This window comes from Jaculus jaculus, chromosome 13, assembly GCF_020740685.1.
Source record: "Jaculus jaculus isolate mJacJac1 chromosome 13, mJacJac1.mat.Y.cur, whole genome shotgun sequence".
NCBI classification, from domain to species: Eukaryota; Metazoa; Chordata; class Mammalia; order Rodentia; family Dipodidae; genus Jaculus; species Jaculus jaculus.
Genome location: NC_059114.1, coordinates 14,871,827 through 15,160,184, shown reverse-complemented (window position 1 = coordinate 15,160,184; position 288,358 = coordinate 14,871,827). Strand labels below are relative to the sequence as shown.

The window sequence follows — 288,358 nt, the reverse complement described above, 5'->3', positions numbered from 1 at the left end:
GTCCTGGGGTGACTGCCTGAAGAGAATTCCAAGCCCCGAGTCCCTGGCTGGGGAATCTGGATAGAGAGGGGGCTCTGGGACACTGACTCTGGGACAGGAGGTCAGACCGAGGTCTGCTGCTGCCCGTCTCCATGTTGGAGCTCGCACTCTCTCCCCTGCTTCCTCTCTAGTTTGACACCAATGGTGACGGGGAGATAAGCACCAGTGAGCTGCGGGAGGCCATGAGGAAGCTCCTGGGTCATCAGGTGGGACACCGAGACATAGAGGAAATCATCCGAGATGTGGATCTCAATGGCGATGGACGAGTGGACTTTGAAGGTAGGTGGACTTGAAAATGTAAGAGACACAAAGCCAACAGCGACCATCCATACAGTGCCCTTTTGATTGCCCTGCCCTTCCTTCCTCCTGTCTATGTACCACTCCAGAATCCAACTCTCATCCCCGAACCACTCTCCCCGTGAACCCACTTATCCCTCTTTCCACACACTTCACCATCCTTGCATCCACTCATATAACCAGATGTCTAGTTTTAAAATGCTTATTTATTTGTTTGTAATCAGAGAGAGAGAGAATGTAGAGAGATGGGTGTGCCAGGGCCTCCTGCCACTGCTAGTGAACATGCGTCACTTTGTGCGTCTGACTCTACGTGCATGGGTCCTGGGGAATTGAACCTGGGTTGTTAGGCTTTGCAAGCAGGCACCTTAACTGCTGAGCCATCTCTCCAGCCCTAACCACATGTCTATTAATCCATTCATATCTAAATAGCCATCTGACAACCATTTCTTCATGAACTTATCTATGCACACATGTATCTGTTCTTCCCCTGTGTATTCATCTTAGCCTCTGTCTGCAGCAGCTCTTTGTCTGTATTTCCCGTGATCTCTTGGTTCAGTCATTTCCCCTTCAACTCTACATCCATCTATTCATCCGTGAATCCATCCCTGTGTCCATCTGGCCCAGCCCACCTGTCTATGCACCCACTCAAACGTCTATTCATGACAGCCACCTGAACACCTCAATCCACAGCCAGACCACAGGCCCCTCACAGATGTTTGCAGTCGCTTCCTCAGCCCTAGATCCTGCTATTTCTTCACTCTCACACTCACGATTCAGGAACCTGTGAGGTCCCCTCTTGAGTTTGCTGCTTATTGTTTTTATTCTTTTTTATTCATTATCTTATTCATTATTTATTTATAAGCGAAGAGAGAGAGACAATGGGTATTGCCAGGGCCTCTTGCCACTGCAAATGAACTCCAGGCTTTGTACAGCTGGCTTGATGCAGATACTGGGGAATCAAACCGGGGCCATCAGGCTTTGCAAGCAAGTGTCCTTAACCACTGAACCATCTCTCCAGCCCAAACTAATGCTTTCATATTTTCTTGGCAAGGTTCCTTTTTTTTTTAAAAAAAAATATGGCTGTATAGCAGCACTGTTGTTTTTTTTTTAATTTTTTATTTATTTATTTGAGAGCGACAGACACAGAGAGAAAGACAGATAGAGGGAGGGAGAGAGAATGGGCGTGCCAGGGCTTCCAGCCTCTGTAAATGAACTCCAGACACGTGCGCCCCCTTGTGCATCTGGCTAACGTGGGGCCTGGGGAACTGAGCCTCGAACCGGGGTCCTTAGGCTTCACAGGCAAGCGCTTAACCGCTCAGCCATCTCTCCAGCCCTTTTTTTTCTTTTCTTGAGATAGGGTCTCATGTATCTCAGGCTGGCCTCAAACTCACTATGCAGCTGAGATGACCTTGAACTTCTGATCCTCCTGCTTCTATATCCTTATAGATATTACAGATTACAGATGTGTGCCACACTCCCAGTTCAGTTATGGGGTGTGCTGGGGATGGAACTCAGGGCTTCTACCCACAGAGCCTCATACCCAGTCCCAGGATTCCTTTTTTTTTTTTCCCCCGAGGTAGGGTCTCATGCTAGCTCAGGCTGTCCTGGAATTCATTATGTAGTGTCAGGATGGTTTCAAACTCATAGCACTCCTCCTACCTCTGCTTCCCAAGTGCTGGGATTAAAGGCGTGCACCACCATGCCCAGCCCAGGATCCCTTTTATTGTGCTTTCCCCTTGGGCTAGTTTCTATTCACCCTCCAAGACCTTGTAGCTGGATTATTTCCTTCAGCTCCTCCCTGGGCTTGTCTCCCCTGTTCCTTGGACAGACTTTCTCTTTTCTAGGTTTATTTATATGTTTATTTATTTACAAGCAGAGAGAGATAGAGAAAAGAGAGACAGATAGAGAGAATGGGTGCACCAGGGCCTCTAGCCATTGTAAACGAACTCCAGATGCATGCCACCTTGTGCATCTGGCTTACGTGGGTCCTGGGGAATCAAATGTGGGTCCTTTGGCTTTGCAGGCAAATGTCTTAACCACTAAGCCATCCCTCCAGCCTCTTTCTAGGCTTTTATAGCATCTCCAGGTTCACCGTTGTTCCTCACAGTGTCCTTCAGTGGCTGGTTATAGTGGTTGTTCTGCTTGATTCTGAAATTTGAGAGGATCCCTGTCTTCTTATCTCTGCCTCTGCCTTTCCTGTTTAATTAAGCACCTGAATCAAAGGAACCAATGCCCATAGTAAACATTTGTCATGTACTTGTCATGTGCCAGCCTTTGTCCTAAATATGTGTGTGTGCATGTGAATTCTCGTGAGTATGAATTGTATTAATACCCTCATGTCATAAATGAGGAAACTGGGTGGGCATGGTAGCACATGCTTTTAATCCCAGCACTTGGGAGACAGAGGTAGGAAGACTGCCATGAGTTCAAGGCCAGCCTGAGACTGTATAGTGAATTCCAGGTCAGCCTGGGTTAGAGCGAGACTGTACCTCAAAAAATAAACACACACACACACACACACACACCCACACACACACACACACCCACACACACACCCAAACAAGGGGCTGGTGAAATGGCTTAGTGGTTAAGGCATTTGCCTGCAAAGCTAAAGGGCCCTGGTTCAATTCTCCAGGACCCACGTAAGCCAGATGCACAGGGGGCGCATGCGTCTGGAGCTTATTTGCAGTGGCTGGAGGCCCTGGCATGCCTGTTATCTCTCTCTCTCTCTTTAATAAATAAAAATAAAAATCTAAAATATAGAAAAACTAAAAAAAAAAAAAAAAAAAACAAAAAACCTGGCTAAATGCTAGGAGGCAGAGTTGAGACACAAACGCAAGCCTAGAGTCTCAAACACTACCTCATCTACATGGCCCAATTCAAGGCAATGTGAAGTGTGGAAGAAATAAAACAAAATATAGCCGGGTGTGGGGGCACACCCCTTTAATCCCAGCACTCGGGAGGCAGAGGTAGGAGGATGGCTGTGAGTTCGAGGTCAGCATGAAACTGCATAGTGAATTTCAGGTCAGCCTGGGTTAGAGCAAGCCCCTTAAGAAACCAATATAAATAAATAAAATGTTGACATTAGGACTGGGGATACAGCTCAGAGTTTGCCTACCACACATGAGGCACTGGCTTCAATCCCCGGTAGCACACACGCTCTTGACCTTGTACTCTAGGAACTTGTATTCTGAGCAGAAAGGCAAGGTAACCATACCCAGTGTGAGTGTGTCCAGATCACAAAGATTGGGAGGTCTTTTCTGGTGAGTAGTTGGCCTTCCAGGAAGGAGAAGGTGTGAATAACTGGAGAAAAGGATTTGCCAAAAGAAATTCGAGGGTAGGGCTGGAAAGATGGCTCACTGGTCAAGGCATTTGCCTGCAAAACCTAACAATGTGAGTTTGATTCCCCAGTACCCACTGGGGGAAACTGCAAAGTGGCTCATGCATCTGGAGCTCATTTGCAGTGGCTAAAGGCCCATCCTCTCTGCTGGGCATGGTGGTGCAGGTCTTTAATTCCGGAATTTGAGAGGCCAAAGTAGGATGATCACTGTGAGTTTGAGACCAGCTGGAGATCTGGAGACTACAGAGTGAGTTCCAGGTCAGCCTGGACTAGAGTGAGGTCTTACCTTGAAATAAATAAATAAATAAATTAATTAATTCCAGGATAAAATAAAATCACTGTGTCAGGTAGTGCCAACTATTGATAATGGCCCTTCCCTGGAAGCCTAGCATTACCCATTCATTCCACCAAGACCAGCAAGCAAAACTCAGAAATGTAGTGAAATCCATGCTGTGTTAGAGGGGAGTAGATTGTGTTCTGGAGTTTACTAGGTCCTATGCCAAGCTTGGCAGAAGGGATTAGGGAAGGAGGAAGAAAAGGAGGTTACAAATGAGCAGAGGCCTTGAAATACAGGCAAGAGGCAGGGTTTGGTGATGATGCTGGCAATCCCAGCACTTGCAATTCTGAAACAGGAGGATCTTGAGTTCGAAGCTGCCCTGGGCTTCATAGCAAGTTCCAGGCCAACCTAGGGTATAAGATCCTGTTTCAGCAAGAAAAGAAAAAAAAAGAAAAGAAAGAAAAAGGAAAGAAGAGAAAGAAAATCAAACTGGAACATAGGTAAGAGCTGATAGGTGAAAAAGAAGGGAGGGATATTTATCCCAATAAGTTGCAAGTTCATGTCCACATAGATGTTTATAGCTGCTTTATTCAAAAATGCCAGAACTGGGCTGGAGATGGCTTAGCGGTTAAGGCATTTGCCTGTAAAGCCAAAGGATCCCAGTTTGATTCCCCAGGACCCATGTAAGCCAGATGCACAAGGGGACGAATGTGTCTGGAGTTCGTTTGCAGTGGCTGGAGGCCCTGGCATGCCCATTCTCTCTCTCTCTCCCTGCCTCTTTTTTTTTTTTTTTCTCTCTCTCTCTCTCAAATAAGCCAGAATTTAGCTGGGCCTTTAATGCCAGCACTTGGGAGGCAGAGGTAGGAGGATCACCATAAATTCAAGGCCACCCTGAGACGACATAGTGAGTTCCAGGTCAGCCTGGGCTAGAGTGAGACCCTATCTCAAAAAAAAAAAAAAGCCAAAACTTGGAAGTAATACAATGTGGTTCATCCAGGCATTGGGATATTGTTCAGAACTACAAAGGAACAAGCTATCAAGCCATGAAATGATATGGAGAGACTTTAGAAGCCTTTGAGTAAGTGAAAGAAGCCCGTCAGAACAGGCTACGGTATGATTCCAAAGACAGGACATTCTATGAAAGGCAGAGTGATTGGGACAGTAAAACGATCAGAGGTTGTAAACTGCGCCTATGATACCGTAGCACGAGTGGTGGGGGTGGTGGTGGGGAAGACTTGTCGCCAAACTGTCATCACGTGTCCAAACTCAGAGAATATATACTGACTGCCAGCCAGGTGTGGTGGTGCACACCTTCAATCTCAGCACTCAGAAGGCAAGAGGGAAGAGGATCACTCTGAGTTCAAGGCTAGCTTGAGACAGAGAGAGTTTCAGGTCAGCCTGGGTTACCTCAAAAACAAGCAAACAACAACAAAAAGATGTAGGCGCTGAAGAGATGGCTTAGCTGTTAAGGAGCTTGCTTGTGAAGCCGAAGGACCCAGGTTCCATTCTCCAGTACCCATGTCAGCCAGTTGTACAAGGTGTCACATGTGTCTGGAGTTCGTTTGCAGTGGCTAAAGGCCCTGGTATGCCTGCATGCCCATTCTCTCTCTCTCCTCTCATAAATACATAAAATATTTTTGTTTGTTTCTTTATTTTTTATTTATTTTTATTGACAACTTCCATAATTGTAAACAATATCCCTTAGTAATTACCTCCCTCCCCACCATTTTACCCTTTGAAACTTCACTCTCCACCATATCCCCTCCCCCTTTCAATCAGTCTGTCTTTTATTTTGACTTCATGATCTTTTCTTCCTATTATGTTGGTCTTGTGTAGGTAGTGTCAGGCACTGTGAAGTCATGGATATCCAGGCTATTTTGAGTCTGGAAGAGTACATTGTAAGGAGTCCTACCCTTCCTTTGGCTCTTACATTCTTTCCGCCACCTCTCCCGCAATGGACCCTGAATCATGGAAGGTGTAATTGAGATATTTGCTGAGCACTCCTCTGTCACTTCTTCTCAGCACCATCGTGCCTTCTGAGTCATCCCAAGGTCACTGCCATCTGAAAAGAGAAGGTTCTCTAACCAAAAGTGAGAATAGCATTAATATATGTGTATGAACATTAATAGAAGTGCTTACTGGGAAGTTTGGTGAGCATAGTCTATACTTTTAGCCAGACAGCAGCAGATATTACATCCCTTAGGCTCATGACTACCCCTGTTGTAGCTTTTCAGTATCAGGGATGTATTCCCTCACATGAAGTGTCAAATTAGGTGGCAGTTGGTTTCCCCCATAACAGACGTGCCACTATAGCATCCGCTGGTTCATTTGGCCTGGCTGGCCAAATATAGGTCTTGCAGTGTCCACTGTTGAGTATCTTCACTGGTGATTTCTCTCTCTCCCATGGAACTGCATGCAGTGTGGCTTTTTTCAGCTTTCTGTCAGCTGGTTTACATGGAGGAGGTTTTCAGCTCAGCTCCAGCAGGATTTCTCAGTGGCCTTGCAGCCCAAGTATGTGGAGTATTCAGCAATAGGGTCTTACTATATATTCCTGTTGGGAAACCAAGGGCCCTGGCAATGGCCTATAATGTTTTGGGGGCATCAGGAACCTCCCTGGCCAACAACTCACTGGAAGGTATCCCATCCCTGGCACTGAAAATTTTCTACTTAGAATCAATGGCTCCTGTATGTTCCATTGTCTAAAGAAAGTAGGCTTCTATATAATGTATTTATATCCTCTTAGATTTTGATTAGCCCTCCCTCCACCTTTCCTGTACTCAATGTCTTCCCCTGACCTCATTTAGGCTTTTTCACCCCCACTAATCTGTTCTTCTATTTACATATATACAATACCATCCTGTTAGGTCCCCCTCCCTCCCTCTCTTTCTGTTCCTTTTATATCTCCTTTCTAGCTTACTGGCCTTTGCTACTAAGTTTTCTTCCTACTCACACAGAAGTCCAGTCTTTTGTACCTAGGATCCACATATGAAAGAGAACATGTAATGTTTGGCTTTCTGGGCCTGAGTTACCTTACTTAGTACAATCCTTTCCAGATCCATCCATTTTCCTGCAAATTTCATAACTTCATTTTCTTTACTGCTGAGTAAACTCCATTGTGTAAATGTGCCACATCTTCATTATCCACTCATCAGTTGAGGGACATTTAATCTGGTTCCATTTCCCAGCTATTGTGAATAGAGCAGCAATAAACATGGTTGAGCAAGTATCTCTAAGGTAGTGAGGGGAGTCCTTAGGATATATGCCTAGGAGTGCTATAGCTGGGTCATATGGTAGATCAATTTTTAGCTGTCTTAGGAACCGCCACACTGATTTCCACAATGACTGGACCAGATTGCATTCCCACCAACAGTGTAGAAAGGTTCTTCTTTTTCCACATCCTCACCAGCATTTATGGTCATTTGTTTTCATGATGATAGCCAATCTGACAGGAGTGTGATGGAATCTCAATGTAGTTTTAATCTGCATTTCCCTGATAACTAGGGATGTAGAACTTTTTTTAGATGTTTATATGACATCTGTGTTTTTTCTTTTTCTTTTTCTTTATTTGAGAGTGACAGACAGAGAGAGGAGGAGGCAGATAGAGAGAGAGCGAGAATAGGTGTGCCAGGGCCTCTAGCCACTGCAAACGAACTCCAGACACATGTGCCCCTTTGTGCATCTGGCTAATGTGGGTCCTGGGGAATCAAGTCTCGAACCCGGGTCCTTAGGCTTCACAGGCAAGCACTTAACTGCTAAGCCATCTCTCTAGCTCCTATGTTTCTTCTTTTGAGAACTCTATTTAGTTCCATAGCCTATTTTTTAAAGAACTTATTTATTCAATTTTATTTATTTATTTATTTGATGGGGGGGGATGAATGGGCACACCAGAGCCTCCAGCCACTGCAAATGAACTCCAGATGTGTGCACCCCCTTCTGCATCTGGCTAACGTGGGTCCTGGGAAATCGAACCTGGGTCCTTTGGCTTTGCAGGCAAATGCTTTAACTGCTAAGCCATCCTTCCAGCCCCATAGCCCATTGTTTAGTTGGGTTGTTTGATTTCTTATTATTTAATTTTTTGAGTTCTTTGTATATCCTAGATATTAATCCTGTATTAGCTGTATATCTGGTAAAGATTCCATTCTGTAGGTTGCCTCTTTGCTCTATTCACAGTGTCTGTTGCATAAAATATTTTTCTAAAAAATGTAAACCAGGCTTGGGATTTGGACGTGACAGTGCAGGCTTGTCAATTCATGCGCATCATTTTGTTCTTTTTTTTTTTAATATTTTTGTTTTTATTTTATTTATTTGATAGCAACAGACAGACACACAGAGAAAGAGGCAGATAGAGAGAGAATGGGTGCGCCAGTCCAGACGCATACACCACCTTGTGCATCTGGCTGAAGTGGGCCCTGGGGAATCGAGCCTCGAACTGGGGTCCTTAGGCTTCACAGGCAAGCGCTTAACCGCTAAGCCATCTCTCCAGCCCATCATGCGCATCATTTTGGCATGGGATGCCCGTGGCAGAGAAGGCTGAGCGTGTGGGAAGGCACAGGGAGTAAGGGAAATCTTGTACCTTCCTGTGGTTGGCTCTGAACCTGAAAGTAAGAGGTGAAAACATAAAATGGGAGTGGTGGAGTACACTGTAATTCCAGCACTCGAATTCAAAGCCAGCCTGGGGCGACTTAGTGAAACCTGGTCTTGGAAAATAAATAAAATAAAGTGGTGGGGAGCGAGGGCTGTGATTGGATGAAAGCTGAGGGGTACAGGGAGGGAAGACCCAGTTACCTACAAACCATATGGGCTCTGAAAAAAAATGAGGTCCTAGTGCCTGGAAGAGAGCCTGTGAGGTGTGGCTGGAAATGTCAGGTTGTCTGAGCAGGGTGCTAGGCCAGGAGGAGTATCCGCAGGGCTCATATGGCTGCCTTACAGAAGGTGCATTGAAGATCGAGAAATCGTGGGGGGATCAGCCCTGAGTCAGAGGGGATGGGGCTTGGAGGCGGTGGTCCCGGGCTTGCCCCTGACTTCCTGTCTCCTCCCACCTGCTCCCAGAGTTTGTCCGGATGATGTCCCGCTGAGGCCGCAGAGGGCCCCTCCAGGACCGCCAACTCCCACGGGCGGGGAGAAGAGCCGAGCTCGCCTCACCCCGCCGCCGTAGCTGCCGAGAGTCCAGGACGTACTGGCGGATGGGGCCTGCCTGCACCCCGGGGAGGTGCCCACCCCGGACCCCCACCCCTCCGCACTGTGAAAGACTCACAAACTCCTGCAACTGGAAAAGGGGGGGCGCCCGCCGATGAGGAGGCCACAGTGCCAAGCCGGCAGAGGTCATGCCAGGCGCCAAGTGCCACGTGCCCAGCCACTGCTGGCTGGGTGGGCCAGGGAGCCCGCCAGCAGACCCCACACAGCATGTCTGCCCTAGGGCAAAGCCTGTCGCTGCCCTCCTTAGCTCTATGCCCGTCCCAGCTCGCCTAGCCCTTTGATCTCAGAACCAATAAAATATTTCCAAGAGAATGACAGCCAGGGTGGTCTTTGCTCTGGGCCTGGTTAGATCATGTACAACCCCCCCCCCCACCCCCGCACCATCTACATGTCCAAAACTGGCTGGACTTTCTTGCATGCCACGTGAATTTTATTGACTATTATATACCCAAGCAACTTCCCATTCTCGTTAAGTTACTTGGACTGAAACCCGGAGCCTCTCATTGCATGAGACTAAATAACTGATGTGGGGCCTGACGTGGTGGCACATGCCTTTAATCCCAACACTCGGGAGAGAGGTAGGAGAATCGCGGTGAGTTCAAGGCCACCCTGAGACTACATAGTGAATTCCAGGTCAGCCTGGGCTAGAGCGAGACCCTACCTTGAAAAACAAAATAAAAACAACAAAAAGAAAAAAAAAAAGAAAAACTGATGTAGGAACACAGCTGACCCCGGTTCTATAAGGAGAGAATGACTACTGGGGAAATGTTGTTCCATTTTCCAGTTTCCTGGAGCTTTTGTACTGGTCAGAGAGACAGATGGTGCGGAAACATGTCCGCATGTGATTCTGCCATGGAGGAAAGAATACAGAGACTGGCTGGCAGGGTATGCTAAGGGGGTCTGGTCTGCTTTAGGGAGGTGAGAAATGCTTTCCTTAGGAAATGATGTCAAGGGCTTTGCCCTGGAGGAAATCCTAGCTTGTGTGAGGAGACAGATAAAAGAGCTGGCCTCTCCACTGCTGCGACGGTGGCTGGCCCTTAAGTTTTGCTCGCTGTGTGGCTTTGGGTCAGTCATGTGCCCTCTCTGAACCTCAGCTTCCTCATGTGTACTGCGGGGATAACAAAGAACGTGGGCAGTCATCCCTGGGGCTGCCGTCCGCAGACTGCCGTGGAATCATGCAATCTGACAGTGTGGAATAAATCCATTGAAATCGTTGTAATTAATTTCCCCCAGCGAAGGACTGAAGGACCCTGAAGGCAACATTCGTGGGTAGAACTTGCCCAGGATCCTGGGCAGGCGCGGGGCATGGCTGGGGAGACTTACGGGGCTAATGGGCTGGCCAGTGTCTTCTGAGCTCTGCTTCCCTCCTTGAGCATGCTTGAGAATTCCCTGAAGGGTTGGTCAGGCCACAGATCTGGAACCCTCTCCCTCCCCTACCACCACCAGAGGTTCAGATCCTGTATTTGAGGTTCACAAGTTTACCTCCCTAACAAGTTCTCTGAAGATTGTGAATACTGCCCCTCCATGGACTGGAGAACTGTGGTAAGTCTCGGTCATATATATGGTTGGAGGGAGCAGAGGTGCCTCCGGGGAAGCTGGGGCCGGCTTGGAGGGGATGGCTGAAAGGCTGGAGTAGGGAGGTGGGTGGAGATGTCCCTGTGCCCTGCACTACAGCAGCGGAGGAAGGACACTTTATTTTCAGACCTGGCAGAGGATGGGGGAAGGACGATGGACCTCAGCCAAAAACCTGGGTAATCCTCTTGTCCCTGAGGCCAGTGGGGTTGAGAGCTCCAAATTCACTCTAGTAATCCAATTCTGAGACTAAGCCCTTGGCTCTGTGCCGTGCTGGGCAAGGGCCCCTCTCCCCTCCCAGCTTAGCAGCCCTGATCAGGGATTCCAGATGTGTGCACTTTCGGAAATGTAGTGGCTTGAAGGGCAAGTCACAGGAAGAGGGCCTGTCAAGCTGACAGGGTGAGCATCCAGGGAGAGGATGGAGTACGGAGTGAGCCTGGACACCTCTGTATTCAGATTGTGTGTGGCCTCCTAAAACCATAGACCCAGCTACCATGATAAAGGGCTTGTGGAGCCGGGCATGGTGGTGCATGCCTTTAATCCCAGCACTCGGGAGGCTGAGGTAGGAGGATCGCTGTGAGTTTGAGGCCATCCTGAGACTACAAAGTGAGTTCCAGGTCAGTCAGGGCTAGAGTGAGTGAGAACCTACCTAAAAAAAAAAAAAAAAAAAAGAAAGAAAAAGAAAAGAAAGAAAAAAATTTTTTTCCTGCTACCCAAGGCACTGCTTTGCTTTTGTCTCTGTTTCCAGTGGGAGCTGGATGTGCTCTCAGAAGAGCTGGGTGTGGTGGCGCAGGTCTGTGATATCAGCTCCCCTGAAGTTGAGGCAGGAGGATGGTGAGTTTGAGGCCAGTTCGGGCTACATTAATGAGTTCAAGGTCAGTGTCCGTTATGTAGTAAAACCTTGTCTCAGAGAAGGAGGAAAAGGAGAAAAAGGAAGAAAAGAAGCTGAGATAGGAAGATTGGTGTGAATTTGAGGCCAACCTAGGACTGCAGAGTTGAGTTCCAGGTCAACCTGGGCTAGAGTGAAACCCTAACCTGGGGTGGTGGGGGGAGAAAGAAGGAAAAGAGAAGAAAAATGAGAATTAGAAGGAGGAGAAACACTTCTTGCTGTAAAGTTTTTAAACAGTAGCATTATGAATTTGAGTCCAGCTTAGGCTATTTAGTGACATCCTATTTCAAAAACAAAATCAGTGTCAGGCATGGTGGTGCATGCCTTTCCCAGCACTTGGGAGGCAGAGGTAGGAGGATCACTGTGAGTTCAAGGCCACACTGAGACTACCTAGTGAATCCCAGGTCAGCCTAGGCTAGAGCGTGACCCTACCTGGAAAAAAACCAAACCAAACCAAACAAAAAAAAGGGCTGGAGAGATGGCTTAGCGGTTAAGGGGCTTGCCTGCCAGGTTCCCACATAAGCCAGATGCACAAGGTGGCACATATACCTGGAGTTTGCAGCCACTGGAGGCCCTGGCTCGCCCATTCTCTCTCTGTGTGTCTCTGTCTCTTTCTCTCAAATAAATAACTAAAAGTAAAATATTTAAAAAAAGAAAAGAAAAGAAAAAGTCCCCAGCTGGTGGCAGTTTGGGAAATGCAGCTTTTCTAGAGGAGGTGTGTTGCTGGGTGCCTGATTTGGAGTGGTAGAGCCCAGCTCTCCCCTGGCCAGGGCTCAGCTCCCTCTTACTGCTTTCTGCCAGCGGCTGTGGCAAGATAGGATGGCCAGCTTCTGCTCTGCCATCTTTCCCCATCATGGTGATGCTTTTCCCTTGAGACTGTCAGTCTGAAATAAAATCTTTCCTCCCATAAAAAAAAAGACTTTATTATGCCTGTGGTGGTTTGATTCAGGTGTCCCCCATAAAGTTAGGTGTTCTGAATGCTAGGTTCCCAGCTGATGGGAATTTGGGAATTAACGTCTCCTGGAGGGAATGTATTTTTGGGAGTGGGCTTATGGGTGTTATAGCCAATGTCCTTTGCCAGTGTTTGGCACAATCTCCTGTTGCTGTTGGCCACCTGATGTGGGCCAGGGTTGATTTCCACCCTCTGCTCATGCCATCGTTTCCCCCTGCCATCGTGGAGCTTTCTCCTCGAGCCTGTAAGCCAAAATAAACCTCTTTTTTTCCCACAAAAAAGAAAGAAAGAAAGAAAACCAAAGGGCTGGGGAGATTTCTCAGTGGTTAGAGAAACTTGCTTGCAAAGCCTACTAGCCTGGGTTTGATTCCCCAGTCCCTATGTAAAGCCAGATGCACAAAGTATCACATATGTCTGGAGTTCATTTGCAGTAGTAAGAGGCCCTGGTGTGCCAGTCTCTCTCTCCCTCTCTCTTTCTGTCTCATAAATAAATAAATAAACAAAGAAAGAAAGAAAGAAAGCCAGCCAGCCAGGTGTGGTGGCACACACTTTTAATCCTAGCACTTGGGAGGTAGAGGGATGAGGGTTACCATGTGTTCAAGGCCAACCCAGGACTGCAGAGTTCCAGGTCAGCCTGACCCTGCCTAGAAAAAACAAATCAAGAATAATAAACAAACAAAAAAGCCAAGCATGGGTTGGAGAGATGTCTTAGAGGTTAAGCGCTTGCCTGTGAAGCCTAAGGGACCCCAGTTCAAGGCTGGATTCCCCAGGACCCACGTAAGCCAGATGCACAAGGTGGCGCATGCATCTGGAGTTCATTTGCAGTGGCTGGAGACCCTGGCGCACCCATTTTCTCTCTCTGCCTCTTTCTCGCTCTGTCTGTTGCTCCCAAATAAGTAAATAAAAACAAATAACAAAAAGCCAAGCATGGTGGCTCATTCGAGAGGCTAAAGTAGGAGAATCATTGAGTTCAAGGCTAGCCTGGGCTACAAAGTGAGTTCCAGGTTGGGCCACAGATCTGGACTCTTTCCCCACACACCAGTAATTCTGATTCTGTGTTGGAGGGAGATTTATGAGTTTGCCACAGAGGAACATATGGGAATTTTTATTATAAGAGTCAGAAATTGAGGCTAGAGAGATGGCTCAGTGGTTAAGGTGCTTCCCCAGTACCCATGTAAAGCCAGATACACAGTGGCACATGCAGCTGGAGTTCATTTGCAGTGGCTAGAGGCCCTGACATGCCCATTCTCTGTCTGTCTCTCTTCTATCTCTCTCTGCTTGCAAATAAAAAATTAAAAAAATGTATTTTTTTTATTTTGTTTTTTTGAGGTAGAGACTCACTCTGGCTCAGGCTGACTAAAAATATTTTTCAAAAGTCAGAAATTTGCCTTCTAATAATTCACTAAATTGTGTATTTGTTTTATATAATTTTCTGTTTGTCTTATTTTACAATAACAAGACTTAAAGAGCTGGGCATGGTGGCATAAACTTTAATCCCAGCACTGGGGAGGCAGAGGTAGGAGGATCGCCTTGAGTTTCAGGCCAGTTTGAGACTACATAGTGAATTCCAGGTCAGCCTGGGCTACAGCTAGGCCCTACCTCAGGAAAAAGAAAGAAAGAAAGAGACAGAGAGAGAAAGTAAGAAAAAAGGGGGCTGGAGAGAAGGCTTAGCGGTTAAGCGCTTGCCTGTGAAGCCTAAGGACCCCGGTGGTGTCTGGAGTTCGTTTGCAGTGGCTGGAAGCCCTGGTGTGCCCATTCTCTCTCTCACTCTCTCTCTCTCCTCCTCTCTGTCACTTTCAAATAAATAAATAAAAATAAACAAAAAAAGAAAGAAAAAAGAAAAAGGGCTAAAACAACCATGATTTATTTGGAGTGGAGGCATTGTTTTTTTAACCAACTGAGCTAACCAGCCACACCCAAGTCATTGTTTTTTTATGAAAAAAAAATTCCAAAAACATGGCATGCAGTTGCCTAAAAATAAAGTGCATTTAAACTCACACACACACACACAAAAAAAAAAAAGAGCCGGGCGTGGTAGCACACACCTTTAATCCCAGCACTCAGGAGGCAGAGGTAGGTGGATCGCCGTGAGTTTGAGGCCACCCTGAGACTGCATAGTGAATTCCAGGTCAGTTTGGGCTAGAGTGAGACCCTACCTCGAAAAACCAAAAAAAAAAAAAAAAAAAACCAAAAAAAAAAAAAAAAACAAAAAAATAAATAAAAATAAATAAATAAAAGCTAAAACAAAACAAAAGTGATCTCAGGAGCTAGCTACCTGGGTTCATATTCCAACTCTGCTTCTGAAAAGCTGGGGTATCTGGGTAAATTATTAGCCTCTAGTCACAGCTTTTCCATCTGTAAAAGAAGGATGTTATAGAATTGTTCTAGTACTTAAACAAGTTAGTATAGTTGGTCTACCACATATTCAACCAACCACAAATTGAAAATATTTGAAAATATGAAATTGCATCTGTTCTAAACATATATGGACTCTCCCCCTTATTATTATTATTATTACTTTCATTTTTTTTAATTAAAAATTTGTTTTTGGTTTTTTTTGAGGAAGGGTCTCACTCTAGCCAGGCTGACTTGGGATTCACTATGTAGTCTCAGGGTGGCCTTGAACTCAAGGTGATCCTCCTACCTCTGCCTCCCGAGTGCTGGGATTAAAGGCGCGTACCACCACACCCGGCTGTATGGACTTTAAAAATTGATATTATTGTCTAAATAATACAGTATAACATATGTTTCTGTAGCATTTGTACTAGGTGTGACAAATAACTTGGAGATGGTGGTTTATGATTATAATCCCAGCACTTGGGAGGCTGAGACAGGAGAATCATTGTGAGTTCAGGGCTATCTTAGTCTATGGTGGCTAGCCTGAACCTAAAAGTAAGACCTTGTCTCAAAAAACCTAAATAAAGCCAGGCGTGGTGGCACATGCTTTTAATCCCAGCACTCGGGAGGCAGAGGTAGGAGGATCACTGTGAGTTCGAGGCCACCCTGAGACTACATAGAGAATTCCAGGTCAGCCTGAGCTAAAGTGAGACCCTACCTCGGAAAATAAACAACCCCTAAATAAGAGCTGGGACTGGTGGTATATAACTTTAATCCCATCACTTGGGAGGCAGAGGTAGGAGGATCGTTGTGAGTTTGAGGCCAGCCTGGAACGACAGAGTAAGTTTCAAGTCAGCCTGAGCTAGAGTGAGACCCTACCCCAGGAGGGGGGAGGAACAAAACAAAGAAATAAGGGCTAAAGAGATGGCTCAGTGGTTGAAAGAACCTGACATATAAGGGCCTTTTAGGTTGGAAACCATCAAGTTGGACTCCCTAGAGCCCACATAAAAAGCTGGGTGTGGCCATGCACATCTGTAACCCCAGTCCATAGGATGTAGAGACTGGAGAATCAATGGGGCTCGCTGACCGAAAGTGGCAGTTCTAGGTTGAGAGAGAGAAACCCTATGTCAAGGAAGTATATAGTTGACTGAGAGAGAAGCACACCACACACACACTGAGCACACATTTGTATACACACACACACACACACACACACACACATATATACCACACACAACCTAAATAAAGAAAATAAAGTACATAGGTGAAAATATATAATAAGCCCAGCACAGTGGTGTAGCATGAGTTCCAGGTCAGCCTGAGTTAGAGTGAGACCTTGCTTCAAAAACTCAAAAATGCCAGCCGGGTGTGGTGGCGCACGTCTTTAATCCCAGCATTTGGGAGGCTGAGGTAGGAGGATCACCATGGGTTCAAGGCCATCCTGAGATTACAGAGTAAATTCAGAATTCAGGTTAGCCTGAGCTAGAGTGAGACCTTACCTTGAAAAAAAAAAAAAAACCTGGGGGGGCGGGGGGAGTTAGAGAGATGGTTTAGTAGTTAAGGCAAAACCTGCAAAACCTAATGACCCGGGTTCAACTCCCACCAGTGCCCACATAAGCCAATTGCACAGGGTGGCACATGTGTCTGGAGTTCCTTTGCAGTGGCTAGAGGCCCTGGCACACCCGTTCTGTCTTGCGTGCTCTCTTTTTTTCTCTCTCTTCTTGAAAATCAATTTAAACAAGCAAGAAAAACTAAAGTATACCATTATAGGCAAATCCAATGCCATTTTCTACAAGGAATGTACACATCCATGAGCTTGAGGATAGGGGCATCCCGGGACCTATCCCCTGTGCCTACCGGGGGAGGAAGGTACATCTGAAGCCCTTGGAACCGTGTCTGTAAGTGCACACAGTGATCATTACCATAGCTTTCACCATTATTGTTGTATCCTCAGTTGCCTACTGCCCTCTCCCATGTGCCTTCATTGCCTCAGTGACCTTCCTGAGGCGAAGGAAGTAGTTCAGATGAGAGAGTGAGCTGGGTGTGGTGGCACATGCTTTTAATCCCAGCACTTGGGAGGATTGCCGTGAGTTCGAGGCCACCCTGAAACTACATAGTGAATTCCAGGTCAGTCTGGGCCAGAGTGAAACCCTACCTCAAAAACAAAACAAAACAAACAAAAAACCCCAGATGGTAGAGTGTTTGCTTAGCTTGATTTTATCCCCAGCACTGCATAAACTGGTTGTGGTGGTGCATGTTTTTGTAATCCCAGCACTTTGTAGGTGGAGGCAGGAGGATTAGAAGTACAAGGTTACCTTTGGCTAAATATAGAGTTAAAGTCCAACCTTGTCTCACACACACAATAAAAAAAAAATGTCCCTGGGGGGACTGGAGAGATGGCTCAGTGGTTAAGGTGCTTGCCTGCAAAGCCTAAGGACCCAGGCTCGATTCTCCAGTACCCACATAAAGCCAAATGAATAAGGTGGCACATGAGTCTGGAGTTTGTTTGTGGCTAGAGGCCCTGGCACAACCATTCTCTCTCTCTCTCTCATAAATAAAATATTTTTAAAAGAATGCCCCTAGAGCCAGGTGTGATGGCACATGCCTTTAATCCCAGCACTCAGGGGGATGAAGTAAGTGGATCACTGTGAGTTCCAGGCCAGCCTGAGACTACATAATGAATTCCAGGTCAGCCAGAGCTAGAATGAGGCCCTACCTCAAAAAAAAAAAAAAAGTCCCAGGTGTTGGCAATAGAAGCAGTCCACCCACAGAAAGTGCTTTCCATGCCCTGGAGCTGTTCTAGCTTGTGGGATGACCATTTTCTCATTCTCTGGGGAGGAGACCCAGGCTGTGAGGAAAGTGACTTGCCCAAGGCCACCCAAATGGAAAAGTGCTTGCTTTTTTCCGTCCTCCTCCTCAGCCATAGCAGGCCATACCAGCCTGATCTGTGAAGGCACGCCAAGCCCATTTTCCCTCCCCTGGGGCTGGAGACCTGGTCCCACTTCTCTGGTCAAGTTGCTGTCTGGGGACTGGGGCCCGGAGCCTCTCCTGGCCTCTCTGGGTGGTTCTCATCCCGTCCACCCCGCAGCCTGACTCCCAAGAGGCCCAAGGTAAGGTTAACTTGGCTTTGGGACCAGACCACCCACCTCAGACAGCATCCTAGAGAGCTACAGGCCTGGCCAAGCCCAAGGCAAAACTGGTCCCCACCCCTTCTCTGTGTTTACCTTTTGAACTTTTATTGTGAATTTATCCTTAAGGGGGGGAATATCCTATTAACTTAAAATAGGCTAGGCTTAATTAATAGCAGGCTTTGTTCTTGGGATCCTTATCTGTACAGGAAGACACGCCTCTTTTCAGTGTTGTGGGTCAAGGTGAAGTTGCCTCTGGGGGCTCATAAACAGCTGCGCCATCTTCTACTTTTGAACTCTGGTTCCCTTTGGCTTTTCCCTCCCTTGAGTAAAAGTTTTTGATTTTTTTTTCCCCAGCCTGAGCAGTTCACCAGGGCCTGCCCATAAGTTCACCAGTATTATGTACTACAATTATTTCCTCTGGAATGATTAATAGCTGCTATGTACTAAATACTGCCCATGAGTCTGAGCCTGGCACCCTCCTGAGGGCTTCTAAGAGCCCTGCGTTATATCCGCTAGATGAGAAAGCTGAGGCCCAGAGAGGAGAAATTATTTTCCAGAGGCCACACAGACTAAGAAGTTGAACTAGGCTTTGACTCCAGCTCTCTATGCCACTAACACTTACAACAATTACTTTTAAAATATTATTTATGTATTTGAGAGAGACAGACACAGAAATAGGCAGGTAGAAAGACAGGATGGTGGAGAATGGACACGCCAGGGCCTCCAGCCACTGCAAATGAACTCCAGATGCATGTACCACCTTGTGCATCTGGCTTACATGGATCCTGGGGAGTCGAACAGGGATCCTTTGGCTCTGTAGGCATGCACCTTAACCGCTAAGCCAGCTCTCCAGCCCATCCCTATTATTTTTAAAATATTTATTTCTTTAGGAGAGAAAGACACAAAGAGAGAGAGAGAGAGAAAGGGAGAATGGCTGTGCAAGGGCCTCCAGCCACTGCAAACAAACTCCAGACGCATTCGCCACCTTGTGCATCTGGCTTTACATGGGTACTGGGGAATTGAACCTGGGTCCTTTGGCTTTGCAGGCAAGCACCTTAAACACTAAGCCATCTCTCCAGCCCCAAACTATTAGTTTTTTTTAAAAAATATTTTATTTATTTATTGCAAGCAGAGAGAGAGAGACAGAGAAAGAGTATGGGCACCCCAGGGCCTCCAGCCACTGCAAACGAACTCCAGATGCATGTGCCACTTTGTGCACTTGGCTTGACGTGGGTACTGGGGAATCGAACCCAGACCAGCAGGCTTTGCAAGCAAACACCTTTAACTGCTGAGCCATCTCCCCATCCCTATATCTTTTTCTTTTTCACTAGCCTGGAAGGTATGTATGTAAATGTTTTATTCTATATCACAGAAAGGGAAACTGAGACTCGGAGAGGTGAATTCCTTTATCCAAAGTCATGTTGGGATGATGGTGGAGCTATGCTTTGATATCAATCAAATAGGGTCTGGTAGGTAGCCAGGATCGGGATGATAGGGTTAGAAGCAAAACTTAGGATTTGGGCTGCTTATTCTGTGGCTTTGGACAAGTCACGTCACCTTCTGAGCTTTCTCATCCCATCTACACAATGGGGACACTACCTGCTTTTCTAGCCTCTTGATGTGAGGATCATACATGGTGGGACTGATGTTATTGAGATCTGCTTTCACGGCCTGGCTGGGCTTGTAAACTTTATGTCAGGTTTGAATGGAGTTATGGTGAATATTATCTCTTTTTGTTTTGTTTTTCGAAGTAGGGTCTCGCTCTAGCTCAGGCTGACCTGGAATTCACTATGTGGTCTCAGGGTGGCCTGTAACTCACAGCGATCCACCTAGTGCTGGGATTAAAGGCATGCACCACCATGTCTGGCTCATTGTCTGCTTTTTCTATGAAAGTATATTTTGTAGTAACAGCGTTGGGAAGCCACTGAGAAAAAAACTGAATCCAGTTCTGTTTCATCCCCAAATTGTAGTTCCCATCTGTCCAGGAAGGCCAAGTCCTCCGTCTTGAGAGAGTGCTGGATCGTTTCATTTGAGCCAGGACTGGCAGGCCAAGGCAGATGGAGCACAAGTCCTGCTTGGGATACAGAGGAGAAAATTTTGCATAAAGCCAGCCTCAGCGGAAGGAGGGAGAAGCTCAGCTACTCAGTGTTCTCGGGTTTCTCAGATGACAATGACTGTCGACAGCAGGCACAAAACAGGGAGAGCTTGAGGCCAAAGTCATCGCTGTCCACAGAGAAATGGCCTGGGCTCAGGGCCATTTATGGGAGAGTGACCCTTTTTCTCAGCTTTCTCAAGGCACCTGGCTCTGCATTCTGAATGACCAGTCCTAAGAGGAGGTCTAGGGCTATTTGGGAACCCCCTAGGACAGTGCCTTAGGAGAAAAACCCTGCTCTGGGGTTAGGCCTTTTAGTCTGTTTTGGGCGCTGAGACCCTAACACTTTTTTAAAAAATATTTAATTATTTATGAGAGAGAGGGGCAAAGAAGAGAGAGAGAGAATGGGTGCACCAGAGTCTCCAGCCACTGCAAACAACCTTCAGATGCATGCACCACCATGTGCATCTGGCTTATGTGGGTCCTGGGGAATCGAACCATGGTCCTTTGACTTTGGAGGTAGGCACCTTAACTGCTAAGCCATTTCTCCAGCCCAACCCTAACCCTTTTCTCTCCTGCCCCACCCCTCTTCTACACTCTTTTCAGATCCGAGTCCTGCTCATGATACTTCTTCAGCTGTGAAATTTGACTTCCTTTAATCCCAGTGCTTGGGCGGCAGAGGTAGGTAGGAAGATTGCTGTGAGTTCAAGGCCAGCCTGGGACTACATAGTGAATTACAGGTCAGTATAGGCTAGAGTGAGACCTTACCTCAAACAGCAACAAAAATGTATAGAGGGCTGGTAAGATTGCTTAATGGTTAAGGCACTTGCCTGCAAACCTCAGGACCTTGGTTTGATTCCCCAGTACCCATGTATGCCAGATGCACAAGGTGGCACACACATCTGGAGTTTATTTGCAGTGGCTAGAAGCCCTTGCATGTCCATTCTCTCTCTCTCTTTCTCTAAAATAAATAAATAAATATATATTTTTTAAAGGGCTGGAAGCCAGGCATGTTGGCACATGCCTTTAATCCCAGTACTCAGGAGAGATAGGAGGATCACTGTGAGTTCGAGGCCACTCTGAGACTACATAGTGAATTCCAGGTCAGCCTGGGCTACAGTGAGACCCTACCTCAAAAAAAAAAAAAAAAAAAAAAGAGGGGGCTTAGCGGTTAAGGCACTTGCCTATCTCTCCTCTTTTTTTTTTCTCTCTCTCTCTCTCAAATAAATAAATAATATATTTATTTGCCAGAGAAAGAAGCAAAGAGAGAGAGAACGAACAAGTGCGTCAGGGCCTCCAGTCCTTGCAAACCAACTCCAGACACGTGCACCCCCTTGTCCATCTGATTAACATGGGTCCTGGGGAGTTGAACCAGAGTCCTTTGGCTTTGTAGGCAAATGCCTTAACCGATGAACCATCCCTTTTTTAAGGGCTGGAGGGATGGCTTAGCCATTAAGGCGTTTGCCTGTGAAGCCTATGGACCTCAGAACCCACGTAAGACAGATGCACAAGTTGGTGCATAGGTCTGGAATTTGTTTGCAGTGCAGGAGGCCCTGGTGCACCCATTTTTTCCTCTCTCTTTAATAAGTAAATATTTAAAAATATATTAATCTAATTTTTTACAGTATAATATATGTGTGTGTGTGTGGGGGGGTATTGTGGTAAAAGTTGCAGAAGGCAAGAACTCCAGAGACCTTTGCAGTTCAGAGTTTCTTGGCTTGGGCCAGGCACTATTGTTATAAATAAAGCCAGATTAAGCTAAAAACTTGAAAGTGTATTGTGCATGCAAAAGAACAGTCTGTGATTCAGGGGACTGCAAACTGAGATTGGCACAGAGCCTCAATTTTCTACAGTTGTAGTATAATCTATAAAGCACGAAGGAAGTGTTTTGACCTTTCAAAGATTGGCTGTCATATATCTTTTTTTTGTTTTGTTGTTCGAGGTAGGGTCTCACTCTCTAGCCCAGGCTGACCTGAAATTCATTATGTAGTCTAGGAACTCACAGCGATCCACCTATCTCTGCCTCCCAAGTGCTGGGATTAAACCCTGCGCCAGCACACCCTCTCATCTATCCTTTCTAAAGCAAACAGACTAAAGTGACCAGTCTGTAGCTGATTGGGTTAATTATAGTGAATCCTACTGATAAGGACAAAAGCCTTACGTATGTGTTTTGTTTACAGCTAGCAATTCAGAGAGAATCCAGATGACTCAAGTAACTGGCTTTCAAGCATTTTCAATAAACAAACAATGCTTTATTTATTTTGGTGTTTTTCAGACAGGGTCTTATGTGACCTAGGGTGGCCTCAAACTCTATGTAGTCAAGAATGACTTTAACCGCTAAGCAATCTCTCCAGCCCCAGCTTTTTTTTTTTTTTTTTTTTGTGTTGACTGTGTCTTAAACTTGCGGTGCAGTAAGAGTCTTCGACAACCCAATGGGAATTTGGGCAAGGAGGGGTCGGTGTAGAAGATCCAAAGATCAGAGGGAGTTGGGGCAGGGGGTGGTCATGCCAGTGCCAGGTAGGCCACGGCGGCAACAAACTGGTGATGAGCGCCTGGCGATTCCTCTCTTAGGCGTCCAGGGATGCCCGCCTCCCAGCTGCTCCCGGGGTCGTCAGGCTGGCCAGAGGCTGTCGCCATGGAAACGTGGGCAGCCTAGAGAAGCCCCTCCTTGAAAAGCCACGCGTTTCCGCTGCGTTGGAGCTTCGTGATTGGGTGGCGGCCTCCTGGACGGTACCACACACGCGCCTCGAGCCCGCCGAGGGGGTGGGCAGAAGGGGGCGGGACCTTATCCTCGTGGGACTCGTGCTCTGACGACCTGCCCATGTGGCACGTCTGGCATCGAGGGGTGGGTGGGTCCTCTGTCTCGCACGGCGGAGAAAAAGAAAAAGAAAACCATAATGCTTAGTGTCTTAGGTGGGCATACTGGCCGTGCTGCATGTCTTCGTAGAGTTTGCGCTGAACGCCTCGGTGGGAGGATAAAGAGAAGCAAGGGGGGCGGGGCGGGAAAGACAGGAACGCCCCCCTCCGGGGCCGAGGATCGGGAGCACCGGAAGTGCTGGCGACGTGTCAGTGCGCCCTCCTCTAAACCTTCCTCCCCTCCTCCCAGGCCACCTTTCCTAGTCGACTATTGGGATTCCGGGGCGGCTGGGCGCGCTGCACCCACAACTTCCGCATGGAACCGCCGCTTCAACCGAACTCCCTTGCCTCCGCGCGCGCTCCTTTCTCGTGCACGCTGGTTGGGCCGGAGCCTGATGGTGGCCACGCCCCCTCCAGAAGCTCATAGCCAATAGGAAGGCAGGACCCCGCGGGGGGCGGTGGGTAATTCATGAGCGCCTTTCTCTGATTGGCCTAAATGTCCTGGGGAGGGCGGGGCTGAGCGGCGGGGTAGGTTGTTCCTGAGGTGGGAGGTGGCACCCGTGGCTGAGGAGGAGGAGGAGGAGGAGGAGGCGGAGGCCTGCGAGCGACATGTCCCCGGGCTGCTGTGGCCGAGCGTTCCGTGGCGCTGTTTGACTGAGTCCGTGGTGGCCTGGCTACCGGCCGAGGACGAGGGTCGGCCGGTGGCTGTCTCCCTCCCTCTCTCCCTCCCCAGTCCCCGCGGTTGGTGGCCGCCATGCTGGGACCCGGGGCAGTTCATGGAGCGGTTGTGGCGTCTCTCCGACTGCTGTTGCTGCTGCTGTCGCCGGTGCTCCGGGATCAGGCACTCGGCGTGGTCGGTTCCGTTGGGGCCGGGTTGCCAGAGAGCGTCATTTGGGCCGTCAACGCGGGCGGCGAGGCGCATGTGGACGTGCACGGGATCCACTTCCGCAAGGACCCTCTGGAAGGCCGGGTGGGCCGAGGTGAGTCCCCCTCGGCCGAGCAGAGAGAGAGAGAGAGAGACAGACAGACGGACAGACTAGGGGAGATCCGGGGCCTGCGGTGTTCGGGGGTGGGGCGGGGGGATGCAGCCTGCCGATGCCTGCGGACCGCCCCCCTCCACCCGAGCCCCTTTCTCCACCACCGGGGCCACGTCTCCGGAGCGAAGTTTCTCCGTTCAGTTCTTTCCACTGGGACCTGGTCGGAGCCCAGGGCCTACCACGGATGGAAGCTACCCAGAGCCATCGAGGCAGTGAGACAGAGACGAGAAGTTATATTTAGATCTCATCGTTGAGCATTTTCTCATCCCACTCAAGCTGGGAAAGTTAATGACCGGGAGGGCCTTTTCTGCCCGGCTCCTCGAGGCCTCGTGTGTGTGTGTCTGTGTGTGTGTGTGTGTGCGCGCGCGCGCCAATCGATTCCCCTGTTCTGTCTACTATGGCGTCAATTTCTGGTAGATTCTTGCCTGCTCAGAAATGGGTCGCTTTCCTTGCCCCTTCTCCAGGAGCCTGGCTTGTATCCTTAACGAGAAGAGCAAGGAATCTTTGAACGAGATGAACCAGGAAAGTTTGATTGTAGCTTCTCTCTTTTTCCTTCCCCCACCTCCTCCTCCCCCACCTTACCTTCCCTCTCGGAGCGAGGAATTCGTATGCTTAAAAGTGGAAGCCACCCATGGGGTGGTTATATTGAAGCCATCCTGCCCACGTGAGGCTGGTTGACAGTTTGTCCTACTAGGTCAGCCAGTGTTAGATCTGAATGTCGGAATGCATGCAACCTCCCCCGGTGGTCCTAAGGAGGTGGAGGATTCCAGGTTATGGGGAAAGCGATTGCGACTTAACTGCACAGATCCCAGCAGATGTGTTAACTGTTAGGGCAAGGTGGTTAAAAATGCAAGCTCCTGATCCTTACACCAGACCTAAACTCCTCCTCCTTTCCTGCTGGGACCCAGATCATCAGGCTCCTGATATAGGTCACCCCCAGACCACTCTTTGGAGACTGTGCTCTAGATTCTTTGTTTCTTCTGTAAGGGTTGAAAAACAGGTTTGAGAAAGAAATTCTTTGCTCCTTATGTCGAAAGTAGATTTATGCTGTATGCTGGATTCAGAGGCAGCCAAATCGGCAGTATGCCACTCCAGACAACCAGGAGACTAGACTTTCTTTTTCCAAGATACACGGATTTGGCACTTGATCCTACTAAAGGGTTTAACTTAGTTCCTCCAAGTTAGTTTCAGTGTCTTCACAGTTCGGCAGTTCACGAGTTATTTTAGTTATATTACGAGTTGATTGCTTTCATACATGAGGGTTTTGAGTAACAGGGCAGGTTCCTGAAGTTTTTTTTTTTTTTTTTCAAGGTAGGGTTTCACTGTAGCCCAGGCTGGCCTGGAATTCATAATGTATCTCTGGGTGGCCTTGAACTCATGACAATCCTCCTACCTCTGCCTCCCGAGTGCTGGGATTAAAGGCGTCCACCATCAGGCCAGACTCTGAAGTTCTTTAAAAAAAAAAAATTATTGAGAGACAGTATTGGCTGGTCATCTTCCCTCCCTCACTGTAAATGAACTTCATACACTTGCACCACTTTGTGCAGTTGGCTGTAGGTGGGTACAGGGGAATTGAACCTGGGTTTTACAAAGAAGCAGCTTTGAACTTCATACACTTGCACCACTTTGTGCAGTTGGCTTTAGGTGGGTACAGGGGAATTGAACCTGGGTTTTACAAAGAAGCAGCTTTAACCATTGAACCATTTCTGCAGCTCAGTTTTCTGAAGTTCTGTGTTTGTCCTGGAATTTGTTCAGCCCTGTCATGTAGGTCCCAGTAGCCTGGTATAGCTGAGTCAGGGCTCCAGTTTTGTAGCAGCCAAAGCCAGACATTGTAACAGCAGGTCATTACTATCTTTGATCTGGACGGTTCTTCTTTCTTCATGACTGGGCAGAGAGGAAGGAAGGAACCCTGGAGGAAACTAGACAGTTGGTGGACTTTGTCTTTCAGATAACCATGGTGAAGGTAGGTAGTGTGCATTTGGTTTCTTTCACTTAGCAGATACCAGGCTTTACACTGATTGGCTTCATTATTCTCCTAGGTCCTCTGTCCCGAGGATAGAGCTGGCTAAGACCATCCAAGTTTAGTTTTCAGGTTCTGACTTTATTCAGAAATCCTGCTGTTAATTTGCTGGTACGGGCAAATTTGGCCTGGTCAGCAGACAGCTAGGCTCTCTGGCCTTGGTTACTGGCTCATGGCTGCAGTTCCTTGGGAGGAGTTTATTGTAGTAGGTAAAATTACATGACCCCTGCCAAACCTCATGCATATTGGAGTTCTGTTTCAGACCCTAGCTTTAAGGCATTTGTATAAACAAAGGCTCCCTGCTCCAAGCTGCCCCTGAGTATCCACTGTACTAAGGGTTGGATTCTGGGGAGAAGGGACAAGGGTAATACCTGTAGCTTAGATCTGCTTGTTGCAACCTTGAGCTTACCAGGTCCCAGAGAGTAGCGTTTTGCTGGCATCAGGTCTAGGGCCCAGATATGTTTAAGCTTTCACCCAGGAGTCAGCTTTCACGTTTCTTCTATGCTTAGGAGTCAGCCTCACCAAGGGAAGTGCAGCTGTTCATGCTGCCTTTTTTCTTCTGTGTTTGGAAAAGGGTGTGCCAGGTATTTGGAGACCCTGGCCTCCTTCGGCTATTTATGCTAATTACAGTAGGAGCAGTTTGCCTTTATGCTTTAGTTCTTTTCCCCCACACTTGTGATATTGTTCCCAGCATGCTGAGGAAAATTCATTTTATGTTGGATGAATTCAGGTTTGTGTTGCCAAGTTAGTCCTGATAAGGGTTTGGCCTGTTTTTGAACTTCTTACTGCTCTACAATTTCTTTGTAGTTCAGCATTCTTGTAACTGAATGGCCCAGAGCACCTGGTGGCTTAAGCTTTCAAAGACATTTCATAATGTTTATTGAATTGCATTTCTGCCTTGAGGACAGCTAGTGTTTACCGCCTGGGAAAGGTGAGTTCAGTCTGCGGGCCTCCGTTCAGCAGATGGAAATACCATTGTGGAGAGTGCTTCTACGGCTGTCACCTAGCGAAGAGGCTAGACATACTGTGCATTCCAGGTTGTTTTCTTTCTTTCTCTCTCTCTCTTTCTTTCAAGGTGCAAACATCCTTTATTTGTTGCAACAGTAAATGGAGAAAGAAGGGAACACATTAGCAGTTGTTACTGGGTCAGCAGCATCTCCCGTCACTGCCACGCTCCAAAAGCTTTTTTTTTTTTTTCCTTCCTTGGGTTTTTGGAGGTAGGGTTTCACTCTTGCCCCCAGGCTGACCTGGAATTCACTATGTAGTCTGAGGGTGGCCTTGAACTCACAGTGATCCTCCTACCTCTGCCTCCCGAGTGCTGAGATTAAAGGCGTGCATCACCACACCTGGTTCCAAAAGCTTCTTTTTTATTTTTTAATGATCTCAGTAGTCCAGATTGGCCTTAATCTCACTGTGTATTGGAGAATGATCTTTAACTTTATTTTGTTAAATTATTATTATTATTGGTTTTTTGAGGTAGAGTTTCACTCTAGCTCAGGCTGACCTGGAATTCACTATGTAGTCTCAGGGTGGTCTCGATCTCACAGTGATGCTCCTACCTGTCTCCGGAGTGCTGGGATCAAAGGCGTGTGTGCCGGCACACCCTGCCTTAAATTTTAAAATTTGTATTTATTTGTTTATTTGAAAGAGAGAGGGAAAGAGGCAGATAGAAAGAATAGGCGTGCCAGAGCCTCCATCTGCTGCATCAAATGGACTCTAGACACATGGAATTTGCATCTGGCTTACATGGGTCATGGGGAATTGAACTTGGGTTCTTTGGCTTTTTTTTTAAATTTATTTATTTGAGAGCGACAGACACAGAGAGAAAGACAAAGGGAGAGAGAGAGAATGGGCGCGGCAGGGCTTCCAGCCTCTGCAAACGAACTCCAGACGCGTGCGCCCCCTTGTGCATCTGGCTAACATGGGACCTGGGGAACCACAGGCAAGCGCTTAACCGCTAAGCCATCTCTCCAGCCCGGTTTTTTGGCTTTGCAGGCAAGCTCCTTAACTACTCAGCCATCTCTCCAACCTGACCTTGAATTTTGATCACCCTGCCTCCACTTCCTGAATGCTGGGATTATAGGCAGCCTCCACCATTCCAGATTGGTGTTTATTTTTATTTTTTGGTTTTCCAAGGTAGGTTTGCACTGTAGCTCAGCTGACCTGGAATTCACTTATGTAGTTTCAGGGTGGCCTTGAACTCATGGCAATCTTCCTACCTCTGCCTCCTGAGTGCTAGGATTAAAAGCGTGCGCCACCACTCCCTGCACCTCCAGATTGGTTGTTATTTTGACTGACTAGAGAAAAACCTTACGTAGTTTAAGGGCACAGAACTTAGCTTGGTTTTAGGGAAGGCTATTTCCTTTTCAAACTTGCTTTACTTCTCTGAGCCTTCCCAGTACTACTGTGGTTTTAGAAATCTCTGTCATGGCTCTGAAGACTCCTGTTCAGAGTAGTGTGCAGTACTTTTTTTTTTTCCCCCTCACTTGATGATCTTTTACTTGGAGTTAAGAATAAGACAGGTGAAAAATGCTAGCTGGGGACCTCAGCCTGTTATAGAACTAATTCTGTTGCCCTAAAGCAGACCCTTTCTTGGATTCCTTGTGACTAAGGAAAAACTTGGCCTTGGAAATAGGAGCTTGAAGACAGTATAAGGGAGAAGGAAGGGAAAAGCCAGTCACTGTTGCTTCTGCTTTGCTTGTGGGCATGGGATTCATCCAGTAGTCTACCTCTGTACTCTCAGCTGTAACATGCTGCTTCTAGAGGCTTTCTTAAGTACTGAATCCCTGGGTTCCTTGTTTTAACCCATTCAGAATAATTCTTCAGGAACTAGCTTCACTTAAGAAGGAAATGGTTCAGAAGAATAAAGAAGAGGTCAAGAGACCTAGAGTTGGGGTGTTAAGCAATGTTGAAGCACCAAGAGCTTGTTTTTTGAAATAGGGTCTTACTCTGTAGCCCATGCTGGTCTTAAATAGGAAGGAATTCTGCTTTAGCCTCCTGAGTGCTGGGATTGCAAGTTGCCTGGCATCAAAAAGCACTTTCGGTGGGGGGGTCGCTGGAGAGATGACTTAGCAGTTAAGGTGTTTGCCTGCAAAGCCAAAAGACCTTGGTTCCATTCCCTAGGACCCACATAAGCCAGTTGCACAAGGTGGCACACGTGTCTGGAGTTTGTTTGCAGTGCTGGAGGCCCTGGTGTGCCCATTCTCTCTCTCCCTCTCTTTCTCCCTCTTTCTGTGTCTGCCTCTTTCCCTCTCTTGCTCTCCGAAATAAATTAATTTAAAAAAAAAGAAGCACTTTTTGGTGGTGGTCTCATATGGTTCCTTCATATTCTAGATTCCATGTGTGCTTCTCAACTGAGGTTTGTTTTATTCTTGTCTTTTCCTTTCAGTCCACCTCATTCCCCTGTGAGTAGAAGTATTTATTTAGTACTTGCTTGTGTGCATATCCCTGCCCAGCTGGCATACCCACATGTTTGTCTTTTGTGTGTCTTTTTCCATATGAGTGAGGTAACCCTTAAGATTTTTTTAAAAAATATGTTTTATTTATTTATGTATTTATATGAGAGAGAGAAAGAGGGAGACAGAGAGAGAGGGAGGGAGAGAATGGGCACACCAGGGCCTCCAGCCACTGCAAATGAACTCCAGATGCATGTGCCCCCGTGTGCATTTGGCTTATGTGGGTCCTGGGGAATTGAACCGGGGTCCTTGGGCTTTGCAGGCAAATGCCTTAACTGCTAAGCCATCCCTCCAGCCTAACTCTTAAGATTTTTATAGGTATTTTTATCCTCATTATAGTCCCATGAGTGATAGCCTCATTTTAATAGGTGAGAAAACAGGCCTAGAGGAGGAAATACCTTGTTGAGCATCACTTAGTAGGTGGCAGAGTCAGGATTCAAATGCAGGCCTGAAATCCGTTCTGAAACTGTGTTGACTGTCTCAAGGAGCCTGGCTGCTGTGTTGTCTACATCTAGATCCCAGAAGCAGCAGACATAATGCAGGCCCTTTGACCCCCTTCCTTTTTGGTTAACTGAGTTATATTGTGCCAATTCACCAGTATGCTGACTACATTTCATTGTATTTAGAGAAATTTGTTTAGCTGTGAATGTGTAAAGGCTAATAAGGGAAGAAAAAAAATTTCTTTTTTGGTTTTTTGAGGTAGGGTTTCACTCTAGTTCAGGCTGACCTGAAATTCACTCTGTAGTGAGGCCTAAAACTCACAGTGATCCTCCTATCTCTGCCTTTCAAGTGTTGGGATTAAAGACATGTGCCATCATGCCTGGCTGAAAAAAAATCCTTTCCAAAAAAAATTTTTATTTACTTATTTATTTCAGAGAGAGAACGGATGCTCCAGGGCCTCCAGCCACTAGAAACAAACGCCAGATACGTGTGCCACTTTGTGCATCTGGCTTATGTGGGTCCTGGGGAATCAGATCTGGGTCCTTTGGCTTTGCAGGCAAGTGCCTTAACTGCTAAGCTATCTCCAGCCCTGAAAAAAAATCCTTTTTCTTTGTACTACTGCATCTCTTGGGACTATTCATGTGGTATATCTTTTAGGATAGTCACTTGAGGTCTAAAGGAAAAGTATTTTAAAGTTAATTCTAAGATTATTAAGTAATGTTCATATGGCTGAGTTTTCTTTGCTGTGGAACGGAGACTCAGAGGTTACATTACTGTCAATTTCTTACTTCTTTTGCAAGGGAAGAAAAAGATTGTCTACATATGTACAAAAGTTTCTGTGTGTATGTAAATGAAATCTAGGTAGTGTTCCAAATTTATAAGGATTATAGGCCTCATGGGAGAAGGGAGCTCATAGGAGCTCAGTTGGAATAGGTACGTATCCTAAGAGTTTTGAACTTGGGGAAGAGTTGGGACATGTTTGAAGTACATCCTTTTTTTTTTTTTTTTTAAATTTATTTGAGAGCGACAGACACAGAGAGAAAGACAGTTAGAGGGAGAGAGAGAGAATGGGCGCGCCAGGGCTTCCAGCCTCTGCAAACGAACTCCAGATGCGTGTGCCCCCTTGTGCATCTGGCTAACGTGGGACCTGGGGAACCAAGCCTCGAACCGGGGTCCTTAGGCTTCACAGGCAAGCGCTTAACCGCTAAGCCATCTCTCCAGCCCCGTTTTTTGGTTTTTTGACGTAGGGTTTCACTCTAGCTCAGGCTCTCTCCTGGAATTCACTATGTAGTCTCAGGGTGGCCTCGAACTCACGGCATTCCTCCTACCTCTGCCTCTGGAGTGCGCCACCACGCCCGGCTAAGTACATCCTTTTTAATACCATGCTTCTTTGATGTCTTGGAGACCTAGGAAGAAAAAGGACAAAAGTACAGTGAGTTTCCTGTTCCATTGTCTCATCAGTCCATCTGATCTCATGGCTCATGTCACTTACAGGAACTGTTAACAGTTATGTTTATTTTTTTGAGGGCTTGACCTCAGCCATTTAGTCTTAGTTAATATTTTGCCTTTTGTCATGTCCTCTTCCTTGAAATTTTGGTGATTCAGAGGATATAGCTATGAGAATGATGGCTCTCAGGCATCTATCACATGAGATTAGGCATGTTCAGGGGCAGTATGGCCAAAGATAATCTTAAGCAAGTATCAAAAGAGCTAGGTGTCGTGTCTTCACGGTCACCATGGTAGCAGTCTTGAAGTCTTACTTTAAAAAATTTTTTTATGTGCCATGTGTGGTGACACACACCTTTAATTCCAGCACTTGGGAAGCAGAGGTTGGAGGATTGCTGTGAGTTTGAGGCCACTCTGAGAATACATAGTGAATTCCAGGTCAGCTTGGGCTACAGAGAGACCCTACCTTGAAAAACAAAACAAAACAAAATGTATATGTGTGTGTATACATATCTGTGTGTACACATACATATTTAATCTATTTAAGGAGAGAGAAAGGGAGTGAGTATGAGTGTGCCAGGGCTCTTGCCTGAGCAAATGAATTCTAGATGTGTGTGTCACTTTGTGCATGCTTTACATGGGTTCTGGAGAATTGAGTCCAGGCTTTGCAAACAAGTGCCTTTAACTGAGCCATCTCCCCAACCCAATCTTGAAGTCTGTGTTGGAGAAGAGACGTGTAGTTTGAAAAGTAGATTTATGAACACTGAAAAGCCTCATTGTGAATTTGGTATGCGTGAATATTTATTTCTTGGGACTGGAAGGTGGGATATTTGTGGAAAGACCCTCCTAGCCTAGTTCTCCGTGTGGAAGAAAGAACATGCATAGATAGCTCGTCTAGAAGGCTGGGGGTGGTAGGTTTTCCTTTCCACAGCTGTCTTACCAATCTGAGGTATATGAAAGGTGGCTCCTTAGGATTTGACATCTTAAGCCAGAGGTGACAATGGAACCTCTTGTTCCTGTAGGGTGCTATAGCCTTATGGTGAGAATGGCAGCGCACGATTGCTTTGCCATTTGCTTGTTTAGCAAATCTCACCAAGAGGCTACTAACTATGCACCAGGTACTCTCCCTGCTGGAGCTAACACTTTCTTTTGTTGTTAACTGAGCACCACAAGAGTTGGTTGAGTTGGGGTTTCTGGGTGTGGGTGAAGTAAGGTACTTACATTGAGGAAATTGGAGAGAATTGCCCTTCTTTTTATGAGCCCGGTTCTCTGTGCCAGCCTTAGAACTTTTTGAATGAAAATTCAGAAACAAGCATAGCTAGTATCTTACTGTAGTACAGACAATGATGAATGCCTTTCCTAACTACCCAGGTAGTCCTGCTTGGTTTAGATTCTGAGCAAGCTCTCCTTCCTAGGGAACCAAGCACCTGCAGCCCGGCGCAGCACTTCCTGCACATACTGAGTCAGATTGGTTCTCGTCTTCTCCCCTTGCAGACCGTCAGGGAAGTGCTCTTGAAAAGGTGAAGGGTTCTGTGCCGGTTATAGGTGCTGCTGGGGTGATTAGTGCTTAGTTTCTCTCGTGTTACTATTTCCTAATAGCTGTCTGCTTGTTGCCTTTGTGTGAGCTCTCTTTGGATCCAAGTGCAGAAGGCCCCTTTTGCTGGGAGAGTTCTTAGTGAGCATTGCTGTGGAGATGCCCCTGGCAGTTCTGTGGGCTCTACTCTTGTATGTTTTGCCTCTGACGTGCTTTCTCTTTCTTTGTCTTTTCTCCTTAGCCTCAGACTATGGCATGAAACTGCCGATCCTGCGTTCTAACCCTGAGGACCAGATCCTGTATCAGACAGAGCGGTACAATGAGGAGACCTTTGGCTATGAAGTACCCATCAAGGAGGAGGGGGATTATGTGCTGGTTTTGAAATTTGCTGAGGTCTACTTTGCACAGTCCCAGCAGAAGGTGAGGCATACTCAGTCCCCTGCCTGACCAATGATTCATGGTTTCCTTGGACAGTTCTGTGCTGAGGCCAGAGCATGCACAAGCCTTTGCAAAAGGTAGGAACAATGAGCTCTGAGGAAATTTGTGTGCCTCCTGCACCTAGAGAAGCCATGTCCCATGTGGCTGTAATTGTTTTGAGGTGGGAGACAAAAAGCAACATTCCTGGGGGGCGGGTGGAGTAGGAAGCCATTGATTATTAGAATCCTAATTCTTTGCAACAGACTTTTTTTTGCTTCCCCCTTTTTCGAGGTAGAGTCACACTGTAGCCCAGGCTGACCTGGAATTCACCACATAGTCTCAGGGTGGCCTTGAACTCATGGCGATTTCTCTTTTTTTTTTTTTTGAGGTAGGGTTTCACTATAGCCCAGGCTGACCTGGAATTCACTATGTAATCTCAGGGTGGCCTCAAACTTACGGCGATCTTCCTACCTCTCCTTTCTAAGTGATTAAAGGCATGGGCCACCATGCCCGGCTCTGACTGTTTTTAGGCCCTCCTGGTTACTGCTCCCTCCTAGGATTTTAAAAGTTTTTTTTTGTTGTTGTTGTTCATTTTTATTTACATTTGAGAGTGACAGAAAGAGAAAGAGAAAGATAGAGAGAGAATGGGCGCACTAGGGCCTCCAGCCACTGCAAACGAACTCCAGACGCGTGCGCCCCCTTGTGCGTCTGGCTAACGTGGGACCTGGAGAATCGAGCCTCGAACCGGGGTCCTTAGGCTTCAAGCGCTTAACCGCTAAGCCATCTCTCCAGCCCCCTCCTAGGATTTTAGACCTTGTTTTAGCTTGCCCTGTTTAGGCTGCCTGCTTTCCACACTGACCTTTGCATTTACCCTCCTTCCTTAAGGCCAGTGTGAAGCCTCCTTGGCAGCGAAAGAGCATGGTTTTGAGTAGGCTCAGGTAAAGGACTCTAGTCACCCTGGAGTATATCCAGAGTTAGTTTTGCGCTTGATGTCTGATTCTTTGAAGGGGTGTGAGGCTGATGGTTTTGACATTGTCTCCTTCTCTAATTTTGGAAGGTATTTGATGTCCGATTAAATGGCCATGTTGTTGTAAAGGACTTGGATATCTTTGATCGCGTTGGGCACAGCACAGCTCATGATGAAATCATACCCATGAGTATCAGAAAGGGGAAGCTGAGTGTCCAGGGGGAAGTGTCCACCTTCACAGGAAAGCTCTACATTGAGTTTGTCAAGGTAAAACTCCTATTGTGCATCTCATCTAAGGAAGACCAAGCAGAGTGGGTGAAGGGAGGATGTTGGCTGCCATATGGGGCTGACTGCTCTTTCCTGTTTCTTAGGGGTACTATGATAATCCCAAGGTCTGTGCACTCTACATCATGGCTGGGACAGTAGACGGTAAGTTGTGCTTTGCACTGCTGTTTTTTGTTTATTTTTATTTATTTATTTGAGAGTGACAGAGAAAGAGAGAGAGGAAGAATGGGCACACCAGGGCAAATGAACTCCAGATGCATGTGCCCCTAGTGCATCATGCTAACGTGGGTCCTGGGGAATCGAGTCTCCCAACCGGGGTTCTTTTTTTTTTTCCTTTTTTTTTTTTTCCGAGGTAGGGTTTCGCTGTAGCCCAGGCTGACCTGAAATTCACTATGTGATCTCAGGGTGGCCTCAAACTTACGGCGATCTTCCTACCTCTCCTTTCTAAGTGATTAAAGGCATGGGCCACCATGCCCGGCTCTGACTGATTGTTTTTAGGCCCTCCTGGTTACTGCTCCCTTAGGCTTCACAGGCAAGTGCTTAACTGCTAAGCCATCTCTCCAGCCCATGCACTGCTGTTTTTTGATATGCTGAAGGATAGTGGCTGGGGAAACCCTTGAGAGATAATTAAGCTGATCATTATTATGGAAACATTTGAAGCCAAATTATAGGGAATTCAGTCAGGTGGATGAGGACAAAGGGTTACATAGTTAGTACTAGCTACAAGCTTTGAAATAAGCTCTGTCTTCATATCTTGCTACCATTTAATCAACTATGGTTGTTGACAAGTTCCTTTAACTTGTCTATGGTTTGGGACTAACAAATGTTTCTGTGTGGGTGATCTTTTTTTAGTCATTTGGAATTACCTGAAACATGCCCTTGTTCCATCCATTTTTTAAGACATCTGTTTCCTAAAAGATAGAGTTGTCCCTTTGGGTTTTGGTAGGTCTTGCTGGACTACATTGGGACAAAGGTTTATTGCTGTCTTCTTTGTCATCTTGGAATCCAGCCTTGGGCTGTATTTCTTGTTCAGGAGTTAGATTTATATTATCCTGGGTACCAACTTTGCAGGATGATATTTTCAGAGAAAGCTCAGACCTGACTGGCATTTTGCCCCTGTTTCCTTCTGTGCCTTTTCCCCACCTTTTCTATTTATATATCTGTGTGTGTGTGTGTGTGTGTGTGTGTGTGTGTGTGTGTACACTAGAATCTCTTACCACTGCAAACAAACATCAGGTACATGCGCCACTTTGCATCTGGCTTTAAGTGGGTGCTGGGGAGCCAAACCTGGGCCAACAGGCTTTGCATGCAAGCACCTTTCACTGCTGAGCCATCTTTCCAACCCTTCCCACTATGTCCCTTTCTTAAAAAATATTTTTATTCATTTGACAGAGAGAGGGAGAGAATGTGGGCATGCCAGAGCCTCTTGCCATTGCAAATAAAACTTTGTGCTTTAAGTGGGTACTGGGGAATCGAACCTGGGCCAACAGGCTTTGCATGGAAGTGCATTTAACCACTGAACCATGTCCCCAGCCCTCCCACTATGAACTGAATACAAAGGATACTAAGGATTTCATCATGTCTTGATGCCCTAATTTCCCAAATGCTGATATGTGATATCTAGAAAGATAATCTTACACTACATAGCTCTGTGGTGAAGTTCCTGAAGAAGGCCAGGACAGAGGCAGTGGTGTTGAGAGTCCAGAACTTTGATGTCAGCTCTTTGTCAGTCTCTGTGAACTACAAAGAAAGGAAGAAGGGAGGAAAAAGGATTTGAAAGTTAAGTTTTGAGTATGAGGTTAATTGTCTCTGTCTAATCAGGACTTCTTGGGGCTCTGAAGAAGTAGGATAGGAAGGTAGGCTAGCTTTTGTGTGGTTAGGGCTTTTAATACTTTTTTTTTTGTTTTGTTTTTGAGGTGGGGTCTCTAGCTCAGGCTGACATGGAATTCACTCTGTAGCCTCAGAGTGGCCTCAAACTCATGGTGATCCTCCTACCTCTGTCTCCTGAGTGCTGAGATTAAAGGCGTGCACCACCATGCCTGGCCCTTTAATACGTTTTTAGTTAAATCTGAACAAGATTAGTGTTCATGGTGATCTGTTCTTTAGGTTAGAGACTTTTGCTATTTCCGCTTCTCCCTGTGGACCTGGTTAGATAGATAGAAGACTGTCTTTTATTGTGTATTGTGGCTTATTTCCTGTTTTTTTTTTTTGTAACTTTTTAATTATTTGAGACAGATGAGAGAGAGAGAATGGGCATGCTAGGGCCTCCAGCCACTGCAAATGAACTCTAGAAGCATGTGCCACCTTCTACCTCTGGCTTACATGGGTCTGGGGGAATTGAACCTGGGTCCTTAGGTTTTGCAGGCAAGTGCCTAAAAACTAAGCCATTTCTCCAGCCCTCTTTTTGTTAATTTTTTTTTAATTGAGTTTTTTTTTTTTTTTTTTTTTTTGGTTTTTCCAGGTAGGGTCTCACTCTGGTCCAGGCTGACCTGGAATTAACTCTGTAGTCTCAGGGTGGCCTCGAACTTGCGGCAATCCTCCTACCTCTGCCTCCCGAGTGCTGGGATTAAAGGCGTGCGCCACCACGCCCGGCTAATTGAGTTTTTTTTAATTGTTTATTTATTTTATTTGTTTGAGAATGACACGAGAGAGAGAAAGAGGTAGAGAGAGAGAATGGGTGCACCAGGGCTTCCAGCCATTGCAAACGAGCTCCAGATGCATGTGCCACCTTGTGCCTCTGTCTTATGTGGGTGCTGGGGAATCGAACCAGGGCCCTTAGGTTTCACAGGTAAGTGCTTAACCGCTGAGCCATCTCTCTAGCCCGTTAATTTTTATTTTTAATAATTTTTATTTGCAAGCAGAGAGGTAGAAGAGAAACAGGCAAAGAGAATGGGCCCACCAGGGCCTCTAGCAAATGGATTCCAGATGCATGTGCCACTTTGTGCATCTGGCTCTGAACTTGGGTTGTTAGGTTCTGCGTGCAAGCAACTTAACTGCTAAGCCATCTCTACAGCCCTTATTTGATGTTCTTAATGACCTCACTTATATGTAGTGGGTCTTAATAGGTATCTTCTTTCTTCTATTAGATGTACCAAAGCTGCAGCCTCACCCAGGATTGGAGAAGAAAGAAGAGGAGGAGGAGGAAGAAGAATATGATGAGGGGTCTAATCTCAAAAGACAGGCCAATAAGAACAGGGTGCAGTCAGGCCCTCGCACACCTAACCCCTATGCCTCGGACAACAGCAGCCTCATGTTTCCCATCCTGGTGGCCTTTGGAGTCTTCATTCCAACTCTCTTCTGCCTGTGCCGCTTGTGAGAACAAATGACCAGCCTAAGCATGATGGAGGGAGGGGAGTGGGAAAGAAACCATACCATGCTTCGGTTTCTGTATTTTTCACAGTGATTACAAAATGAAAAACAAAACTAAACAAAAACCCCACACACATAAATTAAAGGAGAGTAAAAGAGGCAGAATGAGTGGAGAGCAGCCCTAACCCACTACTGGTCCCAGACCTGCTTCAGTCCTACTCCTCTCTTTGTGACTGGCCCCCAGCTGTCTCTCTGCTCTTCAGGGTACTTAAGAGTAAATGGATTCTTCCTTTCCAAGGATCCTTTCGTATACCTAGTGGAAAGGACTCTGAACTCAGAGCAGTCATGGTTCCTTTTTTGAGGTTATAAATAAACAACAGGAAAATATTAACTGAGAAGACCAGCCCTGGGAATTGGGTACGTTCTGAAGTTTTATCTAGATGAGTTTTAAAGAAAGAAAAGTTGGTGCTTCCTTGCTCGGAAGCCTTTGTGGATTGATCCAATGATGGTTTCACCTCAAGTATTTGAGATTTGTTATTGCTTGTCTCCCTGACATGTGCCAGTTAGAGGACTGTCTGGTATCCAAGACGATAGTGTAAGTCACATTCTCAAATTGCCTCTGACTTGTTACCACAGCAAATCATTTTGAGTTTAGTGCCTGTTGGGGACTTGATTTCTTTTTGATTTTTTTTCCTAATCTGGCTCATTTGAAATCTCAACTCTCAACCATCCTAGTAAGTTATTGTCAAAAAGGGAAGGAGACAAGGAATTGGGGTTCTATTTTCTCTTTACTTGAGTGTCTTATCCTCTCCACCTTACCTTGTTGGTACTCCCTTCCTGGATCTCTGAGCCAGCAGCCAGGAGGACCTGAACCGGCAGTTCTGTACTGGCCCCTTTGTAGGGTCTTGCTGCTAGGGACAGGGAAGCTTTTCAGCCTACAGCAACAGAACACTTGACCTTAAAAAGTCTCTTCTGGTCTTTGGATTAGAAAAGGCTTATGCTAGCATAATTTAAGAGCAACCTCAGAGACTTGAGCCCTACTAAGTGACTGACCACTGTTTAGAATGTCTGGTATCTCATGTTCATTTAATTCCCATGTCCTTGGTGTCACAGTTCAGCTGGTTCTGGTTTATGTCTAGAGTTGTCTTAAGGAACTAGCCTGGCTGTACCAGCCCAGCTGTGTTTCTCACTGATCTGAATAGTAGCCCTTCTGTCCTTCCACCTATACAAGTAGCAGTCAGGTTCTTGGTGTGCTGAGACTGGAAGACTCTTAGTCTGCCATAGTCCTGGAAACTCTGAAGCGAACCTTAGCACCTAAATGTCTATCTTAAATTCCTTGTAAACATTTCTGTAGGAAGTGAAGCTTCTTTGTTCCTCCTATTTTTGGCCACCTCTATCCATTTCCCAGTTAAGGCAACAGTTAGAGACAACCCAGAGTCAAGCTAATAAAAGATTTTTCTAGGTGGGAGACAGTAGGGTTTAGCTTCAGCTTGGGCTGGAGCAGTATAAAATTTTTGGGCAGGCCCATCTATGTTTAATTTTACGTTTGCCTTATCAGTTAACATTTTTAGGAACTCCCTATATTTGAACACTTGCTCTTGTGAGAAAGAAAGTAGCTCATGGACTCATATCCTGGCTTTGGCTTTAATGATTTCTCCAGGCCAGCACTTAGTCATTTGAGAATTGTACCCCTTTATTTTCTCTCTGACTTGGGCTCAGTCCTAGGGTACTGAGTTGGGCAGCTGGATGGCTGTAGCCCCTGGCTGCAGTCAGAGCACTTCTGGAGTGCTTCTGAAGAATATGGTACTGCAACCTTGGACTTGGGGACCACCTGCCTACAGCAGTGGAAATCCTGACTAATTGGGCTTCTGACGGTGGCTTTGGTTCTTGTTTCATCACAATTTCCAAAGCTATGGGCAGCCATCAATGTAGGAAACAGGATGAAGGAGGACTAGCTCCTCATCTTGCCTTGTTTGCGAATCTCTGAGAAAGAAGGAGGAATACTGCCTTCTCAGTGACTCAGAGTCTCAGAAGGAAACCCTGACTCCTGGGGCCATTTCCTAATGGTACTGTAAGCCAAGCAGCTCTGCCTCTGTTTCCAAGTCCACCCCTTCCCCCTGGGATAGGGATAGGGATGGGTACTTTCCTCTCGTTGTGTCCAAAAGGAAGGAACATCTTTCTGTAGCTAATAAACACTTAAAAGGGAAGGGAGGAAACAGGCGGGAAGGAGTGTGGTGGGGGCTGGGGTAGACTCCCCTGGAGCCAAGCCCACCCAGCTAGCAAGAGCTGCTGAGGGCTGGCACATGATGCTGAACTTGAAAAGCTTTTTTTTTTTTTTTTCCTTTTTGCGCCTCCAAGATGATATAGGCTATAGGTACATGAAGTTTAGGTTAAAGGGGTGGGATGGGGCACGCCTTATTTTTATTTTTGTATTGTGTTTATCAAGAATTACTCAGTTCATCTTTTGCTTTTTGCACTGTTCCCTTATCTGTGTTATGAGCTAGTACAACCACTGAAGGTTGCACTTGAGGGAATCTGATCAGGGATCGGGGTGTGAGTGATGCCAGGGAAATGGGGAGGAGAGACCCAGGTTTTCTATACGGTCTGTAATCCCAGGTGTGTAGAACCTATTGATCCCATTTGGCCAGGGATGAGGTGAACTTTCCTTTGCCAGAAGTGTGGCTCTGAAAATTCCTGAGAGGAGCAAGCAAAGACATCTGGGCTGAGAAGCTACAGATTTAGGTTTGTTTGGGTCAGAGACCAATTGGTGTGCCTGAAACATTGTGCCAAGAAACCATTTGTGGAATCCATGGCCCCTAGGTCGGATCCATTTTTCTGGAAGGTCTCTGCTACTGAGAAAAGAAAACTCTTCAAGTGTCAGTGGTGTCAGACTCCCAGGAGGCTGTTTGAAAGTGAGACCTTTGTTCTCATGTTCTTACTGACCAGAAGATCCTGGGGTCACATTAGGGTTGGTGATGAAATGTTATAACATGTGAGTTAAACTTTGTGTCCCCCATTGGGTGCCTGGAAAGTGATTGAATTTTAAAAGTATGGTTTGACTTCTTTTGGTTTTTGGAGAAGCTTCTGTTTAAGGAATTTTTCTCCCTTTTTTGTACTGTCTGTAGCCTCTCCTGGGAAGGCCTGGCCCTGGCTTCTAGAGTCTGAGCTGAGAATTTCAGAAAAAAGCAACAGTGTTTTCTTTTTCCGAGTATTTAGATATCATTCCTTAGAAATCGGCTCACCTCGAGAATCCCAGGAAAAGAATGAATCACCTGGGAACTAGGGAAGGACCCATCCTGGTCAGCACAGTGCCTTTTCCTCTCCTGCTCTGAGCCAGGGTGGGATTCCCTCTAGATTCAGGTGTGGGCAGGGCTCATACAGTCCCTGCCGTGGGGCTGTTTCCCCATCCCTTCTCCCTCTCCTTGCTGGACTACTCTGACAAAATTCAAGTGTCTTCTTGCCATGAGGAGCCTTAGTGGCATTGTGGTAACGTATAACATTGTCTTTCATGGCTCTCTAAGAGGACCTAGGAAAGCAGGCAAGCTTTCCCAAGTGAGAGAGAGACTAATGAAAAGACAGCTGTGAGGAGGCCTTGCCCTGTCGGCCCCTCTGTGGCCCCGAGGAAGAAGTGTGAGGAGTGAGAGCAGGAAAGCCAAACCTTACACACCTTGCTGCTCTCAGAGGGCCTGGAAGCAATCTGTCTCTTCTAGGGAAAGACAGGATTAGGGATCAAAGCTCTCTAAGAAAATTGCAAAGAAGCCTTAATGTGTAAGCTTCACAGATCAGAGCCGGGAATCGTACTGTATTTGGACTTCTCTTGGGACAAGAATTCTTGATTCCCTTATGGTAGAAGACCAGGTTGGTACCAGGAGTTGCTGCCCAGTGAGGGCAGCGTCTGCACATGAGCGGCTTGTTGCTGGTCTGGTTTGTCTTTCCCTCGCTGCCTTTGTCTTGCTTGCTCTGGGTGGCCAAATCATTTTGATAAAAGCAGATGATTGGGGACTGGCTGGGTTGTCAGGAAAAGAGCGGGATGGACCTCTTGGGACTGCTCCTCTCAGGAGTATAAAAACAAGGAGCCAGGATCGCACTGGCAGCCAGGAAGAGTAGTAGTGCCTGTTTGAGTTGGCAAAGAGGGCCTTGGCACCACTCACATCCAGGCAGTCTTGTGCGATGGGAGCACATACCATCAGGAGAAACAGAACTCCATTCTCACCTCTATTTTGAGCTTCAGTGCTTTATTTCAGTATGTGGAAAAACAACAACAAACTGAAGTGTGCTTCCCGTCCTTTCAAAGGACAACTGTCGGGAAGGGAGAGCTGAGGTGCCAGGTGGGAGGGGAGAATTGGCAGGGAGAGAAATGGCAAAACCAGGAAAGACATTCTTGACTCTTCTCTTCCCTGGTGTGTCATGATCCAGGGAATGAAAAGAAATTTGACCCTGGATTAGTTCCATTACCTTTCCATGAAATTCCTAGGCTAGAACCAGCTGCCCATTCTGAGATCAGGGCAGTCTCTTCAGTCATTATTGGCCCAATTGGGCTTGTCAGGAAACCGATCTCCTCCAAATTAAGCCTGGCTGCTTTGTGTGGTATCAAGTATTGGAGAAAAGTGTCAAGTTCTTAGTAGCCCTTGTAGCTCTTACTCTGGCCTCCCATTCTCTCCCTGTAGAGGCCACACCGACCTTGTCTGTAGCCACAACATGCATTACAGCAGCACAGTGAGATGGACTTGAGCGGCTTTGTGCCTGGCTGGCCAGGGAAGCAGTAGGGGTGGATAGAGCCATCTTTACTGCCAGGCTGTCTCCATCTGTCCCTACCCCTCTCATGCCCCACCCCACTCCCACCAAAAAGTAAAAAATCAGGATGTTTTTCACTGTCCATTGCTTTGTGTTTTAATAAACAATTTGCAGTGACACTCTGTGTTGAGATTGAATTTGAGCTTGTTACAAGGAGGTGCTGGTGGAAAAAGGGAGAGACCCAGAAGATTCACTTGGCTGTGAAGAGTTCTGTGACCAGGCTGGTAGTTTTTCATTGAGCCATATGCTTTTTCCAGCACTTGAAAGGCTGAGAAAAGGAGGCTCATCTTGAGTTCAAGGCCAGCCTCTGCTGAAAATCATACAGAAATACCTCATCTCAGAAGCCACTTCCTGAATTGGAAATTACAAAAGAACCGGCAGACCATTTAGCCACATATCTTTTGCTTCTTGCCGTGGTGATATTCTGTAAAGCGTTGTCCTCATTTCAACCAACATTACACTCAGAAAAAATTGTTTTGTTTCCGCTTTAGCTGGAATACCAGGCCCTCACTCCTGTTCTGTGGGCACACTGGATCTATAGCTCTCCCTCCTCACTGTCCCCGTACCCTTAGGATCCCTGTGCACAAGCTATGCCGTGAGTCTTTCTCCACTTCCTTCTTCCTGGTGTGTTGTTAATATTGAGAAATACAATAGCAAAGATTTTTCCCCAAAAAAAAGTGTATCACCTCTGTTTTATAGCTGTAGAACAAGAAGCTCAACAAAAATTGAATAATTTCTTCCAGGCTGGTCAGTAAGTGGTCCGGCCAAAGTCCAGACCTATCAGTGCCCATGCTTTAAGGCTGTGAAAATAATTATCTCTCCTTTAGTGAACTCTTGAAATAGAGTGGGCACAGTGCCAAGCACTTAACAGATGTTCTCTCTTTTTTAAATCTCCTGCATGCTAGACGTTGCCCTTCAAGAGGGTTAGTGACCTACCCAAGGCCACAAAGCAAAGGCAAAGCTGAGATTTTAAACCAGGACTCTTGATTTTAATCATCACCCAACACTGCTGTCCATTTTCCAGGATGCTTTGTGACGTGGCTGTGTTTCTCCAAGGAGGCTGCTGATTTTGTTGGGTGTGTGTGAGGGGGTAATCTACCTCCTCAGTTGTCCTGTGAAGGGCAGAACTCACTGCTTCGCTACAGGAATGAAGCCAGTGTTGGTGGTGTCTATTCCTAGGACCCAAAGAAGCCACGAGGCCCTTCTTAGGTTGAGCCCACCCAGAATTTTGAGTTCTTTACTAATTCAGATGTAGCTGTTACTATTTCAGGTAGCATCTCAGGAGTGAGCTGCCAAATGGGAGAGACCTGAAGAGGCTCTGCTCTAGGGAGTTGCAGGGAGGGAAATCTGACAGAAGATCCTGGGCCAAATGCCGGGGTTGGGTTGGATCACTCTGTGGGTCCAGATCTTAATCTCACTAAGGAAATCAGGCTCCCAGTTGGCTGGAGCCCATGTATGTCAGACCTTCTTTCATTCTTAACACTTCCCCTGCCCCCAGTCATCCTCCAGATGCAGATGGGAGATTTCCCCACACTTACTGGAAAGCTTCTTGCTATAGCAGTGGTGAGGGTCAAGGCAGAATGGGGGTGGAGCACAGGGGCTCAGGAACTGGCAAGCCCAAGAGCCTTAGTTTTGTTTGTTCCTCACCACTTAAACTGCTTTTTGGCTCAGGATCTTGACCTAGTCTTCCTCACTGGCTACACTTGAAGTCTGTGTGTCGCCTTCTTTGAGGCCTGCCCCAACTGGTTTCTCCCCAGCTCGGACTCAAGTGTTCAGTCCCTGTGTGCTCACGTCCAACTCCATTGCTTCTCCACACCCAGTGAGCCAGTAGAGGGATCCCTAAGCACCAGTGACCACTCACTGGCACCGGCACGGTCCTTTCTATTGCTGTTTGCATCTCCTCTAAGAAAGACACTAGCCTGACTTAAAAATGAGGTTTATGCATTTTAGACAGGAACTCTACCAACCAGGCCCCATCCCCAGCCCTGTATTGTTTTTTAATGTAATATGTGTTTCCATATATATTCCCACGTGACATTCTTCACTTTGCTGTTTTATTTAATACATCTTAAGGAGTCTATACACATAAATAGGCTAATACATAGAGGTTTAAAGCACAACATTTGATGTGTGTGTGTGTGTGTGTGTGTGTGTGTGTGTGTGTGTGTGTATTTTTTTAGGTAGGGTCTCACTCTAGCCCAGGCTGATCTGGAACTCTTGTGCTCCAGGCTGGCCTGAAATTCAGAGCAATCCTCCTACCTCAGTCTTCTCAGCCCTGGTACATAGAGATTTCATTCTGAAGACCTGAATTTTATGCTTAGATTGTAATTTATTTATTATTTTTTATTTTTCATTGATTTGCAAGTAGAGAGAGAAAAAATATGACTGGGCACACCAGGGCCTCTAGCTAAAGCAAACTCCAGATGCATGCACCACCTTGTGCATCTTGTTTTATGTGGGTACTGGGGAATTGAGCCCAGGTTGTTAGACCTTTGCAGGTGAGTGGCTTAACCACTGAGCCACCTCCCCAGCCCTGTAATTTGTTTTTATTTAATTTATTTTTAATGTTTTTATTTTTATTTATTTATTTGAGAGAGAGATACAGAATGGGCATGCCAGGGCTTCCACCCACTGTAAACAAACTCCAGACACATGTGCCACCTTGTGCATATGGCTTATGTGGGTTTTGGGGAATCGAACCAAGGTCCTTTGGCTTTGTAGGCAAGTGTCTTAACCAACCACTAAGCCATCTCCCCAGCCCATTTGTGTTTTTTTTTTGGTTTTCCGAGGTAGGGTCTCACTCTAGCTCAGGCTAACCTGGAATTCACTGTGTAGTCTCAGGGTGGCCTCAAGCACAACTGTGATCCTCCTACCTCTGCCTTCAAAGGCATGTGCCGTCATGCCTGGCTCGCCGGTAGTTTACTTTTTAAAACATTTTTCTTATTTGCAAGGAGAGGGTGGGAGAGAGTGAATGGGCATGCAGGGCCTCTTGTCACTGCAAACAAACTCCAGACACATGTGCCTCTTTTTGCATCTGGCTTTATGTGGGTACTGGGGCATTGAACACAGGCTGTCAGGCTTTGCAAGCAAGTGCCTTAACTGCTGAGCCATCTTCTCCAGTCCAGAGTGTAATTTATTTTACCAGGTCCCTAGATGTATACTGAATACTTATTTTTCCTACTACAAATGGTTGCAGTGAACATACTTGCCCATACATCATTGTGAATGTGTACAAGTGTTTCTTTAGAACTTCTTTAAGGATACTGGATCGAACAATGCTGCATTTAAATATTTTTTAATACTTTATTTATTAGACAAAGAGGCAGAGAGAGAGAATGGGTGCTCCAAGGCCTCCAGCCACTGCAAGTGAACTCCAGGTGCATGTGCCATCATGTGCAGCTGGCTTATGTGGGTACTGGGGAATCGAACCTTGGTCTTTAGGCTTGGCAGGCAAGCACCCTAACCACTAGGATGTCTCTCCAGCCCCATTTAAAAATTTGAGAATAATACCCTTTACAAAGCTATATAAAGTTTTATTCACCAGTCGTGTATTTGACTTTGGAATATGCTAGAAATCTTTTTTTTTTGGAAACAGGTGTGGGATATAAATAATAAATTAGTGCTTTTTAAAGAACATAGTCCTCTCCTCAGCCAGGGAGTGAAGTGATTTAGACAGTATAAAATTACTAGCCCTTGGTCCCAGACCACAGGGTGTGCCGACCTACCATCCAGCCATGACTTGCTGATTTGATGCATGCCATCCTCGGGGAGGAGCACCCTTCCAGTCTCAGCAGAGAATAGCCCTGTGATGTCTTGCTTACCTTGGCTGCACCAGCTCTGAGCCCCACCTGCCTGTCCTGACTTGAGTCAGACTGCCTGGCTACTCGGGGACTGCCCTGGAAAGCAGCTGGGGTCACATCTCTCATAGCGGCTAGAGGGGCTCAGCACAGAGCTGGGGTGAAGGGAAGTCAGGCTTCCTGTGTCCTGTAACCTTAGTGTAGTTACCTAATGCAACCATTACCTGTTTTCCCTCTTTCCCAAAATGAACTGTTAGTATATTACAATTCCTGCCCCCCCCCCCCCAGGTAGGTTCTCACTCTAGCTCAGGTTTTCCTGGAATTCACTATGTAGTCTCAGGGTGGCCTTGAACTCATGACGATCCTCCTATCTCTGCCTCCCCAGGGGTGGGATTAAATGTGTGCAGCACCATACCCTGCTAAAAAAAAGAAGCAAAATTTAACAGACTTGAGAGCCAGACATGGTGGTTTGTGCCTTTAATCCCAGCAGAGGTAGCAGGATTGCTGTGAGTTCGATCGAGGCCAGTCCTAGGACTCCAGAATGAAATTCCAGGTCAGCATGAGCTAGAGTGAGACCCTACCTTGAAAAACCAAAAAATAAAAGTAAAATAAAGTCGGGCGTGGTGGCACACGCCTTTAATCCCAGCACTTGGGAGGCAGAGGTAGGAGGATCACTGTGAGTTCGAGGCCACCCTGAGACTACATAGTGAATTCCAGGTCAGCCTGAGCCAGAGTGAGACCCTACCTCGAAACCGCCCCCCCCCCAAAACAAAAAGTAAAATAAAATCCCCCTAAACAGTTTGGTCAGTTCCACTGGATGCTAATGTAAAAGTCAGGGCAGCATGTATACAGGAACCTGGTCATATACTATTTCCACTAAACTGAGTAGCTGGTGTGGGCCTCTGTCTAGGAACAATGTGAGGCCTGACAGCCAAACCCTTTGTGTCAGGTGATAAGGTCACAGAAAAGCCTGACACAGATGAGGTCTTGAGGCTGACCGTTGGTAGAGGGCTGAGGTTTCACACTGGCCTAAATTTGGTCCAGCAGACACCTTGTCAGGCCCAGGCCTCAACAAAGAAGAATGTACATCAAGAAGCCAGAGAGGGACTGGAGAGATGGATTAGTGGGTAAGGTACTTAGCTGCAAAGCTAAAGGACCTGGATTTGATTCCCAGTACCCACGTAAAGCCAGTGGCACATGTGCCTGAAATTGGTTTGCAGTGGCTAGATGCCCTGGTGTGCCCATTCTTTCTCTCTCTCTCTCTGCCTCCTTCCCTTTCTCTATCAAATGAATAAAATATTTTTTGAAAGATTTTTTGTTTGTTTATTTATTTGAGACCAACAGAGAGAGAAGGGGTGCACCAGGGCCTCCAGTCATTGCAAACAAACTCCAGATGCATGTGCCACCTTGTGCATCTGGCTTACATGGGTCCTGGGGAATTGAGCCTTGAACCGGGGTCCTTAGGCTTCACAAGCAAGTGCTTAACTACTAAGCCATCCTTCTAGCCCCTTCAACATATATATATATTTAAAGCTGGAGTGAAGGAGCCACATGGGGTATAAGAGCACAGCCTTTTCCCAACCTGCTCCTCCACTTGGTGAAACCATGGCTAACTTCCAGCTGAGCACCCAGGCGTCACCTCTGTTTACCGCGGTGAGATGATCCCTCCCCCTGACGCCAACCAGGCCAGAGTAACCCACTGCTGTCCACTTTTCTAGTGCTTTCGCTGCACCTGGCCACAGCACTCACTTCATACTCTAAAGGATCACACGATGAGCCTCCACAGAGGGAGGAGACACGACTCAGGCTTTTGCTCAATCAATCATTTGTTACCTACCCTTTGTGTCACACATTTGTTAAATCGCCAGGAATACCGTGGTAAACATGGCGGACTCAATTACTGCCCTTAGCTTTGTGTTTCCTGTAGTGGACCTAGTCCACTGCAGAGGCCAAAGCTTGGCAGGGCAGGGCTTCGAATGGCAATCTAATTAGAAAGGTTATCTTGAAGCTGGGCTTTAGATAGCAAGCACTCTTTTTACTCATATTCTACAACTGAAGAGATGGGTTAGCAGTTATAGGCACTTGCTACCAAAGCCACCTGCCGTTCTGGGTTTGATTCCCTAGTGCCCATGTAAATCCAGAGGCACAGAGTGGCGCATGTGTAGAATTTGCAGTGGCAAGAGCCCCTGGCACACCCATTCTTATTCTCTCTCCTTGGAGATAAAATAGAACTTATATTGTATGCTAATACAGTTTTAATTTTTCCCAAGTTTTGTCCATCCACACTTTCTACAACAGAAATTTGTAAGAATGTATTTTAGGCTTTTTGGTGGTGGCTTTTCTTTCTTGGCATGGACCTGTGAAAGCGGGCCAGCTTCCTCCCGGAACTGTGCCTGGCTTGGAAGTTCATCCCAGCTACCTAAATCTGTCTGCTACACCATATAAAGCCAGGTGCACAAAGTTGCACATGCATCTGGAGTTCATTTGCTGTGGTAGAGGCTCTGGTGTGCCCATTCTCTTATCTCTCTGCTTGGAAAAAAGAAAAAGAAGAAAAAAGAATGGCAGAACGTGGTGGCACACGCCTTTAATCTCAGCAGAGGTAGGAGGATCACTGTGAGTTGGAGGCCACCCTGAGGCTAGTTAATTAATTCCAGGTCGGCCTGGGCCAGAGTGAGACCCTACCTCGGGAAAAAAAAAAAAAAAAAAAAAAAAACTTTTTTCATTTATTTGAGACAGAAAGGGGCAGATAAAGAATGGGCATGGCGGGGGCTGGAGAGATGAGAGCGGTTAAAGCAGTTGCCTGCAAACCCAAAGGACCCAGGTTCGATTCCCCAGGACCCATGTAAGCCAGCTGTACATGGTGGGCAACGTGGCTGAAGGCCCTGGCGCGCCCATTCTCTATCTGCCTCTCTTTAGCACATAAATTAATTTAAAAAAATGAAAAAGAATGGGCATGTCAGGGCCTCCAGCCACCTTGCGCATTCAGCTTTTCATGGGTGCTGGCAACCTGGGTCCTTTGGCGTTGCCCGCAAGCACCTTAAACCGCTAAGCCATCTCTCCAGCCCCCAAGAATGTATTTTAGATATCAGAGGGGACCTGATGGAGCGTAGGGGGTTTCCCCGAGGTCCTAGGCCCACACACCTGCCCCCCGCCCCGCCCCAGGCCCCGCCCCCAGGCCCCGGCCCCGCCCCCAGGCCCCGGCCCCGCCCCCGCTCTCCATAGTTACGGCGCCGTGGAGGCGGCGGCCATCTTGGCGCCGGAGCGATGAACGGGTCGAGCGCGAAGGCTACGACCGCGGCGTCGGCGGCTGGGTCCGGGGGTCTGGTGGCCGGCAAGGAGGACAAGAAGAAGGCGGGCGGCGGCGTCCTGAACCGGCTGAAGGCGCGGCGGCAGGCGCCGGCCCCGCAGCAGCAGCAGCAGCAGCAGCACCACCGCCCGGCGGACGACGGCCTCGGCCCCGCGGTCACGGAGCAGGAGCTGCTGACGCTCGACGCGATCCGTCCCGAGCACGTTCTCCGCCTCTCCCGGGTCACCGAGAGTGAGTGTCGCGCCCGCCCTCCCCTCCCCTCCCCGCCCCGCGCCGTGACCCCGCAGCCCCGACGCGCCCCGCGTAGGGGGCTCCGCGCAGGCCCCTCGCCCGCCAGGCCGCGCCGCCCCGGCTCTGCCCAGACCGCCTCGCCTGGCCGGGGACCCGAGCCGAATCCCTGCTGCGACCCTGGGCCGCCTCCCCCGGCCAGGCCCGGCCCGGGTCCCCCGTACCTGCTGATCCCCCTTTTCCCTGGGCTCAGGCCCCTGACGGCCCCTCCCCCACGCCAGCCAGCTGCTGGAGTCCCCTCTGGGTTTGGGTCCCAAGCGTTGTACAAGTGGGCTCGTGGTGGTGGTTTTTTTTTTTTTCCCCAAAAAAATATGGATGTGGCATTTCGTGCAAATCTTTAAAAAAAAAATTAAAAACACTGTGCCACAGAAGAGGAAAATAAAGTTTCAGCGTCATGTACAAACTGTGAGAGGAGACACTTGCTCTTGATGTGTTTTTTTTCCCCCCCTCCTTCTACTGATTTAAGAATACGATTTTTGCATAGGCGACAACCATCCTGTATTCACTGATATAAGGGACAGTGGGGAAAAAAATATGTTGTCCACTCCCTGTCCCGGATGACCATCCTTTTTTCCTGCTCTCGGCCAAGTCCACTCCCAGCTTGACACCCTTTCTCTTGCTGCTGTTTCCCCTGCAGGAATTTACAGTCACCTGGTTAGGCCTGGCCTGCCCTCCCCACCTTCCCTGCCCTGCAGACTTCCAGCTGAGCTGCCTTGAAGGGTGCCAGTAATAACTACTGGGCCGCTTTACTTGGTGCAGGGCTGCTGGGGTGTCCTCCGGTGGCAGTTCTAGTGATTTGGGAGTGAGAGTTTGAGGAAAGTGACCCCTCGTTCATCCTGTGCAAAAGGGAACTCACCTCCATCCCCTAAAATAGTTTAAACTTGATTTTAGATATTAATTTACGTGGGAGTGGGAACGACACCAGCGTCTTCAGTCGCTGAGGCGATTTTTGGATACTTCGATGTTCCCATTTTCCATCTGTGTTTGAGTGAAGACTGCTTTGCATGTGTGGACTGTCATTTGCATCTTGTTTGTTTGTTTTTGGCCTCTTGCTCAGGCTGGCCTTGAACTCACAGCGATCCTCTTACCTCCACCTCCCAAGTGCTGGGATTAAAGTTGTGTGCCACCATACCTGGCTTGTCCTTTGCATCTTTAAACAGGCTTGCTGTCTAATATCATTGAAACTGGGAAAAGCTGCTCCCAAACTAAGTTTTCATTTGGGGCTTTGAGAGAGTACAGCATGCTCAGTGCCTGACCTCTGACCTCATGCTGGTTCATGCTCCAGATATCAAGGGTGAGTCAGGCCCCTTGAATGCCTGGCCCTGAGTGGCGTTCTAGTGGCACTCAGGTCTCCTGTGAGGGCTTGGGAGTGGTGTCCTTCCCCAAAAAGCCCTTAGAGACAGACAGCCACAGGCCAGAGCTTAGTAAACTCTTGATTTTGTTATTGTTCTTTAAATTTTTTTTAATTAATTAATTTGAGAAAGGGGGGGGATGGCATGCCAGGGTCTCCAGCTGAACTCAGACACATGCGCCATTGTGTATCTGGCTTATGTGGGTACTGGGGAATCAAACCTGGGTCCTTTGGCTTTGCAGGCAAGCACCTTAACTATTGAGCCATTTCTCTAGTCCCTCCTTACCGTTCTTAATGTCTCATTCTGTTCTGCAAGTTATTTATTGAGTACCCTCTAAGGGGGCAGAAACTATTGCAGGCTGTTATGGAGTTACAGAATTAGTAGCTCTCAAATATGCTGCCTTACTTGAGGCAGCTTGTAAAACATGAGACAGCTAACGCAGACAATCGGTCTGAGGTAGTGTCCAAATCAGTTGTGGGGAAGGTGCTGACAGGAGTCTTCATAGAAAGCAGTAACATTTTCTAGACATTCTCTCCCTCCCTCCCTTCTCCCTTTCTCTCCCTCCCTCCCTCCTCCCTTTCTCTCCCTCCCTCCCTCCCTCCCTCTTCTCCCTCTCTCCCTCCCCCCCTTGCGCTCGCGCGCTCTCTCTCTCTCTCTCTCTCTCTCTCTCTCTCTCTCTCTCTCTATATATATATATATATATATATATACTTTTTTTTTTTTAGGTAGGGTCTCACTCAAACCCAGGCTGAAGCCACTAAGCCATCTCTCCAGCCTAATTTTTGAGACAAGAATCTCACTATGTAGTCCAGGCTGGTCTTGAACTGGTGGTAATTCTGCCTCAGTTTTTCAGATGTTGGGATTACAAGTGTGCGCCACTATGCCTACCTTTATTATTTTTTTCTTTAAGGCAGGGACTCGTGTAGCCCAGGCTGCCCTCGCTCGAACTTCTACTCTTCCTGCTTTAGCCTGCTTAGTGCTGGGATTAGAGGTATGCACTGCCAAGCATATCATGTATTCTTATTTATTTATTTGAGAGAGAAAATGGGCACACCAGGGCCTCTAGCCACTGCAGACGAATTCCGGATGCATGTGCCACCTTGGGCATCTGGCTTATGTGGGTCCTGGGGAATTGAACCTGCGTCTTTTGGCTTTGCCGGCAAACACCTTAACTGCTAACTAGCATCTCTCTAGCTCTCATGTATACATATTTTATTTATTTATTTATTTTTTGGTTTTTCGAGGTAGGGGCTCACTCTAGCTCAAGCTGACCTGGAATTCACTATGTAGCCTCAGGGTGGCCTCGTTGGTGATCCTCCTACCTCTGCCTCCTCAGTGCTGGGATTAAAAGTGTGCGCCACTGTGCCTGGTGCACATATTTTATTTTAAAAAAATATATTTTTTTAAATTTATTTGAGACAGAAAGAAGCAGAGGGAGATAGAGAATAGGTACGCCAAGGCCTCCAGCGGCTGCAAACAAATCCAGAGACATGTGCCACCAGCTTACATGGGACTTGAACCTAGGTCCTTTGGCTTTGCAGGCAAGTGCCTTAACCGCTAAGCCATCTCTTTAGCCCTCATGTATACATATTTTAAAATTTTTTTTTTTTTTTCAAAGTAGGGTCTCACTTTACTCTGGTTGACCTGGAATTGACTATATAGTCTCAGGGTGGCCTTGAACTCACAGTGATCCTCCTTCTGCCTCCCAAGTGCTGGGATTAAAGGTATGCACCAACACGTCCGGCCAAAATGGACTTCTTAAACAAACTTTCATACAGACCGAGTCCCTGCTCTTTTCTCTTCTCTTCTCTTCTCTTCTCTTCTCTTCTCTTCTCTTCTCTTCTCTTCTCTTCTTTCCTTTTCCTTTTCCTTTTCCTTTCCCGTTCCTTTCCCGTTCCTTTCCCGTTCCTTTCCCTTTCCTTTCCCTTTCCTTTCTTTTCTTGTATTCCCATATTCTGTCCCCATAACCTTTGCTTATGCCAAGAGGACATTTGAGGGTAGGTATATTTTGAGTGAATTGCATAGAAGAAAAACAGCCCAGGTTTATTTTACAACTTGAGAATTAAATGTGTTGATTTTGGAGGCTTATTTAACAACATTGGTCTTTCATTTTCAGATTATTTGTGTAAACCTGAAGACAATGTCTACAGTATTGACTTTACCCGCTTCAAAATTCGAGATCTGGAGACAGGGACGGTGCTTTTTGAAATTGCCAAACCTTGCATTTCAGGTAGGCCTCAATACTCCAGGGATCTCTTGATAGTATAAGCAAAAAGCTCTTTGCAAGCAAGCATCTTTAACTGCTGAGCCATCTTTCCAGACTCAGCCAAAGGCCTTTGAAAAACTCAATATTTGTCTGCCATTACACCTGTTTCTTGAATCCCACTATATCCTACTTCTAGTGATTTTTTGTTTGTTTTTTGTTTTTTCAAGGTAGAGTCTTGCTCTAATCTAGGCTGACCTGGAATTCACTATGTAGTCTCAGGGTGGCCTCACATGATCCTCCTACCTCTGCCTCCCAAGTGCTGGAATTAAAGGTGTGTGCTACCATGCCTGGCTCTATTGACATATATATCTAAACTTTTTATTTATTTCACTTATTTGAGAGAGAGAGAAAGAGGCAGATGAGAAAGAGAATGGGCATGTCAGGGCCTTCAGCTTTGCAAGCAAACTCTAGGAGCATGTGCCATCATGTGCATCTGGCTTACGTGGGTCCTGGGGAATCGAACCTGGGTCCTTTGACCTTTTGCAGGCAAGTTCCTTAACCGCTGAACCATCCCTCCAACCCACTCTATTGATATTTTAAAAATATCTTACTTATATATTTATTTGCAAGCAGAGAGAGAAAACGAATATGAATGGGCACAATAGGACTTTTAGCCGCTGCAAACAAACTCCAGATACATATGCCACTTTGTGCATCTGGCTTTATATAGGTACTGGGGAATTAAACCTAGATCATTGGGCTTTGCAGGCAAGTACTTTAACCACTGAGCCATCTCCCTAGCTCCCTATATCATACTTCTGTGGTTGCATTTACCATCTGTTATGCCCTGGCTTGCCTTGTGTGCTGGTATGAAGCTATATTAAAAGGCTGATGGCCAGGCGTGGTGGCGCACACCTTTAATCCCAGCACTTGGGAGGCAGAAGTAGGAGGGTCACTGTGAGTTCGAGGCCACCCTGAGAGTACATAGTGAATTCTAGGTCAGCCTGGACTAGAGTGAGACCTTACCTCGAAAAAAAAAACCCAAAATATAAAATAAAATAAAAAAGGCTGATGTTTGAAGGTTTTTTTTTCCCCCAGAGGTAGGGTCTTGCTCTAGCCCAAGTCTAGCCCAAGCTGGACTGGAATACACTATATAGTCTCAGGCTGGCCTTGAACTCATGGTGATTTCCCCGCCTCTGCCTCCTCCAGAGAGCTGGGATTAAAGATGTGTGCCACCACACTAGGCTTTGTCTTTCTGTCTGTCTGTCTGTCTGTCTGTCTGTCTATCTATCTATCTATCTATCTATCTATCTATTTAGAGATGATCTATCTATCTATCTATTTAGAGATGATCTATCTATCTATCTATCTATCTATCTATCTATCTATTTAGAGATATGGTCCCATGTAGCCCAGGCTAGCCTAGAACTCACTGTGTAACTGAAGCTATCCTGGAACTCCTGACTCACCTCCCAAAATGTTGGGATTATAGGCATTTGTCCCCATGGCTGACGCAGAAGGCTGATGCTTGTGGAGTCTTGCACTGTCTAGGATTTGCTTTACCATAGGTAATTGTCCTGCCTCTGAGGAGTTGTAATCCCCATTTTATTTTATTTTTTTGGTTTTTTGAGGTAGGGTCTCACTCTGGCCCAGGCTGACCTGAAATTCACTATGTAGTCTCAGGGTGGCCTCAAACTCATGGTGATCCTCCTACCTCTGCCTCCCCAGTGCTGGGATTAAAGGCGAGCGCCACCGTGTCCTGCTGTAATCCCCATTTTACCAAGGACCTGAGACCTGGGATTTTCAAGGACACTTCCCAAAGGTTAGATTGTGTGCCCTATCATTGATTCATGTTACCTCCCTGTGTCCTTTCCTTCCTGAGGTGTAGAGGTTGGAATTCTGGACTGGGAATTCTGCACTGGAGTACATCCCAAGGCCTCGCCAGATCTTCACATACCGTCTGTGGCAAGGAGCCCTTCCCTGCAGCCTCTCTCTATTTCTGCTTGATGGCTTCATCTTCCTTGTCTCTCTCCCTAGCCTGCCTCTTGGGCTCTTTGAGGAGCTTCTGGCCACTTTCATGTCAGACATGGTACCTGCCACCCAGACCCTATCACCGGAACCCTTTGGATTTTACTCTCCAGCATTTCTGGAAGAACAAACCTGTGAGCTCATCTGAACAGTGCCTGTGCTCCTGCTGCAGTTCCGGGGTGATTCATTTCTGGCCCGGCGGACCACATAGGTCTGTGCAGCACACACATTAGTGGGGATTTAGCGCCCCTAGAGCTAGTCATTTGGTAGAATACTAGTACAGTACCCCCAGCATAGCTTCTGTGGTTTCTAGCAAGGTTTGTTACAAAGTTGTTTTTTTTTTTTTCTTTTTTGGTTTTTCGAGGTAGGGTCTTAACACCAGCCCATGCTGACCTGGAATTCACTATGCAGTCTCAGGGTGGTCTCGAACTCACAGTGATCCTCCTACCTCTGCTTCCTGAGTGCTGGGATTAAAGGTGTGTGCCACCATGCCGGGCCAAAGTTTTTGTTTTTGTTTTTTTTTAGGTAGGGTTCCAGGCTGACGTGGAATTCACTATATTCTCAGGGTGGCTTCAAACTCACAGAGATCCTCCTACCTCTGCCTCCCTACTGCTGGGATTAAAAGGGGTGTGCCACCACGCCTGGCTACAGTTTTTCCCATGTGATTTGCTACTGGGGATGAACGTGTAAATTTGCTAAGGTAGATATTAGGGTTCCAGAGAAATTTTTCCAAAACCAACTTCCCTGGCCTGGGGATGCCAGTTATCAATTGAGCAGTTGCATAGTATGAGTAAGGCCCTGGCTCTTCTCTGCAGTACTGGGAAAACAAAGTGGGCGTGGTGGCGCACGCACTACTCCCAGCACTACTCAAGAGGTAGGAGGCTCTTCATGAGTTTGAGGCCACCCTGACACTACATAGTTAATACCAGGTCAGCCTGGGCTAGAGTGAGACCCTACCTTGAAAAACAAAAACAAATCAAAACAAAATTGCTGAGCAAGTCCCAGCTCAGATCAGTTACAAAGCCCACGTTTACGTGGTCATAATCCAGTGCTAACCAAATTGCCTATAAGATCTTTGAGCTTTGCTGCAGATGAAGTGTGTGGGTGTTCATCTCTGCCAGTCTTTACACTTCAGGGCCTTGAGTCCCCTGGCATCTCTGCACCAGGCAGTGCCTTCTGCAGCCCCTGTTCTCAGGTCTGAAACACATTGTACATCAGTCTGCCTGCCCAAAGTTATATAAAAGGCAAACAGCTCAGTGTTTGAGGATGGGATGTCAGTCAGATGGACCTGAATTCACATCCTTGCTTCTTTTGTTTACTGCCTAAGGTTTTTTTTTTTTTGCATGTTGGTATGTATATTTGTATGAGGGTGGGTACATGTATGTGGGTCCATGTGCACATGTAGGCTAGAGGTAGGTCTCTTCCTTGGTTTCTCTCAACCTTATTTTTTTTAATTACTTTATTTATTTATTTGAGAGAGGAGAGAAAGAGAGAGAATAGGCACGCTCCAGGGCCTCTAGCCACTGCTGATAAACTACAGACACATGCGCCACCCTGTGCATCTGGCTTATGTGGCTCCTGGGGAATCAAACTGAGGTGTTTTGGCTTTGCAGGAAAACACCTTAACCACTAAGCCATTTCTCCAGCCCTCAACCTTATTTTTTGAGATAGGTCTGTGTCTTGAACTTGCTGATGGGCTAATATGTCTACCCAGCTTGCCTGAGGATTCCATTTCCACTTCCTGAGCACTCGGATTAGGCAGCCAGCTGGCATTTACATGGGTTCTAGGGTCTGAACTCAGGTTCTCAGGCCTGTGTGGCAAGTGCTTTACCAACCGAGCTATGTCTCTAGCCCCTACTTGGGAAATATTTTTTCCTTATGCTCTGAGATTTGTCTGTTTGTTTACAGGGAGGTAGAGAGGGATAGAGAGAAAGAATGGGCAAGTGGCCATTCCAGAGCCTCCTGCCAGTGTGTATGAACTCCAAAAGCATGTGCCACCTTGTGCATCTGGTTTTATGTGGTAACTGGGGAATCAAACCCAGCCATCAGGCTTTATAAGTGCCTTAACTGCTCAGTCATCTCTTCAGCCTTGCTTGGGGATTTTTTTTTTTAAGTTTTTTTTTTAAATTTTTATTTATTTATTTGAGAGCGACAGACACAGAGAGAAAGACAGATAGGGGGAGAGAGAGAGAATGGGCACGCCAGGGCTTCCAGCCTCTGCAAACGAACTCCAGATGCGTGCGCTCCCTTGTGCATCTGGCTAACGTGGAACCTGGGGAACCGAGCCTCGAACCGGGGTCCTTAGGCTTCACAGGCAAGCGCTTAACCGCTAAGCCATCTCTCCAGCCCTTGCTTGGGGATTTTTGACTAACCCTTTCACTGTTTGTTTTGAGGTAGGATTACAGCTTAAACCAAGCTGACCTGGAAGTTACTCTGTAACCCTGGGCTGGACTCGAGCTTATGGCAATCCTCCTACCTCAGCCTTCTGAGTGCTGTGATTAAACACAGGTGCCACTGTGCCCAGACTATTTAACCTTAAAAAAATTTTTTTTTAATTTATTTGAGAGAGAAAGAGTCTATGGGTGTTTCAGGGCCTCCAGCTACTGCAAACAAACTTCACCTTGAGCATATGGCTTACTTGGGTCCTGGGAATTCGAACTAGGGTCCTTTGGCCTTGCCAGCAAGTTTCTTAACCTCTCAGCCATCTCTCCAGCCCCGATTTAACCTTGAACTTGAGCTTCCTCATCTGTGAGGTGGAGATAATAGCACCTTAGTGCATGGCTGCTGGCAGGGGCCGTGAGACTTTAGCACAGAGCTGGGCGTACAGCAAATGCACAGGTAAACTGGGGTCGTGCTCACTACTAGCATGGACGTGTCAGTTGGCCATCGTTGTGCTGTATGGACTAGTGGTGCCCAGATGGCAGTCACACTGACAATTCTGTGTTCTTACAGACCAGGAGGAGGACGCAGACGAGGAGAGTGTAGATGTGGATATCAGCGCAGGGCGTTTTGTGCGCTATCAGTTCACACCAGCGTTTCTCCGCCTCCGCACCGTCGGCGCCACGTGAGTACCATTATTTCCTGAGAGGAGAACTCTACTTGTTCACGAGGAAGAACGTGCTTGGCTAGGTTTGGGCTGGCTTAAAAGAGGGGAAGAGGCAAAGTAGGGCTTACAGGAATTTCTCTCGCAGGGTGGAGTTCACAGTGGGAGATAAACCTGTGTCAAACTTCCGGATGATTGAACGGCACTATTTCCGGGAACGATTGCTGAAAAACTTTGACTTTGATTTTGGCTTCTGCATCCCCAGCAGCAGGAACACTTGTGAACATATCTACGAGTTTCCACAGCTCTCTGAGGATGTCAGTATGTATCCCCTGTGCCTCACAGCACTGTAGATTCTGAGAGCCACAAGGACTGAACACTGAAACCCATCTGTCTGGCCCACATTTTGCAGAGAAGGGCAGTGGTGACTTGGTGTGCACAAGGTCATCTCACTTCCCACTGCTGTCTTTTGTTTTCAATTCTGACCCTGCTGCACAGGAACCAGGAAGGATGTAATAACATGGGCCATCCTTTTCAGGCACCTGTTGGGGAAAGGGTGTGCCTGAGGGAGCTAGAAGAGGCTTGGTTCCGTTCCTGGGACTCTGGCTAGATCAAGCACTCCTCCTCTCCACTGTGTGTACTAAATGATATCATAAACCATTAGAGTAGACCCAGCAGAAGCTAGAATGTTGTTACAGGTCTTGGAGCAAAAAGAAGAGCCAGTGGAGAAGCAGTCTTAGGAAGAGAAATCCTGCAGTTACACAGGGTAGAACTGGGGAAAGAAAAGCACCAAAGGGAAGATATGGGCTTAGCTGGAAAGGAAAAACAAAACAGGCTTTATCAGTTCTTGGGACTTTGGTCTAGCTAGCTTCCTTTGCCAGTAGTTTAGGAAGCCGTGTCATATGCATGCAGATGTGAGTAGACTCCTGTGAATGATTAGTGGTGGCTGGTAGTTGTATTGTGAAGGATCCACATTCACTGACCAGTTTCACAGCATCCCAGGTGTGAAAGCCAGGTCCTCAGCAGGGCATGGTGGTTCACGCTTTTAATCCAGCACTCAGGAGGCAGAGGTAGGAGGATTGCCATGAGTTTGAGGCCAGCTTGGGACTTCATAGTGAATTCCAGGTCATCCTGGGCTAGAGTGAGACCCTACCTCAAAAAGCCAAAAAATAGCAACCAAAAAAAACAGGTCCTCAGGCTGGCGAAATGGCTTAGTGGTTAAGGCATTTGCCTGCAAAGCCTAAGGATCCCAGTTCGATTCCCTAGGACCCTCGTAAGCCAAGGGGGAGCATGCACCAAGAGTTTGTAGTGGCTAAAGGCCCTGGCACACCCATTCTCTCTTTCTGTCACCCTTTCTCTCTCTCTCTCAAATAAATAAAAACAAAACAAAAAAAAAACACAGATCCTCTCCTCACATGACAGTACTGTCCCTAGGACAGGGAGGACTTTGAGATGCGGGGCAGGGTGCTGATGGCAGTGTCTGATTCTAGCTTGGGCCTCTGCCACACAGTGGCCTGTAGTATGTAGGTAGATACATTAGAAGTTTTACTTGTGAAGCCAAATAAGCTGAAAGGCCTCAGAGGTCAGTCTGAATGAAGCCAAATAGATTTGGCCTGGATGAGTTCAAAGAACTTAAAAAAATCAGCTTCACTTTTTGAGAACTGCATATACAAAAGCATTTCCTCCAGAGGCCTTGAGCTGGCATGTAATATTAACTCAGAAACTTCTCTCCAGGTTGATAGAAGAGGCCAGGGCAAGTATGTGAACCATGCTCAAGTTTAAATGCCTAGGCAGGCAGGCCTTCGCTGGCTGTCTTGCAAGTGAATGAATACCCAGCCCTCAGTTCAGAACGCTTCTTGCCTTTTGTTCCCTGGAACTCATACCTAGGATTGCTGTCAGCCGTGCCCATAGGAAGTGGGCACAGAGAAGCACAACATCTGCACTTGTTCTGGAATGTTGTGAGGTGACAGAACACCAGAAGTCAGGCAGGCTTGAGTCAGCCAGGAGCATTGAGGACTGTTTTGCCACAAGGGAGAGTTTCCCAGTCATTGACTGGAAGAATCCAGGCTAGGGAGGACTGAGGAGTTGATTGCATCCTCATGTTCCAGTAGAAATCAGGTCCAGTTGGAACCTCTGGTCTCCCTGGCTCTGGAGGTTTGGCTCCTCTTGTTTCTCCCTCACGGTTGTGACCGTGCAGTCAGATTTTCAGGAGTATTGGCTTATGGATCTTGGAGGGGATACTAAGTTTGTCCTACCTAGCTGTAGGACAGATTCACATATAACTTTTTTTTTCCTTCCCCTAACTTGCAGTTCGTCTGATGATTGAAAACCCTTATGAGACCCGCTCTGACAGCTTCTACTTTGTTGACAACAAGCTGATAATGCACAACAAGGCCGACTATGCCTATAATGGAGGCCAGTAACTGCTGCCCTGAGTGGACAAGGAGGCGCTTTGCTGCCACCACAAGGCACGTGGAGGGCATTGCAGCTGCTGATTGTTGACACCGTGTGGGAACCTGGTCCAGAAAGCCACTGCTTGGGTGGCAGTGGTGTCTCGTGCTCCAAGGAGGTGCCAAGCAGCACTGTGTTTATTTCCCCAGTATTTCTTTTCTCTTTTTTCCCTGTCCCTTAGTTGTCAGAGGATTTATAGTGAGATAAAAGATTAGGATAAGGCTCTTGGAATACAGATGAAAAGAAAAAAACTTCTTTCCACGTAGCTTTAGCTGTCTGCTGGTTTCCCCGGCAAGCCTTTCTCTCCAGGACAGCTCTGTCTGGGTGAGAAGGCTCAGGCTGGCTGGCTGGGCTGCAGTTGAATGACCTCCAGGTTTCTGGGTGCTACAAGTAGCCAAAGGGCTCCTTTGCACACCACATCCTCTCATGTCAGCCTGCACATAGTCCTAAAGCAACTGGAAGAAACTTGAAAAGAGGTAGAGGGAGGCGCAGTGCCAAGAGCTGAGGCACCAGGGGCCAGCGATGATGTCTAGGTGAGAGAGCCGTTTTGTGGAGGCTGCTTCTCTGACTCAGGAGCCCCCGCTGGCCCTGGGGACGGACCAAGGTTTTAGCCCGGCAGTGCCTTCTTCGCATGCTGGAGCTCGGCGAGCTTGCGTCGCTTCTCCTGACTTTTACATCTCCAGCATACACCTAGTCTGTTTTGCTCACGGAGCTAGTGTGTCTCAAGGCCAGTGCAGGTCTATTGTACTTTTTTTTTTAATTTTCATATGTCTTTTGGGAAGTTTTCACAAAATGCCAGTGGTATTCCAGTGCCTGTGAGGTGTGGTTCGACCACTGGTGGTATTGACCAACAACGGGGGCTCATCTGGCTCATGATGGCTGACACATAGTCGCAAGTCAGCAGCTACTTAAAAAAGAGATTGTCTTGTCTACGCGGCTGAGTCCTGAAGATGAACTTTGGATGGAAATTTGCCTCCAAATCTCTGTGGATTTCTTACTTAGAAAGGTTTTTGTATCTACCTTTTTAGTGAAGTAGTTTTTGGAGTGATCTAGCAGGTCAGACCTAAATAATACATATTCTGATCCTTTGATTGGCTGATTGGAATGGTTTTGGATATTTGGAAAGGGTGACATAGGTTGAGGTAGCCTGTCACAGTGACAGTTTCCTGCACTTTCTGTGGGCTGCATGTGTCCACAGACCCTTGTTGGACTGACTCTTCTCCTCTTGGCTCCCTGGATCATCTTGTATAGGTAACTCCAGGCTCTCAGCCCCCATGACCTGTGCTGGTGGGGTCCATTTAGCATAGTGTAGTAACTGTCCTGACACTTCATATTGCCAGTTACAAGGGCTGTGTTGAAGGTGTCCATGAGAACGGCCATGTTGGGCCAAGGAAAGAAGGGCCAGGAATTCCCAGAAATCCTTGGGCATCCTCTGGCTGTCCAGCTCTCTGGAGGCTTCTAAAGCATGAAGTGGCCATGAACCTTAGCCCAGTGCTCTGTGTGTGGCCAAGAAATTAAGGATGTCACCGAGAAGGCCCTCTGTTACCCCTCACACTGACACTGGATGTACCTACTGAGGAGAGAGGGGCTGGGTGCCCAGTAGTATGGGTGCTTAATTACTGGGCTGGAGAATCAGAACTGGAGTCCTCTCCAAATCCAGGTGCCTTAAGTGTGGCTCTGTCCCACGTGCTGCTGAGGAAGCCACCTCACTGTCATTCCCAGCTCCCTGAGCGTAGAGGCTGCCACTCTGCATTGCGTCTCTCCTCGTGGCTCCTCTGATGGGATTTGATTTATGTATTCTTCTCAAGCCTCAGAATGTTCCTTCCTCTGTTACACAGCCTGTTTAGGATCGTTTTTGCTCTTCAGTATTTAAAACTACCTAGGATGAGCTTTCTGGAGCTATGGGTGGGCTGTGTCTCACCTGCAGTGCCACCTTTTGCTTGGAAGAGCGCTCTGGAGGATGGAGAAGGTGGGCGCTCTGCTCTCCTGTTCCGCTGCATTCTCACTGGAGACCACTGTAAGGGAGGCCAAGTGCCCTGTCTGCAGGATGGGATTTGCCGTCCTCTGCTGCTGCAGGCTCAGTGTTGGGTGTCTAGCGCTCAGGAATCTTGAGAAGCATTGTTACTTGGCATGCTTGCTGGGATGAGTTTGAAATCCAAGCATTTGTACATAAATTGAATGAATTGGCAGTGAGCTTTCTCAGAAAGTAACTGAACCAAGCAGAAATTGCATCAAGTGTAATACTATTAAGGAATGTCAAGTATTGGTAGAGGTTCTCTGTGGGTGATACAGTGGGAGGGAAAATCCAAGCTCCCAGCATGGGAGACCATGCCCTCTGTCAAGAGCAGGAATCTGAGTGAGTGCAGCTGCCAGAATGAGCTCACTCCAGCCGCTGAACAGTTCCCCACCCCCACCCCCACCCCACCCCACATAGTGCCCAGCCTCCCTCACCTTCCTTCCCTGCACGCCTCCCCACCCCCTGGCCTCAAAATCTGAAGAGAACCCCTCCTTCCCTTCAGGCCTTTGGGCTAAGCTGCCTTCAAGCGTCTCCAAAGTCGGCTCTGGCTTCGTTCTGTTCTAAAGCATAAGCGCAGGAAAGAACAACTCCCTGGACTTGTGGCTGAAGTTGGCTGCTGTTTCGCGTTAGCTCACAGCTGCCTTGCAGAAAGCATTCATCAGGGGTTTACACTTCCTGAAGATTCTTCACGCTTTGGGCCTCTGATTTCCGGGACCTGGGAATAGTGATTTACAGATGTCTGACCACAGACTGCACATTCTGAAAATGACAGCAACCAGGCAATCTTCAGCTTAGTATTTTCAGTTGAAGTGGACCCATTTCTTGACTGGGTTTAATAATCCATGTCTAATGTGCAGACTGGGCAAGTCATGCCTTAGTGTGCCTTGTCGTACCCCAGAATACTCTCCTTTTAAAAGTTCTTTTTCCTCTGTAAAGTCACAGTCTTCTGGTGGTCATGTCACGTGGACATCATTTATATATGATGATATATATATATGTTTAGGAGTCACAACACAGACTGCCTGCCAGTGCCTAAGGGTCCTGCTGAGGAAGACGCTGCCACAGCTCATCTTCAGACATCATGTTCCCGTTCCACATCCGGAACATGGTAGCCACAGAAGGACCTGGGAGTGGATTTACCCCTTGTTATCAAGGATCATGTGAAGTCATTGAGTTTTCCCTTGTAAATCTATTTTTTCATAAAATGTAAGAAAAATCAATGTCTTGATCTTCCCTTCCTCCTCCCACTTCACCCAAGATCCTTACTCCAAGTTTGTATTGTCTTTGTGTCCAGAGTAAACTAGGTGACTTTATCTGGGTGAAATGTTATTTTGCCACAAGAGACAGTAATAAAAAAGGTTTTTCACAATATACCTGCCTTGTCTCCTGACACAGACCCCTGGATGGGTAGGGGAGGGTTCCTAATTTTTCTTCTCTTTTTCTGTTGAGTGAACATAGCTGGTTTCTAGGGTAATTGAGGAATAAGATTAGACTTTATTTAATATTCTTGCCATGTATGTGTGTATATATATGTATGTATACATACACACACACACACACACACTTTTAAAAATTATTTACTTGAGAATGACAGAAAGAGGCAGAGAGAATGGGCACATCAGGACCTCCCTCTACTGCAAACGAACTCATGATGTATGTGCCACCTTGTGCATCTGGCTTATGTGGGTACTGGGGAATTGAGCCTTGAACCAGGATCCTTAGTCTTCACTTGCAAGCTCTTAACAGCTAAGCCATACCGTCCTCCCTCCTTCCCTCCCTCCCTTTCTCTCTCTCAATATATGTAAACTTTTTAAAAAGTCTTTTAAAGTTTTCTTTATTTGCAAACAGAAAGAGAGAGAATGGGCCGCCAGGGCCTCTAGCCACTGTAAACAGACTCGAGAAGCATGTGCCCCTTGTGCATCTGGCTTACCTGGGTCCTGGGGAATTGAATCTGGGTCCTTTGGCTTCATAGACAAACACCTTAGCCACTAAGCCATCCATCTCTCTAGCCCCATATATATAAACTTAAAAAAAAAAACTTACTTGAGAGGTGAGAGGCAGATATGAATATATGTATATATGGCTTTTTTGTTGTTGGTGGTGGGGTCTCACGCTAGCCCAGGCTGACTTGGAATTTACTGTGTAGTCTCAGGGTGGTCTCAAACTCAGGGTGCTCCTTCCACCTCTGCCTCCCCAGTGCTGGGATTAAAGGCGTTAGGTAGGACAAGAGTCAGGAGAAGGAATCAAGATGAAGGAAGAGGAAGACAGCAGCCTGACTAATGCAACTTTAGATGTTCACATTGCCTAACCCTTACTTCCCTGACTTAACAATGCCTTGGCTATAATTCCCTGGCCAATTTTTATCTTAGAGATAACCTGGTCCTCTTCTGATGTCAACTCATTTTCTGATTGATTACCACCTCTGTTTGGTCTCTGTCCCCCTGATTACTTAGCTTCTCCTTTTGGTCCCTGTTCTCCCTTGAATTCTTCAGTCCTTTGTTTTCTGTACCCCTTCCCAAGGCAAAAACAAAAACAAAAAACCCTGTATAAAAACCCAAACTATCTAGACTTAATACCAGTTATTCTCTCTCCTCTCATGAGACAACCCAGCAGCTCAGGTCTTAATAAACAGTTCTTTTCCTGCCTCACAGTGATCATAGGTGGGCTTTGGTCTTTCAAAAAAAAAAAATCCTTACATCTGGTGCCGATACCCGGATAGGAGGCTTCTGGTTGTCCTCTTGGGTGGCCAAACCGGCCCCCCCCCCCCCCACTAGGCTACTGACCCTACGAAGGCCTCAGACCATCTGCCAGATTGCCGGATCCCTCCCTCACCACTGTTTGGCTTCACTTCTTCCCTTGGCCTCAGTAAGTGTCCCTCACAGTTCGGCCTGCTCTTGGAGATACACTCTCTTGTCTAAGCTGTACCAGTATTGTCAGGCCACACCCACTCGCCTGCTCTGGGTTCCCCAGGTCTGGGAGATTCATTCTCAACACCTTGGGACTCCCTGGCCCACTGAGCCCTAAGGGGCGCCTTTTGGCTCAGTTTGCTGGCTTCGGGACACACTCCTCCGTCCTCCTCCCTGCCAAACTTCCTCCTCTCTCAGAGAGGAGCCCACGCTCCATCATCCTTCCCTCTCCTCTCCTCTGAGCTCCCTCTGCCCCTCTCAGCTGCTGGGGCGCATACCTGCTGCTGCTTTATGTGGCAGCTGGTCTCCGCTCTGCCTTGGGCCTGAGTGCCACTGAGCTACTACTGTGATCTGTGTCCCCTGCCCAGCCACCACCGCTGTGGCCGCCCCAACTGCTGCTAAAAAAAAAAAAAAAAGTCTCCTTCCCTCTCTCCCTCCTCCTCTTGAGATCTTATCCTTCACCTCTAATTACTCCTTCAGGAGCACGTCTGCTTTCTCTCCTTTCTCCTCCTGACATCTCACCCTTCACTGCCACTTGCTCACCCCTTCGGGAGCTCGGACACACACCTTGCCCACTAAGGTTAAACCCCTGTCAGACCCACCTGAACAGCTTTTGCCTACATGGGAGGCACAGGCCCCCATTCACCCTCAGGAGCCAGGAGGTCATATTGGTGCTTTTCTGTGTAAACCCAGCTTGAGCTCTGTTTTTTTCTTTCTTTTTTTTTTCTTATTTTCATTTTTCTATGAGAACCTCCTCTTCATACTCTTCTCCTTCTCATCTGAAATGAGAAATCGGACTTCCAAAACTGTACATCCCAGAAGGCTGAGCTTGTTGCCCTCACCAGAGCTCTGACTTTAGCCCAAGGAAAGAGTTAATATATATACTGACTCTTAAATACTCTTTTCATATTCTACACCACCATGCTGTCATCTGGAAGGGGAGAGGCTTTCTTGAAGTGAAGGGAACCCCAAATACCAATGGGCCTCTTATTCTTAAGCTACTAGAAGCTTCTTACCTCCCCACAAAAGTGGCCATCATCCATTGCAGGGGCCATCAGCCTCTAACCTCATCTGGGGCTTGGGGGGATTCATTTACAGGGAGAGTAGCCAGAGAATCTAGTCTTCAGAGTACAGACATATCTTCAGCTTTTGTCCTTGCCCAAGCCTCCTTTATCCCTTCCTATATTCGTGAACAATATCAGACTTTTCTAATCAGGGTGCTGTCCTGGGCCCAGAGGGCTAATTATTCTTGGGAGACCACTACTGCCTGCCTGCTTGATAATCCCAGGCCACTCCCATATTCACTCACTTACATAATCTTTTCCATATTGGTGCTTGCCCCCTTCAAAGATTTCTGACTCCATTTCCCTTCCACCATCCCTCTCCTCACTGACTTCTCTGACTCAAACCTACTCCCTTTGTGCCAAAGCCTCTCCACAAGATGAAACCCGACCCCCTCTTTTTTTTTTTAGATTTTCTTTTAAAATTTTTTTGTTTTATTTTTATTTATTTATGTGAGAGTGATAGAGAGAGAAAGAGGCAGAGAGAGAGAGGAGAGTGGGTGCGCCAGGGCCTCCAGCCACTGCAAATGAACTCCAGATACGTGCACCCCCTTGTGCATCTGGCTAACGTGGGTCGTGGGGAATTGAGCCTCGAACCCGAGTCCTTAGGCGTCACAGGCAAGCGCTTAACCGCCAAGCCATCTCTCCAGCCCTAGATTTTCTTTTTAAAAAATTTTTTTATTCCTCAATTTTTATTAACATCTTCCATGATTATAAAAAATATCCCATGGTAATACCCTCCCTCCCCCTACTCTCCCCTTTGAAATTCCATTCTTCATCATATCTCCTCCCGCTCTCAATCAGTCTCTTTTATTTTGATGTCATGATCTTTTCCTCCTCTTATGATGGTCTTGTGTAGGTAGTGTCAGGCACGGTGAGGTCATGGATATCCAGGCCATTTTATGTCTGGAGGAGCACGTTGTAAGGAGTCCTACCCTTCCTTTGGTTCTTACATTCTTTCTGCCACTTCTTTCACATTAGACCCTGAGCCTTGGAAGGTGTGATCAAATGTTTACTCAGTACTCCAGTCACTTCTTTCCAGCACTACGATACCTTCTGAGTTGTCCCAAGGTCACTGCGATCTGAAAAGAGAAGATTCTCTACCCAAAGTGAGAGTAGCATTAATATAAGGGTATGAATATTAAGAGAAGTGCTTACTGGGCAGTTTGATAAACATAGTATATACATTTATCCAGACATCAGCAGGCGTTGCACCCCTAGGGCTCATGACTACCCCTGTTTTAAGCTTTCAGTATCAGGGATGTCTTCCCTCCCATGGAGTGGGCCTCCAGTCCAATTAGAGAGCAGTTATTTTCCACCATGACAGACGTGCCACTACTGCACCTGTGGGCTCATTTGGCCTGGCTGGCCAATTATAAGGCTTGCAATGTCCACTGTTGAGTATCTTCACTGGTGGTATCTTTTTCTCCCATTGAACTACATGTAGAATGGCTTCCAGCTTTCTGTCAGCTGGTCTACATGGAGGTTTTCAGCTCAGCTCTAGCAGGGTTTTTCAGTGACCTTGTAGCCCAAGTATGTGGAGTCTTCAGCAATAGGGTCTTACCATCTATTCCTGGTGGGAAACCAAGGGCCTTGGCAATGGCCTATAATGTTTTGGGGGCATCAGGGAACTTCCTGGCCAACAACTCACTGAAAGGTATCCCATCCCTGGCACTGAAAAATTTCTAGCCACCATCTATGGCTCCTGAGTGTTCCATTGTCCAAAATTGGAGGATTCCATATGATTTATTTATATCCTCTTAGATTTTGATTAGCCCTCCCTCATTTAAAAAAAAAAATCTTATTTTATTTATTTGACAGAGAAAGAGAGAATGGGCACGTCAAGACCTCCAGCTACTGAAAATGAACTCCAGACACATGTGCTACCTTGAACATCTGGCTTTCTTGGGTCCTGGAGAATCAAACTGAGGTCCTTTGCAGGCAAACGCCTTAACCACTAAGCCATCTCTCCAGCCCTCCCTCCTTCCTTCAAACCCAACCAACACCAGGATTCTCTCTCTGGGGTTGATTGGCAAATAGACTTCGCTCACATGACTTCTCATAAAAAGACTAAATACTTTGTCACTGTGGTAGAGACTTTCTTGTGATGGGTTGAAGCCTTCCCAACAACTGGGGAAACTGCAAACCTAGTTGCCTCTCACCTTCTAGAGCCCATTCTACCTCACTCCGGCCTTCCTCTTACTATCCAATCTGACAGTGGACCAGCTTTTATGTCTAAGGTAACACAGGAAGTATCCAGATCCCTGGGAATAGACTGGTGACTCCATATCCTGTACAGACCCTAATCCTCAGGTATGGCAGAAAGGGCAAATGCCATCCATAAAACCCACCTGTCAAAGTTAACCTCTGACCTCCACCCACCTTGGACCCATCTCCCACTTGCCCTTGCATGAATCAGATCTACCCCCCGAGCTCCCTCCTTTCTCGGCCCTTTTGAACTCATGTATGGCTGTCCTTTCCTCCTGAGAAACCTTCCTCTCCTAATGGACACTCCTTTCCATGGGTACTTACTGGCATTCATTCTTGTTAGAAACCTCCAAGAACATGTCAACTGCCTCCTTCTACCTCAGCCATCAAAAGAACCCACTATTCTCTTAACTCCTGTGATTAGGTATATCTTAAGCAATCTCACCCCCAGAGCCTCAGACCTCACTGGACTGGACCCCACCTGGTTATTCTCACCACTCCTAGGGCAACAAAGCTCCAAGGCATCACCAACTGGATCCATCTGTCCCAACTCAAATGGGTCAAGACCCACTGCCTGAGTCCAGCCCAACAGGCGATAAGTACTCTTCTACCTTGACTGGCCCCCTTAACCTCAAAATCTCCTGTATTCCCGCACTCCTCACCATATCAGAATGTACCCCACAGGGGTACTAATAACTCTGTCTAGCTTTTATTTCTGTTTTAATATTTTTATTTATTTACTTGAGAAAGATAAATAGGCAGGAAGAGAGAGAGAGAATAGATGCACCAGGGCCTCCAGCCACTGCAAACGAACTTCAGATGTATGTGCCCCTTGCGCATCTGGCTCATGTGGGTCTTGGGGAATCGAACCAGGGTCTTTTGGCTTTGCAGGCAAACACCTTAATGGCTAAACCATCTCTCTAGCCCAAGGTTGTGTTTTTAACTCCTGTAAACTCAACCCATCATGGCCCAAACTTCTTTGCCTGATTCAAGACTATACTAACCCTGACTGCAGAAGGCCTGACTACACTAGGCTGGCTGTGGCATCACTCCATGACAACTCAGACAACACAGGAAAAGCATTACTTTTACGATTAACGAGCCCTGGAACCAAAAAAAGGGCGGACAAAATAGAGGGAGTGGCTTGGCACACTTGACCCATTCTGTGGAAGAAAACTTAAGATTTTCAGGTTACTCCAAGCAGCACCAGTGATAGCCCAAAATTTCATCACACATGCAGTCTGTGTTATACAACAGGCTCACGATGGTCTTCAACATAAGCTCCATGACCTTTTCTTTTCCACAGGTGTCTATCCTAAATTCCTCACTCTCCCTGCTCAACCAGCTCAGTTCAGCAAACCATACTGGCAGCTTTTGTTTCGCCTCTCTTCAACGACCTCTTTTTTTTAAAATTTTTATTTTATTTATTTATTTATTTTTTATTTTTAAGTTTTTATTAACATTTTCCATGATTATAAAAAAAAGTCCCATGGTAATTCCCTCCCACCCCACCCCCACACTTTCCCCTTTGAATTTACATTCTCCCATCATATTACCTCCCCATTACAATCATTGTACTTACATACATACAATATCAACCTATTAAGTACCCTCCTCCCTTCCTTTCTCTTCAACAGCCTCTTATCACTGCAACACCCCTATTCAATGTCACCTCCCCTTTAGACTCCATGTGTCCCTGAGAACTCCATCTCTTCTTTTCCTGTTCCTTTCTCCCCTTCAGGCCTTCTTGACTGTTGGCATAAGGACACTTCTAAGTGTTGGCCAGGAACATTCAGAAACACCTCTCTCTCTAACAATCACACCCTACTGGCAGGGATTTACTTCTGCTGTAACTCTCCTCTGTTATCAACAGCTTTCCACGGGACTGAGTAAGCCATTAAGGATTCTGCCTATAGCCCTTCACTGCCACAGCAGCAGCTCACCTCACTGACACCAGGAGTCCTTCAGAATTGTCGAGCCTTCGACCTCATCACAGCTGAGGAGGGAGGAACCTATCTCTTCCTAAATGAGGAATGTTGTTTTTATATATATCAGTTGTGTAAAGTAGAATTAGAAATAAGAAAGCTCCAAGCTCACCAGGGGTGGTGGCGCACGCCTTTAATCCCAACACTTGGGAGGCAGAGGTAGGAGGATCGCCATGAGTTCGAGGCCACCCTGAGAATACAGAGTGAATTCCAGGTCAGCCTGGGCAAGAGTGAGACCCTACCTCAGAAGAAAAGAAAGAAAGCTCCAAACTCTGGCTGACAGACTATCCTGGCTCCCCACTGTCCTTAGAATCATGAGGTATCTTTGGAACTATTTGGTCTTGGCTATGTTTACTTGGACCATTAATGGGGGTACTTTACTCTTGATAGCCTGCTGTCTTTGCAAATGCATCCAAAGCCAGCTAGATAATCTCACACATCACTCATTCAACCAACTTTTTTTTTTTCATCTATCTTTTTTTTAAATATTTTTTGTTCATTATTTATTTATTTATTTGAGAGTGACAGACACAGAGAGAAAGACAGATAGAGGGAGAGAGAGAGAATGGGTGAGCCAGGGCTTCCAGCCACTGCAAACAAACTCCAGACACGTGCGCCCCCTTGTGCATCTGGCTAACGTGGGACCTGGGGAACCGAGCCTCGAACTGGGGTCCTTAGGCTTCACAGGCAAGCGCTTAACCACTAAGCCATTTCTCCAGCCCTCAACCAACTTTTATTAACCTATCCCTCTTCCATTCAGTACCAACTTTTAGCCTCCTTAGACTCAACTCCCTTTAGAGACTTGCCAGCTTTGACACCATGATCCCCAAAAACACCTGACCATGCCCCCTCAAGCAGGAAGCAGTAATGAGATGGCCACACCCCTTATCCTTAACAAGATGCTGGAATGTTAGGTAGGAAGAGAGTTCCAAGATGGAATCAAGATGAAGGAATAGAACATCTCCCCAGCCTAGATATACATTTTTGTTGTTGTTGTTTTGAGGTAGGGTCTCACTTGGCTCAGGATGACATGGAATTCACTATGTAGTCTCAGCATGGCCTCAGACTCATGGTGATCCTCCTACCTCTGCCTCCTGTGTGCTGGGATTAAAGGCATGTGCCACCATGCCTGGCTGGATACACATTTTCAAAAATCTCTTTTATAGGCTGGGCAAAATGACTTTAAGTTCTTGTGCCATTCTTTAACTAGATCTTATTTCAGTAATCAAATGTGCTATATATGTACATACATCCAGGTTGGTGTAACTTTCTAAGTATATTAATAACCTGGGTCCTTAGGCTTTGCAGGCAAGCTCCTTATCCACTAATCCATCTCTCAAGCCCTTATAAGGTGTATTCAGTTGAAAATTTCTATATTTCTCTTAAATGTAGTCTGGGGGGAGGGTCAAATATTGGAGATTCCACCTGGTGCTTTATGCATTATGAGCACTCCACCATTGAAATATTTCCAGGGGCTGGAGAGATGGCTTAGCAATTAAGGTGTGTGCCTGCAAAGCCTAAGGACCCAAATTTGATTCTCCAGGTCCCACATAAGCCAGATGCACATGGTGGTGCATGTGTCTGGAGGTTGTTTGCAGTGGCGGAAGGTCCTGGCATGCCCATCCTCCCTCCCCCTCTCTATGTGTCAAATAAATAAATAAAAACCTTAAAAAAAACATAAACATCTTCCAGCCCTAATGGTAGGCTTATTAAGGTATACTTGACAGTAAATTGGAGCCAGGCACAGGGGTTCATGCCTGTAGTCACAGTACTCAAAAGGCTGAAGCAAGAGGGCTCATAGTTCAAAACCCATATGGACTACATAATAAGAGCCTGTCTAGACAGAAAACAATACAAAAATCTCAAAAGTACAGTTTGGACTGAGGCTCAGTGGTAGATGTTTGTGTAGCTTTTGTGAGGCCCTGGTGTCAATCCCCAGCATTTTGACAAGTGCATGCAGTCATTATCTTCATCACAGTCACCATGTGGTTCATTTCCATCACAGCCTCCCAAAGGCTTCCTCTGGGGTTCTGTGTGTTTACACGTGGTTCCTTCCCCACACCCCAGCTACTTACAACCAGTCTAATTCTGTCTCTATTGAAAGACTTGTATGCTTTTTTTGGGGGGGGTGGTGTAGATGTATTTTCAAGGTAAGGTCTCACTCTCACTCTAGCCCTGGTTGGCCTTGAACTCACTCTGTAGCCCCAGGTTGGTCTCAAACTCACTGTGATTCTTCAGCCTCTTACAGGCAAGCACCAGCACACCCAGCAAATATATACTTTCCAACATAAAACACAAACACTCATAACTTAATGTCACATGGGTGTGGTGGTGCACACCTTTAATTCCAGCCCTCCAGAGGTTGAGGTAGGAGGATCGCTGTGAGTTCAAGTTCAAAGCCAGCCCAAGGCTACAGAGTGAGACCCTAATTTTTAATTTTTTTTAATTTTATTTTTTTGGTTTTTCGAGGTAGGGTCTCACTCTGGCTCAGGCTGACCTGGAATTAACTATGTAGTCTCAGGGTGGCCTCGAACTCACGGTGATCCTCCTACCTCTGCCTCCCGAGTGCTGGGATTAAAGGCGTGTGCCACCACGCCCGGCGAGACCCTAATTTAAAAACAAACCAAAGTGAAAACAAGAAGAGTGTGGGGCTGGGAATGTAGTTCAGTTATAGAGTGTACCTTTGATATACTCAAGGCCTGCAGTATCAAAATTAAAGAATTGGTAAACATGGAGCTGGGGAGATGGGTTAGTGGTTGAGGGACTTGCCTGCAAAGCCAAAGAACCTCAGTTCAATTGCCTAGGACTCACATAAGTCAGATTCACAAAGTGGCACATGCACCTGGAGTTAGTTTGCAGTGGCTGGAGGCCTTGGTGTGCCCATTCTCTCTCTCTCTTTATCTGTTTCTCTGTCTCAAATAAGTAAAAATTAAAAAGAGAAAAAGAATTGGGGCTGGAGAGATGGCTTAGTGGTTAAGGCGCTTCTGTGCAAAGCCAAAGAATCTCGGTTCAATTCCTCAGGACCCACGTAAGCCAGATGCACGAGGTGGCACATGCATCTGGAGTTCATTTGCAGTGGCTGGAGGCTCTGGTGAGCTCTCTCTCTCTCTCTCTCTCTCTCTCTCTCTCTCTTTCTCTCTCTCTCTGCCTCTTTCCCTCTCTCAAATAAATGAATAAAGGAATAATTAAAAAAAAAAAAAGGCCAGAAATGTTGGCTCACATCTTTAATCCCAGCACATGGGAGGCAGAGGTAGGAGGATCACCGTGAGTTTGAGGCCACCCTGAGACTCCATAGTGAATTCCAGTTCAGTCTGAATTAGAGTGAGACCCTACCTCGAAAAACAAAAACAAAAACAAACAACAACAGGGCTGGAGAGATGGCTTAGCGGTTAAGCGCTTGCCTGTGAAGCCTAAGGACCCCGGTTCGAGGCTTGGTTCCCCAGGTCCCACGTTAGCCAGATGCACAAGGGGGCGCATGCGTCTGGAGTTCGTTTGCAGAGGCTGGAAGCCCTGGCGCGCCCATTCTCTCTCTCTCCCTCTACCTGTCTTTCTCTCTGTGTCTGTCGCTCTCAAAAAAATAAATAAATAATTTTTAAAAAAATGTCGGAAGCCAGGTGTTGTGGTGCATGTCTTTAATCCCAGCACTTAGAAGGCACAGGTAGGAGGATTGCCCTGAGTTCAGGCTGTAAATGTCATGTTTGACAATTCTTATTTATTTATTTATTTATCTTGGTTTTTCAAGGTAGGATCTCACTGTAGCCTAGGGTGACCTGGGGTGAAAGGTGTGCACCACCATGCTCAGCTGCTTCCTACTTTTCTGTCTTCTACCCAGGGCTGGTGCCTCGGTGGGGAGGATGACTAGGCCAGGAAGACCTCAGAGCACTGGCTAATGGCAGGCATTTAAAGCACTAGATGGAAAGACCTTCCTTCTTCCCTTTTGCCCTCCCTCCTCCTGTAGCCTGTGTTGGCCTTGAATTCATTATCTTAGCCGAGAGTAATCTCAAACTCCTGACCCCTGGATTCTACTTCCCAAGTTCTGGGTTTACAGGCATGCCCTACCATGCCTGACATTGTGTGTACACATGTGTGCACATGTGTGTGAAGGCCAGAGGTCAACATTGGATGGCTCACCACCTTATTCTTGGACATGGGATTTCTTAGTGAACCTAGAGCTCACCAATTTGGCTGGATTGGCTAGCCAATGAGTCCCAGGGTGCCCAAGTCTCCTCCCCAGGGCAGGGAATTGCAGGTGTGCCACCATGCCAGCATTGTATATGGGTGCTGGGGATCTAAACACAGGTCCCAAGAACTTTAACCATTGAGCCATCTCCCCAGCCCCCAAAGGCTTTCTCTTATATGCATTTAGAAAAATTGTTTATTTGCAAGCAGAGACAGCAAGAGGGGGAGAGAAGGGGACAGAGAATGGGCACAGCAGGGCATGGTGCCACTGCAAATAAACTGCAGACACATGTGCCACTTCATACATCTAGCTTGATGTGGGTGCTGGGAAACTGAACCCGGGTCATTAGGCCTTACAGGCAAGTGTCTTAACCACTGAGCGAGCTCTGCATTCGCTATTGCATTAATTAATTTGTTTATTTTGTTTTTTCAACGTAGGGTTTTGCTCTAGCCAGGCTGACCTGAAATTCAATATGTAGTCTCAGAGTGGCCTCAAATTCACAGGGATCCTCCTACCTCTGCCTCCCAAGTGCTGAGATTAAAAGCTTGTGCCACCACACTCAACTACATTTTTTAAAATAAAAGGGACACAAAAAAGTAAAAAAAAAAAAAAACAACTAAGGTAATATATTTTGCTATATCCTTTTTTTTTTTTTGCTTTTTTTCTCCTTAAAATATTTTATTTGAGAGAGAGAAATAGACAGATAGAGATAATGAGTGTGCCAGGGCCTCTAGCCACTGCAAATGGACTCCATATGTGTGTACTACCTTGTACATCTGGCTTTTCGTGGGTACTGGGGAATCGTACCTGGGTTCTTGGGCAAGTGCCTTAACTGCTAAGTCATCTCTCCTTTTTTTTTTTTTCAAGGTAGGGTCTCACTCTAGCCCAGGCTGACCTGGAATTTACTATGTAGTCTCAGGGTGGCCTCGAACTCATGGTGATCCTCCTACCTCTGCCTCCCGAGTGCTAAAGGTGTGTGTCACCACACCCAGCTTCCCCCTACCCCCATCTTGATTGTTCTCTAGGAAGTAGAGCTAGGTTGAGAAGGAATGAGGGAATTTTTAAAAATTTTATTTATTTGAGAGAGAAAGAGAGAGAATGGGTATGTCAGGGACTCCAGCCACTGCAAACGAACTCCAGATGCATGCGTCTCCTTGTGCATCTGACTTACATGGGTCCTGAAGAGTCGAACTGGGACCCTTTGGCTTTGCAAGCAAACGCCTTAACCGCTAAGCCATCTCTCCAGCCCGAGGTAATTTTTGTTGTTATTTTGTTTTTTCTAGGTAGGGTTTTGCTTTAGCTCAGGCTGACCTGGAATTCACTATGTAGTCTCAGTGTGACCTTGAACTCATGGCGATCCTCCTACCTCTGCCTCCTGAGTGCTGGGATTAAAGGCGTGCATCACCATGCACGGCTCAAAAATATATTCACTTTTGAGATGGTCTTATTAATTTGCCTAAGGTTGGCTTTGAACTCACTCTCTAGTACATGCAGGCCTTGAACTTGGGATCCTCCTGCCTCAGCCTCTTGAATAACTACTGTTGGATCAGAGTCAAGGCTGAGACCAACTAGGGTGAGGTAGAAATAAAGAAAGAATATACGACCTCAACAGCAGGCTATTCTTTATTGGAGAGCAGGCGAATAGTGAAGGAGGTGGCTGTGCTCAGACACAGCTGAGCTGGATATTTAAAGGCTTTGGGTAAGCAGGGCAGAGAATGGGAGAAAAGGAAAAATGCAATTGGAACAGACCTATTTCTTTTGCTGACTTATTCCCAGATATGACTCTTAGGTCAGGTTTGACTAGTTCTTTTTTCTTTTCTTTTTTTAAAAATGAATTAATTAACCTAAAAATTTTTTTGTTTATTTTTATTTATTTATTTGAGAGTGACAGACAGAAAGAGGCCGAGAGAGAAAGAGAGAGAGAATAGGCGTGCCAGGGCCTCTAGCCACTGCAAATGCACTCCAGATGCGTGCATCCCCTTGTGCATCTGACTAACATGGGTCCTAGGGAATCGAGCCTTGAACCAGGGTCCTTAGGCAAACACTTAATGGCTAAGCCATTTCTCCAGCCCAATTAATTGACTTTTTTTTTATTGGCAACTTTCATAATTGTAAACAATATCCCATGGTAATTCCCTCCCTCCCCCCACTTTCCCCTTAAAAACTCCACTCTCAGCTGGGCGTGGTGGTGCACGCCTTTAATCCCAGCACTCGGGAGGCAGAGGTAGGAGGATCACCTTGAGTTCAAGGCCACCCTGAGACTCCATAGTTAATTCCAGATCAGCCTGAGCTAGAGTGAAACCCTACCTCGAAAAACCAAAAAAAAAAAAAAAAACCACTCTCCATCATATCGCCTCCCCCTCTCAATCAGTCTCTTTTATTTTGATGTCATGATCTTTTCTTCCTACCATGTTAGTCTTGTGTAGGTAGTGCCAGGCACTGTGAGGTCATGGACATCCAGGCCATTTTGTGTCTCAAGGAGTACACTGTAAGGAGTCCTACCCTTCCTTTGGCTCTTACATTCTTTCCGCCACCTCTTCCACAATGGACCCTGAGCCATGGAAGGTGTGATAGAGATATTTCAGTGCTAAGCACTCCTCTGTCACTTCTTCTCAGCACCATGGTGCTTTCTGAGTCATCCCAAGGTCACTGCCATCTGAAAAGAGAAGGTTCTCTAGCCAAAAGTGAGAGTCACATTAGTATACAGGTATGAACATTAAGAGAAGTGGTTACGGGCAGTTTGGTGAGCATAGTATATACATTTAGCCAGACAGCAGCAGACCTTACACCCCTAGGGCTCATGACTACCCATTTTAAGTTTTCAGTATCAGGGATATATTCCCTCCCATGGAGCGGACCTCTAGTCCAATTAGAGGGCAGTTGGCTTCTACCATGACAGACGTGCCACTATTATACCTGTTGGCTCATTTGGCCTGGCTGGCCAATTATAAGGCTTGCAGTGTCCACTGTTGAGTATCTTTACTGGTGGTATCTCTTTCTCCCATTGAACTACATGTAGAATGGCTTCTTCAAGCTTTCTGTCAGCTGGTCTACATGGAGAAGGTTTTCAGCTCAGCTCCAGCAGGGTTTCTCAGTGGCCTTGTAGCCCAAGTATGTGGAGTCTTCAGCAATAGAGTCTTACCATCTATTCCTGGTGGGAAACCAAGGGCCTCGGCAATGGCCTGTAATATTTTGGGGGCATCAGGGACCTCCCTGGCCAGCAACTCAGTGGAAGTTATCCCATCCCTGGCACTGAAAATTTTCTAGTAACAATCTATGGCTCCTGTGTGTTCCATTGTCCAAAAAGGTAGGTTTGTGTATGACTTATTTATATCTTCTTAGATTTTGATTAGCCTTCCCTCCACCTTTACTCAGTCTCTTCCCCTGGTTTCACTTAGGCCTTTTCACCCCATTAATCTGTTCTTCTACTTACATATACATGTACATATACTTATTTTTTTGTTTTTGTTTTTTTGAGGTAGGATCTTGCTGTAGCCCAAGCTAATTCCAAAATTCCTAATGTGTTCCTTGTAAATGCTTAAGGGGCCAGCATCCTTCAATTTCATGGGTATAACACAATTAAAACACGTTACAAATGTAACAGTAAAAAACAACAACAACAGAAAAAGGGCTGGAGAGATGGCTTAGAGGTTAAGGCATTTGCCTCCAAAGCCAAACCATCCAAGTTCGATTCCCCAGGACCCATGTAAGCCAGATGCACAAGGGGCACATGCGCCTGGAGTTCGTTTGCGTGACGCACCCATTCTCTATGTTTGTCTGTTTTCTCTCTCTCTCTCTTGCAATCTGCTTACAAATAAATAAAATTAAAAAAATATTTTAAAAGGTAAAAATAAAAGGCCAGGTGTGGTGGCTCACACCTTTAATCTTAGCACTCTGGAAGCCAAGGTGGGAGGATCGCTGTGAGTTTGAGGCCACCTCGGAATTGCACAGTGAATCCCAGGTCAGCCTGGGCCAGAGCGAGACCCTACCTCGAAAATGCAAAAAGCAGACAAACAGACGAAAACAGATAAATAAAGCAACGTCTGTGGCCTTTTGGCGAGGCTCATTTCCGGCCACTGTGCTGCCGGGACTCCTGTAAACCTAGGAGGACGCTGACCAGCAGCAGCGGGACGTTCGCTGGCACCTCTCCCACGGGCTGGGCGCCGGAGGAGGAGCGGAGCGGGAGCCCCGCCCACCGCAGCGAGGGGCGTGGCCTGGGCGCCGCCGCCCCGCCCACCGCAGTCCGGAACCCGGAGCTGTGCTGGAGGTCGCGGAGCTCGAGGCCCTCGTCGCGTCCGTCTTCCATGGCCGCCGCCGCGCTGCTCGCCCGGGCCTGTGGCCCGCTCTGCCGAGGTGAGAGCGCTCGGGCTGCGCACCGCGGGACCGAACCCGCGGGCAGCCGGCCGGGCGCGTCACCCCGAGCCCGGTCCTGCCGCTGCCCCGGGAAGGCGGGGGGCGGGCGGGGGGCGGGCGGGCACGGCCTTTGCCCCACTTAGGTTGCCCCCGCCCCCCGGGTCAGCGCCATGCACCCTGCCGCATCCATTCCCATGGCCTTCTTTTCACCCCAGCGGAGGTTCTGCGTTCCACTCCCCCACCCCGCTCCCGAGCTAGGCCTGGCCTTGAACTTCAACTTAGATATTTGACCTTGGACAAAACAGCCTTTCCGCCTCAGTTGGCCCAAGTGTGAAATGGCCACAGCGGCCTCTTAGTTACTATCTCCAGAGAGTCGTTAAGACCCAGGATACATAGAAGACAGTACCGTGGGGCTGGAGAGATGGCTTCGTGGTTAAGTCACTTGCCTGCGAAGCCAAGCCGACCCACGTTCGATTTCCCAGGACCCACATAAGCCAGATGCGCGAGGGGCCCGTGCATCTGGCGTTGGTTTGCAGTAGCTACAGGTTCTGGTGTGCCCATTCTCTCTCTCTGTCCGTCTCTCTTCTATCTCTCTGCTTGCACATAAATGAAATTTAAACAAGAAAAAAAGAACACAGCGGTTGAAGTGTTTTTCTGAAAAGTCAAAGGACCCAGGTTCGATTACCCAGGACCCACGTTAGCCAGATGCACAAGGGGGCGCACGCGTCTGGAGTTCGTTTGCAGTGGCTGGAGTCCCTGGCGCGCCCATTCTCTTTCTTGCTCTCATTCTCTGTCAAATAAATAAATAAATAAAAATAATTTTTTTAAAAGCAGTACAGTGGCTGGGCTCCAACAGGTGTTGCCACAGTGTTAGCCACTATAGGTTATTGAACACGGGACCTTTCCCATCTGTCACTTGTCCCCTAGCTGCAAAAGCCCTGACACTGTGGTCAAGGCTTCCTTTGGGTAATCTGTATCCTCAGCAACCTGTGACCAAAACCTGTGCCGAGTGTTGCCATTAGAATTTCTTTAATCTACTGAGTGATTTCTGTTGTTCACTTTTGTTTTGCTTTGTTTTGTTTTATCGAGGTAGTCTAGCTCAGGCTGACCTGGAACTCACTCTGTAGTCCCGGAACTCATGGCGATCCTCCTACCTCTGCCTCCCAAGTGCTGGGATTAAAGGTGTGCACCACCACACCCGGCTTGTCCATATTTTATAGACAGTGAGGTTAAACCCTTTGAGTGTGGTGTTGTTATAATTGCTGTGCTGGGGACTGAATGAGGTAGTATATAGAAAGTGTTTAGCAAGAATGGCTAAACTGTCAGTGCTTTTCAACTGCGGTGCAGTACTGTTGGCATTTGTATCAATAACTTTTTTTTTCTTTTTTTTGAGATGGGGGTCTCAATATATTGCTCAGGCTGGCCTGGAACTCCTGGACTCCAGATGGTGCTACACTGCGCCTGGCACGGGTGTATAAATCTTTGTTATGGGAACTGTCCTGTGCATAATAGGACACATAGCAGTATCTTTACTGATTGGTTATCAGTAGCACCCTCCCCCTTGGTATGTGTATGTATGCACATGTGTGTACAGGTGTGTGTGTGTGCATGTAGAGGCCAGCAGTTAATGCTAAGTGTTATACTCAATCCCTCTCCACCTTACTTATTGAGACATGATACCTTGCTAAATCCACAGCTCACTAATATGGCTAGACTAGCTAGCCAGCCAGCCAGCCCCAGGGATGCCCCTGTCTCCATTTCCCAGGCGCTGGAATTATAGGCACACTACTGCACTTGGCTTTTACATAGGTGCTGGGGGTCTGAACTCATGCTTTTGTTTTTTCAAGGTAGGGTCTCACTGTAGCTCAGGTTGACCTGGAATTCACTCTGTAATCTCAGGGTGGCCTTGAACCCCCAGCGATCCTTCTACCTCTGTCTTCCAAGTGCAGGGATTGAAGGTGTGCACCACCATACCTGGCTGAACTCATGTTTTCATGTTTGAATAGCAAGCACTTTATTGGCTGAACCATTGTCCGAGTCCCAGCTTTCCCCTTTCTAGTTGTGACAGCCAAAAATGTCACTGGACATATCTATCTATCTATCTGTCTGTCTGTCTGTCTGTCTGTCTATATTTTGGTTTTTCAAGGTAGGATCTCGCTTTAGCCCAGGCTGACCTGGAATTCCATATGTAGTCTCTGGGTGGCCTCCAACTCAGCAATTCTCTTACTTCTGCTTCCCGGGTGCTGGGATTAAAGGCATGCACCACCACGTTCAGCTTATATATATTAATTAGAAAAAGAGAGAGAGAGAGAGAGAGAGAGAGAATAGGCACACCAGGGCTTCTCTAGCTCCCACAGACAGACTATGTGTCCAGACACATGTGTCACCTTTTGCATCTGGCTTACATGGGTTCTAGGGAATTGAACCTGGGTCCTTGGGCTTCACAGACAAGTGCCTTAACCATTAAGCCATCTCTCCAGCCCACCAGACATATCTAGATATCTTGATGGTAGTAAGGTTCTTCATTATCCTTTTTTTTTTTTTTTTACTTATTTATTGACAACTTCTATAATTGTAAACAATATCCCATGGTAATTCCCTCCCTCAATTCCCTCCCTCCCCCCACTTTCCCCTTTGAAGCTCTGCTCTCCATCACATCCCCTCCCTCTCAATCAGTCTCTTTTATTTTGATGTCATGATCTTTTCCTCACTGTCCTTTCTTAAACTTTTTTCCCAAGATAGGGTCTCACTCTAGCCCAGGCTGACCTGGAACTCACTCTGTAGTCTCAGGCTGGCCTCGAACTCACAGTGATCCTGTTACCTCTGCCTCCTGAGTGCTGGGATCATAGGTGTGCACCACCACACCCGGTTTTCATTGTCCTTTATTTCTTGCTTACTTTATTTAATAATTTTGAGACGAGGCCTCTTTATGTAGCCCAGGCTGGCTTTGAACTTGTGATCCTCAAGCTCTTGAGTGCTGAAGTTATAGGTATATGCCACCATATCTGGCTATTATTATTAAGGTCTCTTTTACTCAACTTTGCTAACTTCTGCTCTTCTTACTGGTAGCTCTCCGTCCTCGGGAATGGCGGAGGTTACACACTGTCTACCAGTCTGTGGAGCTGCCCGAGACACACCAGATGTTGCGCCAGACATGCCGTGACTTTGCTGAGAAGGAGCTGGTTCCTATCGCAGCCCAACTGGACCGGGAGCATCGCTTCCCGGCAGCTCAGGTGAGAACAGGCGCCTCAGTAATCTTCTCTCGTATGAGTGGTGACAGTGACAGCTGGATGCTGAGACCTCAGCGGAGCCTGGGACTCTGAAAATGCTCCAGAATTTTCCACTGTGACAGCTTTAGTCGAAATTTTAATTCCAGAACAACAACAAAAAAGAAATGCCTGGCTGGGCGTGGTGGCACAGGCCTTTAATCCCGGCACTTGGGAGGCAGAGGTAGGAGGATCTCTGAGTTCGAGGTCACCCAAAGACTACGTACTGAATTCCAGGTCAGCCTGGACTAGAGTGAGACCCCACCTCAAAAAGCCAAAACATGGGCTGGAGAGATGGCTTAGTGGTTAAGCGCTTGCCTGTGAAGCCTAAGGACCCCGGTTCGAGGCTCGGTTCCCCAGGTCCCACGTTAGCCAGATGCACAAGGGGGCGCACGCGTCTGGAGTTCATTTGCAGAGGCTGGAAGCCCTGGCGCGCCCATTCTCTCTCTCTCCCTCTATCTGTCTTTCTCTCTGTGTCTGTCACTCTCAAATAAATAAAAAACATTAAAAAAAAAAAAAGCCAAAACATTTAAAAAAAAAAGAAGAAATGTCAGGTGCTCCAAGTGCTTACTGTGTGTAGGCTTTGTGCTAATCAAACAGTAAATGGAGAGAATACTGGTTCTGACTTCACACTGTTTTGAGCACTTGAGGTGGGATATTTTTTTGTGGTCAAGCCATTTTATTCAGGGGCTTGAAACTGGAGAGTGAAGAAGCCAGTGGAACCATTTGCTGAGAAAGTGAGACAGAAGCTGGGTGTGGTCTTTAATCCCAGCACTCAGGAGGTTGAGGTCGGAGGATTGCCATGAGTTCAAGACCAGTCTGAGACTACATAGTGAATTCCAGGTCAGCCTGGGCTAGAGTAAGGCCCTACCTCAAAAAAGCCAAAAAAAAAAAAAAAAAAAAAGGGCTGGAGAGATGGCTTAGTGGTTTGCCTGCAAAGCCAAAGGATCTGTTTGATTCTCCAGGCCCCACGTAAGCCAGATGCACAAGGGGCCGTGTGCATGTGGAGTTTGTTTGTAGTGCCTGGAGGCCCTGGTGTGCCCACTCTCTCTCTCTCTGCCTCTTTCTCTCAAGTAAGTAAATAAATAAATAAATAATATCTTTTTAAAAGGTGAGATAAGTCATTGTGGTTATTTGAATTAGGTGTTTCTCATAAACTCCTGTGTTTTGAATCCCTCATGCCCAGCTGCAGGCAGTTTGGGAGGTGGGGTCTTGTTGGAGGAGGTCCGTTGTTAGGGGCGGGCAGAAGGGTTCGGTCAGTCTCCTGCTGCTGTTGTCCACCCGCCGTGGCAGAGGAGATGTCCAGCCTATGCTCATCCCATGCTTTCTCCTGCCATCATGAAGCTTCCCCTTGGGAATATAAGCAAAAATAAAAAATCTGTCCTTCCAGGCTAGATAGATGGCTCGGCAGTTAAAGGTACTTGCATGCAAAGCCTTATGATCCGGGTTTGATTCCCCAGTACCCACATAAAGCCAGGTGCACAAAGTGGTGCCAGTGTCTGGAGTTTGTAGCAGCAGGAGGTCCTGGCATGCCCATTCTCTCTCTCTCTGAAATAAATAAGTTAATTAAATTAAAAGATACTAAATTTAGTACTGAGTGCCCAGCAGTCACTTCTCAGCCCTTTGATGAGTATGGGCCCTCCACAGTGGCCCCTCGCTCGGCAGTCATGGTGTAGGTGAGGAGCGAAGCTCAGACTGAGACACCTGCAGAGCCTGACGCTTAGAGATTTTTTTTCCTGAATAATTTTTTGTTTGTTTGTTTGTTTGCTTGTTTGTTTACTTGCCAGGCAAGCAGGTTTTTAGAGGTAGGAGAAAGGGGAAAATGTGAGCAGGTAGGCCAGAATTGGGTCCAATTTCTGCCTTCTTGGCTGTTGGTAACCTTAGTTGGACTTTAGTCTTTTTATGTCTAAACTAAAAGATGAAAGAAGCAAATATGACTTTATAATGTCATTTTGTCATAAAGGAGAACAGGAAACAGAATGGCGTCTCCACCCTGTTTTGGACTTTTTTTTTGAAGTAGGGTCTCGCTGTAGCCCAAGCTGACCTGGGAGCAGGGGCCAAAACGTTGGCCATTTTAGCTCTGGTGAATCCAGTTGGCTTTGGCTTCTACGTAGGTTATTAAAACACTTAGATAGGGCTGGGGTCTGGCTTAGCGGTTAAGGCATTTGCCTGCAAAGCCAAAGGACCCAGGTTAAACTCTACAGGTCCCGCATAAGCCAGATGCACAAGGGGTTGTTTGGAGTTTGTTTGTAGTGGCTGAAGGCCCTGGCACACCAATTCTCTCCCTGTAACCCCCCCAACTCTCACAATAAAGAAAATTAGAAAGTGGGGCTGGAGAGATGGCTTAGCAGTTAAGGCACATGCCTGTGAAGCCTAAGGAACCCAGTTCAATTCTCCAGGTCTCACGTAAGCCAGATGTACATGGTAGTGCATGCATCTGGAGTTCATTTCAGTGGCTAAAGGCCCTGGTGCACCCATTCACACTCTTTCTCCCTCTCTTTAATAAATAAATAAATAAATATCTTAAAAAAAAATTAGAAAGGGGTTGGAGGGACGGCTTAGTGGTTGGGGTGTTTGCCTGCAGAGTCAAAGGACTCAGGTTCGATTCCCCAGGACCCATGTTAGCCAGATGCACAAGTAGGCACAAGTGTCTGGAGTTTGTTTGCAGTGGCTGGAGGCTCTGGCGCACCCATTCTCTCTCTCTCCCCCTTCCTCTTTCTGTGTCAAATAAATAAATAAAAATAAAATATTTTTTAAAAATAGGAAGAGAAAACACTGACAACCAATGCTTTTTGCTTAAGCTTGGATAGCAATTAATCTGATATATATTAGAAATTTTCGTTTTTTTTGGTTTTTCAAGGTAAGGTCTCACTCTGGCTCAGGCTGACCTGGAATTCATTATGTAGTCTCAGGGTGGCCTTGAACTCTCAGCAATTCTCCTACCTCTGTCTCCCGAGAGCTGGGATGAAAGGCATGCGCCACCACACCCGGCTAGAAATTTTCTTAATATAAAGCAATTTTATGTTTTACCCATGACTTAAAATTGATAAAGCTTAGGCAATCTATCCCAACATTATTTTACCTAACAGGAGGATAAAAGTTACAATGACTGAAGCCAGGTGTGGTGGCTCATGCCTTTCATCCCAGCACTCGGGAGGCAGAGGTAGGAGGATTGCTGTGAGTTCAAGGCCACCCCGAGACTACATATTGAATTCCAGGTCAGCCTGGGCTAGAGTGAGACCCTACCTTGACACCCCCCCAAAAAAAAAGTTACAATGACTGAAATGAAATCAGTTAACATTAAATGATTAAACCTAGTGATGACCACTTGATAGAATTAGGATAAATAAAACAGGAGCTGTCTTTAAAGTCTCAATGTTTGTAAGTGTGATACCCTTATCTTTGGAAATTAAACACAAATAAGTGAACCTTTACCTTAAGACTCAGTTTCCCCAGTAGCTAATGCCTTGGCAAATGGAGAAACGTAGTTAACTTGGCTGAGAAAAGTCCGGCTACCTTGAACTGATTGATTTTGATATGTTTACCACTGATAAGGAAGCTCTTCCCACAGTGCCATTATCCATAAAGAGTAACTCCACAATCCAGGGAGAGATCATGCCACTCAGGGGAAGAGTGTTCCTTCTGGAAGAAACTATTAGTGTCGCAGGAGGCGGGACTAGAGGACTGTCACTCAGAAAACCACCATTCTTTTCTTTTCTTTTTTTTCTTTTTCAAGTTAGGGTCTTACTCTAGCCCAGGCTGACCTGGAATTCACTATGTAGTCTGAGAGTGGCCTCGAACTCATAGTTATCCTCCTACCTCTGCCTCCCAAGTACTGGGATTAAAGGTGTGTGCCACCACGCCCAGTACCACTTTTTTTATGGACCCAGTTGTTTATAAGGATGAGAATATTACCATGAAACTAACTCTCACGAAGAAGCCACTATATTTTTTTAAAAGGACTGTAACACTCGGGGGATGATCTCTCATGTTGGGTCAGTAATAGTTAATCTAGTTACTTCTGAAGACAAGTCACTCACAAAGTCTTTTAAGAAATCTGCCACGATGGGCTAGAGTGATGGCTTAGTGGTTAAGTGCTTGCCTGTGAAGCCTAAGGACCCTGGTTCAAGGACCCCGATTCTCCAGGACCCAAGTTAGCCAGATGCACAAGAGGGTGCATGCATCTGGAGTTTGTTTTCAGCGGCTGGTGGCGTGGTGCACCCAATCTCTCTCTCTCTCTCTCTCTCTCTCTCTCTCTCTCTCTCTGTCGCTCTCAAATAAATAAATAAAAAATAAACAAAAAATTAAAAAAAAGAAATCTGTCACGAAGGATTCCTTTCACAAGGTGCCATCTTATCAAACCCAGCTTTCAGGCTTTACAAGCAAGTGCCGTCAACCACTTAGCCATCTCTCCAGCCCTAACATTTCATTTTATTTATTTATGTATTTACTTATTTGAGAAAGAGAGGAGGGAAAGAGGCAGATAGACAGAACAAGTGTGCCAGGGCCTCCAGCCACTGCAAACAAACTGCAGAAGCATGCACCACCTTGTGCATCTGGCTTTAGGTGGGTACTGGGGAATAGAACCCAAGTCCTTAGCTTCATAGGCAAGCAAGCACCTTAACCACTAAGCCCATCTCTCTAGCCCGACAGCACCCATTTCTTATCCCTTTGTTTCTATAGATCCTCTTGTGGTATCAGTGGATGGAGTCTGTGCCAAGGGTATTACATGGTGAAATCTCACCTAGGGGTTTCCCTAAACTCATTCAGGTTGTTGGCAGAATGCAGTGCCTGTCAGCTGTAGAACGGAGGCCAAGAGTTGTAGAGGGATCGTCTCTCCACATGCAGGTTGTTGTGTGGGTGCTGGCTTCTAAAGGCCAGCACCAGAGCTTCTCTGTTTAAATTATCTCAGTTTTTTACTGTGATAAACTTCAACTTACCTAGTTTTTCTTTGTGTTTTGGTATATAGTTAAGACTCTACTGCCAAATCTCCTAACATCTTTTATTTTTGACTTAAAAAAAGTTATTATAGAAAGAGAGAGAGAGAATGAGAATTGCATGCCAGGACCTCAGCCACTGCAACCAAACTCCAGATGCTTGTGTCGTCTAAAGGGCATGTGTGACCTTGTGCTTGCCCCACCTTTTGCATCTGGCTCACATGGGAGCTGGAGAGTCATACAAACATTTTTTTTTTTTTTCGAAGTAGGGTTTCACTCTAGTCCAGGCTGACCTTAAATTCACTATGTTGTCTCAGGGTGGCCTCGAACTCACAGCGATCTTCCTACCTCTGCCTCCCCAGTGCTGGGATTAAAGGTGTGTGCCACCACACCCGGCAAACGTTTTATTTTTAATTGACACATAGTAATTGATACTTTTCAGGGTACAGTGTGGCATTTCTACGCACGCTGTAGTGATCGGATCAGATCAGAACAACTGGCATTTCTGTCATCTTAGACGTTTTTCATGTTTGTTTTGGGAACATTAAAACCTCTCTCTAGGGCTGGAGAGATGGCTTATTGGTTAAGATGCTTGCCTGCAAAGCTAAAGGACCTCAGTTTGATTCCCCAAGACCCATATAAGCCGGATGCACAAGGTGGCACATATGTCTGGAGTTCATTTGCAATGGCTGGAAGCCCTGGCATGCCCATTTTCTCTCTCTCTCTCTCTCTCGCTCTGCCTCTTTCCCTCTCTCAAATAAATAAATAAAAAATAAGCTGGGCTTGGTGGCGCATGCCTTTAATCCCAGTACTCAGGAGGCAAAGGTAGGAGGATCACCGTGAGTTCAAGGCCACCTGGAGAATACATAGTGAATTCCAGGTCAGCCTGGACTAGAGCAAGACCCTACCTCAGAAAAAAAAAAAAAAAAAAAATTCTAGCCACAGAAGTATCACAGGCATCAGAAGCATCACAAGAATGTGTGATTAGGGCTGGAGAGATGGCTTAGTGGTTAAGCACTTGCCTGTGAAGCCTAAGGACCCTGGTTCAAGGCCCAATTCCCCAGGACCCACGTTAGCCAGATGCTCAAGGGGGTAGAGGCTGGATGCCCTGGCACGCCCATTCTCTCGCTCTCTAACTGCCTCTTTCTCTCTCTGTCTGTCACTCTCAAATAAATAAAAAAAATACGCAAAAAAAAAAATAAAAGAATGTGTGATTAAATAACTAGTTCACCTAGGGCATTACGGCCTGTGCAGAGGCTGTGATAAGGAGTGTACCCATGCACATGTAGATGCTGAGGGAAGGTCAGTGTGGTGCACTGGCTGCTCGTCGCCTCCAAGCGCTGCAAAGGCTTCCCGTGCCCTCTGCCTGCTCACCGGTGTGGCTATAGCCAGGTGGGCATGTGTGGAGAACGTTGGCTGGTGTCAATGGTACTGTCGTGCAGACAGACCTCATGTGGGAGAATCAGGGGCCAAGATGTGGATGGGGGAGAATGGCCTGAGCGTGTGTGAGTGCTGGCTGGGACCAGGAGGGTTGGGGTTGGGCTTGCAGAGTTGGGGAGGGGAACCCCCATCAGCTACCCCTGCTGTGACCTTCCTCCCTGGGGCCAGGTGAAGAAGATGGGTGAGCTCGGACTGCTGGCCATGGACGTGCCTGAGGAGCTTGGCGGGGCGGGCCTCGACTACCTGGCCTACTCCATCGCCATGGAGGAGATCAGCCGGGGCTGCGCCTCCACCGGAGTCATTATGAGTGTCAACAACGTGAGCCCTCCTGGGCCCTGGGAGGCTGTCTGGGGATGGGTGGGGTACCCTGGTCATGCAGCTGGCCTAGGCACTAGCCTCTTCTCTCCTGAGCTTTGGTGCCCTGGGTGGGCCCCTGGAGAGAGCTGACCTCCAGCTGCTCCTGCTATCCCCCCAGTCTCTCTACTTGGGACCCATCCTGAAGTTTGGTTCCCCGGAGCAGAAGCGGCAGTGGGTCGCCCCTTTCACCAGTGGTGATAAAATTGGCTGCTTTGCCCTCAGTGAACCAGGTACAGCACAGGGCAGGAGCAGCCCTTGTCCCCTCGCCTCAGAGCCAGGGTGAGACTCAGTTGGGAGCTGCGTCCAGCTGGGGGGGGGGGGGGGGCGGGGGGTTCTGCTGCTTGATAAGTCCTGAACCCACAGACCTCTGGTGTTGGCATCTGGGTTGCACTGTAGGCTCCTGGGTGTACCCAGGCTGTCTCTTGGCCGTGGGGGTATTTGCTCTGGGGTCCTTTTCCCTTGGAGGATGTCTCATTCTTGCACTGACCCCTGTGTCCTTGGAGAAGCCAGAAGCTTTGGGAGCAAGGGTGGGCTGGAGTTTTCTCTCGGGAGCCTGGTCCAGACTTTGGAGCTAAGTCACAGGGTCTTCATGTTTGCCAGTCAGGGGGTGAGGTAGGTGCCCTGTGTCCCCCTGCCCTGGGTCCTGAGTCTGTGTGTGGGGGGCAGGGAATGGCAGCGACGCCGGAGCCGCCTCCACCACAGCCCGGGAAGAGGGAGACTCATGGGTCCTCAATGGCACCAAAGCCTGGATCACCAACTCCTGGGATGCCTCAGCCACCGTAGTCTTCGCCACCACGGACAAGTCCCTGAAGAACAAGGTAGGGGCCCCGGCAAGGGCCAGCAGAGGCTTGGGCTGTTGTGCATTTCCGTTTCTGGATGAGAACTCCCTGGACCTTACTGGAGCTGTTCTGGCCCAAGGGTGAGGTAGGGTCTCTCCTCCCTGGAATCAGCACCTCGTCCCCAAGTGAGGAGGGGGACCTAGCTGCGGCTGAGACCAGAGCTTGAATGGGGGGCATTGGTGTCAGGGTGAGGCCAGTGCAACAGCTCTGAGGACTCACTCTACTTGTGGGGGCCTTCCAGGGTATCAGTGCCTTCCTGGTTCCCATGCCAACACCTGGGCTCACACTGGGCAAGAAGGAAGACAAGCTAGGCATCCGGGCCTCATCCACAGCCAACCTTATCTTTGAGGACTGTCGCATCCCCAAGGAGAACCTGCTGGGGGAGCCAGGGATGGGCTTCAAGATAGCCATGGTGAGCCCGGCCCTGGGGTAGATCCCTGGGGCCAGGCCCTTGGGCCCGGCCTGCAACCACTGACCCAGAGGTCCCCACAGCAAACCCTGGACATGGGCCGCATCGGCATCGCCTCCCAGGCCCTGGGTATTGCCCAGGCCGCTCTGGATTGCGCAGTGGGCTATGCTGAGAGTCGTGTGGCCTTTGGGGCGCCCATCACCAAGCTCCAAGGCATCCAGGTTGTGTGGGTGGGGAGGGCTGAGGGTGCTGGGCCTGGGTGGAGGGAGGGAAGCTCGGCCTTTGGGGCACCCTTCTCCAGGCTCCAAGGTATCTGGGTAAAGGGGGTGGGGAGGGCTGAGGGTGCTGGGCCTGGGTGGAGGAAGGGCAGCTTGGCCTTTGGGGCACCCTTCTCCAGGTTCCAAGGTATCTGGGTAATGGGGGTGGGGAGGGCTGAGGGTGCTGGGCCTGGGTGGAGAGGGAAGCTCTGTTCTTTACCCAACTACTGGGCGGGGGCCTTGCTATTGCAGTTCAAGCTGGCAGACATGGCTCTGGCCCTGGAGAGCGCCCGGCTGCTGACTTGGCGTGCTGCCATGTTGAAGGACAATAAGAAACCTTTTATTAAGGTACCTGTGGTGTGTGTGGGGGCGGGGTTGGTGGTGGAATGAGACACTCCCTGGGGGAGAAGTCTGGTGTGGATCCATGGGTTTGTTGTGTTAAGGGGAGGCTGCCACAGGTCGCCCTTGCTGCGGGCCAAGAGCCCCTGAAGGCAAAAGTGCTGACTGTACCATTCCTGGTGGGTAGGAGGCAGCCATGGCCAAGCTTGCCGCATCAGAGGCTGCTACTGCCATCAGCCACCAGGTGAGCACCCCACCATGAGCGCAGGCCCGCCTCCCTCACCGCGGGTGGCTTGTGCCTCTCCCCAAGCGCCTGTTTTCTGTCTCAGGCCATCCAGATCCTGGGCGGCATGGGGTACGTGACGGAGATGCCCGCCGAGCGGCACTACCGCGACGCCCGCATCACCGAGATCTACGAAGGCACCAGTGAGATCCAGCGGCTGGTGATCGCGGGACACCTGCTGCGGAGCTACCGGAGCTGAGCCTTCCCAGTGAGCCGCCCTATGGCCTGGGGGCCCAGGAGAAGGGCAGAGACACGTGGCCTTAACCTTGACGCCTGGTTAAACTTCGGGGAAGCCCCTCACCTCGACCCTGGCTCCCCCGTAAAACTGGGAGGGGCAAGACCAGCAGCCATGTGTGACCTGCAGCCGAGGCCACCCAGCCTGCAGTTAGGACGCTACCTCGTCTCCACCCCTTCAACCAGGAGAGGACCGAGTGACCCCAGTGTCCCCCCAGAGCTGTTCCTGTGGCCCTGTCTGTGGTCAGGAGGAGGGAGTGCCCAGCGAGCCAGGCCTCAGTTGCAGTGTCTCATTCGCAGGGCCCCAGTCTTGGCAAGGCTGGGGGCTGGGTTCTGGGCCCTCAGTAGAGGTTCAGTGGGTTCAGGTGTGCGGCCCGCCGCGCGCCGGTGGAAACCACCTGAAGCCAATAAAGCGCCCTGTGGCCTAGCCTTGGCCTGTGTCTCTGTCTGTTCTTTGGCCACAGCCCCTGCCCAGCAGAGAGGGAGGGAAAGGGAGTGTGCCCTGCCTGGGCGGGCAGGCGCTTCTGGAGCCCGACAAGTCTAGAGTGAGTGTCTGGGAAAGTGGCCAGTAGTGGGGGGAAGGGGCCTTGGACTGGAGGGTGCCCTGATTGGGGGCCTGGCCTCCCAAAAGCAGGTGGGAGGGGGAGGGACTTCCATGAGAACCCAGAAGAAGGCCAAAAGGCTGGACAGGCGCCTGGGGGGGGGCAGGGGTAGTAAAGACCTGAGAGGCAGAGGTCTGCTCAAATGTGCCAAGGCCCAGCCCTCAGCCACCGGCCATGGAGGGCAAGGACCTGGTCCCGCGTGAAGCAACTGAAAGAGAAAATAAGAGCGAGAAGGCAGGGACAGAACAGGCAGACGTCCTTGGTGTGAGCTGTCTGGAGGGAAGGCAGGAGGGTGACCAGTGATCCTTCAGGAGCCATCATCCCGGAGGCACAAGCCTCCGGACTGCCGCCTGCATCTGCCGCTGGTGCCCGGTCTTAAGGGACCTGGGGGGGAGGGGACCTGTGAGCTCCCTCCCACCCCACTGCCCAGGTGGGCTCCCGCAGGTGGGTGGGGCAGGCACGTGTCTCCCCAGCACAGGAGGCGCACTTCCAACACTCCTGAGGTCAGGTGGCCTGCAGACACTGGGGCGTCTCTCTTCCTCCTGGTTCTAGGTGAGCACCGGCGCGGGGCGGGGGTGGGGGGTGTCTGTCTCCTACCTCCCATCGCATGCGAGCATCTCTGCCTGCCACTACCCCGCACTCAGGTGCAAGCGGAAGGACACAAAGCAGAACGAATAGCCCTCCCTCATCCCCACCCCCACCGGGGTGACTGTCCCCCTTGAGTTAATGCCTGTGGGTGGAGACCCTGTGGGCCCAGGAACAGTGGACAGGGGTGTTCGAGAGCTCCCTGGCCTCTCCAGCTGCATAGCACTGGCTTCTGGCCTAGGGAAGGAGTAGAGAGACGGTTCTCTGGAGGGCACCCTCCAGGTTGTGGGGGAGGGGCGCGGCATATGTGTGAGACTTAGAGCCCCTGGGGACCCCGTGGTCCCGGCTCAGGACTTTGCCCCACCCGGCTTGGCGCTCAGGCCCAGAGGTACTCAGTCCATGTGCTCTACCCACTGACAGGTGTGTGCACGGAAGGGCTGTGAAAGCCACCTTGAGCCAGGCTGTGCCCAGCGGGGAAATGGCTCAGCCAGGGCCAAGGAGCAGACCTATGCGTGGCTCCGTTTCTCACAGCCTGGCGGGCACAGGGCAGCATTAGAGGCCACGGCGTGTCCGTTGCCCAGATGGCGTGACCTTGCCTATCTAGAAAACCCAGAGAGTGGGAGGCTAGGAGCCTAGACTGGGCCGCTTTAGGGGTCTGACCTGAGTCTGAGGTCCGTGGCTCTACCACTGTCCTTCAGCAAGGACGACCTGTTTGCCCAAACTCTGCTTCGCTTAGAACTGAGTTCTAAATTCTACCCTTGGGGATGGACGGAATGGCTTAGTGGTTAAGGCGTTTGCCTGCAAAGCCAAAGGTCTCGGGTTCCATCCCCCAGGACCCACACAAGCTAGCTACACAGGGTGGCACATGCGTCTGGAGTTCGTCTGCAGCGGCTGAAGGCCCTGGTGTGCCCATTCTCCACCCACCCCCGCCTCTTTCTCTCAAAAAGATAAATTCTACTCTTGGCTCCACTTGAACCTGGACTGTTGGGAAGGAAGTTGCAGCCGCGCTGCCCTTTCCACTCAGCTGCAGAAGGGGCCCTTGCTAAAGCCGGGAGAAGGCCTCTGTGAGCTGAGTGGTTGCGACCTGCTCAGGTCTTGCAGGTCTTTCAATGTGCTTGGGGGGGGGGGTGTTTCATTTGCTGAACTTATTTAAACAAATCAATTTAGAAGTACCATAGACTTAAACAAAACTTCTGACGACTAAACGTGCTGCGTGTGTGTGTGTGTGTGTGTGTGTGTGTGTTTCATTTGCTGAACTTATTTAAACAAATCAATTATTATAAGTACCATAGACTTAAACAAAACTTCTGACGACTAAACGTGCTGCCTGGTTCCTGAAACAATTGTTCACACCTGATTAAAGTTAATTGCTCGTGAGGCAAGCTGTCTATTAATAAGGCCGGTCTTTAGCAAAACGAAAGTCAGTTTGTTTCTTTTAGCTTTTGTCATCTGACAACACTATTAAGCTACAGCCAAATATAATCAAGACACTATTGGGTGGATAGATCAATAGCATTGGTTACAGCTGTTAAAACAGGTTCATTCTTGGTGCCACTTCAAAACAATTAAGCCACCCACGTAAAATCATGGCTTTTTTTTTCTTCATCACGATCCACTAAGTGATATTAATTATGGTCCTTGTCAAACATGTTTGGTTAAGGCTATTTACAGTGCATATATTATTTATAGTTACAAAGATACCTTTTATTTTATTTTTGCGGTAGTCTCTCTCTGGCCCAGACTGACCTGAAATTCACTATGTAGTCTCAGGTTGGCCACATACAGTGATCTTCCTTCCTCTGCCTACCGAGGGCTGGGATTAAAGATGTACACCATTACGTCCAGCCAGATTGTGTTTCAAAGTTATGCTTGATAGTTCTTCCTTCTACATTATTATTTTTTTTTCCTCCTGGGTACCAGGAATGGAACCCAAGGGCCTCTTTTGAGGCCAGGTAAGCAACCTGTCATGTGCTGTTATACCCTCAGATTTCTGTTGTTATTGTTTTTGTTTTTCGAGGTAGGGTCTCACTCTGGTCCAGGCTGACCTGGAATTAACTATGTAGACTCAGGGTGGCCTCAAATTCACGACAATCCTTCTACCTCTGCCTCCCAAGTGCTGGGATTAAAGGTGTGTGCCATCACGTTTGGCTCATTTTTTTTTTTTTTTTAACAAGGTGTCAGGCTGGAGAGATGGCTTAACTGTTAAGACACTTGCCTGTGAAGCCTAAGGATCCAGGTTCACTTCCTCAGTATCCGTGTCATGCAGATGCACAAGGTGGCACATGTGTCTCAAGTTAGTTTGCAGTGACTAGAGGCCCTGTCACATCATTCTCTCTCTTTCTCTTAAATAAACAAGGTGTCACTATATAGCCCAGGCTGGCGTCAAACTCGTGATCCAAACACAGGGCCTTGCATCTGCTAGGCAAGAGCTCCACCACGGTGCTGAACCGTAACCATCACTGCAAATGCTGCATGTTGTGTTTGCATGGCTGCCTGGGTTCCTGGGTTCCACAGCACCTGCTCCATTGACTTGGCAGTTATTTGGAAGATGTTTTAGTAAGGTGGACTTTATTCAGGTATATTTTGGTACTGATTGAAAAGATTGTCTTTACGTGCTGAAAAGATGGTTCAGTGGTTAAGGGTGCTTGCTTGCAAAACCTGATGGCTCAGGTTTGAGTACCCAGTTCCAAGTTCCCATGTAGAGCCAGATGCACAAAGTGGCATGTGCTTCTGGAGTTTGTTTGCAGTGGCAAGAGGCCCTGGTGCACCGTTCTCTCTCTCTGCTTGTTAATAAATAAAAATATATTCTTTTAAAAAAAATTATTGACAGCTTCCACAATTGTAAACAATATCCCATGGTAATCCCCCCCACACACTTTCCCCCTTGAAATTCCAGTCTTCATCACATCCCCTCCCCCTCTCAGTCAGTCTCTTTTTTTATTTTGATGTCATGATCTTTTCCTCCTATTATGATGGTCTTGTGTAGGTAGTGTCAGGCACTGTGAGGTCATGGATATCCAGGTCATTTTGTGTTTGGAGGGAGCATGTTGTATGGAGTCCTACCCTTCCTTTGGCTCTTACATTCTTTCTGCCACCTCTTCCGCAATGGACCCTTTAGCAGACAGTTTTGGGTTTGCTGAGATGAACTTCCAGACCAGGCACAGTTATGGAGGAAGGAATATTTATTGAAGCTTACAGATCCAGGGGAAGTTTCATAATGGCAGAAAAAGCTGGCCTTCTCTTACAGGACCAGGCAGAAACAGAGAAGTGCAAAAGCCAAAAAAGTCACACAGCATGGCACACTTTGCAGATCTTAGATTGAAATCTCAAACCCACCACCACACCTCAGGGCTAGACCCTAAGATCCACCCAGTGACACTGCCTTCAGCAAGGTGGCTGCAGATCCAACATACAAGCTAATAAAACCCTACATATATTGGGAGCCATCTATTCAAATTACCACAGACCCTAAGCCTTGGAAGATGTGATAGAGATATTTCAGTGTTGAGCGCTCCTCTGTCATGTCTTCTCAGTACTATGGTGCCTCCTGAGTCATCCCAAGGTCACTGCCATCTGAAAAGAGAAGGTTCTCTAACCAAAAGTGAGAGCAGCATTAATAAATGGATATAAACATTAAGAGACGTGCTTACTGGGCAGTTTGGTGAGCATAGTATATACATTTAGCCAGACAGCAGCAAACATTACACCCCTAGGGCTCAACACTACCCCTGTTGTAAGTTTTCATTATCAGGGATATATTCCCTCCCATGGAGCAGGCCTCCAGTACAATTAGAGAGCGTTTGGTTTCCCCCATAACAGATGTATCACTTTTGCACCTGTTGGCTCATTTGGCCTGGTTGTTCAAATATAAAGCTTGCAGTGTACCCTGTTGAGTATCTCCACTGGTGATTTCTCTCTCCCATTGAACTGCATGCAGTGTGGCTTTTTCCAGCTTTCTGTCAGCTGGTCTACATGAAGAGGTTTTCAGCAGGATCTGCACATGAGAGAGAACATGTGATGTTTGGCTTTCTGGGTCTGTGACTAAGTATAATCCTTTCCAGATCCACCCATTTTCCTGCAAATTTCATTAACTTCATTTTTCTTTGCTGAGTAGAACTCCATTGTATAAATGTGCCAGATCTTCATTATCCACACATCAGTTGAGGGACATCTAGGCTGGTTCCATTTCCCAGCTATTGTGAATTGAGCAGCAATAAACATGGTTGAGCAAATATCTCTAAGGTAAAGAGATGAGTCCTTAGGATGTATGCCTAGGAGTGCTATGCTGGGTTATATGGTAGATATATTTTTAGCTGTCTTAGGAACCTCTTCACTGATTTCCACAATGGCTGGACCAGATTGCATTCCCACCAACAGTGTAGAAGGGTTCCTCTTTTGCCGCATTCTCGCCAGCATTTATGGTTATTTATTTTCATGATGATAGCCAATCTGACAGGAGTGAGATGGAATCTCATCTTGATTTAATTTAGCTAGGGCATATAAATCAAGGAAATCATCCATTTCTTTCAGATTTTCATACCTAGTGGAGTATATGTTTCTACAGTATGTCCCTATGATTTTTTTAAATTTCTCTGGTATCTGTTGTGATGTTGCCTTATTCATCTCTAATTTTATTAATTTGTGTCTCTTTTTCTTTTGGTCAGATTTGCTAAGGGTTTATCAATCTTGTTTATCCTTTCAAAGAACCAACCCAACTCTTTGTTGTGTTTGGTAGTTTAATTATAATATGGCAAGGAGAGGTTCTTTCCAGGTTTTGTCTGTTAGGTGTTCTAAAGACGTCCTGTATCTACACTAGCATCTCTTTCCCAATTTATGGGAAGTTTTCTTCTGTGATTTTGTTGAAAATGTCTATTATGCCTTAGGAGTGAAATTTTTCGCCTTCTACTATGCCCTGAATTCTTATGTTTGATGTTTTCATAGTGTCTGAAATAGCTTGAAATTAGCTTGTCTTTCTCTTTGTTGGATTGTATTAGATCTGCCACCTGGTCTTCTAGTTTAGATATTCTGTTCTCTCTTTCATCCATTCTACTAGTAAAATATTCTGCAGTTTATTTGACTGTGTTTTTCATTTCTAATATTTCTGACTGGTTGTTTTTCTTTATTATTTCTATTTCCTTATTCATGTCTTATATTGACCTTCTTATTACATTAAATTGGTTTCCTGTGTCTTCTTTGATTCTTTTAATTTCCTCTTTCATTCCTTTGATTTCCTCTTTGACTTCTTTGAGCATATTTATAATCATTCTTTTGAAATATTTCTCAGGCATTTCCTCTAATTCATTCTCACTGGAGGTCATTTTTGATGCATTAATATTTTTTGGTGGATTTATATTGTCTTTATTTTTGGTGTTTCTTGTGTTATATATATTTTTGCATCTTGGATTAATTTAGTGCTTGGATTTTCTAGTTAGCTGCAGTATTATTAGATGTATCAGTCAATCTGATGTTACATCTCTTCAGGGTAGGAGCTTAAGGTGCTAGGTGTGGCTCTCAAGACTCTCAGAGTATCTACAAAAGTGGCCCTTGATATTGGGTTTGCCACTATGAGAGTATTCAAGTAGGCCGAGTGGAACAAAATTCAGGCAGATTCTAAAATTTAACTAAACAGTGTACACATTCAATGAGAAACAGCACAGAATATTTATGCAAGAGTAGGTATTATGACAACCAGATCCTTTAATAAAGCCACTGTCCCTTAGGGTGTATGTTGCCCCACACCCTTAATCCTGTCAGCTAGGAGGTTAAGATTTATGGCCTGTTGAGGGTTCCAAGACAGCTTGTGACCAAGTGAAACCCTTCCCTAATGAACAACAGAAGAGGAAGCAAAGCCACTATAAATCAAGAAGCAACAAACAACAAGCCCAAAATGTAGCTTATTTAAGAATGGCAAATCTGTGGCTGTGGATGGTGGTTCTAGTTCTCCAGCTGGTCCACGTGATCCTCTACCTTGTGACCTGCTCCTGCATTGTTAGCTGCAGTCCTCTCTTCCTGTTTCTTCAGTTTGTGAAGAGCTCCAACGTGAGTGGAAAATCCCCTCACCTGGCTTATCCTGCAGCTCAAGCCTCACCTTGCAGCTGAGGACCTGGTGCCACTGCTGCTGAAGCCACTTCTGCCAGCCTGTGTGGGCTCTGGATGCTCTGGATCTCTCCTACTTCTCTGCTGCCATTGATGATTTCTTGTACACCTCACTTTTTAGTAGAAGAGTGTATGTTGCTGAGTTTTTTATTTTTTTCTTTTTTTCTTTTTCTCCCCTAGGTTGCTTTGGCATGGTTCCTACACTGCCATCTTAAGCAGAAGTCTACTTGGGAGATTTTTGATAACTGCTTGGATCTCCATACTTGTTATAGATCTATTTAAGTAGTTAATCTCATCTTGATTTAATTTTGGTAGGTCATATAAATCAAGGAAATCATCTATTTCTTTCAACTTTTCAAACTTAGAGGAGTATATGTTATAGTCTGTCCCTATGATTTTAAAAAAAAATTTCTCTGGTATCTGTTGTGATGGTGCCTTTTTCAGATCTAATTTTATTAATTTGTGTATCTTCTCTCTTTTTTTTTGGTCAGATTTGCTAAGGGTTTATCAATCTTGTTGATTCTAAGAACCAACTCTTTGTTTCATTGATTCTTTGGATTGTTTTTTGATTTCTATTTCATTAATTTCTGCTCTCATCTTTATTATTTCTTCCCATCTACTGGCTTTTGGTTTGCCTTGTTCTTCTTTTTCCAAGGCTTTAAGGTGAAGCATTAAATTGTTTACTTGCAAACTTTTTAGTTTCTTTTTTTTTTTTTTTTTTAACACAGAGAGGTGAATGTTGATACCCACATAGTTTTCTTCTTATTTATTTATTTGACAGAGAAAAAGAGGGAGGGAGGAGGGAGAGGGAAGGAGGGAGAGAATGGGTGCACCAGGGCCTTCAGCAACTACAATTGAACTCTAGACACATGTACCCCTTTGTGCATCTGGCTAATGTAGGTTCTGGAGAATTGAACCTGGGCCCTTTGGCTTTGCAGGCAAGCACCTTAACTGCTAAGCCATCCCCTCCAGCCCCTTTTTAATTTTGTGTATGCTCTATTACTTTTCATGATACTGATCTGTGGTTTGATCCCATTGTGATCAGATAGAGTGCAAGGAATTATTTCAGTTTTCCTGTATTTGTTAAGATTTGCTTTGTGCTCTAATATATGGTCTATTTTAGATAATATTCCATGTGCTGCTGAAAAGAATGTATATTCTGCAGCACTTGGATAAAATGTCCTGTGTATATCTGTGAGGTCCATTTCTTCTATGACCTCATTTCATCCAGATGCTTCTCTATTTTTTTGCTGGGATTTCCTGTCAATTGATGAGAGTGGGGTGTTGAAGTCACCCACTACCACTGTGTTTGGTGTTGTCTGTGACCTTAGTTCTAATAGCGTTTGTTTGATGAAGTTGGGAGCCCCGATGTTAGGTGCATATATGTTTAGGATTGTAATGTCCTCCTGTTGGAGTATTTCTTTAATCAATATAAATCAATATAAAGTGACCTTCCTTATCTTTCCTAAGTAATGTTGGTCTGAAGTCTATCCTGTCAGAAATTAGGACAGCAGCCCCTGCTTGTTTTCTAGTCCCATTTGCTTGCCACACCATTTTCCAACCTTTCACTCTAAGATAGTGTCCATCCTTTGTAGAAAGGTGAGTTTCTTGGAGGCAACAAATTGAAGGATCCTGCTGTTTAACCCAGTCTGCAAACCTATGTTTTTTGCTTGGGGCATTGAGGCCATTGATATTAAGAGTTATTATTGAAGGGCATGTATTTATTTTTGCCATTTTTCTTGTTTTGTAGTTCTTCCAGTTTTACCTTTGCTCTCTTGTATTAAGTAGTATCTGAGTATGGTTTGTTTTTTCCAGGTTCCTTATATTTGTGTTTTTCTTTCTCTTCAACATGAAGAATCCTGTCAAGTATTTTCTGTAGAGCTGTGTTTTTAAATTATTTTTATTTATTTATGAGAGATTAAAAAGACAGATGGAGAGAAAGAGAGAATAGCATGGGCATGCAGGGCCTCTAGCCAGTGAATATGAACTCCAGACACATGTGCCCTCTTGTGCGTCTGGTTTACATGGGTCCTGGGGAATCAAACCCAGGTCCTTAGGCTTCACAAGCAAATGTCATAACCACTAAGCCATTTCCCCAGTTCCCTGTAGAGTTGGTTTTGTCTTCAAATATTCCTTTAGCCTGCTTTTGTTATGGAATGCCCTTACTTCTCCATCTATTTGAATAGATAGCATAGTAGGATAAAGTAACCTTGGTTGACAGTTATTCTCTTTCAGAACTTGGTATGCATTATTCCAAGCCCTTCAGGCTTTTAAAGTTTGTGTTGAGTAATCTGTTGTAATCCTGATGAGTTTGCCTTTGTGTGTGACTTTTTAATCTCATTTGTTGTTGTTTTGAGGTAGGGTTTCACTCTAGCCCAGGCTGACCTGAAATTCACTATGTAGTCTCAGGGTGGTCTCGAACTCACAGTGATCCTCCTACCTCTGCCTCCTGAGTGCTGGGATTAAAGGCATGCACCACCATGTCCAGCCTCTCTAACTTCTTTCAATATATTTTCTTTGGTTTGTGCGACCCTAGGTGATGGGTTTGCCTGCTATGAGAATTTTTAAGTAGGCTGAGTGGAACAAAATACAGGCAAATCCTAAAATTTAACTGAACAATCTACACATTCAATGAAAAACAGCACAGAGTATTTATGCAAGAGTAGGTATTATGACAACCAGATTCTCTATAAAGTCACAGTCCCTAAGGATGTGTGTTGCCCTACCCCTTAATCCTGTCAACTTGGGGGCTAAGATTTCTGGTCTGTAGGGTCACCTTGTGACCAAGTGAGACCCTTCCCCAATGAAGGACAGAAGGGGAAACAAAGGCACTATAAATCAGGAAGCAACAAATGACAAGCCCAAAATATAGTTGATTTAAGAATGGCCAATCCGACCATCTATCAGATTTAACATATAATTTACCCTGACATGGAAGGTGCAATTAGCCTATTCCGATTCAAGCCTACATACCAGGTTTTTTTGGTGGGTTCTGACCTGGTGTAATCCCAGTTCCCTTTTGGGGTGGCTTTTGTCTCAATTATGCCGTGCTCCTGCTTGGGTCCCTCCTTGCTGCGCCGTGGGCTCAGGTAGGCTGGCTGGGTTGGTGTGTCGCTGCTCTGATGGCCTGTGCCGGGTGCTGTGTGAGTGCGCTCCCTTCCCCAGGTCTCTGCTTCTTGCACTGGTGGTGGGGGAGGGGAGGCTGTGGATCATGGCTGATGTTCTCCTGCTGTCCCTTGCTGTCCTCTTCCTCACGAGCTGCTTTGTTGGTCCCTGCTGTCCTCCCTTCACGTTTCTTGAGTTTTTGAGGAGGAGGAGGGTGGGTACGAATGGAGACTCCCCGCACCTGGCTCTTCCTGTGGCTCATGCTGAGTCTTGCAGCCATGGCCACTTCGACCTGGTGCTGATTCTGCCTGTTTTTGTGGGCCCTGGATTTCTGTTTCTCTACTGCAGTTGATAATTTCTTATACACCTCACTTTTTAGTAGAAGAGTGTATTTTGGTGTTTGTTTTTTTTGCTTTTTCTCCCCTAGGTTGCTTTGGCATGTTTCCTATGCTGCCATCTTAACTGAAAGTCAATAAAAATATTCTCTTTTTCTGTGGTTTTTTTTTTTTCAAGGTAGGGTTTCATTCTAGCCCTGACTGACCTGGAATTCACTCACTCAGGAGGCTCAGGATGGCCTTGAACTCACAGTGATCCTCCTACCTCTGCTTCCCGAGTGCTGGGATTAAAGGTGTGCACCACGATGCCCAGCTTATATGTATGTATGTGTGTGTGTGTGTGTGTGTGTGTGTGTGTGTGTGTGTGTAGGTTCAATAAAAATATTCATTAAAAATTGTCATCAGGGGGCTGGAGAGATTGCTTAGCAGTTAAGTGCTTGCCTGTAAAGCCTAAGGACCCCAGTTCAAGGCTCAATTCCCCAGGACCCAAGTTAGCCAGATGCACAAGGGGGCACACAAGTCTGGTGGAGTTTGTTTGCAGTGGCTAGAGGCCCTGGCATGCCCATTCTCTCTCTCTATCTGCCTCTTTCTCTCTCTGTTGCTTTCAAATAAATAAATAAATAAAATAAAAATAAAAATAGTCATCATTGCTACAGAGATGGCTTAGCAGTTAAGGCACTTGCCTGTGAAGACTGAGGACTCATGTTTGACTCTCCATAGCCCATATAAGCCCCATGCAGAAAGGTGAGGCAAGGTCACACATGGCCACTAGGTGACGCAAGCATTTAGACTGCAATTGCAATGGCTGAGACCCTGGCACACCAATTCTCTCTCCCTGTCTCTCTCTCTCTCTCTAAAAATAAAATAAAATTTAAAAAATTTTCATCAAATGGGCTGGAGAAGTGACTCAGTAGTTAAGACATTTGCCTGCAAAGTCTAACAACCTGAGTTTAATTCCATAGTGTCCATGTATAACCAGATGCAATGTGGCACACACATCTGGAGGTCATTAGTTTATTTAGGGGGAATTAAAAATTGTGGGGGGTTCATTTAAAGGATGTTGAGTTTTGTTTTGTTGTTTTTTTTTTTTTTTTTTTTTTGGATTTTCAAGGTAGGGTCTCACTCTGGCTCAGGCTGACCTGGAATTCACTATGGAGTCTCAGGGTAGCCTCAAACTCATGGTGATCCTCCTACCTCTGCCTCCCCGAGGGCTGGGATTAAAGGCGTGCGCCACCACACCTGGCTGGATGTTGGGTTTTAAGAGAAACTGAGGCTTTTAAAAAATATTTTGTGGGCTGGAGAGATGGCTTAGCGGTTAAGCGCTTGCCTGTGAAGCCTAAGGACCCTGGTTCGAGGCTCGGTTCCCCAGGTCCCATGTTAGCCAGATGCACAAGGGGGCGCACGCGTCTGGAGTTCGTTTGCAGAGGCTGGAAACCCTGGCGCGCCCATTCTCTCTCTCTCCCTCTATCTGTCTCTCTGTGTCTGTCGCTCTCAAATAAATAAATAAATTTAAAAAAATATTAAAAAAATATTTTGTTTTAATTTATTTATTTGACAGAGAGAAAGAGGGAGAGAGAGAATGGGCGTGCCAGGGCTCCAGCCACTGCAAATGAATATATTTTTATTTATTTTTTATCTATTTTTGGTTTTTCGAGGTAGGGTCTCACTCTACCCCAGGCTGACCTGGAATTCACTTTGGAGTCCCAGGGTGGCCTCGAACTCATGGTAATCCTCCTACCTCTGCCTACCAAGTGCTGGGATTAAAGGCGTGTGCCACCACACCCGGCTATAAATATATTTTTATATGTCATCAAATTTACCTTTTTTTTGTTTGTTTTATTCTGAGGCAGAGTCCCACTGTAGCCTGGGCTGACCTGTAACTCAATCTAGTCCCAGGCTGGCCTAGAACTCTTGGAGGTCCTCCTACCTCAGCTTCCCTAGTGCTGAAACTAAAGATATGTGCTACCACACCTGGCCTCCTCTCTGTTTTATTAACTGCACAGTACATTCTTTCCCCATTGGGAAATTCTTCCCTGTTTATCCTTCTGCCCAGTTCCTGGCGACAACCCATCTGAGGACTTACCAGTCCTGGAGACCTCCCACGAATGCAATTGTAGACGGTGACCTGTGTCCTGGGACGTCTCTCCTTTAGCAGCATACCGTAGAATCATCACGCGGTATCATGTGTCAGGATTCTCCCCCATGACTTAGTGTTCTCTTTTGAGAGCGGTTTCTTCTTTTTTGGCTGATGTGAATGGTGTCATAATAAGAATTCTTATATAAGATTTAAAAAAATATATTTTTATTGGGCTGGAGAGATGGCTTAGCAGTTAGGGCAGTTGGCTGCAAAGCCAAATGACCCAGGTTCAATTTCCCAGGACCCATGTAAGCCAGATGCACAAGGTGGTGTATGCATTTGGAGTTCGTTTGCAGCAGCTGAAGATCCTGGCATGCCCATTCTCTATATGCCTTGCTCAAATAAATAATAAAATAATGAAAATTAAGAAATATCTTTAAAATTAAAAGAAATACTTATTTTTTGATATTAATCAACCTAAAACATGTAATAGCTGCCCGATTTAGAGTCATCAAATAGTATAAAATTAGTGAATATTTTCATAGCATCAACCATTCAAGCATCACCCACTCCTCCTTTTTCCAGTGCTGGAAATAGAACCCAAGGCCTTGCTCATGCTAGGCAGGTGCTCCACCTCAGAGATATAAGCTGAGCCGATTGGGTTAAATGTTAGACATCTCTGAGAGGGTTTCGTTGTTGCTGCTGTTGTTTTGTTTTGTTTTGTTTTGTTTTTTCTTTTTGTTTTTAAGATAGGGTTTCACTCTAGCTCAGGCTAACCTGGAATTCACTAGGTAGTCTCAGGGTGGCCTGGAACTCACAACGATCCTCCTACTTCTGCCTCCTAAATGCTGGGATTAAAGGAGTGTGCCAACATGCCTGGATTGTTTTTGTTTGTTTTGTTTTTAAAATTTTTATTAATAGCTTCCATGATTATAAAAAAAAAATCCCATGGTAATATCCTCCCTTCCCTCACTTTCCCCTTTGAAACTCCATCATATCCCCCCCCCTCAATCAGTCTCTCTTTTATTTTGATGTCATGATCTTTTCCTCCTATTATAATGGTCTTGTGTAGGAAGTGTCAGGCACTGTGAGGTCATGGATATCCAGGCCATTTTGTGTCTGGGGGGCTGTTTAGGTTTTTGTTTGTTTGTTTGTCTGTCTGTCTGTCTCTCTGTTTGTTTGTTCGAGGTAGGGATTCACTCTAACCCAGGCTGACCTGGAATTCATCGGTACTCTCAAGGTGGCCTCGAACTCAGAGCGATCCTCCTACCTCTGCCTCCCAGGTGCTGGGATTAAAGGTGTGTGCCACCACGCCTGGCTCAAGAAGGGCCTGTTCGTTACACAGCTATGCCTACCTAACCTCAAAGTGTTCTCAGTTTTCAATGTGTAAGGACAAAATATTCTTTTAGAATATTAATTTGATACAATGTCTAAGATGTACTTTCTTTATTTTGGGGTCTATTTGTTGTTATGATGCTGAGGGTGTGACCCAGGGCCTCCCTCCCATAGGCTCACAAGTGAGTTAAGTGCTCTACCACTGAGCTGTACCTCCAGCCAATGTTTTCATGAATAAAATTGTATAGTTTAATATAACGTCAAAAAAAAAAAAAGAAATATCTTTATTCATTTGCAAGCAGAGTGAGAGACAGAGCGAGAGAGAGAATAGGCACATCTGGGCCTCTGGCGACTGCAAGTAAACTCCAGATGGATGTGCTACTTTCTGCATCTGGCTTTACATGGGTCCTGGGGAATTGAATCCAGGTCATCAGGCTTTACAGGCAAGCACCTTAACTGCTGAGCCATCTCTCCAGCCCATTTTTTTTTTTTTTCAAAGTAGAGTCAGAGTCTCATTCTAGCCCGAGCTGACCTGGAACTCACTCTGTAGACCGTGACTGGCTTCGCACTCAAACGCTCTTTCTACCTTTGCCTCCCAAGTGATGGGATTACAGGCCTGACCCTACCTCGAAAAACAAAACAAAGCAAAAAAAAAAAAAAAAAATTACAGGTGTGATGACACACACCTTTAATTTCAGCACTCAGGAGGCAGAGGTAGGAGAATCACCATGAGTTCAAGGCCACCCTGAGAATACAGAGAATTCCAGGTCAGCCTGGGGTAGAGTGAGACCCTACCTCAAAAAACAAACAAACAAACAAACAAACAAACAACAACAGAAAAAACAAACCAGGTGTGGTGGCACATGCCTTTAATCCTAGCACTTGGAAGTCAGAGATAGGAGGATTGCCATGAGTTCCAGGCCACCCTGAGAACACAGAGTGAATTCCAGGTCAGCCTGGGCTAGAGTGAGACCTTACCTTGAAAAACAAACAAAAATAAATAAATAAAATTAAAAAAATATAAAACCTAATGTGAAGTATTTTAGACTCTCAGACATGTAGTATATGTATTTTTTATTTTATTTTATTTTTTGGTTTTTCAAGGTAGGGTCTTGCTCTAGCTCAGGCTGACCTGAAATTTACTATATACTTTCAGGGTGGCCTCAAACTCACAGCAATCTACCTACCTCTGCCTCCTGAGTGCTGGGATTAAAAGAGTGCACCACTACCACGCCTGGCTTTCGTACCGTGTGTGCACACGCACGTGCATCCATCTGTCAGTCCTTTGTCCCTACTTGTCTGTCTTTTCAGATTCAGTACCGTCACGTGGTTCTCAAGCTAGTGACTGCTCGCCTCTGCTTCATGAGACTCTTGCTCCTTCCTCCTCCCCGTGGACAGGGTTCCCTGGGTAACCCCAGTTGTGATGGTGGTGTGCTACTCTTGCTGGGTTTAAAGAGGGAGAGATGTTTGCCCCCAGGAGGAAAATGAACTTGGGGTATAAGCAGACTTGGGGCTCAGAAGGAAGCTGGAGGGATGGCTTAGCAGTTAAGGCGTTTGCCTGCAAAGCCAAAGTACCCAGGTTTGATTCCCCAGGACCCACGTTAGCCAGACGCACAAGGGGGTGCACACATCTGGAGTTCCGGTGGCTGGATGCCCTGGTGCACCCATGTCTCTCTCTCTTCCACTCTCTCCCCTTCTTTCTCTGTCAAATAAATAAAAATAAAATATAAAAAAAAATTAGAAAAAGAAACCCTGGAGTTGTTTTTAAGAAAAAAATTATTTACTATCGTTACTATTATTGTCACTGCTACTACTATCATTGTGATAGTTTTTAAGCCGGGCGTGGTGGTGCACACCTTTAATCCCAGTACTCAGAAGGTAGACGTAGGAGGATCACTGTGAGTTCGAGGCCACCCTGAGACTACAGAGTGAATTCCAGGTCAGCCTGAACTAGAGTAAAACCCTACCTTGAAACTGCACCTCCCCCCCCTCCCGAAAAGTATTTATTGATTTGAGAGAGAAAATAGGTGTTCCAGGGCCTCCTGCCACTGCAAATGAACTCTAGATACGCGTGCCAATTTATGTACCCAGCTTTACATGAGTACTGGGAGCCGGAACCGGGGCTGCCAGGCTGTGCAGGCAAGAGCCTTTAACCACTAAGCCCCCTCCCCAGCCCTTAAAGCGTATACTTACCATTTTAGTTGTGCGGCTCAGTGGCAACAAATACATTCACACTGCCTGAGGCGATCGCACCACTCCTGCCACCTCTATAACTTTTGCATCCTCCCAAATTGAGACTCTCCCCATCACCCCAGGCCCTGGAAGCCACCACTCTACTTTCTGTCCCGGGCTGGGGCGATAGCTCAACAGGTAAAGGAGCTATTCTTATGAATTTAATGACTCAATAAATATAATCATTGGTGCTTGGATTATTTCACCTGCTTCTGGTAGTGCTGGAGAGTGAACCCAGGGCCTTTATATGCATTAGGCTTTAGGCAAGTGCTCTATCATAGAACTAAAATCCCAGCTCCCCCCAACCCACAGGTAGGGTCTCGCTCTAGCCCAGGCTGACCTGGAATTCACCATGTAGTCTCAGGCTTGCCTCAAACTCATGGGGCTCCTCCTACCTCTGCCTCCCGAGTGCAGAGATTGAAGGTGTGCGCCACCATGCCCAGCATACTTCCTTTCTTTTCTTTTTTTCTTTCAAGAAAAAAATTTTAAATACTTATTTGAAGGACAAAGAGAAAGGGGAGGGGGGCAGAGACATAAAGAATGGACACGCCAGGGCCTCCAGCCACTGCAAACAAACTCCAGATGCATGAGTCACCTTGTGCATCTGGCTTATGTGGGTAATGGAAAATTGAACCTGGGTCTTTAGGCTTGACCACAGGCAAGCACTTTAACCCACTAATCTCTCCATCCCCCTCCTTTTTAACATGAGTATTTTAATTTTAATTTTTTTCACATTTTTATTAACAACTTCCATGTTTATAAAAAATATCCCATGGTAATACCCTCCCTCCCACCCACTCCCCTTTCCCCTCTGAAACTCCATTCTCCATCATATCCCCTTCCCATCTCAATCAGTTTCTCTTTTATTTTGATGTCATGATCTTTTCCTCCTCTTAGGATGGTCTTGTGTAGGTAGTGTCAGGCACTGTGAGGTCATGGACATCCAGGCCATTTTGTGTTTGGGGGAGCACGTTGTAAGGAGTCCTACCCTTCCTTTGGCTCTTACACTCTTTCTGCCACATCTTCCGCATTAGACCCTGAGCTTTGGAAGTTATGATCGAGATGTTACTCAGTACTCCAGTCACTTCTTTCTAGCACCATGATATCTTCTAAGTCATCCCAAGGTCACTGCCATCTGAAAAGAGAAGATTCTCTACCGAATATAATATAAGGGTATGAACATTAACAAAAGTGCTTACTGGACAGTTTGATAAGCATAGTATATACTTTTAGCCAGACAACAGCAGACCTTACACCCCTAGGGCTCATGACTACTCCTGTTGTAGGTTTTCAGTATCAGGGATGTATTTCCTCCCATGGAGCGGGCCTCCAGTCAAATTAGAGGGTGGTTGGTTTCTCTTATAACAGACATGCCACCTTGCATCAATTGGCTCATTTAGCCTGGCTGGCCAAATATAAGGCTTGCAGTGTCCACTATTGGGTATCTTCACTGGTGATTTCTCTTTCTCCCATTGAACTGCATGCAGTGTGGCTTTTTCCAGCTTTCTGTCAGCTGGTCTACATGGAGGAGGTTATCAGCTCGGTTCCAGCAGGGTTTCTCAGTGGCCTTGCAGCCCAAGTATGTGGAGTCTTCATCAACAGGGTCTTACCATTTATTCTTGGTGGGAAACCAAGGGCCTTGGCAATGGCCTATAATGTTTTGGGGGCATCAGGGACCTCCCTGGCCAACAACTCACTGGAAGGTATCCCATCCCTGGCACTGAAAATTTTCTAGCAACAATCTATGGCTTCTGAGTGTTCCATTATCCAAAAAAGTAGGATTCCATATGATTTATTTATATCCTCTTAGATTTTTATTAGCCCTCCCTCCACCTTTCCTTTACTCAATCTCTTCCCCAGACCTCCTCACTTTAGGCCTTTTCACCCCCATTAATCTATTCTTCTGCTTATATATATACAATACCACCCTTTTAAGTATTCCCTCCCTTTGTTTTTCTTCCTTTATATTTCTTTTTTAATTTGCTGGCCTTTGCTACTGAGTTTTCTTCCTACTCACACAGAAGTGTGATCAGCTGTAGCTAGGATCCACATATGAGAGAGAACATGCTACGCTTGATTTTTCTGGGCCTGTCCCCGCTTTTTTTTTGCAGTAGACTCTTACTCTTGTCCAGGCTGACTTGAAATTCACTATGTAGTCTCAGGCTGGCCTCGAACTCACAGTGATCCTCCTACCTCAGCCTTCCCAGTGTGGGATTAAAGGTGTGCACCACCGTGCCTGGCCACCAACACTGATTTTGATGTGTGTCTTCCCCACCCCCAACTGCTCTTTTAAAAGTGTTTTTAATCTTTATTTATTATTTATTTGTAAACAGACACACACACACACACATGTGAGAGAGAGAGAATGGGCACTCCAGGGCCTCTTGCCACTCACTGCAAACAAACTCCAGATTCATGTGCCACTTTGTGCATCTGGCTTTATGTGGGTACTAGGGCACTGAATACGGGCCATCAGGTTTTGCAAGCAAATGCCTTTAACCGCTGATCCATCTCTCTATCCCCTCTCCCCCACTCTGCTGCTTTTTTTTTTTTTTTTTGCCTGTATATGTATAGGATATGTGGTGTGTATGTTCAGTAGTATGTGCATGTGTGGGTGCCCCATGTGCATGTGTGCAGAGGCCAGAGCTTTCACCCACTGAGCCATGTCCTCAGCCCCATTGTTACTGTCTCCCATAGTTGCTGTTTGCCTTGTTTTTCTGTTTGTTTTGGTCTATGGATTGTTGACAAATTTTTTCATTTCCTCCAATAGAGTGAAACCCTCCCCACCCTTTTATTTTTTTTCAAAGTACAGTCGCTCTTTAGCCCAGGCTGACCTGGAATACTCTGTAGTCTTAGGGTGGCCTTGAACTCTCAATGATGCTCCTACCTCTGCCTCCCAAGTGCTGGGATTAAAGGCGTGCACCACCACGCCTGGTACCCTCTTTTGATTCTAGTTTTTCTTTATTTTATTGAGAGAGAGTTAGAAAGAGGGAGAGAGAGACAGAAAGAGAGAGAGAGCGAGCGTGTGTGCACACACCAGGGCTTTCAGCCACTGCAAACCAACTCTAGAGACGTACCACCTTGTGTATCTGGCTTAGGTGGGTCCTGGGGAATGGAACCTGGGTCCTTTGGCTTCGCAGGCAAGTGCCTTAACCATTAAGCCATCTCTCCAGCCCTTGGTTCCATTTTCTACACGCAATCAGGCACCTCACATCCTAGAAGTTCATGTTTTTCCTGGTGCCCTCCCACAGGAGGTCTCCAGGAAGAGAGGGCAGGATGGGACTAAATTTGCGGAGCCATTATGAATGGCGAGAGCAGTCAGACTGAGATGGATGTCACCAAGTGAGGGACAGAGGAAGGGAAGGTCTTGCGGAGCGTCCTGCACTGTTGAGCCTCTAAAGAGGGCTCTTCAGTGCTGTTAGAGAAATCTGAAGCCAGAGTTGGCTACCAGAGCAGTCCTGCCTCACCCAGGCACTGACCTGCCTCCGTCTCCCTGGGGTGCTACTCTGTGGCAGAGTGGCCCAGGGAAACTTAGCTTCAGCATGGAGGGAAGGTGATGTTCAAGTTCAACAGCTGGGCCTTCAGGTTCACCATTGGCTCCCTACCACACAGGCCTGCAGCAGGCACGGTTTTAGTTCTGTTTTTCTTTTTAAACTTTTTTTTTTTTTTGAGGTAGGGTCTCACTCTAGCCCAGGCTGACCTGGAATTCACTATGGAGTCTCAGGGTGGCCTCACGGTGATCCTCCTACCTCTGAATCCCAACTGCTGGGATTAAAGGTGTGTGCCACCACGCCCGGCTTAAACTTTTTTAAAATTTGACAATTTCCGTAAATATAAACAAGATACCATGATCATAATCCCCTCCCACCACATTCCATTTCCCCCTTCCAAACCTCCCTCCACTGAATCTTTTCTTCTAAGTACTCCCTCTTCTAGTTTGTCCCCCCCCCCCCCACCTTCCCAAGGTAAAGTCTTGCTCTAGCCCAGGCTGACCTGGAATTCACTATGTAGTCTCAGGCTAGCCTCCAACTCACACTGATCCTCCTGCCTCTGCTTCCCAAGTGCTGGGATTAAAGGCGTGCACCACCACACCTGGCTCTCTGTTCTATTTTGATGCCATCCTTTTTTCCCCTCCTATTGTGCAGGTCTTGTGTAAGTAGTGTCAGCCACGGAGAGGTCATGAATATCAAGGCCAGTTTGTGTCTGGAAGACAATATTGTGAGCACTCTTTCCCTTCCTTTGGCTCTTACATCCTTCCACCTCTTCCTCAATGGCCCCTGAGCCTGAGAGGATGTGATAGAGATGTCTCACTTAGTGCTGAACACTCCATTGTCACTTCTCAGCACTTTGGTGAGTCTTGAGTCACCCCGGTGGTCACTGTCATCTAAAAAGAGAAGTTTCTCCAACCAAAAGTGAGATTAGCATCAACACATGGGCATAGAGCTGGAGAGATGTCTTAGCTATTAAGGTGCTTGCCTGTGAAGCCTAAGGACCAAAGTTTGATTCCCCAGAACAGATGCACATGGTGGCGCAGACATTTGGAGTTCATTTGTAGTGGCTAGAGGCTCTGGTGCACCCTTTCTCCCTCTCTGTCTCTAATAAATAAGTACAAATTTAAAAATCCAGACATGATGACTCATGCCTTTAATCTCAGCACACAGGAGACAGAAATAGGAGGACTGCTATGAGTTTGAGGCCATCCTGAGACTACATAGTGAATTTTAGGTTAGCCTGAGCTAAAATGAGACCTTGCCTTGAAAAAAAAGAAAAAATATTTTTATTTATTTGTAAGGGGGGGGCAGAGAGAGAGAGAATGAGCAAGTCAGGGCATTGTGCCACTGCAAACAAACTTCATATGCATGCACCACTTTGTGTATCTGGCTTTACATGGGTCCTGGGGAATTGAACCTGGGTTGTTTGGCTTTGCAGGCAAGCACCTTAACCACTGACCTATCTCTCCAGCCCCTCCCCTTTGCATCTTTGAGTATAGTTATAGTTTATATATATGTATTTATCATACATACTATAAATTATAATTATATAAAAAAATATAAATATATTAAAGACTCTATACTAAAATATATATTTATATATATCATCTTTGTACTTTCTACATATGTAGTTTATATATAATATATATTTTATATAAAGATTATAACTATACTCAAATATATATATATATCTGTCAACTTTAATTTCCATATATAGTTTCTACGTGATATATATTGTATGTATAAAGGCTATAATTATACTAAAATATATATATTTATGTGTATCATTTTTAGTTTATATAGTTTCTATAGAATATATTGTATATGTATATATATAAAGACTATAACTATACTCAAATAAATATATATTCATATATATCATCTTTTAGTTTCTGAGCATGATGGCCCAGATACTTTTATTTTTTTGAGGCAAGCCCAACAGACTGTCTTCTTTTCTGGTTTTTGTTTTTTTTTTTTAATTAATTAATTAATTATTTATTTATTTGAGAGCAACAGACACAGAGAGAAAGACAGATAGAGGGAGAGAGAGAGAATGGGCGCACCAGGGCTTCCAGCCTCTGCAAACGAACTCCAGACGCGTGCGCCCCCTTGTGCATCTGGCTAACGTGGGACCTGGGAAACCGAGCCTCGAACCGGGGTCCTTAGGCTTCACAGGCAAGAGCTTAACCGCTAAGCCATCTCTCCAGCCCCTTTTCTGTTTTTTTGAGGTAGGGTCTTACTTTAGCTCAGGAACTCATGGCAATCCTCCTACCTCTGCCTCCCAAGTTCTGGGACTAAAGGCATGTTTCACCATGCCCAGGAGACTGTCTTTTTTTTTTTTTAATTTTTTGTTGTTTGTTTTTATTTATTTATTTGAGAGAGACAGACAAAGAGAAGGAGGCAGAGAGAGAGAGAGAGAGAGAGAGAGAGAGAGAGAGAGAGAGAGAGAGAGAGAATGGGCATGCCAGGGCTTCCAGCCACTACAAATGGATTCCAGACGCATGCGCCCCTTGTGCATCTGGCTAACGTGGGTCCTGGGGAATCGAGCCTCGAACCGGGGTCCTTAGGCTTCACAGCCAAGCGCTTAACCACTAATCCACCTCTCCAGCCCAAGACTGTCTTTTTTTAATGCAAGAGTGAGAGACAGAGTTGGCGTGCCAGGCCCCCAGCCACTGAAATTGAATTCTAGATGCTTGTGTCACCTAGTGGGCAGATGACCTTATGCTTGCCTCACCTTTGTACATCTGGCAAATGTGAGATCTGGAGAGTCAAACATGGGTCCTTAGGCTTTGCAGGCAAATGCCTTAACCACTGAGCCATCTCTTCAACCCTCAGATACTTAAAAAGCTGTGACAAGAGGATCGCTTGAGCCCAGGAGGAGAGAGAGGGTTGAGTGGACAGGAGCTCTCCTCTGTGAACAGAGGCAGAGCCCTTTTCATTGCCCTTCAGAATCTAGTTTCTGTATTTCATTATTTCACTTGCATTATTTATTTGTAAGAGAGAGAGGGGGAGAGACAGATGAGAATGGGTGCACCAGGGCCTCTAGCCAGTGAAAAGGAACTCCAGACACATGTGCCCCCTTGTGCATTTGGCTTTACATAGGTTCTGGGGAATTGAACCTGGGATCTTAGGCTTTGCAGGCAAGTGCTTTACCCACTGAGCCATCTCTCCAGCCTCTGTTTCACCCATGTTTTCCAAGTTGCTGCGAAGTGGAGTGGTTTGAACAATAACTCCCTATTCCTGGAGGTTGGAACAGGAGTGACAATTGTGTTCACTTTAGCAGTGGGGATTCACGGTGTTAACTAACATTGAAATCTGGTTGCCTCGACTGCTCTGGAGTTTCTGCTTGCTGGACCCCGACTGGCTAGGAGGCATGCATCTCAGCCCCTCCTTCCTTGGGAGCCCTGATGAAGGAGGCAGCGCACTTCTGCCTAGGTGTCAGCGTCCCACAGCCCTGGTCCAGGCAGCCATGACCCCAGCTCTTCTCTGTCTCCTCATAGGGTTGGTGGTTTTCCACCTCCATCAAGGTGCTATTTGCACAGGCCTGCACTGTCTACAGAAAGTCCTCCATGGCTCTTCAAGTTTGCTGAACAAAGACGTGCCTGTAACCCTTGGCTGTGACTACCTTCTCCTGTGCGGGCAACAGGCTCACGTTCAACCAGCTGACCTTGAGGCTTAGCTTCCTGGTTTATAAGATGGATAGTAAAGCTTGTCCAGCCTATATCATTGTATAAGGTTAAAGAGCTGAGATGATAGCTGCTGGTTTTGTGCACAGTGTGGAATGTACACTGGATTGGGGGAGGTCCATTCATGGCCTTTGCCAAGAAACATCTGCTTTTGACAGTCGACGGGCTTCATACGTGTTTCGTGCTGTGAGTAGGCCACCAACTCACCATGAGGTTTAGTGCGTCGTCTGCACTAGGGACAGTAATAGCATCTACTTCAGAGGACTCTTGGGTAGTGCTGCTGCTCTCTGGTGGCTGTCATTTGCCACCCATCATCCAAATTCAGTAGGTTTAAGCCAGGTGTGGTGGCCCATGCCTTTAATCCCAGCACTCTGGAGGCAGAGGTGGGAGGATTGCTGTGAGTTCCAGGCTACCCTGAGACTATATAGTGAATTCTAGGTCAGCCTGAGCTAGAGGAAGAACCTATCTCGGAAAACCAAAAAAAAAAAAAAAAAAAAAAAGAAAAAATAAATAAAAACAAAAGAAAAAAAAATCTAGCTTTGATACCCCCTTCCTCTCTTCCCTTTTCTGTCCCTCATGCCTCCCTTTCTCAGCGTTGAACATGGGCTCTCAGGCCAAAGGCCTGGCTCCAAGCCCGGCTGCACCCGTCTAGTGATGTGACTCTGAGCTGCACTTTCTCACCCATGCGGGCAGTGTGTGGAGCAAGTGTCTGAGGCGGGACTGAGGAACTGGCACTTGGCGCTCTAGGTCTGTGATTCTAGCAAGTGGCTATCTTTCTGCTCTGTTCCATCTTTGTTCTCTGAATAGCCCCTTTTTTATAAGTCATTTATCACAAGGCGAAGGCCCATTACCCATCACTTGGCAGACGCCCCCCACCTGCCTCTCAGGGTTGCTCCCTCTCCGAGCAGCCTCCCTCCTCCACTCCCTCAGTCTTCTCTGGCCTCAGTGGGGGCTTCTGAAAGCTCATGGGGTCACCTCTTTTGGGATCCACAGTGGCTCTGTTGTCTGGAAAGTTTTACAGGTTCTGGTCAATAGGCTTGCAACTTGAAGAAATTGGCCAGGCAGAACTAAATGAAACATGAACTAAATGTGACCTTACCACATGATTTTTTTTTCCAAATTTTTATTATCAACTTCCATGATTATAATAAATATCCCCATGGTAATACCCTCCCTCCCCCCACTTTCCCCTTTGAAACTCCATTCTCCATCATGTCCCCTCTCCATCTCAGTCTCTCTTTTAATTTTGATGTCATGATCTTTTCCTCCTCCTATGATGGTCTTGTGTAGGTAGTGTCAGGCACTGTGAGGTCATGGACATCCAGGCCATTTTGTGTCTGGAGGGAGCACATTGTATGGAGTCCTACCCTTCCTTTGGCTCTTACATTCTTTCTGCCACATCTTCCGCATTAGACCCTGAGCCTTGGAAGGTGTGATAGAGATATGGCAGTATTGGGCACTATGGTCACTTCTTTCCAGCACTATGGTACCTTCTGAGTCATCCCAAGGTCACTGCCATCTGAAAAGAGAAGATTCTCTACCCAAAGTGAGAGTAGCATTAATATAAGGGTATGAACATTAACAGAAGTGCTTACTGGGCAGTTTGATAAGCACAGTATATACTTTTAGCCAGACAACAGCAGACGTTACACCCCTAGGGCTCATGCCTATCCCTGTTTTAAGTTTTCAGTATCAGGGAGGTATCCCCTCCCATGGAGTGGGTCTGCAGTCCAATTAGAGGACAGTTGGTTTCCACCATGACAGACATGCCACTATTGCACCCGTTGGCTCATTTGGGCTGGCCGGCCAAATATAAGGCTTGCAGTGTCCACTGTTGAGTATCTTCACTGGTGATATCTCTTTCTCCCATTGAACTGCATGTAGAAGGGCTTCTTCCAGCTTTCTGTCAGCTGGTCTACATGGAAGAGATCAGCTCAGTTCTAGCAGGATTTCTCAGTGACCTTGCAGCCCAAGTATGTGGAGTCTTCAGCAATAGGGTCTTACCATCTATTCCTGGTGAGAAACCAAGGGCCTTGGCAATGGCCTATAATGTTTTGGGGACCTCCCTGGCCAACAACTCAATGGAAGGTATCCCATCTCTGGCACTGAAAATTTTCTAGCAAAGATCTACGGCTCCTGAGTGTTCCATTTTCCAAAAAGTAGGATTCCATATGATTTATTCATATCCTCTTAGATTTTGATTAGCCCTCCCTCCACCTTTTCTTTACTTGATCTCTTCCCCTGACCTCATTTTGGGCCTTTTCACCCCCATTAATCTATTTGTCTACTTACATATATACAATACCATCCTATTAAGTACCCCCCTCCCTTCTTTTCTCTTCCCTCTATATCTCTTTTCTCGCTTACTGGCCTCTGCTACTGAGTTTTTTCCTTCTCACACAGAAGCCCAATCATCTGTAGCTAGGACACATATATGAGAGAGAACATGCCATGCTTGGCTTTCTGGGCCTGGGTTACCTCACTTAGTGTAATCCTTTCCAGATCCATCCATTTTCCTGGAAATTTCATAACTTTATTTTTCTTTACTGCTGAGTTGAACTCCATTGTATAAATGTGCCATATCTTCATTATCCACTCATCAGTTGAAGGACATCTAGGCTGGTTCCATTTCCCAGCTATTGTGAATTGAGCAGCAATAAACATGGTTGAGCAAGTATCTCTAAGGTAGTGAGAAAAGTCGTTAGGATATATGCCTAGGAGTGCTATACCTGGGTCATTTGGTAGTATGGTAGATCAATTTTTAGCTGTCTTAGGAACCTCCACACCGATTTCCATAATGGCTGTGGACCACATTGCATTCCCACCAACAGTGTAGAAAGGTTCCTCTTTTTCTACATCCCCGCCAGCATTTATGGTTATTTGTTTTCATGATGGTGGCCAATCTGATAGGAGTGAGATGGAATTTCATCATAGTTTTAATCTGCATTTCCCTGATGACTAGGGTTGTAAAACATTTTTTCAGATGCTTATATGTCGTCTGTATTTCTGCTTTTGAGAACTCTCTATTTAGTTCCATAGCCCATTTTTTCATTGGTTTGTTTGATTTCTTATTAATTTTTTGAGTACTTTTTACATCCTAGATATTAATCCTCTGTCAGATGTATAGCTGGCAAAGATTTTTTCCCATTCTATAGGTTGCCTCTTTGCTTTACTCACAGTGTCCTTTGCCATGCAAAATCTTTGTAATTTCATGAGGTCCCAGTGGTTAATCTGTGGTTTTATTGCCTGACTAATTGGGGTTATATTCAGAAAGTCTTTGCCAAGACCAATATGTTGACTTCTTTGAACATATCTACAATCATTCTTTCGAAATCTTTCTCAGGCATTTCCTCTAACTCATTCTCACTGGAGGTCATTTCTGATGCATTAATACTTTTTGGTGGGAATTATATTGTCTTAAATTTTGGTGTTTCTTGTGTTATAATGTATGTATTTTTGTATCTTGGATTAATTTAATGGTTGGATTTTCTAGTTAGCTGGGTATTATTAGATGTACCGATCAATCTGATGTTCTATATCTTCAGGGTAGGAGCTTAAGGTGTTAGGTGTGGCTCTTAAGACTCTCAGAGTATTTACAAAAGTGTTCCCAGGAGTTGGGTTTGCCTGCTATGGGAGTATTCAAGTAGGCTGAGTGGAACAAAATACAGATAGATTCTAAAATTTAACTAAACAATGTACACATTCAATGAAAAACAGCACAGAATATTTATGCAAGAGTAGGTATTATGACAACCAGATCCTCTATCAACAAGGAGGTTAAGATTTCTGGTCTGTTGAGAGTTCCAAGTCAGCTTGTGACCAAGTGAGCCCCTTCCCTAATGTATAACAGAAGAGGAAACAAAGCCATTATAAATCAAAAAGCAACAAATAACAAGTCCAAAATATAGCTTATTTGAGAATGGCAAATTTGACCATCCATCAGATTTAACATATAATGTATCCTGATATGGAAGGTGCAATTAGCACTTCTGGTTCAGGCCTATATACCAGGTTTATTAGGCGGGTACTGACCTGGTGTAATCCCAGTTACCTTTTGGGATGATTTTGGTCTCAGTGATGCTGTGCTCCTGTCTGGGTCCCTCTTTGGTGCACTGTGGGTTCAAGTAGGCTGGCTGGGTCTGCTGAAGCTGCTGCTGCTGGAGCCACTTCTGCGTATGTGGGCTCTGGCTGCTCTGGATCTCTCCTACTTCTCTGCTGCTGTTTTAATTTCTTATACACCTCACTTTTTAGTAAAAGTGTGTATTTTGCTGGTTTATTTATTTATTTATTTATTTATTTGAGAGCGACAAACACAGAGAGAAAGACAGATAGAGGGAGAGAGAGGGAATGGGTGCGCCAGGACTTCCAGCCTCTGCAAACGAACTCCAGATGCGTGCGTGCGCCCCCTTATGCAACTGGCTAACGTGGGACCTGGGGAACTGAGCCTCGAACCGGGGTCCTTAGGCTTCACAGGCAAGAGCTTAACCGCTAAGCCATCTCTCCAGCCCAGGTTTTTTTTTTTTTTTTTTTTTTGTCTTTTTCTCCCCTAGGCTGCTTTGGAGTGGTTCCTATGCTGCCATCTTAACTGGAAGTGCCTTTTTTTTTTTTTTTTTTTTTTTTAAGACAGGGTCAGGCTGGAGAGATGGCTTAGTGGTTAAGGCATTTCCTGCAAAGCCTAAGGTTTGACTCCCCAGAACCCACATAAGGCAGATGCACAAGGTGGCACATGCATGTGGAGTTTGTTTGCAGTGGCTAGAGGCCCTGAAATGCCCATCCTCTCCCCCCTCCCCCTTTAAAAAAAAAAAAAAGGGTCTCGGCTAAGGCTGCTCTAAACTCATGATTCTCCTGTCTCAGTTTTTCAAGTGCTGGGATGCCAGGTTGTGCACCACCATGCGAGGCCTACATAATTTTTACTTTATTTTTTTTGATTTTTGAGGTAGGGTCTCACTCTAGTCCAGGCTGACCTGGAATTCACTATGTAGTCTCAGAGTGGCCTCAAACTCGGTTATCTTCCTACCTCTGCCTCCCAAATGTTGGGATTAAAGGTGTGTGCCACCATGCCTGGCCTACATAAGTTGTTTGTTGTTTTTTTTTCGAGGTAAGATCTTGCTCTAGCCTAGAACAAGCTGACCTGTAACAAACACTCTGTAGTCTCAGGCTGGCCTTGAACTCACGGTGATCCTCCTACCTCTGCCCCTGGAATGCTGGGATTAAAAGTATGCGCCACCACACTTGGCTTTTTTTTTTTAACTTTTTTTTTTTTTAATCAACCTAGATTTTTATTAAACATTTTAGATTATTTGCAAGCAAAGAGAAGAGGGTCCAAGAGAATGGGCACACCAGTGCCTGTTGCCACAGGGAATGAACTCTAGATATATGCTCCACTTTGTCCATCTAGCTTTATTTGGGCAGCGAGGAATCCAATTCAGGCTATCAGACTTTGCAAGCAAGTGCCTTTAATAGCTGAGCCAATTCTCCAGCCATTTTTAATTTAATTTTTTTGTTTTTCGAGGTAGGGTCTCACTCTAGCTCAGGCTGACCTGGAATTCACTAAGGAGTCTCAGGGTGGCCTCGAACTCACGGTGATCCTCCTTACCTCTGCCTCCCGAGTGCTAGGATTAAAGGCATGCGCTACCACACCCGGCTCCAGCCATTTTTTAAAAATTGATTTTCTAAGGAGGTAAGGTCTCACTCTAGCATAGGCTGACCTGGTACTCACTCTGTAGTGCCAGGTTAGCCTTGAACTCTGATTCTCTGCCTCCTGAGTGCTGGGATTAAAGGCTTGCACCACCATGCCTAGCTCTGCCAAATGTTTAGGATTAAATATCTAGGGCCACAGCACAGTGGAGCAGTTGGCTATAAGCATGCCCAGTTAGGATGGCCAGGCCCCCTGCAGCCCTTTAGATGAGTGCTTGCTAACTGCCTGTTCTTTTTTCTCTTTTTCTTTCTCTTTATTATTATTATTATTTTTTTTTTTTTTGACATAGGGTCTCCCTCTAGCCTAGGTTGACACAGAATTCACTATTAGTCTCAGGATGGACTCAGATTCATGACGATCTTCCTACCTCTGCCTCAAAGTGCTGAGATTAAAGGCGTGCACCACCACACCAGGCCTTTTTTTAAAAACTTATTTGCAAAGAGAGGAGAGAATAAGAAAATGAGAACTAATGGGTACACCAGGGTCTCTAGCCGCTGCAAACAAACTCCAGATGTATGGTGCCACTTTGTTCATCTGGCTTTATGTGCATGGGTACTGGGGGCTCAAACCTAGGTTAATAGGCTTTGCAGGCAAGTGCCTTAACTGCTGAGCCATCTTTCCAGCTCCAGTGTCAGTTCTAAATGTAGCTTTGCGGACCCTTGTGATTGGGTGGGGATGGAGGGGTGGGTGGGGAATGTATTGCTTGGGGAGGCTTTATGCACCCGTGAAACAAATGGGAAAGTGTTCATGTTCTTGCAGATAGAGAATAGTCTGTGTAGCCATGATTTTCTGATTGTTCTACTTTTTAAAAAATTAAAAAAAATTGGGCTGGAGAGATGGCTTAGTGGTTAAGCGCTTGCCTGTGAAGCCTAAGGACCCCGGTTCGAGGCTCGGTTCCCCAGGTCCCACGTTAGCCAGATGCACAAGGGGGCGCACGCGTCTGGAGTTCGTTTGCAGAGGCTGGAAGCCCTGGCGCGCCCATTCTCTCTCTCCCTCTATCTGTCTTTCTCTCTGTGTGTCTGTCGCTCTCAAATAAATAATTTTAAAAAAAATTAAAAAAAATTATGAGAGGGAGGGAAAGATAAAGAATGCATGCCAGGGCCTCCAGCCACTGCAAATGAACTTCAGATACATGTGCTACCTTGTACAGTTGGCTTATGTAGGAACTGGGGAATTGAACCTGGGTCCTTTGGCTTTGCAGGCAAGCACCTTACCTGCTAAGCCATTTCCTCAGACTCAGAGTGTCCTACTTTGCAGCAGAGGGAGGAGGCAAGTTCTATCAAAGGACTGACTGGACTACAGGTGTGGTTGGCACTAGGAGTCATTGTTCCTGGTGATTTTACTGCTGGAAACTGCCAGTGAAATAGGGTTGAACAACAAGGCTGTGCTGACCAGGATGTATGGACAATGAGCAAGAGAAGCCTGTCTTGTCTGCGCTGTTCTTATGGGGGGGTGGGGCTGCAGGTTGACAACTTTTTTTTTTTTTTTTGAGGTAGGGTCTCATTCTGGCCCAGGTTGACCTGGAATTCACTATGTAGTCTCAGGCTGGCCTCGAACTCACAGCGATCCTCCTACCTCTGCCTCCGAGTGCTGGGATTAAAGGCGTGCACCACCACGCCCAGCCTCCCCTCTACTCTTCCTTGCTCTTGGGCACTGTAACATACATGGTTAACCACAGGACTTGTGCTGCATGACTGACTTACTGAGAAGCGGCCTGTCCTGTGGCATGAGTGGATCATGCCAGGCTATAAGTAATGTGCTACTCTATCTTCTCTGGCTCAGGAGAAAGCAGGTAATATACTACCCCGAGTAGCTTCCCTGCCAGTGGTGAGGGGAGTCCATGCTGATGCCCTGTACCTGCCGTTACTAACAGACACTCAAGTATCAAAACCGCCAATGTTTGAGAAACCAGAGTAGGATGAAGACTTATCAGATGGCGTTGGGGACTGTTGTAAAAACCTAAATAAAGCATGCTGGGCATGGTGGCACATACCTTTAATCCCAGCACTCGGGAGGCAGAGGTAGGAGGATCGCTGTCAGTTCAAGGCCAACCTGAGACTACTGACTGAATTCCAGGTCAGCGCTAGACAGAGGCCCTACTTTGAAAAACGAAACAAAACCAAACCCTAAAGCGTGAGTTTTTACTGCAGCCGCACCTCCCCTAACAGACAGGTCCTTTGAGATAGAGATGCCAGGGCCTCTTTCCACTGTAAATGAACAGATACACTTTGTGCATCTGGCTTTATGCAGGTCCTGAGGAACTGAGCTTGGGCTGGCAGGCTTTGCAAGCAAGTGCTTTTAACCACTGAGCTCTGTCTCAGTTAATTTTACATGAGAGGGATTTGTGCTTCGGTGGTCCAAGTGCTATAGGGACTAGCATTTGGAGTTCCGGTCACATTCACAAGCAGTTTGTAAGAATTCCCCTCCAGACTTGTGCAAAAGCAAGGATAAGGAGTTATATTCCTTCAGGCTGGCACTATTGAAGTGACTAATGGCCAGGATGACACTAGGGGCACGTGCCCTCCGCCTGAATCACGCTGGAACCCTTTGCAGGTCTGAGGCTGAGAAAGCACGGTTGCTGGCTGCTTCTGAGGCCTCAGCGCTGCGGCCCAGCAGCAGGTACCTGGGAGCTCCGCTTGGCAGCAAGCACCAAAAGTGAAGATAGGACAAAGGCTAGAAAACAGAGTCATTTATTAGAAACAACAAACGGGGGGGGGGGGGGACCCTCAAACCCCTAAGCAGGATTTGAATACAACAGAGGAACCCGACACCCTGAAGGCACCTTGCTCTGCTGACAAGATATACAAACCATGTGATCTCTCCAGCAGCCCTGGAGAGGACGGCATACCAATTCATTGCGCAGGACACAGGCCCTTCTCCAGCCTCTGTCAGTATTTCAGGACAGTTCCAGGCTTTATGTAACAGCAAGCAGAACCGCATTCTAGTTACTGCCGCAATTCTAGGCTCTGCAGACTGCATAGCACAGGGACCCACTCTAAGGGGCAGAGCAGTCTGCTCTTTCCTGGGCTCCTGAACTTTGGTGCCAGTCCAGGGAAGCATTTCTCTTTTCTGCCCAGTTATCACCACAGGAAAACCCAGACTATAATCACAACAGCAAGGAGGACAGGATTGTGTTGCATTTTCCTTTTTTTTTTTTTCTTCCTTAAAGGGGTGAGGGCATGGAAAATACAGCACACCAATGAAACAAAATGCCAAAAAAGAAAAATACAAAAAAATATAAAATAGAAAAATGTATTTACAGGTAGTACATTACTATGATGAGAAAGCACGAAGACATCTGGCTGCTATGATACATGCACTGGTTCAAGAAGAAACACTACAACCCTGCAAGGGAGAAGCCTGTACAAAGAAAAGGGCCACAAAGCTGCTAGCTTTCCATCCCTAACCGATACACTGATCCACACGGGAGTCCCGACGCTCTACCACGCTGTGGCTGAGGGTCGCTCGTGAAGGGAGACGGCAGCGCATACAGGGAAGCCAGTCAACTGCTCTACATGCGCAAACTTACAGCAAGCCCCATCTGCTACACAGCATGAGCTTAGCAGGTTTTCATCTTTGTTTATTCATATATATCTATGTGCGCGCGTGTGTCTATATATATGTGTGTATATATATATTTATATGTACGTATGTATAAAAACCGTGCCCTTGTTCACTGCCAACACGACATCTGGGTGGACATGAACTCATTACAACAAATCCTTAATGTGAATGTTGTAAGAAGTCATTCAATGTCTGTGGATTTTATTAAGTCACTTCACACCACAGAAAATATTTAATAAATCCCAAAAAAAAAAAAAAAAAAAAAGGAAAGAAGAATATAAGGACAGAAGAACTTCTGTCTGGTTCTTTGAGTCCCCCACAGGAAACTGGTCCCAAAGTTTTGGAGGGTTTACTGAAGAAACTTCGGTTTCCTAATTTTTAAAAATCCTTTTAGTGTTCAAAAGTTCTAGAACAACTCCTTGCTCTTTGCAGTTTTTTAACAGTCAAATCTCCATCTCCCTGCAAGGTAACAGTCTGGTGTGCAGATCCGTATGAAGAGGAAGGGTGCTGTGGAGGGCCTGTCACTTCTGGAATGAACTCCATCTCTCCATCTGCAGGAAGAGAAGGACCCAGCAGAGCTCCAGCATCCTCTCCCGCAGACACGCTTCCTTCCGCTGCAAACTCCAGTCACACTGTAGTTCCTTAAACGGTACACCTCTGGGTACCAGGCCAGCTTTAGGAAGAAACAAAACCACGTGGTGAGAGAAAAGGACAATGACAGCCATTCTGGGTGCTTTCGAGGTGACCTATCATACTTCCAGGAACCGGGAGCTGCTGGACTTGGAGTGGAATGGCTCCGACCACATCCGCCGTAAGTCACCCTGAAAGAGAGATTCTCCTCAGTGACAGATTCAAATAAGGTCCCTGAGTCCTCTCAGGTTAGAATGCTTATACACTTGGATTTTATTCTAGACAGGACACTCTTAGGCCACTGTGGGGCTTACATACTGCCTCTGTTTTATTTGACGTTTTAAATTCCTTCAAAACGAGTACATAGTGTTAGGTGGCAACAGGACACAGCTTTTTTTTTTAAAGTTCTGATGTTGAGACATGATCTTGTAAGTACCCAGACTGGCCTTGAAAACCAGATCCTCCTGCCTCAGCCTCCTAAGGGCTGGAATGATAGGCATGTGCCACCATGTTTGGTTATCATTTTGAGTAAGATGTTTGAGTAGAATGGCTCTTGTGATACATTAATGCATTACTATGCAGTGTCATTACTAGCATTTTCTGCCACTGGCTCTAAGAATCCCAAAACCTCAGAGACTTCTGATTATAGGCCTGATCAAAGCATATACCCCAAAGTCACAAGGTCCTGGCTTCCCCGATCTCTAGCAGCCCCTCACCTTTAAATAGGCCATGGTGAGGAGTGGCAATAAGGTAAATGGCACCAAGTAGAGGAGGGCGGGCTGGGCGGCTCGGTGGATGCGAGATGCCACAGTAGCAGTGAGCAAACCTAGAAGCAAAGACACTGGTGAGTGGTGAGAGGCCAGCGACAGCAGAGGACCTGTAACGACCCACTCCTTGCCCAGGTTTCTTGCCTGTCTCCCGTGGTGTGCAAGGAGGGATGTGGAAGCACTTAGCCCTCTACCTGCCTAGTGGGAGTAATTCCATTTGTTGGGTCCCTCTCAGAGTTCTCAGACTGACAGGAGCTCGTGTGTGCGGAGGTGTCTTCCCACTCACTGTGCAGTACCAGCTACGAGTGTGCATGGGTGACTGCTGTGCCGAGCTAGGAACTGTCTCTTCCTGTTTGCCTGTAGTGAGCTGGTGGGAGAAATGTGAGCCCGGGGCACAGTCCAAGGTGAGAGGTGACAGACCCTACGAAGGCAGTATCAAAGCAGGAAGTAGCGCAGAATCACTAAGCCCATGGCCAGGTTACATAGAGCCTCATCCCCAAGCATGCAGCTAAGGAGCAGTCACACTTTTCCTGCATGTCCCACTGTGAAGGAGGACCTGGGCCCTTGGCATAGGGAGCATGCATCATCTCAAGGGCTGAAAGGACTCCTTTTGGTTCCTACACCACACCAGAGCTACTGTTTTTCTGGTTAAATTCCAACGGTTGGAGGATGGGCTCTTACCTACAAAGTACCCGATGAGGGTGCAGTGGAAGTAGGAGACCTTCTGCATGCGCCCAGAGATGTTGGCAGGGCCAGGGGCGCTGCCGGAGTCACCACTGGCTTGTTTCTTGTAGTTGTCATAGCGAAGGACAAAGCACAACAGGAGGCCAGGCATCACGATGTCCCCAATGCCCAACATGGAGAAGTGGCTGCCAGTGGAGCTGAAACAGAGTCACACGTCAGGGATATGGCAATCCAATTCCTACATCTTCTGTGAAAGTAGTTCTCTGACAAGATCAGGTGCGTTCAGGGTGTTATGGCTGTAGGGCAAAGAAACGCTAGCTTTAATTTTTTTTTTTTTTTTTGAAGATAGAGCTTCAGACTGGCCTGAATCTGCCTTACCCTCCCCTCTTAGAAAGATGTCCTAATAAACTTGTGTGTTCTCAATGGTGGAGCCTTATTAGCCCACAGCTCTCCAGTGTTAGTTGGCTCTCTCCCATGCTGTGGCAGGTGATGTGCAACCTCATGGCAGCTTTCCCAGCCACTATGAAGCCTCTCCTCGAGACTATAAGCCAAAATAAATAATTCCTCCCAGCAGATGCTTTCAGTTGGGTGTTTGTCCCAGCATAAGGAGGTAACTGCAGCACCTTCTTAGTGCTGGGATTACACCAGGATGAACACCTTGGAGCACTGGCCATAGCAGCTGTTGCCTGACTACTCGGTGTCTGAGGAGGGCACTAAGGTGATCTGCAAAAGCATGCTGCTGCTTCTGGAAAAGTCAGGCAAGTTGTTGCGACTCACTCTTGACACTGCACATAAGATCCAATGACTACGTAGACATCAAAGGTGTTCACTGATTTTGCCAAGATCATGTTTCACTATGAGATTGTTACCATGAGAACATGTCTTTACAAATGTCTCAGAAGTAAAAAAAAGACCCCAGAGTTTTTATAGCAGGGATGGCAGAAATGTTCTGTTCTAGTATTAAGCAGCATGTGTATCACCTGAGCAAGATGGTGGCCTGGAAGCTCCCTCGGTGAATGACAAGTGTGGAGAGAGGAACTAGGCAACAAGAACATGGAAGCCGGAGTGCTAGCTTCAGGACAAGCCCACAAGTCCTCAAATATGAGGAAAAAGTATTTCATTTTGCCATTCCCTGTATCACAGAGGGCTTACAGCCAGCTGCCATATTATGGGTACTGGTAGGGCTTAAAAACAAGGAACAGAGAGCCTGGGGCTACCGTGCCCACAGTCAGCTAGAACAACACAGTGTGTCTGGTAGCTGTGGAGACTGTCTCCCTGCCAGTGGGACTGGGAACTCTGAGACTCAGGTTCAATGAGCACTTCCTTCCTGCAGGAGTTTTGTTGCTGAGGGGTAGAAGAAGACCTGGAATCAGTCTTCAGCACAGAGCTCCACGCCATTTGTTTCCCCCATTCTCCAACAGGCTAGAGACACCTCTTGCTTTGGACATTAGCACCCCACCCCCCCAGGGTATATAAACCGGGGAGTCTCTGGAGTGAGTGAGACCCTGCATGAGCTGCAAAGCTAAGTATGGTCAGCAGTAGCTCCTGGTGTGGAAAGTCCTAAAGTAAACTCCGTTCTGCTGGAGACGAAATGACCCTGGGCTGTCAGGACTCAGCACCAGCCTGAATGGAATAAAAGACCCAGCAGAATAACCTCCAGGACAGAAGACAAGGCCCAGCACGTAAGACATTCAGAAATCAGTAAAAACACAGCTTTCAAGAACCCTTGGTGAGACCAAAACACAGAGATGGAGGTAAGATACAAACTCAAGCATAGAAAAATTATAGCAGAAATGTTACCCAATCTACGAAAATGAACAGACATCCATTCACAACCCCAAATAGACAAGACCAGAAAATAATCTTTTCCTTAACACCTTATAGTTAAAATGCCAACTAACTCAAAGGCAAAACCAAGAACAAGCCAACCCCAATATGAACAGAGTTTTGAACCAAAGTATAGGAATCTACAAACTCTCAGTAAATAAATGTAATGGTCTTATCTTTCCAATTAAACCCATACTCCCAGTCCCACTGGCAGGGAGACAGTAGCTGCTGCTGGACTACTGCTTGGCAAAGACAGACGGAAAGTGAGAGAACAGACACAGATATATTCAGGGATGGAAACAATTGGAAGTAGCCATACTCAAATCTGACAAACTTCAAGTTAAAATTACATTAGTGCATATATAGTAATCCAAGGAGTTGTAGTGATTATAAAATGTATCACTGGGATGCTCAATTTCATAAGCTGAACAAATTAGGAACAGGACGTTCCAGATATAAAAATAGTAACTTCAGTATGCTACCAATAAATCATGTAGACATAAACCCAAGCTGGGTGTGATGGCATACACCCTTTAATCCCAGTGCTTTTGAAGCAGAGGTAGGAGGATCGCCATGAGTTCAAAGCCACCCTGAGGCTACATAGTGAATTCCAAGTCAGCCTGGGTTAAAGTGAGACTCTACCTTGAAAACAAAAAACAAACCCAAAATAGCCAGAATTAAACTATATTATGGAGCAAATGGACTTAACAGAAACCCGCAAAAGGCTGGCTTAGCAGTTAAGGCATTTATTTGCAAGCAAAGCCAAAGGACCCATTTTATCCAGATGCACAAGGGGGTACACACATCTGGAGGCCCTGGAGCACCCATTCATTCTTTCTCTCCCTCTTTCACTGTCGAATAAAAAAATAAAATGTTAAAAAAAAAAAAAGCTCTGGTATGCTCATTTTCCTATTCTCCCTTGCCTGATTTGTACAGATCTGGAGAGGATTGCTTGGTCCCTTTTCAGACCAGAATGCTGAATACAGAAAGTCAGATGACCAAGGCAGGGAAGGTGGGCATGAGGGCCCACAAGTTAGTCCTACCTTGGGAAGACTAATTTTCCAGGCAGAGACAGGCGAGGAACATCACGTCCAACATTGGGCCCCAAGTGAAGCTTTCGGGACAGAACGTCAAGGGGATTGTCTGCTGGCTGTGTGGCCACCTTCACCATGACATTGCTGTTGAAGATGTAGGCTGAGAAGAATACCTGCAAAGTGGAGAGCGGCCTTTAGCAGAGGTAGCTGCAAGAAGTCCTTTAGGAGCATTTGCTTTCTTCCTCTGCAGAGTGCAGGGTCAGTGCTTTGAGGACAAAGAGAATCTTTGCTTTCCACATCCCCAGACAGTACATTCCAGTGGAATGGGGTGCTCCCACAAAGAGGCGCTCATCAGCTTGCTGCCCTTTCCACCCTGAGTCTCACACACACTACATCCTGTATCATGGATGCTTGTGCCTTGTCAGCACAGAGGTGAGCAGGACTTGCTGGCAGGCAGACACTCACCCAAAAGACATCATAGATGAGAAGCCCTGAGAGAAGCAGGCAGGACACCTTGAGACTTGGCAGGCGGACAAAGGCAATCATGGCGACACAAAGACCCATGGCCAGAGCTGGAAGGAGACAGCACAGGCATCAGTCAGTGTGGACAACAGATCTCTTCAAGTTGTCAACCCTACAGAGTTTACCATCCCCTCAAAACTGGGGTGGACCTGTGCTCCAGTTTCAGACACTACCCACACGGGCCCAAGTACTAGCTGGGATTTGGAATGACTCCTCATGTCCACACAGTGCTGAACTGCTGGAGACTGTGGTCCCCTTGTACACATGTCCTCCATACATGCAGGTGCTCTGAATGCTTGGTCCCAGCTGATGGCAACTTGCTCGGCGCAAACCTTAAGGTTTATTAGCCTCTAGCTTGCTAGCATTCGCCCAGCTCACTCTCCTGCTGTGGCACAGGTGATGGCCAGCCTCTGCTCATGTCATGCTGTCTCCTACTATCATGGTGCTTCCCCTTGAAACAATAAGCCAACACAAAAAACTTTCCATCTATCAGCTGCCTTTGTTCAGGTGCCTCATCCCAGCAATGAAAAAGAAAACTACAACAGAGGCCCAGGAGGCTGCTCCATCCACAACCACACAGCTGCAGGCCAGGCTCATTTGAGAACTCCTGTTTCTTATGGACATATTATCCTTGCATTCAAATGCCTACTTTATACCTTAAACCAGACATCAGGGCACACCTATGATCCCAGGACTGGGGAGGCTCAGGTAGGAGGATCACTGTGCATTTGAGGACTGCCTGGGCTAGAGCAAATGAAACCCTACCTCAAAAAAAGGAGGTGGGGGGAGCCAGCTTGCACCCTAAATCACATAACCTTTAGTCATTCTTGGACATTATTCTAATATGCACTCTTTTCTTGCTACTACATTTCCTCCTATCAGTATATGAATAAGCAATATTTCTATCTTAAACACAATATCTAACCTAAAAAAAAAAAAATCTTTCCTGTAGCTACTCCCACTTCATGGCTTGACAGCTAATTCATCTCTCCAGCCTTAGCTTACATTCTTAAAAATAAATATACTTTAAAGACTTTTTTTTTTTTTTTTTTTTTTTTGAGATAGGGTCTCATTCTAGCCCAGGCTGACCTGGAACTCACAGCAATCCTCCTACTTCTGTGTCCTGAGTGCAGGGAATTAAAGGTGTGCATGCCACACCCAGCTAAGAAGTCTAACTTCTGAAACTGTGGTTGGTCAAAAGAGAATTAGTTAACAGTCTAAGGTTTCTGCACACACAGTGGCCCAAAATCAAGCATGTAACAACAAGTGTGAGGTGTTTCTCACAACCTGACATACCACATGGTGCCAACAAATGTTGCTTGGAACAGCTCAGATTTGATACTATTGTATGCTATGAATTCATTTTTTTTTCTGCACATAGAAACTTGAGTATCAAATTAGTATGTATTTGGAATGTACTGTGTCACAATGTTTGATTTGAAAAACTGCTGTTTGAACCGAAAAGTGGCTTACTGGCTTAGGTACTTGCCTGCAAAACCCAAGGATCCAGGTTTGACTCCCCAGTACCTATGCACAAAGTGGTGCATGCATCTGGAGTTGATTTGCAAAGGCTAGAGGCCCTGGTGCACCCATTCTCTCTGCTTGCAAATAAATAAAAATTATAAACAAAAACTCTAGTTTGATTTGTTGACTTGAGTGTCATGAAAAATTGTCAAATAAGGGCTCAGCGGTTAAGTTGCTTGCCTGCAAAGCCTAACAATCCAGGTTCAATTACCCATTATCCACATAAAGCTAGATGCACAAAGTGGTATCTGGAGTTCATTTGCAATGGCTGGAGATCCTGGGATGCCCATTATCTGCTTGAAAATAAATATTAAAACAAAATTGATATATGAATTTTGATTTGGGGTCAGGGTGGAATTTCCAGCAATTTTGATATGGTATTAAGCATACCTCTGCCACTTTGTGCTGTACTATGTTTTTACGTGAAGTGGCATTATGATCAAGATGCCAGTCAGCTTTGAAAAACAGCAAAAGATACTCTATATGTTCTGCAGTATCAAATATTCAGCAGATTTGTTTATATAAAAACAAACACAGGGGCTGGAGGGATGGATTAGCAGCTAAGGCATTTGCCTGGAAAGCCAAAGGACCCAGGTTCAATTCTCCAGAACCCATGTTAGCCAGATGCACAAGGTGTGCACCCATTCTCTCCCTTTCTCTGTTAAATAAAAATATTTAAAAACAAACACTGCTGCCTCACTAGCATAGAAATATGCTTTTGTCTTTAATAAATAGTAAAATTATAAAAAATTATATAAAAATTATAAAAAATTATATAAAGAATTCTGGGGGCTCGAGAGATGGCTTAATGGTTAAGGCACTTGCCTGTGAAGCCAAAGGACCCAGGTTCGATTCCCCAGGACCCACATAAGCCAGATGCACAAAGTAGCACATACATCTGGAGTTTGTTTGCAGTGGCTGGAGGTCCTGGTGTGCCCATTCTCTCTCTTTCTGCATTGCTCTCAAATAAAAAAATTAAAATAAAAAAAATAATTTTTAGAGACTGGAGAGATGGCTTAGCCATTACAGCACTTGGCAGCAAACTCAAATGACCCAAGTTCAATTCCCCAATATACACATAAGCCAGATGCACAAGGTGGCACATGTGTCTGGATTTCATTTGCACTGGCTGTAGGCCCTGGTGTGCTCATCCTTTCTCTCTCTTAAAAAGATAAATAATGGGCTGGAGGGATGGGTTAGTGGTTAAGGCATTGGCCTACAAAACCAAAGGACCCAGGTTCGATTCTCCAGGACCCATGTTAAAGTTGCACAAGGTGTTGCATGCATCCGGGGTTCGTTTGCAGTAGCTGGAAGCCCTGGCGTGCCCATTCTCTCTCTCTCTGTCAAATAAATAAAGAAGTGTTTAGGGCTGGAAAGATGGCTTAGCAGTTAAGGTACTTGCCTGTGAAGGCTAAGAACTCAGGTTTGAATCTCCAGGTCCAACAAAGCCAGTCGCACAGTGATGCAAGTGTGCATTGTTGCACATGTGCAGAAGGGGGTGTACACATCTGGAGTTTGTTCACCTTTAATCCCAGTCCTCTGGTCAGGAGGTAGGAGGACTGCTATGAGTTCAAGGCTAGCCTAGAACTACAGAGTGACTTCCAGGTCAGTCTCGACTAGAGTGAGACCCTACCTCAAAAAAAGAAAAAGGTTTTAAATAAATTTATGGTTTATTATCAGTAAATGATTTGTATAGCTATTTTATATACCTATATACTCAAGGTTACATAAAAATTTGTTGGATGAAAAGTGATCATGGGGGGATGGAGAGATGGCTCAACGATTTAAAAAGGCACTTACTTGCAAAGCCTTCAGGCCTGGGTTCAATTCCATAGCATTCATTCACAGTGACAAGAGACCCTGAGTGACTGCCCCCACCACACATGCAAATAAATAAAAAACTGAAACATGGTCATAAGTGAAAAAAGTTTAAGAAGCTTTCCTCTAAATAGTTGTGGATAAGCTAGATGTCACTGGGAAGGCTGAGGCAGAAGGATTTTGAATTTGAAGCCTGGGCTAAATAGCAAATTCCTGCCTACTCTTGTTTTTAAAGTATCTTTATTGCCGGGGTGGTGTACACCTTTAATCTCAGCACTCTGGAGGCAGAGGTAGGAGGATCTCTGTGAGTTCAAGGCCACCTTGAGACTACACAGTGAATTCCAGGTCAGCCTGGGCCAGAGTAAGACGCTACCTCGAAAAACCAAAAAAACCAAACCAAAACAAAACCATATATATTTGTAAGCAGAGAGAATGGGTGCCTGAGAGGCCCTGACTGCTGCAAACAAACTCCAGATGAATGCACTACTTTGTGCATCTGGCTTTACGTGGCTACTGGGGACTTGAACCTGGACCAGCAGAAAAGCAATGGAGTAGGACACCTGACATTCCATTGGCCACCACACCCCACCATACCACATGTGTGCATGCACACACAAGCAAAAACAGATCAAATAATTACTTATAATAAATCATCTTCGGTCTAAATGTAGTTTTACCATTTTCTTTCTTTTTTAATTTACTTATTTATTACTTTAGTGTAGGCAGAATGGATGTGCCAGGACCTTCAGCCACTGCAAATGAACTCCAGGCACATGTACCACCTGTGCATCTTTAACTGGGTCCTGGGGAATTGAACTGCTTCGCAGGCAAGCACCTTGAGTGCTAAGCCATCTCTCCAGCCCCCATTTCCTTTCTTCTCCAACTTTTCCTTCCTTTTTCTCTTTCATTCTTTTCTTTGAAACAGGGTTTTAGGTAGCCCGAGATTGGCCTTGAATTCCCTATAGAGCTGAGGATGATTTGACTGTTTCCACTTCAAGTGCCAGGACTCATAGGTAGGTGTAGGTGTAGCTCCCTCCTGCCCCCGAGTTCCATGTGGTGCTGGGCCCGTGTCCATGTGTGCAGACTGGGCAAGCATTCTGCCCACCACACCACACCTCAATCCACCATTTTTTAAAGACAAAAGCAAATTCGCATAGTGATGAGATGAAATGTGTTTCTTTAGTTTACATGAACAATTAAATCTTGGCTAAATACTGGAGACTGTAGGACTAAGGTATCTTTAATGTTTTTCAGAGATAACTGATACCTTGATTTCATAATCATCAGTGCTGAGAATACTGCTTCACATAAAAACAGAACAAAATGACAGAAGTATATTTAAGACTACTTCAGAAAAATTTGGAAATTCTGTTCTAATCCCAAAATTCATTTAGCTTTTTTAAAAAATTAAACTCAAATAGCAATTTTTAAAATCAATTATTCATTTTTAGGCAGGGGTAGTGTTTTTTTTTTTTTTTTTTTTTGAGGCAAAGTCTCACTCTAGGCCAGAATGACCTGGAACTCACTCTGTAGCCCAGGCTAGCTTTGAACTCATAACAGCCCTCCAACCTTAGCCTCCTGAGAGCTGAGATTATAGGCATGCACCACCATGCTGAACTCAAATATTTTAACACAAAAAAATCCAAAGCCATACTAACTCGATACTTCATGCTGCGGAATAATGGTAGAAAAATGGTAAGTCTTTGTTTTCCATAATTAAACCATACTTTTCTATAGGAGCAGAAAACTACAGTTCATAGCACACAAGAGTCTTGAAATGAGCAGAGATATTTGGTGTGGTGTAGTGTGACATCACATGCAGCAACACTGAATATGCATGAAGAATGTTCAGAACCAAGGCTGCAGTGAAGTTACATGAAACAACATGGGTGAGTACTGGCAAGTTTGTTACATGTTTGTTTTGCAAGCAAGTGCATTTAACCACTGAGCCATCTCTGAAGCTCTACACATTTGATTTTGAACGAATTCTTGGGTCATTGTGTGTTTAGAAACTTTTTTTTGATTTTCAAGGTAGGGTCTTACCCCAGGCTGACTTGGAATTCAAGTTTCAGAGTGGCCTTGAACTCATGGTGATCCTCCTACCTCTGCCTCATGAGTGCTGGGATTAAAGGCATGCACCACCATGCCTGGCTTAGAAACCTTTTATTGCTAACATTTTTTTCCAATCAGCACAATTATGTGAACTCATATGGGGACCACGACCCACAATTTAAACTGTGATCACTAATCAAATAAAATTACAATCTGTCCCATATTACTCACCATCCATAAGAAGCCAATGGCCAGTGAGAACCCAGATGAGGACGAGCATAACAGACAGAGAGAATGACAGTAACTCAGCAGCAGTAAAACGCCCGCAGCAACCAAAGGAAATCCTGGAAAACACATGGTTACTGGACTGAGGAACACTGATTCAGTAACTAAAATTTCCCTTGGTTCTTCATGATCAGAACAGTACAAAATACCTACATGCCTAAAAAGCTATGAGATCCAAACCTCTCCAGAGTAAGCTATGGAAGCTTAGAGGAATTATACTTTTACTTCTAACTGATACATTGTTTAGACTAAATTATCAATATAGCGTTTCAAAGTTTAATGTGACAATAAAGAATAGTAGGGGAAGCCAAGGATAAAGGAAATTTTATTTATTTATTTTTAAAATATTTTATTTATTTATTTGAGAGAGAGAGAATGGGCATGCCAGGGCCTCCAGCCACTGCAAATGAACTCCAGATGCATGCACTCCCTTGTGCATCTGGTCCTGGGGAGTTGAACCTGTGTCCTTTGGCTTTGCAGGCAAGTGCCTTAACTGCTAAGCCAGCTCTCCAGCCCGGAAATTTTATTTTTAGGAAGAAAATATAGTAATTAATTTCATTTTGCAAAGATAGTATTTTTGAAGATGGGAAATCTACTTGGTTAGCACTAATTCTTGGGAAAATCAGCAGCTCCTGGTGACTGGTGTCCATGTATCATGCCCACGAGAAAGAACTTTGTTTCCATGGAGCAACGGCCCTGAAGCTGAGTGGCCGGCATAGCCAGGTCAGCAAAGCAGAAAGGTAGAGACTGTTTGAGTCAACAATAATCTTCCTATTCCACTAACTCACCAGTGAAGAAACAAAAGGCCTGCTTTAAGAGACACTGCAGGTCTTTCATGATTCAAGTGGGAAGCACATTACAGTGATCCCACCTTCCTAGGGTTTCTACTTCCTCTGCCATAAAGGTACAAGAGGAAACTCTATCATCTAGTTTTTAATAATGTGAGACCAAACAACTCATTTCCCAATCTCTTGGCATTTGTGTAGTCTGACCACTATCTGACACTTAGGCTTCTAATAATGCGTAACAGAAAAGTGCACACACATTTATCACTCAGAGGCCAAGTCCCAAATCCTTACTTGTTCTGAGGTGAACAGGGTCTTGTTAAATACTGGCACATGGGGAGAAGAAGAAAAGCAAATGCTATTGTTGCAAGAACTAGAAAAGAAAATACATGGTTAACTTTTAAAATTTTTTACCAGATAAAAATGGCATAATTCATAGAAAATCATTTCCCAAAACTTTTCTGACAAGTAGAAATCATTACCTAGAAAATTTCCTTTCTTCCCTCCTTTCCTTCCTTCCTTCTTTCCCAGAGAAGTATTTCTTTACTCTTGCCAGATTACCACTTAAAAAAAGAATTTTTGATGGTTGTACATGCTTTTAATCCCAGTACTTGGGAAGCAGAGAAGAGGATCCCTGCTGAGTTTGAGGCTATCCTGAGACTACAGTGAATTCCAGGTCAGCCTCAGCTAGAGTACTGGGGTGACAGTTGTGCATCACCATGACCAGCTTATTTAAAAACAAAACAAACCAACCAAAAAAAAAAAAACTTATTTGAAGTAGGGGAAAATCTAGATTTTTTTTCATTCTCTCTCCTTTCTTCCTTCCTCTTCCCTCCCTTCTTCCCCCTTCCTTCTTTCCCTTTTTTTTTTTGAGGTATGTTCTCATTCTAGTTCTAGGAGTAAAACTGTACACTACAGCTGGGCGTGGTGGCGCACGCCTTTAATCCCAGCACACGGGAGGCAGAGGTAGGAGGATCACTGTGAGTTCGAGGCCAGGCTGAGACACTACCTCGGGGGGAAAAAAAAAGTGCACTGCAACACCAGTTTCATTCTCTTTTAACTCCACAAGGTAAACAGTAAGATAGGAGGTGAGCCCTCATTAAGTATATTAGCTTAAAAAAATTTTTTTTTGAAACACACTGGGCAAAGTACCAACTTATTTTTATTAGCAATCAATGTTTTTATCTACACAGAGATTCACAGAAGCTGTTAACCAGCATCATGCCAAACTATGCCTTTGGGTTACTTGCCAGAAAAGGAAACACATACAAATTTGGTGTCATTAAAGCTCCTGAGTTTTCAAATCTCTGGGCTTTCTTTCAGATTGTATTAAGACATTTGAACAGATGAGGTATATATCAAGTGGTTCAAGGAAGAAAGGGGGGGGCAGATTTATTAAGATAAAACTGACCAACAATAAAAAATACAGTATTTTGGGCTGGAGAGATGGCTTAGCAGTTAAGCGCTTGCCTGTGAAGCCTGAGAACCCCAGTTCAAGGCTTGTTTCTCCAGGACCCACATTAGCCAAATGCACAAGGGGCACACGTGCCTGGAGTTCATTTGCAGTGGCTGGAGGCCCTGGTGCGCCCGTTCTCTCTGCAGGCCAACCTGGGCTAGAGTGAAACCCTACCTTGAAAAACTAAAAAACAGTATTTTTCCTTTTAACATGCTAAGAGTACAGAGACACGCATTTACCTGCGGTACATATCGTGAAAACGACTTGCACTGAGTCAAAGAAGAAGAACATCACTAGAAGAGAGACAGACGCTCCAATGGGAAGGAAAAGAGCTTGAGTGGAGTCAATTGTTTGGATACCTGGAAGACAGAAAACAGGGATGCTATTACACTTACTACATAACAGCACTGTGCCACACACCATCAATATGAGCTCACTAGCGTGCAGGTGGTTCTTTGCCATGACTATGTGAAGCATGGATTTCCAGGCCCTATAATTCTCTCTTAATGAGATTCTGAGCTCTAGGCGCCCCTTGGTGCCTTCACTATAATATAATATGTGCCCAATAAATGCAAGCTCAAATCCCACCCCCATCCTATGGAGTATCTTTTATGCCCTCCCCTCAGAATTTTCAAATACAATATGTTTCGGTTGATTCTCATTCCTCTTCTTATCCACCCCTCCATATCTTGTCCTTTTGCTCTTTTAATAAATCTACACTTAAAAAATTGTTTTCACACAAGAGAGAAAAGAGAGATAGAATATTAGCACACCAGGGCCTCCAGCCGAACTTCAGATGCGAGAGCCACCTTGTGTGCATGTGTGACCTTGTACGCTTGCATCACTTTGTGAGTCTGGCTTAAGTGGGACCTGGAGAGTTGAGCATGGGTCCTTAGGCTTTGCAGGGAAGTGCCTTTAACTGCTAACCCATCTCTCCAGGAACTAAATCTACACTTTAAAAAACAATGAGGAGCTGGGTGTGGTGGCGCACGCCTTTGATCCCAGCACTTGGAGGGAAGAGGTAGGAGGATGGCTGTGAGTTTGAGGCCACCCTCAAACTACATAGTAAATTCCAGGTCAGCCTGGAATAAATGAAACTCTACCTTGGAAAAAAAAAACAAAACAAAACAACAAAGACGTCTAGTTAATGCTGGGCATTAATCAATCAGTAAATTAATGTGGTGGCGCACGCTTTAATCCCAGCACTTGGGAGGCAGAGATAGATGGATAGCCATGAGTTCAAGGCTACCCTAAGACTACATAGTGAATTCCAGATCAGCCTGTGCTAGAGTGAGACCCTACCTCGAAAAACAAAACAAACCAAAGTCCCCCAAAAAAGACTTCTAGTTAAGATGGCGGCATAGGAACCACGCCAAGGCAGCCTAGGGGGAAAAAAACACAACCCAATAAAATATACTTTTCTACTAAAAAGTGAAGGTATATAAGAAATTATCAACCATAGCAGAGAAGTAGAGAGATCCAGAGGTCTAGAGACCACAGAAGCAGGCAGAAGCGGCTCCAGTAGTGCTGGTAAGTAAGTCTGCGCGGCTGCCAGGCTTGGCCTGATCTGCAGGAAAAGTCAGGTAAGGGGATTTTCCACTCACACCAGCCTCCTCGCAAACTCAAGAAATATGAAGGGAGGATGGCAGGGACCAGCAGAGCAGCTGTGAGGAAGAGGATCGCGAGAATCAGCAGAACTTCAGCCACTGTCTCCTACCCACCCCCACCGGCACAAGTGCCAGCAAGCACCAGAGACCTGGGGAAGGGAGCTCACCTACAGTGTCCGGCACAGGCTATCACACAGCAGCGACCCACTGACCCAGCCAGCCTACGTAAGGCCACAGTGCAGCAAAAAGGGACCCAAGTGAGTACATAGTATAACTGAGACCAAAGCCATCCCAAAAGGTAACTGGGATTACACCAGGTCAGTATCCACCAAAAAAAAACTTGTATATAGGCTTGAACTGGAAGTGCTAATTGCACTTTCCATGTCAGTGCAAATTATATGCTAAATCTGATGTATGGTCAGATTTGCCATTCTTAAATAAGCTATATTTAGGACTTGTCATTTGTTGTTTCCTGATTTATTGTGTCTTTGTCTCCTCTTCTGTTGTTCTTTGGGTAAGGGTCTCACTTGGTTACATGCTGACCTTGGAACCCTCTATAGACCAGAAATCTCAGCTTCCTAGTTGACAGGATTAAGGGTGTGGGGCACCACACATTTAGGGACTGTGACTTTTGTAGATGATCTGGTTGTTATAATATCTACTCTTGCATAAACACTCTGTGCTGATTTTCATTGAATGTGTATATTGTTTAATTAAATTTTAGAATCTGCCTGTATTTTGTTCCACCCAGCCTACTAATAGCAGGCAAACCCAACACCTAGGGTTACTTTTGTGGTTACTCTGAGAGTCTTAAGAGCCACACCTAGAACCTTAAGCTCCTACCCTGAAGATATATAACATCAGAGTGATCGATAGATATATCTAATAATACTGCAGATAACTAAAAAAACTCAAGAATTAATCCAAGATGCAAAAATCTCTACATTATAATATAAGAAACACAAAAAGATCAAGACAATATAAATCTACCAAAAGTACAAATCCATCAGAAATGACCTCCAGTAAGACTGATTTAGAGGAAATGCCTGAGAAAGATTTCAGAAGAATGATTATAAATATGCTCAAAGAAATTAAAGAGGAAATCAAAGGAATCAAAGAAGACACAGCAAACCAATTTAATGAAATAAGGAGGTTAATACAAGACATGAATAAGGAAATAGAAATAATAAAAAAAAAAAAACCAGTCAGAAATACTAGCAATGAAAAACACAGTCAAATAAAAAACTGCAGAATATTTCACCAGTAGAACAAATGAAGGAGAGAACAGAATATCTAAACTAAAAGACCAAGTGGCAGATCTAATACAGTCCAACAAAGAGAAAGACAAACTAATAGGAAGGTATGAATGGGAATTTCAAGCTATTTGGGACACTATGAAAAGATCAAACATAAGAATTCAAGGTATAGTAGAAGGAGAAGAATTTCACTCCAAAGGCATAGTAGTTGTTTTTAACAAAATCATAGAAGAAAACTTCCCACAAATTGGGAAAGAAATGCTAGTGTAGATACAGGAAGCCTTTAGAACACCAAATAGACAAAGCCTGGAAAGAACCTCTCCTTTCCATATTATAACTAAACTACCAAATACACAAACCAAAGAAAATGTTGAAAGCAGTTAGAGAGAAAAATCAAGCCACATACAAAGGCAAACACATCAGGATAACAGCAGATTACTCAACATAAACTTTAAAAGCCAGAAGGGCTTGGAGTAATGTATTCCATTCTGAAAGATAATTGTCAACCAAGGTTAGTTTATACTGCAAAGCTATGCATTCAAATAGAGAAATAAGGACAACAAAAGCATGCTAAAGGAATATTTGAAGACAAAATCAGCTCTACAGAAAATACTTGACAGGATTCTTCATGCTGAAGAGAAAGAAAAGCACACATATAAGGAACCTGGACAAAACAAACCATATTCAAATACTACTTAATATAAGAGAGCAAAGGTAAAATTGAAATACCTACAAAACAAGAAAAATGGCAAAAATACATACCTTTCAATAATAACTCAATATCACTTGCCTCCATGTCCCCCCCCCCCCCAAAAAAAAAGACATAGGTTTGCAGACTGGGTAAAAAGCAGTATCTGGTGAAATCCTACCTCGAAAAACCAAAAAAAAAAAAGAAAAAAAAAAAAAAAAAAAAGCAAAAGCAGTATCCTTCAAATGGGCCTAGACAACAAGCAGGGGTTGCTATCCTGATATCTGACAGGGTAGACTTCAGACCAACAATATTAGTTAGGAAAGATAGGAAGGTCACTTTATATTGATTAAAGGAACACTCCAACAGGAGGACATTACAATCCTAAACATATATGCACCTAACATGGGGGGGGGGTTCCCCAATTTCATCAAACAAAAGCTATTAGAACTAAGGTCACAGATAACACCAAACACAGTGGTAATGGGTGACTTTAACACCCCACTCTCAAAAATTGACAGGTCATCCCGGGAAAAAATAAACAGAGAGGCATTTGGGTTAAATGAGGGTCATAGAAGAAATGGACCTAACAGATATATACAGGACATTTCATCCAAATGCTGCAGAATACACATTCTTTTCAGAAGCACATGGAACATTCTATAAAGTAGACCATATGTTAGGACACAAAGCAAATCTTAACAAATACAGGAAAATTGAAATAATTCCTTGCACTCTATCTGATCACAATGGGATCAAACCACAAATCAATATGAAAAGCTATAGAGCATACACAAAATCATGGAAACTAAACAATACACTACTAAATGATGAATGAGCCAATGAAAAAATCAAGAAGGAAATTAAAAAATTTATAGAGTCAAATGATAATGAGAACACAACATACCAAAACCTTTGGGACACAATGAAGGCAGTCCTAAGAGGGAATTTTATAGCTTTAAGTACCTATATATTAAGAAATTAGAAAGCTGGGTGTGGTGGCGCACACCTTTAATCCCAGCATTTGGGAGGCAGAGGTAGGAGGATCACTACGAGTTCAAGGTCACCCTGAGACTACACAGTGAATTTCAGATCAGCCTGGGCTAGAGTGAAACCCTACCTTGGGGGAAAAAAAAAAGAAATTAGAAAGGTCACAAGTAAACAACTTAATGTTTCACCTTAAAGCCTGGGGATAAAGAAGAACAAGGCAAACTGAAAATCAGTAGATGGGAAGAAATAATAAAGATGAGGGTGGAAATTAATGAAATAGAAACAAACAATCCAAAGAATCAATGAAACAAAGAGTTGGTTTCTTGAAAGGATAAATAGGATTGATAAACCCTTAGCAAATGTGACCAAAAGAGAGAATAGACACAAATTCATAAAATTAGAGATGCAATTTTTAAAAAAATCATAGGGACATACTATAAGAACATATACTCCTCTAAATTTGAAAATCTGAAAGCAATAGATGATTTCCTTGATTTCTATGACCTACCAATATTAAATCAAGATGAGATTAACCACTTAAATAGACCTATAAGTATGGAGATCCAAGCAGTTATCAAAAATCTCCCAACTACAGGGCGTGGTGGTGCACGCCTTTAATCCCAGCACTAGGGAGGCAGAGGTAGGGGGATAACTGTGAGTTCAAGGCCACCCTGAGACTACATAGTGAGTTCCAGGTCAGCCTGGGCTAGAGTGAGACCCTACCATGAAAAAAAGAAAAAAAAGTTCTTACTGAAAAAAGTCTAGGCCCAGATGGATTCACTAGTGAAGTTTATCAGATCTTCATGGAAGAACTAATACCAATGCTTCTCAAACTTTTCCATAAAACAGAGAAGGAAGGAATCCTACCAAACTCCTTCTACAAAGCCAGCATCACCCTGATACCAAAAGCAGACAAAGATAGAACAAAAAAAGAAAAGTATAGACCAATCTCCCTCATGAACATAGAAGCAAAAATTCTCAAAAAATTGACAAACAGAATACAAGAATGTTAGAAAGATCATTCACCCCATCCAAGTAGGCTTAATGCCACAGATGCAGGGATGGTTCAACGTACACAAATTGATAAATGTAATACATACACTATATAAATTGATTGAAGGACAAAAGTCACATGATCATCTTATTAGATGCAGAAAAAGCATTTGACAAAATCCAACATCCCTTCATGATAAAAGTCCTACAGCAGGCAGGCATGGTAGCAAACACCTTTAATCCCAGCACTCAGGTGGCAGAGGTAGGAGGATCACCATGAGTTCGAGGCCATCCTGAGACTACATAGTGAGTTGCAGGTCAGCCAGGGCTAGAGTGAAACCCTACTTTGAAAAAAAAAAAAAAACTCAACATAATAAAGGCTATTTATGACAAACCGACATCCAAACAAGTGATAGGATTGCTCAGTACTGCAACACCTCTATCACACCTTCCAAGGCTCAGGGTCCATTGCGGAAGAGGTGGAGGAAAGAATGTATGAGCCAAAGGAAGGGTAGGACTCCTTACAATGTGCTCCTCCAGACACAAAATGGCCTGGAAATCCATGACCTCACAGCGCCTGATACTACCTACACAAGACCATCATTAGAGGAGGAAAAGATCATAACATCAAATAAAAGAGACTGATTGAGAGAGGGAGGGGATATATTAGAGAGTGGAGTTTCAAAGGGGGAGGGAGAGAATTACCATGAGTAGTTGTCTGCAATTATAAAAGTTGTCAATAAAAAATTAAAAAAAATCTGGGGTTGGAGAGATGGCTTAGTGGTTAAGGCACTTGCCTGTAAAGCCTAAGGACCCAGGTTCGATTCCTCAGACCCCATGTAAGCCAGATGCACAAGGTGACACATGCGAAGGTCATGGATGCCAACAAGGTGGCACGTGCATCTAGAGTTTGATTGCAGTGGTTAGAGGCCTTGGCACACTAATTCTCTCATTAAAAAAAAAAATTAAATATCTTTACTACTTAGAAAAAAAACCTTGAAAATTTGGACTACTACCTTCTAGAGTTGACAATATGAACAAAAGGATACAAAAGACAGCAGCAACAACAACAACAACAAAAAACCAAAACAAGCCAGGTGTGGTGACACACGACTTCAATCTCAGAACTTGGGAGGATGATAGGAGAACACCTGTGAGTTTGAGGCCAACCTGAGACTACATAGTGAATTCCAGGTCAGCCTGGGCTAGAGCAAGAGCCTACCTAGCAAAAACAAACCAAAACGAAATGAAACAAAATCCCCAACCTCCCTCCAGATAAAGTGTATCAAGAGGCAATAAAAATTAAGATTAGTCTATTTAAGCATGTATGTGGTATGTATAGTTTTAGTAAAGGTGGTAGTTTAAACCCAATTAAGATGAGTTCTCTAACAGGGCTGCAATATGCTTTCTTTATGTTTATTCTGATAGAGATAGGATGAACAAGATAACTCTAAAGAGCCAATGAGAAAAAGTTGAGAACACTTTGATTCTCAGAATAGGAGATTAGTGGGGCACAATGGCTTGGCATACAGTACAGTTTAGCTCAGTGGTTCTCCAATCTTGTAATCCCCTGGAGAGATTTTTAAATATTACAATGCTCAGGTTATTAAGCCAAAACTTCTGGGAATTGGGCCCAGATAAAAATTGTACTTTGCACCCAGAGCTGGTAACTACTAATAGAGTATTTAGTAGAGAAGAAAAAACATGGCAAATTCTGTTAACCATTGAATGAAGAGAAAAAACCATCAGCTTTGTTATGTCACCCAAGTCCAAATGAACCCTGCTGAGATGTGAAGTACATTAAAGTAACTAAAAAATCATCATATAACACTGAGAGTGGTGCACACCTTTAACCCCAGCACTCAGGAAACAGAGATAGAAGGACTACTGTGAGTCTGAGGCCAGCCTGAGACTACAAGTGAATTCTGGGTCAGCCTGGGCTACATACAGTGAGACCCTATCTTGAAAAACAAAAACAAAAAAAATTTAAAAATTATCGTATGATCTATTATAATGAAATGTTTGACGTAAAAGTTTCATTAAATCAAGGCTATAAATGAAACATCCAGCCAGGATGAGCCAAGACACAAAAGGCTACCAATGATAAAACCAACCATTCAAACCAGGCATGGGTGGAAGCCCAGAATCTCAGCACTTGGGAGGTGGTGGCCAGGGAACAAGGAGTTCAAGGCCATTCTCAGCTACACAGCAAATTCCAGCTCACCTTGGGATACAGAAAACATTTTTCTGTTTTATGAAGCAGGGTCTCACTCTAGCTGACAACTCACTATGTAGTCCAGGCTGTTCTCAAACTCATAGCGAGCCTCTTTAACCTCAGCTGGGTGCTGGGATTATAGGTGGGAGCCACCACACTTGCCTACAGCCTGGGCTACAAGAAATCTATCTCCCAGGCCCTCTCCCCCCATAAAAGAAAAGTAAAATCAAAATTAAAAATAGACAAACCACCCCCAATATTAAGTATTTAAGTTTGTCATCAAGAGCTATTTAGGAGATTTTTTTTTTTTTTTTTTTTTGGTTTTTCAAGGTAGGGTCTCACTCTTAACTCAGGCTGACCTAGAATTCACTATGTAGTCTTCAATGTAGCCTCCAACTCATGGTGATCTTCCTACTTCTGCCTCCCAAGTGCTGGGATTAAAGCATGCACCACCACGCCTGGCTATTTAGGAGATTTTGTGAAAGAAAATATTAAATATTTCTTCAAAACAAAACTGCTTCCTAGTGGTTAGGTAGATAGGTGAAATAATTTACTAAGGAATGGGGCAGTTCAGCTTAAGAAAAGTGGTCTATGGGCTGGAGATATGGCTTAGTAGTTAAGGCACTTCCTGCGAAGCCTAGGGACCCAGGTTCAATTCTCAGTACACATTTAAGTCAGATGCATACGGTGGTGCATGTGTCTGGAGTTCATTTACATGGCTAGAGGCCCTGACATGCCCATATTTTCTATCTATAAATAAAAATAAATAAAATTTATTTAAATAATTTAATTTACTTAAATGAAAAATAGTTAAAATTTTTTTAAAATTTTTATTTACTTGAGAGTGACAGAGAGAAAGAGGCAGATAGAGAGAGAAAGAGAAAGAGAGAGAGGATGGGTGGCTCCAGGGCCTCCAGCCACTACAAACTCCAGACACGTGCGCCCCTTGTGCATCTGGCTAATGTAGGTCTTGGGGAACACAGCCTCGAACCAGGGTCCTTAGGCTTCACAGGCAAGCGCCTAACTGCTAAGCCATCTCTCCAGCCCAATAAAAAATATTTTTAAAAAAGGTGACTGAAGTATGACAAACAGATATGACCTGGGAATGGTCTACCCTGAGCTGCAGTCAAATCTGTTCAACATGGTGCATTGATAATGGATTGTATGTGTGTGCATTTGCAGTACAAAATGTTCTTTTCCCTAAATAGTTCTGAACTTTGGTGCTGGGCTAGGGAGGTAACTTGACATATCAAAGGCACTTGCTTGAACTTGGGTACTCTGTATTTCAAGGAAGATCTAGAGAAAACTATAGGTTCTAGGTATCTTTCACAGCAGAAAGTAATGGTTTTGATAATAAGTGATAATTTGTTACAGGATGAAAGACGAATCTTTTTAAAAAACCCAAAAATCTTAAAACATGCCCAAATTCTCCCATCTGTAGAATAAAACATCTTACAGTCCATAGAGAGTAGAATTAGTTCAGCTGTGAGTTTGGTGACACACACTTGTATTCCCAGGACTTCAGTAGAGGAAAGAGGATCAGAAGGAAATCAAGGTCTAGGCTCCAGAGACCCTGTCTCTCCACCCCCCCCCCCAAAAAACAGTGTATTTGCTCAATATATAAACAGAAAAATTAAATGGCTGCTAGAACAAAGACTGTATTAGCCAGACTACGTAAGGTGTGTTTATAATGAATCTAAATTTTAGTTTAGTGTATAATTAAAACAAAACTGACATAAAGGGAAGAGAAAGGAAGGGAGGAGGCTACTTAATAGGTTGATAATGTATATATGTAAGTACAATGATTGTGATGGGGAGGTAATATAATGGAGAATGGAATTTCAAAGGGGAAAGTGTGGGGGGGGGAAGGGATTTTTTTAATAATAATGGAAAATGCTAATAAAAATTTAAAAATGCTAATAAAAATAAAATAATAATAATAATAATAATAAAAATCCCAGGGCTGGCGAGATGGCTTAGCAATTAAGTGCTTGCCTGTGAAGCCTAAGGAGCCTGGTTCAAAGTTTAATTCCCCAGTACCCACGTAAGCCAGATGCACAAGGTGGCACATGCATCTGAAGTTTGCACTGAAAATTTTCTAGCAACAATCTACAGCTCTGGTGTACACATTCGCTCTCTCTCTTTCTCTCTCTGCCTGTTTCTCTGTCACTCTCAAATAAATAAATAAAAATAATTTGGGGGGGGGTGCTGGTGAGATAGCTTAGCAGTTAAGTGCTTGCCTGTGAAGCCTAAGGACCCTGGTTCAAGACTTGATTTCCCAGGGCTCATTTTAGCCAGATGCACAAGGGGGCGCCTGCATCTGGAGTTCCTTTGCAATGGCTTGGAGGCCCTGGCACACCCATTCTCTCTCTCTCTCTCTATCTGCCTCTTTCTCTGTCGCTCTCAAATAAATAAATAAACATGAAAACAAAAACAAAAACTGAGTACAAAGAACAATGCTGAATATTCAATAGATCATACACATTTTCTTTTCTGAAAGTACAGATTTTAAATACATTTAGTTTTAGTGTATGTGTTTGTGTGTCAGCCAGGTTGGTGGCTAGTATCTTCCTTGACTGCTTTCAACCTTATTTAATGTAGAGGGACTCTCACTTGAACACACAGCTTGCTGATTTAGCTAGTCTAACTAGCCAGCTTGTCCTGAGATCTTGTCTCTACCTCCCCAATTCTGGGATTACGGGCAGGCTGTCATGCCCACTTGGCATTTATGTGGGTGCTGGGAATCTAAACACTAGCCCTCATGCTTACACAAGTGTTTTATTGATTGTTCCAGCCTCCAACTGCATTACTTTTAAAGCCAAAATCTATCTAAGGAGAAGGCATGCCATAGAATTAAAAATTATGTATAATAAAATCATTTTTATTATTTTATTTTTACTTTTATTTGTTTTGATTTTTCAAGGTAGGGTTTCAGGTTTCACTCTAGCCCAGGCTGACCTGGCATTCACTATGGAATCTTAGGGTGGCCTCGAACTCATGGTGATCTTCCTACCTCTGCCTCCCAAGTGCTGGGATTAAAGGCGTGTGCGACCATGCCCAGCTCATTTGGTAAATTTTGATGCATTGATTCATATAGCCCATCGAATCCTCTGTCATCACCTAATGTTTCTAGCTTGTTTTATAACCTGTTTAATTACTTCTGAAAAAGCCAATGTATGGGCTTGGAGAGATGGTTCAGCAGTTAAGGTGCTTGCCTACAAAGCCTACAGACCTGAGTTCAATTCCCTAGTAACTAAATAAGGCCAGATGCAGAAGGTGGAGTATGCATCTAGAGTTTGCAGTGGCTAGAGGCCCTGGCATGCCCATTCTCTGTCTCTATCTGCCTCTTTCTGTCTCTTAAATAAATAAGTAATTTTTTAAAAAAGCCAAAGTTGGGATGGAGAGGTGGCTTAACAGTTAAGGAGCTTGCCTGCGAAGCCTAAGGATCCAGATTCAACTCTCTAGGTCCCACATAAGCCAGATGCACAAGGTGGCACATGTGTCTGGAGTTCATCTGCAGTGGCTAGAGGCCCTGCCATACCCATTCTCTCTCTCTTTCTCCCTTCTCTCTGTCTCAAATAAAAATAATAAATAAAAAATTTTAAAAAAGAGCCAAAGTATGAGGGCTGGAGAGATGGCTCAGTGATTAAAGGCACTTGCTTGCAAAGAATGACAACGAGAGTTCAATTCTGCAGTACCCACATAACATCAGATGCACAAAGTGACTCATGCATCTAGAGTTCCTTTGCAGTGGTAAGAAGCCCTGGTGTGTGTGGGTGGTGGTGGTGGTGGTCGTGTGTGTGTGTGTGTGGGGGGGTGTTATGTGCCTGCTGGTCTGCTTGTCTCTCTCTCTCACCTTGCCAATAAATATTAAAAATTAAAGGATGGGGAGATGGTTCAGCAGTTAAAGGTACTTAGTTGCAAAACCTGACAGCCTGGGTTTGATTCTCTGGTACCCAACCAATAGCCAGATGCACAAAGTGGGGCATGCATGTGGAATTTGTTTGCAGTGGCCAGAGGCCTGGGCATGCCTATTTTCTTTCTCTGCCTCTTTGTTTTTCTCTCTCAAATAAATAGAAAAATTTAAAAATAAAATTTTAAAAGTTGGGCTTGGCAATAAGCTAGAAAGGAGATCTAAAGGGAATAGAAAGGGAGGGAGGGGGCACCTAATAGGATGTTATTGTATGTATGTAAGTAGAAGAATAGATTAATGGGGTGAAAAGGCCTTAGTGAGGTCAGGGGAAGAGATTGAGTAAGGAAAGGTGGAAGGAGGGCTAATCAAAATCTAAGAGGATATAAATAAATCATATGGAAACCTACTTTTTTAGGCAATGGAACACTCAGGAGCCATAGATTGTTTATAGAAGATTTTCAGTGCCAGGGATGGGATACCTTCCAGTGAGTTGTTGGCCAGGGAAGTCCCTGATGACCCCCAAACATTACAGGGCATTGCCAAAGCTCTTGGTTTCCCACCAGGAATAGATGGTAAGACCCTATTGCTGAAGACTCCACATACTTGGGTTGCAAGGTCACTGAGAAACCCTGTTGGAGCCGAGCTGAAAACCTCCTCCATGTAGACCAGCTGACAGAAAGCTGGAAAAAGCTACACTGCATGCAGTTCAATGGGAGACAGAGAAACCACCAGTGAAGATACCCAACAGTGGACACTGCAAGCCTTATAATTGGCCAGTCAGGCCAATGAGCCAATGGGTGCAATAGTGTTATGTCTGTTATGGGGGAAACCAACAACCCTCTAATTTGACCGGAGGCCCGCTCCATGGGAGGGAATACATCCCTGATACTGAAAATTTAAAACAGGGGTAGTCATGAGCCCTAGGGGTGTAACGTCTGCTGCTGTCTGCCTAGAAGTATATACTATGCTTATCAAACTGCCCAGTAAGCACTTCTCTTAATGTTCATACCCATAAATTAATACTACTCTTACTTTTGGCTAGAGAACCTTCTCTTTTCAGATGGCAGTGACCTTGGGATGACTCAGGAGGCACCATGGTGCTGAGAAGAAGTGACAAAGGAGTGCTTAGCACTGAAATATCTCTATCACAGCTTCCATGGCTCAGGGTCCATTGTGGAAGAGGTGTTGGAAAGAATGGAAGAGCCAAAAGAAGGGCAGGACGCCTTACATCACGCTCTTCCAGACACAAAATGGCCTGGATATCCATGACCTCACAGTGCCTGGCACTACCTATACAAGACCATCATAATAGGAAGGAAAGATGATGACATCAAAATAAAAGAGACACTGATTGAGAGGGGGAGGGAATATGATGGAGAGGGGATTTTCAAAGGGGAAAGTGGGGGGGGGGGAATTACCATGGGATATTATTTATAATTATGGAAGTCGTCAATAAAAAAAAAATATCAAAAAAAAAAGTTGGGCTTAGTGGCAACACAGCATTAACCCAAGCATTTGAGAGGCAAAAGGAAGAGGATCACCATGAGTTTGGGACCAGTCTGAGACTACATAGTGAATTCTAGGTCAGCCTGTGCTAGACCAAGACCTTACTTTGAAAAACCAAAATAAATAAATATATTTTTTACAAGACTAAAGTATGTGATCTATACAGTAACCTCTCATCCTGACTCTCTCTCCAGGATGGTGGCCTATGCTTACACCCTTCATGTTCTCCCATGTATGTTGGAAGTAGGCAACTTCAAACTTAAAACAACAACAACACTATCTCATTACTTTCATCTTTAACTGGTCCAAGACATTTGATCCACTCTTAACACTAAACTCTTATCTTCCTCTTCATGAATTCCCCTTCCTCAGCTCTTGTGCACTGTCCATCACCGACACCTACACAATCTCCTGTGCTTTTGTTCATCTTCCTGGTTACTACTATTTCATAGATTCTTGAAAAACGGACCTATTTTTCATGCTCTTCTTTCAATCTGGAATGACAGCATACTCTGTAATCAAGTACTGGTCTTCTTTGCAATGGCTATTTATTTCATGTCTTCCTGATTACATAGGACTATATTTTATACTAATCTATCTGTGGTGGTTTGATTCAGGTGTCCCCTATAAACTTAGGTGTTCTGAATGCTAAGTTCCCAGCTGATGGAGATTTGGGAATTAATGCCTCCTGGAGGGAGTGTATTGTTGGGGGCGGGATTATGGGCTTTATAGCCAGTTTCCCCATGCCAATGTTTGGCACACCCTCCTGTTGCTGTGGTCCATCTTCTGTTGGCCAGGGGGTGATGTCTACCCTCTGCTCATGCCATCGTTTTCCCCTGCCATCGTGGAGCTTCCCCTCGAGCCTGTAAGCCAAAATAAACCTCTTTTTCCCAGAAACTACTCTTGGTTGGGTGATTTCTAACAGCAATGCGAACCGGACTGCAACAGTAAAGTGGTACCGAGGAGTGGGGTTGCTGCTAGACACCTGACTGTGTGGCTTTGGCCTTTTGGAGCTGATTTTCAAGAGGAAAGTGGAAGGAGTTGAAACCTTGGCCTAAGAGATGCCTTGCAGTGCTGTAAGTACAGCTTGATGGACTATTATGGTCAGAGCTACAAGACCTGAATGCAGTAAGAACTATGGACTGTGAGGTTTGGTTTATGAGGGTGAGAAAAAGCTTTGCTTGGACTGGGCTAGCAGTTTGTGTGAGAAGCTTGCTCTTATGCCCATGTCCTGAGAAGTTGTGCAGGGTTGCTTTGCATAGAAATGAACTGGTGTGTGCAGAGGGATATGGCACAGAAAGAAAAATCTTTGGGTGAACTATTGCCCGTTCAGCTGCAACTGAGAGATTACAACCTTTGAGACTGGGCTAGCTGACCTGCGCTGGGGCAACAAGAAGAATGTAGACTCTTTTGAAGGGGCCTGAGTGCTCAAGGAGTCCTGTTCTTCAAAGTCTGCTTTATTCCCCCCTGGATTAACAAACTGGCACCCTACCTGGTATTGTGGAGTATAAGAAATGCTGGAAAGAGGGTCATTGAGTTTGCAACACGGTCTTGTGTTTTGGAAATGGCCATGGGCAGTGTGAAGCAGGTTTGCTGGTTGCCTGCATAGAGACCCCATGGGGTCATGAGGATGAACCGTGGCTTGCAGTGGAGACCCCGTGGAGATGCCGGGACCATGAGATGGCTGCCGAGGAGCTGCCGGCCCCGATGAAGTTTCCCAGGACTGTGAGTAGCCTAGCTGGAGGGGCAGAATTGGAATGCCAGAGACTTGTTGCTGGTTAGAATTATCGGACTTGAAGATTTGTCACTGGCTAGATAGAGTTGCTGCACTTGAAGCTACAGAGTTTGATGTTTGCCCTGGTTGTTTTAAATCTTGTATTGATTGAATGTTTCTTTGCTATGCTCAATGCCATCTTTTGCAGTGTGAATATTTATTCTGTGCCATTATGGGTTTTTTGAGGTTATATTTTGGTATTATGGCTCAGTTAAAAGATCTTGAACTATGGGGATGTATGAACATCATTGGGATTGATAAAAACTATGGGGACTCTTAAAGTCAGACTGAATGCATTGTATTTTACATCATGTATGGATATCAGTTTATGGGGGTCAGGGGCGGAATGTGGTGGTTTGATTCAGGTGTCCCCCATAAACTTAGGTGTTCTGAATGCTAAGTTCCCAGCTGATAGAGATTTGGGAATTAATGCCTCCTGGAGGGAGTGTATTGGTGGGGGCGGGCTTATGGGCTTTATAGCCAGTTTCCCCATGCCAATGTTTGGCACACCCTCCTGTTGCTGTGGTCCATCTTCTGTTGGCCAGGGGGTGATGTCTACCCTCTGCTCATGCCATCGTTTTCCCCTGCCATCGTGGAGCTTCCCCTCGAGCCTGTAAGCCAAAATAAACCTCTTTTTCCCAGAAGCTACTCTTGGTTGGGTGATTTCTAACAGCAATGCGAACCGGACTGCAACATATCCTATTCCTTTTGGTTGTATCTGTGACTGAGCATAGGTACTGAAGAAATACACGTTGTGGAGGATAATTCAGCACAATATAAGGGGTAGGTTTTAGGAAACCACCATTAAAAATGAGGTGTTTGAGGTTGGAGAGCTAGCTTAGTGATTAAGGCACTTACTTGCCTGCAAAACCTAAGAACCTGAGTTCAATTCCAAGTATCCAAGTAAGGCCAGATACACAAGGTGGCACATGCGTCTGGAGTTTGTTTGCAGTGGCTAGAGGCCCTGGCATGCTCATTCTCTCTCTCTCCCTCTCATAAATAAAAAAAATAAATAAAATGAAGTGTTTGATGGGGCTGGAGAGATGACTTACTAGTTAAGGTTCTTGACTGCAAAGCCAAAGTACCCAGGTTCAATTCCACAGAACTCATGCATCTGGAGTTTACTTGCAAGCAGCTGGAGGCCCTGGTGCACCCATTTTCTCTTAAATAAATAAATGATAAATAAATAAATATTTTTTAATGAGGTGTTTGAGCCAGGCGTCGTAGTGCAACACTTTTAATCCCAGTACACTGGAGAAAGAGGTAGGAGTTCCAGGCCACCTTGGGCTAGAGGGAGACCCCACCATGAAAAGACAAAAAGACGTGAATATGTTTTAAATTTTTTATTGTTATTTTTGGTTTTTCAAGATAGGGCCTCACTCTAAGCCAGGCTGACCTGGAATTCACTACGTACTCTCAGGCTGGCCTTGAACTCACAACTATCCTCCTACTTCTGCCTCCTGAGTGCTGGGATTAAAGGTGTGCACAACCATAGCTGGCTCTGAGTACTTTTAAAACACTTTGGACAGAGCTTCTCTTGCTTTTTACATCTTTCAAACTATGTAAGTATAAATCTGTTAACACTGCCTAGTCTCCTTTTTAGCTTTTTGGTGGTGCTGATTAGCACAGCCCAGGCCTCACCTGAGGTAGACAAGTACTCTACTACTGAGCACCATCTTTATCCCTTAAGTTTCCTTATTTCTAATTTAATTCTTGCCCGTAATGAGTACCACAGATTTTCTTTTTTAAATTAATTAATTAATTTATATGAAAGTGACAGGCAGAGAGAGAAAGAAAAAACATATATATATATATAAATAATGAATGGGCACACCAGGGCCTCCAGCCACTGCAAACGAACTCCAGATGCGCGCACACCCTTGTGCATCTGGCTAACGTGAGTCCTGGGGAACTGAGCCTTGAACCGGTGTCCTTAGGCTTCACAGGCAAACATTTAACTGCTAAACCATCTCTCCAGCCCTACAAATTTTCTATAACTCAATTAAAGCAGAATTCGTACAGCACAAAATTTCCCCATCTTAGGTATATAATTCAGTGAATTTTTCTGCAACCTTAGGAACCATGAAAAACCATCATCAGAATATAGTTTTTGAACATTTTCATCATCCCAAGAAGATTCTGGTGGTTGGTGTCTCAGCAACTTAGAGCTGACTGCAACAAAGACTTTGGGTTGTTTCTACTTTTGGGCCATTATGAATCATGCTCCTAAACATGTGCCTAATAGCATACTTCCATTTAAAAAAAAATAGGTATTCTAATAAGATCTTAAATATTAGACTGGTGCAACAGTGGCATGACTGTTAGTGGAAAACAACTGTTTTCAGACTATATTTGAAACCTGAATCACAGGAGGAAATTCACATCTGGTGCAGTAAACCTGGTTAAAAAGCCTATGGCTGGGAAGCTCATAGGCTCTAGTAGACACACTACTATTATTATTTTGCTATGCAGGTATAATTGCTTTCCACATATTTATGTTTATGCTCATAGATTTTTTTTTTTTTGGGGGGGGGTTTCGAGGTAGGGTCTCACTCTGGCTCAGGCTGACCTGGAATTCACTATGTAGTCTCAAGGGTGGCCTCGAACTCATGGTGATCCTCCTACCTCTGCCTCCCAAGTGCTGGGATTAAAGGTGTGTGCCACCACGCCCGGCTTTGTTCATAGATTTTTGCTGCCAACAGAGAATCACTAATCAGAAAGCATCTTTTTGCAATGGGTAGCAGTTACTGACTTATACCTGCTGAAGTGCTTAGAATAAGTGATGCATCTGCATCACCTCCCTTCCCCTAAGGCTCAGGGAACATCACTGAACAGGGGTGGAAAGAATGTAACAGCTGGGGAGCCGGACATGGTGGCACACACCTTGAATCCCAGCACTCAGGAGGCAGAGGTAGGAGGATCACTGTGAGTTTAAAGCCACCCTGAAACTACATACTGAATTCCAGCTCAGCCTGTGCTAAAGTGAGACCTATCTCGGGGGGGGGAAAAAAAAAAAGAGAGAGATGTAAGAGCTGGAAGAAGGGGTAGAGTGCTGTGGAATGCTGTCCTTTGGACACAACATGGCCAGTACACTCTTAAATTCTCAGCAGTTATGATCACCTGCAAGATTGGGCCTGTCTACATTCTGTCATGGCATGGGGAGGGGCTCATGAGGCCTCACCCCTTTCTCAGGATTTATAGACAGTTAATGACTGCTGAGGAGGGAAAGAAATTTTGTTCACTGGTGTAGCCACTGTTGTCTATGATCCTGTGAATAACCTCTCACAATGTTCCTGTAGGTAACTCCTAATCAAATTCATTGGATTTAAAAAAAAAAAAAAAGAGAGAGAGCTTGGTGTGGTGGAGGATGCCTTTAATTCCAGCACTTGGGAGGCCAAGGTAGGAGGATTACTGTGAGTTCAAGGCCATCCTGAAACTATAGAGTAAATTACAGGTTAGCTTGGGCTACAGTGAGACCCTACCTCAAAAAAACCAAAGAGAGAGAGAGAGAGAGAGAGAGAGAGAGAGAGAAAGGGAGAGACAGGAAAAAAAAAAAGATATTTGAATCATAAGGGGGACTACTTGGGAAGTAGAAGGCTGGAAAGGGATCAAGTAGGAGAGGGAAAGGGACAACTGACAGTATCAAAGTATGTTTTTTCTATATATGTATGAAAATGTCACAATGGAACACATTATTTATAATTAATAATATATGCTAATAAAAACTTTGGAAAAAAGGAAGAGAGGATATGAGGAGACCAGCAATTAAAAACAGGCTGGTTAGTACAGTATTCAAATCAAAACATTTTAAAAATGAGGGCCTATTATATTATAAGCACTTAACATAATAAAGACACAACAATGAATGGAAAAAATCTTATGATAATCAGGAGGGATACTTTAAAAAATACATCTGATTCTTAAAATTTTATTTATTTATTTATTTATTTATTTGGGGGAGAGGAGAATGGGTACTTAACCACTGCAAACAAACTCCAGATGCATATGCCACTGTGGGTACTAGGGAATTGAACCTGAATCCTTAGGCTTTGCTGGCAAGTGCCTCAACCACTATGCCTTCTCTCCAGTCCCAGGAGATACTCTTTATGCATACTTTTATAAGTACCTCAAAGAGTTCTTTACAGAGTGAATAAAGTTGTGATCAATACAAAGTTATCAACCTTACCAAGGAATATAAATGATGTCATAAGCAGACAGGCACTAATCTACCCTCCTTACCTTTAAGAAACAGAATCTCAGCAGCAAGCCTGTAGGTCTGAGTTTACATATGTGAGAACCAGTGAGTTCACATTCAGAACATGGAGTTCAATGCACACAGACTGGATTTTATTGTTATACCAAAGATAAAGCCTTGAGCCTAGTAAATTGCTAACTGGAGGTATGAATATTAAAGTGACAACATGGAGGAAATGTCAATGACATCAAATGCCTTACTATTACTGGTGCTGTTGCCGTTGAAAGACCCAGAGGAGCTGTTACTGTCTTTCTCCTTATCTTGATTTTCAAAGTCCATATTAAGAGACCTGTGTAGAGGGGAAAAGTTATTGTTAAATTTTAGTTTTGTTTAAGAAAGAAGCCAGCAAAGTCAGTAATGAAACAATATTTTTAAATGCTTTAGGAAAAAGAGGAAGATTTCTTTTGAACTATGAAAAAATAGCTCTTGTTACCACATCTAAAAAATACTCTACATTCCTTCCAACATGTCAGTTCAAGTGACTACAAATAAAAGCATTCCATCATGGTTCAATCTTCCAGCTGTATCTGTATGCACATTCTTAATTACTTTCTTATGATAAAACCTGGAAGGAGAAAGGATGGAAAAAGAACAAACATTCTAAGACTTTTTACGTGCCACTCAAATGCTTCAGAAAGGATGTGCCAATTAATTCTACAACAGTGTTTCAGAGCATTCCTTTCTCTCCATCTTGCCAATTTTGAATCAACAACAAAGACTGCCTTTTCTCTACACTGAAATAGCTTTAGGTATGGATGGATATAAAAAGTGACTAGAATATGATTATATTGTATATCCAAGACCTTTACATCTAGAGGAGGAAGGAGATAGAAGACAATAATGAAGAATGGGCTGGAAAGATTGCTCAGTGGTTAAGGCACTTGCCTGCAAAGCCTAAAGACCCAGGTTCAATTCCCTAGTACCCATGTAAAGCCAGATGCACAGAGTGGAGCATGTGTCTGGAGTTGGTTTGCAGCAGCTGAATGAGACCAATCTACAGTATATGTTACTTGTAAGAGCTAAGAAGGAAAAGGCAGGAAATGGAGGGGGCTGAAATTTTAGTGGGGTGGGCAGGGAAGACATCAGTCTTCAATGTAGGCCTGACAATGGCATCTCACTTTAATGTTTTTTTTTTTTTTTTTAGGCAGTCTTACTCTAGCCCAAGCTGATCTGGAACTCACTCTTCGAACTCATGGCAATTTTGCCTCAGCCTTCCAAGTGCTGGGATTAAAGGTGTGAGGCATCATTCCTGACCTAGAATTCTTGAACAACTTTGTGTACAATGAGATCTGCTGTTCATTTCTTTGGAGAACTACTTGTTCAAGTTCATGGCTCAGCCACGTGTGGTAGGGCACACCTTTGATCCCAGCACTAGGGAGGCAGAGGTAGGAGGGTTGCCATGAGTTTGAGGCCACCTGAGACTACAGAATGAATTCCAGGTCAGCCTGGGCTAGAGTGAGACCCTTTCTTGGAAAACCAATAAATTAATAAATACATACATACATAAATAAATAAATAAAGTTCATGGCTCATTTTAATTCTCTCCTCCTTTCCTCTCTCTCTCCCTTCCTTCATTTCTTTCTTTCTGTGTGTATATAGCCATGGCATGTGTGGAGGTCAGAGGACAACCTTGGGCTGTCAATCCTTGCCTTCTACATTGAGACAATCTCTAGCTGTTTGGGAAATTGATGCCCAACTAGCTGGCCAGCGAGCTTCAAGATTCTCCTGATTCCACCTTCAACTAGCTTACTCTGGCTGGTTTTAAGTTAGTGATGGGGATCCAAACTCCCATGGGCAGGCTTGTGTAGCAAGTGCTTCTGGTCACTGAGCCATCTCCCTGAATCCCCTGGCCCTCACCTTACTTTTTTTTTTTTAATACTGTTGTTGGGGCTGGAGAGATGGCTTAGCAGTTAAAGCGCTTGCCTGCGAAGCCTAAGGACCCAGATATGATTCCTGAGATCCCACGTAAGCCAGAAGCACAAGGTGGTGCACATGTCTAAAAGTTTGTTTGCAGTGGCTGAAGGCCCTGGCACACCTGTTCTCTACCTGCCTCTTTCTCTCTCAAATAAATAAATAAATAAAATATTAAAAAATACTGTTGTTGGAAGCAATAAGTTTTTTTAATTATTTATTTTTGAGAAAGAAAGGGAGTGCCAGGCATGGTGGCGCACACCTTTAATCTCAGCACTCGGGAGGCTGAGGTAGGAGGATCACCGTGAGTTTGAGGCCACCCTGAGACTACACAGTGAATTCCAGGTCAGCCTGGGCTAGAGGGAGACCCTACTTTGAAAAACAAAATCAGAAAAAAACCAACCAACAACAACAACAACAACAACAAAAAAAAAAAAAAAAAAAAAAAAAAGGAGAGACAGAGGGAGAGAGAAAGAGGCAGAGAGAGAGAGAGAAGTGGCGCGCCAGGCCTTCAGCCACTCTGAACAAGCTCCAGATAGATGCATGAACCCTCTTATGGCATGTGTGCACTTTGCATCACTGTGCTGCTGGCTATGTGAGCATCTGGAGATTCAAACTTAAGTTCTTAGGCTTTGCGGGCAAGTGTCCTAACTGCTAAGCCACTTCTCCAGCCCAGAAGCAATAAGTTTTTAACTATTTTTAGAGACAGTACCCATTTCTTTTAAATTTTTATTCATTTATTTGAGAGAGAGAAAGAGACAGAGGGTGCGCCAGGGCTACCAGCCACTGCAAACAAAGTCCAGATGCACGCGCATCTAGTTTACATGGGTACTGGGGAACTGAACCAGAGTCCTTAGGCTTCAAAGGTAAGCACTTTAACCACTAATCCATCTGTCCAGTTCCCATTTCTTTTTAAAAATTATTTTATTTATTTGAGAGAGGGAGAGAAAGAGAGGCAGATAGAGAGAAGAGGCATGCCAGGGCCTCTAGCCACTGCAAACAAACTCTACAAGCATGTGCCATCTTGTGCATCTGGCTTTATGTGGGTACTGGGGAATGGAACCTGAGTCCTTAGCTTCACAGGCAAGCAAGTGCCTTGGTCACTAAGTCCATCTCTCCACTTCGACAGCACCCATTTCTTATCTCATAGTTTCTGTTGATTCTTGTGTGGTATCACTCGAGTCTGTACCAAGGGTATTACAGGGTAAAATCTCACCTAGGGGTTTCCCTAAACTCATTCAGGTTGTTGGCAGAATGCAGTCCCTGTCAGCTGTAGAACTGAGGCCAAGAGTTGTAGAGGGATCGTCTCTCCACATACAACAGTTTTTTACTGTGATAAACTTCAACTGATCTAGTTTTTCTTTGTGTTTTGGTGTATAGTGCCAAATCCAAGGTTAAAAAGATTTTACTGTTTTCCAACAAGAATTTTATTATTTGGAACCTTGAGCTATTTAGATTACTCGAAATAAAATAAAATTTCAGACTGGCTGAGTATGGTGGCACATGCCTTTAATCCTAGCACTTGGGAGGCAGAGGTAGAAGGATCACGATGAGTTCAAGGTCACCCTGAGACTACAGAGTGAATTCTGGGTCAGCCTGAACTATCGTGAGACCCTACCTTGAAAAACAAAAACAAAACAAAACAAAAAAATTCAGGCTGGAGAGACAGGTCCGTAAAGGTGCTTGCTTGCAAAGCTTCCTGGTCTGGGTTTGATTCCCCAGTGTCTATGTAAGTCAGGTGCCAAAAGTGGTACATGCATCTGGACTTTGTAGCAGGAGGCGGCCCTGGCATGCCCATACTCTCCCCTTCCCTAATCATTCTCTCAAATAAATATTTTTAAAAAGGGCTGGGGAGGGGGGGTTTAGGGAGGGGATTACCATGGGCTATTGTTTACAATTACCGAAGTTGTAAAAAAAAAATAAATTCAAACTGGGTGTGGTGGCTCACACCTTTAATTCCAGAACCAGGGAGGCAGAGGTAGGAAGATCAAGGCCAACCTGAGACTACATAGGAATTCCAAGTTAGCCTGGACTAAAGTGAAACCCTACCTCGAAAAAAAAAAGGGGGGAGGCTGAGAGATGGCTAATCAGTTAACCTTACATATTTACTTCCCCCCAAACTTTGTACTAACATTGTCATGCATTTTATTTTTACATGTTTAAAGTTCTATAGAACATTATGCATATATTCTTTTAAAGTGCTTATAAAATAAAAAAAAAACCCTTATATATTTATCAATGTTTATCACTTCTGGTTTTCATTCTTTTGTGTAGATAGATTCTCAACTGGCACTACTTTTACTTGGCCCTGGGAATGCCCTTTTATTGTTTGCCTCTGTAATGCTGGAATTACAGGCAGGCCACCATGCGCACTAGCAATCACATGGGTGCTGGGGTCTGAACTCGCCTCACCCAGTGAGCTGTCCCTCTCGCCCCTTTCAACATCTCCTACAGTGTAACTGACTAGTGATGAACAGCTCAGGCTGTGGTGTCTACAAACAACTGTGTTTTCATTTCTGAAAGTTATTTTGCTATGGAATCCAACTTTTTTTTTTTTCTTCCTGAAGCTTTCAAGCTGTTGTCCTACTTTCTACCTGCGCTGTTGTGAACAATACATTTGATGTTAACTTTAATCCTTTTTCCTCTGTATGTAACAAGCTCTTGTGCTGCCTTTAGGACTTTTCTTTCATCAGTGGCTTGCAGCCATGATGGACCTTGCTGTATTTTTCTTCACATTTCCTGTATGTGGGGTTTATTGAGTCTCTTGGATCTGTGCATTACGCTTTTTAATAAATTTGAAAAAAACATAGCTTTTCTTTCTTGTTTTCTTTTTTTTTTCGGATTTTCGAGGTAGGGTCTCACTCTAGCTCAGGTTGACCTGAAATTCACTATGTAGTCTCAGGGTGGCCTCGAACTCACAGCGATCCTCCTACCTGTCCTCCTGAGCGCAGGAGATTTTTTAAAAAATATATTTTGTTTATTTATTTGAGAGAGAAGAGGTAGAAGAGAGAGAGAGAAAGGGAGGGAGGGAGGGAGGGAGGGAGAGAAGGAGGGAAAGAGAGAGAGAGAAAGAAAAAGAATGGGTATGCCAGGGTCTCCAGCCACTGCAAACAAACTCCAGATATATGCATCACCTTGTGCATCTGCCTTATGTGGGTCCTGGGGACTTGAACTGGGATCCTTTGGTTTTGCAGGCAAACGCCTTACCCGCTAAGCCATCCTCTCCAGCCCAGGAGATTTTTTTTTAAAGGACTCAAATCAAGTGTCTAGAAAGGAAAGTGAAGGCTGGGAAGATAGCTCAGTCAGTGCTGAGATTAAAGGGAGCCCCTTCCCTCTCAGCCTCCCAGTACTGGAATTATAAGCCTGTGTCACCACACACATTAAAAAAATACTTATTTAAAGTCAAAGAGAAAGGGGGTAAGGCAGAGAGAGAGAAAAAAAATCAAAGTAGTGCACCAGGGCCTTCTGCAATTGCAAACAAACTCTGAATGCATGTGCCACTTTGTGCATCTGGCTTTATGTGGGTACTTGGGAACTGAACCCAGGTCATTAGGCTTTGTAATCAAGTGCTTTAACAACTAAACCATTTCCCCAGCCTATACACTTTTAATTTTATTCATTCATTTATTTGAGAAAGAGAGAGCATGAGTATAGATGGGCATGCCAGGGCCTCCAGCCCTTGTAAATGAACTCCACACGCATGTACCCCCTTGTGCATCTGGCTTACATGGGTTCTGGGGAATCGAACCTGGGTCCTTTTGCTTTGCAGACAATCACCTTAACAACTAAGCCACCTCTCCAGCCTATATCTTTTTTTGGGGGGGGGTTCAAAGGTAAGAGTTTTCACTCTAGTCTTGGCTGACTTGGAATTCACTATGCAGTCTCAGGGTGGCCTTGAACTCATGGTGATCCTCCTACCTCTGTCTCCTGAGTGCTGGGATTAAAGGTGTGCGACACCATGCTGGGCCATTTATGCATTTTTTTTTATTTTAAATAGGTAGGTTCTCTGGGAATAAACTGAGGTCTGCATGCTTGCCTAACATACTTTACTGACTGAGCTATCCTCCCAGCACTCACTTTCCTTTCTACACATTTGATTTGAGTCCTTTAAAAAACTATCTCCTGCACTCAGGAGGCAGAGGTAGGAGGATTGCCGTGAATTTGAGGCCACCCTAAGACTACATAGTTAATTCCAGGTCGGCCTGGGCTAGAGTGATACCCTGCGTAAAAAACAAACTACAACAACAACAAAATCTGGGGCTGGAGAGATGGCTTAGTGGTTAAGGTGCTTACCCGTGAAGCCCAAGGAGTCAGGTTCAATTCTGCAGTACCCACAAAAGGTAGATGCACAAGGCGGTGCATGTATCTGGAGTTTGTTTGCAGTGGCTAGAGGCCCTGGCATGCGCATACTCTCTCTCACTCTAATAAATAAGAAAAAAAAATCCTATGTATCTTTTTTTGTGAGCCTGTGGAACCTAGTTAACATGTGTTTCAAGTCAATCTCTGATTATTTTAACATATGTGCCAGTTCTGATTCGTCTCATCATCATGAGTTTTGATCATTTTCAGAACAATTTTACCTTGTCTCAACATCTTTTTTTCTTATTTTTGTAGTGCTGGGGATCATACTCAAGGTCTTGTGCATATCAGGCAAGTGCTCTATCACTCTGCCCCTGTCCCACCTCAACATACATACATACATACATACATATATATATATATATATATATATATATAGATATATCACATACATATATATATATGTATATATATATATATTTAGTTTCTACTTAATAACAACTTAATAAAATAAATAAAAATAACCTAGTTCAAAGGCAACTATCCTCAGAACTAGCCATTAGCTTTTAGAGGTAAATAGAGAAGGAGGTGAGGGGAAGGATTTTGTTTCTCATTTTTTTTTTTTGTTTCAATTATTATTAACATTTTCCATGATTATAAAAAGTATACCATGGTAATACCCTCCCCCTCCACCCCCCACTTTCCCCTTTGAAATTCCATTCTCCATCCTATCCCCTCCCCACACCTCAATATTTTTATTTATTTATTTATTTATTTATTTTTGGTTTTTCAAGGTAGGGTTTCACTCTAGCTCAGGCTCTCCTGGAATTCACTATGTAGTCTCAGGGTAGCCTCGAACTCACAGCAATCCTACTACCTCTGCCTCCCGAGTGCTGGGATTACAGGCATGCGCCACCATGCCCGGCAACACATCAATATTTTTATATGCCTATTGCCTGTTCAATATTTTCATGCTGTCATAAAGTGGGAGCTTTTACCTACAATGCCATCAGTTACTTGTAACTAGTTTGTTCAGGTCTTGCTTTAAAAAGTTTTTATTTGTAGGTGGGGGGGTAGGGGGAGACAGGGAGAGAGTATGGGCATGCCAGGGCCTCCAGCCACTGCAAATGAACTCCAAATGCATGTACTATTTTGTATATATGGCTTTACATGGGTATTGGAGAATCGAACCCAAGTTGTTAGGCTTTGCAGGCAAGCACCTTAACTGCTGAGCCATCTCCTCTACAGCCCTCAGGTCTTACTTTTATGATTTATTAGGTTATTTTCTTTCACTGGGGAGGGCAAAATCTTTCTGAGTATTCAGTGCCATGAAGTTTCCTACTCTGAGAAGTAGGAACAGACACTCTTCCCTCTAATCCTTTCACATTATTTTTCTTTCTTTTTATATTGTAGGTACTGATCAATATGAATGCTCAAAGGGTCTGTCTACAGGGTTTTCTTTCTCTTTGAATCTCCTTTCTTTTGGACTCTGTCCTACTAACTCTTGCTGCTTCTGTCTTTATGATTTCTCAGACCCACCTCCTTGATTGAGAGACTGTACGTCCTTGCACTGGGACTGGAAACTTGAGAAAGCATGCTGGGAGATTGTTCATCATTAGTCAGGACTGCTGTCCTTTGCTTCTTGAAGAATATGACCTCAAAAATAGCCATTCTGGGGCTGGAGAGATGGCTTAGCAGTTAAGCGCTTACCTGTGAAGCCTAAGGACCCCAGTTCAAGGCTTGATTCCCTAGGACCCATGTTAGCCACATGCACAAGGGTGCACGCGTCTGGAGTTTGTTTGCAGTGGCTGGAAGCCCTGGCGTGCCCATTCTCTCCCTCTCTTTCTCTCTTCCTTTTTCAAATGAATAAAAATTGAATAAAAAAATTAAAATAGCCATTCTGTATATTTTATAGACACACACACTTCACAACAGATGAGAATTATGTCCATGTTCTTCCATCTTGGCTGAATGCAGGAAGTATCTCTGGGTGGTTCTTTTAAGTAGGTCTCAAACCGAAAAGATTATAAAGTGAAGGAGAGATCTGTTTTTCCTACTAATACTTTCTACAAGTTCTTGGGGACACTGGAAGGGGTTTTACTCCTCTTGAAGATGGCAGAGGATGCTATCCTGAAGAGGCCACAGTCCTTTCTCGAAGAGACTCTCAGCTAAACTACTAGACTCAGGTCATACTGACAATCTGCTCGACTTCAGTTTCTACCCCTCATTCAAAAAACCCTTGCTGGATTTAAAGAGATTTGCCCTTACATTCTGACTCTGCTACTTAGTTCCACATACACTCACTGTTAAATTCCTTTACAATTGTTATTGGTACTAAAGAAGTCCCAGTTGGCAATGCATGCAATTAAAATGGGTGACACAAGCAAAGCATTATGGCCCCTACAGATTTAGCTAATTACTTGTTTAGCAAACTTACTTAAGACAGTCCCAATAAATATATATATTTTAGATGGAGTAGACTTGTTTTTGTTTTTTAGTACTAGGGACTGAATGCAGAGGCTATGCCCATGGTAGGCAAGTACTCTACCACTGATTTATATCTCCAGCTCTACCTGGGCTGGGCTTTGTGAACCATGGTTGAAACACGGTCAGAACTCCTCTACTAGAAAATGATCAGTCTCTGGCAGGCTGCTTTCTTGGAGGCTTTTAATGAAAAATAGCAAGCTAGATTTTTAAATTTAAAAAAAAATTACTTATTTATGGGGGGGTGTCAATGGGCATGCCAGGGCCTCGAGCCACTGCAAACAAATTCCAGACGTGTGAGCCACCTTGTGCATCTGGCTTCACATGGGTACTGGGGAACTGACCTGGGTTCTTTGGCTTTGCAGACAAATGCCTTAACACTAAGCCATCTCCCCAGCCCTAAAAAATATTTTTATTTATTTGCAAGTAGAGAGAGAAAGAATAAGAAGAGATAAGATAGAATTAATGTGCCTGCCTGGGCCTTGTGCCACTGCAAAAATACTCCAGATGCATGTGCCACTTTGTACATCTGGCTTTAGATGGGTGCTAGGGAATTGTACCCTGGGCTTCAGGCTTTGCAAGCAAGCGCCTTTAATCACTGAGCCATTTCCCCAGCCCCAAGCTCCAGATTTTAAAACATTCATCTACACACACACACACACACACACACACACACACACACACAGCCTTATGTTTATTTCTACACCCATAGGAGGAAGATACTGACAGGGTATAAGCATAAATTTACTACCCTATGTCTGATAGTTCTAGAAGAACTGTTATAGTAACTGGTTACCAGGACAAACTTTTCACCAATTTTTACAGAAATGCAGTATTATTTACCTACTTCTGCCAAGATACCTGTTGTAATTTTCAATACATGGTTTCATTATTATGGTTCCCCGGCCCCACCCCACAAGGCAGGATCTGGGTCTAAATTAGTCTAACCTGGAATTTACTATGTAGTCTCAGGGTTGTCTTGAATTCACAGTGATCCTCCTACCTCAGCCTCCTAAGTGTTGGGATTAAAGGAACATGCCACCATGCCCAGCCCGTCTTTTACATTTTAATTCATGTTTTCTCACAACAGAGCTAGACATCTGAAAGGATCTGAAGTCTAGGACTGGTGATGTAATTAATTCAGGGGAATATGTTTGGCTGGAGTCAATTAAACATGAATATTGTGTTTTCCCTGTGGGTATGCTTTGGAAAGACATGTATGAATTGAGTTTTCCAAATCTACTTATTAATGTAATAACAAAACTACACTTGCTTTGTCTATTCTGCTACTCAGTCTGGTGTCAGCAGGATAAACTTACAGGAGTCTTTACCCACATCTCTACCCTGGGGGCTAGCTATTACAGAATCATTAGCTATCCTACTCTTCCTATTGATACTGTATTGATATTCTGCACTGGAAAGTTGCCAGAGATGGAGCCTTTAATGAGGCAATTAAAGGTAAAATGGTATTCTTATTAAAGTAGGAGAGGAGATGGGCCAGGGGGAGAGGAAAGAGATACAGGGTTGGATTGACCAGACTGCTGTCAGAGACTAAAGAGGAGATCGCACCATCTACAGGTGAAGATCAGCATTCCCAAGCCAAGAAGGAAGGTTAGGAATGAAAGCCACCCTGCTAACATCTTATATCTTGGATATACAGCTCCCAGAATATTAAACCACTCAGTTGTTTAAACAAATCAGTCTGTGATAATTTTTTCAGGCAGCCCTAGCAAACCAATACAGAAAGGCCATATTAACACCTCTACATGGTAAGGAAACAAAGCTCCTATTACGTCATCCTGCCTCAGCATTTATCTCCTTTCCCTAAATAAACTTGTATTTTCTTGAAAAATAACATGGATATCCATTATAATACATAATGTGTATTTTTATTTATTTATTTATTTATTTGAGAGCAACAGACACAGAGAGAAAGACAGATAGAGGGAGAGAGAATGGGCGCGCCAGGGCTTCCAGCCTCTGCAAACGAACTCCAGACGCGTGTGCCCCCTTGTGCATCTGGCTAACGTGGGACCTGGGGAACCGAGCCTCGAACCGGGGTCCTTAGGCTTCACAGGCAAGCGCTTAACCGCTAAGCCATCTCTCCAGCCCATAATGTGTATTTTAAAGATTTTTTATATCTTATTTTTATTTATATTTGAGAAAGAAAGAGATGGGGGGGGGCAGGTAAGAGAGAAAATGGGTATGCCAGGGCCTTCAACCACTGCAAATGAACTCCAGAAGCATGAACTACATTGTACATCTGGCTTACGTGGGTCCTGAGGAACCAAGTCTGGGTCCTTTAGTTTGCCGACTAGTGCTTTAACTTCTAAGCCATCCACTGCTTCAGCCCCATAATATGTATTTTTACAACAGAAAGGTTGGGAGAGAGAAAACTGTAGTATAAAGCAAGAGAACCCCCAAATCCTCCTTATTCTCCAGAGATATACACATTTAGTAGCATTTGTATTTTTTTTTGCAAGCAGAGAGAAAGAGAAAAAGAGGGAAGGAGGGAGGGAGAGAGAATGAATATGAATGATAATGAATGAGAATGGGCATGCCAGGGCCTCCAAATGAACTCCAGATGCATATGCCACTTTGTGCATCTGAGTTTACATGGGTATTGGCTTTACAGGCAAGCTCCTTAACCACTAAGCCATATCTCCAGCCCAGCATTTGGGTTTTTCTTTCATTTTAAATTTTTTCTGGTTTATTTTGATTTATTTGTTGAGTGATTAGAGATAGAGAGAGGGACAGAGAGAGTGAGAATGGGCACGCCAGGGCCTCTAGCCATTGCAAATGAACTCAAGACACATGTGTCACTATGTGTAGCTGGCTTAAGTGGGACCTGGAGAATTGAACCTGGGTCCTTAGGCTTTACAGGCAAGTGCCTTAACCACTAAGCCATCTCTCCAGGCCCAGCATTTACTAAGAAGTATGTTAAATATTCTCTACATGTGCCTATGAGAGAAAGACTGATCTTCAAGTCTGATTTTAAGACCAAGAACAGTTGTTAACTCACCTGAACAACTAGGTTTTTTTGTTGTTTTTGTTTTCTTTTTTTGCTTTGTTTTATTTTGTTTTTCAAGGTAGGGTCTCACTCTAGCCCAGGCTAACCTGGAACTCACTTTGTAGTCTCAGGGTGGCCTTGAACTCATGGTGATCCTCCTACCTCTGCCTCTGGAGTGCTGGGATTAAAGGCATGAAACTTATTTTTGGGCGGCGGGGGTGGGGGGTGAAAGGAGTGGGGGGGGTCTTTTTATCTAGGGCATTCAAAGCAAATTTTAGATTTTTTTTCTTGCTTCTTCTAGTTGGTTGCTATCTAGCTCACCATAGGCCTCATGAACCATGTAAAGGGTGTTGTCAATGGTATGTATTTTTAAGGTTATGTTGTTTTTACATATTAATTTAGCTTGCTATCACAAAAGGTTATTAGCAAACAGTCTGGGATATTTTGTAACAGAGCAAAAACAATTTCAGGAAGCAAAATGGAGGCACAACTTATGCTACTGAAAGTTACATTTGTTCATCCATTTGAATTCTCACAAGGAACACAGTGAAGGGGAAAATTCTCCTGATCATGGTAAACTCTAGAAGAATGAGCTTCAATTTAAGTTAACTGAGTTCCTAGAAAACACAGTTTTTCCCTAAGTTGAATACTAAACATGAATTGATGGAATTGTTACCATGTAAAGAACTTGCCTATATAAATTACAATGCGCATAACCTACATTACTTGACAAGTTCGTAGAAGCAATACAGGATGACATATAGCAGCTGAGGGAAGATAAAAATCACACTGAACACCGTTAAGTACATAAGGTTTGCGAACAATGACCCTTGTTTTGATTGACCTCATCTGACTGCAATTACATGCACTCGGTATGAAGGGAAGCACTGGCACAGAGATGCAGCTCTCATTTCCTAGTAAACTGATGACATTGTCTTCCTAGCATAGGTTTGGGTCTAAGCAAATAACTACCCTTGCCATTAGGTAAACTGGATATGGTGGCTCATGCCTGAATACCAGCATTGGGACGCAGAGACAAAAGGATCCTGAGGCTTGTTGGCCAGCTAGTCTAGCCACATGGTGAACTCTGGATTCAGTTAGACTGTCGCCAAAAAAAAAAAAAAAAAAAAGTGGAGAATGACTGAGGAAGATACACGACATAGAACTCTGGCCCCCATACATGTACATGTGAACCTGCACATACACATGCCGCCCCCACACATACAAGCTTTATCTGTATCTCATAAATTTCGGTACATTTGCCATCCCTTGGTAGACCTCTTTAAAGCTTCTTGTGTTAAAGCTACCTCTATCTCTATCTCACCTTACTCTTTCCAGATGGTGAGGGAAAACACATACAACGTAATCAATTAATTACTCATAGTCAGTATGTCCCAGGTGAGTTTGTTAAACATACAAGAGAATATTAACAGAAAGAGACTCAAAAGTTAAAAACAAAAAACAGGGCTGGAAAGATGCCTTTGTGGTTAAGGCACTTGCCTACAAAGTCCAAGGACCCAGGTTTGACTCCCCAGGACCCATGTAAGCCAGATGAGCAAGGTGGCACATGTATCTGGAGTTCCTTTTCAGTGGTTGGAGGCCCTGGCATGCCCATTCTCTCTCTCTCAAATAAAAATGTTACAAAAAAAGAATTATCCCAGCTCAAATCCTGCCAAAGTCCTGTTTCTCTTCATAGAATGTATATGGTGCCAACATTTTCAAAGCCTTACTTTTTCCTAGCCACCAAAATCAAGGACTAGGGACATGGCTCATTGGGTTAAAGGTGCTTGCATACAAACAACTGTAATCAACCTTGAGAATGTCTTACCTGAAACTACCATAGACTATAAGAAGAATGGATATCAGAAATGTAGACACTTGACTGGAATCCACCAGGGAATAGGCCCTAGAGAAACAAGATGAAAAACATTAAATAACATGCAGCAAGTCCTCATGGAACTTACAGTCCATGCCTTTGAGCAGGAAAAAAATGTATATTGTTGCATTAGCAAAATAACATCAAAAAATTAGATTTGCTAGCTTAACATAAGCAATAAATTGATAGGTTCATTAACTATTATCAGTTAATATTCACAAGATGTAAAATAATACTAATGTAAAATCTCTTCTGTATGATACATATTATGGTTAGAACCATCTACTAGCAACTTAAAAAGTATCCCAGTATCTACCACACCTATTCCAGTGGTAAAATCACAGTGATTACACTTTCATCAGCTTCCAGTGGAATCGTCCATTCTATTTTAGTGGGTCTGTCCACTCAGTGATGAGGTAAAGCCTCTCTTCTGAATTCCATTTCCACTTTCTTGCTGCTGGTTACCTCCACCTGAAGCTCTGGAGGGGCTTCACAGCTTGCAGGCTACATTTATCACCATTTCCCCCACAGAAATGACCATCCTGACACCTGCTCCTCTTACTTTCTTTTTTATTTATGTATTTGAGAGCGAAAGAGAGAAGGAGGTGGAGAGAGAGAGAGAGATAGAGAGAGGGGTGGGGGGAGAATCAGCACGCCAGGGCTTCCAGCCACTGTAAACGAACTCCAGACACATGTGCCCTCTTGTGCATCTGGCTGACATGGGTCCTGGGGAATTGAGCCTCGAACTGGGATCCTTAGGCTTCACAGGCAAGCACTTAACCTCTAAGCCATCTCTCCAGCCCTCCTCTTAACTTTCTGCATCTGACAGTACTGCAATTTCCACATCTTTGGCTCCTCCCCTTCTCCCAGCCCAGCTGCCATTTCTTTGTTCCTTTTCATGGCCTGACTACCAACATCCTGCTTTCAGTGTCACCGTGATTTCACCATTCAAATTACCCAGTCCTAAGTAAAACATTTTTGTTGTTGTTGATTTTTCGAGGTAGGGCTCACTCTTGCTCAGGCTGACCTGGAATTCACTATGTAGTCTCAGGTTGGCCTCGAACTCATGGCGATCCTCCTACCTCTGTCTCCCGAGTGCTGGGATTAAAGGCATGCGCCACCATGCCAGGCTTTTTTTTTTTTTGAGGTAGGGTCTTGCTCTGTGATCAGAGGCATGCATCACCACACCTGGCTGTTTTTTTTTTTAATTTAAATAATGGATTTATTTGAGGGAGAGAGACAGAAAGAGGTGAGGTGGGGGGGGAGGGGAGGGTAGAACATAGGTATGCCAGGACTTCCAGTTGCTGCAAATGAACTCCAGCCACATGTGCCACCTTGTGCATCTGCCTTTACATGGGTACTGAGGACTCAAACTTGGGTTGATAGGCTTTGCAGGCAAGAGCCCTAACTGCTGACCCATCTCTCTAGTGACCCCCTTTCTTAAAAAAAATATTTTATTTATTTGACAGGAGAGAGAATGGGTGTACCAGGGCCTCTGGCAACTGCAAATAAATTCCAGATATTTGCTCCACCTTGTGCATTTGGAGCATGTGGGTACTGGGGAATTGAACCTGGGTACTTAGGCTTAGCAGGCAAGTACCTTCACTGCAAAGTCATCTCTCTAGCCCCCCCTTTCTTTCTTTGTAATTGTTTATGGTGGGGGGAGAGCAAGAGAGAGAGAACTGGTACGCCAGGGCTTCCAGCCACTGTAATCGAACTCCAGATATGTGTGCCACCTTGTGCATATGTGCAACTTTGCATGTTTGCATTATCTTGTGTGTCTGGCTTATGCAGGAGAGTTAAACATAGGTTCTTAGGCATCAGGCAAGTACTTTAACCACTAAACCGTTTCTCCAGCCCCTGCTTTTTTTAACTTAGGAAAAATTTAATGATGTCTATGTGCCAGGCCCTTTAACAACCACTGGGAATAAACAGAAAAAATTAATCTAAGCAAGTCAATATAATTGTGCAAAGTACTGCAAAGAGGGGGAAGACAGATACAGGGTGCTATGTAAACATGTACTAGATAGACCCCTATCTAGGAACAGGGTGCAGGAACCTTTTTGGCTTAGCAGTTAAGGTGCTTGCCTGCACCAGGTTTGATTCCCTAGGACCCACATAAAGCCAGATGTACAAGGTAACACATGTGTCTGGAGTTCATTTACAGTGGCCAGGAGGTCCTAGGGTGCCCATTCTCTCTCTCTGAAATATAAGTAACTAACTAAATAAAAAGAAAAGTAAGTGAATCAAACATATAAGACACAATAAACAGGACTTGGTGACTTTATGGGAACGAGGGATGATTACCAAGTTTTTAATTAGAAAGAAGGAAGAAAGGAAGAAAGGGAAGGAAGGAGGAAAAAGGTGAAATAGGAGGAAAAATTAAGAGTTAAGTTTCAAATATACTGAGAGCTTGATACTTAAGAGTTCAGAGCTCTGAGCCAGATACATACTGAAAGCTTATCACCTTCCAAGCTTTAAGGTTAAGTGAAGCCACAGGTATGGGTGAGAGCTTTACAGCAATGAAAAAGGACCAAAGATTAAGACCTGAGAAACTTCTAAACTTAGAGATAAGATAGGAGACAGCCCTGGAAAGGAAACCAAAATAGAGATGGAAAACTCAGGATAGCAGATGTTTGAAAGAGGCAGAAGAATCGGAGGTTTAATCCTGTGACCAATCACTTAGTAGTGGCTAAGCTGCATACTTAACCTCTCAAACTTCAGCTTTTCCATCTGTGAAAAACACAATAGTAACACCTACAAGAACTGTTACAGAGATTAACAGAGTAAATAACTAATGTTCATTATTTGTTTAGGAAGGAGAGGTGACCTGTGTCCAATGCTTCAGAAAGATCATGCAGAATGAAAACTGGTGCCCACTGGATGGACTTATTTTTACATGGACCAGTGACCCTTAGCAGAGAGTTTTAGTGGAGTGATAGGTACTAAATCGGTGTTAATGAGAAGTTAATGTTAAGGAAATAGAAAAAGACAGCCTTTTTTTGCGTGTTTTCTGAGGCAGGGTCTCATTCTAGCCTAGGCTAACCTGGAATTCACTATGTAGTCTCTGGCTGGCCTCGAATTCGATGTTCCTTCTATCTCTGTCTCTCAAGTGCTGGAATTAAAGGTGTGCACCTGGCAACAGGAGGAGATTTTTTTTTTCAAATTTTTATTGACATTTTCCATGATTACAAAATATATCCCATGGTAATTCCCTCCAGGAGATATTTTTACTTATTTAGTTTTTCATGGTTGGGTCTCGCTGTAGCCCAGGCTGACCTGCAATTCACTATGTAGTCTCAGGGTGGCATTGAACTCACAGCGATCCTCCTAAGCAGGAGATATTTTAGAAGAGAAATCTAAGTTGTTTTCTCTGACTGCAGGGCTATAAAAAACAAAGAGGGCTTTCTTCTGGGAGCTTTTCTTTTGACGTTTTCCCTGAACCACTTGGCTGTGTGTCCTTTGCTTTCTACAGCACATTTTATCACCTAAAGAATGATACAAGTCAGGGTAGCGAGCCTAGAAAATTAAAGCTCAGCAAGCTTATTTCACCACCTCCCCTAAGCCTATACATTTTAGATGCTCTCAAAGCATCAATGGAAATGTGTGTCCCTTAGGCCTCCAACAGAGGTGGTCTGTTCCCAAAGACTTCAGATGGATGCTAAGGATAGGAGCTAAGCTTTTTCTGAAATAAGGGAATTCTTATTGAAATGCAACAAGAAACTAAAAACATACATCTGAGCCAGGAGTAGTGGCACACACCTTTAATCCCAGCACTTGAGAGGCAGAGGTAGGAGGATCATCATGAGTTTAAGGCTACCTTGAAACTACATAGGTCAGCCTGAGCTAGAGAGAGACCCTACCTAGAAACAAACAAAAATAATAATAAATAAACCAAAAAAATAAAATAAAAACATGCATCTGAGACAGGCCAAAATCAGGTTAGCCAACTGTACTTCACAGACTTGAACACTTGACCAAGTATAGGTCAGGTGCTGAGCCACTATATTTTATTTTATTGTATTTAAAAAATAATTTATTTGAGAGAGAAAGAAGCAGTAAGAGAGGAAGAGTGAGAGAAAGAAGACAAAATGGGCACACCAGGACCTCTAGGCACTGCAAACAAACTCCAGATGCATGTACTACTTAATGTATCTGGCTTACGTGGGTATTGGGGAATTGAACATGGGTCCTTAGGCTTTGCAGGCAGGTGCCTTAAACACTAAGCCATCTTTCCAGCCTGAGCCAATATATTTTACATGGCCAGTATGAAAGTATTGATTCTTTAACCTCATCATCCTCCAGTCTTCACCATAACTGGCAAAGTCAGAAAGTTTCTACAAAGTCCTCTTATACCAAAGCCTACTCTACATTCTAATCACTTCAACATCATGCTGGATTTTAGTCACTCACTATAGTCAACATCCATTCAAGCTGCTTCACCAACAAGTGCTTACAACATATATCCTGTAAAAGTCATGACAGAGAAGCTGAGCATGGTGGCACATGCCTTTAATCCCAGCATTTGGGAGGCAGGAGGTAGGAGGATCACCATGAGTTTGAGGCCAGCCTGGGCTACAGCAAGCCCCTATCTCAAAGAAAATATAACAAAATTATGACAGACACACAGTATTGTTCTATAATGTGCTCTATGTGTCGGTCTGCAACAAAAACATTCTTAGGGCTGGAGAGATGGCTTAGTGGTTAAGGCATTTGCCTGTGAAGCCTAAAGACTCAGGTTCAATTCCCCAGTACCCACATAAGCCAGATGCACAAGGTGGCACATGCATCTGGAATTCATTTACAGTGGCTGGAGATCCTGGTGTGCCCATTCTCCCTCTCTTTCTCTCTCAAGTAAATAAAGCCAGGTGTGATGGTGCATGCCTTTAATCCTAGCTGAGGTAGGAGGATTGTTCTGAGTTTGAGGCCACCCTGAGACTACATAGTGAATTTCAGGTCAGTCTGGGCTAGAGCAAGACCCTCCCTTGACCCACCCAAAAGTAAATATATAAAAAGAAATTCTTGTCACTCAACAACTATTTCAACCTTCCAAAGACATAATGCCTTAGACTAGTACTTGAAATTCTTAAAACAGTACTTGAACATTCTTAAAACTGAGGATCCCTAGTTATAGTTCAGGATATTTCCTATATTAGAAATTGATTCGGGGTGATTGTGTATGTCTGAAATCCTAGCACATGACAAGTAGAGACAGCGGGTTCAGGAGTTCAAGGACAGCCTATACTACCTAAGACCCTGTCTTAAGCCATGCCCCTGCCAAAAGCAATTAACAGTTAAATGTCTAGTTTATTTACAACAAAATCATCATATGTTAACATAACAACATCTTTATTTTTTATTTTTATTTATTTATTTTTTGTTTTCCAAAATAGGGTCTTACTCTAGCTCAGGCTGACCTGGATTCACTAGTAGTCTCAGGGTGGCCTAGAACTCTTGGCAATCTTCCTACCTCTGCCTCCAAAGTGCTGGGATTAAAGACATGCGCCATTAATACCCGGCTAACATAATAACATCTTTAAATGAAAAATATTTTGAGGGCTGGAGAGATGGCTTAGCGGTTAAGGTGCTTGCCTGCAAAGCCAAAGGATCCTGGTTCTACTCCCCAGGACCCATGTAAGGCATATGTACAAGGGGGCACACACATCTGGAGTTTGTTTGCCGTGGCTGGAGGCCCTGATGTGCCCATTCTCTCTCTCGCTCTACCTGCTTATTTTTGTATCTCTCTCTCTCTCTCTCTCTCTCTCTCTCTCTCTCAAATAAATAAAAATTAAAAAAAATTAAAAACAAAATAAAATTGAGATGATTCTTTCTTTTTACAATTTTGTAAACTTCATTAGTCTGATTCAGAGAGGGAAGGAAGGAGGGAGAAAATGGGCATGACAGGGCCTCTTTCCACTACATGTGCCACTTTGTGCATCCGCCTATAAGTGACCACTGGGGAACAAATCCAGATCACCAGGCTTTATAAGCAAGCACCTTAACCATGGAGCCATCTCTCTAGCCCTAACTGGCAGTTTAACCTAAATAATGCATTAAACATTATAATGTCCATAGTCATTTCTTTTCTACATTTCTCTCTATTTTATAGGGAAACCCAAATATAGACCATGATGAAATGAGGCACCTCATGACATTAAAAATATTTTATCTATTTATTTATTTGAGCGAGAGAAAGAGGCAGATAAAAAGAGATAATGGACACACCAGGGCCTCTAGCCACTGCAAACGAACTCCAGAGGCATGTGCTCCCCCACCCCCACCCCATGTATCTGGCTTATGTAGGTCCTGGGGAATTGAACCAGGGTTCTTGGGCTTCGGAGGCAAAAGCCTTCACCACTACGCCATTTCCCCAGCCTGTCACATGACATTTTGGTCAACAACAGACAGAACAGCATATTGAGGGTGACTCTATAAGATTATATATATAGTCTAGCTAGGTGTGATGGTGCATGCCTTTAATCTCAGTACTCAGGAGGATCACTGTGAGTGATCCAGCCTGGGACTACAGAGTGTGTTTTACATCAGCCTGGGCTAGAGTGAGACCCTACTTCAACAAAACAAAAAGATTATATGGGCTAGAGAGATGGATCAGCAGTTAAGGCATATGCCTACAAAGCCTAAGGACTGGGGTGTGATTCTCTAGTACCCACATAAAGCCAGATACACAAAGTAGTACATGCATCTGGAGTTTGTTTACAGTGGCTAGAGTCTGAGAGTGCCCATTCTCATTCTCTCTGCTTACAAATAAATAAATCAGTAAATATAATATTACAAATACAAAAAAGATTACATAGCACAGTGATATTGTTCATGGAAGTATAACCCATGTTTGTACAATAAGAACTCTACCTAATGACACAGTTCTGTTATTAAGCAATACAGGATTGTATTTTAAGCTTATAGGAATTTTATCAAATAAAATTTAACAAGTTAATCATTTATGTGCTGATTATTTTATAATTTTTATTATTTCATAAGAATAATTGAGTAAAATTAGATAGAAAGGTTACAGTGTAGTCAAGAAAAATCATACAGGGTGGGAGAACGTAATTTACTCTAAAAATGGTGCTCTAGAGGAAATGTTACGGGTTACCACATACTAGGAATTGAAAAACTATGACCTGTTATTACTCCAACAGACAAAGCCAAGTCCAATCCTTTAGGTGTTGTGTATGGCTGCTTTAGAACTTCAACAGCTGAATACTTGTGACAGACACCATAGGCCTCGCCATGCCTCACTTACTTATTATTTGGACACTTACAAAAAGTTTTTAGACTCTGCTACATTCTTTTGTTTCTTGCAGAAGGGTAGCTGGCCAAGGGGGAGGATGCTTCGGTGCCAGGCACAACCTCCTGAGTGCTGGGGATTAAAGGTGTGCACCATCACACCCAGTTCATGGTTTTTGTTTATAGTTTTACAGACAGTTCTAGAAACAGAGTTGGTCAGCATACATACATTTCCAAACTCAAGACTTTAAGAAGAAAATTTCCAGTGACTTATGCTGTGGTTATTTTCTGGGGTTCACTTCTCCCTCCTAGTGACAAGTCTACTTCTGTGGATAAGTGGAATGGAGATGAATAATGTAAGGCCCAGTACTTCTATTACTTTTATTCTAGTACTTCCATTATATTTATTTACTTATTTATTTAAGAGAGAGGGGAAGAAACAGATAGAATGGGTGCACCAGGGCCTCCAGCCACTAGAAATGAACTCCAGACTCATTTGCCACATTATGCACCTGGCTTACATGAGTAATGGGAAATCTAACCTGAGTCCTTAGGCTTCATAGTCAAGTACCTTAACCACCAAGCCCTCTCTCCAGCCAACTTCCATTACTTTTATCAATATAAACTAGAAACTGAAAAGGAAATGTCTCCTGAATACCAGAACAAGGGGAATTTCACAGACTGAATTTCAGTAACAAATATCCTATGCCCTTAGGGATTTACTCACCTGTATATACCATGACCACCTCAAATTCACTGTATCTAAAAACCACACTGATCTTCTCATCCTGCAGTATATAGTACCTGTTTACAAGCTCCAACTTGCAAAACTGTTTCTGGCACTGTTCTAACCTATCTTATGCACAGTGCATGCATGACAATTTAGTAAATGCTCTGCCAAGCGCGGGTACTCCATGATAAAGACTTGGTTCCTACCACACTTTAGGAATTATCTAATGGAGAGACAAGAGATAAAAGCAGGCTACCAAATGAAGCCCTGACCAAGACAGACATGGGAATGTGGGTAACTGGGGTACTGAGAGATCACAAGCAGTTGAGCTGGGTTAAAGAGAAGACAGCAAGGGAGCCTGGGTGCAAGAGACAGAAGGGAAGATGAATAGCAAGCAGAGAAGAAAAAGCAAGAACAAGAGCCAGTCCCACAAGGGAGGGGAGAGTGGCCATCTCTTACAGGGGATTTAGGTTACTGTCCATGTCTCCTTGCTACACCCTCTCACTCTACCTTCATTATACCATGGAACTTGCCTGCAAAGCCTAGTAACTTAGGCGACCTAGGTTTGATTCCCCAGTACCCGCGTAAAGCTAGATATACAAAGTGGCACATATTTCTGAGGTTCATGTGCAGTGGCCAGAGGCCTTGCAGCATGCATGCGCTCACTCTCTCTTTTCTTGCAAATAAATACAAATACTTAACAATTAAAAACAAATTAAAAAAATAAAGATGGACTGGAGAAATGGCTTAGTGGTTGAGGTGCTTGCTTGCAAAGACAAAGGACCTAGGTTCTATTCTCCAGGGTCCACGTAAGCCAGATGCGCAAGGTAGCACATGTGTCTGGAGTTCATTTGCAGTGGATGAAGGCCCTGGTGTGCCTATTCTCTGCAGCCCCCCTCAAAAAAAAAAAAAAAACGAGAAAAAAATTGAAGTGAAAGCACAGAAAACTGTTAAAGGAAGAAATTAAAGACCTAGGTATCACATAATTATAGAATCCTAGTGGTTGTGTTAAGAAAAAACCTATGTGTTAGTTATTGGCTAACTTTTCCAATTAAACACTAAAAGTTTATGGTCTATAGTTAAATGTAGAATTTAGTAACAGTACAGAATAAATACTATCACAAAATTAATTTTCCCAAGACTCCAACTTGAAAGCAATTTTCTTATGCCAGGTCTAGTGCTTCAAGTCTATATTTCCAGCACTAAGAAGGCTGAGGCAGAAGGATCCAAAGCTTGAAGCCACCCTCGAGTATATAGCAAGATGGGTCTCAAAACAAACAATAAAAACCGCACATGAAAAACATTTTAATTATATTTAGATTGATTTAATCACATAAGCATCAGCTGAAGTCTTGGTTAAGCATTAAGTGCTACAGACACGTAAAGGCTTATTTTGTGGTGACTGGTACTGCTTTTCACAAAGTAAATAAGAACAAACTCCCATATCTTATTCATTTGAAAAGACAACTTAACATTTAAGTAGCTACTACAATGGATTTCCAGAAACAGGTTTAGAGCTTGAGTGAAGATGGACTGGATCAACACATAGAAGTCACTGTAACCCTCAATCCCTCTCTTCTGGTATGTTCCTTCCTATTCATCTTTTTTTTTTTTTTTTTTTTTTAAATTCAAACCTGGGTCCTTAGGCAGGCAAGAACCTTAATCATTAAGCCATCTCTCTAGCCCAAAATACATCTAAAATGTATGGGATAGCCAAGTTTTGTTAGCCAAACTGAATCTTAATTACTAAAGCCTTAAACCTATTTTTTTTGTGTGTCTTTGAGACAGGATTTACTATGTAGCCCAGTTTAACCTCTATCTTGTCACCTCCACTGAAATTACACACATGTGATACCACACCTAGCTTAATTTATTAATAGATGACAGCTTGGGGTTGGGAAGATTCCCCAGTGGTTAAAGATGCTCCCTTGTAAAGCCTGCTGGCCCCAAGACTGATTCCCTATTTCTCATGTAAAGCCAGGTACACAATGTGGCACATCCATATGCCACATTAGTTTGCAGCAGTAAAAGGCTCTGGCCTGCTTATACTTTTCCTCCCTCTCCCTCTCCTTCTCTTCTCTCATAAATTAAAAAAAAAAATTAAAGACAAAAGTTAGTTGGACATGGTGGTGCACATCTTTAATCCCAGCACTTGGGAGGCAGAGGTAGATGAATACCGTAAATTGGAGGCCAGCCTGGGCTAGAGTGAGATCTGACTTCAACTCCCCCCACCCCCCAAAAATGAAAGCTTAAGGTCAGTTTGATCCAGAACAATTTTCACAAAATTTTAATTTGTTAAATTCAAAATATTTTAGTAAGTAAATAATTATATGATCAATCCAATTAATTAGTTTAAAAAATTACTCCACCACACTGAAAAGGAAACTGTTGCAAAACTTGCTTCCAAACCAGGTGTGAGGGTCCACGCCTGTTTACGTTAGCACCCAGGAGTCAGGTGCCCACCTCAAAACAAAAATGAAAACACCACCCAAACTAGACCCCTGAAGTCAATTTGCAATAAAACAGAAATGATATACCTTAGGGAAATATTTTCTTTGTATTATAAAATATTAAAGCCAGGTGTGGTGGTACATGCATTTAATCCCAGCTCTCGGGAGGCAGGAGGAGGAGGATCGCCATGAGTTTGAGGCTGCCCCAAGAAAACAGAATGAATTCCAGGTCAGCCTGGGCTAGAGTGAAACCCTAGCTCAAAAAAATAAAAAAATAAACAGCATTTAGGAGCAGCACAGAAAAGTTTAAAATAGGGCCAGGCATGGTGGCACACAGCTTTAATCTCAGCATTTGGGAGGCAGAGGTAGGGGGACTGTTGTGAGTTTGAGGCCAGCCTGAGACTACATAGTGAATTCCAGGTCAGCCTGGGCTAGAGTGAGACCCTGCCCTGAACAACCAAAATAAATAAAGGCTAAAAGACATCATCTTACTCCTTGAGGAAGAACATCTGATTCACTGGAAAGCAGTTATAATTATGGAGTAATTAATATCCAATAGGAACAAATATCCCGCCCATGGAAAAGCTGAATCCATGGAAAAGTGAACGGGTCACTTCTGTTTGAGTTACAGTTACAGCCTTCTGGTAATCCGAGGCTCCCGGTTTACCAGGCAGGATGGAATCTAGTTAATCAATAGGATTTTGTCTGCTAAGGTTTTACCTGTACCTCTAAATCCTACTTCTCTTCCTCAGTGAAGTGTAGCCCAAGTGTAGTTCAACAGTTGTGGTAAGAAAGCCACACAGACTGAAATAGTGGGTGCAGTAGGCAGAAGGGGCTGAAGGAAACTGGGCAGCAAGGAGGTCATCTAGGACTCTTACAGTCATCTAGGACATCACGATGGGTATGGAGGTTTGAATAGATGGCTCCCAATATATTCAGTTTTTTATTAGTTTATAGTTTGCATCTGCAGCCGAGGTGGTGTCACTGGGCAGATCTTAAGGCGTGGTGGTGGGTTTGGAATTTCAATTTAAAGAGATGCAAAGTGTGCCTAGCTGGAGTTCTGAAGTGTGCTGTGCTATGTGGTTTTTGGCTTGTGCTTCTCACTGTCTCTGTTTGGACCTCTGAAGGCAGGACAGCTTCTGCTGCCATTATGGAACTTCCCCTGGATCTGTAAGCTTCAATAAATCCCTTCTTCCATAACTGTGCCTGGTATGGAAGTTCATCTCAGCAAACCTGAAGCTGTCTGATACAATGGGTAAGCAGAGTAGGTGGAAGAGTGGACACAAAACAGACTGTTCTGAAAGAACTGAGAGACCTGCTGATACGCTGGAGAAAGGCTGTGGAGGAGACAGAGCGGAGCATTAATCTGACCACTAAGTTTGCTCACTGACCAGGTTCCTAAATCCTGATTAAGTGACCTTTATATGTATTGAAAGACAGCAGGAAACCATGACTGGAAGCAGACACTCTCTGGATGCAACCTGGCCCATTGTTTATGTGATCATCCAGTCCAAAGAGTACCAACAATCAGCACATCTAGACATTCTACTTTCTTGAGATGGAATAGGGGCATTCTGTGATCTTTTGACTTTGATAGACCTTATCTCGTTTTCTTCAAAATCATCATCTCCTTGAGTCTGAAGGACTGGGCTCCTTCACAGAAAAATACTTATAGCACTCAATCTTTGGTTTCATCTTTTCTTCTTCTTCTTCTTTTTTAAGGTAGGGTCTCAGTCTAGCTCAAGCTGACCTGAATTCACTATGTAGTCTCTGGGTGGCCTCCAACTCACAGCGATCCTCCTACCTCTGCCTCCTGGTTCATCTTTTTTTTTTTTTTTTTTAATGAACAGTAGGCAAAATGGAAGTTAGTAGACACTACATGAGAAGATGAGAAATAATCATTTGGGGATACAACAAAAGAAGAATTAGGGCTGGAAGGATGGTTCAGTGGTTAAGGAGCCACAAAAGCCAGATGCACAAGGTGGCACATGCATATGGAATCTGCTTGCAGCAGCTGGAGGCCCTGGTGTGCCCATTCTCTCTCATTCTCTCTCTCTCTTAAATATTTTTTTTTAAAAAAGAGGAATTAAACACTAAGTGCATGTGCAGAGCCAATTAAGGCAACAAGATCTAAGAAATGTGCTCAGAGTAACATGGTCTGAAATTGCTAAAAACTTAATGTAGGGGCTAGAGAGATGGCTTAGCGGTTAAGGTGCCTGACTGTGAAGCCTAAGGACCCAGGTTTGACTCCCCAGAGTCCATGTAAGCCAGATGCACAAGGTGACGCAGGTGCAGAAGGTAGAGAACAAGTCTGGAGTTCGAATGCAGTGGCTCGAGGCCTTGGCACATCAATTCTCTCTCTCATAAAAATAAAAACAAGCCAGGTATGGTGGTGCATGCCTTTAATCCCAGCACTTGGGAGGCAGACGTAGGAGGATCACTGTGAGTTTGAGGCCACCCTGAGACTACATAGTGAATTCCAGGTCACCTTGAGTTAGAGTGAGACCCTACCTTGAAAAATCAAAAAAAAAAAAAAAAAAAAAAATTACCGATGAAGCCAGGTGTGGTGGTGCATGCCTGTAACTCTAGCACTTGGGAGGTGCTGGAAGAAGAATCAGGAATTCAAACTTTTCCTTGACTACATAAGGAGTTTGAGGCCAGCGTGAGATGAATGAAAACCCTGTCTCAATAGGGAAAAAAGTTTCAGGTAATTCTCAACAGAATTATGGCTACAAAATAGACACAGCAGATTGATATCATATCCTGAGTAAGCTTAGCACTAGAGGATAGGAAAGAAACTGAACGGCACCATCAAAGATCAACAGAATGATTACAAACAAAAACTCAGTCTACTGAGTGCTAGTATTAAAGGAGTGCACCACCATGCTTGGCTATATATATGTATATATTTTAAATTTTTTATTGTATGAGAAAAAGAGAGAGAGAAAGGGAAAAAAAGGAAGGAAGGAAGGAAGGCAGAGAGAATGGGTGTGGCAGGGCCTCCTTCCATTGCAAATGAACTCCAGACGCATGCACCACCTTGTGCATCTGGTGTTATGTGGGTACTAGGGACTTGAACCTGGGCTGTTAGGGAAGTCCTGTGTCATTATAAGGACAATATAATTTTTTTTTCATTTCTTTTTTTCTTTTCTCCTTTTTCTTGTTTCTCCCTGAGGTAGGGTCTCATTCTAGCCCAGGCTGACTAGAACTCATTCAGTATCCCAGTCTGGCCTTGAACACACAGCAATTCTTTTACCTCAGTGTAGGTTGTAGGAATAGGTGTAAGCCATCATACCCAATGAAATAAAGCTTTTTACAGAAAACAGTCCTGACAGCCAGAGAAAGAAGGATATGATTGTATGGGGAGAATTTTGAAAAGAAGAAGTATGAATTAGTTTTGAAGAGGAGAAATACCTTCTCTACTGAGAACAGAGGGGTCAGCAGAATACTAACAGCTAACACAGGGAAGAGTTTTCATCAAAGAACTCATACCAAAAGGTTGCCGTCATCTACATGAAGTGCAGTTAGTTATTTAGTATGCAAGTGAAGGGATGACAGGTTAAAATAAAAGCAAATGTTCACAGATATATAAAGCTAAAATTTTCTTAAATTCAAAGATTAATTTCATAAAATAATCACCTACTATTACAGAATCCATGGTGGTAATTCTCTAGATTGAATTAACATACACAGAGACATTGACTCCCCCACCAAGAGCAGAGAGTATCTATGTAGTGTGGAAATCAGCCAACAGAAGATACAAAGACATGAAGAGTTGTGTGATGTGTTTCATATTAGACTGTTGGAAAGAGGAAGGCATTTTAAGCAGAAGAAAAGGCATAAATAACGTGATTTAAAAAATGAAAATGGGGCTAGAGAGATGGTTTAGCGGTTAAGCACTTGCCTGTGAAGCCTAAGGACCCCAGTTTGAGGCTTGATTCCCCAGGTCCCACGTTAGTCAGATACACAAGGTGGTGCATGCATCTTCATTTGCAGTGGCTAGAGGCCCTTGCGTGCCCATTCTCTCGCTACCAATCTGCCTCTTTCTCTCTATCACTCTCAAATAAATAAATTTTAAAAAATAAACAAAAAATGAAAATGCACCTATAGCTTAATTTGAGGAGCAGCTACTAAGAAAACGAGACAAGCAGTTTTATGTGGAAGACAAAGAGCACAACACTGGAGAACACAGGCCTGGCAACTCTGTCCTGACAGCTATGTGACCTTGGGCATTTACTTAACCTCCTTAGTCTTCAATGTTCACATCTGTGAAATGACATTGGAAATAATACGTATCTCAGAGAGCTAAGCCCACTCCTAGTATAACGCATGCCAGAACTAGCTATGAATGCAAGTCAGTTGTAATAAAACACAACTGACCACTTACAACCTTATAGAGGTAACTTTTAACTGCTTCCTAATCAGTAGCAAAGGGTGAATTTCCAAACAATGTATCCAAAAACAAAAGCATTTTTAGAGTTTTAAAAGTATTTTTAAATTTTTATTTATTTGCAAGAGGAGTGAGGGAAGGAGGAAGAATGGGTATGCTGGGGCCTCCAGCTATTGCAAGCAAACTCCAGATGCATCTGTACCACCCTATATATCTGGCTTTACATGGGTACAGGGGTATCGCAGCCAGGCTGTCAGGCTTTGTTTGCAAGCAAGCACCTTAACCACTGAGCAATCACTCCAGCCCCTAAGTTCTAAAAGTTTTAACCAATCTTCCTAGCAACCAACCTCTCTCCTTCTCCCTCTTTCCCTTCCTACCTCTCTTTCTACCTATGTATCTGTCTTGAGACAGGGTCTCAGGTAGCCCAGGCTGGCCTTGAATTCTCAATCATCTACCAGCACCCGTGAATGCTGAGATCATCAGTAGATAACACCATGCCCAGCTCAACATCACATTTTATTATTTACAGTATAAATACATTTAGATAAAGCCAAGCCAGGGATGTTGAGACTGACTTTAGAAATAGTGATCTAACTCCAGCACGTTAACCAAACATGGCTAGTACTCATTAGTGGGATACAGATGGCAACCCCTACTGCAGGACTCATGTACTGTGAGTGCTTTTACCATCAACAGAGAGCTTTGCTGTCACAGTCCCCTGATCTTAATTTAAAAAAAAAAATGTTTTTTTTTTGTTCATTTATTCATTTGAGAGTGACAGAGACAGAGAGATTGAGAATGGGCGTGCCACGGCTTCTCAGCCACTGCAAACGAACTCCAAATGCGTGTGCCCCCTTGTGCATCTGGCTAACGTGGGTCCTGGAGAACCAAGCCTCGAACCAGGGTCCTTAGGCTTCACAGGCAAGCGCTTAACTGCTAAGCCATCTCTCCAGCCCCAATCCCCTGATCTTACACACAGATGTTTATACTAAGCTTGTATCTGAATAGCAAGTTCTCCTTGGCCTCATCTACTTTCATTTGCCCAACTTCCACCCCAAGCTTTTACAGTGTCTATTTTAAAGTGCTTCAATTATATCAAGGACTGAGTGACCCAGAGGAAACAGAAATGTAAGGCAGCACGCTGCATGCACTTCAATGGGAGAAAGAGAAATCACCAGTGAAGATAACCAACAGTGGACACTGCAAGACCTGTATTTGGCCAGACAGGCCAGATGAGCCAACGGGTGCAATAGTGGCACATCTGCTATAGGGGAACCAACTATGATCTGACTGGAGGCCTGCTCCATGGGAGGGAATATATCCCTGATACTGAAAACCTACAATAGGGGTAGTCATGAGCCCTAGGGGTGTAAGGTTTGCTGCTGTCTGGCTAAATGTATGCTCATCAAACTGCCCAGTAAGCACTTCTCTTAATGTTCATATCCATATACTAATGCTACTCTCACTTTTGGTGGAATACCTTCTCTTTTTAGATGGCAGTGACCTTGGGATGACTGAGAAGGCACCACGATGCTGAGAAGAAGTGACAGACGAGTGCTTGGCACTGAAATATCTCTATCATATCTTCTAAGGCTCAGGGTCCATTGCGGAAGAGGTGGCGGAAAAAATTTAAGAGCCAAAGGAAGGGTAGGACTCCTTACCACGTGCTCCTACAGGCACAAAATGGCCTGGATATCAGTGATCTCACAGTGCCTGACACTACCTACACACATTAAAATAAAAGAGAGACTGACTGAGAGGAGGAGGGGATATGATGGACAGTGGAGTTTCAAAGGGGAAAGTTGGAGGAGGGAGGAAATTACCAGGGGATATTGTTTACAATTATGGAAGTTGTCAATAAAAAAAATAAAAAAAGAAGAAACAGTAAGACAGAACTTAAATAAAACCATAACTGGACTGTCTCTGAGACAAAAGTAAGTGCAACAGCATGTAAACACTTGGCAAAGTTGAATCAGAGAATTCTTAAAGTGTTTCCTCAAATCAGATTTTATGATACAAAAGTTTAATAATTTTGAGTCATCTGACTAAAAGCAGTGATGTACAAATAGATATGGTAAATGCCAAGCCAAACACAAAACTTGTTTTTCTTTCTTTCTTTCTTTCTTTTTTTTTTTTTTAAAGAGAACTTCCTGAGAACTACCCTTTTCATGAAACTTTCTCCTCCTCTCTTCCTTTGTTTTCTTAGAGAGATTAACAACTTTTATATTCTGTAGCATATATTTTGGGAAGCACTGTTCCAAGAGATTCTTTTTTTAAACTAAGGCTAGGGAAGAACCTGCCAATTAGCTTCTGATTTAAGAATTAAGTACAGATCACAATCACAAAATAAGAGCACATAATTTATATTTAAGTATCTATTATATGCAAGTAACACTTTATGAAACTTTAATAATTTACCATACTACATAGAGGGTTAAGTTTTATAATCTCTGATATACATAAGGAAACATGCACAGGAAAGTCAAACTTACTCCATATTACAATGCTAGTAAGTCAGGATTCAAATCCAGAACTCAAAAATACTATGTGCTACATCTGTACAAAGGACATGTCCTTAGTTGTCTAAGAAACTGTGCTGTCCTTAGCAGTGACTAGAATAATTTAATTAGTATTCTTGTTTTTCCAGAGGTATATACAAAAGATCAGTAGTTGAGACTGGAATCAAGCCTTTTTTATTTTTCTAAAGATTCAAATCAAACAATTGCTGTCTAATACTCTGCAAGGGGAAAAGTACAAATACAGAATTAGAAACTCAAACAGGAATACAAAACCTTATGTGACTTTATGAATTTTCTAATTAATCTTGATAAAAGTGACACATTTATAAAATGCATGTCAAAACTTAAACATCGTCCTAAGAAAAGATTATTTTGACTGCATTCTATTTTACATTTGGAGATTTATGCCAAACCTAAGAATGTTTTTAGAGGAAACCTGATTTTGAGTATCAAATTCTTGGTTAAGAGTTTATATCAAAGTACCTTAAAAGCTTAAACTATATATCAAGCTCCCAAACTTGGTTTTCTTCTACACAAGGGCATTATGTCATCTGGAATCCTGATATAATAAACAGAAAAATCTTTAAAAAAAAAAAAAGTAATTCTTTATACTTTACAAAGTAAGCAACAAAAGCTCTAGCTAAAAGATCAAAAAATAATACTGCTACTACAGCAGTAGCCAGTACTTTTGGGGTTCCTCTCATGTGCTAGACAGTGTACAACACTACTTGTAACCTACTTCATCTCCGCAACATCCCTTTGGGAAGAACTTTTACCATGGACTCAGGACATATGAGAAATGAATTAAAAAACAGAAACAAGGACTGGAGAAATGGCTTAGAAGTTAAGGTGCTTGCCTGTGGAACCAAATGATCCAGGTTCTATTCCCCAGGACTCATATAACCCAGAGACACAAGGTGGTGCATGTACCTGGAGTTTGTTTGCAGGGCTGGAGGCCCTGACATGTTCATTTTCTCTCTCTGCCTCTTTCTTTCTCTCACTCAGGAAAGAAAACGAAAAGGAAAGGAAGGAAGGAAGAAAGAGGGAAAAAAAATGAAAACAAGAGCTGGAGAGATTGCTTGGTGGTTAAGGTGCTTGCCTACAAAACCTAAGGACCCACTTCACTCCCTAGGTCCCACATAAGCCAGAAATACAGTGACACATGCACAAAGTTGCATGTGCTCACAAAGTGGTGTGTGCATCTGGAGTGTGATTACAGTCACTGGAGACCCTGGCTTGCCAATTCTCATTCTCTCTCTCTCTCTCATTAAAAAAGGCCAGACTGTTGGGCTTGCACCAAAATAAATAAATAAATAAATAAAAAATAATGATAATAAATAAAAAGTAAATAAATAATGAATAAAAGCTGGGCATGGTGGCACAGGCTATTAATCCTAGCACTCAGGAGGCAGAGGGAGGAGCACTGCTATGAGTTTGAGGCCAACCTGAGACTACAGAGTACATTCCAGGCCAGCCTGGGCTAGAACAAGACCCTACCTCAAAACAAAAAAAGAAAGGAAGAAAGACAGACAACAAACAAGCCAGGTGTGGTGGCTCACGTCTTTAATCCCAGCACTAGGGAGGCAGAGGTAGGAGAATTGCTGTGAGTTGAAGGCCACCTTGAGACTACATAGTGAATTTCAGGTCAGCCTGGGCTAGAGCGAGACCCTACCTTGAAAAATCAAACAAAAAAACAAACAAATAAATAAGATAATAATAAATAAAAATAAGGCTGAGTGCGGTGGCACATGCCTTTAATCCTTTCACTTGAGAGGCAGAGTAGGAGGATCACTATGAGTTCAAACCTACCCTGAGACTACATAAGTGAATTCCAGTCAGCCTGGGCTACAGCATGACTCCAAAAACAAAAGACAAAAAAAGTGTTGGTAACAAGTACTGATGACTAAGCAAAGCTACTAGAAATGTCACACCTAGTTGGTGGGAGAGCATGCCACTTCAGAAGCAGCTTGGCAGTTCCTTACAATATGACTCAATAAAAATGCAAATACTTGCCTGCACGAAATCCCAAGCAAAAATGTATGACAGCTTTATTCAGAAATGCCCCAAACTAGAAACAACCCAAATGACTATCAATGAGGACAAGAAATAAGTTGTGGCACTTTTCGAAAATGATGTACTTAGGAATAAAAATAAACAAATGGCTGACAGATGCCATGTAGATTGATCTCAAATGCATTATGCTAAGTAAATAAAGCAGACTAAAAGGATGACAAATGGAACTCCATGTATATGGCATTCTAGGAGAAAAGTGGACAGTACTGAACCCTGTATAGTTTACCATGCCTTTTCACTATATCTATGATTAATTTAATTTATAAATAAGGCAAATAAGAATTAAAATAAATATATAACATAACATAATAAAACAGAATTAATAGTAGCTAATAATAAAATAGAGCAATTATAAGTTATATGAATATGATCTCAAAGTAATCTTATTGTACTTTACTTACTCTCTATGGGAAACTGGACTCTAAACAAATTTCCAATAAGAAGGCAGCCCTGTAAATGTTTGTGAAATTAATTATCAGAAAGGAAGGCAGGAAAGAATTCTTAGCTAGATAATTGCTATAAACTCAAATGAAAACTTCACTGCTCTACCTGACACCACACCCACATTTCCTCATGATTTCCTAAACACTCTTAGCATGTAGCCCTCAGTGAGCAATTGCTTTTTAGTTACTTCTCTTTCTATAGTTCTCTGCACGCTTACTCATTCTTGTGCAACAAATGATCAAGTCTGCCAAACAAAGTCCAAGACCTGACCTTTGACCTATTGCCACTTTTTTTTTTTTTTTTTTTGGTTTTTCGAGGTAGGGTCTCACTCTGGTCCAGGCTGACCTGGAATTAACTCTGTCATCTCAGGGTGGCCTTGAACTCATGGCAATCCTCCTACCTCTGCCTCCCAAGTGCTGGGATTAAAGGTGTGTGCCACCACGCCCGGCCTTTGCCACTTTCTTAACAAAGTGAATTGAACACTTCATAGTCAGAAAGATCTTGAGAAAATGCTCTCATCTGAACTCCTCAGCTGCAGGAGCATCTCCTTCCTTCTTTTCCTCCTAAAAGGTTTCTTGTATGCCCAGATTTGAGGGGGGGGGGAGGGAGGGGGAGAGGGAGAGAGAGAGAGAGAGGGAGGGAGAGGGAGGGAGAGGCAGAGAGAGAAAGAATAGGTGTGCCAGGGCCTCCAGCCACAGCAAACAAACTCCAGATACATGTGCCCCTTTGTGCATCTGGCTTACATGGGTCCTGGAGAGTCAATCCGGAATCCTTTGGCTTTGCAGGTGAACGCCTTAACCACTAAGCTATTTCTCTAGCCCCAATAAAAAAATATATTTTAAAAAGTCTCTTCTGTGAAGCTGAAAACATCTTAAAAAAATAGGGCTGGAGAGATGGCTTAGCGGTTAAGCGCTTGCCTGTGAAGCCTAAGGACCCCGGTTCGAGGCTCGGTTCCCCAGGTCCCACGTTAGCCAGATGCACAAGGGGGCGCACGCGTCTGGAGTTCGTTTGCAGAGGCTGGAAGCCCTGGCGCGCCCATTCTCTCTCTCCCTCTATCTGTCTTTCTCTCTGTGTCTGTCACTCTCAAATAAATAAATTAAAAAAAAATAAATAAATAAACAAGATCCTTATGCCTTAGCTAAAACACTTCGTGCAGTTTGTGTGGTCTCTCAAAGTTAGTACTACAGAAATCTGGAACTGTGAACACAGGCCCCTGCTATTTTAAGAGCAGAAGAAATAGCAAGCCTGGGAAAATAAAGAGATGAACCATTCCTAACATCTTAACAGCCACTTTAAAGCAGGCACTTGTTCTGCAAATACCTACGCTCCTTGGGAATCCTTACCTCTAGATGATTAAGGTAATCTTGGCAACTTGGCTTGCATCAGAACTGTTTTAAAACTGGCACTATGCCGGGCATGGTGGCGCATGCTTTTAATCCCAGCACTCGAGAGGCAGAGGTAGGAGGATCACCGTGAGTTGAGGCCACCCTGACACTCCATAGTGACTTCCAGGTCAGCCTGGGCTAGAGTGAGACCCTATCTCGAAAACAAAACAAACAAACAAAATACTGGCACTAGCAAAAGATAACTAGGCAACCTTATCTCATTCTACTCTCTACTTCTTATAAAGTTGAAATTTACATTTCAAAAATGAGGTAATGGGGCTGGAGAGATGGCTTAGCAGTTAAGGCACTTACCTGCAAAGCCAAAGGACTCAGGTTCGATTCCCCAGGACCCATGTAAGCCAGATGCACAAAGGGGCACATGTGTCTGGAGTTCATTTTCAGTAGCTGGAGGAACTGGCATGCCCATTCTTTCTCTCACTCTATACCTTTCTCTCAAATAAATAAAATAGAAGTATTTTTAAAAATGAAGTAAAGGGCTACAGACTTGGCTTAGTGGTTAAGGTGACTGCCTGTGAAGAAGCCTAAGGACCAAGGTTTGACTCCCCAAAACTAACAAGCCAGATGCACGAAGTTACACATGTATACAAGGTCATGCACACACACAAGGCAGCGCCTGCATAAAAAAAATTAAGTAAAGCAACATAACAGATCCAAGCAAACACTGCTATTATGTATATCCTTACTCTATCTAGATCATCTACAAAGCTGTCCGTTAGCAGTGCCTGCATTCCTGTACACACTTGGGGCTCCTCCCATCAAGAGTCAGTCCATCTACCCTGCCTTGGAACCTGGGCCATCCCTGCAATGTGTTCTACAGAAAAGATTGTTAGAAATTGCAGTATGTCAATCCTGGGCCTAGACATGTTCCTTTTTTGTTTTCTTGGAGCTAGGAGCTAGTGTGGAAGGAAGTCCAGGCTCTTCTGATGGAACAAAAGGCCACATGGAGAAAGACATTCCAAAGAAGACACATGAGAAGCCACGTGGGAAGCATGTAAGGCTCCCTAACTGAAATCCAGGGCCAAAGATCTAGCCATGACAATGAGACTATCTTGGACTCTCAAGTCCCAGGAGAATTTAGCATATGTCATGTGGAACCAAGATAAACCACTGAGTCCTCCACAAAATCATGAGCATGTATAAGGTTTCTAAAGGGATGAAACTTTAGAAATGGAAGAAAAATTGCTGATGGCCAGTGGTTAGGGATCAGGGTGGGAATGGACAGTCAGCATGGGAAGGGAGGTGGGTTTGTGATGTACTTACAAAAGGGCCATATGAGAATACATTTAGTTTTAGTCCTGCTCATTTACCTTGACTGAGGTAGTATATATAAAAATGCAGATACACGACAAAAATATACACCTTAGTATACCTTATATACAAAGTGGCAAGTAACTTGGGGAGAGATGAATAAAATCACTGGGTTATATCCATGACAGAACTTTTCAATTTCCATTGTTTGTTTTTGAGGTAGGGCCTCACTCTAGCCCAGGCTGACCTGGAATTCACTATGTAGTCTAACGTTGGACTTGAACTCACAGCGATCCTCCTACCTCTGCCTCCCAAGGCCTGGGATTAAAGACATGCGCCACGATGCCCAGCTTTAATTTTAGTTTTTTATTACTGACAACTTCCATAATTACAGACAATAAATCATGATAATTACCCCCTCACTCTCCATCATATGCCCCTCCCCTCTCAATGTCTCTCTTATTTTGATATCTAGAAAAATTTTTTAAATTTTTATTTATTTCAGAGCAACACACAGACAGAGAAAGAGGCAGAGAGAGAGAGAGAGAGAGAGGGAGAATGGGTGTGCCAGAGCCTCCAGCCAATGCAAATGAACTCCAGATGTGTATACCCCCTTATGCATGGGTCCTGGGGAATTGAACCTAGGTCCTTTGGCTTTGCAGGCAAGTGCCTTAACCGCTAAGCTATCTCTCCAGGCCTAGTTTTTTTTTTTTTTTTGTTTGTTTTGTTTTTTTGTTTTTCAAGGTAGGGTCTCACTCTGGCACAGGCTGGCCTGGAATTCACTGTGTAGTCTCTCAGGGTAGCTTTGAACTCATCGCGATCCTCCCACCTCTGCCTCCCAAGTGCTGGGATTAAAGGCGTGCACCACCACACCCGGCCTCTAGAATTTTTTTTAACAAAATATTCCCACTGGGAAAAACTAGGCAAAATATATATGTGGTCCATTTTCAAAAACTGTTTTGATTTATCTGAGAGAGACATAGACAAAAAGAAAGAGGCAGACAGAAAGAGACTGAGTATGGGTACACCAGGGCCTTCCACTACTGCAAATGAACTTCAGATGCATGTGACACTTTATGCATTTGACTCTATGTGGGCACTGGAGAATTGAACCAAGGCCATAAGGCTTTCAGGCTTTGTAAGCAACTGCCTTTAACCACTAAACCATCTCTCCAATCCCTGGTCCATTTATTTATTTATTTTTTTCTATTAGTTTTAAAAAAATTTATCTATCTGTTGGGGCGAGGCGGGAGAGACAGAATGGGTATGTCAGGGCCTCTAGCCATTGCAAACAACTCTAGATGCATGTACCACCTTGTGTATCTGGCTTACATGGATTCTGGGGAATCAAACTTGTGTCTTCAGGTTTTGCAGGCAAGTGCTTTAACCACTAAGCCACCTCTCCAACTCCCATTTATTTTTAAAACTACAAAGTTAATCTATAATTATCTAAATAAAAATTTCAATTAGAAATGGTGATGGTGGGTGTGGTGGCACACACCTTTAATCCCAGCACTTGGAAGTCAGAGGTAGGAGGATCACCGTGAGTTCAAGGCCACCCTGAGAGTACACAGTGAATTTCAGGTCAGACTGGGCCAGAGTGAGATCCTACCTCAAAAACCAAAAGAACAAACAAGGTGGCAATTCCAAGCCTTAACAGACATTGGGTCTTTGCCCTCCTCTCCATGTAATGCCTGCTGGTATCTGGCTAAATGCATATATATGCTCACCAAGCTGCTGGTAAACACTTCACTTAATGCTCATATCCATATATTGGTTAGAGAAGTTTCTCTTTTTAGATGGCAGTGATCTCTGGGATGACTCAAAAGGTTCCAGAGTGCTGAGAAAAAGTGACAGAGGAATGTTCAGCACTAAAACACCTCTATCACACCTTCCAAGGCTCAGGGTCCATTGCGGAAGAGGTGGCGGAAAGAATCAGGCTGGAGAGATAGCTTAGTGGTTAAGGTACTTGCCTGCAAGAGCCAAAGGACTCAGGTTTGATCCCCCAGGACCCATGTAAGCCAGATGTACAAATGTGGTACAAGCATCTGGAGCTTGTTTGTAGTGGCTATAGGCCACTCTATCTGCCTCTTTCTCTCTCAAATAAATAAGAATGTAAGAGCCAAAGGAAGGGTAGGGGACAGACTTATTACAATGCACTCTTCCAGACACAAAATGGCCTGGATACAGATGACCTCACAGTATCTGGCAATACCTACACAAGCCCTAAATAAGTGGAGGAAAAGATGATATCTCTGTAAGAGAGAGAATAATTGACAGGGGGAGGGGATATGATGGACAGAAGAGTTGTGAAGGAGAAAGTGTGGGGGAGGTAATTATCATGGTTTATTGTCTATAGTTATGGAAGTTGTCCAAAAAGTTTTTAACTATATTAAGAAAAAACAGACTGGGGTGGGGATGTAATTCAGTGGTAGACACTTGCCTATCATGCTTGAGGCCTTGGATTCAATCCAATATATAAAAAATAAACAAGCCATAAAATAGCACAGTAATTTTGGAAAACAATCCAATAGTTCCTCAACATGTTAAACACAGAGTTGCCATATAACCCATCAATTCTCCTCCTGGGTATAGGAAAGGGAATTGAAAACATGTTTACATACACACTTATGCAAACATGGACATAAATGTTTAAAGAAGCAGTATTTGTGATAACATAAGGGTGAGAGCACAAAAATATCTACCACTGTAGTACCAGATAAACTGTGGTATATCTATGCAGTTAAGTTACTTTGAGTCACCAAAAGGAATGAAGTGCTGACTCAAGGAAGCATGAAGTCCTTTGCAAATATCATACTACACCAAAGTAGTCAGGCACACTGTCCATTTGTACCAGAAGTCCAATAAAGGCTAATCTATATACAGAGAAAGCAGAATTCGTGATTGCTTAGGAGTGAAATAGAGAGACAGGAGGATGAAGAGTGACTTTCTGTATAGGTTTCTCTTTGTGCAGCTGAAAGTTAGAAACTGTTTTTCTAGTACTTAAAACAGTGCTGGGGGCTGAAGAGATGGCTTAGTGATTAGGTGCTTGCCTGCAAAGCCTAAGGACCCATGTCCTACTCTCCAGATCCCACATTAGCCAGACGCACAAAGGTGAGGCAAGCACAAGATCACACAAGCCCACTAAGTGGCATAAGCGTCTGGAGTTGGATTGTAATGGCTGAGGCCACTGTGCACCAATTCTATCTCTCCTCTCTCTCGCTCTTAAAAAACAAAACAAAACAAAACAAAACAAAGTCAGGCATGGTGGCACACACCTTTAATCCCAGCATTTGGGAGGCAGAGGTAGGAGGACTGCCATGTGTTCAAGGCCATCCTGAGACAATATAGTAAATTCCAGGTCAGCCTGAGCTAGACCGAGACCCTACCTCAGAAACCCCCCCCCCCAAAAAAAAAAAAGCAAGTGTCTGGTTCCTAGCAAGAACTCCATAAATGGGTAAATGAATTGCTGGGACACACAAGGGAATCAATACAATGAATACAGGATGTCACATGTGCTTGCTATGGCAGTTTATCCAAGATCTCTGTTGAGCTACTCAAATAAAATTTTAATTATATTAAAAGCATGGGATTTTGCTATTTTATGTAGATAAGAACAATTTAGAAGCTGGCTTACTCACGCAGCTGTTAGCTAGTTCAGTTTACAACAGTTGTCCCAGAACCATGTTTACCAGACACTGCAATAGAACTCCAGACACGTGCACATGTGCAACCTTGTGCACTTGCGTCACTGTGCATCTGGCTTATGTGGGATCTGGAGAGTTGAATATGGGTCCTTAGGCTTTGCAGGCAAGTGCCTAACTGCTAAGCCATCTCTCCAGACATTTCCTTTTTTAAAAAAAAAAAAAAGATTATTTTTACAGAGCGAGGGAGGGAGAGAGAGAGAGAAGAGAGAATATATTAATATGGGTGTGCCAGGGCCTCTAGCCACTGCAAATGAACTCCAGACACATGCACTACCTTGTTTATCTGGCTTATGTGGGTACTAAGGAATCAAACTTGGGTTCTTAGGCTTTGTAGGCAACTGCCTTAACTGCCAAGCCATCTCTCCAGCCCTAAGAGTTTCTTAACCAGTATTTTAGAACTACTGCACTATTTTTATTTTATTTTATTTTTTTGTTTTTCAAGGTAGGGCCTCACTTTAGCCCAGGCTGACCTGGAATTCACTATGTAGTCTCAGGGTGGCCTTGAACTCATAGTGATCCTCCTACCTCTGACTCCCAAGTGCTGGGATTAAAGGCGTACACCACCATGCCCGGCTTACTGCACTATTTTAACTGGGCATATTTTACATATGCTTGAGTAAGTAACCTATATACAGGTTAAAGGAAGTCAAATTTATAATTTTTATAACTACCTACCCTGATTGTTCCAATTCACAAAAGTAACCTAAAAGACTTCAAAGAGAACAGCTGGGTTTTCACAGATGCTCTAAAGTACTGTTCTTTTGGCTTTGCTCACATGTAAAGTGTAAGAAAAGTAAGCCAACAGTAAGAAAAAATATGTTAAAAATGTGCATACACACATGAACATGTACACAAACCCATACAAATACATGAAGGCATGTATAAATGACTAAACTCTGTTTGTAATAACAGTGATGACCAAGGAACAAGCAACGTTCATCTGAATGACATTCAGTTTTTCATTCCAATTTTACTTACAATCTTTCAGGGCCTAGGACATAATGCAAACTTAATTACTGTATAAATGTTTTCACATGAATCACTAAAGCTATATTTACATATACTCTTGATACAGTCTCTCACCTCTAGCAAAATTACCAGAGACAAGATTATTAACTCTTAAAAGCTTTTTGTATATCAAAGCTTCTAAGTCAGTCAGTATTTTTTACATTATAGTATTTTAATTAATTTACAAGAAACTTTAAGAACAAATTGCAGGAAAAAAATGTTTAGCACTGTTTACATTCATTTTATTATTTTTAAAATTTTTTTGTTTATTTTTATTTATTTGAAAGCAACAGACAGAGAGAGTTAAGAGGCAGATAGAAAGAGAGATTGGGCGCACCAGGGCCTCCAGCCACTGCAAATGAACTCCAGATGCATGTGCCCCCTTGTGTATCTGGCTAACGTGGGTCCTGGGGAATCGAGCCTCGAACCGGGGTCCTTATGCCTCACAGGCAAGCGCTTAACCTCTAAGCCATCTCTCCAGCCCCATTCATTTTATTTTAAAAAATAGTTTAGTTATTTAAGTGAGAGAGAGAGGCACAGATAGGGAGAGAGAATGGGCACTTCAGGGCCTCTAGCCACTGCAAACAAACTCCAGACACAATGTGCCACCCTGTGCATCTGGCTTACATGGGAACTGGGGAATCAAACTAGGTCCTTAGGCTTTGCAGGCAAGTGCCTTAACCACTAAGCCCCTCTCTCCAGCCCCTACATTCATTTTAAAACTGTTCTATACAAATTTAATTCTCATTAATATGAAAAATATTTTTTCAGATCTACTGCATTTAGCCTTTCCATCAAAGCCTAACAATAAACTTTACTTAAGCTGATCATCTGAAATCATTATACTTAGTGTGTGTAACAGAGAGCCTAGAGGAGGGAGAGAAAGAGAGAATGGGCACACCAGGGCCTTCTAGCCACTGCAAATGAACTCCAATCACTTGCACCACCCTGTGCATCTGGCTTATGTGGGTGCTGGGAAGATGAACCTGCGTCCTTCAGCTTTGGCAAGCGCCTTTACCACAAAGCCATCTCTCCAGACCAGGCATGGAGAAACTTTTAAAGCATTTTTCTGGACCCCAAGCTAGACTTAGAACTAAGATGAATGAGCAGTGGGAGGCTAGCTTAACCCAGTTACCTGACTCCCATAAAATTAAGCCCCCTAGGGACACTCATTTTAGGTGTTACAGTATTGTAAGCCCTTCTCACTGCCCTTTCACCTCTCATTACAAAAGTTTCTAGTGCGCTGGAGAGTTAAGGCCAAAGGTGATTTTAATATGCTACGCTGCAGGAAGTCTGAAAACTCCAATGCTGCTAGCACAGACATCCAACTATGGGAAAGAATGTTGGGTCCTTTAACAATGGATGCTTATGTTTCAGTCTGAGTAACACTGGTAATTAGCTTGCAGTGACTTCAAATAAGTTCATTCTCCTTACACATACGTGGTGACTTTTTGTACTGAACTGAACTCACAGACATTAAACATTTTTGTGTGCCCATTCTCTCACTCTGCCTCTTTATCTGTCGCTCTCAAATAAATAAATAAATAAATTTTTAAAAATCTAAGAATATGGATAATAAAGGAGTGGAAACAATACATAAAATATTTAGTGTTTTATATACACATTTTTAAAAATATTTTTATTTTTATTTATTTGAGAGGGAGGAAGGGGGGAAAAGAGAAAGAGAGAGAAAATAGGCATGCCAGGGCTTCCAACCACTGCAAACGAACTCCAGATGCATGTGCCACCTTGTGCATCTGGCTTATGTGGGTCCTGGGGAATCAAACTGAGGTCCTTTGGCTTTGCAGACAAGCGCCTTAACCACTAAGCCATCTCTCCATGCCTTTATATACATATTATTATGAACACATATAGAGAACAAGAATACATACATCTAAGGCTAATATTATCTTCACACAGTTAACCTTTATAATTTATTCTTCCTACTTTCTGTATCTAACATCATGTATATTTATTATTTTTATTTATTTATTTATTTATTTTTGGTGTTTTTAGGTAGGGTCTCACTGTAGCCCAGGCTGACCTGGAATCACAATGTAATCTCAGGGTGGCCTCGAACTCACATCGATCCTCCTACCTCTGCCTCCCAAGTGCTGGGATTAAAGGCGTGCACCACCACACCTGGCTTATTTTTGTAATTTTTGAATAAAAATGTGGATGTCAGGAAAGAAAACTGTTAACACCCCTACAGTGGTTATGACATCAAGTCTAAGAACAGTTCCCTGTTGGTTGTAGTAATTACATTATTTTATTTCAAGACCTGGTAACAAAGGCCCATAGATCCTGGGAGACTGGTTTATATAAACACAAGTGGAACATGGTCACAGAGGCTCTGGCCTAACTACCTGGCAGCCTGCTAATGAAGCAATACTGGACCTTTATAGCTTCTGCGGAGAAGTAACCCACAGAAAAAAAGATTTTTATGCCTGGCCTTAAGCTCTGGCTTTGTGATGCCCAGATGACAAATTTGAAGCATCCGGAGTCCCATATTTACTAACTAATAACGTCATGCATCGCCCTCTCTCCAAAAGAACTGGGGCTCTGCAGGCAGATTTGTTTTGTTTTTTTAAGTGCCTGTTTGTATATGGTGCGTGCAGGCATGTGCTTATGTGGGTGGAGACTAGAAGCCAACCTCAGGTGTTGTTCCCTAGGAAAGCTGACCATCCTTTTTAAAGACAGGGTCTTTCATTGGCCTGGAGCTCACCAATTAGGCTAGACTGGCAAATGAGTGCCAAGGATCCACCACTCTCCAACCCCCAGCCCCACCCAGTACTGGGAGTATAAGCGCTTACTACCATGCCAGGTGGTTTTATGCACATTCTAGGGATTGAACTCAGATCCTCATGTTTAAAGTGAAGTACTTTACCAAGCAAAATATCTCCCCAGCCCTTCTTTTGTGTTTGTTTGTTTTGGAGACATGGTCTTACACTATAACCTAGGTTGGCCTGAAAACTGCTATACAGCAGAAACTGCCTGAACTACTGATCCTCCTGCCTCAGCATCCCTAGTGCTAGGATTATAGGCATGTGCTACACAGTGTGTGGCTTGTAAACATGTTTAAATGGAAGAAACAAGACTCAGGAAAAACATCTCCTTGCTGGTTCCCTGAATGCCCTGTGGGACTAACTCTTCAGTGGTACTCTGCTCACAAGAGCCTCCATGTATAACCACTTAGGGCCATACTCCATTATAGCTTAACCAGGTTTGTAAGACCCCAAAGGTCTCTCTCCTGTCACCTTCTGGCCTCACTACAGTGAGGTTCAATGGCTGCCTCCTCCACCTGCAAATGGCTCTACTACTAGAACAGAACTTTTCTGTCCTGAGTGCTTGGATGGGTATCTTGTAGTCAGTAGGCACTCAAGGCAGGTGCCAAGGCAAGTACATTTGTACTTTGTACTTCATCAGGCCTTGGTCCACAGTCAATGCACATAAGATACTGAAAGCTGAGTAACACACTCATCCTACTACTTTAAATGTCACCACTAAACTGGTGACTCCTCCAGGATAGCTCTAGCCTGGACCTGCCCCCAGAACACACACATTCAACTGCATATTTAACACCTCCACTTGGAATGTTGAAAAGGCACCTCAAACTAAACATGCCTCAAAGAGAACTTTTTCATTTCCTCCTGTCAGCCTTTCCCATTACAATCTAGTTTTCTCACTATTCAGGCTACACAACTGGAGTCATCTTTAACTGCTCTCATTTCCTCATATGCTACATCCAATTCATCAGCAAATCTGTCTGTTCCACCTAAAGATATAGCCAGAACATGACCATCTCTCACCTTATCTTTGCCACTAGTTTCCTGGTACAAGCAACCATCATCTCTCAATCCTAGACAGACTGCTGCAGTAACCTCTGTCATCTTTCTGCTCCCACTGGTTTCCCCAACTTGTCTTTTTTGTTGTTGTTTGCTTGTTTGTTTTTCAAGGTAAGGTCTCATGCTAGCCCAGGCTGACTTGGAATTCACTATGCAGTCTCAGGGTGGCCTTGAACTCTCAGTGATCCTCCTACCTCGGCCTCCTGAGTGCTGGGATTAGAGGTGTGTGCCATGGGCTGGAGAGATGGCTTAGCCGTTAAGCGCTTGCCTGTGAAGCCTAAGGACCCTGGTTCGAGGCTCGATTCCCCAGGACCCACGTTAACCAGATGCACAAAGGGGTGCATGTGTCTGGAATTTGTTTGCAGTGGCTGGAGGCCCTGGCGCGCCCATTCTCTCTCTCCTCTCTTTGTCTGTCACTCTGATTAAAAAAAAAAAGTGTGTGCCAGTTAACTATTCTACTATTCTTATCACCTTATCCACTTTAAATACTGTTGTTACTGATTTTAAGAGCTATGGAGCCCTTCTTGGCTCTGAAAGGGCTCAGCATACAGGTTAGAGTGCCAGACACTGAACAGTGACAGTGACTAGAACTCCCCAAGCCAGTGGCCATAGAGCTCGTCTTAAAACCAGTAAAGAATGAGCAAAGCTGGGCGTGGTGACACACACCTTTAATCCCAGCACTCGGGAGACAGAGGTAGGAGGATCACTGTGAGTTCAAGGCCACCCTGAGACTACACAGTGAATTCCTGGTCAGCCTGAGTTAAGAGTGAGACCCTACCTCAAAAAACCAAAAAAAAAAAAAAAAAAAAAGAATTAACAAGTGTAGACACACAGAAGACTAAGTTCAGAAAGATTTTAGGAAAATCAAGTAGAAAGTAAAGCAGAAAACCTGTTCTGAGCAGATAGGCACATGGTAATTCTGACTGGGTCTTCTTATAATCTGGGCAATGTAAATTAGGCATTCAGTTGGGATGAACTTTATTGGCCAAGTGTAACTGTGTTTGAAGGACTTTAGTGGGTCAGGGAGGAGGGCACAGACTTGGAAAGAGCCCAAGGGCAGAGGAATACAGCCCCTGAAAAGATTCCCTAGAAGGAAGAACCAGAAAGCTGTTCCTGATTGTCACCCTGGGCCAGAACAGAGCTGGTTTCTAGTTTTACCAGGACAGGTAGGTGCGCACTTATACTCTTTTAGACCTGGGTACGTATGTACGTACGTACCTACCTACCTACCTACCTACCTACAGAAGACGACTACCTGGCTCCTAATCTCTATCACTTTCTGCTCTTTTATTCAAACAAAGCAATGCTGTCCAAGCCATAGCTCATGGGGATGCATCCACAGACACAAACAGGTGTTATCATTAGAGAAGTTCAGTTCTGGTGTTACTCTGAATCTTAGGCCCAAATTGGAAGAGGCACTAACCTAGCCTCACTTGCACCCCACACTTCTTCCTCAGGACAGACACTATCTAAAAATATGAACTCTTCAAACCCATAACCTCAGGAAGGACAGACTAGGGAGACAGTTCAGTCAGAAAAGCACTTAGCAGCTCAGGCATAGCATGAAGGACCTGACAAATGCAGGGGTGTGGGGGGTGACCAGCCTGTAAATCCAACACTTGGGAGGCACAGATGGGGTTCCCCAGGACAAGCAGGCTAACTAGACTAGTTTAATCAGCAAGCTCTGGGTTTAAAGAGAGAGACCCTGTCTCAATAAATAAGGTGCAGTGCTGTGCAGGAAAACAATGAAGTCAACCTCTGGTCTATAAAAGCATGCATAGGCAGAAATGTGCACAAGCATACACATGAAAAATAAGACAGAAAAATAGAAGGGAGGTGCGGTTGTTTGAATATGGTAGTGTAAATGTATGGTCCCACAGAACTCAGGTGTTTTATTAAAATTGAGTTTGCAACTTCAGCCCCTAGCAGGTGGATTCCTGCTGTGTGTGTGTGTGGGGAGGGCTCACTAGGGGTGGATCTGATTCAGCCTAGAGGTACAGAGAGCAGCAATTTGAGCTCTGATGGTTAGCATTTGCTGGTGTTGGCGCTCTGCTTGTTACAGCTATTTCTGTGTTTGGACATATGTATGGGAGGAAGCAGCCTCTTCTGCCATTGGAGTTTCCCCTAGACTTTGTAAGTTGAAATAAATGCATTCCTTCCATAAACTGTGTCTGCTTGGATGTTCGTCTTAGCAATGTGGAGCTGACTATAACAAGGGAGAACCTTTTTGGAGCTGTGTGATTCTGGTCAAACTGTTAATGAGAGTAGGTAGTCAAGACAACATTGCAGAAATGTAAACAGAAAGCTTCTAGTTACATGACTAATATGACATTTGTGCTTGCAGATTCAAAAACATACTACAGGTGCTTAGAATCAGTCGTTCAAAGCCTTTTGTGGCAGTTCCACAAGGAACCATTGTTAAGATTCATCAGCACTCATTATGTACCATACGTGGTGCCAAGAACGTATACATTCATTTGCTTTACAGATTTAACTTTCATTTATTTTATTTATTTGAGAGAAAGAGTCAGAGGGGGAGAAGGGAGAGAGAGACAGAGAATGAACACATCAGGGCCTTCAGCTGCTGCAAACAAACTCCAGGTTCATGTGCCTGCTTGTGCATCTGGCTTACGTGAGTCCTGGGGAATTGAACCTGGGTCCTTTGGCTTTGCAGGCAAACACCTTAACCACTAAGCCACCTCTTCAGCCTTCGTTTTACAGATTTAAAACAACAAAAACCTTAAATTTCAAACATTTAGTAAATGACAGGGTTGGAATTTAAACCCAGATGACTCTGCCCACCCCATCCCCCAACTTCTATGCCTATTTAACAGTTTAGTGATCGGTTTTCCTAAACCAGAGGAGATCCTTTGAACACCTAGTACACTAGGGAATTTCTCCCTAAAGATAAATCCTCAACTAAGGAATGGAATTCTCCCACACAAGGTAAAGACTCCCATAACCTGAGCAGGAAGCCCTATCCTATTACATACCTTAGGGCTCAACATTTCATCCGAAGCTCCCAAACCCTTAAATGAAGTCTGCACTACTAGGCAGAGAGCCTACTCTTGGGAATAATCCCTGAACTCAGCAGGAAGCCCCCCTCCTTTCTGAAAGCCTCCTGTGCCAAGTGCTGACCCTCCCCATGGTTCAGGTAGGACCAACTACAGTGGAGTCCCTTGTTTTAAAAAAAAAAAAAAAAAAATCAATCGTTTCAAGAATGACACAGCCATACTTATAAAATCGAGCCAGAGGACCCTGCACTATTTCAGGGCTTTGTTTCAGGGATACCCTTCAGGTGAAGAGAAAGACTACCTGTCAAAATCTATAAATCCTTCTGACCTGGGATGGGGATGAGAGGTCCATGGGGAAGTGATCACCCACTTTCTTGAGGCTGAAGTTCAAGAACATAAAACGCCTTGGATTTGGACTCACTTTCCAGCAGCTGGGTGGTGAAGCTTGGGCTCCACCTTACAGTGTCTCCAACAAGAAACAACAGATTGGAACAGCCTGTCCATAGAACGGGAGAATTCTGGGACTTGCATGAAGCCACCTGAGGAGAGGGAGAGGGGCAAAGTGGGGTGGGGGGCCTGGACACCACAATACCAGGGGTGTGGGACTTCTCTTTTGTCCGGCACTTCACTAGCACTTCCCCTAGCCAAGGAAAATTGCAGTCTGCCAATCCCACTGGCTTCTCCCTGCCCTGACAAATCCCTTCCCAAAAAACTGGGAAGGGGGAGGGGAAAGATCACCTCCTCCACAGGTAACCATGTGCTTCTGTAGGACTGTGACCAAAAACAAGTGCATCAGGAAGAGGGGCAACAGGACTTTACGAGTGTGCTACACAGGCAATGGAGAATGACAATATAGAGACATTGTGATCCAATCAAAGAAAGAAGGCCAAGTCAGTATCAAGTTTCTCTCCCCAGCTCCTTCATTCTCTATGAACTTGGCAGAGATTCATGAGGCATGCAGGGCAGCTCCTGGCTCCCTGGAGGCTTACAGAAATTGTAAATGAATTTCACTTCCTCTTGGGAAGCCCTTAAGTTCCTGTGTTTTTCTTGCCCATCTCCACTGGGGAGAGCAGCAACCTAGCAATGGTTTCCAAGATCAGGGAGCAGCAAGGATTGGTGTCCTGTTCCCTCTACAGGAGTATTCCAAGGGTAAGCATCCATCTTGGTGTTCCAGAGGGCAGCCTGGTCACAAGGCTATCTTGCTAGCCACCTTCCAGTGGGGCAGTAACTAGTGAAGGGAAAATGAATTGGTATTGGTGGTTGCGGGCTTGGTAAATAGCAGTCTGTAGAGAGCTGGCAGGATCGCCAACTTCTCAAGCTATGTTTGCTGGAAGGGAGGGAAACTGGCAGCCTAAGCCAAGAAGGCTTCCAGTGGAGAATGGGAAGATGAAAAGACTTCACATGGAACAACTCCTTTTTCAACAACAGTGGTGTTGCATCCAGGTGGTAGGGATGTTTCCCCTTCATACATCCAAAGGTTTCTTGTGCTAAAGCAAGGTAAATGCAGCCAAGTTTTGTGCAACTCCTTAACACTTTTTCTTCCAGGATACCTCTGGCCTCTGCCTACACAGGAACTTAGTGCAGAAATGAATACAGATGTTTCAGTACCAGGCACTGTGGGGTGGGGAAATTAATGAAGATTTGTCCCTGAAACTTGCTAACCTGTGGACTAGGTAGCAGATTAGCACCACTGGGGTATGTGGGAAGAGGGCCACTTAAATCTAATTAAGAAAAGATTTGGTCAGCTAGTCATCAGATTCTGCTTCTAACATTCTTTTTATAGGAACAATGGACTGCTTGTTTTGCCCCCTTAAACTTAAATTTTGATACTAAACTGTTTGGCTTTGGAGGCTTGTTATCCGGAAGTCTTGAAAGTAGTACAAGAATGCAGTCACGTTTTTTGTAGGGAAGAATGGGTTCAAATGGAGTATTGAGCCAAAATTTTACTACTTTTTTGAATTTAGAGTGATGTTCACACCATCAAGGAAGACTATTACAGAAGACAGGCAAGTGTAATTTTGATGAAAACTGTCTTTTGAGGCTAAACTTTCTGCTTTTGACCTCCTCATCCTTCATCCCCATCTTAGTTTAGACTACATACATGTTTCTATTGATGCACTATTAATGTTTCTTTTATGTAGGTGACTTAGAACAAAGAACATTCTCTCAAGTTAAGAATTTTCAGGGCTGGCTGGGCGTGGTGAGACATGCCTTTAATCCCAGCACTTGGGAGGCAGAGGTAGGTGAATCGCCGTGAGTTCGAGGCCACTCTGAGATTACATAGTGAATTCCAGGTCAGCCTGGGCTAGAGTGAGATGCTACCTTGAAAAACTAAAACAAAAATTTCAGGGCTGGAGAGATGGCGCAGTAATTAAAAGTGCTTGCCAGGTTAAATTCCCCAGTCCCCACGTAAAGCCAGGTGCATAGGGTGGCACATGCATCCAAAGTTTGTTTGCAGTGGCTAGAAGCCTTGACATGCTCATTCATTCCCCCCCTCCCCTTGCAAATAAGTCAGTCAGTATTTTTTTTAAAAAAAGAACTTTTGGGCTGGAGAGATGGCTTAGCAGTTAAGTACTTCCCTGTGAAGCCTAAGGACCCTGGTTCAAGGCTCGATTCCCCAGGACCCACGTTAGCCAAATGCACAAGGGGGCGCATGTGTCTGGAGTTCGTTTGCAGTGGCTGAGGGCCCTGGCGCACCCATTCTCTCTCTCTCTCTCTCTCTCTCTCTCTCTCTCTTTCTCTCTGCCTCTTTCTCTATGTGTCGCTCTCAACTAAATAATAAAATAAAAATGAACAAAAAATTTTTAAACAAAAAGAATTTTAGGGCTGGAGACATGACTCAGCAGTTAAGATGCTTACCTACAAAGCCTAATAACCAGGGTTCAATTCCCCAGTACCCATGTAAAGCCAGATGCACAAAGTTGCACCTCATTCTCTCTCTCTCTCTCTCTCATTTCCCTGCTTACAAATAAATATTTTTTTAAAGAATTTTTAGTCAGGCGTGGTGGTGCACACCTTTAATCCCAGCAGTGGGGAGGCAGAGGTAGAAGGATCACGGTGAGTTTGAGGCCAGCCTGAAACTACATAGTAAATTCCAGGTTAGCCTGGGCAAGAGTGAGAATGAGATCCTACCTTAAAAAGAGAGGGGGGGGAGGGGAGGGGAGGGAGGGACGGAATTTTCAGATTCTAGCTCCTTCCTGCCCCTGTAGGCTGTCTTATCCAGAAGTACTCTGATTTCTGGTTTAGCACTAGAATTCTACTATGTTCTCTTTTTGTTATTTATCAGGAGAGTCATAAGAAGTACAATCATACCTGGCTAGCACTGCAACTTGGGGAGGAAGCTGTGACCCTCAGGAAACCCTGTGAAACATGCCCACAGAGAACATGGTGGGGAGAATTTCAGTAGTGACAGTGAAGATGACTTTTTAAAAAAATATATAAATATACATATATATAATGTGTGTATATATTTTTATTTATATACAATATTTATATATATATAATTTATTTGAGAGAGAAACAGGGGGAGGGAGAGAGAGAGAATAGGTGCACCAGGGCCTCTAGCCACTGCAAACAAACTCCAGGTGCATGTTCTCCCTTGTGCATCTGGCTTATGTGGGTCCTGGGGAGTTGAACCGGGACCCTTTGGCTTTGCAGGCAAATGCCTTAACTGCTAACTCGCCAGCCCCTTTTCTTTTCTTTCTTTCTTTTTTTTTTTTTTCTTTTTTTTTGGTTTTTCGAGGTAGGGTCTCACTCTAGCCCAGGCTGACCTGAAATTCACTATGGAGTCTCAGGGTGGCCTCGAACTCATGGCGATCCTCCTACCTCAGCCTCCCAAGTGCTGGGACTAAAGGCGTGCGCCACTATGTCAGGCCTGAAGATGACAGTTTTTATTTTTTATTTTTTGGTTTTTTGAGGTTGGGTTTCATACTAGCCCAAGCTGACCTGGAATTCACTATGAGACTATGTAGTCTTAGGGTGGCTTCGAACTGACAGTAATTTTACCACCTCTGCCTCCCAAAGTGTTAGGATTAAAGGTATGCACCACCACACCCGGCTAAGATGATAGTTTTTTTTTTTTTTTCCATGTGGCACTTTTTTTCTCAATTTTATTAAACATTTTCCATGATTATAAAAAATATCCCATGGTAATACCCTCCCTTCCCCACTTTTCCCCTTTGAAATTCCATTCTCCATCACATCCACTCCCCATCTAAGTAAGTCTCTCCTCTATTTGGATGCCATGATCCTTCCCTCCTCTTATGATGGTCTTGTGTAGGTAGTGTCAGGCACTATGAGGTCATGGATATCGAGGCCAATTTTTTGTCTGGAGGAAGCACGTAGTAAGGAGTCCAACCCTTCCTTTGGCTCTTATATTCTTTCCGCCACCTCTTCCGCATTAGACCCTGAGCCTTGGAAGGTGTGATCGAGATGTTACTCGGTACTCTGGTTACTTCTTTCCAGCACCATGATACATTCTGAGTTGTCCCAAGGTCACTTACTGCCTAAGATGATAGTTTTTAACAGTGCAAAAATATTTTATGTTAGAAATGTATAATGGGCTTATTGAAGGACTTGAACAGTGTGCAGTCCTAACAGAAGAAGAAATAATGCCAGGGCTGGAGGGATGGCGTAGCAGTTAAAGCGTTTGCCTGCAAAGTCAAAAGACCCAGGTTCAATTCCCCAGGGCCCACATAAGTCAGATGCATAAGGGGGCATATGTGTCTAGAATTCATGTGCAGTGGCTAGAGGCCCTGTCGTGCTCATTCTCTCTGTGTCTATATCTCCTCTTGCTCTATCTCTTTCTGCCCCACTCCCTCTCTTGCAAATAAATAAGAAATATTAAAATAATACTAATCATAATAATAATGCCAGCCAATATGATGGCACACATCTTTCATCCTAGCATTCAGGAGGCAGAGGTAGGAGGATTGCTGTGAGTTCAAGGCCAGCCTAGGACTACAGAGTCAGCCTGAGCTAGAGTGACACCTTATCCTGAAAACAAACAAAAACACCCTTCAGATAGATTTACCAGAGAAAAGAGAGAAGACACAAATTACCATGATCAAGAAGACCAATCGGGCTGAACAATGCACTTTAGCAATCAAGAATCTACCCTAATACATCCAAAAATAAAGTAAAACTGGAAAATGAGCCATTCTTCCTAATGATGAAGATGGTTATCCAATACCTCATTGTCTAAATGTTAGTCAAACTAAAGGTGTGGTTTAATCCCATTACTTCAGAGGCAGAGGTAGGATCACTGAGTCAGTACATAGTGAATTCCAGGCCGGCTTGGGCTAAAGCTAAAATACTACCTTTAAAAAAAGGGAAAGGGAAAGGGAAAAGAGGGGAAGGGAGGGGAGAAGAGGGAGCAAGAAAAGCCAAACCAAAAAAATTTAATGCCATTTTGCCTACATAGGACTAAGTTTCTAAACCGTTGTGGTGCAGACAGAAATCTTAATGCAGCTAAACAAGATCAAATGCTACACCCATTTAATGTTTTTTTTTTTGTTGTTCTTTTATTTAGTTGAGAGCGACAGAGAGAAAAAGAGGAGGAGAGAGAGACAGAGAATGGGCATACCAGGGCCTCCAGCCACTGCAAACGAACTCAAGACACGTGCGCCCCTTGTGCATCTGACTTACGTGGGTCCTGGGGAACTGAGCCTTGAACCAGGGTCCTCAGGCTTCACAAGCAAGCAGTTAACTGCTAAGCCATCTCTCTAGCCCTCATTTAATGTTTTTATAGTTTATTTTATTTTAAATTCTTATTTGTTGCATGTGTGTGTGTGTCTCAGGACCTCTTACTGCTGTAAAAGAACACCAGACACTGCTTAAGTGGGCAGCTTTAGAATTGAACTGGGGTTGTCAGGCTAGTTTATAGTGCCCTAATCAGCTTCCCAACTTGAGTTTTTGTACTTTTTTTTTCCTCAAGGTATGATCTTGCTCTAGGCCAGGCTGTCTTGGAATTCACTATGTAGTCTCAGGTATTAAAAGTACCTTGTTATTAGTGTATTATTTTTTAAACTGATCCATAGATTGTCTTTCCTTGATATGTGTGTTCAATCCTTAATAAAATTTAATAAAATGAAGCTAAAATTTAAAAAAAGAGAAATTAGATATATTGGAAAGTGAAGTACTGAGGGGGAAGGGAAACTTACCATGGTTTATTGTCTATAATTATGGAAGTTGTCAATAAAAAGTAGAACAGAAAATAAAATAATATAAATATTTTTATAAAGAAGGAAAATCAGGCTGGATGCCCTAAGCATCCATTCTCTATCTGCCTCTCTCCTTCTCTCTCTCTCTTTCAAATAACACAAATAAAAATAAAACTGTTTTTAAAAAAAGGAAAACTGAGGGAAATTACCATGGGATGTTTTCTATAATCATGGGAAATGTTAATAAAAATTAAAAAATAAAAATAAATTTAAAAAAAAATTTAAAAAGAAGGGAAAACCGATACTACAATTATAAATATATGACTTTTATTTATAGTTTGAGAGAGAGAGAGAGAGACACACAAAAACAGGCAGGTAGAAAGAGAGAGAGAGAGAGAGAGAGAGAGACAGAGAATATGGGTGTGTCAGGGCCTCAGGCACTGCAAACAAACTATAGATTCATGCGTCCCTTGTGCATCTGGCTTATGTGGGCCCGAACCTGGGTCCTTTGGCTTTGCAGGCAAGCACCTTAACCGCTAATTTTAATTACATTTAAATTAAAAAGAAAACATAAGCTGGGTGTAGTGGTGCATGCCTTTAATTCCAGCACTCCGGAGACAGAGGTAGGAGGATTGTCATGAGTTTGAGGCTACCCTGAGACTCCATAGTGAATTCCAGGTCAGCTGAGACCCCACCTCGAAAAACCAAAAAAAAAAAAGAAAGAAAGAAAAAGAAAACATAATGAACTTGTGACAAAACTAGACTACAAGAAATGGGTAAAAACTGTGTCAATATAAACTGTGATAAAAATATGTATATTATAAGCCCCAAACCAAGCCCCAAAAGAAACATGGTAGGACAATAACTAGTAACAAAACTCAATCATCCTAGCTAGGTCCTGGCTCTAATTCCCAGCACCATGAATAAAACTACTCATGATTAAATTCAGAAAACCTCAGGCCTAGACGATTTGAAGGGTGATATGGCAACCATTTAAAAAGCTAAAAAAAAAAAAAAAAAGCCAGGCTTGGTGGTGCACACCTTTAATCCCAGCACTTGGAAGGCAGAGGTTAAATTCAAGGCCACCCTGAGATACATAGTAAATTCCCCAGTATCCCACATGAACACAAATATGCAAAGTGGTGCATGTGTCTGGCATTTGCAGCAGCAAGAGGCCCTGAAAGGCCCATTCTCATTCTCTGTTACATAAAAATATTTTTAAAAATAACAAAAGAACGCTGGAGAGATTGCTCAGTGATTAAAGCATTTGCCTGGAAAGCTTAAAGACCTGGGTTCAATTCCCCAGTACCCATGTAAAGCCAGATGCACAATGCAGCTCATTTGCAGTGGCTAGAGGCCCTAGCATGCCCATTTTTTCTGTCTCTCTCTCCACTTGCAAATAAATAAAAATTTAAAATTATAAAGCAAAGAATATGCACAAACTTTTCCAAAAGAGGCAACACTTCCCAATTCATGAAGCTAGGATTACCTTAGAACCAGAACCAAAGGTTAAGAAAATTACTCAAGAGCTGGGGACACTCAGTGATTAAGCATTTGCTGTGCAAGCAGAATATCTGATTTGGGTCTCTGGAACCCACAAAAAGCCGACGTAGTAGCCCTCATTGGTAATCCCAGCGGGCCTATGGTGAGCTGGAAGGTGCAGACAGAACAGCCTCTGCAAGCTTGGGATCATCTAGTCTGACAGAGTGGTGAGTAAGAGACTGCATCAAACAAGGTGGAAAGTAGAAATTGATGTCCAATGTTGTCCTCAGACCTCCACATGCATCTTCGAACTTATACACATGAACATATACACACATGAACGCACAGACACACACAAAGAAAGAAAGAAAAAAATAGGCTACAACATCTCACTGATGACTGGCATGGTGGTGCACACCTGTAGTCCCAGCATTTGGGAGGTAAAAGCAGAAGAATCAAGAGGTCAAGGTTAGTACCAGCTACGTAACTGAGTTTGAGGCCAGCCTGTAATACATCATATCTACCTCAAAAAGCTGGAGAGATGGCTTAGTGGTTAAGGTGCTTGCCAGCAAAGCCAAAGGACTAAAGTTTGAGTCTCTCAGTATCTAAGTAAAGCAAGATGCACAAGGTAGCGCATGCATCTGGAGTACTTTGTCTGCAGTGGCTAGAAGCCCCAGTGCACCCACTCTCTCCGTCTCCTCTGTTTGCAAATAAATTAAAAAAAAAATTAAGCCAAGTGTGGTGGCGCACACCTTTAATTACAGCACTTGGGAGGCAGAGGTAGGAGGATCACTGTGAGTTTGAGGCCACCCTGAGACTACACAGTGAATTCCAGGTCAGCCTGAGCTATAGCAAGTGAGAGAGCAAGCGGGAGAGAGAGAGAGAGAGAGAGAGAGAGAGAGAGAGAGAGAGCGAGCAAGACAGAATTGGCATGGCAGGGCGTCCAGACACTGCAATCAAATTCCAGATGCATGAGCCATCTTGTGCACATGTGTAACCTTGTGTGCTTGTGTCACCTTGTGTGTCTAGTTTACATGGGATCAGGAGAGTGAAACATGGGTCCTTGGGCGTTTCAGGCTAGTGCCTTAACCACTAAGCCATCTCTCTAGTCCTGGAAACTAAAATTTTATTTGTTTATTTATTTGTTTTTTTGAGGCATGGTTTCACTCTAGCCCAGACTGACCTGGCATTCACTATGTAGTCTCAGGGTGGTCTTGAACTCATGGCAATCCTCCTACCTCTGCCTCCTGAGTGCTGGGATTAAAGATGTGTGCCACCATGCCTGCTGAAACTAAAATTTTAAAAACATCATTTACAATAGTATCCAACAATACACAATATGAAAAGGGATTCATTGATCAAGACATGTGGGACTACTGAGACCTGCACACGATTGTGATTTACTAGGGGCTGACAGTGTGACTCAGTGATAGAGGGCATGCTCAGCATGTGCAAAGTCCTGGGTGGGCTCAATCTGCAGTACCAAAACCAAAGTACCTGTGACAAAGTCAGAGACCAAAGCAGTGTAACATTGGGACTGAAGGTGTGTGCTACCACACCCGAGTGGTACTAGAGTGCTTATGGCCAGCCACTTCGACAGACATTATTGTGGCAAGTGTTCTCTGACTTACTAATTCAAAAAAATAGAAGTAACTATGTATGAATTAATAAAAGTCATAGAACAAAACAGCAGCAAAACATTGGTATAAGCAGGGCATGGTAGTACACAACTATAATTCCAGCAATTAGAAAGCTCAATCAGAAGGATCTTGAGTTTGAGGCCAGCCAGATTACCTAAGGAGTTCCAAGCATGTAAAAGCCCTGAATTTGATTCCTAGCACTCAAGAGAAAAGATACTGTTTTAAAAATGAAAGGGCAGGCCTGGAGAGATGGCTTAGCGATTAAGGCACTTGCTTGCAAAGCCAAAAGACCCAGGTTTAATTCCCCAAGACCCACGTAAGCCAGATGCACAAGGTGGCACATGTATCTATAATTTGTTTGCAGTGGCTAGAGGCCCTAGGGTGACATTCTCTATCTACTATCTATCTGCCTCTTTCTCCACCCCCACCCAATAAGCAAAAATAAATTAAAAAATGAAAGGGCAAACCCCCCCAAAAATCTTTTTTTTGTTTGTTTGTTTTTCAAGGTAGAGTCTCACTCTAGCCCAGGCTGACCTGGAATTCACTATGTAGCTCAGGCTGGCCTCGAGCTCTCGGCAATCCTCCTACCTCTGCCTCCTGAGTGCTGGGATTAAAGGTGTGTGCCACCACACCCAGCTTCCCAGAAATCATTACAAAGCATCCATATGATGAACAGCTTACATGGACTGTAGAAAGCACCTACAACTCAATAACAAGACAAAAATAGTCAAGATTTCAATAAGCATTCAACAATAAAAAGGATGTACTAATGGCAATAAATATGTGGAAAGATGCTCAAATATCATCAGTCATGGAAACACAAATTAAAACCAACAAGGAGAAATGGCTAAAATAAAACTCACCGGGCATGGTGCTGTAAGACCTCACAGCACACGGGAGGCAGAGGTAGGAGGATTGCTGTGAGTTCAAGGCCACCCTGAGATACATAGTAAATTCCAGTTGAGCCTGGGTTAGAGCAAGAACCTACTTCAAAACAAAACTAAATAAAAAAATAAACTCATGCCAGGCATGGTTGCTTGCACCTTTAATCCCAGGCTGAGGTAAGGGGATCATTGTGAGTTCAAGGAAGCTTGGGTAACATGGTGGAGTTCTAGGTCTCAGCTTGGGCTAGAGTGAGAGCTTGTCTCCAAACAAAACAACCAAAAATGACAATAAACACTAGAGAATGGCACTGGAACTCTTCCATGCTATTGGTGGGCTGTATCAAATAAGTTAAACAATATATGCTCACCATATGACCCAGTGAAATAATATTATATGGCCACAAACACAGCTGTACTTTAAAGTACAAAGTAGCTCTACAACAGCCCTAAATGGGAACAGTGTCCACTAAGCAGTGAATGGAGAACAGGTTTAATATGCTATCCATGGCCACACAACCCAACTAAAAGAAGAAACTTCTGATATTCCCAGCTGCTTGGATGAGTTTAAAAACATACTAGCTGAAAGTAGTCAGGTGCAAAAGATTAATTTTATATGACTTTATAAAATTCTAAAAATAGCAAAATTATAATGACAAAAAGCACAGTGGTTGCCAAAGGTCATGGAGAAGAGGGAATTAACTAGAAAGGGAATAAAGGAATTATCTGGAGTGACAAAAAGAAATGGTTACATTTTGATTATAGTCATAGTTTCACAATAAACACACTATATACTTAAAGTGGATGAATTTTACAATAGATAATTAGAGCTTCAAGAGTGGATTAAAATTTTTAAAATTAAATGGAAAAGAAAACTTGTTAAGGTCAGAAATGAAAGGGGGCACAAAGGCTGGAGGAATGGCTTAGCAGTTAAGGCGTTTGCCTGCAAAGCCCAAGGACCCAGGTTTGATTCCCAGGACCCACATTAGCCAGATGCATAAGGTAGCGCATGTGTCTAGAGTTTGTATGCAGTGCCTAGAGGTCCTGGCGTGCCCATTCTCTCTCCATCTCTCTGTCAAATAAATTTTTAAAAAAATTATTTTAAGAAAGGGGGCACAATAAAAGATAAAAATTGGGCTGGAGAGATGGCTTAGCAGTTAAGGCACTCGCCTGTGAAGCCTAAGTACCCATGTTCAATCTCTCTCCAGATCCCACATAAACCAGATGCACAAAGGTGATGTAAGCACAAGGTCACACGTGCCCACTAGGTGGCGCAAGCATCTGAAGTTCAATTTCAGTGGCTGAGGTCCTGGTCTGCCAATATTCTCTCTCCCTCTCTCTAAAATAAGATCAAAATTGTTAGAAAATACCATGCATATTTATATGCTAGTAAATTTAAAACTTAAGTTCAATAAATAAGTACCAAATATTTAAAATATTAAATACCAAAAATATTTAAAATACTAAATTCCAAAAATGATATAGAGATGTTTGCTTGCAAAGCTTGCTGTCCCAGGTTTAATTCCCCAACACCCATGTAAAGCCAGACACAGAAAGTGGTGCATGTGCCTGGCATTCATTTGCAACAACAAGAGACCTATAGATCTGAGGTAGGAATGCAGTTAAAGGCTTTTGCTTGCCGAGCCTGCCAGTATCCACATAAAGCCAGATGTACAAAGTGACACACACATCTGGAGTTCATCTGCAGCAGCAAAAGGCACTGGAAGTCCCATTCTCATTTTCTTACACTCACTCTCTCTTTTGCAAATAAATAAAAATATTAAAAATAGATCTATAACAAAAGACATTGAGCTGGAGAGATGGTTCAGCGGTTAAGGCACCCTACAAAGCTTAATGACCTGGTTCTATTCCCCAGTATACACATAAAGCCAGATGCACATGGCGTGTGCATCTGGAGTTCACTTGCTGTGGCTGGAGGCCCTAGCACACCCATTCTCTCTCCATCTGTCTCTCTCTGCTTGAAAATAAGTGTGTGTGTGTGTGTGTGTGTGTGTGTGTGTGTGTGTGTGAGAGAGAGAGAGAGAGAGAGAGAGAGGGAGGGAGGGAGGGAGAGAAAGAAAGAGAGTGAGTTTCATCCTAGCCCAGGCTTACCTAGGATTAATCTCAGGGTGGGCTGGAACTCATGGCGATCTCCTACCTCTGCTTCCCAAGTGCTGTGATTAAAGGCATACACCACCACACCCACTTTAAATAAAATATTTTTTTTTTAAGGCACTGACCAAGGAATGGAGACATGCAAAGCCAGAGGACCTCGATTCAATTCCCCAGAACCCACATAAGCCAGATGCACAAGGTGGTGCATACATCTGGAGTTCATTTTCAGTGACTGGAGGCCCTGGTGTGCCCACTTTCTCTCTCTCTCTCTCTGTATGTATGTGTGTGTGTGTGCGTGCGTGAGTGCATGCGTATGTGTCTCTTTCTCTCTGGTGCTCTCTCAAATAAGTAAGTAAAATTAAAAAAAAGATACTGACCAAAATACCAAATAGAACCACTCCACCAACTTTTATTTATTTTAAAATTTTTTTTGTTTATTTTTATTTATTTATTTGAGAACGACAGGCATAGAAAGAGGCAGATAGAGAGAGAATGGGCGTGCCAGGGCCTCCAGCCACTGCAAACGAACTCCAGACGTGTGTGCCCCCTTGTGCATCTGTCTAACGTGGGTCCTGGGGAATCAAGCCTCGAACCGGGATCCTTAGGCTTCACAGGCAAGTGTTTAACCACTAAGCCATCTCTCCAGCCCTCCACCAACTTTTAATTACTCTCACAAGAGCACTAAAACCCAACAGCCACACAGGATCTTAAGCCTTCTAAGTGTGGCATACTCACCTCAAAAGGTCGTGCAGAAAAAAGTTTAAGCAACTAAAGTGATACTTGAAAGATTTATGAAAAATGACTAGTTTTGAAGCCGGGTGTGGTGGTGCACACCTTTAATCCCAGCACTCAAGAGGCAGAGAGAGGAGAATCACCTTAATTGGAGGCCACCCTGAGAGTACATAGTGAATTCCAGATCAGCCTGGGCCACAGTGAGACCCTACCTTGAAAAACAAAAAGCAAAAGACTAGTTTTTATCCCAATAATGCAAGATTTTTAATGTAAAATGGCACAGCAGATTCTGTAGTTTATAAAATTCAATCAATCTCATTCATTTTTATAAAAAGCAATAAAGAATTTTTTTAAATTTATCTTTATTTATTAGAGAGAGAGAGAGAGAGAGACAGTAAGAGAGAGAGAATGGGCATGCCAGGGCTCTGGCCACTGAAACTCCAGACACATACGCCACCATGTGTATCTGGGTTACATGGGACCTGGAGAATCAAATCTGGGTCCTTGGGCTTTACAGGCAAGTGCTTTAACCACTAAGCCATCTCTCCAGCCCCAGAGCTTTTTTTTTTTTTTAAAACATAATTAAAACAAACCACATGACAGATTCAAGGGCTAAACACTGACAGTCTTCTGCTTACAAAATAAAGGGTATCCCTAATTCAGTGACTAGTAAGAGGTCACTATATATTCTTTTCTTTTTTTTTTTTTTTTTTTTTTTTTTTGCTTTGTTTTGGTTTTTCGAGGTAGGGTCTCACTCTGGCTCAGGCTGACCTGGAATTAACTATGTAGTCTCAGCATAGCATCGAACTCATGACAACCCTCCTACCTCTGCCTCCCGAGTGCTGGAATTAAAGGTGTGTGCCACCACACACAGCTTCACTACGTATTCTTTATAGCAGTTTTCTTTTGGGAAGGAACAAGTGCAAAAATCACTATAAGTGATTCTGTGTCACTACCTAGCTCTGTACAGAACTTAAGTAATGAAGCATTAGCTCTACTACAGCTGTTGGATACGAGGCAAAAGTGGTAAAAAAAAAAAAAAAATCAACGCTGTCTCTACACATAAATAATAAGCAATTGCAAAAATACAAGGAAATGTTGCCATTAAAACAGTAACAAAAAGCTTGGTAATTAATGCACTAATGTAGTACACACTGTTTCAAAACCTAACTTAAATGGAAAGCGGCTGTTAGATGCACATCATGAAGACAGTCTTGTCTCAGTTACACAACACTGTAATGAACTTCCAGTTAAAGCATTAATAAAATGCTTTATAGAACTTGGGAAAACAATGGGCAAATGTGGTGGTTCGAATAGAATAGGTGGCCCCCAATATATTCAGTTGTTTGTAGTTTGCATCTGCTGGCTACCTGGCTGGAGGCAATGTCACTGGGTGATCTTAAGGTGTGGTGGTGGGTTTCAGATTTCAATTGAAAGGTAAGTGTGCCTAGCTGGAGTTCCTAAAGTGTGCTGTGGCTTTTGGCCTTTAGGCTTGTACTTTTCTCTCTGTTTGGTCCTGTGAAAGCAGGCCAGCTTCTTCTGCCATTATGGAACTTCCCCTGGATCTGTAAGCTTCAATAAATATCTCTTCCTCCATAACTATGCCTGGTCTGGAAGTTCATCTCAGTGAACCTGAATCTGTCTCCTACACGGCTGTCAGATGCACATCACGGAGACAGTTTGTCTCAGTTACACAACACTGTAAGGAACTTCCAGTTAAAGCATTAATAAAATGCTTTATAGAACTTGGGAAAACAATGGGCAAAAATATAAAAATACATTCTATAAAAACAAACATAAGCTGGAGTGGTGGTGCATGCTTTTAATCTAACCAGCACTCAGGAGGCAGAGGTAGGAGGATTGCTATGAGATCAAGGCCACCCTGAAACTACACAGTGGATTCCAGGTCAGTCTGAGCCAGCTAGAGTGAAACCCTACCTCAAGAAAAAAGAAAGAGAGAGAGAGAGAGAGAGAGAGAGAAAGAGGGAAGGAGACAGACAGACAGACAGACAGACAGACAGATAGATAGATCAATCTGGGCATGGAGGCTCAAGCTTATAATCCTAGGACTTGGGAGGGTAAGTCAGGATGAATGCCCTGAGTTCAAGGCCAGGTTGGGTACATAGTGAGTTCTAGGTCAATCTGACCTACAGTGTAAGACCCTGCCTCAAAATAAATAAATGAGGGCTAGAGAGATGGCTTAGCCTTGGTTAAGGCACTTGCCTGTGAAGCCTAAGCACACAGTTTCAATTCTCCAGTACCCACAAGGTAAGTAAGCCAGATGCACAAGGTGGTACATGTGTTTGGAGTTTGTTTGCAATGGCTGGAGGCCCTAGCATGCCCATTCTCTCCCTATTAGCCCTCTCTCTTTCTCTCATAAATAAATATTTTTTGATTTTTCAAGGTAGGGTCTCACTCTAGCCCAGGTTGACCTGGAATTCACTATGTATTTTCTGGCTGGCCTCGAACACATGACAATCCTACCTCAGCCTCCCAAGTGCTGGAGTTAAAAGTGTGTGACACTACACCTGGCTTAAAATATTTTTTTTAAATAAATAGCTGATAAATAACTCTTCCTTACAAAATAAGTGTACAATGGCTGCTAGTCACTCCTATGCTGAGCATCTGACACTACTTCCTGCTCAGTATGTAAAGATATCCATAGTAGAGATAATTTTTCAATTTCTAAATTATAGCTTATCTTTGATAAAGCTAAAACAAACAACTCATAACCAAGCTAAAATCTTAACTCAAAGCTCATATATAAGAAATATTGGGCTGGAGAGATGACTTAGCGGTTAAGCACTTGCCTGTGAAGCCTAAGGACCCCGGGTTCGAGGCTCAATTCCCCAGGACCCACGTGAACCAGATGCACAAGGGGGCGCATGTTTCTGGAGTTTGTTTGCAGTGGCTTGAGGCCCTGGCACACCCATTCTCTCCCTCCCTCTCTCTATCTGCCTCTTTCTCTCTCTGTCTGTTGCTCTCAAATAAAAATGAACAAAAATTTTTTTAAAAAGAAGTACTGCTATTGATTGTTATTTTCCTATAAGTACTTCTAAGTGAATGTCTTCTATCCTGCTGTATTATAATTTTTCTTAATTTTTTGTTTATTTTTATTTATTTGAAAGCGACGGACAGAGAGAGAGAGAGAGAATGGGTGCGCCAGGGCCTCCAGCCACTGCAAATGAACTCCAGATGTGTGCGCCCCCTTGTGCATATGGCTAACATGGGTCCTGGAGAATCGAGCCTTGAACCGGGGTCCTTAAGCTTCACAGGCAAGCGCTTAACCACTAAGCCATCTCTCCAGCCCATTGTGTTACAATTTTGCCACATCATACGCTCTGAAATAAGCCACATCTGTCATGTGGACAAGGAAAGCAACTTACCTCTGGAAAACCCCCTTTCAAGTTAGAGTACAGTAGATGTGGGACATAAACTGATACCCTACCCTCTTCCTTCTCACCACAAAAAGCTACACACACCTGGTTTGCATTAGACAAACCTATGGAATGATTCTCATCACATTAGGATTTCATTTTCCATCCTCAGGTTTGATGTAAGAAATGGAACAGAGCCCTTTAATCACTCAGGAGGCAGAGGTAGGAGGATTGCCGTAAAACAAACAACAAAAAAAGAAATGAACAGAAGAGCAGGGCGTGGTCAGGTATGTATGAAAACTGAGCACTTGGGAGACTAAGACAGGAGGATCTCAGGTTCAAAGCCAGCGTTGGCCATCTAGCAAAACCCCACATCTCAGAATGAGAGGAAAGAAGTATGAGTGGCACTTCTGAAAATAGTGCTACAGGAGAGAGAGCTTATGATTAAGGCACCAAGTAAATTCCCTTCAGTAAGTGTCTTTTAACATTTTAAACAAATTACCCAGGTTTCTTTTGCTGCTCTGCTTCTCAGAGCTCATAATATGCTAATTCAGGCAATGAATTTCCAAAAGAGGGATTTATACATAGCCTTTCTCAAGCTTGCTTGATTAAAGGGTCCCTTTATTCTCAAAGAGCCATTAATCACAAAGAGCCCTAACTTTGTAATAAAAATACCTATGTTCTGCTGGGTGTAGTGGTGTATGCCATCAATCCCAGCACTTGGAAGGCAGAGATAGGATTGCTGTGAGTTCGAGGCCACCTTAAGACTACACAGCGAATTCCAGGTCAGCCTGAGCTAGAGTGAGACTCTATCTCAAAGCCCCGCCCCCATAATAATAAATAAATAATTAATTAATTTAAAAAAAACCTGTGTTCACAAACTGGCCTGGATATCCATATCCTCATAGTGTCTGACACCACCTAAACAAGACCATCATAATTGGAGGAAAAGATCATGACATCAAAATAAAAGAGACTGACTGAGATAGGGAGGGCATATGATGGAGAATGGAATTTCAAAGGGGAAAGTGGGAGGAAAGAGGATATTACCATGGGAATTTTTTTATAATCATGGAAGTTGTTAATAAAAAAATTTGAAAAACAAAAAAACTGGGTTCAAATCCCAGCTCTAAACTGGTCGTGGTGGCACATGCCTTTAATCCCAGCACTTGGGAGGTAGAGGTAGGAGGACTGCTGTGAGTTTGAGGCCACGCTGAGACTACATAGTGAATTCCAGGTCAGCTTGAGCCAGAGTGAGACCCTACCTCAATAAAAAAAAAAAAAAAAAAAAAGACTTCCAGCTACTGTAAATGAACTCCAGATGCATATGATATGTCAATTTTGTGCATGTGGCTTTATGTGGGTACTGAGAAATCGAGCCCTGGTCATTAGGCTTTGCAAGCAAGCACCTTAACTGCTGAGTCATCTCTCCAACACAAGTTGGTAACTTTCAATGAAATTATAGTAGTCCTCCTGAGAGCAGAAGCTGATGACACTTAATCCTACCTCTTTCTTCTGCTCATCACCTTCTGCTTTGCCTTCTCCTTTCAGCTTTCACACACCTGGGCTTAACATGAAAACTTCTATTTGCTGTGTGTCAAGGTGTAAACCTATACTCGGAACATAAAGGGCAGCAGAAATCAGTTGTTCAAGGTAAGTTTGAGGCCTTCCTGGACTACATGAGACCCTATCTCAAAAAATAAAACAAGGGCTGGAGGGATGGCTTACAGGTTAAGGTACGTGCCTGCGAAGCCTAAGAACCCAGTTCAATTCCCCAGTAGACATGTAAGTCATGCACAAGGTGGTACACGCATCTGGAGTCCATTTACAGTGGCTAGAGGCTCTGGCACACCCATTCTTTCTGTAATAAATAAACTAAAAATAAAAAATAAAGCATGTGTGGTAGTTGGATTCAGGTGTCCCCCATAAACTTAGGTGTTGTGAATGTTAGCTCCCCAGCTGATGGATATTTGGAAATTAATGCCTCCTGGAGGCAGTGTATTGTTGGGGGCGGGCTTATGGGCTTTATAGCCAGTTTCCCCATGCCAGTGTTTGGCACACTCTCCTGTTGCTGTGGTCCACCTTATGTTGGCCAGGGGGTGATGTCCACCCTCTGCTCATGCCATCGTTTTCCCCTGCCATCGTAGAGCTTCCCCTTGAGCCTGTAAGCCAAAATAAATCTTTTTCCCAGAAGCTGCTCTTGGTTGGGTGATTTCTAACAGCGATGCGAACCGGACTGCAACAGCATGTAAAAAAAAAAAAAAAAAAAAAAAGGCTAGAGATAGGTTAGTAAGACGCTTGCTGTGAAGCCTAAGGACCTAGGTTTGACTCCCCAGAACCTATACATGCCAGATGCATATGGTGGCACATGCGTCTGGAGTTCATCTGCAGCAGCCAGAGGTCCTAGCATGCCCAGTCTTGCTCTTACTCTTTGTCTAATAAATAAACTAACTAAATAAAAATATTTAAAAACAAAACAAAGTAATCTACTATCCTCCTCCTAAAAACTGACCTGGAATATAGTAAATGACATGAAAGAATGTTCACGATATGTTAAGTGGAAAAGCCCAAGTAATGAAATACTATTTACCACTGTTAGTATCTTCACACATCAGTGGCCTTACAAATGGTAACAGAGACTGCAGAAGAAAGAAGAACCTGTTCAGTAAATGACTCTGAGATAACTGTATTCCCAAATCATCCACATATATGTAACACTCACTTCCTGATGAATTAACAACTTTAATGTGAAAGGAAAAGAATGAACTCTAACCTTCCCCTACTTAGAACCAAGCATAGGAGACTGGCCACCTTAAAGACTTCAGGTTAGGTATTTCTTAGGATGTACAAGCATTCAGTAAAGGGGGTTGAAAGATTCCATCCTCATGATGTAAGTCCAGGAAAACTCTTAAACATCCCTACTAGGAATATGAACAAAAGAATGTTTACAAAAGACCTCTTGCCTCAGACTGAAAGCCTAAACATTCTTCAGCAAGAGAACAGGTTACAGGAGTGTCACACGACAGAAAACCATTCAGCACCGGAAACAAGAGCAACAGCTAGGACAAATCTTGGAAACAACACTTTAAAAAAGAAAAAGCAAGTTATAAATGACAGTAATACTATCTTTACAAAACTTAACCTTATAAAATTTAGGCAAAATGAAAATTATGTTGTTCAGTAAAAACTTAAAAACACAGTAGATATAAATCAAGTTTTTTGAAAAAAAAGCAAGAGAAATTTTGTGGATGATACAACATTTACAACAACTAAAGGATGTGGAAGGACAGAGACTATTAAGTACATCCACAGGGAGCTTACAGGGACTAGCTATCATACAGTTCGTTTGTTCTTTCTTTTTCTTTCTGTCTTTGTGAGAGAGAAAGAGAGAGAGAGAGAGAGAGGGAGGGAGTGAGGAAGGGAGGGGAGGAGGGAGGCAGATACAAGGAGAGAGAGAATGGGTATGCCAGGGCATCTAACCACTGCAAATGAACTCTAGACACGTGCACCACCTTGTGCATATGGCTTTACGTGGGTACTGGGGAATCAACTCGGGTTCTTAGGCTTTGCTGGCAAGCACCTTAACTGCTAAGCCATCTCTCCAGCCACGTCCTACAGTTATTAGTGAAGTTCACAAGTGTCTATTGTGCTCTGTAACTAACATATGCAGGAGACTTGTTCTTCTACAGGCATTTAATATCACATGAGGTGAAAAATTCTATGCACTTATTCCTATTTTTATGTTAAATAATCTATAATTTTATATCTAAATAAGAGTAATATGAAATATGAACCTTCTAAGTAAGATATTAAATAATCATAATATTTTCTTTTTTTCTATAGGATCTCTGATTTTCAATAATGAAACTATCATATACTTTTAAAGACATAAACAAGTCACAACATACTTCTTGGGAATATCTGAACAGAGCTAGGGAGATGGCTCAGTGGTAAAAAGGTACTGGGCTTGAAAGATCTGTTTAACATGCAGCAAATTTCAATGAGAGCACCCGTGATGTCAGGAGACTTATGAGTGATTGTGCTCTTTCTTCTATACTTTTTTTTTTTTTTTTTTTTTTTTGGTTTTTCGAGGTAGGGTCTCACTCTGGCTCAGGCTGACCTGGAATTCACTATGTAGTCTCAGGGTGGCCTCGAACTCTCAGAGATCCTCCTACCTCTGCCTCCCGAGTGCTGGCATTAAAGGCGTGCGCCACCACGCCCGGCTCTATACTTAACATTTTTTAAAAACTCACCAATAAAATACATTTACAGTCCAAAACCCCTTACAGAGGGCAAGAGATGCTTGAGAATCCTGGTTTGTTTATCTGAGACTGTGTGTATAGACTCAGCAGGACCACTTGTCACTGCACACAACCTCTAGACACATGCACCACTTTGTGCACCTGGCTTTGAGTGGGCAATGAGGAACTGAACCAGGCCTTTCACCACTGAGCCATCACCCCACCCCTGTATGCCAACTTAAAAATTAATTTTAAAATCTAGTTAGGGGGCTAGAGAGGAGACGGCTTAGCAGTTAAGGCCCGTGCCTGCAAAGCCGAGGGTCCTAGATTTGATTCTCCCGTATCCACGTCGGATGCACAAGGTGTCACATGTGGCTAGAGTTCGTTTGCAGTGGCTGGAGACTCTAGTGCCCATTCTCATTTATTCTCTCTCTCTCAAAACAAGTAAATAAAATCTTAAGAGCCAGGCATGGTAGTCTACATGCTTTTAATCCCAGCACTTGGGAAACAGAGGGAATATCATTGTGAGTTTGAGGCCACTTTGAAACTGCATAGTGAACTCCAGGTCAGCCTGAGCTATAGTGAAACCCTACCTCGAACCCCCCCCCCCCAAAAAAAAACCCCACAAACTCTTGCACTTTACATGAGTCTAGTCAATAGTACTGTTCTGGACAAGTTCACATTTTACAGCTAGCTCTTGAAGAAGTGACAGGACACTCCTCTGACCAAAAAAAAAAAAAAAGAAAAGAAAAGAAAATCTTACATTCATTAAGCTATTCAGAGTCTCAGGCTGGCAGGTTGCTGGAACAATTTGGTCAAACACTGTTACCCAAAGGAAAGGAACCAGAGTCACAATTCTCTGAGGCTAACTTCTTCCAAAATAATTCTAATGTGTAAAAGAAACACAGAGTAACCCAAAGAGAGAAAAGATACAAATATGAGGTCTGGCAAGATGGTTGGTGGTTTAAGGCACTTGCTTGCAAAGCCTTCTGGCCTGAGTTCAATTTCCCAATCACCCACATAATGCTGGACAGGTATTTAATTGCAGTAGCAACAGACATGTGTGCACACATGCACACACACAACCAAATTTTAAAAAGATGCCCTCTGGGCTGGAGAGATGGCTTAGCAGATAAGTGCTTGCCTGAGAGGCCTAAGGACCATGGTTCGAGGCTTGATTCCCCAGTACCCATGTAAGCCAGATGCACAAGGGGGCGCACGCATCTAGAGTTCATTTGCAGCAACTGGAGGTCCTGGCACGCTCATTCTCTCTCTCTTTCTCTCTCTGTCTGTTGTTCTCAAATAAATAAATAAAAATTAAATTTAAAAAAATGCCCCCAAGCTGAGAACATGACTCAGTGGCTAAAGGCACTTACTTGCTTGCAAATCCTGTAAGTCTGGGTTTGAATTCCCAGTATTCAAGTAACCCCAGATGTAAAAAGTGGCATTATGCATCTGGCATTCATTTGCAGTGGCAAGAGTCCTGGGGATGCATGTATACACACACACACACACACACACACACACACAAATAAGTAAATACATAAATAAATATATTTTAGAAGATACACATATGAAATTCATTTCTCTATGCAAGATTTTAGCTAGGTAACACCACAGTTTGTCTTTAGCACTATACATGTTTTGCTTTGTAGTGCTGGGGATTGAAGGCAGGCCTTGCATATTTTAGACAAATACTTTACCACTGAGCTATTTATCCCCAGCCCAATATACCTTTTTTTTTCTCTTTTTTTTCTTTTTTGGTTTTTCAAGGTAGGTTTTCACTCTAGCTCAGGCTGACGTGGGATTCACTATGTAGTCTCAGGGTGGCCTCGAACTCACAGCTACCTCTGCCTCCCAAGTACTGAGATTAAAGACATATGCCTCCATGCCTAGCCTCCAATATACTTTTAAAAACAAACCTAGCAATTTAAACCACTGCTTTTTTCTCAATAATCTCTTAAGTAAACCTCATACAATTGAAACTCACAATGAGATACCACTTTTCACTCATTAGGACGGCTATAATTTAAAAAACAATGACAAGTGTTGGTGAAGATGCAGAAAAATTAGAACCCTTATATATTGCTGCTAGTGAGCATGTAAGATGGTGGTCCTTTTGAAAGACAGATTCCTTGACATGTACAGATATTCTTTGGAAGTGAAGGAAATGCTCTAAAATGATGACTGTACAACTCTGTGAACATACCAAAAGCCGTAGACTTGTACCACCTTAAGTTATGGAATTGTATGGCACATAAATTTTATCTTAAAAAAAAAACCCACAAAATATCTTACAATGAGAAAGTGTTACCTAGCCCTGTTAAAGGGTAAGGGAATATTTCCTGCCCGACTCCTCTCAGGACCTGGTCCTTAGCAGCATGATTCTGCAGTTCCTCCCAAGGGAGAAACAGGAGTGAAGTTGTTGTTTTTAGGTACCAAGGTAGGGAAACTCCCAAAGAGAAGTAACAAAGAGATGTCACCCAGCCTGCTTCGGCAGGCCTGAAACTGAGCGTCTGATCCATTCTTATCCTTCAGTGACAGCACCCTCCACTTCTCCAATCTGACATATTCAGGTATGCTGGTCTTCTCTGGGCCAGGCCCTTGAGTCTAAACCAACCAGCTCTCTCAAGACTCACCTGAGCCTGATGGGAAAGCCCACCCCAATAAGCTATAATAGGGGCTTACTGGGTGGGCAAGGGTCTCCTGGCTATTTCTCCTCACCTGAACCTCAGGGTACCTGTTTCAATAAGGCCTTTGTGATTGGGAGGGGGGGAGGAATTTTCTTCTCAATTTGTTACTCTTTACTTCTAAGACTCTCTTGCTCTACTTCCAAGAGGGAGGGAGGGAGGAAGGGGGGAATGAGAGAGAGGGGAAGAGGGAGAGGGAGAGGGAGAGGGGGAGAGAAAGAGAGAAAGAGAGAGCGAGAGAGAGTGAGTGTGTGTGTGTGTGTGTGTGTGTGTGTGTGTGTGTTAGTTTCTTCTTTAAGCTCTGGCCCTTTTTCAATTTTCCTGGAATCCCCCTTCACATTTTCCCTCCATTCTCATGCTTAGCTCCCCAAATGGGCTCCCAGGTCCTGCCTCCAGGTGGGTGTATATATACCCATACCAGCCTCCTCCCTGGATTCATAATCTCCCCATAAATAAATTTAATGATTAGCTGGGCGTGGTGACACACACTTTTAATCCCAGCACTCGGGAGGCAGAGGTAGGATTGTCATGAGTTCAAGGCCACCAAGAGATGACAGAGTTAATTCCAGGTCAGCCTGGACCAGAGTGAGACCCTACCTCGAAAAACCAAAAGAAAAAAAAATATATATATATATATAAATTTAATGATTTATAACTTAGCCTTCTTAGTTTTTTTATTTTCAATTCTTTGTTAAAAAAAAATAGACTGGGCTTATGCGTGAGAATGAAAATACTTAGTAGCAGAGGCCAGTAAGTTAAAAAGGAGACATAAAGGGAAAAGAAAGGAAGGGAGGAGGGTACTTAATAGGTTGATATTGTATATATGTAAGTACAATGATTGTTATGGGGAGGTAATATGATGGAAAATGGAATTTCAAAGGAGAAAGTGGGGGGGGGGGGAATTAACACGGGATTTTTTTTATAATCATAGAAAATGCTAATAAAAAAATAAAATAAAATAAAATAAAATAAAATAAAGGGGTGGTACTGGAGAGATGGCTTGGCAGTTAAGGTGTTTGCCTGCAAAACTAAAGGATCCTGGTTTGACTCTCCAGGACCCATATAAGCCAGATGCACAAGGGGACGTAAGCATATGGAGTTCGTTTGCACTGGCTGGAGTGCCCATTCTTTCTCTTTCTCCCTCTCAAATAAATAAATAAATAAAATATATTTTAAAAAATAGATAAGGTCTGGAAAGATGGTTTAGCCTATGAAGCCTGTGGTGGTTTGATTCAGGTGTCCCCCATAAACTTAGGTGTTCTGAATGCTAGGTTCCCAGCTGATGGATATTTGGGAATTAATGCCTCCTAGAGGGAGTGTATTTTGAGGGGTGGGCTTATGGGCTTTATAGCCAGTTTCCCCATCCCAGTGTTTGGCACACCCTTCTGTTGCTGTGGTCCATCTTATGTTGGCCAGGGGGTGATATCCACCCTCTGCTCATGCCATCGTTTTCCCCTGCCATCGTGAAGCTTCCCCTCGAGCCTGTAAGCCAAAATAAACCTCTTTTTCCCAGAAGCTACTCTTGGTTGGGTGATTTCTACCAGCAATGCGAACCGGACTGCAACAAAGCCTAAGGACCCCAGTTCAAGGCTCGATTCCCCAGTACCCATATAAGCCAAATGCACAAGGTGGTGCATGTATCTAGAGTTTGTTTGCAGTGGCTGGAGGACTCGGTGCGCCCATTTTTTCTCTCTTTGGTCAGCCCGGACTAGAGTGAGACTCTACCTCAAAAAAACAAAAACAACAACAACCAAAAAAAAAAAAAATAGGTAAGAGGGCTGATGGAAGGAAACACTGGACCAGAAGCAGCTGATGGAAGAAAAGTGTTTAGTTCCAGGTTATCTTCCAGCAAAAGTTTCATTGTGGCAGGAGCAGAAAGCTCTCTTCTCATCAACAGGGATGAACCAGGGAGAACTGAGTATGGGCAAGCCGGCCTCCAGTAACGTTTTATCCAGCAAGACTTCATTTCTCATTTCTACAACCTTCCCAAGTGGCACCACCAACTGGAGATTAGGTATTTAAACACATGAGGCTATGGGAGAACATTTTACATTCATACGACTACAGTGTGGCAATATGAGAAATCAGCAAGACTTAATGACTTATTTGATGATAGAATCAAGGTCTCCAAGTTCTCATTTATAAAGCCCAAACAGATGCTCTCAATAACTACTGGGACATGTGAATAGTGCCTTATCATACATGCTGACTCATCGTTACCTTGGTAAATCTAAACTGAACACAAAGATGGATGTTAAGGCCATCTGTGCCCTTGTTACAAGATGACTGGCTTACCCATTTCCCAGCAGCTGGCTTCTTTCCCATTTGGTGTAACTACTTGAAGTTTACTGAGCTCAGCTGGGTCTAATCTTTGCCTCTTCTTACATTTGCTACTTCCATGCTAATCACTTCTCCCCAGTTCTACTTGTCCTTCCTTTTCCTCAAGTTGGTAGCATTTAGCTTTGGCCTCAGAAGCTTTGCTGTCTGTGAATTTGTCATCTGAAAACATCATCACTACCTACATATGTAGGTTTTTAACACTGAAGAGCATGCAAAGGTTTGAAAATAAAAAACGAACTCCTAATTGCCCAAATTTATCCTTTATGTCTACTCCAAACAATAGTGTGACTTAATTCTGACCTAAGATTGAGGTGCAGCTATATCTACTAATCTTAAAATATGCAATTATCAGGTCACTGGATTTTTCAATTGACCTCTCTAGAGTAGTAATTATCAAAACAAGAGAGAAGAAATTAGTTAAAAGAGAAAACTTTTTTTAAAAGAAAAGATGACAGCGAAATAAGTTTCTATTTTTAAAAAATTATAGCTTTTTAAACAAAAAGCTTAGATACAAAAAATGTTAATTTCTGAAATGGTGGCCAAAAAGAGAGAGACATGTTAAATTACTCAGAAGCTTGTTTCCATATAGTTTATATAACCTCCTTGTATTTCAAAGGAAGTTTCTTGCAAAATGTTTTCATTTGAACATGTTAATGAAATTTCTTCCCTATAATTGATTTGCTAGGTGGTGGACAGGAGGGAGATCTTCTCCACTTTAGAAACAAATGCCTGTCTGAGAAAGAAAGTAGCAGCACACTAGTCCAGTTCAAGGAGACTGGAGACAAATGAAGGTGACTGCAGAACCCTGACCACCTTAGGTGTTCCATACGACGCCAAGTCACTATCCCCAGTGCTACCAGGTAACCCCAAACCAACCTGACAGTGACAAGTTTACTTCTACTTTCTGCTTCAAAGAGCAGTGAAACGTTAAATATTCACTCTTCTTTTCTATGTGCCCGGACATATTTTTGAAGGGAGACAGACATTCTATTCTAAAATCCACATCTAGCATATCTCATGGGGGGGGACAGGGTCTCATTATAACCAGCTGGCCTTGAACTCACAGCAATCCTACCTCAGCCTCCCAAGTGCAGAGAGTAAAGGTGTACAGCATCACACCTGCCTAAAATATTCTTAAAATATAAATCTGAGCCAGGTGTGGTGTTGCTGTGAATTCAAGGCCATCCTGGGACTACACAGTGAGTTCCAGGTCAACCTAGCCTACAGTGAGACCCTACACCTAGAGAGAAAACCAAAATAAAACAAAAAAAGCCTGAATACCTACCGTGTCTAGGTCCCTAAACCATCAAGTTAATGGCTTTGATCCTACTCTGGGAGTTTACTGGCAAGTGACAAAGTCTTAAGTGCCCCCTATTATGACAGGAAGAGGTAAAGAGCTGTAGGTATCAGCAGATGGCTCTAAAAGAAGAACACATGTCAGATGGACCCTGACAGACACTTTAGAAACTTGGGAGAAGGGCTAGACACACAAAAAGGAACCTTGAAGTAAGCAGAGAAGATAGTAGTTACCTAGTTTTGCTAAAGTAATCAATAATTTAAGAGACATACAGGGATAGAGGATTGTAAAGGCAGATTTGTTTGGTAGTCACACTTAAAGAGGTTGAGTTTTGGGCTGGAGAGATGGCTTAGTGGTTAAGCGCTTGCCTGTGAAGCCTAAGGACCCTGGTTCGAGGCTCGGTTCCCCAGGTCCCACGTTAGCCAGATGCACAAGGGGGCGCACGCGTCTGGAGTTCGTTTGCAGAGGCTAGAAGCCCTGGCGTGCCCATTCTCTCTCTCCCTCTATCTGTCTTTCTCTCTGTGTCTGTCGCTCTCAAATAAATAAATAAAAATTAAAAAAAAAAGAGGTTGAGTTTTATCAAGCAATTATAAAAACCCAGATGAAATAAAATAAACCAATTAGTGGCAATACAAATAACATTAGGCTGGAAAGATAGCTCAACAGTTAAAGTGCTGGCCTGCAAAGCCTAAGGACCCAGGTTTGATTCCTCAGTACCCACATAAACCTAGATGCATAAAGTGGCACATGTATCTGGGGTGCATTTGCAGAGGCTGGAAGCCCTAGTGCACCCGTTCTCTCTATATATCTGCCTCTTTCTCTCACTCTGACAGGAAGAAAGAAAGACCAAAAGAGACAAAGATTAGGACTGGCGAGATTGTTCAGTGGTTAAAAGTCCTTGCTTGCAAGCTTGACAGCAAGGTTCAAGTCCCTAGTACCCAAGTAAAGCCACATGCACAAAATGGTACATGTGTATAGAGTTCACTTGCAGTGGCAGGAGGTCCTGGTGTGCCCATACTCTCTCTCTCTCTCTCAAATAAATAATAATTTTTTAAAAAGACAAAGAGATTATAGTTGGATGTGGTGGCACATACCTTTACTCCCAGCTCTCAGGAGGCATAAGTAGGAGGGTCACCATGAGTATGAGGCCAGCCTGGGACTACAAAATGAGTTCCAGGTCAACCTAGGCTACAGTGAGACCCTACCTCGAAAAGAACAAATAACAAAAGACAAAAATTAAATATACACATTAAACTTTCTCTATTAAGTTCTCTTCAAACTTCTTGAATAATAGCCATAATTTGAAAGTAAAATGTCTAAGTTTAAACTATATATATATTTAAATCTTGACTCTTTCCAAGATCAATTTCTTCTACCTTCAAATACACATTCTCTTACCAAAAAAAAAAAAAAGGAAGACCTTTATGACCCTGCTCCTACACAGCCAGCAATCACATCTTACCTTCTCAAACAAATGGTCAGTACCAAAAGAAGGCCCGTACTTCTTCAAGCCATCTCTAATTTGGCTTTCACCCTGGCTACTCTGATCTTTCATTAGTGAACTTTCTGTAATGACTTCCTGTTTTTTCTTCATTCCCTCTGCACCCTGTAGTTTTTTTAAGCTATTTACAATCTTGTCCTGAAAACAACTTTTGTGCCTTTCCTTTTCCTGTGCCACTGCACTTCTCTAAGGATTCCACCTCTGGTAGAGCTATTTTCGACTGCTCTTCTCCCTCCCATTTCCCAATTGTGAGTTTCCCAAGCCCTCATTCAGTCCATATATGACCTTATCTCTAATTTTCAACAAATTCTGGCTAGCCTGCCTAGTAGTCCCAGGGAGCATTTCCCAAGCCGTGTGAAATGACCAATGGCGAAGACACAGAATTTTTAAAAATTACTTATTTGCATGTGTGTGTGTGTGTGTCAGGGTCTCTTGATGCTGCAATTTATGTGGCTGGGGAATTGAATCTTCAACCAGGTGTGGTAGGCTTGCAAGCAAACACCAACCTCTGAGCAATATCCCTATGGTCCGGGATTAAAGAATGTGTTCTCAAAATTGATCCCCACCTCCCAAGGTAGGGTCTCACTCTAGCCCAGGCTGACATGGAATTCACTATGTAGTCTCAGAGTAGCCTTGATCCTCCTACCTCTGCCTCCCAAGTGCTGGGATTAAAGGCGTGTGCCACCATGCCCAGACCTCACAATTAATTTTTACTTCTAAAACAGTAACATTTTTGTAAACATTCCTGAGTGAAATTGGCAGGAAAGAGCTGCGGTAGCAGCAAAATGTTTCTTTTTAAACAAAGGTATAGGCTTGTCAGGCAAGGCCTAAAGATAGACAAGTTTTGAAGGTCAAGCTAGAAAATGTTGGGTAAAAATTAAGACAAAGACATAACAAAACAAAGTCAGACACTAAGGTCAAAAATGTCTGTATAACCAGGTTGAAGAAACAATGAACAAAATTTCGCATGTCCTATTTAGGTCAAGAGTAAAGAAAGCCTAAACCTCGCCCTCAGAGGAAGGCAAGTGGGTGTGCCTGTTAGGCTTGGTGTAGAGTAAGGAAACAGATAAGAAACTGCTCTAAGCCACTCAGGTGGTCAGATGGGTGGGAAACTTTCCTTTGCATGACAAAGGAACCCAGAGAAAGTTATTCACCCCACTGTTCTTTCTTCCTAAAAGCAGATTTAGAAAGGAAACTAGGAAACTATCTTCAAATGACCAAATGAAAAGTGAAAAAACAAAAACTTTATTCATGATATTCCTTTCTTTCATGGGCTGTAGTAATGGACAATGAAACTAAAATGTGACTAAAAGGTGATAAATTTTAATTATTCAAAGATAGCTATAAATCAGTAACAATTTACAAGCTATTCCACGTGGTTTTCTGGTTTTTCTTTTCTTTTTCTGAGGCAGAGGTAGGAAGATTGCTTAGTTCAAGACCAGTCTGAGACTACATAGTGAATTCTATCTAGGTCAGCCTGTGCTAGATAGAGCAAGACCCTACCTGGGGGAGAGGGGGGAGGGGGGAGTTATATTCTACAAGGTCTCTATGATGCTAATGAGAAGTTACTGATCTCATTTTTTTAAATTTGTGTGTGTGTGTGCACACGGGTGCACAAGTGCTACGTGGGGTCAAAGGCTGGTGCTGAGTGTCTTCTGAATCACTCTCTACCTTATTTGAAACAGGATCTTTTACTTAGCCCAGAGCTCACCAATTTGGCTAGTCAAGCTAACCAGCTTGCTCAAGAACACACCTGTCTTTTCCTCCTAAGCACTAGGATTACAGGTATGCTCCACCACCATGCCTAGTATCTATGTGGGTGCTGGCCGCTTAAATTCAGACGCTCACCCTTGCACAGTAGTAGGTAGGTGCTTTATCAACTGAGCTACTGTCCCACCTTCTACTGCTTATTAAATAGCTACAAACAACTTTTTGCTAGGAACTCAGTCTAGTCTTTTTTTATCCTATCACTGACACTAAGTGGGACTTTCATTTTAAGATATAGTCTCAGTTAGGCTAATCAATAAAATTTGAGAGGTGACAATTAATCCAAGAGTCATAAGAACTATAAATTTCTTCCTATAAAACTGAATTTCACAGCCGGACATGGTGGTGCATGCTTTTAATTGCACCAGTTGGAAGGCTGATATAGGAGGATTGCTGTGAGTTTGAGGCCACCCTGAGGCTACAGTGAGCGCCACGTCAACCTGGGCTAGAATGAGACCTTGCCTCAAAAAATAAATTTAATTTAATCTGGAGCCAGGGTGGCGATGGCACATACTTTTAGTGCCAACACTCGGGAGGGTAGAGGATCACCAAGAGTTTGAGGCCAGCCTGGGGCTACAGAGTGAGTTCCAGGTCAGCCTGGGCTAAAATGAGTCCCTACCTCAAAAACACCAAAAAAGATAGGTGGGGCTAGAGAGATGGTTCAGCAAGTAAAGGTGCCTGCTGGCAGAGCCTGATGGCCTGGGTTCAATTTCCCAGTGTTCACATAAAGTTGGACACACAAAGTGGCACATGCATCTGGAATTTGTTTGCAGTAGCCAAGAGACCCTAGTGCACCCATTTCCCCCCACCTGCCCAACCCTGCCCATTGCAAATAAATAAACTAAAATAGATTATAAAATGCTGAAACTTAAATTATACTGAGGGCTTTGTTGTCAGAGAATGCAAAATCACATAAAGTTTTCAGATGTCAACAACACCCACTAAACACCTGCTCAATCATACTCTTAAAATATTCCTTGACTAGCTGGGTGTGGTAGTGCACAACTTCAATCCCAGCACTTAGGAGGCAGAGGTAGAATGATCACTCTGAGTTCAAAGCCACCCTGAGAACAGAGTGAATTCCAGGTCAGATTGGGCTATAGGGAGACCCTACCTCTAACCCCCCCCCCAAATATTCCTTGATTGTGCATGAGACAGCTTGAAGAAACTGGTAAAAATGCTGAAACTAAATAGTGTACTGATGTTAAAATACAGTTACATAGAACTACAGAGCATCTCACATTTCAATGGCATATGTCATCTCTAAAGCAAGTGATCATATGTAAATTTCTACAGTTTTTCCCTCTCAAAGGCTTTCATAATAAAAATTGAGGGAAACTGTTTAGATACAAATTCATGGTGTTAGCTTTGGCTAATTTTAGTTTAAATAACACATTACCCAAACAACATTATCATAGCACTATAGGCAAAACATGTTTTTAAAATTCTAAAGTCTATAATCTGAGACATATATTTTAAACTAGTTTCTTAAGAACTTGCAGCAGCTAAAATCAGACACAACAATAGGTAACACTGCACCTAAATTAGAACAGACTTCCATTTGTCCTGGAGTTCTGTCCTGTTTCTCAACCTCAGGTTGAGTACCATTTGCAAATACCTGATATGATAATGTCCACTATCACAACGTATCACCTAGGTACAATACAGCTCTGAAGTCAGACCTGAAGATAGCACTCTCATTGATTGTGCAGTGAAATCTGACCCACTGCTAGTCCATGCCAGGCCTATACAGAGTGCCAAAGGAGAAAGGGTCTTACCTTTATGTACCTTACTTTGTTTATTGTCTGTCACGATCTCAGAGATAAAGAACAGACTGTGAAGAACTGCATTAGAGAATTTGGGTTTTTATTCTCTGGCTATAACCTGATTTAGGTGGCCATTACAAGGCCACACAAGAGAATGCCCATTGTGTGGAGAACAGAGGAAAGACAAGAAGGAAGCCTATATAGGAACTCAGGCAAATAACAATACTGGCCTCATGGGTTGTTACAGAAAAATCCAGTGCCAAGGGTGGGATACCTCCCAGTGAGTTGCTGGTCAGGGAGGCCTCTGAGGCCCCCCAAAACAATACCAGTCATTGCTAGTGCTTCTTGGTTGTTCACCAGAACTAGATGGTTGCTGAGGACACTGAGAAAACAAGCTAGAGCTGAGCTGGAAGCCTCCTGCCTGCTGACTAGCTGTCACAGAGCTGGAAAGCACTACGCAGGCTGCTGGGTGGGGGGGGGGGGGGGAAGTCATCAGCGTTCTTAGCCAGGAGAGGACCCTACAAGCCATATGACTGACCAACTAGGCAAGATATGCCCACTAGTGCAATAGTAACACGTCTGTTATAGGGTAATTAAACTGCTCTCTGATTGGATTTGTGTTCAGTTCCATAGGAGGGACATGCATGATACTGAAAACCTGGTCGAAAGCCCAAGGCTGGGAAGACCAGATTCCTTACAAGGAAAGCTACTATTAGTGTTTTGTGACATAGATGTAGCATGTCCACCAAAATGATCTCTAAATATTTATATTTATGCCCATATATTGCTCTCATTTTTGGTTAGAGACATTTCTCTTTTCAGATGGTGATGACTCCTAGAGAGTCTGAAAACTCATGAAAGTGATGAGAAGTGGTGACAGTTGAGTGTTCAACACTAAAGCAGACATTTCTCTCACTTCCTCTGAAGCTCAAGGACCACTGTGGAAGTGGTGGCAGAAAGAATGTGAGAGGCAAGAGATGGGAAGCAGTGCTTTGGAATGTGGTCTTCCAGACACAAAATGGTCATTGCTTTCATGACCTTATAGCAGTGGCAGTCACTACAAGCACAAAACCTGCATTAACACTGGGCCCATCAACATGTTGTTATAAAAACAGGAGCAAGGGAGGGTGGCTGGAAAGTTGGCTTGGCAGTTGAGGTGCTTGACGGGAAAGCCTAATAACCAAAATTTGATTCCCCAGTACCCACATAAAGTCAGATGCACAGTGGCATATGCCTTTAATCTCAGCACTCAGGAGGCAGAGTTAGGTGGGAATTGCTGTGAGTTTGAGGCCAGCCTGAGAATACATGGTGAATTCCAGGCCAGCCTGGGCTAGAACAAGACCTTACCTCAAAAAAAAAAAAAAAAAAAAGGAGCCAGAGAGATGGCTTAGCAGTTAAGGTGCTTGCCTGTAAAGCCAAAGGACCCAGTTTTGAGTCCCCAGGACCCATGTAAGCCAGATGCACAAGGTGGTGCATGTGTCTGGAGTTTGTTTGCAGCTGCTGAAGGCCCTAGCATGCCCATTCTCTATCTGCCTCTTTCTCAAATGAATGAAATAAAAAATTTAAAGAAAAAAAAAATAAAATAGAATGGCTGGAAAAAGGGTTCAATCGAGGGGGGATGGAAGAGGGCGGAAGGAGCTTATATAACAAAAGGTGGAGAGGGCTGGAGAGATGGCTTAGTGGTTAAGGCACTTGCCTGCAAAGCCAAAGGACCCAGGTTTGACTCACCATGTATCAGATGCACAAGGGGACACACACATCTGGAGTTTGTTTGCAGTGGCTGAAGGCCCTGACACACCCATTCTCTCTCTCTTCTCTACCTGCTTATTTATGTATGTGTATTTCTCTCTCTCCCAAATAAATTAATTAATTAAAATAAAACATTTTTTTAAAGGTGGAGAGATGGCTTAGCAGTTAAGATGCCTGCCTGTGAAGCGTGAGGACCCAGGTTTAATTCCCCAGAACTCACATAAGCTAGGTGCACATGGTGGCACATGCGTCCGGAGTTTGTTTGCAGTGGTTAGATGCCATGGCATACCCATTCTCTCTCGCATAAATAATTTTTTAAAATATTGACTTACGAGGTGGGTGTGGTGGCACACACCTTTAACCTCAGTACTTGGGAGGCAGAGATGGAAAGATCACCAAGAGTTTGAGGACACCCTGAGACTACATAGTGAATTCCAGATCAGCCTGGACTAGAATGAGACCCTACCTCGAAAAACCAAAAAAATTAAAAATACTGGCTTACAGTAATGATTGTAGAAACATAAGTGGACAGACCCAAGGATAATATCTGAATGTCAAACAGTTTTGACTTTGAGTCCTTTTACTGTCTGTATCCCTGGGCAACTTACATTCTGGGACCCTCAACTTCCTTACTTTGCAGTGTTCATAAAATCCTTGCTCACAGAAAACAAAAAGCGATTATGATATACTTTGGCAATAAAACTCATTTGAAGGGTGCAGTAATGCAAGCATTTATTAGCAAGGTTCAAGTATAATCATATACAAATACTATGCTGACATCTAGAAACAAGCTCTTGTTTCTCACAGAACATTAAAACAACTATTCAGAAGTATATATACATTGAGCAAGGCTTTTTCCTCCAATGAATAAAAGTCTAGTTTGCACCTCCAATCTGTATTGCACATGCACTCTTTTACTTCTTCAGTGAGATTAAAAAGGATAGAAACAGAATCTTGTGGTTCATTCACGATAAAAATGTTGGTGGGGCTGGGGATGTAGCTCCATTGTAAGAGTGCTTGGATAAAATGTAGGAAGCCCTGAATTCATTTCTCAGTATCCCATAGCTTGGCATAGTGACACATGCCTATAATCCCAGTACTGAGAGGTGGAAGCAGGAGGATCAGGAATGTAAAGGCCAGCCTCAGCTACACAGTGAATTCAAGGCCAACCTGGGCAGAAAGACAGTCTCAATAAAGAATCAATCCTGGTGCTATTATGAACTTTTTTTTTTTTTTTTGAGGTAGGGTCTCATTCTAGCCCAGGCTGACCTGGAACTCCCTACAATCCTCCTAACTTCCAAATGCTAGGATTTATAAGCATGAACCACCACACCCAGCTAACTATTTTAACTTTTAATGAAAACAGCTCTTATTTAAAATCTTTAAGATGAAGCTGGGTGTGGTGGTGCACACCTTTAATCCCAGCACTCGGGAGGCAGAGGGAGGAGGATCGCCAAGAGTTTGAGACCAGCCTGACAGTGAATTCCAGGTCAGCCTGGACTAGAGTGAGATCCTACCTCGAAGAAAAAGAAAAAAAAAAAGATGAGTGCCAGCCCTACACCCAGAAGGTAGAGGCAGGAAGATGGTGAATTCAATGCTAACCTAAAATCATAATACAGTTAAGGTCAGCCTTGGGCCCACAGTGAGACCCCCGCCTCTAAATATGTAAGTAAGGCTGAGGAAATGCCTCAGCAGGTAAGAGTGTGTTATGCAAGCATGAGGTTCTGAGTTCCATTTCCAGCACCCATGTACAAAGCCAGGTGTGGCTATGTATGCCTGTTACCCCAGTGCTAAGGAAATAGAGACTACAGGACTGCTGGGACTCCCTGGTCAGCCAGGCTGACTGCAAAATGCAAGCTCCAGAGAGACTCCAGAGGACAGAGATTCCTCAAGGAAATAAGGTGAAGAGTGAGGACACTTGTGTTCTCCTTTGCTGCCACATGCACATGGGGGAGTACACATCTGCACACATACATGCATACAACCACATATACTACACATACCCCAAATTAATTTAATTAAATTAAAAACAAATTGAGGGGGCTGGAGAGATGGCTTAGTGGTTAAGGTACTTGCCTGTAAAGCCAAAGGACCCAGGTTCAATTGACCAGTACCTACATAAGCTGGACACACAAGGTGGCACATGTGTCTGGAGTTCATTTGCAGTGGCTGGGGGCCCTGGCACACCCATTCTCTCTCTCAAATAAATATCTTAAAAATAAATTGAGCCACGCGTGGTGGCACACACCTTTAATCCCAGCACTCGGGAGGCAGAGGTGGGTGGATCGCCATGAGCTCAAGGCCATCCTGAAACTACAGAGTGAGTTCCAGGTCAGCCTGAGCTAGAGTGAGACCCTACCTTGAAAAAAATGAACAAAAATAAATAAATAAATAAATAAAATGAGGTTTGAAAAGATTGCTCAGTAGTTATAGCCATTTCCTTGCAAAAGTCTGAAGGCCTGGGTTCAATTCCCCTTTACCCACTTAAAGCCAGATGCACAAAGTGGCACATGTATCTAGGATTTGTTTGTAGTGGTAGGAGGCCCTGGTGCACCCATACTCTTTTTTTCTCTCTCTCAAATAAAAATATTTTTAAATAATAAAAATAAATTGGACTTTAATAAGAGATGGCATTCCGGGCTGGAGAGATGGCTTAGCAACGGTTAAGCGCTTGCCTGTGAAGCCTAAGGACCCCGGTTCGAGGCTCGGTTCCCCAGGTCCCACGTTAGCCAGATGCACAAGGGGGCGCACGCGTCTGGAGTTCGTTTGCAGAGGCTGGAAGCCCTGGCGCGCCCATTCTCTCTCTCTCCCTCTATCTGTCTTTCTCTCTGTGTCTGTCGCTCTCAAATAAATAAATAAATAAAAATTAAAAAAAAATATTAAAAAAAAAAGAGATGGCATTCCTAATTCTTACCACAAAGGGACATCAGGAAGTCAAATTAGCAAAAGTTCTCTCAAGTACATGGAATTTGTAAACATTCCTCCCTCAGTACCCTCTCCTTCTACTTATTATTCTTTCAACAGAAGATGAACCTTCCTGAAAAATCTGCTGTTATAGTTACTCACTGAGCAGAGTCTGTGCAAGACCATGTGCTAAGTACTACTGGAGAACCAAGGTGTTATATGGTCCTCATTCCCAAATATAGTGAGCAGACTGGGTATTTGCACAGACAGAACTGCAAGTATTAAAAATAAAGAAGTCAGGCTGGAAAGATGGCTTAGCGGTTAAGGCACTTGTCTGCAATGCCTAAGGACCCAAGTTTGATTCCCCAGTACCCACGTAAGCCAGATGCACACTATGGTGCATGTGACTGGAGTTTGGCCACAGGCTCATTCTCTCTATAATAAATACAGTGAAATATTTAAAAATAAATAAATAAAAATAAAAAATAAAGAAACCACTTTCAGATTAAATGGCTGGAATATACTTCAGAGCTAAGTGGAGTTTGAGCAAGATTTCTTAGGTAATAGAATTTTGATAGAATATGCTATGAAGAGAGCAAGCATAAGACACAGTGTAAGGCTGGGTCTCTGTAGTCCAGACTGGCCTCAAAAATCACTATGGATAGCTGGGTGTGGTAGTGCACGCCTTTAATCCCAGCACACAGGAGGCAGAGGTAGGAGGATTGCCATGAGTTCGAGGCCACCCTGAGACTACAGAGTAAATTCCAGGTCAGCTACAGTGAAACCCTACCTCGAAAAACCAACCAAACAAACAAACAAACAAAAAAAAAATCACTATGGCCAGGCTGGATAGATGGCTTAGCAGTTAGTGCTTCCTGTGAAGCCTAAGGACCCCGGTTCGAGGCTTGATTCCCCAGGACCCACATAAGCCAGATGCACAAGGTAGTGCATACATCTGGAGTTCATTTGCAGTGGTTGGAGGCCCTGATGTGCCCATTCTCTCTCTCTGCCTCTTTCTCTCTCTCTGTTGCTCTCAAATAAATAACTATGGCTAGGCATGGTGGTACACACCTTTAATCTCAGCACTTGGGAGGCAGAGGTAGGAGAATCGCCATAAATTCAAGGACACCCTGAGATGACACAGTAAATTCCAGGTCAGCCTGGGCCAGAGTAAGACCCTACCTTGAAAAACTAACTAAATAAATAAATCACTATGGATGCTAGAAAAATAGCCTAGTGGTTATAGGGGCTTGCCTGCTAAGCTTGATGGCCAGGTTTCAATTCCCCAGTACCTACATAAAGCCAGATGCATAAAGTGGAGTATGAGCTCTAGGTGAGTTGCCACCGTGTGTGACAGTGTCAGCTTTGCCTTTGTTTCCAAATCTAGCTGCAGAAAGCACACATAGCAGCCCTAGGTGCATACCACCTGCCACTGAGATGTGGCTCACTGCTGCTTAAAACCTTCCACTGAGTTTGTTCTTCTGGAAGGCAAGGGTCATCACCAAAATCTTAGTTCTTGTAGTAACTTCATTTGAAACGTTGTGAGATTGTATATGTATTACTCAAGTTTCAGTCACCAGCTCCCTTTCCCTAGGTGAAGACACAATGAATTCTTGACTTATAACTACTTATTTTCAGAGAATACCCATTTCTTTGATTTTTCCTATGATAGTTATAATTTTGCCACTTCATGGTAAAATACAGCACTTCACAGTTTGTCAAGTGCTTTATGAAAGTATTTCATCTTTATAGCCTTTTAAAAAGTTAATTCCAGGCTGGGGATTGCTTAGCAAGTAAGGCAATTGCCTGCAAAGCCTAAGGACCTACGTCCGATTCCCCAGTACCCATATAGGTCAGGTGCACAACAGTGGTGCATGCGTCTGGAGTTCATTTGCAGTGGCTAGAGGCCCTCGCATACCCATTCTCTCCCTTCCCCCCACAATAATAAGTAAATAATATTACAAATATAAAATAATATTATTATATAAATTATTATAAAATAAATAATTTTTAAAAAGTTATTTCCCCTATTTTATAGGTAAGGATAAAAGAATGAAGAACTCAGAATTTTTTTTTTGAGGTAGGGTCTCTCTCTAGCCCAGGCTGACCTGGAATTCATTATGTAGTCTCAGGCTGGCCTCGAACTCACAGCAACCTTCTTACCTTTGCCTTCTGAGTGCTGGGATTAAAGGCGCGCACCACCACCCCCGGCTAAGAACTATTTTGTCCAGGTGAACAGTTAGTCAATGAAGTGGGCCTCCAATCCAAGCCTTCCAACTCTAAATGCCATGCTCTTCCACTGTAAGCAAAGTCTACAGGTCTGTCCCAAACCATAGGTGATTCAAAGAGTAAACCATCTCCAATCTCTGTAGACTGCATCCAGATTTCCTGTCACCACATGTTCAATCATCCATTGCTAGATCCCTCACCCTCAAGACATTACTTCCTTTTCATTGTACTGTCTACACTCTTGCAGGATCCTAGCAACCTTCCTTCCGGTACCCCTACATATATTCTGCCTCTATGTTAAGGGAGACCCCCCCTTCTTTCCTTAAAACTCGCCACTCCCTCGTCAGGATGTATACTGTCCCATCCTTAACGAGCAATTTAATAACTTTTTAAGTCCCACAAAAAGGAACTTGCAGATCTTCCATCTCCGTTAACTGGCCCAGGGCACCAGCAAACTTCCAATTCGCAGCTGCTTATCAACACTCTCTGCCCATACCCTACAGCTACCAGCGACGTCCTATCCAGAATATGGTCATTATCCAAACAGGGACCCTTCCAATTCCTGCTACCAGTAAGTTCCCCTCCCAGGGTGCCCATCCCTTCCCTCCTGGGCCTGTACCCACCTTACCAACTCGCCTAGAGCCGCTCCCCGCCGACCCCCCAATCCTGGAGCTAAGTAGCAGCAGCCCCACGATGGAGGCCGACTCCTCCTCTCTCGCTACTTGGAAGTTGCGCCTCTTATCAACCTGCTCTCACCAGAGCTTCCTCCCAGCCCAGCGGGTCCACCTTTGCCCTGGCCGGCCTCTCTCCACCCTCGCAATTCCTCCTGCCCAGGAGCCATCATCCCGAGTCAGTTCCGGGGTGCCCGGCAGGAATCAACTTCTCATTCACTGGGATTCGCTAACCCCTTCCCAACACATATACACACCCACCCACCATGGCGGGGGGGGGTCACGGTACCCCCTTTTTTCCCCTCCCATCACCTGCTCCGCCCATGGCCGGATGACATCCACCGCTACCTCCTCTTCCATCTTCCACCCCCCCTTCCCTTGTCGGGCATCAGCCCCCTCGGGTCTCCCCGAGCGCCAGCCACCATCCCCTCCGGTGGGCACGAGGGGGGCGTGCACCCCTACATTCTGACGCCTTTCTCCCCCCTTCCGCCACCCCCACGCACCTGTTTCTTCTCCCCTGTGTTCCCCCGCCATGCAGCCGGCGCCCCGATCTCTCCCCCCGCCCCAGCCCGTAGCCCGGGGCCTCGGCCCTCCCGGAGCCCCGCAACTCACCACGAGTAGGTCTGCTCCGCCATGGCGCTCGCTCTCGTGGGTGGCGGGGAGAGGCTTGGTGATGGGGAGGCTCGGCTGCAAAGCTTGGGCCCCGGAGCCCGCGGCGGGCGGACGGGCCGGAGGGGGGTGGGGGTGGCGGTGGTTGGGGCGGGCGGCGGGAGGTGGGGGGGGGTAAGAGAGGATGTCCCGGGCGCGCTCGTTCGCGGGCCTGGAAGGCAGCTGTCGGGAGCACAAGGCCGGGTTTCCGAGGCGGGCCCCGTTCCCCCCCGCCCAAGGGCCCCCGGGGCGGGGCGGGCTCGGCTCACGGGCCTCCCCTCAACCGCGGCGGCGACGGCGGCGACTGCTCCGCTGCGGCTCTAAACCCAACATGGCGGCGGCGGCGGCGGCGGCGGCGGCGCGGAGAACAAGGGGGCCCCCGGGGCGGGCGGGCGAGCGAGCGGGCGGGCGAACGGCACCACCACCGAGCCGCGGCTCACTGCGCGCCGGGCCGCGGGAACCCAGCGTCCGGGTGACGGCGACGGCGCCGACGGCCGGGGGACATGGCCGGCGGGGCGGTGGCGAGGCAGAGAGGCAGAGGCGGCGGCGACGGCGACGGCGGCTGAGGTGGGGTGAGGGGGGGGGCGGGAGAGGCAGCGCCAGGCGGTGAGGCGAGGCCGCTCGCTCCGATCACACCCGCCGCGGGAGGAGGCGGGCCTGGGCTCCGCGCGGGTCACGTGCCCAAAACACGGTCACGTGAGCGCGCGCGCCCCGCCCCCCGCGCCAGGCCCCGTGCGCCGCGACGTCGCCCCACCCCCTCCTCCTCCTCCTCCGCCGCTGCGTTCCAGGCGCGCGGACCTTCGGGGCTGTCGGGCCGCGGGCAGCTGTGTCCCCCCCGCCCCGTCTTCTCTTCCCACTCCCGCCCTGCACCTCCCACCAAGGCAGCCAGTTGCACAGAGGTCGCCCTCAGGCCCCCCGGGTGAAGGTGGGTGGGGGCGCTGCTGCACCAGCCAATCAGGAGCGGCCCCCTCCCTCCCGGCGCGCGTCCGTTGGCTGCCACTCAGCTGTCAACCTTCCGTCTCCACTGCGCGCTGGGGCTCCCCGGGTCGTCAGCTGTCAGTCAAGCTGTCAGTCCGCAGGCAGAGAAGGCTGTGCGTCCCCCTTCGTCCCTACGTTGCTCGGTTCCTTGATTTCACTTAGCAAATGTTGCCCGCAGCCGAACGAGTGTGTGGGCCCAGACTCGGTGCCAAGGCACACAGATGCACCACGCTTGTCTCCATAGAACCAATCAACAGATGCTTAATTGGGTGCCCAGAGTATATGTTAACTCAATTCAGCTGGGGCCTTGTCCTGCAGGCGCTTGCATTCTGGAGGAAGAGGTATAGATTTGCTCAGGCAAGAAAGGAAGAGTGGGGCCGGGCATGGTGGCGCACGCCTTTAAATCCCCAGCATTTGCGGAGGAAGAGTTAGGAGGATCGCCGTGAGTTCGAGGACACCCTGAGACTACATAGTGAATTCCAGGTCAGCCTGGACTAGAGTGAGACCCTACCTCGAAAAACCAAAAGAAAAGAAGAGTGGCCTGGAGAAATGGCTCAACTGTTAAAGGCGCTTACCTGTTAAGGTCAACGACAGGGGTTAGAACATTCCTCAGTACCCACGTAAGCCCCATGCACAAGATGGTGCTTGCGTCTGGAGTTCGTTTGCAATGGCTAAAGTCTGTTCTCTCTCAAATAAATAAAATACATAAAAAAGAAAGAATTATTCCAGAGGCTGCTGTATTTTATAAAGTTGATAATGGAGAATGGAACAGAGAGTGAAGCTACTTGGGATAAGTGCGGGCATGGAGCAGTGGCTGTACATAGCTCAGTTGGTGAAGTGCTTGCCTGGCATGCACGAAGTACTGGGTTGTTGGCCTTCCATGCCTAAAATCACGGCAGGTGGGCACACACCTACAATCTCATTAATTGCGGGATGAAGGCTACAGGGTCAGATCAAGGTCAACTACATAGAGTTTGAGAGCAGCTTCACAGACATGAAACCCTGTCTTAAAAATAAGGCCAGTCATGGTGGCACACACCTTTAATCCTAGCACTGGGGAGGCAGAGGTAGGATGATTATCGTGAGTTCAAGGCCACCTTGAGACTACATGGTGAATTTCAGGTCAGTCTGGGCTAGAGCAAGACTGTACCTCAAAAAAAAAAAATCCAAAATAAAATAAATTAAAGATAGAGTAGAGTAGCCAAGAAGAACTCACTAAGGTTGGGACATTAGAAGGATAAGAAAGAGCTGACTGTGCAACTATGCGCAGGAGGGAAGAGGGATCCTGGTCGAGGAAAGAAACATGAAGGGCCACAAGCTCAGAAAACTGCCTATCTCTATCTGGAGTCCTGGAGGCAGTCACAGAAGCCAACAAAATAGAGTTAAACCTTAGATCAATCAAGGGAATTTCCAGGTGAAGAGATGCATTTATCATTAGAGTGAATGAGGCAGTCTGAAACCATGAGGAGCTTAACAAGAGGGAAAATGTGTTTACTTGTTGATTATATTTATTTTTATTAGTTTTTCAAGGCAGGGTCTCACTCTAGCTCAGGTTGACCTGGAATTCACTATGTAGTCCTCAGAGAGGCCTTGAACTCATGGCAATCCTCCTGCCTCTGCCTCCTGAGTATTGGGATTAAAGATGTGTGCCACCATACCCGGCTTTAAAAGAAAATATTTTATTGGGGCTGGAGAGATGGCTTAGCAGTTAAAGCGCTTTCCTACAAAGCCTAAGAATCCAGGTTCAATACCCCAGTACCCATGTAGGCCAGATGCACATGGTGGTGTATGTTTCTGGTGTACATTTGTAGGGGCTAGAGGACCTGACACATCCCATTCTCTTCATATATCTGCCTTTTTGAATCTCTCAAGAAAATAAAAATAAAATGTTTTAAAATTTTATTTATTACCTTTAGAGAGAGAAAGAGGAAGAGAGAGAGCAAGCCAGGGCCTCTGGACACTACAAAAAAATTCCAGAAGCATGTGCCACTTTGTGCATCTGGCTTATGTGGGTCCTAAGTAATTGAACCTGGGTCCTTTGGATTTGCAGGCAAACACCTTAACAGCTAAACCATCTCTCCAGCCCCATAAAAAATACTTTAAAAAAATTATTTGTATGGGGAGGTAATATGATGGAGAACGGAACTTCAAAGGGGAAAGTGGGGGGGGGAGGGAATTACCATGGGATATTTTTTTATAATCATGGAAAATGTTAATAAAAATTAAAAAAAATATTTGTAAGCAGAGAGAGAGAGAGAGAAGAGAAACAAGGAGAATGGGTGTTCCAGGGCCTCCAGCCACGGCAAACAAACTCCAGATGTATACATCACTTTGTTCATCTGGCTTTACACGGGTACTGGGAAATGGAACACAGGTCATTAGGCTTTGCAGGCAAGTGCTTTAACCACTAAGTTTTCTCTACAGCATGAAAAATAATGTTTTCTAAAATATTTTATTTATATATTATTTATTTATTGAGAGAGGGAGGCAAAGAGAGGGAGAATGGGCATGCCAGGGCCTCCAGCCACTGCAAATGAACCACAGACACATGCGCCACCTTATGCATCTTGCTTACATGGGTCCTGGGGAAGAAAACCTGAGTCCTTAGGCATCACAGACAAGCGCCTTAACTGCTAAGCCATCTCTCCAGACCCCCAAAATAATACTTTAACCAGAGAGTGGCATCAAGCAAGCCTCACAGATGGGAATGGTCAGGGTTAGCTTGGATTCAGTTACAGGATCAATGATTTGTGCTGTGGCCTTTTCAGAAAAGAGATTAAAAAGGTGAACGGAGGTCAGATTTCAAAGGGGCAAACTAAGCCTCCCTCTCTTGGTTACCTCGCTTATGAATGAAAAGGATCAGATTTTAGAAACACCCTTGAGCAGTTGGCACACTCACCTTCTGGAAGCCCCCCTCCCACTCCCCAGAGAGCAGAGCTCACACACCCACACCTGCAGCTGGCATACCCAGGTTCCTCTGCGGCTTGCCCAACATTAGACCGGGATCTATCTAGCTGTGCTCTAGTTTCCCAGGCACTGGCTAGGCTCATGGGGAACACCACACCCTGAATCTATCTCCAAATGGATCAGTTGGGCATTACTCATACAACTGCTGCTTACCTGCTCCCCTAGGGGAAGCCTCTCATAAGAAAGCCAAGTACACTTTTCCTCCAGAAACAAACTGTCTTCCTCCTTCCCTCCACTACCAGGTGCCAGGACCAGTCAAGTTAGAAGTTTCTCCTCCCAAGCTACACCAGAGACCCTGGGAAAGAAAGGACTAGTTGATAAGCTCAAGGTTTTTTTTCCCCCCAATGTTTTTATGAGAGACAGAATTGGCACGACAGGGCCTCCAGCCACTGCAAACAAACTCCAGACGCAGGTGCCATTTTGTGCACATGTGCAAACTTGTGTCACCTTGTGCGTCTGGCTTACATGGGATTTGGAGTGTTGAACCCAGGTCCTTGAGCTTTGCAGGCAAGCACTTAAGTGCTAAGCCATCTCTCCAGCCCCTCGAGGTTTTTTTTTTATATTTTATTTAATTAATTATATTTATTTATTTGAGTGAGGGGGGAGAGAAAGAGACACAGAGAGAGAGAGAGAGAGAGAGATGGAGAAAGAGAGAGAAAGGTATGCCAGGGACTTCAGCCACTGCAAACTAACTCCAGACGCATGTGCCACCTTGTGCATCTGCCTTTATGTGGGTACTGGGGAATTGAACCTGGGTCCTTAGGCTTTGCAGGCAAGCACCTTAATCACTAAGCCATCTTCCCAGCCCAAGCTCAAGGTTTTAAGGAGGTTCTGAGGCAAGGACCCCACAAGAAAATACAGAGAGGTGCCAGCCTACACGTGTCTGCCCAGCCATCAAACCCATCAGGTACCACGAAGAGATGAGAAAGCGGAGAATCTGAATTATGGACATGCCTGGAACTCTTATACTTTTGCCACATGCATTTATGGGACCTCCATTGTGCCCTGACCTGGCACAGTCATTCTGAATCTCCAAGGGGTGTGGGTTAGGTTTTAGATCCCACGGGAAAGGCCAGAAGCGACAGGCAGGAGTGGCTTTGGGAGGTACAGAAGGAGCTCCTCTCTGGAGAGCTAAGAACAAAACAGACCAGAGGTGTCGCCAATGAAACGAGAATGACAAGCAGAGCCTCTGGCAATTCACTTGGGCTTTGATTCCCAGTGAGTCATAGAAGACTGAGCAAAGTAAGAAGTTGGTAATAGGTGAATCAAACAGGAGTGGCTGAGTAAAGAAAGACAGGGCCTTACCAGAAGTGAAGACTATGCTATCTATGGGGGGGGGGGCTGATCTGGTGGAAGAAAAAGAGGGAGAAGAGGTTTGGTGAATGTATAGGGTAAAGAAGAAGAAAGGTTCTCTCCCTCCCACCTAAACCAGAGGCCTTCAAAGTATCTCTCAGGGAACACATATAGCTATAGACACTATGCTAAGTGACAAATGGCACTGAGGTGAGGCTGGGAGGATGTCCGGGCCATAGAAACCTTAGATGCATGGTTCCCAGAGACGTCGTGTGGACCCAGAGTCTGGCGACTTGAACATCTTAGGCTAAGATTGCCAAGATGTAGAAATGTGCCTGCAGGTCATGGTCAAGATCTCTTCAGGCTTGTAGTACCCTGGGAAGGCCAGGCTGAAATAAATGAGAAGCCCAAGGACTGTCTGGAGGCTGCCCAGCCTGTGACACTCAGGGAGTGACTTTTGGGTCCCTGGGCCAACAGCACTAAGCTCTAAACTGGAGCAACCCTGGGTGTATTAATGCACCTCTGGAACTCAGCAGGGGAGTCAGGTGTGTTTGGCAGGAGTTCAGTCAGTGGCTTCCCCTCACCCCAGCCCAGAAGGGGTGCCTGGTTCTCTTGCTCTCCCACCCCCAGGTGAGAGGGCCACAGCTTGTGTAATGTTTGTTGAAAGAGGCCGTGGAAGTGCCTCTAATTATCACCACAGTAATTACAGGATGCCTTCTTCCACCAAGAGTGTTCAAAAGAGACTTGGAGAGTCTCCCTAGGACACGTCATCCGCCTTGGGCACAGACTCCAGGGAGCAAGTATTGCTGGGTTTTGGCTCGGGCACTGCTTCTGAGAGGGGCAAAGGCTCGGGTGTGACCTAGGCCCTACCTGTCCTTCCAGCCCTTTCTCATCTCCTCTGCACACACATACAGGGCGCTTGGCGTTCTGCATTATATGCCTCCAGTACTCAATAGCCTATGTTCTCTTTTGCTTCCATATCGCTGATCAAGCCCAGAAGGCTTTCCCATTGCACTCACCTGCTCCTTCCTCCTCCTCTTCTCTTCCTTCTCTCTCTCTACTTCTCCTCTTTTTTTTTTTTTGAGGTAGGATCTTGCTGACCTGGAATTTCACTGTGTCGTCCCAGGTTGGCTTTGAACCCACAGTGATCCTCCTACCTCTGCCTCCCAAGTGTTGGGATTAAAGGAGCACATGCCGTCTACAGCCATACCACTCTAAATGCGCCCCATCTCCTCTCTCTCCTCATTTTTGTTGTGTTGGATGTGTAACACTGACACCCCCCCCCTTAGATTGTAAATCCTCCTGGGAAGGTATTGTGGCTTGTTGCCAGTTATGTCCCCAAGTGCCTAGCATAGGACTTAACTCAGAATAGAAGCTCAGCATTTGTAGAATGAGTGCCTGAGTGAGGGAGGTGGTGAGCTAGGGTTGAGAACTGGCTTTTCCTGATCTTCAGCCTCCCTGCCTTTCACCTATAACTCTGCATTGTACGTTCTGGGGGTCTGGACTAGTGTTCACTTATGTATCCATCATTACAGTGTCATGTGGACTGGTTTTGCTATCTTTAAAAAAAATCTCTTATGTTCTGCTTATTCATTCCTCCTGTATCAGATACTTGCTGTGATAAAATGCCTAACAAAAATTACTTAAAGAGGGGCTGGAGAGATGGCTTAACGGTTAAGGTGTTTGCCTGCAAAGCCAAAGGATCCCAGTTCGATTCTTCAGGACCCGTGCACAAGGGGATGCATGTATCTGGAGTTCGTTTGCAGTGGCTGGAGGCCCTGGAGCAATCATTCTCTCTCTCTTTCTCTCTCGTGCATCTGGCTTACATGGGTCTTGGGGAACTGAACCTGGGTCCTTTCTCTTTCAGGCAAGCACCTTAACCGCTAAGCCATCTCTCCAGCCCTTCTGTGTTTTTTTTTTTTTAACTATTGTCTTAAATATTTTTTATTGACTTATTTTGAGAGAGAGAGAATGGGCATGCCAGGCCCTTCAACTGCTGCAAACAAAATCCAGACGCATGCACTATCTTATGCAATTGGCGTACATGGGTCCTGGGGAATCCGACCTGGGACCTTTGGCTTTGAAGGCAAGTGCCTTAACTGCTAAGCCATTGCTCCAGCCTGGCTTTAAAAAAAAAAAAAATTATTGTTTTACTTATTTGACAGAGGGAACACAGATATTATATATATATGGGGGGAGAGAGAATAAGCACACCAGGGCCTCAAGCCATTGCAAACTCCAGACACATGCATCACCTTGTGCATTTGGCTTTACATGGGTACTGGGGAGTTGAACCTGGGACCGTTGGTTTCGCCAGAAAGCACCTTAACCGCTAAGCCAGCTCTCTAGCCCATCCCTGACTTTTGTAGTGTTTGTTTGGGTAGGGTCTTGTTATAGCCCAGACTGACCTGGAACTCACCCTGTAGTCATAGGCTGGCCTCAAACTCACAATGGTCCTCCTAACTCAGCCTCCTGAGTATTAATATAAAGACCTGAGCCAACTCAACCTGCTTTCAGATTAGCTTTTGTCACTTAGACACACACACACACACACACACACACACACAGAGAGAGAGAGAGAGAGAGAGAGAGAGAGAGAGAGAGAGAGAAAGAGAGAGAGAGATTTTTGAGATAGGCTCTCACTCTAGCCCAGGCTGATCTGGAATTCACTATGTAGTCTCAGGGTGGCCTCGAACTCACAGCAATGTTCCTACCTCTGCCTCCCAAGTGCTGGGATTAAAGGCATTAAAGTCTTTTTTATGACTTCATAGTTTTTTTTTGAGATAGGGTCTCCCTATGTATAGCCCATGCTGACCTCAAACTTGTGATCCTCCTGCCTCAGCCTCCCAAGTGTTGAGATCATAGGGATGTACCATTATACCCAATAATAGTTCACCAAATGATATTCTATTATAAGAATATCCCAGGGTTTGTTTATCCATTCACTTATTGAAAGACATCTTGGCTGCTTCCAAGTTGTAGAAATGATGAATAAAGTGACTATGAACATTCATATGCAGGTTTTGCTTGGAAATATGCTCCATTTGGTCGAGCTTTTGCAAACATATTGTTTAATTTGTAAATATTTAGGGCTTTCCAAGATACCTTATTGTTAAAAAAAAAAAAAAATCTTCTTTTAGGGCTGGAGAGATGACTTAGTGGTTAAAGCGCTTGCCTGGGAAGCCAAAGGACCCAGGGTTGATTTCTCCAGGACCCATGTAACGCCAGAGGCACAAGGTGGCGCATGTGTTCGGAGTTAGCTTGCAGTGGCTGAAGGCCCTGACACACCTATTCTCTATCTGCCTTTTTCTCGCAAACAAATAAAATGAAATCAGATTAAAAAAAAAAGTTTAAAAAATCTTTTCTACATGTGGTGTGGTTTTGTGTGTGTATGTTTATAGGTGCACACACATGTGGGTACATGTGCATGAGAATGACATGGGTGTCATCTTTAATAGCTCTCTATTTTAAAAAACAAATATTTTATTTATTTGTTTGAGAGAAGGAAAGGCAAATAGGGCAGACAAAGAGAGAGAGAATGGACGCTCCAAGGCCTCTAGTCACTGCAAACAAACTCCAGATGCATGCACCACATTGCGCATCTGGTTTTAAGTGGGTACTGGGGAATTGAACCTGGATCTTTTGGCTTTTCTGGGTTGGGGGGAGGAGCACCTTAACTGCTAAGATATCTCTCTAGCCCTCTGCTCTTTATTTTTGCTGAGACTAGGTCTCTTCACTTGCCTTATCCACCAAGCTGTTTCCCCAGCCCTCATTGTCAAAGCATTTATTTTTTTCGAGGTAGGGTCTCACTCTAGCTCAAGCTGACCTGGAATTCATTATTTAGTCTCAGGGTGGCCTCGAACTCACAGTGATCCTCCTACCTCTGCCTCCCAAGTGCTGGGATTAAAGGCGTGTGCCACCATGCCCAGCTATTTCTGTGTTTTAATTAGAATGTTTAGTCCACTTATATTGAAATTGTTGACTTGTTTAGGTTCAACTCTACAATTTTGCTATTTGTGTTCTATTTATTTTATCTTTTTATTGTTATTCTTCCCATGTTTCTCCTTTCTTAACTTTCTTTTGGGTTAACTGAATAATTTTAGTATTACATTTTAATTCTTTTATTGCCTGGATTTCTTTGTCTCATTACACACCTTCTTTAACTATATATTCTATTTTTTTAGCATTTATGACTATTCTATTTAGCAAAAGTTTAATATGAAGATGTACATGGCCTGATTTCACATCAGTAGTAAAGCAGGCCCTTTGAGGAGGGGCATGAACTTCTCTGAGCAGCCACTGTTTAAACTCTTTCCAAGGCTTCCGACATCATGATGCTATTTCCTCATATGAACACATCCCAATGACATGCTGCTGCCCACTGGTCATCTCCACACACTCACCAATCATAAGATGCATGAAGGGATCAAATCCCGGCAGTGTTCCCTGGACACGCCTGCCACCATTTAATTTCAGTAATAATTTCTTATAGTTTTTCTTAATTAATTAATTTGAGAGAGAAAGAAAGAGAGAATTGGTGCACCAGGGCCTCTAGCCATTGCAAATGAGCTCCAGATGAATGTGCCGCCTTGTACATCTGGCTTACATGGGTCCTGGGGAATTGAACCTGGATCCTTTGGCTTTGCAGGCAAGTGCCTTAACTGCTAAGCCATCTTTCAGTGATAATTTCTGGGCCATAGATTTCTTCAGCTCCAGAGAGTGGGCCTTGATGTTTTTTTTTTTTAATTTAAATTTACTTGTTTGAGAGAAAGGGGCAAAGAGAGTGAGAGAATAGACACACCAGGACCTTCAGTCACTGCAAACAAATTCCAGATGCGTGCGCGACTTTGTGCAGCTGGCTTTACGTGGGTACTGGGGAATCGAACCCCAGGTCATTAGGCTTTTCAGGCAAGGGCTTTAACCACTGATCCATTTCTTCAGCCCTTAGTGCTTTAAAATTTTTTTTTGTTTATTTTTATTTATTTATTTGAGAGCAACAGACAGAGAGAGAGAGAGAGAGAGAGAGAGAGAGAGAGAGAATGGGCATGCCAGGGCCTCTAGACAGTGCAAACGAACTCCAGATACACGCGCCACTTTGTGCATCTAGCTTACAGGGGTCCTGGGGAATCAAGCCTCAAACCAGGGTCCTTAGGCTTCACAGGCAAGCGCTTAACTGCTGAGCCATCTCTCCAGCCCGCCTAGTGCTTTTGGATACATTATTTTTCTGCATTTATGTGTAATGTGTGTATGGTGTGGTGTGTGTGAGTATACAGATTCATGCGTTCATGCCCACATACCCAGAAGCCAGAGGAGAACATTGGGTGTCTTCCTCTACCGTTCATTTGCATGTTTCCTTGAGGCGAGTCTCTCACTGGACCCAAAGTTTCCCTTTTCACTCAGCCTGGCTGACTGGCAAGCTCCACTCCTCACAGAGTGGGTTATAGGCATACGTGGCCATGCCCAGCAGTTTACATGGATGATGGGGGGTCAAACTCAGGACTGTAGATCAGGCCCTCATGCTTGCCCAGCAAACAATTTTACCCACTGGGCTATCCATCCCCCAGCCTCAATTTTAGCTTGTAAATAATCACACCCTTAAAAAAAAAAATGAGATGAAAAGGAAAAAAATAAGCCGGGTATGGTGGCGCACACCTTTAATCCAGCACATGGGAGGCAGAGGTAGGAGGATCACTGTGGGGTCAAGGCTAGCCTGAGACTACATAGTGAATTCCAGGTCAGCCTGGGCTAGAGTGAAAGCCTACCTTGGACAGAGAGAGAATTGGCATACCAGAGCCTCCAGCCACTGCAATCAAACTCCAGATGGGTGCGCCAACTTGTGTGCATGTGCGACCTTACACGCTTGCATCACTGTGTGTCTGGCTTATGTGGGATCAGGAGAGTTGAACATAGGTCCTTAGGATTCACAGGCAAGCCATCTGTCCAGCCCTATTTTTATTTTTTATATTTTGTTTTTTCAAGGTATGGTCTCACTCTAGCTCAGGCTGACCTGGAATTCACTATGGAGTCTCAGGGTGGCCTCGACCTCACGGTGATCCTCCTACCTCTGCCTCCCGAGTGCTGGGATTAAAGGCGTGCGCCACCAGGCCAGGCTGCTCCATTTTTAGATGCCAGCTGAGCTGGTCCATAGTGATTAGGAGAGAGGGCTCTATTGCCACTCTCAAAGCTTACTCCTGCCTTGTAAATTTCTCAGGGCAACCTTTCCTAGGCGGCACACCCCAAGGTGAGCGGGGCCTGACTCACCCCTTTGGACTCTGACAGCTTTCATCCCTTGTTAGGTCTGTAGGTTTCAATGAACACTGAGGACTACAGAGGGTTTCTAAGAGCTGGGACACATTCCTGGGCAGTAATGAAGAGGACCTACCATTGTTTGAGCAGCTTGTATGCCTGTGTACTGCATCTCCTTCTCTCTCTCTCTCTCTCTGTCTTTGAGGTAGGGTCTCACTGTAGCCCGGGCTGACTTGGAATTCACTATGTAGTCCCATACTGGCCTCTAACTACCAGTGATCCTCCTACCTGTGCCTCCCAAGTGCTGGGATTAAAGGCGTGCGCCACCACACCTATTTGCATATCCTTCTGTTACCTCATCCCCGACCATAGCACCTATTTTCCTTCTCACTGAATCCCCAGTGCTTGGCCAAATAAACACTCACTAAATATTCCATCATGGTATTAGCAAAATTTCTGCCATTTATTTAAACTTGTTTTTAAAAAATTTTTATTTTGCTTATTTTTATTTATTTATTTGAGAGCAACAGAACAGAGAGAGAAAGACAGATAGATAGAGAATGGGCGCACCAAGGCCTCCAGCCACTGCAAACGAAATGCAGATGTGTGCGCCCCCTTGTGCATTTGGCTAATGTGGGTCCTGGGGAATCAAGCCTCAAACCGGGGTCCTTAGGCTTCACAGGCAAGTGTTTAACTGCTAAGCCATATCTCCAGCCCTTGTTTTGATATTTGAGGCAGGGTCTCACTCTAGTCCAGGCTGACCTGGAACTCACTATGTAGCCTCAGGGTGGCTTTGAACTCACGGGGATGCACCTACCTCTACCTCCCAAGTGCTGGGATTCAAGGTGTGCGCCACCATGCCTGGCTCTAAAAACATTTTTTTATTTGCAAGGAGAGAGAGGGGGGGAGAGGGAGAGAACGGGTACACCAGGGCCTTTGGCCACTGCAAATGAACTCCAGATGAATGTGCCACTTTGTACATCAGGCTTTACCTGGGTACTTGGGAATCAAACCTGGGTAGTCAGGCTTTGCAGGCAAGCACATTAACTGCTGAGCCATCTCTCCAGCCCTCATTATCATTTACTGAGTGCCTCCTATGTACCAGCCACTCTTCAAAGTGCCCTGTGACTCTAAAACTCATATAGTATTCCTGGATGAAAAAAGTGATAACAACCTTATCCCTCTGAGGCTAGATATTTCTTCTAACTTTCCATTAGAGAAAACTGAAATATAGAGGAAGTAAAGAGGTGGCCAAAGGGCAGATGGATAGTAAGTAAATAAAGAACAGTTCCAGGGCTGGAGAGATAGCTTAGCGTTTAAGGCACTTGCCTGTGAAGCCTAAGGACCCAGGTTCAATTTCCCAGTAACCACATAAGCCAAATGCATAAGGTGGCATATGCATTTGGAGGTCATTTGCAGTGGCTGGAGGCCCTGGCATGCCCATTCTTTCTCTCTGTCTGCCTCTCTCTCACATTCACTCTCTCTTTCCAATAAATAAATGAATAAAATATTTAAAAAAGAATAGCTCTGGGCTGGACAGATGGCCTAGCAGGTAAGGCACTTGCCTGAGAAGCCTAAGGACCCATGTTAGACTTAACAAATTCCACCTAAGCCAGATGCACAAAGGTGAGGCAAGCACAAGGTTGCACATGCCCACTAGGTGGCAAAAGCATCTGGAATTTGATTTCAGAGGCCGTGGCACACCGATTCTCTCTCGCTCGCTCCAAAATAAAATTACAAAAATAAAAAATAAAGCCGGGAGTTGTGGTACATGCCTTTAATCTCAGCACTCGGGAGGCAGAGATAGGAGGATCACAATGAGTTTGAGGCCACCCTGAGACAACATAGTAAATTCCAGGTCAGCCTGAGCTAGAGTGAAACCCTACCTCAAAAAAACAAAAAAAGCCGGGCGTGGTGGCGCACGCCTTTAATCCCAGCACTTAGGAGGCAGAGGTAGGAGGATTGCTGTGAGTTCGAGGCTACCCGGAGATTCCATAGTGAATTCCAGATCAGCCTGGGATAGAGTGAAACCCTACCTTGAAAAAAAAAAAAATTCAAAAGAGAATAGTTTCAAGTATTGAATCCAGAGACACATGGCCCCTGTAGAAGGGAATTCCCCAAGTTGGAGTGTATGAGGTGGGGTACAAAGGGAGACCTGAGTGGGTTTTGAAGGAGAGGCTTTTGAGAGGGGAAAGAGCAGATAGCCACCTCTTAAACCAAGAGTTTCAGAGGCTGTCAAATGATGGCCTAGGGCCACTCCCCCTAGAAACAGTGAGGTCAGTCACATCCTCAGGGCCACACCATACCCCTTTCCCACATGAAGAGGTAGACATGAACCCCTAGTTTTTCTCTAGCCACTGAAGAGTATGCTAAGGGGAGAGAGCTGGAGGCTACCCAAGTGATCACAAGCCTCCGCTTCTATGAGCGTCTCTCATTATAGCCTGTCCCAATGGCTTGAGGTTGTGGTTGAGACTCCTTAACATCACCCGCAATGAGTCACAGGTGACGCCCTTGCCCCTGGAGCCTGGGCCTCCCTGGGCAGGTAGGAGCACATCCCAAATGCCGTTGGCCCTTGCCAGGGCATCAGAGGACACCTACCCACTCAGCCTCATTCCTAAGGTGAGACCCTCCCTGGGGTGCCTTTCTGTGGAATCCACGCTCATGGTGGACAAGCCATCCAGCAGAGCTGACTTCTCAGCTGACACGGGGATCCCAGGAAGGCAGGGCCTGGGAGTGATGATCAAGTCAGAAACACATGTTACCTCAGTTCATCTTACGGTAACAAAAGTGAACCAGGGGGCTGGAGAGATGGCTTAGCGGTTAAGCACTTGCCTGTGAAGCCTAAGGACCCCGGTTCTAGGCTCGGTTCCCCAGGTCCCACGTTAGCCAGATGCACAAGGGGGCGCACGCGTCTGGAGTTCGTTTGCAGAGGCTGGAAGCCCTGGCGCGCCCATTCTCTCTCTCTCCCTCTACCTGTCTTTCTCTCTGTGTCTGTCGCTCTCAAATAAAATAAATAAATAAAAATTAAAAAAAAAAAAAAGTGAACCAGGACGGCCTGGCTGCCTGTCTCCACCGTCCCTGCCACAAGAGCAGTAGAATTCAGTTAACCTTGACCAAGTCTGATTACCTGCTTGTTGTCATTTCCACTGCTGTCCCCCAGTACTCTTATCTTTTTGTTCCTCATGATCCACCGGGACCAGAGCTTGGCACAGATTGAGTGCCAAGGAAGGAGGAGCCATGAGCCTGCAGGAGCCATGTTTACAGCCGGGCTGCCCACAGTCCTGATGCATCAAACCTCCCCAGCACCACCATCTAAACAAGTAGGAACATTGTCTTCTTGGGTCCCAAGGTTGCTCCGGGGTCTGACAGGCACAGTAGGCTACATACATAAAGCTCTCTGTCAGTCTGGAGGGAGGAAGGATCAGAGGCCTCTATTTGCAGACTTTAACTTTTTAAAATTTTTATTTATTAGAGAGAGAGAGAGGGAGGGAGGGATAAAGAAGGAGAGAGAATGGGCACACCAGGGCCTCTAGCCACTGCAAACAAACTCCAGACACATGTACCACCATGTACATCTGGCTTACATGGTTTCTGGGAAATCGAGCCTGGCTCCTTAGGCTTTGCAGGCAAGCACTTTAATGGCTAAGCCATCTCTACAGCCCCCAGTGGATCTTTTGTCTTTGGTCAGTACCTCCTGTTGGACTCTTTCTAGGCGGAATCCCTTTGCAGATGTTTGAGCCCCAGGTAAGTCCCTCTCTGCCTCCACATAACACTTCCCTTCCCAGCCCTGTGAGGGCTATAAAGGGTAAAGAAGAAAAGTTATGGACAGGGTTTCAAACATAGTCCCCAAGCCAGGGTGTAGTAGTGTCCTTCTTTTATCCCAGCGCTCAGAAAGCTGAGTTGGAAGATCACCATGAGTTTGAGGCCAACCTGGACTGCAGAGAGAGTTCTAGGTCAGCCTGGGCTAAAATGAGACCTTGCTTCAAAGAACAACAAATTTGTACTTTCAATTCTCAAACACAGCTTCAGATTGCTGCTTATTATTGTTGTTGTTGTTGTTGGTTTTACAAGGTAGGGTCTTACTCTATCCTGGCCTGGCCTGGAATTCACCATGTAGTATCAGGCTGGCCTTGAACTCATGGTGATTTTCCTACCTCTGCCTCCCAAGTGCTGGGTTTAAAGGCATGTGCCACAAAATATCTTTATTTATTTGCAAGCAGAGAGAGTGTGTGTGAGAGATAATATGAATGAGCAAGCTAGGGCCTTTTGCTATTACAAACTCCAGATGCATATACCATTTTGTGCATCTGGCTTTATGTGGGTACTGGGGAATTGAACCCGGGCTGGCAGGCTTTTGCATGGAAGTAGCTTTAACCAGTAATCCACTCCCCAGCGTCAGATTGCTGATTTTAAAAAATGTTGTGTATTGAGCCAGGCGTGGTGGCTCACGCCTTTAATTCCAGCACTCTGGAGGCAGAGGTAAGAGAATCGCTATGAGTTCGAGGCCACCTTGAGCCTACGTAGTGAATTCCAGGTCACCCTGGGCTAGAGTGAGACCCTCCCTCAAAAACAAACAACAAAAAAATTGTGTGCGTGTGTGTCTGGTGTGCATGAGTGTGTATATATGCATGTTCGTGTTTGTATGCATGTGGCCCCGTGCAGTTGTGTGCATGTGACATTGAGAATCTCCAACTTATTTAATGAGACAGAGTCTTTCACTGAACCCAGAACTCACAAATTCACAAGTTGGGATAGACAAACTGGCCAGCAAACCCTAGGGATCCTCTTGTTTCGACCTCCCCAGCACTGTGATTACAAGTGTTGAAAATACAAATTTAGGTTTTCGTGCTTTTTTGGTAATCACTTTACCAGTTGAGCCATCTACTCAGACCCTCAGATAGTTGTTTGTTTTATTGTTTTTTTTTTTTTTTGGCTTTTTTTTTTTTTTTTTTTTTTTTGAGGTAGGGTAGCACTCTAGCCTAGGCTGACCTGGAATTCACTTTGTAGTCTCAGGGTGCCCTCGAACTCACAGTGATCCTCCTACCTCTGCCTCCTGAGTGCTGGGATTTAAAATCATGTGCCACCACACCTGGCCTACTTCATTTTGTTTTTGTTTTGTTTTTTGTTTTTTTTTTTGATAAACAAGTTTATTTATAAATTTAGTCAACCTACATAATTGACATAAAAAGTTCAATAGGATAAATTAAAAAAAAAAAACACTTGGTAGCTGGAGATCATGGCTTAGCAGTTAAGGCGCTTGCCTATCAAAACTAAGGACCCGGGTTCAATTCTCCAGGTCCCCCATAAGCCAGAGGCACATGCTGGCGCATGCTAGAGGCCCTGGTGCACCCATTCTCTCTCTTTCTCTCTCTGTCTCTAATAAATAAATAAAAATAAATCTAAAATAAAACACTTGGAAGGCCATCTCTATAGAAGGGATTTTCCCAGGACAGGAAGCAGATGTAACCCTAACCCCACACCATCTTACCTGGCAGAGGTATAGTAAGCTGGAGCTATGCCCCTCCTCAACACATTTCCACTAGACTCCACAGGAGGCTTGCTTCTGGAGCCACCGTCCTCTAAGCCCAGCCCTCATTCAGGCTGTCTGCCAGATATCTATCCTGTGATTCTTCTCCGGGAGCCTCCTTTCTTCTTCCATTTAGCTTCTGTCTGAGCTTGACAAGCTTGCTGAGCCAGTTTGGACCTGTTTGAGTCCCCAGTTCAGACACCTGCAAAACATGTCATTCCTGTCCCATGCAAAACCAGAGGTGTGGCTGGGGATATTCTCTGAGGTGTGGCACCCATACTCCACGACTATTTGGGAATTGGGCTGTTCCTAGCCCAAAAGACCTCTCAAGGACAGTGAAGTCTGACTGCTCAGCTCCAGCACCAGGAACATATCCCAGCATTGAAGAAACTGAGGGGAAAATAAATTAGACATTTTTCAACCTCCCACTATGAACCAAACTTCTGGTTTTTTTTTATTGTTTGTTTGGTTTGGTTTTTTGAGGTACGGTGTAGCTCTAGCCCAGCCTGGAATTCACTGTGTATTCTCAGGTTGGCCTCAAACTCAGGGAGAGCCTCCTACCTCTGCATCCCATGTGCTGGGATTAAAGGCATGCATCACCATGCCTGGGTTGAACCAAACATCTGGAAGGCCTTCCAAATTTAACCTCTCAGAATTCTCTAACTCAAGTTGGGCATGGTAGCGCACACCTTTAATCCTAGCCCTCAGGAGGCTGAGGTGGGAGAATCACTGTGAACTCAAGTTCAGCCTGGGCTAGAATGATTTCCAGGTCAAACTGAGCTTGAGTGAGACCCTTCCTCAAAAAGAAAAACTCAATTTACTTTCTGTGAATCCTTTACTGGTCTTGTCTAGTTGATTTTTGCAACATTCTTTTTTTGTACTCGTATATTTGTTTATGAGAGAGAGAGAATGGGCACTCCTCTAGACAGTGCAAATGAACTCCAGATGTGTGCATCACCATGTGCATCTGACTTACATAGGCTCTGGGGAATCAAACCTGCATCCTTAGGCTTCTCAGGCAAGCACCTTAACCACTAAGCCCTTTTTTTTTAAAAATTTTTATTACTTTTATTTGAGAGAGAGCGGCAGATAGAGAGAGAATGGGCACACCAGGGTCTCTAGCCACTGCAAATGAACTCCATATATATGCGCCACCTTGTGCATCTGCCTTTACGTGGGTCCTGGGGAATCAAACCTGGGTCCTTTGGCTTTCCAGGCAAATGCCTTAACTGCTAAGCTATCCCTCCAGCCTATCTCTGCCACTTCTTATCTTCAGTGTAGCATTAAAAGACAGACTCACAGCTGGGCATGGTGGCACATGCCTTTAATCCCAGCACTTGGAAGGCAGAGGTAGGAAGATCGTTGGGAGTTTAAGGCTACCCTGAGACTACGTAGTGAATTCCAGGTCAGCCTGAGCTAGAGATAGACCCTACCTCTAAAAAAACCGGTCAGACTCACAGGGCTGGGAAGATGGCTAAGCAATTAAAGGTACTTGTTTGCAAAGCCTGATGGCCCTGGTTCAATTCTCCAGTACCCACGTAAAGCCAGATACCTAAAGTGGCACATGTATCTGGGGTTGTTTACAGTGGCAGGAGGTCCTGATGTACCAATATTCTCTCTCTTGCTTTCTCTTTGACTCTTTCTATCTGTTTCAAATAAATAAAGTTAAAATGTATTTTTTTAAAAAGACAGACTCACAAGGTTGAGGCGTTGGCTCAGTGATTAAAGGCACTTGCTATCAAATCCTGATGGCCCAGGTTCAATTACCCAGTACACAGGTAAAGCCAGATGCACAAAGTAACACGTGCATATGGAGTTTGTTTGCAGTGTCAAGAACCCCTGGCATGCCCATTCTTTCTTCCTCTCTTTCATAAATAAATAAACGAATGAAATATTTTTTTAAAGACTCAGATGAGGAAAAACCAAGAACATGTTACTCACCTAATCCAAGGGGCAAACTCAAGTACCTCTCAGACACACAATGAGGTTATTATTATGAGAAAAACCACCGGTTGGATTCCCCAGAGCCCATGTAAGCCAGATGCATAAGGGTGGTGGGGGGGCGCATGCATCTGGAGTTTGTTTGCAGTGGCTAGGGGCCCTGACAGCCCACTCTCTCTTTCTCTCTATCTGCCTCTTCTCTTTCTCTCTCCCTCTCAAATAAATAAAATTTTAAAAAAATTTAAAGAAGGGCTGGGACTGGCGAGATGGCTTTGTGGTTAAGGTGGTTGCCTGCGAACCCTAAGGACCCAGGTTTGACTCTTCAGATCTCATATAAGCCAGATGCACAAGGTCACACATGCACAAGGTCACACATGTGCACAAGGTGGTGCATGCAGCTAGAGTTCTATTACAGTGTCTGGAGGCCCTGGTGTGCCAATTTTCTCTCTTTCTCCTGTGTGGGTTTGCCTGCACATGCTCTCGCTCTCACTCTCTCTCTCATAACAAAAAGAAAAAAGAAAAAGGCCAGTATGTTGAGCTTGCCTCAAAAAAGAAAGAAAAGAAAAGAAATGGAAGAAGAAAAAAAAAAAGAAAGAAAGAGGGGCTGGAGAGATGGCCTAGCTGTTAATGTGTTTGCCTGCAAAGCCAAAGGATCCAGCTTTGACCCCCCCAGGATCCACATAAGCCAGATGCACAAGGTGGCACATGTGTTTGGAGTTTTTTTTTTTTTAATTATTTTATTTTATTTATTTGAGAGCGACAGAGAGAGAAGGAGGCAGATAGAGAGAGAAAGAGGCAGATAGAGAGAGAGAATGGGCGTGCCATGGCCTCCAGCCACTGCAAACGAACTTCAGATGTGCGCCCCCTTGTGCATCTGGCTAACGTGGGTCCTGGGGAATTAAGCCTCGAACCGGGGTCCTTAGGCTTCATAGGCAAGTGCTTAACCGCTAAGCCATCTCTCCAGCCCTGCTTCTAGAGTTCTTTTGCAATGGCTAGAGGCCCTGGTGTGCTCATTCACTCTCTATCTGCCTCTCTCTCTCTCTGAAATAAATAAATAAAACATTTTTAAAAATTAAACAAGGGATTAAGGCAACATATATAGCTATATCATTATATTACAGGGCCAAGTGAAGTTCTCATCTCAAGAGGCTCTCCACTTTCCAGTGCCAGAATCTAACTTAGGCAGAAAGGAACTGGTTTGGAGGATAGCCAAGAGCTTAGAGAACTGACTAGATAGCATCTGAAAATTGGCAGAAGCCAAGGGAAGTTGGGTGTCTGGAGCCAGGGAAAAGACTTAGCCCCAGGCAGTCTGCTACCACTGCTTGATGCTGGAGGCTACATGAATTGTAGGCTTAGATTGTCTCATTCTTGTGCCATGAGATTTTTGAACACCAAATAGCTTTGTTCTACAAGTTGGACAAAATTTTATCCTCTGATCCAAAAGGTAGATAGATCCTCTAGACACAGGAACCCTCCCACCTCTACCCCATGCCCATACAGTTTCAACTGACTGTCCAAGCTGGAAGGGTCTTTTTATTTAAAAAATGCGTTATATATATATACATATATATCATATATGTGTATTGGGCTGGGCTTGGTGGGACAACGCCTTTAATCCCAGCACTTAGGAGGCAGAGGTACAAGGATCTCTGTGAGTTTGAGGCCACCCTGAGGCTACACAGTGAATTCCAGCAGCCTGGGCTAGAGTGAAACCCCACCTCAAACAAAAGGTGGGGGCTGGAGATATGGCTTAGCACTTAAGGCACTTGCCTGCAAAGCCTAAGGACCCAGGTTCAATTCCCCAGTCCCCACGTAAACCAGATGTACAAGGTGGCACATGTGTCTGGAGTTTGTGGTAGCTAGAGACCCTGGAGTGCCCTTTCTCTCTATATATCCACCCTTCTCTTTCTCCCACAAATAAATAAAACTTTTTTTAATTAAAATATTTATTTATTTGCATGTGAGTGGTGTTATGTGTGTGTGGGAGAATCCATGCCAGATCTCCTGCTGCTTCAAACAAATGCTAAACACATACACAGCTTTGGGTCTGGTTTTATGTGGGTGCTGGGGAATTGAACCCCTGGCCGGCAGACTTTGCAAGCAAACATATTTAACCACTGAACCATCACTTCAGCCCTTAGAAGGGCCTTAAAGAATCTCTTGTTTGTCTTTCTTCTTTTATGCTTTCCTTCCTTTCTCTTTTTTTCTACCTTCCATTCCTTTCATTTTCTGGATGGAAAAACAAGGCTCAGAACAGAAAGGAACCCCGATTTCTTAACCTAGGTTTTAGGGTGTGTGTGTGTGTGTGTGTGTGTGTTTGAGACAGAATCTCACTCTGTAGCCAGACTAGCCTGGAATACATAATCCTCCTCCCTCAACCTCCCGAGCGCTGGGACTACAGCATGGACCTCCCCACCAGATCCTGACTCAGGTTTTTGGGGTTTATTTTTGGGGGGTGGTGATTGTTTGAGGTAGGGTCTCACTCTAGCCCAAGCTGATATAGAATTCACTACGTAGTCTCAGGGTGACCTCGAATTCACAGCGATCCTCTTGCCTCTGTCTCCCAAGTGTAGTGTTGGAATTAAAGGCATATACTACAAGACCAGACTATTTTATTTTATTTATTTATTTATTTATTTTGGTTTTCTAAGGTAGGGTCTCACTCTAGTTCATGCTGACCTGGAATTCACCATGTATTCTCAGGGTGGCCTCAAACTCTCGGCGATCCTCCTACCTCTGCCTCCCGAGTGTTGGGATTAAAGGCGTGCGCCACCACGCCCGGCTCAGACCAGACTATCTTAAAAAATATTGTGTTTATTTATTTAAGAGAGAGAGAATGAGCATACTAGGGCCTCCAGTCATGGCAAACGAAATCCAGACGTATGTGCCATATCTGGCTTATGTGGGTCCTGGGGAATTGAACTGGGTCCTTAGGCTTGCAGGCAAGTGCCTTAACTGCTGAGCCATCACTCCAGCCCTAAAGTTTTAAAAATTTATTTTCAAGCAAAATTTTCAAGCAGAGAGAGATGAGAGAGAGGCAGAATGGGTACAAGAGGGCCTCCCGCCACTGCACACTAACTCCAGATACATATGCCACCTTGTGCATCTGGCTTATGTAGGTCCTGGGGAATTGAATCTGGGTCCTTAGGCTTTGCCTTAAACTGCTGTGCAATCTCTCCAGCCCCTACACTTTAGTTTTGAGACACGGTCTTTCACTGAAATCAGAACTCAGTGATTCTGCGAGACTCGCTGGCTAGAAAGCCATAGGGATCCTATCTCTGCTCTGCCCTGAGATTACATGCACATGCTACTGAATATGGCGTTTACAAGGATGCTAGCGATCTGAGTTCATGTCCTCATAATTATATGGTAAGCATTTTACCCACTGAACCATCTTCCCAGTACCCTATGAGTGGTATTTCATTTAAGAAGCTGGGTATGGTGGCGCATGCTTTTAATACCAGAACTTGAGAGGCAGAGGTAGGAGGATTGTCTTGAGTTCAAGGCCACCCTGAGATGAATAGTGAATTCCAGTTCAGCCTGGGCTAGAGTGAGACCTTATCTCGAAAAACCAAAATAAATAAATAAGACAGGTATGGTGGTGCATGGTTTCAATTTCAACACTCAGATGGCTGAGGTAGGAGGATCACAATGAATTTAAGTCCAACCTGAGGCTACAAGAGAGCCCAGGTCAACCTGGGCTAAAGTGAGATCCTGCCTTGAAAAAGCAAAAACAGGAAAAGAAAGCAAAACATAAAATAGGAGATCATGCTTATTTTGTAATTAATATTTATAATTTGTGTCAGGATTTTGCTCAAAAGTCACCTCATGCCAGGTGTGGTGATGCACGCACTTTAGTCCCAGCACTTGGGAGGCAAAGGTAGGAGGATGGCTGTGAGTTCAAGGCCATCCTGAGATTATATAGTGAATTCCAAGTCAGTTCTGGGCTTGGGTGAGACCATATCTCAAAACAAAACAAAACAAAAAATACCTAATTTACTGGATATGATGGTCAATGCATGAAAACCATGCATTTGGGAGGTGGCGGCAGGAAGGATCAGGAATTCAAGGTCATTTTCAGCTACATAGCAAGTTCAAAGCCAATCCTGGCTACATGAGACCATGTATCAAACAAAAACCTAATTCTTGGGCTTGAGAGATGACTTAGCAGTCAGGACACTTGCCTGTGAAGCCTAAGGGCCCATGGTCAACTCTCCAGATTCCATGTAAGCCAGAACCACAAAAGATGAGACAAGTGCATGATTGCACATGCCCACTAGGTGGCTCAGACATTGGGAGTTCGATTGCAGTGTCTGAGGCCCTGGAGCATCAATTTTCTCTCTGTCTAAAAAAATTTTAAGCCGGGCGTGGTGGCGCACGCCTTTAATCCCAGCACTTGGGAGGCAGAGGTAGGAGGATTGCCATGAGTTCAAGGCCACCCTGAGACTACAGAGTTAATTCCAGGTTAGCCTGGACAAGAGTGAGACCCTACCTCGAAAAACCAAAGAAAAAAAAAATTAAAAAAAAACACTAGTTATTCTAAGAACAGGCTAATTGCATATATATACATATATATACATATATATATAGAACTCATATAACTCAACAACAAAAGCGAAATAATTCATTTAAGAAATAGGCAAATAGAGCCAGGCATGGTGTCACACACTTTTAATCCCAGCTCTTGGAAGGCAGAGGTAGGAGGATCGCCATGAGTTCAAGGCCACCCTGAGACTACATAGTGAATTCCAGGTCAGTCTGAGCTAGAGCGAGACCCTATCTCAAGAAACTAAAAAAAAGGGGGGGGGGCTGGAGGGATGGCTTAGCAGTTAAGGCATTTGCCTGCAGAGCCAAAGGACCCAGTTTTGATTCCCCAGGACCCACCCCTCTTTCTCTCTGTAAAATAAATAAATAAATAAATATTTTTAAAATGATAGTGCTGATTTAGAAGGTCAGTGGGTAACATTGACTTTCTTTAATTATTTTTATTTAGTTATTTGAGAGCGACAGACAGAGAAAGAGGCAGATGAGAGAGAGAGAGAGAGAGAATGGGTGTGCCAGGGCCTCCAGCCACTGCAAACGAACTACAGATGTGTACACCCCCCTATGCATCTGGCTAACATGGGTCCTGGGAAATCAAACCTTAAACTGGGGTCCTTAGGCTTCACAGGCAAGCGCTTAACCACTAAGCCATCTCTCTAGCCCAAATAAAATATATTTTTTTAACTAAAAAAAAAAAAAAAAAGAAAAGAAAAGAAATAGGCAAATAGGCTGTAGAGATAAGCCAGTTGGTAAATTACTTGCTTTGCAAGCATGAGAACCCAAGTTCAATCCCCAGAACCCACATAAAAATGCCAGGTGTGATGGCGTACACCTTTAATCCCAGCACTCAGGAGGAAGAGGTAGGAGGATTGTTGTGAGTTCAAGGCTAGCCTGGGGCTACATAGTGAATTCCAGGTCACCTTAGGCTAGAGTGAGACTTTACCTTGAAAAAACCCCCCAATAAATAAGTAAAAACAAAAAATAGAGCCAGGGTTGGTGGTACACACCTTTAATTCCAGCACTCAGGAGGCAGAGGTAGGAGGATCACCGTTAGGTCGAGGCCACCCTGAGACAACATAGTGAATTCCAGGTCAGCCTGGGCTAGAGTGCGACCCTACCTTGAAGAACCAAAAAAAAAAAGAAAAAAAAAAAGAAAAAAAAAGCAATAACAGTGAGGATGTGGAGAAAGAGGAAGTCTCCTTACACTATTGGTGGAAATGAAAATTGTTATCGCCATTTCTGAAAACGGCTTAGAGGTTCCTCAAAAACAAAATGTGGAACTGCTATATAGTTTAGTCATTCACTGCTGGGTATGTCCAAAAGAATTGAAATCAGCCTGTCAGGGACTCCTGCACTCCGCCCTCACTGCAGCACCATCCGCACTAGCTGAAATACGGAATCAGCCTAAATGTCCGCTGATGGATGAACAGCTAAAAATAGTATGGTGCACATTCACAACGGAACATCATTTGGTCATAAAGAATTCAGTTTTGTCATCTATGGAAACTGGAGGACATGGTATGAAGTGAGCAAACCAGGCACAGAAACATAATGACCACATGTCCTCATCTTTATGTGAAAGAAAACAAATCTCATAGAATACTGTTTAGCACAGGCTGGGGATGTAAGGAATGGGGGAGCGGAGAGGGGATGGCTAATGGGGATGGGGTGCAGGTGAACAGGAGGAATAATCACAGATAGAGATAATGAGCACGCCAGGGCCTCTGGCCACTGCAAATGAACTCTAGATGCATGTGCATCTGGCTTTACATGGATACTGGGGAATCACACCTGGGTCCTTTGGCTTTGCTGGCAAGCACCTTTACCACTAAGCCATCCCTCATGCTTATAACCTCTGATGTTTAGCAAATATGATTGACAATTGAATATTTTACTGAGTTTTGTTTGAGGTAGGGTCTCGCTGTAGCCCAGGCGGACCTGGAATTCACTATGGTGGCCTTGAACTCACGGCAATTTGCCTACCTCTGCCTCCCGAGTGCTGGATTAAAGACCTGGTCTGCCTGATTGACTTTTTCTTTTATGTTTTAAAATATTTATTTTTGTTTATTTATTTGAGAAAGAGAGATAGAGGGAGAGAGAGAAAAAGAGAGAATGGGTGTATCAGGGCCTCCAGACACTGCAAATGAACTCTAGACACATGAGCCACCTTGTGCATCTGGCTTACGTGGGTCCTGGAGAATTGAACCAAGGCCCTTTGACTTCATAGGCTAGTGCCTTAACCACTAAGCCATCTCTCCAGCCCTTGTTGTTTTGAGGACCTATTTCATTCAAGTGTTTCTTGCCTCAGCCTCCCAAGTGCCAGGAATATAGCATTAACTATCACGCCTAGCTTAAACTGAGTATTTCAAAATCACAAATGAAGAGGGTTTTGAATAGCATCTGAGATGATGAAGACACTTGATCATTACACATTAAATATATGTTGAGCCGGGCATGATGGTGCACGCCTTTAATCCCAGCACTTGGGAAGCAGAGGTAGGAGGATCATTGTGAGTTCAAGGCCAGCCTGGGACTCCATAGTGAATTTCAGGTCAGCCTGGGCTAGAGTGAGACCCTACCTCGAAAAACCAAAAAAAAAAAAAAAAAAAAAAGAACACATTTAATACATGTTTACATGTTGAAATTGACATCATACCTGATAAACATGTACAGTACAGTTACTATGCATCAATTTTAAAAGCGAATGGCTGTTGTGGGTGCCTCAGCTAAGCTCTAATCATGTGCTATAATATTTCACGTATCCTCATAGACTTGGGAACTGAGGCTCAGAAAGTGGGTCTCCTACCTGCTTGGACCTGGCAGGCAGGACTTGAACTTGGCAAAGATGAGAGGCTGGTGTGACCTGGAGATGGACTGGGGACAAGGCTGGGTTTAAAAAGCAGTGGGGTTGGGTATGGTGGCACACGCCTTCAGTCCTAGTACTTGGGAGGCAGAGGTAGGAGGATCACCATGAGTTCGAGGCCACCCTGAGGCTACATAGTGAATTCCAGGTCAGCCTGCGCTAGAGTGAGACCCAACCTCAAAAAAAAAAAAAAAAAAAAAAAGCAACAGGGGCAAGTTGGAGAGATGGATCAGGTTAAGGTGTTTGCCTACAAAACGTAGTGATCCGGTTCAATCCCCCAATATCCATGTAAAGCCAGATGCATAAAGTGAAACGCACATGAGGAGTTGTCTGCAGTGGCTGGAGGCCCTGTTATGCCCATTCTCTCCCTCTCTCTCTCTCTCAAAAAGAAAGGAAAAAAGCAATGGGGTGGAGGTTGGAGAGATGGCTTAGCAGTTAAGGTGCTTGTCTTCAACGCCTAAGGACCTAGGTTTGATTCCCCGGCACCCGTGTAAACCAGATGCACAGGGTGGCGCATGTATCTGAGATTATCTGTAGTGGCTGGAGGCCCTGGTGTGCTCTTTCTCTCTTTCTATCCGCCTTTTCCTCTTATAAATAAATAAATAAGGCATAACAAATAATGGGCCAGGCATGGTGGAGCACGCCTTTAATCCCAGCACTGGGGAGGCAGAGGTAGGAAGATGGCTGTGAGTTCGAGGCCACCCTGAGACTGCAGTGTGAGTTCCGGGTCAGCCTGGACTAGAGTGGGACCCTACCTCAAAAAACCAAAGAAAACATCACCCTTGCTTATTTCGCCAGTTGTCCTTAGTTTCAGTTGGGCCCCTTTTGAGGTATGTGCATCTATCTGGAAAAGAGAAGCAGATTCTCCAACGGAGAGTAAGTTAGCACCTGGAAAATTGAGATAACACTTTTTTGATAGACAGTTTGATAGATGTAGGCCCTCTTATACCCCGTGATTGATGGTAGCTTGATATTGTAGAGTGGGCTTGTGTTTGGGTATGGTTCTGACTTGTTTCCCAGCTCCAGCTAAGGGTCTAGTACCACTGAGTGGATCAGTTAGCCAAATCAAGAGCAATTGATTCCTCACCATGGCTGTGTACCACTATTGCACTTGTGTGGGCATCACATCCGGTTATTTGTTGCTAATTAGGTTAAATAATGTGTTGCTTGGACAGATCTTGGTCATTTCCCCCAATCGTCTATGTAGCGCCTTCTGGCACTAGACATGCTGACTGTCTGGGGACTGACTCTCTCCTGGCTTCCAGCCATGTCATTCCATTTTATGCGTCAGCTGTGTATGGAGTCTTCAGCAATAGGGTCTTATCACTGGCCTTATACCAGCACAAAGGGGAAGGAGATCAACGGAGAGAAAAATCAACTCCTACCAAATCAGAGAGCCAAAGCCTCAGAGGCCCCCAACACCTCAGCACTGAAGCAGACCAAAAATGAACCCAACATGGCTCAGGGAAATCTTGCGGAAGAGGGGGCGGAAAGAATGTCAGAGTTACATGTTGGGTCATGATTTGCAGAGACATGTATCATACTAATAACTGGGGGCTAACTCCACAATGCACGACCCATTTTCATTAACAAGGAGGGTCTAATGGGAGGGGTAGATCACAGATGAGCCTAAATAATGGTACCAAACTGCCTGTATTCACTGAAATGAAAACTAATAAATTAAATTTAAAAAAAAAAAAAAACAAAGAAAGAAAAAGAAGGAAAAGAAAGCAATGTTGCTGAGGTCGTGAAGGAGGAGAAAGCACCCTGGACGCAGGGCTGTGGTCTTTGGAGAACTGAGGATGGGTCACTGGTGTTGCGTTTACAGGAGGTGAGGGTTGTAAGCAAATAGGAAAGGAGGGGCGTGGACTCAGGCAGTACGTGGGCACCTGGGCACCGACAGCCACAGTATGCTGAGAAATGCTGAGACAGCTGCAGTGACCCAGGCTTGCCTCACCCAGGCCGTGCAGAGGCCCAGGGAGGCCAAGCTACTACCTAAGGATGCAGAGCCTATAGACCCGTGGGATGGAATTTGAAATGAAAGAAATTCTTCATCTCAGAGGACTTAACTTCTCCAGACTGGGGAGCCAGTGGTACCCTGATTTGGGCTTCTCCAGCAGAGACTCACACAGTGACCCACCTGTAAAACATATCTCAGGTTGAGCTACTTTCTTTGTTATTTTATTTATGTATGTATGTATTTATTTACCTGAGAGAGAGAGAAAGAAGGAGAGAGAGAGAGAGTGAGAGAGAGAATGGGCGCACCAGGGCTTCTAGCTACTGCAAACAAACTCCAGACACATGTGCCACCTTGTGCATCTGGTTTTACGTGGGTACTGGGGAATCGAACCTGGGTCCTTAAGCTTTGCAGGCAAGTGCCTTAACTGCTAAGCCATCTCTCCAGCCCCAGAGTTGAGCTGTTTTATTCCTTGGGACTCTTCTTTCCTCTTTTTCTCTTCCTCTTATATTGCATTGTTTTATGTTTGTATTTTGTGAATCTATCATAGAGCCTGGTGCACACTCTACCATTGAGATGTATCGCAGCACTCCTCTTTTTATTCAAATTAATTTATTTTTTATTGACAACTTCCATGATTGTAACAATATCCCACGGTAATGCCCTTCCTCCCCCCACTTTCTCTTTTGAAACTCCACTCTCCATCATATCCCTTTGCCCTCTCAATCAGTCTCTCTTTTATTTTGATGTCATCATCTTTTCCTCCTCTTAGGATGGTCTTGTGTAGGTAGTGTCAGGCACTGTGAGGTCATGGATATCCAGGCCATTTTGTGTCTGGAGGGAGCACGTTGTAAGGAGTCCTACCCTTCCTTTGGCTCTTACATTCTTTCCGCCACCTCTTCCACAGTGGCCCCTGAGCCTTGGAAGGTGTGATAGAGATATTTCAGTGCTGAGCACGCCTCTGTCACTTCTTCCCAGCACCATGATACCTTCTGAGTCATCCCAAGGTCACTGCCATCCGAAAAGAGAAGGTTCTCTACCAAAAGTGAGAGTAGCATTAATATAAGGGTATGAACATTAAAGAGAAGTGCTTACTGGACAGTTTAATGGCACTCCACTTTTTTGATTGAGATACCATTCATCAGTGCCATTATACAACTGACCCTGTTATTGGGCAGGCGAGATGGCTCAGCAGTTAAGGCACTTGTCTGCAAAGCCTAAGGACCCTGGTTTGATTCCCCAGTACCCATGTAAAGCCAGATGCACAAAGTAGCACATGTGTCTGGAGTTCATTCGTTGCAGTGGCTAGAGGTCCTGGTGGCCTATTCTTTCTCTGTCTGCCTCTCTCTCTCCTTTTCTTTTTTTCTCTCTCTAAAATAAATAAAATCTTTAAAAAACATTTTATTAGCCAGGCGTGGTGGCACACGCCTTTAATCCCAGCACTCGGGAGGCAGAGGTAGGAGGATGGCCGAGAGTTCAAGGCCACCCTGAGAATACAGAGTGAATTCCGGGTCAGCTTGAGCTAGAGTGAGACCCTACCTCGAAAAGAACCAAACCAAACCAAACCAAAACAAACAAAAAAACAAAAAAACTTATTGGCAGTTTCCATCAATATAAACAATATAACATGGTCACATCCCCTTTCTCCCAAATCTCCCTTCCACTGAATTCCTCCTTCTTTACAACTAGTCTCTCTTCTCTTTTGATGTCTTAATTTTCCTCCTGTTATGCAAGTCTCGTGTAGGAAGCATCAGCCACTGTGAGGAAACTGACCTTTTGAAGTGTACAGTTAAGTGGTTGTTTTTATATAGTTGGTAGCTTGTGTAATTATCTGTCCCACAGTGTAAACATGTTCGTTACCCCAAAAAGAATCCACAGCATTACTAGTTATCCCCCCTTTCCCTTCCCCACCCTTCCCTTTAACCATCAACCCTCACTTCTGTCTATGATATATGGTCTTTGTATCTGACTTTTTCACTTGGTTTAACATTACCCAGGTTTGCCCAGGTTGGAACATACATTAATTGCGTCTTTAAAAAAAAAATTGGGGGCTGGAGAGATGGCTTGGCGGTTAAGCGCTTGCCTGTGAAGCCTAAGGACCCTGGTTCGAGGCTCAGTTCCCCAGGTCCCACGTTAGCCAGATGCACAAGGGGGCGCACACGTCTGGAGTTTGTTTGCAGAGGCTGGAAGCCCTGGCGCGCCCATTCTTTCTCTCTCCCTCTATCTGTCTTTCTCTCTGTGTCTGTCGCTCTCAGATAAATAAATTAATTAATTAATTTAAAAAATTGGGGCTGGAGAGATGGTTAAGCGCTTGCCTGTGAAGCCTGAAGACCCCGGCTCGAGGTTTGATTCCCCAGGACCCACGTTAGCCAGACGCACAAGGAGGCGCACGCATCCAGAGCTCATTTGCAGTGGCTGGAGGCCCTGGAGCACCCATTCTCACTCTCTGTCTCTCTCTTCCTCTCTCTGTCTCAAATAAATAAATAAAATGTGAAAAAAATTTTAATTTTTAGTTTATTTGTTTGAGAGAGAGAGAGAGGTAGACAGAGAGAGGGAGAATAGGTGTGCCAGAGCCTTTAGCCACTGCAAATGAACTCGACACATGCAGCCCTTTGTGCATCTGGCTTATGTGTGTACTGGGAAGTCAAACCCAGGTCCTTAGGCTTCGTGGGCAAGTGCCTTGACCATTAAGCCATTTCTCCAGCCCCTCATTTTTTCTTTTTCTGAGACAGGCATTTTGCTACGTGCCCCAAGCTGGCCCAGAACTCTTGACTCATGATCCTCCTACCCCAGCATCCCAAATACCCAGATTGTAGGTGTGAGCCACCATGCCTGGCTAGAAAACCCTATGTCATTCATCTGTTTACCAGTGGATGGTCCTTTGGACTACTTCTGCTTTTTGGCTATGTAGTACTGCTATGACCATGAGCATAAAGAGAGAGAGAGAGAGAGAGAGAGAGAGAGAGAGAGAGAGGGAGAGAATGGGTGTTCCAGGGTCTCTAGCCACTGCAAATGAATTCTAGATGCATGTGCCACCTTGTGCATCTGGCTTTATGTGGATGCTAAGGAATTGAACCCTGGTCCTTAGGCTTTGCAGGCAAGCACCTTAACCACTGAGTAATCTCTCCAGCCCCCATATACATTTTTTTTTTGTAAATATACACTTTGTTTTATTTATTTATTTATTTTTTTAAAAATGGTCTGGGATGGGAAGCATGGTATGATGAGAATTTTTTTTTTATTTATTTATTTGAGAGCGACAGACACAGAGAGAAAGACAGATAGAGGGAGAGAGAGAGAATGGGCGCGCCAGGGCTTCCAGCCTCTGCAAACGAACTCCAGACGCGTGCGCCCCCTTGTGCATCCGGCTAACGTGGGACCCGGGGAACCGAGCCTCGAACCGGGGTCCTTAGGCTTCACAGGCAAGCGCTTAACCGCTAAGCCATCTCTCCAGCCCTACACTTTGTTTATTTTAGAGAGAAAGCGAATTGCCACACCAGGGCCTCAGCCACTGCAAACTAACTCCAGATGTGTGCACCACTTTGTGCTTGTGGCTTCATGTGGGCACTGGAGACTCAAACCCCGGTCATTATGCATTGCAGGTAGGCACCCTACCCACTGAGTCTTCTCTCCAGCCCTGAACTGCTGTTCTTTTTGGTTTTGTTTTTCAAGGTGGGGTCTCACTCTAGTTCAGGCTGACCTGGAATTCGCTATGTATTCTCAGACTGGCCTCAAACTCATGGGGATCCTTCTACTTCTGCCTTCGGAGTGCTGGGATTAAAGGCGTGTGCCACCACGCCCAATTTAGGTGTGCTGGTTTTTTTTTTGTTGTTGTTGTTGTTGTTTTGCTTTTGATTTTTCAAGGTAAGAGTCTTACTCTGGCCCATGCTGACCTGGAATTAACTGTGCAGTCTCAGGGTGGCCTCAAACTAATGGCGAGCCTCCTGCCTCTGCCTCCCAAGTGCTGGGATTAAAGGCGTATGCCACCATGCCCAGCATTTTTTTTTTTAATTTTTTTTTTTGTTCATTTTTTATTTATTTATTTGAGAGCGACAGACACAGAGAGAAAGACAGATAGAGGGAGAAAGAGAGAATGGGCGCGCCAGGGCTTCCAGCCACTGCAAACGAACTCCAGACGCGTGTGCCCCCTTGTGCATCTGGCTAACGTGGGACCTGGGGAACCGAGCCTCAAACCGGGGTCCTTAGGCTTCACAGGCAAGCGCTTAACCGCTAAGCCATCTCTCCAGCCCAGCCCAGCATTTTTTAAAAACACTATTTATTTATTTGAGAGAGAGAGAGAGAATGGATGTGCCAGGGGCTTTGGAGGTTGCAAAGGAACTCCAGAAGTGTGTGCCCCCCCTTGTGCATCTGGGTTATGTGGGTCCTGGAGAATCAAACTGGGATCTTTGGGCTTTGCAGGCAAATGCGTTAACTGCTAAGCCATCTCTCCAGCTCAGCAATTTTTTAAACTGTGTGTATGCGTGCACGCGCGCGTGTGTGTGTGTGCGCGCGCAAGTGCACAGATACACGTGTGTGCATATGCATGTGGAGGCCAGAGGACAACGTTGGGTGTTATAGTCAGGACGTAGTCCAGGGTCTCTCATTGGCTTGGAACTCACCAATTAGGCTATACTGGCTGGCCAGCAAGCCCCGAGGATCCTATCTCTGTCTCGTCAGTGTTGGGATTTGCAGGTATGTGACACCACACCTAACATCTTTACATGGGTTCTGGGGATTGAACTCATATCATCTTGCTTGCAAAGCAAGCACTTCACTGACTGAGCTATCTCCTTACAGCCCTCCTTACAGTTTTATTTTTGTTTGTTTGTTTTTGTTTTGTGGTGCTGGGGATCAAACCCAAGGGCCTCACATGCTAGGCATGCGTTCTGTCATGGAGTTCTGCCTCCTAGCCTGGGGGTTTATCTTGCTGCTGCATTTTGGAGGCCATAGTAGATGTTGTTAGTGGCCTGCCTGCATCTCATTGCCCAGACGCTGTGAGCATCTGGTGCTCCTTTCTCAGACACTTGGCCCCACCCAAGGGTCCCTGCCTCACCTGGGAGGTTACACTGCCTCCTTCCACTCTGCCACCCAGCAGCCTGCAGTCAGCAGAAGAGCACGAAAGGCTGGCGACATTCAGACTCAGAACAGCACCTGCCTACTCCCAAAATGGTTGGATGCTGGCCTTGACATACCAGAACCCTTCTTGGCCCCTCCCCTTCCCTGCCTTGTCTTTCTTTTGAAATATTTTATTTATTTAAGAGAAAGAGAAAATGGGCATGCTAGGACCTCCAGCCACTGCAAATGATCTCCAGACACGTGCACCACATTGCGCATCTGACTTACGTGTGTACTGGGGAATCAAACCTGTGTCCTTAGGCTTCGCAAGCAAGCTCCTTAACCACTAAGCCATCTCTCCAGCCCTATTTCTCCCCCTCTTGACCTTAAGTTCCCCAAGGGCAGGAATCACATCTGTCTAATTTTCCACCTTGCCCTTATTGCCTGGAACATTGGAGGAGACCACTCAGTATTTGGTGAGGGTTGTTTCTTGCTGACTGTTCACAATACGTAGAGGTTGCAAATAACCCAAATGTCCCTCAAAAAGATACAAATAGGTCATTACTTTACTTTTGCGATGGACTGCTATGCACCCATTAAAATGAACCAAAAAAAGGGCCAGATATAGTGATGCACACCTAGCTCTTGGGAGGCAGAGGTAGGAGGATCGCTGTGAGTTCAAGGCATGGGACTACAGAATGAGTTCCTGGTCAGCCTGGACTAGAGTGAGACCCTGCCTAAATACATACATAAATAAACAAATAAAATGGCTGGGGAAATAGCTCAGAGGTTAACGGCACTTACTTGCCAAGCCTGAAAGCCTGATGACCCGGGTTCATGTAAAGCCAGGTGCACAAAGTGGCATACGTATCTGGAGTTCATTTGCAGTGGCAGAAGGTCCTGGCTTGCCTATACTCCCCCTCTTTTTGTCTGCCCTCCCCCTCAAATAAATAATATTTTTAAAAAATTTTAAATGAGCCAAATAGCTGGGCATGGTGGCACATGCCTTTAATCCCAGCACTTGGGAGGCAGAGGTAGGAGGGTTGTCGTGAGTTCAAGGCCACCCTGAGACTATATAGTGAACTCCACTATATATTTTCAGGGAAGATGTTTCAGTGGTTAAAGGTACTTGTTTGCAAAGCCTAATAGCCTAGGTTTGACTCCCCAGTACCCATGTAAAGCCAGATGCACAAAGTGGCGCATGCATCTGGAGTTTGTTTGCAGAGGCAGGAGACCCTGGCATGCCCATTCTCTCTCTTTCTCTCTGCTTGCAAATAAATAAATAAAATGTTTGTTTAAAATTATGTATTCTCAAAGAATAGCTTTAAAATATTTGTAGGTGCACAAAGGCATCAGCATCTAGCAAATTTACTCAGCAAAGTAAATCAGTTCCAACTTAGAACAAAACAAGCTGTATACATATCACTGGCTTGCTTATCTCCACAGAGGAGTCCTGGATGGCTTCATGATGTAATGGGAGGAAACATTTCACTCCACGTTTTTTTTGTCTTCTGAAAGAATATATGATTTATTTTTATTTATTTATTGAGGTAGGGCTCACTGTAGCTCAGGCTGACCTGGAATTCATTATGTAGTCTCAGAGTGGCCTCAAGCTCACAGTGATCCCCCTACCTCTGCCTCCCAAGTGCTGGGATTAAAGGCGTGCGCCACCACGTCCGGCTCGATCTTCTTATTTTTTAAATAAATTTATTTATTTATTTGAGAGAAAATGAGAGACAGAAACAGATAGAGAGAGGTAGGGAACAGGCACGTCAGAGCCTCCAGTCATGGCAAACAAACTCCAGACGCAAGTGACACCTTGAGTATCTGGCTTTACATGGGTATTGGGGAATTGAACCTGGCTTAGGCTTTAAACACAAGTACCTTAACTGCTGAGCCATCTCTCCAGCCCTGATCTTTTTTTTTTTTTTTTTTGGTTATTTTTGTTATTTTTTTAATTGTGTATTTTTATTTATTTACTTGAGAGCAACAGACAGAGAAAGAGGCAGACAGAGAGAGAATGGGCGGGCCTCCAGCCACTGCAATAGAAACGCGTGCGCCCCCTTGTGCATCTGGCTAACGTGGGTCCTGGGGAATGGAGCCTCAAACCAGGGTCCTTAGGCTTCACAGGCAAGCACTTAATTGCTAAGCCATCTCTCCAGCGCTATTTTTGGTTTTTTGAAGGAGGCTGCCTTGAACTCATAGTGATCCTCCTACCTTAGCCTCCAGGTTTCTGAGATTAATGGCATGTGACACCTTGCCTTGCCTAAGAATTTATAATTTTCAATACATTTTATTTATTTATTTGAGAGAGAGAGAATAGGCACACGGGGGATTGGGGGAGGTGGAGAGAAAGAGAATGCGCATGCCAGGGCCTCCAGCCACTACAAACGAACTCCAGCTGCATGTGCCACCTTGTGCATCAGGCCTTATATGGATACTGGGAAATCAAACCTGAATCGTTTGGCTTTGCAGGCAAGTGCCTTAACTGCTCAGCCATCTCTCCATCCCTTCAATCCATTTTTGTGGTGCTGAGGGATAATATATTTTTTTTTCAAGGGAAGGTCTCACTCTAGTCCAGGCTGACCTGGAATTCACTACGTAGTCTCAGGGTGGCCTTGAACTCATGGTGATCCTCCTACCTCTGCCTCCCGAGTGCTGGGATTAAAGGCGTGTGCCACCACGCCCAGCTTTAAATTTTTGAGTGAACGAATAAATGAATGAGAAAGCTGCAAAGAGGAAAACTTGGACCAGTTAAAGTTAGCAGAGTTCATTAAAGCAAGGCAGGACAAATCAAAAATGATTTCAGATTTGGGTGGCTCCCTAAAGCAGAATAAGCCCAACAATGCGATCTGACAGCAATTACAGAGAAAGAGAAATGAGGCATAGAAAACAACTCAATTGGAGACACCCAGTTAATCATTCAGTCACTTGTTAAGGCTTACATGCCAACTGTTTACAGCTTAATTAGTTAATTGGTTACGGTACTTTTGCAACTAACCCTAATTCAATTATTATAATTAAGCTCCAGTGGTTGGGTCTGTTGAATCTTATGCAAGTCTCAAATCTAAATCCCTGCTCTCAAAAAAGAGAGGAGGGGTGCCAGGAGAGGTGATTTAGCAGTCTGGCGCATGCCTGCAAAACCAAAGGACCCAGAATCAGTTCCCCAGGACCCACATAAGCCAGGTGGTGCATGTGTCTGGAGTTCCTTTTCAGTGGGTAGAGGTCCTGGTGCGCCCATTCTCTCTCTCCCAAATAAATAAGTAAATAAATAAATATGATAAATAAATCCCTGCTCTCCGATTTGACCTTGAACTTTCTATAAAACCAAAGATGACCTTGAACTTCTGTTCCTTCTGCCTCCATATCCCAAGTGCTGACATTATAGGCATGTGCCACCTTGTCTGGATTATGTAGTGCTAAGGACAGAAGCCAGGGCTTTGCACATGCTAGGCAGGCATCCCCCCAACTGAGCCATCTCCCCAGCCAACTCCCATAATTTTTTTTTTGAGGTAGGGTTTCACACTAGCCCAGGCTGACCTGGAATTCACTATGTAGTCTCAGGGTGGCCTTGAACTCATGGCATTCTTCCTACTTCTGCCTCCCGAGTGCTGGGATTAAAGGCACACACCACCATGCCCAGCTTCATAATTTTTTTTTTTTTTTAGAGAGAGAGAATAGGCACCCAGGGCCTCAGCCACTGCGATTGAACGCCAGACGCTTATACCACCTAGTGGGCATGTGTGACTTTGCGCTTGCCTCACCTTTGTGTGTCTGGCTTATGTGGGATCTAGAGAGTCAAACATGGGTCCTTAGGCTTTTCAGGCAAGTACCTTAACTGCTAACCATCTCTCCATCCCATCCCATAATTTTTCGGTGTGTGTGTATAGTGTATGGTGTGTGCACGTATAATGTGTATACACATGCATGTGTAGATGTTTGCTCCAATTGCATGCAGAGGTCAGGGAGTGTTTTCCTCTATTGCTCATCCATGGTTATTTATTTATTTATTTATTAAGAGAGAATGAGAGAGAGAGGGAGAGAGTATGGGTGTGCCGGGGCCTCCTGCAACTGGAAATGAACTCCAGGTGCATGTGCCACTTTGGGCATCTGGCTTTATGTTGGTACTGGGGAATCGAATCTGGGGCCATCAGGTTTTATGAGCAAGTGCCTTTAACCACTGAGCCATCTCCCCAGCCCCGTGTTGTTTCTTTTGAGATGGAATCTCACACCGAAACTGGAGCCATTTCTTCCATTCAGACTGGCCCAAGCAATCGTCCAATCTCCACCCCGCACGGGACGGAGGTTAGGGGCGCAGCCCTGCTTTCTTATATGCGCCGAGGGGTTCAATTCAGGCCACTTCCGGCCCTCGTAGGCCCTTGTGCTGACACAGCAAGTGCTTTTACCCACTGAGACTTTCCCCCCAACCCTTCATTATTTTTTTGTTTGTTTGTTTATGAATCAGAGGATTCTGCATTTAGTTCTTTAAAAAAAAACATTTAGGGCTGGAGAGATGGCTTAGCGGTTAAGCGCTTGCCTGTGAAGCCTAAGGACCCCGGTTCGAGGCTCGGTTCCCCAGGTCCCACGTTAGCCAGATGCACAAGGGGGCGCACGCGTCTGGAGTTCGTTTGCAGAGGGTGGAAGCCCTGGCGCGCCCATTCTCTCTCTCTCTCCCTCTATCTGTCTTTCTCTCTGTGTCTGTCACTCTCAAATAAATAAATAAATAAGTAAAAAAAAATTATTTTTATTTATTTATTAGAGACAGAGAGAGGGAGAGAAACAGAAAGAGAGCAAGAATGGGCACAGCAGGGCCTCTAGCCACTGCAAAGGAACTCCAGACACATGTGCCACCATGTACATCTGGCTTACGTGGGACCTAGAGAATCAAACCTGGGTTCTTAGGCTTCACAGGCAAGTGCCTTAACCACTAAGCCATCTCTCCAGCCCTTTAGTGCTTTTATAAAACTTGTAATTGACAATCTCCATACATATACATAATACACCGTGATCATAATCCCCCCCACCACCTTCCTTGGCCTCCCCTCCTTTCCCACCTTCACAGAAACCCTTCTTTCCAGTTAGTCCCTATTCTATTATGGTTTTTTGTTGTTGTTGTTTTCTTTCTAGGTAGGGTCTCTCGCTCTAGCCCAGGCTGACCTGGAACTCACTCTGTAGTCCCAGGCTGGCCTCCAACTCACAGCAGTGCTCCTACCTCTGCCTCCCAGGTGCTGGGATTGAAGGTGTGCGCCACCACGCCTGGACCTACGCTATTTGCTATCATCATCTCCCTCACCCCTATTCTGTAGGTCTGTGTAGGTAGCATCAGCCACTGTGAGGTCATGAAAACCGTGGCCACTTTGTGTCTGGAAGACAGTTTTGCAAGGACCCCTCCCCTTCCTTTGGTTCTTACGTTCTTTCCACTACCTCTTCTGTAATGGACTCTGAGCCTTGGAGGGTGTGGTAGAGATGTGTCTCAGTGCTGAACCACTCCACTGTCACTTCTTCTCAGCACTGTGGTGAGTTCTGAGTTTTCCTAGTGGTAACTGCCATCTGAAAAAAGAAGCTTCTCTAGCCAAAAGTGAGAGCAGCATTAATACATGGGCATAAACATAAGTGTTTAGAGGGCAGTTTGGTGTGCACAGTGTATCCATTTAGCCAGACATTTAGTGATAGCTCCACTCTAGGCTTTATGACCTACTCATCCACAGGCTTTTTTTTTTTTTTTTTAAACAAAGGAATGAGTTTAAAGATTATTTATTTATTTGACAGTGAGAAAGAGGGAGAGAGAGAATGGGTGTGCCAGGGCCTCTAACCACTGCAAACGAACTCCAGATGCATGTGCCCCCTTGTGTATCTGGCTAACGTGGGTCCTGGGAAATCGACCCTGGGTCCTTTGGCTTTGCAGGCAAGTGCCTTAACTGCTAAGCCATCCCTCCAGGCCCATCCATAGGCTCTTTGAAGAAAACCTTTTATTGACAACTTCCATAATTATAGACAATAAGCCATGATAATTTCCTCCCCTCCCCACTTTCCCCTTCACAAATCTCCTCCCCATCATGTCCCCTCCGTCTCTCAATTAGGCTCTCTTTTATTTTAATGTCATCATATTTTCCTCCTATGATGAGGGTCTTGTGTAACAGAGGCGAGTTCAGTACCAAAACATCTCAATCACACCCTCCAAGGCTCAGGGTCCATTGTGGAAGAGGTGGCAGAAAGAATCTAGGAGCCAAAGGCAGGGTAGGACTCCTTACAATGCACCCTTCCAGACACGATTTGGCCTCACAGTGCCTAGTACTATCTGCATATAGGATTTTGATTAGGTTTGCAGTACAGGGCAGGGATTACCTCTGTGGAACAAGCCTCAAGTCCAATTACAGAGTAGCTGGTTTTTCCCATCACCACATGCCACCATCGCACCTGTTGGTGTATTGGGTCTGGCTAGCCATGAACTTTGTGGGCACACTCCTGGTTAAGACTGTTGATGACTTTTCTGCCCCCCCCAAAGCCACATAGTTCTTTCCAGTATTTTGACCGCTAGTCAACGGGGACGAGGCTCCCAGCTGAGCTTCAGCTTGACTTCTCAGGGTCCTGCAGCCCAAGCAAATTGGTATCTTCAGCAATATTGTCTTAACATCTAGTTCTGATGGGCTGCCAAGAGCCTATAATGTTGGGGGTGGACATCAGGGGCTTCTCTAACCAACAACTCACTGGAAGCTATCCCACTTTTGGCACTGAAATTTTCTTTTCTTTTCTTTTCTTTTTGTTTTGTTTTTGTTTTTGTTTTTCAAGGTAGGGTCTCACTCTGGTCTAGGCTGACCTGGAATTAACTCTGTCATCTCAGGGTGGCCTTGAACTCATGGCAATCCTCCTACCTCTGCCTCCCGAGTGCTGGGATTAAAGGCATGTGCCACCACGCCCAGCGGCACTGAAATTTTCTTGTAACTATCTATGGCTTCTATGGATTATCACCCCCCCCACACACACACACACAGGGTACTTCTGCCCAAACTCTAAATCTTATTTTCAGGATGAAAGCCCTGTACGAGAATCACCATTCTGGGCTGGAGAGATGGTGAGATGGTTTAGTGGTTAGGGTGCTTGCCTGCAAAGCCAAAGGACCTGGGTTCGATTCCCTAGTACTCATGTAAGCCAGATGCACAAGGTGGTGCATGTGTCTGGAGTTCGTTTGTAGTGGCTGGAGGCCCTGGTAAGCCCATTCTCTCTCAAATATATATATATTGTTTTTTCTGAGGGAGGGTTTTACTCTAGCCCAGGCTGACCTTGAATTAACTATAGAGTCTCAGGGTGGCCTCGAACTCACGGTAATCCTCCTACCTCTGCCTCCCAAGTGCTGGGATTAAAGGTGTGCTTTTGCCACCATGCCTGGATATCTATCTATCTATCTGTTTTTTTTTAAAAGACTCATCATTCTGAGCCTTGCTTATCCAGAAGGCTTCTCCTTGCTGGACTGCATAGACTGACATGCTGTCATCCACTCTGGAATCATTCCCCTGATATCCTGTGCTTTAGGTCAGAGAAATCAGAGAAACCCCAAGACACCTCCCAGCTATCAGCCAGCCACTTGGGAACCAGCACAGGGCAAGGAAAAGAGCGTGGGACTTATCTGACGTACATATTACATGGGTCTAAAAAAAATCATGCAGGCACTTTGACCCAGAGATTCCACAGCTAGGAATTTATCCTAAAGAAGCAAGGAATGATTGTGGACAAAGCTTTAGCTAAAAGGATGGAAAGACCCCTTATGTCTGTGGGGGAAGCATGGGGACAACCCTTACAGGAGCTGGCTAAATGAACTGGTCAACATTCATGTGGGCTACTGTATACTTGCATACTTTCCTTTTATTTTCTAAGGTTTTTTTTTTTTTTTTTGTGGTAGGGTTTCACTCTAGCTCAGGCTGACCTGGAATTCACTATGTAGTCTCAGGGTGGCCTCGAACTCATGGTGATCCTCCTAATCTCTGCCTCCCAAATACTAGGATTCAAGGCGTGCGCCACCATGCCCAATTTATTTTCTAATTTTTTTGATATTTATTTTCAAGCAGAGTGAGAGGTAGAGTGAAGAGAGACAGACAGAATGGGTATACCAGGGCCTCCAGATACTATAAACAAACTCCAAATGCACCACTTTGGGTACCTGGCTTTATGTGGCACTGGGAAGTTGAACTCGGGTCATTAGGCTTTGCAGGCGAGCGCCTTAACTGCTGAGCCGTCCCTCCAGCCCCCACCGTACACTTTCTCTGTTCAGCTTTTGCTTCGTTTTGTATTTCTGGGAATAGAACCTGGCCTCACATATGCTGAGCAAGCGCTGTCCTATGGGATGATTTGCCTAAGCCTTGTTACTTTTATTTTCAGACAGGATCTCACTACATTGCCCATGCTGGCCTTTGAACCTGAGGTTCTGCTGCCTCAGCCTCCCAGGTGCTGGGATTACAGGCACGTGCCACCACACTGGCTTGGAGTTTCCCATCTAGCCTTCCCACAATGAACTCTCTGCGATTTCCTTCCACTGTGATCATCAAATTTTGCATTGCATCAGCCCTCTCTCCTACCAGACTGGACTTGTGAAAGCAGGGGGCAGTGTTGATTTTGTTGACCATTCTACATGCTCTGGTGTTCAGCTAGAACATGGGGACATGCTAGTTACTTTTGCCTTGTTGGGACCAAATCCCTGAGCAGAACCACATCATGTATTTTGTATTTTCAGAGGAGTCTGTCCATCACGTCAGGGACGGTGGGTTCTAGCAGAGCAGCTCATGTCACAGCAGTCAAGCAACAGGAAAGACAGCAATGGGAGCCGGGTGTGGTGGTATATGTCTCTAATCCTAGCACTTGGGAGGCAGAGGTAGGAGGATCACTTTGAGTTTGAGGCCACCCTGAGAATACATAGTGAATTCCAGGTCAGCCTGGGCTAGAGTGAGACCCTACCTCAAAAACCAAACAAACAAACAAAAAAAGGGCTGGAGAGATGGCTTAGCGGTTAAGTGCTTGCCTGTGAAGCCTAAGGACCCCGGTTTGAGGCTTGGTTCCCCAGGTCCCACGTTAGCCAGATGCACAAGGGGGCGCACGCGTCTGGAGTTCGTTTGCAGAGGCTGGGAGCCCTGGCGCGCCCATTCTCTCTCTCCCTCTATCTGTCTTTCTCTCTGTGTCTGTCGCTCTCAAATAAATAAATTAAAAAAAAAAAAAAAAAAGAATACCAACATGGGGGCTGGAGAGATGGCTCAGTGGCTGAGGCATTTGCCTGCAAAATCTAAGAACCTGAGTTCGACTCCCCTGTACTCTTGTAAAGCCAGATGCACAATGGAGCACATGCATCTGGAGTTCATTTGTAGCAGCTGGAGGCCCTGGTGTGCCCATTCTCTCTCTGTTTCTGTTTGTCTGTCTCTGGAAAGAAAGAAAGAAAGAAAGAAAGAAAGAAAGAAAGAAAGGAAGGAAGGAAGGAAGGAAGGAAGGAAGGAAGGAAGGAAGGAAGGAAGGAAAGAGAAAGGAAGAGAGACAAAGAAAG

At 44.7% G+C, this 288,358-nt stretch overlaps 6 protein-coding genes across 9 annotated transcripts in view; 4 read left to right on the top strand and 2 right to left on the bottom strand.

Annotated features, from left to right (window-relative positions):
- Positions 1-9,464, top strand: part of Cabp1 (calcium binding protein 1) — a 40,134-nt gene extending 30,670 nt beyond the window's left edge. For all 3 annotated transcript variants that reach the window (XM_045132779.1, XM_045132778.1, XM_004664125.3), the window contains exons 5-6: positions 171-318; positions 9,003-9,464. In XM_045132779.1, the coding sequence (XP_044988714.1) occupies positions 171-318; positions 9,003-9,028 (174 nt within the window). In that variant the 3' untranslated portion in view covers positions 9,029-9,464. The remainder of the gene's footprint in view (positions 1-170; positions 319-9,002) is intronic.
- A 14,088-nt stretch (positions 9,465-23,552) lies between these two features.
- Mlec (malectin) lies at positions 23,553-42,802 on the top strand. Its single transcript, XM_004664123.2, has 5 exons — positions 23,553-23,958; positions 33,153-33,331; positions 34,386-34,562; positions 34,667-34,724; positions 37,667-42,802. The coding sequence occupies exons 1-5, from the start codon at positions 23,733-23,735 to the stop codon at positions 37,894-37,896; spliced, it is 870 nt and encodes a 289-aa protein (XP_004664180.1). The 5' UTR covers positions 23,553-23,732; the 3' UTR covers positions 37,897-42,802.
- Positions 42,803-49,725: 6,923 nt separating this feature from the next.
- On the top strand, positions 49,726-64,543 carry Unc119b (unc-119 lipid binding chaperone B). Of its 2 annotated transcripts, XM_045132655.1 has the most exons (6): positions 49,726-50,018; positions 53,544-53,657; positions 58,614-58,725; positions 58,853-59,025; positions 61,015-61,172; positions 63,675-64,543. In XM_045132655.1, exons 1-5 carry the CDS (start codon positions 49,745-49,747, stop codon positions 61,125-61,127), a joined length of 786 nt encoding a protein of 261 aa, XP_044988590.1. In that variant the 5' UTR covers positions 49,726-49,744; the 3' UTR covers positions 61,128-61,172; positions 63,675-64,543. The 2 variants fall into 2 exon arrangements, with proteins under 2 accessions (XP_044988590.1, XP_044988589.1); XM_045132654.1 differs by having other exon boundaries at positions 61,015-64,543.
- A 15,198-nt stretch (positions 64,544-79,741) lies between these two features.
- Positions 79,742-92,659, top strand: Acads (acyl-CoA dehydrogenase short chain). Its single transcript, XM_004664122.2, has 10 exons — positions 79,742-79,865; positions 82,935-83,098; positions 89,677-89,826; positions 89,984-90,095; positions 90,532-90,683; positions 90,946-91,116; positions 91,197-91,334; positions 91,623-91,718; positions 91,897-91,953; positions 92,039-92,659. Exons 1-10 carry the CDS (start codon positions 79,817-79,819, stop codon positions 92,189-92,191), a joined length of 1,242 nt encoding a protein of 413 aa, XP_004664179.1. The 5' UTR covers positions 79,742-79,816; the 3' UTR covers positions 92,192-92,659.
- Positions 92,660-124,142: 31,483 nt separating this feature from the next.
- On the bottom strand, positions 124,143-245,786 carry Sppl3 (signal peptide peptidase like 3). Its single transcript, XM_012950031.2, has 11 exons — positions 245,431-245,786; positions 171,146-171,223; positions 157,814-157,902; positions 138,656-138,775; positions 137,255-137,333; positions 136,122-136,234; positions 130,440-130,546; positions 129,984-130,147; positions 127,111-127,310; positions 126,379-126,488; positions 124,143-125,853 (listed from the first exon to the last, which is right to left on the bottom strand). The coding sequence occupies exons 1-11, from the start codon at positions 245,451-245,453 to the stop codon at positions 125,782-125,784; spliced, it is 1,155 nt and encodes a 384-aa protein (XP_012805485.1). The 5' UTR covers positions 245,454-245,786; the 3' UTR covers positions 124,143-125,781.
- A 9,221-nt stretch (positions 245,787-255,007) lies between these two features.
- On the bottom strand, positions 255,008-257,320 carry LOC123454042 (small nuclear ribonucleoprotein G-like). Its single transcript, XM_045132110.1, is given in 3 exon segments — positions 255,008-255,060; positions 255,063-255,189; positions 257,306-257,320. Coding segments are annotated over 3 exon segments (195 nt in total).
- Positions 257,321-288,358: the final 31,038 nt, after the last annotated feature.

Bases quoted from the DNA above. Each gene is read 5' to 3' on its own strand.
- Unc119b (XM_045132655.1), top strand. From the start codon at position 49,745: ATGAACGGGTCGAGCGCGAAGGCTACGACCGCGGCGTCGGCGGCTGGG. The intron at 50,019-53,543 runs GTGAGTGTCGCG...TTTCATTTTCAG, and splicing joins CCTCTCCCGGGTCACCGAGA to ATTATTTGTGTAAACCTGAA. The intron at 59,026-61,014 runs GTATGTATCCCC...CCTAACTTGCAG, and splicing joins ACAGCTCTCTGAGGATGTCA to TTCGTCTGATGATTGAAAAC.
- Acads (XM_004664122.2), top strand. From the start codon at position 79,817: ATGGCCGCCGCCGCGCTGCTCGCCCGGGCCTGTGGCCCGCTCTGCCGA. The intron at 79,866-82,934 runs GTGAGAGCGCTC...TCTTACTGGTAG, and splicing joins CTGTGGCCCGCTCTGCCGAG to CTCTCCGTCCTCGGGAATGG. The intron at 91,954-92,038 runs GTGAGCACCCCA...TTTCTGTCTCAG, and splicing joins CTACTGCCATCAGCCACCAG to GCCATCCAGATCCTGGGCGG.
- Sppl3 (XM_012950031.2), bottom strand. From the start codon at position 245,453: ATGGCGGAGCAGACCTACTCGTG. The intron at 137,334-138,655 runs GTAAATGCGTGT...TTTCTTTTCTAG, and splicing joins TTTCACGATATGTACCGCAG to TTCTTGCAACAATAGCATTT. The intron at 130,547-136,121 runs GTGAGTAATATG...GTCTCCTTCCAG, and splicing joins CCATTGGCTTCTTATGGATG to CTCTGGCCATGGGTCTTTGT.
- Mlec (XM_004664123.2), top strand. From the start codon at position 23,733: ATGCTGGGACCCGGGGCAGTTCATGGAGCGGTTGTGGCGTCTCTCCGA. The intron at 23,959-33,152 runs GTGAGTCCCCCT...TTTTCTCCTTAG, and splicing joins GGAAGGCCGGGTGGGCCGAG to CCTCAGACTATGGCATGAAA. The intron at 33,332-34,385 runs GTGAGGCATACT...TAATTTTGGAAG, and splicing joins TTGCACAGTCCCAGCAGAAG to GTATTTGATGTCCGATTAAA.